General features: G+C 45.2%; 2 protein-coding genes and 1 pseudogene across 8 annotated transcripts in view; 1 reads left to right on the top strand and 2 right to left on the bottom strand.

Moving 5' to 3' along the window:
• Zcchc7 (zinc finger CCHC-type containing 7) overlaps positions 1-26,595 on the bottom strand; it is a 225,616-nt gene extending 199,021 nt beyond the window's left edge. For 2 of the 5 annotated variants that reach the window (XM_027931045.2, XM_027931046.2), the window contains exons 1-2: positions 26,510-26,595; positions 20,912-21,539 (exon numbers count right to left, since the gene is read on the bottom strand). In XM_027931045.2, the coding sequence (XP_027786846.1) occupies positions 20,912-21,518 (607 nt within the window). In that variant the 5' untranslated portion in view covers positions 21,519-21,539; positions 26,510-26,595. The other 3 variants (XM_071600752.1, XM_071600753.1, XM_071600751.1) reach the window with 3 other exon arrangements.
• Positions 26,596-67,316: 40,721 nt separating this feature from the next.
• Positions 67,317-262,128, top strand: Pax5 (paired box 5). Of its 3 annotated transcripts, XM_027931011.2 has the most exons (10): positions 67,323-67,794; positions 80,819-80,984; positions 86,121-86,318; positions 93,858-93,922; positions 97,635-97,763; positions 130,251-130,426; positions 172,955-173,084; positions 213,454-213,555; positions 247,841-247,927; positions 255,069-262,128. In XM_027931011.2, exons 1-10 carry the CDS (start codon positions 67,749-67,751, stop codon positions 255,143-255,145), a joined length of 1,176 nt encoding a protein of 391 aa, XP_027786812.2. In that variant the 5' UTR covers positions 67,323-67,748; the 3' UTR covers positions 255,146-262,128. The 3 variants fall into 3 exon arrangements, with proteins under 3 accessions (XP_027786814.1, XP_027786812.2, XP_027786813.2); XM_027931013.2 differs by lacking the exon at positions 80,819-80,984 and having other exon boundaries at positions 67,317-67,794; XM_027931012.2 differs by lacking the exons at positions 247,841-247,927; positions 255,069-262,128 and adding an exon at positions 229,576-229,942.
• LOC114089105 (small ribosomal subunit protein uS5 pseudogene) lies at positions 136,161-162,317 on the bottom strand (annotated as a pseudogene).
• Positions 262,129-288,358: the final 26,230 nt, after the last annotated feature.

Below are 288,358 nucleotides of genomic sequence, written 5' to 3'. Positions count from 1 at the left end.
CTCTAAAGTTGAATATAAAATAATGAGAAATAAATTTTGTTTTAAAATATGTCCTTTCCCATATTACAAGACCATTGCACTAAAAATTTTTCCTCTTATTTTCCAAAGATCTTGAGGAAATGTTGAGTTAGCAAAATAAGTGTGTTCTCTCAAAATAAACTATTTTCCTATTCAATGACAACAAATCACTGGAGGAAGTAACTACTTGATTTATTTCCTGTTACTTGAAAATATTCTGGCAACTTAATACAACTACTACACATTTTTAGTTTTTAAAAAGAGGGTAGGGTTAAGTAATGGGAGAGTGACTGCTAGACAGTAATAAAGAAGACATATTTATCATAAGGTCAAAACTAAGGTTTTTCATTTGGAGGATCTAAGTACATTTCAAATTATAAACTAAAAAAGAAAAGAAAGATAACATATACAAACTTTGTAGAAATGCATTCCTCAGAAAACTGGATACAAAAATACCCAAAGGCAAGGGCTATTCAAGAACTATGCCTGAAACCAATAGAGATTAGAGCAGGGGAACTATATGTTACAATCTCTGGATCATAAAAATCTTTAATATTCAATTCCATAATAAAGCAATCTAGGTATGAAAAACCTTAGTAAGTAAAGTACTTAGTAGATGGTACAATCTAAATATGGTACATCAAACAATCTGAAATAAATTAAGCAGGTCTTCTTGAAAAGTAAGTTAAAAATAGTAATGGTACTTGCTTGAATTAATATATCATTTCTAATGTTTAAAAAAATCCTCAATGTCAAACTTGAATCAGTTCACAGGCATACTTACTTAAAGGTGAAAGAAAGCATGTGAAAAGTGTGCTGCACACACTTCAACAAGATATAAGACCTACTGTCCCAGATAATTACCTATTAGCAAAATAACTTATCTTTTAATTTTCCGTTATAATCCTTGCTTTTAGTTAAAATCAGTATCTCCAATCCAATTAATAAGAACACACTTTGTCCAAAATTTTACTGAGGTATCCTAAAATGTTATGAGAAATGCTACTCAATAAAACATTTATTTTGGGCTGGGGTTGTAGCTCAGTGGTAGAGCGCTTGCCTCACACATGTGAGGCCCTGGGTTCGATCCTCAGCACACATAAAAATAAACAAAGATATTGTGTCCATCTACAACTAAAAAAAAAAAAAGAATTAAAAAAATTACTTTAATAAAAGAATTTTTAAAAGTCAAGGTTCTAAAGCAACTACCAATTTAATAAGCAATTAAATATCTGCTTATGGTCCTCATTTTAAATTAAGGTTTGTTTATACTTGACAACTATCCTTATTCTAGAAGCTTTGTAACTATTTTATCATATTTTCTGGTGCTTTTGTTATAAGATTTAGTATATATTAAATATTTTTTGTTTTGCTTCATAGCTCAATCTGTTGCTAACCTAGAAACTGGAAGGGTTAATTTTAGAGCTTTTTGGTGTTATGTCCCACCTGGATAACAACTACATATTCACAGCAAAATGAACATAATTTTCAGAAACATGTATGTAAGAATCTGAAATAGACTTCTAAAAACATAAATTATTTGACATACTAAAGGTAGCCTTACTTTAAGACTAATGAAAATTATGAGAGGTAAGGAAAGTTTTAAACAATTAACTTTATCATTTTTCCATGCCAATTTTCAATATGATCCATTTTTTTAATCAGAATCAACATATCTGAAAAGTTGACTGCTTATTAAAACTCTCAATGAATTTAAAATCACTGTTATAAAACTTTTCCTTAGTCCATTCAGCCCCCTTAACTAATCAAACAATGAAACAAATATTACAAGAACAAGGCTGACAAAAAATCATAATGAACCTCTCAGATGAGAAACTAATTGGTACTAAGTACACAATGGCTTACATTTAATCCTGTTAATAACCACACAAAAAAAGAAATAAAAGACTCACTTTTCAGTCATCTCTCTGGACCACTGGGCTAAAATAACAGCATGACTAAATCTGACATTGACCTCGTGGCCCTGCTAGGAGTTAAAAGAATTCCTTTGAGTCTTCTGAGGCCTGTTTTCAACTGTTCCAGAAGGGGTTAGTCAGTCATACACAGTTGTAAGCCTCCTTTACAGTAACAAGTCAAATTAGAAATGGTCATATACAATGTAATATATACTAAATCTTATAACAAAAGCACCAGAAAATATGATAAAATAGTTACAGCTGGCTAGTAAAATGTCATAAATGGATGAAAGTAATTTGAACAATGAGAATTCATCCAAGCAACAGCATATTAGAAATAAATTTTAAAGTGAAAAATAAGATTATATCTAAATTAATGAAAAAGTCTGAAACTGAGATACAACATGAAGATGAATCACTACACTTCAAAAAGAAAAACATAATTTTTTTCCTATATTGATCACAATAAAATTTTCAGCAAACCTATTAAATTAAATAAACTTAATTATTCTTTGAAGTTTTGCTGGCTTTTGTGACATGAACCCACAAACAACAGTCTCAAGATGATACAAACTTGACTGAAATTAATTACTTTTTCTTTCTCATCCCTTTTCAAAATACAATTTATATCTTCCAACAAAGAAAATACTAATAACTCACAACTTCATTCTCAGTCATTGAAAATAATTATGGATACAAATATGCTAAACTTGATAAGGTTTGTTGTTCTAATACTAATATTCTTAATAAAAATGTGTTTTCTAAAATAAAATTCCAGGCTATATTTCTATTTCACAAAGTCTAATTACTAAAAATTTTAAACCACTACTATAATTATGTATCTGCTTCAGGTTACTGTAATTTAAAAATACAGCTCCAATTTACATCAGTATTGAAAATTAACAGGTCAAAATTTTCTGAATACAAAAGCCAATAGATGTCCTTTTATAACACTAAGAAATAAAATTATTACACATCAAAGCATACTTGAATTCTATGCTGTGTCTAGCAAAATATAAAAATTAATTTTACACATTTAATTTTCTGCACTGTTATAGACCTTTTATAACTTTAGCTTTTCATATTAATAAAACTGACAAATACAATAATCAAATAAATATTACCTAACAAAACATATAACTTAATTAAATACTAGTGATTGGTCTCAAGGCACTTTTTTTTTCAATTTGTAAAGGCTTAAATTAATTTATGATAAAGATCAGAGGTAAAATTTTAATACTTATCACAAGCTTTGTCACATATGTTAAAGTTTAAATAAACACTTTTAAAAAGAGAATTCAAGTACATTGTTTTGAAAATCTATACTTGCGTAGGTATCTCTACCTGTCAGTTGATGATATTTTAGTGTGGAGATTTTCCTTCCCCCAATTCTTATTCTGACCTCACTCTTTTTTGCTCATTCATAGAATATTATTTTTCAGGAAATTTCAATAATCAACTAGAACACTAAAACATAAAAACGCCAAAGAATAAGATAACTGCAAAATTCTACATAAACAACTCCAATTTAAAATTTAACTCAAGAGCCTTTTTTTCTGAACAGAAAACTCTCAAGCTAAACAATATCGGTACTATAGGGATTTACACTCATTGGCTGACCTTACACTTTAATAGTTACTAGGTATGTTTAGTCATTCAGTTTTAAAACAAACTTCTACCTACTACCAAAAGAAAGAGAGAGAGTGAAAACAAAATGGAAATTCCATAAAATGAAAACTTCAAATAAAGAATAGAAAAGGCATCAAGCAATCATGACCTTTAAAAAACAATTGTCTGACAACTGTCTGTGAAGTTTTGTAATAGTACAAAAGCACTTCACCAGTTTCTTTCCTGAATTTCAATTTTGGCTCTACAGGCTCTCCTAATAACACCATACACAACAAAATCCATTCGATGAGCTTACTAGTAACATTTTCCACAAATACTTCCTAGAAAAATAAGCTTACAGAATGCCTTGTTATTTTTAAAGCTGCATACTTTTACAGTTCTACCACCATATAACAAATTATATCCTGATTTGATGTGCTAAATACCAGAAATAAATATATTTGAGACGTTTTTGTGTTTCTTAATAATTACACATAAACATCAAGTGTAAACTTAAAAAATGCTTTTAAAAATACTAATCAGAATTAAAGGGAATAATTCTAATTTGTGAAGATGAACTATGATCAAAGAGTAGAAATTCAAAAGATTATTTTAATTGTCATGAACAACAACAGCTAATTAGATACCAGGATATAGTTTCTTCTGATTTTGAAACTCTGATTTTAAAAAAGAAACTGTTTCTTGAGAAGTCATTTCATAGAAATCAAACTGTGAAACAAAATAATTAGGAAAAATAGTAAAAATAAACAAGAAACTACTAATTGTTTCTTGGTAATCACAAATTCTATAATTCAACTATACACTGTAGGAGTCCTAATCTCAAAGAAAAAAAAAAACCCTTATAAAACAAATACAGAAAGGCGGCTTACCCTTACTTGCCCCAATTCCCAAAATACTCATACATCCCAAAGTGCTCATACAAAAGAACATTTTAGATTCCTCATTGCCATGATGTATAATCAATAAAATTCAAAAACCTAAAGTTATAAATTACCAAAATTACCCTTTTCCTTTCTACTTATCATCATTAGAAAGTTTTTTTACACTGTTACTTAATAATATAGCACAACATCATTTTTTCCGGTAGATTAGGAGATTATTAGAATTCTTGACAGAGTAAGAAGGATCTTTTATTATCTTATATTCACTTAATGAATAAAAAATTCAGTTAAATATGCTACTGCATTATGCCACCCTTGCAAAACTTTAAAATATACTCATATTGATCACATTAATTTGATACTGAAGTCTTCACATACTAATAAACAGATATTCTGGAAAGCTATTAGGACTAGAGGCCTTTAGTTTTCCTTTATAACAATAATTAATCACTCAATATTTAAATTGCCACACACTTCTCCAAGGACTTAACATTTAAAAGCATAAAGTTGTGTTTCGTAAAACAAAATTCTTTAAATTTGAAAAATAAGCATGTTTTGTAAGAAGAGGCAAACTTTTATGATCTGGTCAAGGTAACAATGTTATGTACATTCATATGTCTACCTGAATATATACACACAAACACACACACACACACACACACACACACCATGGGCAATAAAAATTCAATAGAATTCATATATCAGATTATAACCGATTCCTTATTAATATATTTTAATACACAATAGTTACACTAAAAATTTTTAACAATAATACTTACTGCTAATTAGTATTTTTAGTATTAACTTGGTTCAACCATAAAATTATCCCAACAGTAAAATGACCAAGAATAAAAAATTTCAGGATTAATAATTTTCCATCAATTTCATGCATAAAGCTAATATCTTTTGAGCTTCTCAATGGCTCAAGAATTAAATTGGTGCTGTTATTAAGAGAACAAAACCAAAAACAAAATTAGTTTTTCTAGGCTGGTCCCCATGGATTTAAGTACAACACAATAATTCTTCCCAATCTGCAAAACAATATAAAACAACACACAAATAGATGGGCTAAGGAAGAAAGATCAAAACAAAGAAACAAGTTGTTGTTGTGTTTTTTTTTTATTTATTTTTAAATCCTCTTTCCCTTCAGCAATCAACAAAATAACAAAAAAAGAAAAAGTGGAAAAGTCACCCAGAATATATGACCATGTAAGCATGGGCACTCTTGCAGAAAACCAAGTCTGCAACCCAAAGCCATGGGAAATTTAAATTAGAGCAAACGGCCACAATAGGCAGGGAAATCTGTATAGATAAAAAGGGACTGCTGAGGTTGCAGGTATACTACTAATGATCTTTTGAGATTTCTAAACAAACTTTATTGGTTTTATTAATTTTTTAAAATAAAATAATTACTATATCCATGTTATACTAGAAAAATTGTTTTACCCTTTTAATCAAAATATGTATATGCATATAAGTAATGTATCTAAAGGAGAAGAAAGGATCCCCATTGATTAATACTGCTTCAGAAACCTGCTTCACAAATCCATCCATGTTCTTCTATGTTTAAATAATTTTAAAGGTATAAAAATTTAACAAAATGAAGAAAAGACTCTTTGCTACTGATGTTAATTTAAGTGGTGGCACAATTATAGGTGAACACAACTTGCTACCCCATAGAACTATATACCAAAATTAGTATATAGTTTTCAACACTTTGAAAATTGAATGATCTGTGCTACAACCATTACATTTTTTTCTGTTAAATCTCTTAAACAAAAGAAAATGGGCACAGATACAATTTTTTAAAAGTTCTTTATGGTATTAAGAAATATTCCACAATTCAATTCAATCCAAAAACATTTAAATCAAATGTTATAAAACTCTTTAAGGAAGTATTTCATACACATAAAAACTAATAAAGCTAGTTAAACGATTATTACACAGCATTAACAGCAATATTTAAGTTATATTTATTCTTACATAAAATTTATATCATTTTTAAATTAAACCAAAAAAACTTAAGTAGATATAAGGAAGTATGTAATGGGCAAAAATACTCAATTATATGGTAGTGAGGTAATCTTTCAAGTTCTTATTGGAACAATGAAATTTTATTGGAAATTAAAATCCTCCTTAAATGTGGAGAGTAATGCTATTTCTAAAAACCACTGATAAAAATTTATTCTTTAAATCAGACCATTTAAAACCAAAAAGTGGCAAGTGCAGCATAAGGACTTAAGGACTGATGTGATCGTACACCTTCTCTTTAAATAAAATCTCCTTTTACAGTTATATTTATTTGCCATGTCCCTGAATCCCTTTTTTTAAAGAGAGCAAAAATTTGTATTATTTTAGTAATCTCAATTATCAGCCATAAACATATTTCCTACATCTTTAGAATTTTACATTAACTACAAATATGGAAAGAGTATTGAAAAGTTTTCTAGAGTTGGAGTTTCCCTCCCTGGAGAAGATAACTTCTGTTAACAAGTGCTATTTAATCACAAAGAAAAATCAGATGTGACCTATTCACTTTAAGGGAATTGCCAATAAAAACACTTTCCCTTAATATGTAGTTCTTTTAGCCATTTTTTTAACCTAGAGGCAGTAGTAAGATGACTACATATTTAAGTTAAAAAAAAAAGTGGGAGAGTAAAAATGATTTTCATCATCATAGATTTATGCTACCTTCCCTTAAACAGAGTTTGCAAGACAGGATAAGAGCAGATGTTGTCAAGTCCACTATGAACTAATTTTCAAAACTGACAAAAGCTGAAATTCTAAGTAAGAATTTGTCATAAAATCAAAATTACACATTGGCAGGTAAGAGCCACTTTTAAATAATTTATTTCACATTTATATTCTAAATTCAAATCTATATTATGAAAATAAACTTTATGAATAAAATTATACCTCTATTCAAAGCCAATGTTATTAGATAAAGACTTAAACAAAAAATCAGGTCAAATCTATTCTTTTAGTATATTCTTAAGTACATCTATAAAATTTAAAAAGAAAATGTGACCTTATACATTGTGGATGCTTAAATAATTATCTCTTCTAGCAGAATTTATAACAATCAGGCATGTATCTCAAAATGACAATACCTTTAATTTAAAACAAAACAAAGGTAAACAATAAGATTAAAAAATATTTAGACTGAAAAAAATCTCCCATTAACTCAACACTTTTACTTCATTATTGTTAACCACTAAGAGAGTGTTTAGCAAATTAACAAATTACTTTAAATTAAATATAAATTTAGTGAAGTCTTAAAATCAGAATCTTCTACTTAGAGATGAAAGAATTATCTAAGTAATCTTTACTCTTAAGGATAAAAAGGATTAAATGTTCTGTATTTCTTTCGAAAAAAGTTTTATAACCTAATCATGTGTCATTCATATCAGATTTACCTTAATACCACAAAAATACATTATCTACTAATTATATTTAATTTAGACAAATGATCATTATATGCAAAACATTAAAAGAGTTATATGAAAATTACATTTAAACACTCTCTACCCAAACAGACATTAGGATTCAAGTTCTTCTGACAAGAATGAAAATACTGCCCATTTAATTTTATACTTGTCCATTCCAAAAAATATATATATATGCAAACCTCTAGATAAGGTAACATTTTAATGGTAACTATACTAAGTCATTAGTTCAAAAATATACATTACAATTATTATTAGCAGTTTCTAATGAATTTAGTAAATCTTACACGAAAATCAAATCAGTTACTAAAAGAAATGTTTTTTAAAAAATAAAATTCAATTCTCTTCCTAGAGACTTCACGTTGTTAAAAGGAAAAATTACTAGAAATAAATTTAAATTAAAAGTTATAAATTGACTTTGGAAGAAGGTACACCTAAGTTGCTGATCTACAGTGAAATCAGAAAAATTAGCAACACATAATATCAACATTCCAAATGTTATTAAAATCCAACCCAAAGCTGTCTTGGCATTTCTGGAGTTTCTAATAAGATTTTCAGTCAGCTGAACAATGACCAGAAAAAGGTTTTCAAATTTCACTCTATTCACAAGTAAAGTTGAAACTGAACATTTTATTTCTTCTTTCCCTATGACAATTTCACCATGGAATGGTGAATAACACTGTTCAAGTTATTATGCTAATTAGAAATTAAATAAAAAGATGCCCTTACAATAGATAAGTATAAGATGACATGCTACAACTAGAGACACAGTTCAAAAGCAGCTTTAAGAATTATGTAGTACAGGCTTACAAAAGCTAAAAACATCAGAGAGGGAGCTCCTTGATGCTCTTGGTCACTGGAAACTCCAGCATGTGGCCATTTCTAAATTATAAGACAGATGTTAAACTATACCAATGAAAAGCATGTCAAATGGCAACCCACTCTTACAACCTATTAGGCTTAACATATCTCAAGAACTATATTTACTGAAATTAAGCTGATGAATGCAAAAAGGGGAAAAAGTACCACCTCAACAATTTTAGTAGTAGTACTAAAAGTAAATGATAATTTACTAATGCTTCCAAACTGACAAAATATGCTCCTTGCCTATGTTAAAAGATTATAAGAACCCAAGCTATTAGGAACCAAAGCTGTATTTTAAAACATACTCTACTTTGAATAGCCCTGCATAAAATGTTTTAAATAGCTAGTCATGTCCTTTGACTAACTTATAGTAGCTAGTCCAATTGAGAGAATGGTTTTATCTTCCATAAAACTATATAAAATATCCAATTGTGTTTTAAAGGAAAAGAAAGAGGAGATATAGAAACAAGAAAACAACAGAAGAAAATCATGCACTAGAAACCTTGCAACATCATTCTGGACAAATAAAGAACATAAATATCCTTTTTCATTTAGGCTGATGTGGCTTCTGAAAATATATGCTATTTAAATATTTAATCCTCTCTAGCCACATATAACATCAATGGTACCATACATTCTTAAGTTTCTATTAAGAGTTTCAGCTTCCATTCTTCTTTCTTGCATTTAACCTGAACTTTAAATCCTATCCATTCTTAGAGACAAAGCTCAAAGAGCTCCTTTTCAATTCAATCTTGTACTATGCCTACCCACAGCAATCTTTTTTAAAAAGCCTATTACATTCATCTGGAATAATTATGTATTGTGTTGGGGCATCTCTTATATTTGTAGAAATGTATTTAACTCTGGTATTATAGTGAACTTTCCATGTTGTCATGCATGTTAAGGTTTCTAAAGGCCAGGACTACATGGTTAATTCCTGAATCCCCATGTCTTAATGGTACAGTGGCTTGCACAATGTTGGACTCAAAAAAGTCTTCAGAACTAAGATTAATGACATACACTAGAGTATCATAAAATGTAACCAAATAAAATAAAATGTATCTAAGGAAAGTAATAAGCTGTAGACATGTTCAAAACCAACTTGGATTTAAAAAAAAAAAAAAAAAAAAAAGAGCTGAGAACTTTCAACTCAAGAAACCAAGTGGAAGCTATAATCCTGTTTTCCACAATGATAATGAACCTACCTGATAACTATGAGTTATGTCAAAATATTTTCCTATTATATCAAATCTACCTGTTGCCTCACTTTAGCTTTATAACCTTAATGAAATACATTATTTAACCAATAAAAAAAATTAAGTTACCCAAAGTCACAGCAAGCCAACTATAGAGTTGTAACATCTAATAATACCACTAACTGAGAACCTATAACCATTAACTCATTGATAACTGAACTTCAAAATGAAACCTGAGGGATGACGAGGTTATCAGCCAGGTAAAGTAAAAAACTAATCCAAGCAGAAAAAAAAATAGCATATGTAAAGACCCAGATCAAATAAAATGTTGACATATTTGAAAAACTAAAATTCAAATAAGTAACCCACTCAAAATTTTAATTATTCTTGATTGAGTGCCTAATAAACACCAAGGACTCAGCAAATGCCCCTAAATAAGTTATCCATCTGCTAAAATTATACCTAAAACTTTTATATTTATATTTTAGGGGATGGAGCTGAGCATATAGCTCAGTGGTAGAGCACTTACCTCCCATGTGCAAGGCCCTGGGTTCAATTCCCAGTATTTAAAAAAAAAAAAAAAAATTTAAGTTTATTTTAGGGAGAAATGTAATTTGACACAAAAATAAGTTAAGACTTACTATCCTAAGTTAAAAGCTATAATTTTACTTCAATTTCAAAAGCCATGATTTTATCTTAATAAAGCCATGATTTCACTTCAACTTCAAATAATAATTTGTAAAGAACACTACTCTATACACAAAGGTGGACTGCAATTAAATTCACTGAAGATTTTTTAAGTACCTATGATGTGGCAAATGTTGACAAACTAAAAGAGCAATGCCCAAAATGTACATACTGAAGGAACTCTACATTAATTCTAATTAATGTAGCTCTATATTAATTCTACATAAAATTCTACATCATTACAGTCACAAACTAGGAACTAATAATGGCTTCCTTAACTCTTAAAACTGCTATATTCTTGCTGAACCAGGAGGATCATAAATAAATTCAAGGCCAGACTGGGCAATTTACCAAATCGCTGTCTCACAATAAAAAAAAAAAGAACTTTAAAGGAACAAAGATGTAGCTCAATGGTAGAGTGCTTGTCTAGCAGGTGTGATGCCCTGGGTTCAATCCCCAGTACCACAAAAAACAAATACACAGATAAATTTAAAAAATGTTAATATTCCTCATTTTTCCATTTTAAAATCCTGAACTATTTAAATTTACTAAATCTAAATCTTTCAATATTACTAACTGAAAAACATTAAGATGAACAAGAATAAAGCAATGCTCCTAGAAGTAGAATTAGACTATTACTCATTTGCTTACAATATATTTTAATTCTGTAACAATTACATTATTAATCAATTATTCCTCATTCAATTTCAAAAAGTATTACATGTCTAAGGTATCAGCTCAGAGTAATATAGAAGAACATATTAACAAAAAATAGTTCACAGACCTATAAATATCTTTACATAGTAAGATGGATTCATCTCCAGGCTATGCTTGCTGTTAACGGAAAAAGCAAGGTAGAACCAAGTGTGATGGGATGTCATTTTCATTTAAGAAATGGAAATAGTACACACATATATATGTGTATTTATTTATATATTCACACACACATAAATACACATATATACATATTTGCTTTTTTTTTTTAACTGTTAAAGACAAAGCATTAATTTTCTCTTAACAGTTACTCATATGGGGAAGGTCAGGAATTGAAAGGAGACTTGGCCAGAAGGTAGGTTTCTCTGGATAGATTTTACCTTGTTTTGTTGATTTGAATTTGGAATCTCACATAAACATTTTATATAGTTATAAAACAAAATTAAACTTTAAAAGCATAATCCTATAAAATAAATATATCAAAAACAACATGAAGAAAATGAACCTAACTGCCTATCAAGTTGATCACATAACTAGAGAAAGAAAAACCTAAATTTAACAAGCTTATAGATCTAACTACCAATTCATGAGAAAGAGAAGACAGTGAAACAGATTAAACAGTACTATAGGCTTGGGATGTAGCTCAATGGTAGAGTGCTTTCCTAGCATGCACTAAAGAAGCCCTGGGTTCCACCATGAAAACAAAATAAAATAAAAGCTACAAGTACAGACTACACTAGATTCTAGAGTAACAACAACCCAATTACTATAACAATTATATTACAAAGAATTAAAAATAAAATAGAAGAGATAAAGGGGGAACTTATAGATTAAATGATACTTAAGTTATCAACTAATTGCAATATACAGATCAGATATAATTCATATAAACTGTAAGAAAAGAAATAGCAGAGATCTGGGAAATTTGAACATTGACTGGATATTTAATGATAAAAGATTTACTGCCTATTTGTTTAGGTGTGGTAATGATATGATTATATTTTTTAAAAAGATTCTTTACCTTTCAAAAAGCTATTCACTGTGAAATATACATATCTATGTGTGTGCATATTTAAACAAATGAAATGACACTCTATCTGTAGTTTCTTTCAAAATATTAAAGAGACAATGGAGTTACAGATGAAAAAATACTAGTCACAGGTTAATAATTGTTGAATTATTTTATGGGACACTGGAGTCCATGATAACATTCTATTTTTCTATACTTAAGAAATTTCACAGCAAGGCTGGAGTTGTAGCTCAGTGGTAGAGCACTTGCCTAACACTGTAAGGCACTGGGTTCAATCCCCAGCATCATATAAAAATAAATAAGTAAAATAAAGGTATTGTATCCATCTACAAATAATTTTTTTTAATTTTCTATAATAAAACATTTAAAAGAAAAATCTATTACTCCTATAGTTAATATCTCTTCTCTATCCAGGAAAATAAACTGTCGATTATTTCTCTATAATTCCTAAAGTACTTATTATCTATCCTCATTATTTGGTTGTCTTAACAAGTAAATCCACAAGACTCACTCTGTAAATTAAAATATCTGATTTTCTTTGGTACATCTTTTCTTCAAAAAAGAGAGATGTTTTTCTAATGCATTGCCTCTCCCATCTACAGTTTTGTTTTCCAAAGTTTGTTACCCATAATCAAATTATTAAATGGAAAATGTCAGAAGTAGATAATTCATAAATCTTAAAATTATGTGTCATTTTGTGTAAGCACAAACTTGCCCAGTCACCTGGAATGTGAATCATCCCTTTGTCCAGCATATTCATGTCGTATATATTACCCACTCATTAGTCATTTAGTAGCTATTTTAGTTCTCTGGTCCACTGTAGGATTATCCCAGTGCTTGTGTCATGCAACCTTTATTTTACTTGATAATGGCCCCAAAGCTTAAGAGTAGTGATATTGTCATTAGGATATGCCAAAGACAAAACCTAAAGTGCTTTCTTTAAGTGAAAGGTGAAAACTGACTCAATTAAAAAAAAAAAAAAAAAAATCACATGCTGAGGTTGCTAAGATGTATGGTAAGAACAAATGTGTGAACATAAGAAAAAAATTTGTGATAGTTTTGCCATCACACATCAAATTACAAAATTTATGGTCACACTGTGAAATAAGTACTAGAATAGGTATTAAATTTGTGGGTCTATGATAGTATATTGTTAAAAACTGTCCTATTACTATAGGTTATTATTGTTAATCTCTTACTTTGCCTAATTTATAAATTAAATTTACCATAGGAATGCATATGGGGAAAAAATAAGGTTTGGCAATATCAGTTTCAGGCATCCACTGAAGGTCTTGAAATGCATCCTTGAAGATAAGAGAGTTACTATACATGAGAACTATACAAAATTACTATACAAAAATCACTATACACTATACTATACAAAATCACTCCTACTGAGGGTAATAAAAGTAAAGGTTGGGACTTTAAGAAGAAAAGCAAATGACAGATCAAACATGTTTTTATAAAAAAAGACTTAGCATGCACAAAGCTCTGAGTTTGATCCCCAACACAGGGGTAGGGAAAAAAGCCTTAAGAAACAGTAATGAAAGTAAAGGAAATGAAGCCCAGACCTTAGAAAGAAATCCTACAGTAGAAAGAGCTGATGGCCTATGTTTCTGTGTTTTAGCATGAATTTATTACAGGCAAAGCCACCATTTTATAATTATATGAATTAAGAAAGATTGAGTGTCACATATCTCTAGTCTCAATGGAATCTCAAGAAGTTAATCAACAACTCCAGATCAAAAATGAGGAAAGGGTTGAACACTTAGATAGTAAAGAAAGGAAATAAATGCCTCATAATTATATATTATCTGCCAGTAAAGCAAAATAAATGTTTAAGTATCTCACTGAAATTTCATAGGGGAGAACCTAAAGTTTTCACAAAGGTAGTGCCACACTCATTAACACAAATTTAATAACAGCAAATACAAATTACATATGCATCTATGTCGTCTTCTATAGGTTTATGCACAACCTTAAATCCACTAATCCTATTTATTGAGAAAGTGTAAGTTTTCAACCACATCATCAGGATTTTGAGAGATTTAACTCCTATGGTTAAGACTTCTTACAAAATTACTTAGCTTCTTATTATACTCTATCTCAACAATGAAGTCACTTAGACTAAAACTATGCCCTTTACCACTTTAAATTGCAAGCACTTCTTACATTCTACATAGAGCAGATGCCCAATAAACATTTAATGATTTACCAATTAATGGGAATCAAACTAATACATGTGTCACAGAATTACTCCAAATATTATTATAGGCTATGAGTATGAAAAAGACCCTGCCATCAAGGAGTTTGCAATCTTTTCCCTTGTACCAAACAGATGTTTTAAACATGCCACAGTAGCCAGATACAGTGGTACACACTGTAATCCCTACAACTCAGGAGGCCAGGACAAGAGGATAGCAAGTTCAAGTCCAGCCTGGGCAACGTTGCAAGACCCTACTTCAAAATTTAAAAATTAAAGGTCTGGGGAGGTAGCTCAGTGATAGAATGTCCCTGGGTTCAATCCCCAGTACCACCAAAAAAAGGCAGCAGCAGCCATGGTTTTAGCAGTTTGTCTCGGATGGGGGGATCAGTACACATAATAGTTGTTGATGATGTTTACAATCAGCATTTCAAAAGCATGCCAGAATTTCTACAGACTTCCATTAACATGAAAAAACATCTAAAATTATCACATGACCCAGATCAATCCCAGATCTAGATATGAAAGGGATAATGACTAAAGAGTAACAAAACACTCTTATCGGTTTCATTCAGAATATATTATTTATTAATTGGAAAGAAATAAAATTATAGCATTAACAGATCAAAAAATAAAATAGAAGATATATATTTGAATGTAAAAATGAGTCAAGTAAGTTAATATGCAGAATTTGTTTCAATTTGGCTGGTTCAAAAAAACAAATCCTAAGGTCAAAGAGTAGGGATAAACAGCATTACAGATAAAAGGAAGATACATTGAATGTCTAAAATTATTTTGATTTTAAATCAATTATTTTATGTTGCAGGAAAAATAGTATAAATTTATAAATGCATACACTAAACTTTAAAGAAATACCTATTAGGATAAATTAGTTTTTTTTAAAAAAATCATAAATTAATGGAAAACACATGAAAATTTTAATGTTTAAAAAAAAGCCATACTAGAAAAATGGAAGTCAACATAAACTATAACCATAAAAGCCAAAATACTAGGAGACAGAACTGTAAGAATAACAAAGTGCCCACCAGCAAATCAGACAAATTTGAAACATGACAAGTCACTATAAAAAACAATGCAGTTGCTGGGCAGTGGTGAACACCTGTAATCCCAGTGGCTCGGGAGGCTAAGGCAAGAGGGGTGAGTTCAAAATCAGCCTCAGTAAATTAGTGAGGCACTGAGCAACTCAGCAAGACCCTGTCTGTAAATAAAATATTAAAAAGGCTGGGGATGTGGCCCCTGAGTTCCATCCCTGGTACCAAAAAAAAAAAAAAAAGCAGTTAACTAGAACTATTGCATATTATTGATAAGAATGTAAAATGATACAGCCACTATGGGAAACAGTTTATGGGCTCCTCAAAAAGTAACTCTATTCTTTTTTTATAACTATTTATTTTTTAGTTGTAGTTAGTTGTAGACAATACCTTTATTTTGTTTATTTATTTTTATGTGGTGCTGAGAATCGAACCCAAGGCCTCGAATGTGCTAGGCAAGCGGTCTCCTGCTGAGCCACAACCCCAGCCCAGTAACTCCATTCTTAAGTATATACCTCAAAGAATTGAAAGCAGGTATTTAAGTAAACACTTGTTCACAAATTTCTACAGCAGCACTATTCACACTAGCCAAAAGGTGGAAACAACCCAGAAGTTCATCAACAGATGAAAAATAAGCAAAATACAGAATATACATCCAATGGAATATTATTCAGCCTTAAAAAATAACGAAGAACTGATAAATGCTACAATATGCATAAACCTCCAAAACATAAGCTAAGTGGAAAAAAGACAAAAAGTCACATTAAAAATAGATGAATCTATAGAAACAGAAAGCATATTGGTGGCTGCCAGTGACTGGAGGAAGCTGGGAAATAGGGACTGACTGCTTAATGGTTACAGGCTCTCCCTTGAATATAATACAAACCTTTTGAATCAACAGAGGTAATGATAACACAATCCTGTAAATGCTCTAAATACCACTCAATTAAACACTATAAAATAGCTGTAATGGTTCACTTCAATAAAATAAAAATAACCCCCGAAAAATGTAGCTCAAGAAGATATGCTTATTTATAACACAAAATATTAAAGTTGTTCTGCCAGAGATTTCTTTATATACCTGAATACCAATCTTCTTTTTAATCTCTAAAACATACTTTACTAAATCCATCAATTCCTTTCCTCCAGACTCATTTCCAAGATTCAGTTGCCTCTTATTCCATCCTCACATCCACCATCTTACCAATTCTTCATTTTGTCCTAAGAATCCCCTTTTCTATCACATCAGCTCCCATTTAATTTGTTCCTTTTTCTGTTCCCCAGGTTTATGACTTCAAAGTCATCATTAACTTGTTCCTTTCTCTCTCTTTTCTAATCCAACACCAAGTTATATCCATATTCCCACATAAAGCTCTCTCTCAAATTCATTTCCTCCTTGCTATCCTTTCTACCACTATCTAGCTTAATTCTGTCCCTATCACTTTTAGTTCAGATTGCTACAAAAGAAAACCCATCTACCCCCTCATCTTGATAATTCCTAACTCTGCAATTCATTTTTCACATATCACTAAAATTCTTTCTAAAATAAAAAATGTGAACATGTTACTCACCTGCTTAAAATCCTTCAATAGCTGTAGAAATTTCAGGATAATTTGTTTTGTTTTTGTTTATTTTACAATCCTGAGGAACCAATTTAGGGGTGCTCTTAGCACTGAGCTACATCCCCAGATTGTTATTTTTTGAGATAAGTTCTTGCTAAGTTGCCCAGATTGGTCTCCAAATCATGATCCTCCTGCCTCAGCTTCCTGAGTAGCCAAAATTAAAGGCATGTGCTACCAGCCTGGATTTCAAAATATTTTTTTAAAATGGACACAGAAAGTCCCCTTATGTGCTAGGCACCATGGCCTCACTGCATTTATAATTCCTTACTCTCCAACAAGCACCTTACAAATCAGACTAAAATACTTGCACATCCCCAAAGTCACCGTTTTCATTCTGCAATGCCTTTGCACGTGCTGTCCTCTTCTCCTAAAACCTTCCATTCCAACCCACCTCTCGTCCTTTCTTCAAAACTCAACTCTTACATCCTGGTCTCTAACAATCTTTCCCTACTCTCCAATCTGAAATAAATGTCCTTCCACATTTCCATGCTAAACAGTACTTTTTGGAAGGTTGGGGAGTGTCCAAACTATACAGTTAATACCTTTTAAGACTGCCCTTCATTTCCATGACCCAACACTTACACAATATAATTTTAATAAACAAATCACCTCCACATGCCTTCTTTTTAATTGAAAACTATCTTTTGCTAACAATTCCAAGAAAGCAATTAACTCTCATGGAAATTTTAGCTCTAACTGACACTCCTTTTTTCAACCAAAAGAAAAACGGTCACCCTACCCCATGCTACACTACCACAGTGTATCCACCATCCATCATCACTTTACTAGCTCTTTAGTCTAGATGATCAGTCTCTTGGCATCTCATCACCATCATTTACCACAGGCATGACACAGTTCCAAGTCCCTCCATGAAGGTAGCACTTATTCCTTTTTTCACAATCTATCTATACTCTGCCACCAACTTCAGCATCTCTACAGATTCTGTGTGTGGGTGTGTGGTGGGGGAGGTTAGAGATGATACTGTGTATTGAACTCAGAGGCACTCTACCATTAAGCTACACCCCAGAACTTTTTATTTTTATTTTGAGGCAGGGTCTCCCTAACTTGCCCAGGCTGGCCTCAAAATTGTGATCCTCCTGCCTCACTCTCCTGTGTAGGTGGAATTACAGGTGAATACCACCCAAACCTGACTCTCTACAGATTATTAAACTGAAAGAAAGTTGGTTTCAAAGGAAAAATAACAATCGTTCTTTTCAGCATATTAAATCTGATACAACAGTACAATACCCAAATGGAGATATTCAGCAAATTGCACATGAGGAACTTGAACTGAAGAAAATAGTTAAGAAAATGCCAATATGATCATTACAAATATAGAAGTGACTAATGAAACTAAGTGTGATCTCACGGGAAGACAATCTAGAGAAACACAATTTAGAGAAAGAAGAGACTAAATGCTTATTTTGACCTTCTACAATGTTATGCCTAATACTGGATAATTTGGTCTCTGTCACCTTGCTCCAGGCTACCAAGTATTCCTGAAAAAAAAAAAAAAGTTATGGAAACTTTCAAAGTGAGCTCATTACAAGTTCATACTATTTCAATTTTGACTGAGTACTACTTCCAAGCAATTCTTTTATTCTCTTATTGTTGATCTGTTAGCACAATGATTTCCAAGCCATGAGTTTCAGGCTCCAGGGGAGCTATAAAAATAGTTACTATAATGGGTACCCAGAGACATACATTATTTAAAGACTATCTCCCACATATATGTATAAAGATTTCTCAACTGTGCAGTCAACATGATTAATAAAATAGAAAGTCATTTAAAAGAGTACTAGCAGCTCCCTGCTAATATGCATTTTCTCAATTACCAAATACTAATTGTTTTAAAGGAGTTGTCATCTTCAAATTATTAGGAACCAACCACTGCCAAAGAGTGCTCCCCATAGGACTTAAACATCCTTCTCACATCAAAAGCTTATGGTGTGAAACACCCCAGTTATCCTCTGCCCATTCTCCCTTTTGCTTTCATTTTCCCATGAAAATCATAAACATACTTTTGTTCCCTTATCCACCTCAATTCATCTGAATTTCTTATTTCTCTACTGCTACAAATATCTGATCGCTTAGCAATTTTTAAGACTAATGACAGACATTCAATCCCACCTCTTAGCTCACCTCACTATCCCAAGCATTAAACAGGTTTACTCTCTCTTCAAGTTCCTCCTGTCTTCCTAAAAACATTATCAGATTTCCTTTATTCTTACAAAATTCCACTTGATGCTGCTGTATATTAAAACTACTAGTCTTTTTCTTTATGCTGTCAAATTCTTGGAGTCATCAAATTACAGCCTGTGCCAACTACCTGTTTTTGCAAATAAGATTGAAACAGTCATCCCATTTCTTTAGGAATTAAGGTTGCTTTCCCACAGACGCAAAGTTGAAAATAGTGTTATGGTTTGGATGTGAGGTATTCCCCACAAGCTCATGTGTGAGACAATGCAAGGTTTGGAGGAGAAATGACTGGATTATGAGAGTCTTAACCTAATAATTAATCCCTAACAGGATTAAATGGGTGGTGACTGAAGTGGTAGGATGTGGCTGGAGAAGGTGAGAATTGGGGGCGTGGCTTTGGAGTATATATTTTTATCTGGAAAGTGGAGTGTCTCTTTCTCTCTCTGCTTCCTGTGTGATGTAAGCTGCTTCCCTCTACTACTCTCTCCTGCCGTGGTGTTCAGCCTTACCTGGAGCTCCAAGAAATGGAGTCGGCCTTCTGTGGACTAAGACCTCTGAAACCGTGAGCCCCTGAATAAACAGTTCTTCCTCTATAATTGTGCTGGTCAGATCCTTTAGTCATAGCAGCAAAAAAAGTAACTAAAACAAATAGTTTAAGATATCCTACGGCCTGGAAGCCTAAAATATTTCCTGATTCCTTACAAAAAAAAAGTTTGCTACTTCCTGAGGATCCTGATGTCATCATTTCTTCTAAGGATGGCAGGGTGCCACTACAGGTTTGGAGCAGCAGTAAAGTACCATGGTATGTCTCAAGAGTAGTATATAGGGCAGATGAATAGGCATTAAGACTTACACTTGTGACAGAAGAGACAACACCTAAAGTTTAATCCTCAACAATGTGGCTTTTGGAATTTACATTCTCTCCTATAATCTACTCTGGAGACTTTCAGTTTTTCTTATCTGCTCTTACTGGCTTTGGAGTTCCTAAAATCCTAATACTAAAACCGTATCTTCTAAGTACCAATCATTCTCCATGCGTGCTATCTGGCTAACACCTGGGTAAGCAAAACACTTAGGAAGAGGTAGTCCCAACAGACTTGGCCAAATGCAAGCACAAGGCCAATGTCAGAGGTAGAAGTAGTACTCACCTGTGATACCAAGCAGAGAGAGAAGAGAACTAAGATTTCAGGTCCAGAACTGGCTCTAGCCAAACAGGAAGAAGCAGCTATGAATGTGCTTATAGCAGAAGCAGAGTGTCTTTGGTACTCTGACATACTCTTTCTGATGTTCAGAGAGACCACCATTAAAGTAGACTCTGGTAAGAAAGTCTCATGAAAAACAAGACCAAAAAGTGAGGAATTAAGGAGCAGATCCTACTGGTCTATTGTCTAGAAAAAGCAGTTCTCCTTATTAAGGATGATATTACTTTTCAAAATGGCCTATATAATACTAACCTTCAGTAACAGAGTTTTCACATCCCACAAGGTTGAGGAGGATATCATCATCTTTATCATCTACTTCACATCCCAGTAGCATCCAGCTTTCGACATTATCACTTTCTGAAATTGTGCTCTCTTCTTCACTTGAACTGACCTCTATAATCATGACCTCTCGGAGTATAGCTGATCTCTCTTCAGGTTTAGGCTTCTCAATATTCCTCTTGGATTTCTTATCAGCCAACTCATTAGAGTGAGGAGAAGCAGAACAACCGTGGGTCTTTTCTTGTGCTTGGACCCTAATATTTTTTCTTTTACATCTATAAATACTGTCTTCATCAGACAAAGTGATGACCTCTGACCCATCTGAGAGCTGGATGACCTCACTATCTGAAACAACAATTAAGTTCTTCTGATTTGGTTTACTACTTGATGATTCAGAATTCCCAGAGTTCTTTTCTTCATGTCCTTCCTCCCTAATAGCATTACCAAGATCTTGGGCATAATGAATTTGACTATAGAGTTGAAATTCCACCTCACTATCAACACTCAGTTCACTAGATGACTCTTCACGATAAAGGTCATCTTCATATGCTTCTATAGTCTCGTAGCCACCAAACATCATGGAAAGTTGGTAATCTTAATGCTGTAAAAGAGAAAAGTCATACAAAAAAGGTATTTTAAAAGCTCAGATCTTATGTGGTTAGTGCATAATATCAATCCGTAGCACAACCTTCTATATGAAGGCCAACACTTCTCTCCAACTTATTAAAATACCTTTTTCTTGTAGGAGAGCTTTTTTCCATGAATTTCTAAATCATATTATGACCCAATGTAAAAATGCCCTCAAATGAGAATAATACTCTTAAATGAGAATTACTAACAACCAGTTGTTATAGTTATTAATGGAAATATCATAATTCATAGGTATACTGGAAAAGAAAAATGGTTGAGACCCACCGCCTGACACTGAACACTTGTTCTCCAAAATGTTAAAAATTGCAAAAAGATTTTAAGTAGTACTAAGGGTGTAGTTCAGTAATAGATGACTTGCCTAGCATGTCAGAGGCCCTGGGTTCAATCCCTAGTACTTAAAAAAAAAAAAGTAAATATTTCTCATTATCCCATTTATCTTCCCTTCCTTGGTTCTGGTTCTTTATTTTCTCTTTTCAGGTATACCCTGTCTTACAAGAATATTATTTCAACTATGATTGAATCCATAACGTGAAGCCATTATCATATTTAGTGTTTGAGTATAAGTATTTATTCTGAATTTTAAAATTAATCTAAAGGATTAGGGGTGTAGCTTAGGGGTAGAGCACCTGTCTAGTATGCATGCAGTCCTACATTCAATCCCCAGCAGCACCAAAAAAAAAAGATGGCCTTCTGATCCTTGGCCAAAAGAATATATTTTAAAAACCTGATAAACCTACTTACTTCCTTGCTAGTTATAAAAACATATATGAAATGCAAACTTAGTAAAGACCTGAAGTTGAGGTAAAACTCCTGGCTTTGGGAATAAATGCATACAAAAAAACACTTTACTTTCCTATTATGCACATATTAAATCCTGCTCATCTTCCAGCTCAGCCTTAATACCACTATAAATCTCTTTATAGGTCTCCACAATGCTTTACATTTCAAAATATTCATCACATTTTTAATTACTTTTTCAATGTAAATGTCCCAGAAACAGATTGGAAACCACAGGAGGGCAAGACCCTCTGTACTTTGTTTCAAACGAAGGATCACCAAAAAGAGAGTAACTGATATTTAGGGGGACCTCTATAAATGTCTGTTGAATTAATGAATGAATAGGAATCATATTTTCAGACATTTTTCTTCAGCTCTGATAGAGCTAATGTGTGCCTAGAAAACAGAAATTATGGAGATAATTTCTCAGTTGTCTTCAACATTCTAAAGACTTAAATTCTCTTAATCATCAACCAGAAATCTACAAAGATGTTTCAACTAGGTATAATGGAATATTGATCCAAATGAGAGCTTTAGAAAAGCAAATTGTGTTTGTTTAAAAACTGTGCAAGGAAGAAGCACACACCTGTAATCCCAGCTACCTGGAAGGCTAAGGCAGGAGAATCTTGAGTTTGAGGCCACCTGGGCAACATGGGAAGACCATGTCTCAAAATAAAATATAGAAAAAGATCTGGGGATGTACCTCAATGTTAGAGTCCCCCTGGGTTAAATTTCTATTACAGGGGTGAGGGTTGGGTGGTCTGGCCTACAGCACACCAGGGATGCCCTAGTAATGATGCCAATTTATTATTTTTTCCACTTTCAGATATACAGATATAATTAAGAGAGAATAATTATGTTTTTAGTTTCCCATCTCTGCCCAAAACGCCAGGATACTGTGATACTGTGATGGTGATTTTGGTCATAAAAGCAGCTGACCCAAAAACTCTTTTGTTTTCCAGAAATAAAGAAACCAACTTTTACTATCTTTTTTCTTCTAAAAGTTACAATATATCTGTTCCCCTATTGCACTTTCAGGTTGCTATGCTGTTATGGTCATAAAAGTTGAATGTGACTGTCTGAATAATAATGCCCATAGCATTTATCAGTTTATATTGAAATGTTAGCCTCAGAGGAATTCAAATAAAAGATGAATCCTTTCCTTTTTATTTAATAGGTAAATTAATTCTAAAAGAAGGCAAAGGAATTATGCTTCCTTCAAAATCCTCACTGGATCCATCCTGAGGATCCAATGTGGACTTAAGATAAAACATAATTCCAGTGCAGCACAGAAAAAATTAAAGAGCTAAATTACAGAGTTACAAATTTGTACTACTCTTGGAGCCATCCCAAAGGAAAGGGATTAAGAATAGAGCCATAGGCACACCTGTGAATGTATGCCAAAAATAAACTACAGAACCATAATAAAAACTGACTTCCTTGGGTCTAAGGATTTATCTCCTTTCCTGAAATGTAGAAAAATGAATTTAACAATTTAGCCCCTATGGCCTTTAAGAGGATTTTGTACCTTCTGTACTTGAAAATTGTGCTCAGGCATAACATGCTCTCTTCTATTTATGTAGCTTATGTATGCCAGGGTTAAGGTTTGCCTCAGGCTGTTTGGTTTATGTTACTATTTTAATTACATTTGAATGCATTTATTTTTTAAAAGCATACTCAGAGATGAACATGAGATAAAATGTATCTATATCTATGTGTGCATATATAAAAACATATATGTGTGTGTATATATACATATACATATATATATATACATATATATATATATATATAGAGAGAGAGAGAGAGAGAGAGAGAGAGAGAGAGAGAATATAGATACAGATAGATCCCTGAACTCAGAAAGCTTTCTCCGTTTTTTTGATCATTGGACATGATTCCCAAATCTACTCAACTAGATAAAATAAGGCCCTTATGATAGTCACAAACTTGTAAATCTGGAGGGGACCTTTTGGATTATTTCACACAACCCCCTCAATTTACATGCGAAAACTGAGATCCAAAGTGATAAGAAATAAGGAAGCCCACCCAAAGTCAGGCAGTTGGTTAAGAATACAGCTAGAACTGATGATTCACACTTTTCTGACTCTCAATCAAGCACTAAGATTTGAAAATAAAATTTTCAAAATGATTTCAAATGAAGATTGTTATATGTGCATTGGCTCTAACACCTAAATTTACCTCATGCATATCTACTTTACTTCTCAGTGCAGTATGAAAACTTTCAGAGGCATTTTCATTAAAAGAAAAAGCACACATTTAAATTTGTCAGTTTATCACTCAAGAACTCAAAGATAGACTTTATCAATCCTATTACTAAAAAGGATGCTTCCATACAAGAACCTAAAATAGAGGAAAACTTATCTGAAAAATTAAAATAGCATATCAAATATAAATTTTGACAGCTCCTGCTGTCAAAAAAGGGAGTAGTATTTATTCACTGGATTTTTAAAAACTACACAACTTAAGTTTATTTAAGCTTTCAGAATTTACTTACACAATCTTTAAAGCCAATGCTTCTATTCTAACAGTCTACCTGCTGGTCATTCCAAACATTTTGCTCTTATTTCCTTCCAAAGTGTTTTAGCTAAGATGTTCCTTCTTGATGACATAAGCATTCACCTCAGTCAGATTTAAATAAAATCTACAATTAACTTGCTTGCTTGCTTTTTGCAGGGCTGGGGATTGAACCCAGAGCCTTAAGCAGCTAGGCAAGCTCTCAACCACTGAACTACATCCCCAGCCCTACAGCTTGATTTTAAGTCCACAGTTTCCAATAGAAAAGTGATTTCTACATAGTTTATCTAAACTGAAAAATTCTGACTTAATCTTTAGTGCTTCCCTGAAAATAACAACTGGGGTTAAAATTCCTGTCCATTTTTCAAATGTGACACTTTAAATCAAATATGACTTAAAGATCTATATGTGTGAAACAATGGTCATAAAAAAGAGAAAGAGGGAACACAGTATCAAGACGAGAAAATTATGCTCAATTTGAGATAAATCTCAGCTGTTCTTGGAATATACAAAGGCTTTTTACAAGAACTAAACCCTATCTGAAAACACTTCCATCAGATTTCTCTCAACTCTTCTCCTTTTACCATAAAGCCTCTTACCCCTGTGAGCTGTCCAATAATCCCCATCCCATTCCCCCATGCCATTCCCTTGTTCAATTCCCACTTCCAAATCTTCCTCAATTCATTCCTCATCCTCAGATTCTCCAGATAATAGCAATAATACTAAACTGTCCCCAAAGCACAATACAGCCTTAAGTATACAATGTCACTTAGAAGTCTTTGCGACAGCCTAAGTACTCAAAACAAAGTCAGGAGCTTTGAAGGAACCTGAGTTATCATATAAACGCTTTGATTTTATACTTGGGAGAAACGATCTCAAGAGAAATATAAAGGCCCTAAAAGATTTTCTAATTCAATTTCTAATTCAATCCTTTAATCTGAAACAATCGTAAATTCAGCCTAAAGAAGAGATTTCTAGTCAGTGGTGGAACCATGGCTAGAACCCAGGCCTGCTGCCAGAGTTTTTCCAATGCACCGGAAGCTTTTCCCTAAAGTTTAAAGCAACTATTGACGAACAAGATGTGGGGGATAAGAGGAATCTTTGGGAATATAATTCAAGTCTCCTTGTTTTACACGAGGGAAAGGTTTCAGCTCCCCCAAATTTTCTGGTCCCGTAGCTGCAGCTTCTGACAGTAGAGGCTGGAGTCAGCCCGGGATTGATCGGTCCTCAAAGGCCGGATTCGGCCTCGGCGCAGCAGGACCTGCGCGTTTAACTGACGGACCGGCTTCCCAGAACAGGGGAACCTTGTGGGGCGTCAGGTGAAATAGGCAGAAAAGCCACCCCTTCGCAGACCATCAACGCCCAGTTCTTGTTGAACCACGGCCTCAGGAGCAGGGAGTCGCGCACAACCCAGCCTGTTGGCCGAGCCGCCCGGAGCAGCACACGGATGAGAAGCCATGAACTGCGCCCTGACACGAGTGAAGAGGGACCCGGGTGCGGAGGCCGACGAGGGAGCACACGCTAGTGCCACAGCCCGGCGGGCGAGGCGGAAGGCGGGCAAGGGTCCCCGGTCGCGGAAGACGTGGGGTCCGTCACACACATACTCACTGCCGCGGCTGCGACCAGGAAGCACCAACCAGGAACCAAAACGGGTAGAGGGACGGGGAGGGGCGAGGACAAATGAGGTAAGGAAGCCGCGTCCGCGCGGACCCGGGAGGAGGGAAGGCACTTCCGGGAAAACAGAGCTCTCGACAGTCGTTCTTCCGTCCCCGCCCACCACCTGGACCTCTGTACGCATGCGTAACAACTGTTAACCCTGTCTCTTCCTCGCCGATAATTTTTTTGGTTTGCTTTATTTGCTTTGCTCCTTCCTCTTCACGCCTTCTTTTGAAACTACCTAGATCCATCTATTGTGGAGAATATTTTGTTTAGATGAGTTGCACGAGAGAGTTGTTACTTGAAGGGCAGGAGCTCCCGCCCTCTGTGCACACGAGAAAACTACGACTCCCATGGTGCCTCTGGGAGATTTAGAACAGTCTCCACCTCCTCCTCTCGAGCCGAGGGAACGCCCTCTCTGCGCCACGTGGCGCGGAGCAGATCCAAAGCCCGGCAGCGACGGGGCCTACCACCGCCGGCAACGTGGGCTGGCAGAGGACCCGAGAATCCTCAGCGAGGGAAAAGACTGTGGAGATTGCCTGGCTTCAAATTACTTCGCCCATTCTCTGAGGAACCCTGACTGGTTACCTGCCCCTTGTAGGTTGCAGTTGAACATAGTTCACACTGGGGGGCTTCCGCGTTTTAATGAAATACCAGGCAATAAATTAACCCATTGTGAACCTTGAGTGCTGGAAAAGATTGGAATTAATGCTGGTCTGTTGGAAGCCTCTGGAGACTTACAAGATTGTGCTAGGCGCGTTTAGCTCTAGTTCTGCTTCTCACACCCCTTTAAACACTTTAAACCCATCAGTGCACACTTACAAATAACACTTAACCAATTCCTTGGCCCCTAGCAACAGACCTCCAAGAAAAGCTTGACTTCTATTCTTTTGTCAACATCTATTGAACATCTGTTAAGAGCCAACCTGTGCTAGAAAGTAAGGATAAGTGGTAAAATTTTTTAAATCTCTGGTCTCATGGAGCCAAGAGTTAAGCTGGAAAAACAGAATATAAATAGTTTGACTATAATCTTAAGAGTTTAACAAGGAAAATAATTAGAAGTTTTGATTAAAACGTTGGTAAAATGCTAGAAAGAAAAGAAAATACCATAAACAGGTGAAATTGGAAAGCCCATTTTGCAAATAAGCAAACAGGCATAGAAATGAGGTCACAGATTTCTGAATTGTTTGTGTTTAGGTAATAGGTAAAATAAATGCCATCTTTATGAATTTTTTGAATTTTTGTCAAGTGCCAGGCCAGGTTTACTCCATCTAAAAGATAAAATACAACAAAATCTCTCTCTCTCTCTCTCTCTCTCTCTCTCTCTTTCTTTTCTTTCTTTCCTTTTCTTTCCTTTCTTTCTTTCGATTGAATCCAAGGGCGCTTAATCATTCAGTCGTATCCCCAGCCTTATTTGTTTTTTTTATTTTTGAGACAGTTATCTCTAGGTTGCTTACAGCCTTGCTAAATTGCTAAGGCTTGCTTTGAACTTGTGCTCCTTCACCTCAGCCTCCAAAGCCACTGGAATTACAGGGGTGTACCACCACACCCATGCACCACAACACCAGGCAGATATAATTTCTTTAAAATATGAACAACCTTTTGAGGTTGTTTTCTTTCTTTTTCTTTTTTAAAGCTCTCATTTCACAGAAGAAAAAAAGGAAACAGACTTGAGAGGTTAAATAATTTGCTAACTGCCACAAATTTAGGAAATACATCCAATTACTATACTCCATTTTCTCATTATTCCTCATGCATTCAACAAAGATGTACTTCTCTCCCACCTCAGAACTTCCTTACATTATGAGTCAAAACATATAGACTTTTAGATAGCATAAATGGCACTTCATAAGATGACATCTGCCTACCTGTTCACTGTCATGCTGAATCCTGAGCAGATGCCAGCATACTGATTCCCCACATCCATGCCTTTACAGACAACACTCCCATAGCCAGCAACCTTCTTTTTCCTGACTTTCTAAGGTACCCCTATTCACCCTACTCAGCTGAAGTCTTGGGTCTTAAGGGAAACCTTCCAATTCAGTCAGACAAGACAAACATTCCTTCCCTATGACCCCCCATACTTTGGACAAACCTCCGTCAAGGTAATGGTCTTAAAGTTGGGTCCCAGCTAAACTGCGGAACTCCTTAAAAGCAGAAGTTCTAATTTTGTTTTTGTTTGTTTACTAGCTGATACAGTGCCTAGAAGACACCAGGGCATTCAATAAAAGTATATAGGCTTTAAGAAACTAAGAACCAGAATTGGATCCACCACTGTCAGTTCAGTGGGAAAACTATGTCATGACCCCAAATAACTAGAATGCAAGTATGGTGCTCCATGACATTAAGATGGTTATAAAAAACTGCAGGAGTCCAAGGATACAGAGATTTCTGACTAAGGACAGTGGTGTATATTCACACATCCCATGTCTTTATATAGTGAACTCTCCATTTACAAGACTCTTTAGAAATTGAGATCTAATCTTTTATTGCAGAGTAAATGAAGCCAAGAAGGGAAAGACTGACTTGCCGTTAGTAACTTAAGAAAGGCAGAGTTGTGTCTTTAATCCTGGTCCGATTAGTCTAAGTCTCTCCCCAAGTACACATGGATGCCATGGATGCGTACACACACACACACACACACACACACACACACACACACAGAGCTTTTCTCTTTCCACTTCAAGTTGTCTCTGGTCTCCACTTTTTCAAATCATGAGCAGCATGTACTGTTACAGAAAATATTCTGAAGAGATTATTTGAGGAAGGAAGCACTTGTTTTCCTCTGGGGTAGTAATAGCCCTATGTCAACAATAGCAAGCTGAATTGGGATAATGGTCCAGGACAAAGCAGAAACCTGCTGAAGAGGACAGACAAGATGGGAGATAGACTGTAGTAGGATGGGGAGAGTAGGAGTGGGGCATATCACGACTCATTCTTATCCTTCCCAGTGCAAAGAGGAAAAACTACCTTTTTTCTGTTTTTCTTTTTTCCAGTTTCTTAATAGGTCCTAAAACTAATCCTTTCAATCTCTTAACAGTTGCCTTTCAATTATGATTAATTTACTTAGAGCCTACTATGGAACAGGCCCTTGCTAGCCACCTCAGATACCTTGCCTCTCACCTACCTTAAAAATAACTCTGTAAAAGAAGTATTAGCTTGTTTCTTCAGGGTGGAAATTGAAATTTAGAGCGGTCAAGTAACTTTTTCTGTCCCACAACTGAGAAGTGGTGGATCTGGGATTCAAATCCAAGTTTTGTCTGAATCCAAACTTATGTTCTTCTCTGTACTCTGACATGTTCATTTCAAACTCCTTGATGGAGAAAAGGAAAATTGGGGAACTGTGCCTTATTAAAGCAGATCAGAGAGATATGATACATAATAAACCCAATGCATGACCTGATCTCTACCTAGCACTTTGCCTAAGGCCAAAAACATAAGGTGAACACTTACAGAATAAGTGAATTTAATATGGAATGGTTGGTAACTGAAAGCCTGGTGCAATGTGAACAGTATTATAAGATAGCAAAGAAGAGAATAGTTGGCTGCCCAGAGGAAAGAGAAACCTTTCTATAGGATGTCAGCTGACAGGACCTGGACAATAAATAGTAAGACTGAAAAAAGACCAATAATCCAGAACTCTAACAACAAAGAACACTAACTGGCATTTTACAAAACAATATATTCAAAAGGCAATGAACTGGGTCTGGGGACATAGCTCAGTTGGTAGAGTGCTTGCCTCACATGCACAAGGCCCTGGGTTCAATCCCTAGCACCACAAACAAACAATAAAAGAATCAAAAGGCAATGAACTATGATAAGCGGTGCTCAATATCACCAATAATCAGAAAATAGAAAATTGTCTCACATGTGGTGGATGGAAACACAAGTTGTCGCAGTGTTTTAGGAAAGCTATTTGATAGTATCAAAATTGTAAGTTAGCTGTGTTCTTATATGTATGTTTGTGATTTATCACAAAAGATTGTGATAGAAAAATGGAAAATAAGTATTCATCAATAGGAGACAAAATAAACAAGGATATATACTATTTTAAAAAATGCTTCTTTTAAAGAATGAGATGAATCTGCACTGGATAGATCATGAAATGCTCTCTAAGACATACAGTTAAATGAAAAAAAGGCAAATTGCATAGCAGTAGGAAAATGAGCATTATGTACTCTTTTTGTTAGATTTTTTTAAAGGTTACTTGTGTGTGCCTGAATACAGATGTGAGTGTATGTAAATACATAGAGAGTACTGAATAGATGCTAATGGATGACAATGATTATTTTAAAACTTTTTAGAGGAGTAGGAGTGGAGAAGGATGAAGAGCTTTCAGTTTAAAAAAAAAAAAAGATGTGATTCATTGAGAGTCTTACATCACTTCTATGATATTCCTACCAAAAGTGCATAATCTGAATAACAACGAGAAGATGATCTGACAAACATAAATTGAAAGGTATTCTACAAGATATCCAATTTACCTCTTCAAAAGTGTCAGTGTCACGAAGCAAAAAGGAAAATTGGGGAACTGTGTGTCATTAAAGCAGATCAAAGAGACATGATACATAATAAACCCAATGCATGATCTAGGATTTTCTCTTACCATACAAGTTACTGGAACAGTCTGTCTACTTCCTGGTTATCATGAACTGAACAGCTCTCCTCTGGCGTGCCCCCCCACCATGATGTTTTGCCTCCCCTCAAGCCCAGAGCTTTGGAGTTGGCTGACCATGGATTGAACTTCCAGAACCACCTATCTTTGATCTCCTGAACTCAAAAACTACACAGAACTCTCTTTTGCACACTTCAAAGACACTCAAATGAATTCACCTGGTATAGGAAGACTTCATCTCCAGTCTTGAGTTTTTGGATACCACTCACAATGAAGAATGGAGTATCATGACATCTCTGAGTATTTGTGATTCACAGATTTAGTTTTTTTTATGTTGCCTATAATAATATCATTTCAGGTGATGAGCCAAAGGGAATAAAAGGTAAAAAGAAGAGCCACAGATTAAAAAAAAAAAATCAGTATAGTGTGATGGTGAGTCCAGGTGATAGTTTGGAAATAAGGATATCTAGGGTGGGGTGGAGATCAAAATGAAGCATTTAGACAAACTGGAAAATAAGAAATCTGCCACAGATCAGGAAAGGTATACCTTTGAAAGAATCAGATACCTGCAAACAGTATCACCATATATGCTCATGAAATGCGTGCTATAGAAAGACAGAAGGACAGTCTGTTATTCTGTAGTAAATGTGAAGAACGTCTAAACTAAAAGCCCCCAGAAATTTTAATAAAGGCTATTTGTTAAAAAAAATCATTGAAACATTAAAATTCAAGTCTAGATTAGATGACAGTACTGAAACAATGTTACAGTACTAATGCTACCTAATATTGATAATTAAGATTTTATGCCTTCCTTATACCCAACCTCAAACCCTACAAAAAATAATTTGAATTATTTTAGTGACTCAGTTATTCCATTGGCTATTTTATCCAGGGACTCTATAATAAACAATAAGAAACCCTTTATTAGCTGAAAGGGACAGCTAATACAACTCGCTTATTTTGCAAAAAGATTAAGACCCAAAACAAAGAAAGGAATTGCAAACTCCTAGCTAGAGCTAATGTAAAAACGGTCTCCAGTTCATCATCCATCATTCTTTTTGCTGTATCAAAATCTGAAGGATAAGGCAGAAATAGAAGGCTAGCAAGTGGAATGACTGAATGTTACCCTTTAAAGTTTGGGTGTTTTTATTTGCCCAAAATACAGACTTACTGGTTGTATGGTTTTAAAAGTAAATGCAGGAACCAATGTGATTACAGAAACAGTTATCACAGCCAATACATGCAACTGGTAAGGGATATTCAATTTAGGCTCCTAGGTCTGAAGCAGCAATCAAGGTGATTCTCAGGAATTCTCAATGACATTGGTACCCATCTGGATTTGCTGAAAAGTTTAACGTCCTTTTTTATTATTCATGATTTTGCAGTTCTTCAAATTGCAAGGTGATGGAGAGAGCACGCAATTTCAAGCAGACTATGAAATCATTCTTGAAAATTTGGACATTCATATAGATGGCTTTTAATTTTTCTTGGAGACTGCCTTTCCTTATAAAATCATGAAATGTTTAAAAAAACACGTATACTATAAATTAAACTATATAAATGATAATATTCTCATTACAATAAAATCCTAGGGATAAGAAACTAGTATTTCAAGGACCCATTCCCATTTGTTATTATTCCTAGTTGGAATTGTATTGCTGGAAACTTAGATCTAAATGACTATAAAATGAACATTGACTAGGATAACTATTGACATTCTAATTTATGTAAAAATCATTAAGGCTGGGGATGTAGTTCAGTGGTGGCACATTTGTTTAGCATGCATGAGGGGGAAAAAAAAAGAAAAGAAAAAAAGGAAGAAACATCAGATTCCATACAAGAAACCTTGAAGCATGTCATCAGTAATGTCTTGTGAAGCTGTACACTCCAAAAGGTGTGTCTCTATTTTAAATGTCCATGTGCCTTCGCTCTATAGATTCTAAGACGAAAAGAAAGATGCAGTAGCCAAGTATGGTGGTATGTGCCTGTAATCCCAGAAGCTTGGGAGACTGAGGCAGGAGGATCACAAGACCGAGGCCAGCCTCAGCAACTTAGTGAGGCCCTAAGCAACTTGGTGAGACCCTGTCTCAAAACAAAAAATAGAAAGATGCAGGCTCAGAGACACACCTTACTTATGTCTCATTCTGTATGGGACACTTTTCTTTACTGCCTATCCTGAACCACAGAATCATGCCTACAATTTTTAGTCCTAAAATGTTTTTATAACAATACTAGCATTATTTATTTCAGTCAGGACTTTAGATTGACAACAGAAAAAAGATAATTCAGAATAATGGAATTCACACTACCCAACAAGCCATATACATCTTAATGTGGTCAACTTGAGCATAATTTTATGGAGTAAACTATAGACTTTGTGTTTTGTGTTTCAACCATTAATATCTATTGCTGCTTATTAACTTGGAGAAACCATTAGCAGTGTAGCACGTTAAATGGATTGTCTTTATTCTGTTATAGTCTATTTCTTCTTCCTCTGTCTCCATTCTGAATTGATACTCTTCTATAACTGATACCAGTCTGCATTTGGAAGGGATATGATTTCCCCCCTTTATCCTTGGGGGATTCATTCCAAGATTCCCCCAAGGATGCTTGGTACCAAACTCTATATACTGTTTTTTAATTTGTAAATTAGGCTTAGTAAGAGAATAAGAATAACTAATAATAAAAGAACAATTATAATCATATGCTATAAGTTATTTAAAACTTATGAATTTTTACTTCCATAATTTCCCATTTAATATTTTCACACTGTGGTTGATTGTGCATTACTAAAACTGCAGCAAAGAAACTGCAGATAAAGGAGGACTACTGTAGTTCTTTTATCATACTTACTAATTGCAGAAGATTCTGTCTCACTATCTGCAATATCTCATACTTCATACTTCCTGTTATGTCTTCATCAACCGTAATACCTGACTTCAGCTACCTCTGTTCTTGTTTTTTTACTTGATAAATCTGTTAAAATCCTGGAACTACCATACATTTTCTTCAGAATGCTCAACGTCTTTCAATAATGGCTTCTTTCTTTCTGTGTTGTGTTGTTGCTCTCAGAACTTACTTTCTCTCCTCTGTGCCTATGCTCAGTTGTGTAGGAAGAATGAGAGAGGTTTTGTCTATCTTGGTTTTTTGGCGCAGACAGGGGTCTACATATTTAAATGAATATTATCCAATGAAAGCTCAAGGCTTGCTTAGAGTATACTAATACTGATTCTGCTCATGTAGCATTAGGGCTACATGAGGGCTACATTAGGGCTTCCATTTGCTGTCTTCAAAGCACATCTGAGCAAACATTGACCAGATTAGAACAGGATAGAATTGTATGAAGTCAGTCCAGTAAAGCAATAGGTAGGCATCACTAGCAGTTGTACTGGGCAGTGAAAGGCAAATGGCCTGAATCTGTGAAAACAGGAAAGAGGTCATAGTGAGCACCACAATGGCATGACAATCAGCAGATATATATATATATATATATATATATATATATATATATATCATAGACATATATAGATATAGAGAGATACTTATTATAATGAATTAGTTAACACAATTCTGGAGACTGAGAATTACCAAAATCTAGAGTTGGCAAGTTGGAGACTCAGAAAAGCCAATGGTGTATTTCTTGTCCAAAAGCCTCTCAAGACCAAAGAAGAGCTAATGTTTCACTTTGTGTCCAAAGACTGGAATAGATGAATGTCTCATCTCAAGCTATCAGTAAAAGGAATCCCTTCTTCTTTGCAGAATGGTCAGCATTTTTGTTTTATTCAGGCTTTCTTTCACCTGATTGGAAGAGCACCACTACATCAGGAAGTGTAATCTGGTTTACTTAGTCTTCCAATTTGAATGCTAACCTCATTCCAAAACACCCTGTCAGACATACCTAGAATAATGTTTGACCAAATATCTAGGCACCCCATAGTATGATTGTTGACATATAAAATTAACCATCACAGTGGGATGTTGAAGAACTATTGTTGTAGAACTACTTCTTCCTTCAAATCTGTCAGTTTGCTTCATTTATTTTGGGACTCTGTTGTTTAATGCATATGTGTTTATAATTGCTGTATCTTCTGACCCCCTTAACAATATATAAAGTTCTTTCTTATCTCTTATAACATTTTTAACTTGAAAATTTATTTTGTCTGATATTAGTACAGCTCTCTTTTGGTTACTCTTTGCAAAGAATATATTTTTCCATCCTTTCACTTTCAACTTCTGTCTATGAATAAAAAATGAGTCTCTTGTGAGCAGCATATATTTGTATCATGTATTTTCTTCTCCCTTCTGCCAGTCTTTCCTTTAATTGGTGCATTATTTAGAGTGATTGCTGATAATACAATACCTTTTCTGTCATTTTGCTGTTTATTTTCTGTATGACTGATATCTTTCTTGTTTCTCAATTCCTCCCAAACTGACCTCTTTTGTTTCTTTTTTTTTTCTAGTGTACTATTTTAATTCTCTGTTCATTTCATTTTCTCTATATAATTTAGTTATTTTCTTGGTGATTACTACAGGTATTACAGCAAATTTATACCAATCTAGTTGGACTTGATACCAATTTAACCCCCATAGTGTATCTTAATTCTGCTTCCATCCAGCTCTGTTCTCTTACCACTATTTATGTTGTTATTGTCACAAATTACATCTTTTTGTTTTGTTTTATTTTTGCAGTATTAAGGATTAAACCTAGTTACACTCTACTATTAAGCTACATCTCCACTTCTTTTTATTTCTTGTTTTAAGTCAGGGTCTCACTAAGTTGCCCAGGCAGACCTTGAATTATAATTCTCCTGCCACAGCATTCCAAGTCACTAGGATTATAGGCATGCACCACCGTGCCAGCAACAAATTACATCTTTATACATTGTGTGCCCATTACCATAGATTTATAACTATTGTTTTATGAAATTGTCTAAGTCATATATAAAACAAAAAGAGGAGTTATAAGCCAAAACTAAAGTGATACTAGCTTTTATATTTACTTACTTAGTTACCTTTGCCAGAAATATTTATTTCTTTTTTGGTTTTGAGTTACCATTTAGTGTCATTTCATATAGGCCAAAAGAATTTCCTTCATATTTCTTGAGGAACAATTCTACTAGGAACAAATTCTCTTACCTTTTATTTGTGTATGAATGTCTTAATTTCACCTTTATTTTTGAAGGATAGTTTTGCTGGGTATAGGATTCTTGGATAATTTTTTTTATTTATCACTTTATATTGTCTTGCTTTAAAATATATAATTCTCTTTAGGTTTCCAATGAGTAACTGGCTTTTTATCACACCAGGAATCCTTTATGTATAGGATCCTTTGTGTAAAGCACCCTCTTGTTGCTTCTCTTTGCTTCCAAGATTCTTTTTGGTTCTTGACAATGTTTTTACATTAAAAACTGCCTTAGTGTAGATCTCTTTTAATTTACTTTGCTAAGTTCCTTGGATATGTAAGTTCATGTCTTTCAAAAGTTTAGGCAATTATTTCTACAAATATTCTTTCTGCCCCTCTTTCTCATCTCTTTTGAAACACTAATAATGTAAACATTGATTGATATGCTTGATGATATCCCTTTTCCCTTTTGTCCCAGTGACTCTGGTTTTTTTGTTTGTTTGTTTTTTTCTCTCATCAGACTGGATAATTTCAATCAACCGATCTCCAAGTTCACTAGTTCTTTCTTTTCTTGCTAAAATCTGCTCTTGGACCCCCTTTACTGAGTTTTTAATTTCAGCTCCGTATTTTCATTTTGGCTTCTTTTTATAATTTCTGTCTATTGATAGTCCCTGATTGTCTTTAGTAAATTGTGATGATTTTGTGTAGCTTTTTGAGCATATTTAAGACAGTTAACATCTTCATCTAATGTTATATGTTTAATTGTGCTTTCCCATACATATATTGAAGTCCTAAACCCAGTACTCAAAATGTGACCTTATTAGGAAATAGGGTTTTGGGAAGTGTCATTAGTTCCTTAGGATAGGCCATAATCCAACATGACTAGTGTCCTTATAAGAGGAGGAAATTTGGACAAAGAGACACATACACAGAGAAAACACCTTGTAAAGATGAAGGCAGATATTGGGATGATGCTTCTATGCCACAAGTTTACAGCAACCACAGAAGCTAGGTGAAAGGCATGCAAGAGATTTCAAATTTTCTCTTATAGCCCTCAGAAGGAACCATCTTGCTGGCACTTGGATTTGATATGTACATTATAGTGACAGAAAATATCTAGAAGTGTACTTTATCTAGGAAGTTAGTTGAAGGAGAGAGAAAGGTTGGACTTTCATATTTTAATTAATACAATTTTGATTGCTAGACCTTGTTACAGGGGTAACTTTTTTTTTAATAGATCTTTTAAATATTTATTTATTTTTTTCAGTTTTCGGCGGATACAACATCTTTGTTTGTATGTGGTGCTGAGGATCGAACCCGGGCCGCACACATGCCAGGCGAGCGCGCTACCGCTTGAGCCACATCCCCAGCCCCCAGGGGTAACTTTTTTTAAAAAGTAAATATTCTTTAATTTAAAAACATCCCTCTTTATACAGAGCAAAAAAAAAATCTACTTAACTTATTGACCCATTCGCTACTATTTCTGTGCTCAGGAGCCTCATAATGCATGTTAAGATACCAGAAAATTTCTATTTGAATCCTGGACTGTGTATCTTCTCTATCATTCTGAATCCACTCTTCTCTACTTTGCTCTAATACCCTAGAAGTACTTATCTCTACAGTCTACCTCAGGAACTTCCTTGTCCTTTGGCTTTTGATTGGAGTTAGACATTAGGAGGCATGAGCTGGATTTTGGAGAGAAAGTGGGACTTAGTTCACTGGCTCCCTCTCTGCTGGGTCACCATGAGTTGATTGTATTTTACAACCATAGCTTGCAGATACCCTTCTCCGTATAGCCACTCCTTCTCTTTTTATTTTAAGTGTACAGCATCCCTGTTGGATTCCCTAAACCCTACCCATCCCTTTATTCCTTTACTAAACTTTCCTCAATTACTCCTTTAAAACATGCCATCTCTTTCCTTCTGTGACTCTCGTTCAAATATCTAACAGTAAACATATCTCTCTAGACTGAAGTCAGCCTTCAGCAGGCAAGTTAGACTCCAGAATGAGGGAAGTTTTAGCAATAATTTCTCAGTCCTTTCTGGCCTTTGAACATGCATAAGTCCTTGATTGGCTGTAGGGGTTGGAGAAGTTTGGCAAGTGCAAAGAAGAGTTTTTAGCAACACACACCTGAGAGATGTAACTTGGCCAAACTATAAGGCTCTGTAGCCTTGTTGAATTGAAGATTTTTGACTGGAGTTTCTTCAAATAGGACAAAAATATCCTTCCTGCCTTCTTCTGATTCTGTTCATCATCTATTGCCAATTTCAGGATGTATTAATTTTTTATTACCAAAACAAAATATATGAGAGAGACTACTCATGAAGAACAGAGGTTTATTAGCTCACAGTTCTGGAAATTTAGGGGTTTGAATCTGGTGATGGCCTTCTTGCTGGCAGAATCTAATAGTAGCATACAGCATCACATGAAAAGAAACAGAGATCTTGTGCATATCTGTGTCTATGTGGTCTCTCTCTCTCTTTTTACAAAACTACCTGGATACAATCATGGGGGCTCCATCCTAATGATTTTATCGAATCCTCATCCCTTCCCAAAGACTTCACTTCCAAACACAATAGTCAGATTAAATTTCCACCCTCTTAATACTAGTAACATATGACTGTGGGAATTAAGTTTCCAACACATGAATTTAGGAGGCACACTCAAAATATACCTAGCTTAGCCCCTGACCATAGCAAGCTAGATACTTGAACTTTGGAAATTAAGGCTACCAAGAGTTTGAGCCCACCCAACTATTTGTTCATAACTACCTCCATTCCAAGACTTTAATGGAATCCATCTCTCTTGGCCCAGGGAAATATATGTGCTAGCAATATTTATGTATCTATTTCCAAGGACTGCTGAAATAAATTGCCAACAACTAGGTTCCTTTAAACAACATAAATTTATTTTCCGCAGTTCTGGAGGCTAGTAGTCTAAGATCACATGTTGGCAGGTCCATGCTCTCTCTGATGGCTATAAGGAAGAATCTTTTCTTGCTTCTTCCTAGCTTCTGAAGGCTGTCAGTAATCCTGGGCATTCCTTGGCTAGTAAATGCATCACTCCAGTCTCTACTTGTATTCTTACATGGCTATCTTCTCCCTGTGTGTCTCTTTCCTATTCTTATAAGACTACCAGTCACAATGGATAAAGAGTCTATTGTATCATAAGTAATTTTATCTGTATTGTGCCTATTTTCAAATAAGGTCATGTTCTGAGATAGGGGGTTTGGATTTCAACATAGTTTTTGGGGAAACACAGTTTGACCCATAACAAAATTACTTATCATTTGCAAGGATATCTCTGCCTTCCTGATTCTTGTAGTCCTGGAAGAAAAAAAATAACCTATAAAAAGACTTTAGAACATTTTTTTCCAAGGAAAGCAATAGGTGAACAGAAATGAAAAGCTGTGAACCAGAAGTCAAAAGATAGAACTCTGGTACCAGGTATGGCATAATTTTTCTGTGTTCACTTCCAACCCACCTTATCTCTTCAAACTTTAATTTCCTCAACTATAAAATGAGAATTTATACTTAACAGTTGCCAAAGCAGGTCCCACTGAGCTCCCAAATTCTAAGATTCTTGAACATATGCATCCAGTGCTAATAATGCCTTGCTTAAACTGTGTCCTCAGACTGCTTATACTCAGGGTCTCTCTGGGCTTATTTCCAATTACTCTCCTATTGCCTATGAGATAGTTTGATTTATTTGAAAACATCAGGAGGATTCACTAGCCTTAATTTCAAGTGTCAAATGTAAAAGCTGCATTTAAAGCTCCATAATTGGTGCCAGATGTTTCTCCTAATGCTATTAAATGCTCATCTATCCTTGATTCAAGGAATATTGTGGGTTTTCCTCTCTGGGAAACTCAAATAGAAGCATGTCACAGAGGTCTGAGGGGGAAAGTGGAGACTGCAAAGATTTAGAGCCATGCTGTATGATCTCTCTCATCATCCTACCTGTGAACTTCACTCCTATGTCCCCCTAACCCAACTGATTTGTAGCAGTGACTCCCCTAGGGCATATGCATCTGAGTGCACATACATAGGTGTAGTAACCCTCAAAACAGAACCTGTCCCAGAGCCAATGTTGGAGGGAGGAATGAGGGGTAGGAAGATAGATCAATCATAAGACAAATTTCATCATTCTGACCCACCTCCTTTGACTCATAAATTCAGAACTAGGAATTGATTTGCCTTTACTAAACTGTGCTAAAATACACATAACCTAAAAATTTACCATTAACTCTTTTTTAAGTGTATAGTTCAGTGACAACATTCACATTACTTTGTAGCCATCACTACCATCCATCTCTAAAACTTTTTCATCTTTCCAAATTCAAACTCCGTGTCCATTAAACAACTCCCCATCCCCAACACCCTAGTTCTTGGCAACTCCCATTCTATTTTTGACTTCTATTAATCTGTTCTAGGTATCTCATATAAATAGCATTATACAATATGTAGTGCTGTGGTTTGGTAAGTGTTCTCCAAAGGTCCATGTGTTAAAGTTTTGGTCACCAGCCTGGAGTACTATTGGGAGATAGTATAATCTTTAGGAGGTGGGGCCTACTAGAAGAAAGTTAGGTAATTGGGAGTATGTCCTTGAAGGGAATATTGGTATCTGACCTTTCTTCTTTCTCTGTTTCCTGGCCACCATGAGGTGAATAGGACTCCTCTACCACATGCTCCCACCATGATGTACTGTGTTCCCACAGATCCAAAGCAACATGCACAAGTGACCATCAACTAGAATCTCTGAAACCATGAGCCAAAATAAACATTTCCCCTAACAAGTTAATTATCTCATGTATTTTGTCACAGTGACAGAAAGCTGACTAATATATATACAGCATTTTGTATCTGACCTGTTTCAATTGGCATATGTCTAAAGATTCATCCTTATTGTAGAATATGTCAGAATTAGAAACAGACTCTTCTTGAGACTGTAGAACTTTTCAGTTCCCTTCTAACACTGAGATCCTCTGCCTCTATAGGAAGACATCTCTTCTTTTGTTAACCAAGAGCAAGAACAGAATTTTCTAGCATCCTGGTCCTCACCACACTGTCTTTGCCACAGGATCCTAGGGACCTCAGCTGTAGAGCTTTCTTGGTCCTTATTCATTTACCTATTTGTCCTGCTCTGTCCTAATCCTATACTGTGTGTTCATAATCTTATAGGAAAAAAAAAAAACAGATTTATAAACAAATGTGAAATAAGATGCTCACAGAATTATGGAGCTCCCAGGAACACAAGAGTGAGTAGTTCATGTATAACCAAGAGAATGAAGAAAGTCTCCAAAAGAAGTAAATCTCTGAATTTAATAGAAAAGTAAGTGTTCTCTGTGGTAAAAATAAAAGAATGTATTGACGAAAATGTATAAAGTAAGAAGAAAATCAAGGACAGAATCCTTAGGATTAATCCCAAGGTTTAAGAGGTAGACCAAGGAGCTACAGCAAAGGATAAGAGACAAAAGTGACATAAAAGAAAACCGGAAGGGAGTATTAGAAGAGAGAATCTATTGTAGTGTCAAATAATACCAAGAAGTAAAGTCAAATGAAAACTAGAGTCCACTGGTCCACTGACTGACTGCCTGGGCATCCAGGGGCCCCCCAGAGCCTGTCATCAGAGCAGTCTGAGAGAAGTGGTGAGAAATAAGGAGTAAGTTGGAGATGAGATTATAGAGGAACATTTAGAAAGTTTTACAAAACACCGTACAATAGAAAAACATGCGCCAAGGGAGGTTTGTGGGAGTTTTTTAGTGGCGTGTTTAAGACGGGTGAGACTTATGCAAGTTTGTGGCTGTGGAAATGTAGAGAAGTTGGAAAAACAGGAAAGACTGGGATTTATCAATCAAGTTACCTACCAAGGTATACAGGAGGGGATTGGAATTGGCAGTTTCTCAAGTTTTTTTTTTTTTTTTTGTGCATGTGTGTGTGTGTGTATGTGTGTGTGTGAGATACTAAGGATTGAACATTTACCACTTTACACTTTACCACTGAACCACATCCCAGCCTTTTTTGTCTTTTATTTTGAGGTAGGATCTTGTTAAGTTACTTAGGGCCTAAATTGCTAAGCCTGTCTCTGGACTTGTGATCCTTCTGCCTCAGCCTCCCAAACTGCCAGGATTGCAGGCATGTACTACAGTGCATGATTCAAACTTATAATGTACATACAAATCACCTAGGGGTCTTGGATTCTGATTCAATAGGTCTAGCTGGGGATACAGCTCAGTTGATAGAGTGCTTGCCTCATATGAACAAGGCCCTGGGTTCAATCCCTAGCAACACACACACACGCCAACATTGATTCAATAGGTCCAATAGGTCTAAAGTGGGGCCCACTATTCCTGATTCTAACAAGTGCCTGAGTGGTACTGATGCAGTACTTTGGGGAGCAAGGCAACAGACCTATGAATTGCAATGTGTGTTCATTTGTCTGTCTATCTCCTTGGACCCTGAAGCAAAATCCTTCTTGATAATCCCTATTGTCTGCAACAGTACCTGCCATATAAAAATTTTTTAAATGCATTGAGTATATGAAGGTACTTATCATGTTTTATCTAGAACTATGGACAAGTAGGGAGGAACTCTAAAAGTACCATAACACAAGAATGGGTAAGTAAATTCTAGTACAAATATACCTGGGAATATTCTTAAGTAATTAGAATGGTCTTTAATGGTCCATGTGATGCTATAGGAAAATTCCTAGGATAAAATTTTAGAAAGGGCTGGGTGCAGTGGCTCATACCTGTAATTCCAGCAACTCAAGAGGCTGAGAGAGAAGGATCACAAGTTTGAGGCCAGCCTCGGCAAGCTAGCAAGGTCCTAAGTAACTTAGCAAGATCCTGTCTCAAAATAAAAATATAAAGGGCTGGGGATGTAGCTCAGTGGTAAAGTGCCCCTGGATTTAATCCATAATACCAAAAAATATTTTTTTAGAAAGGATGTCAATTTTTACTTACAGTATGATAATCACTGTGTGATATTATACATTTAGACAAAAAATAATAATATGGAACAGAAAAATTAAGCTACTTAGATTTCTGTTGATGTTGTAAAATTCAGACAAAATAGCACTGCTGAAATATGAAAGAAAAGAAATCAAACATGGAGCTTCCAATGTGGAAAATGAAATAGGTAAATAACCCCCACACATGGTGGCTTAGACTTGGGATTTTATGTATTGTTTTAAAATATATACATTAACTTCTATACACAGTCACTCTCCTGTTCTGATTTGATAGCTTCTCTCCTATCCCTTCTTTCTTTCCTTCCTTTCTTTTCTTATGCGTTCCCTCTTCACTCCTCTTTTAAGACATCTCTCCCTTAAGGAATTCCCATTCCCAGAGATATCTCATCAAAGGAGCACATGAATAGCTGACATTATGTAATGCTTTGACATTTGGTGTTCCCAAGGCATTACCCCACCCCTGATGCAGAATAAGCTGTCAGAGCATGAAATTGGTATTTTTACATATTCTTAATGTACAGATGTCAGTCTGAAAACCATTCACTAGTGTTATGATTACATTCTTTGTCTCATTTTCTTTCTTTGCCAAGATCTGTTCTTGTGATTTCTTTTCTTTTGGGAGTTTCAAAGAAGGAAGACAAAACTTTAATGATCCAGTTTGCTGATTCTGCCAAAAGGCAAAAGTAAACTTTTAAGTCTCTGACCGTTTTTGGCAATGATATCGCTTGGCACAAGAGCAAAGATGTAACAAGAAGGACCAGATGCAAGCTGGAAATACAATCAGTAGCCCACTTGATAGCGCCAGATTCCTCAGTGGGTTCCAAATCAAACATGCTTGCAGTTTACACATTTGTTATTCTGTGCTAATCACATAAATGAATAGCTTAGGCTTACAGGAAAAACAGCATGTCTGAAAAATAGAAACACTATAGAAAATCTACTAGGTAAAAGCAAGAAGGGATTTAAAGATATTGGTCCTTCCTCTCTGTACTCAGCAATATCCCTGTTGGATCCCTGACAGGCGGGTATTCAGTCTTTGTTGAGCTCCTCCAGTAATGGACATCTCTCTACCTTATGAAGTGACCTATTTCACATTAGGACAGTTGGCATATACCGCCCAAGATCCTTACCCCTTGTAATAACAGCACCAACTTCCTTGGAGGAACTGCTATTTCTTCGTTGCTTGTGATTGTTCATTTCATGACAGGACAGCCAGTCACAGGGGTATTGCCTCTCCCTGGTCACAGAGGTACCAGGCTGCTCCCCAGCCTGTGTGCCCTCCTATCCATTATTTGTCTTTCCTCTTGTCTTCTCTGTACTGCAAGGAGTGGAGACTGACCCACTCAGCCTCTAAGTCTCAGGCTCCCTAATGGCTGGGTTTAGGTGGGTGTGACATATAGAAGGCATCAGCAGACTGGAGGGTGAGAAAGGGAGAAGCTTTCTTCCCCTTCTTTCTTACTGCAGCTGTGTTTCTTCTATGATTTGGCTCCAGCTCCTGCTGGACAGACCCACTATGGTTCCAACTTCTGCTAGGTAACCCCAGAAATACCACTTTCTCCCACTATTTCTCCAACCTATGGTCAGCAGTGGCATCTAGCTGTTGGTGATAATTGGTTTTTTTCACTATTTCCCCATAGGCTTCTGAAGCTCTTCCATCACTTGTTTTAAAAAAATTTGTAGCTGTATATGGACAGAATGCCTTTATTTTATTTGTTTATTTTTATGTAGTGCTGAGGATAGAACCCAGGGCCTCATGCATACTAGCCTCAGCCCCCTGTCACTTGTTTTTAATCAATAAATTCCCTCTGCTAAATATTGTACTCAAAGTGACTTCTATTTCCCAGGTCACATGGATATATTTCAACATGTGACCCAGGTCTGACAATCATAGGGCCTATTTCTGGCCTCAGTAATTGGCTCAGGGATGAACATATGTCCCAAGCTGGATGTATCAAAGTGCTCAGGAACTATCTACTCTCTTGCTGATGGGGGTCACTGAGCCTGGGAGTGTATGGCCATGACTATAGTGTTCATCTGCAAAGTGAGAGAATGAAGCTAACACACACACACACACACACACACAGAGAGAGAGAGAGAGAGAGAGAGAGAGAGAGAGAGAGAGACCCCACAAGGGGATGGGGAGATAGCCAGTGACAGTTTTCAAGTTCTCAGTTTCTGAAACTCTACCCTGAAGTACCCACATACATGAACCAATTTAATCTTTTTTCCCCCTTAAACTCCCTTGATTTGGGTTTTTGTCAGTTCCAACTCCAAAATAAGGCTGACTAATAGAGATAGTAGAAAACTATCCTCAGGAGGAAGCCCAAATCTGCTTCTCTGTAATCTCCCCCAGTCAACTCTGGGGTCCACAGCAGTAGCAGCTGCTCCCCACCCTGCAACCCATCTCATTTTTAGCAGGGAACCAGGACATGCTCTTTGCCCTCCTTCTCCCCTCCCCTACTGTCCCTTGTATCCACTGGCTCTCTTGCTCCTTTCAGGGTCTCTTCAGACCTGACTCCTCTGTAACTCTCCCCTCCCATATGTGATGTTGGCAACAGTGGTCCCAGGAACTGGCCAGAGGCATTCCCAACCATTCCTGTCATAGAGATTTGGATGGCACTCTTTCCGTGATCCTTAATATGCTGAAGCCAGTCCTTGTGTTCTCCTCACTTTCCTGTTCTTTTCACGACCTTAGAACCCTATGGCCTTCAACCTTTCCTCACATTTTTTTTTTGACAACTCACATCTATATTTTGTTATACTCTAAAATATACAGGAATGTTGAGGTACTGAAAAAATGCAAGTAAATACAGTATTCAAGTAGTCACTATTTCTATGTATATGCTCATTCATTTTTAAAAAAAAACTACAAAATTATCAAATAGATCAAAATACTGTTCTGTGTTTTCACACTTTATATTCAGAAAACCAACTGATAATTTACAATGTCATAAATTTTCCAGTTTCACAATACAAAAGGATAAAATAAAATTGGATATCATTTTGCTACAATTTATGAACTTTACCCAGACCTCTAAGACCCCCTACATAGGTGAAATCATTTTTACTGGGAAAGTGACAGTTACAGTAAAATCAGAACCACATAAAGTATTAGCCCACATGTCAGCCTTTTCTCTCTCTCTCTTTTTTTTTTTTTTTTTTGTTGTTACTTGAAAGGTAGCCTTCAATTTGGCAGGCAAGTGCTTCTCCCTCCAAAGAGTAACAAGTTACAGACATGCTACTCTAAATCTGAACCTTGCCTAATACAGAAATACCTTCCAAGAAACTTGGTGATGTTTAATTTATGAATAACAAGGGAATATTTTTTTCCTCACATTTTGAGGTCTCTGGTGCCAGACATCAGCCTGGTGCTGTTCACTGAATGATCTCCAGAGATTCTCTGTCTTCAAGTGTTGGGTTCTTACCATTTGGGATTCAGGGCAGAGGATATAGAGATGTTCCTCAAGGATGGAAGCCCAGGAGATCAAAAATTCACTAAAATATGGGCATTTTTATTTTTAATCTTCATAACATACCTGACAAAGTGAATATTGGTGGGGCATGGTGGCATATGCCTGTATTTCTTAAGGCGATGTAGAAGGGTATAGGTAGCCAGGGTAAGATAGCGAGTGAGGAGGTCAGAGGCAGGATCAGATCAAAGGAGATGGAGCGGATCTTCCAATGAGGTCAACTTCCTGGTTGATGGAAGTGCTCGTGAACACAAGCAGCATACTCAAACAGACACTTCCATACTTGTGCCCCAAGTGGGTATCCAATAGAAAAACTAAAATAGACATGGACATAGGGGGCACCAAAGAATAATAGTAGAGCATGGACAGGGGAGGAGATAAGGAAAGAAGGAAATTCCAGAGTCCATAAAAAGAACAAGCCAAATTTTCCCACCAGACCCTGGCTCTAGGGACCCTTCTCTTCAGAGAAGTCTGTTACTGTGACTTTTGCAATAAACTGCTGCTTGCTCTCTCTGTATCCTGTTCTTCAACTCTTTACTGAATGGAGACAATGAACCCAACACCCGTAGACAGTAACAATTCCAGTGACTTGGAAGTCTAAGGCAGGAGGATTGCAAGTTTAAAGCCAGCCTCAGCAACATAGGGAGGCCCTAAGCAATTTAGCAAGACCCTGTCTCTAAATAAAGTACAAAATAGGGCAGGGGCTGTGGCTCAGTGGTTGAGTGCCCAAGTTCAATCCCCGGTAACCCCCACCAAAAAAAAAAAAAAAATGCTGGGGATGTGGTTCAGTGATTACATACCCCTGGGTTCAATCCCCAATACAAAGAAAAAAAAGTTGATGTTTTTATTTTCATTTTTCAGGTAAAGAAATGGAGACTTGAGGAAGTTTAGCAACTTGCTTTAGATGCATAACCAGTAAGGGGTGAAGCTGAGACTTGAACAAGTCTTGAAGGGCCAACCCTGATCCCATTCTCTCCTACTGCCTATGCTTTTAAAAACCAATAGTTCAAAGAGAGAGGGAGTTTCCTTCCCTGCTACAGAGCTCTGATGTGTCCTTCTGGATGGAGATGTAGGGTGACTGAGGTGTTCATATTTGATTTCTGCAAAAAGTAAGGTTTTAAAAAATGGAACAAGGCTGGGGATGTGACTCAAGCGGTAGCGCGCTCTCCTGGCATGCGTGCGGCCTGGGTTCGATCCTCAGCACCACATACAAACAAAGATGTTGTGTCCGCCGAAAACTAAAAAATAAATATTAAAAAAAAAAAGTGTAAAACCCAAATCCATGGTCCACTTGATTTTAACCTTGACTTACACAGTGTACCTACCTCAGGGCATTTTGAGAAATCCTCTCAATCCATGAGTGAGGCCCAGAGGATAAAGTGTTTGCCCAAGTCCACACAACAAGGCACAGGACAAACAATGGTGTATCCACTGAGCTGAAAGGAGAAGGGCTGAAGCCAGGCATGGTGGCCCATACCTGGAATCCTAGCTACTCAAAAGAAAATAAAAAATGTTTAAAAAGGACTGGGCTTATAGCTTAGTGGGAGAGTGGTCGCCTAGCATGCATGAGGCCCTGGGTTCCATCTCTAATAATTAGGGATGTTTGGGCAGGGAGGAGAGGGACTGAGTCCTGTCCTGGGCATGCCAACAACTTCATCTAAGGTCAGTTTCAGATACTGATGTGACATTTCCAGTTTCCACTCCACCCCACTCTTACTCACATAACCAGGCTCCCTTAAAAACCTTGTCTCCAAACATGCTGATCTTGGAGTCTAAAAATCCTAGACGCCCAGAGCTTGGACTCTTCAAATCTACTGATGGAGACCACAAGGCCAGAGCGAGGATGAAGCATCACATAGTCAGATGGTGAATAGTTCATTTGTTTGATCAACAGGCACCTACAATCTCCTAGGCTGGGTGAAACCCATCTGCCTGCAGGGAGCTTTTAGTCTGGAGGAAGGAAAGAGGCAACAATTAAACGAGTCAACTAATCAATTCCAAATTATGTTGAGGGCTATGAATAAAACCACAAGCCCTTGTTCAGTATAACTGGGGTGGGGGAGAGCCTATTCTAGGTCAAGTCAAGGAAGCAATGTTTGAGAAGATGACATTTAACTGGAGATTTGCAGGATAAGAAGGTGTTAGATATAGAGATCAAAAAGCCAGAGTGAAGGGCTGGGGTTGGGGCTCAGTGGTAGAGCGCTTGTCTAGCATGTGTGAGGCACTGGGTTCTAACCTCAGCACCATATACAAATAAATAAATTAAATAAAGGTATTGTATTCATCAACAACTTAAAAAAAAAAAATCCAGAGTGAAGACTATTCCAGGTAGAAGGACTGACATGAACTAAGGTTCTGAGATAAAAATAATTCTAAATATTTAACACTTACTATGTGCCTGGCACTATTCTAAGCAAATTACATATATTACTTTATTTATTCTTCACAAAAGCCCTAGGAGGCAGGCAATATTATTATCTCCATTTTACAGATGGGGAAATAAATGCATAAAGCTGAACAGGTAGTAAGCGATGGAGGTGATGCAGGATTCAAACCCAGTTGTATGATGCCAGAGCCCATATGCTTGACCATTCTCCTATGCTGACAAAGTTGGTACCTACACCAAGGTGCCTCACTTTTATTTCAATCCTTACTCCTTGAGCATATACACATAGATAGGTACTTACACAAAATTACTCCCGAATTTTCCTTTCAGGGATCTGTATACAAACAAGGGATGTCCAAAGATACCTTCTTCAATCAGGAGTTGCTAGAAATGAGGTACCCATAGTGAATTGGTGTTGACACCTAACAGTAAGGGGCTCTGTCACCTAGTCTAGGAGTCTGGCTTCAGGTCTCATGTGGCAGTTTCCTAGATGTGCCTCCTAGTGCAGGCAGCTCAGGGGAATTGGTGGCAGATGGTGGCAGGAAAGGAAGTGACAGCTCACTGCAGGTCTATTTGGAGTCTGAGCAGAGAGTCCAAGGCTATGGTAGATTCATCTCAATGATATGTGCTCAGAAACGCACCCTCCCAAAGTGGAGGGTCATGGTAGCAACAGAAACTGTCTAGAAAAGGCAGACCCTAGTCCTCCACAAGGAGGGATAGGACCTAACATAGACAAGTTGTCAAGAACTCAGTTGCTTAAAACAATGCTGCCTTCTACCCACCTTTGACTCCTTCATTCATTTATGTGTGCATTAATTGCTGGTTAATTTTTTCATCTGGTCATTTATTCATTTACTCTGGCCAGGCATGGTGGCACATGCCTATAATCCCAGTGACTCAGGAGGCTGAAGCAGGAGGATTCCAAGTTTGAGGCCAACCTCCAAAACTGAATGAGCCTCTAAGCAATTAGTGAGACCCTATCTCAAAAAGTTGGTGGGGAATCTGATGATGTAGCTCAGTGGTAAAGCACCCCTGAGTTCAATCCCTAATGCCCAAACAATAAAAAACAAATTAAAACAAACAAACAAACAAATCAACAAACAAAAAGTTTACAAATAAGAAGTGGTCCCTACACTAGCTTGCAGTCTAGTGGGGTTGGAGTGACCATGATTCAGAGAAGAATTCCTGGGGGAGGTGACACTGAGCAAAGTCCTTCTAGAAGGAGTAATGAGGGAAGAGCAATTTGGACAGGAAACAGCAATTACAAAGCTACACTGATTTAAGGGAGCCTAGCTCAGCTGGTTAAGGGCAAAACTTGCTCATGTGCCCACAAAACCTAAATATGGAGGGATGTAGGGCAAAACCTACATAAAGGGATGTCACTATAAAGGGATGTAGGGCAAAACCGAAATAAAATGACAATTAATTAATACTACTAATAATAATGTAACTGTTACCTCACCTTTGTTCCAAGGCAAAATAATGTAATTCGTGACAGAGTAGCAAGGACACAGGCCTGGAGATCGGGAGGGCTCCAATCTGAGCTCTGCCACTGTCAGTAGGTGACCTTGGGCACGTCCCTTCTACTCTCCAGACTTCAGTTTAACCCTGTGTAAAATGACGGGGGAGGATTATGATGATGTCTTAGGGCTCTCTTCCAGCTCTATCATTCTGTGATTCTAAATCCCTTTATAACAAACTCTAGGAGAGGAGCTTTACTCTTGCAAATGGAGTGTAAAGTTAATCCTGCCTGTGCCAAGGCTAACTAATGTGTGAGTGTGGTTTATCCTACTTCATTAGACCCTGACTCCCCACAGAGCAAGGCTGAAGGCAGCCTGGGCAGGTAATGCTCAAGTGTTGCTGAACTGGGTCTCCTAATGGAAAATGATTTTTCCCCACTTTTTCTCAGCTTTATCAACCCAAACCCTATAACCTCCATTTGCCATGCTGTCACCTTTCCACAGGTGCAGATTCAGATCCAAACAGATGTATAGTAATTTTGTCCTGATACCTTATTTATAAGTGTGCCCCACCCACCCACCCGCATTGTGCTGCAGGTGAAGTCATCATTTTATATGGGAGGAAACTGAGCCCAGAGAGGTTAGATCACTTGTTAGGGGAGGCACAGCCTTGTGTGCTGTATGAAGTGTGGACATGGCTGGGCAATGCTTACTAAGAGGAGGGGAAAAGGGAAGGTATTTGGGAAGCTCTGGGGTAATGTCCCCAGGTGAAAAACTTCCCCAAGGATCTTAACTTTGGTAAAAATTCTTGCAGCTTCCCAAGTCACTTTTTTTCCTTTTCATTTTTCAGAGTAACAGGCATGAGTTTATTAGAAGGGATACAGAAGAGGAAAAGGGGACATTCTCAAGGAAGGGAGTGGGTCCTTTCAGAAAGAAGGATCCCAAGTCACATTTTTAAGACTAAAGAAGAGCCCTCTTTGTAGGTTGTCTCCTTTGAAGACAAAATTGAACAGTCACCATCTTTGAGTCCCTCAGTTTTTCTTCTTTTATTGTGAGGTATTGCGCAGATGCTAAAAAATGCATATTAAAAGGGAATACTGGTGACCCCCCCCATCTAATCAGGAAATAGAATACAATGTTGAGTGAAAGAAGCAAGACACAAAATACTTCCAGTATGATCCCATTCTTCAGAAGTTAGGAAAACTGACAAGCAGAAGAGGGGAAGAAAAGGGAAAATACTGGGGAATGATATTAGCTAAATTATATTGCTATATTGTGAAGAATATGTAACAACAAACCGTACCTCTATGTATAACTACAATGCACCAATAAAAAATATGAGATTACAAAAGAGTACATAAGAGCTGGAAATTATCTTAGTAGTAATCTAGTCCTGGCTAGAAGCAAATTACCTGATGAACTTGTTTTCAAAAGTACAAAAGATTCTGGAACCTCATGCCCTAGAAATGGGGTTTTGGAGTCTAGTAAGACTGGGATTTAGTAGGTCAACTTAACCATGTGTATTTCTTTTTCAGGAATGGGGACTGAACTCAGAGGTGCTCTACCACAAAACTACATCCCCCCGCCAGCCCTTTAAATTTTTTTGAAAATTATTTTTGAGACAAGGTGTTGCAAAGTTGCAGAGATTGTCCTCTAACTTGTGATACTCCTGTTTCAGTCTCCCAAGTGGCTGGGATTATAGCTATACTCCACCACACCTGGCCATGAATATTTCTTTTTTTAAAATATTTTATTTTTTATTTGTAGTTGGACACAATACCTTTATTTTATTTGTTTATTTATTTTTATGTAGTGCTGAGGATCGAACCCAGGGCATATGCTAGACAAGTGCTCTACCACTGAGCTCCAGCCCCTGTCCCCATGAGTATTTCTTAAAGCCTTCACTTCCTGCTTTCTACCCCCAGCTGATTCTGATGATTGACAGGCAGGGCATTCACAGTCCTAGACAGCTCCGGTTGACAAAGGGAGAGACTGAGGCCAGATTAGGGGAGGTAGAGGGTCTGTGGAAAGCCACATCTCATTTCACTCCAAACTCTTCAGTTGCCCAGGATAGAACTGAACCAAGCTGCATATCTAAGAGTCTTGATCTATTAATAGTGTTTTCCCCCAATATTGTTTTTGTGGTTAACACGTTTCATTTTTTGAAGCAGCTTAAAAGATTCCCAGCCACGCTGCAAGGCTCTCAGATTTGTGCAGTGTTTACAATGACTTTGTTGTTCATTAAACAAATTTACCCAGACTAACCCAACATGAAAGAAATCATCTTGTTTACAATGAGATCCTGACAAAAATACGTGTAGCAAAGACAGACAAACACACATAAACCTGGATTGCCGGGTGGGACATGATTTACTGTCGTATTCAATTTTTCTCATTAGAACTTGTTTTATTTGAACATGACTCAGTACCCCGTGTAAATGTGAGGTTGTTAATCTTATTACTATATGGAAAACAAATTAATTAGTATGCATGCTATTGGAGATGAGTTGTTAGGTTGGTGTTGGAAAGATTAGGAAAACGCACTCATTACTCCAAATGATATCTGATATACACGTCTGACTTCCACTTTAAGATTGGTTCCAATATATGGGCAACAAATATAGCTAATAAAAATCAAATTGTTGTGCTCAGCATCTAGATGTTGGTGTTGGCCAGAGTCACATTTGCTGGTTTTCTTTGTTTTAAAACAAAGGTCATTTGTGGTGTGGTGAACAATTGCTTGTCACTTTTCACCTGCTGAAAACTCACCTGTGGCAAATGCCTTCTCAGATGCCAGCTCCCGGCCAATTCTCAGACCCAGCTAGCAGTGATTTCTTTCCTCTGCTTGGTTACCACATGTTATATGCCACCCCACCCAGAACTTTCTACCTTCTTTAAATAGTCATAACAACACACTTCCTATTTCCAGGGAACTGTGTGGATTAAACAAATTTTTAAAAATAAACGTATAAAAGCCTCTTGCAAAGTGATTTGCCCATATATATTAAGAATCATGCAAAAATTCAGGCTCTTTGACCCAGAAAAATCTTAAAGTGTTGGCTATATTCCAATGTTGCAGGAGGAAAACAACATAAAGATTGAGGAAGTTCTTCATGTACTAACGTAGACCACTCACCAAGATGGATTGCTGGATGTACATGTGCACTATCTCTATAAGTATTCTGGTGACACTGATTACCAGGTTACAGGAGGTAGACTGAAGAGACTCCTTCAGGTTCCTTCTGTATGTTCTGAATTTGAGCAATATGTATGCAGTTCCTAGTTTTAAAAAAGGAAAAAAAAATAGAACTCTAAATCAAAAAATAAAATCTAGTAGGAAGGAAATATTTGTTCAAGTAAAAATTCAATCAACAAAACCAAGAATCATTTGTGGTATTGGACTCCAGTGCTTCTCAAATATTTTTTGACTCTGATATTCTGATTTTTTTTTCCTTTTCTTTTCTCCCCACCCCCCCCCTTTTTTTTTTTTTGGTGGTGGTGGTACTGAAAATGGAATCCAGGGGGCACTCTACCACCACTGAGCTACCCCCCAACCCAAGCCTTATATTATTTTGAGACAAAGCCTCACTAAGTTGCTGAGGGTCTTCTAAATTTTCAGAGGCTGGTCTTGAACTTGTTATCCTCCTGCCTCAGTCTCTCAGGTAGCTGAAATTACAAGTATGCACTCTTACACCTGCTCCTGCTATTCTTTTCAAAAACACTCACTTATTAATATCTCACACACAAGTGACCCACTTTAGGCTCTAAGTAACATTTCAAACCAGAGCATGGATGATGACTACCACCAACCCTTAAAAGAACCTGGGCAAATCTTCTTTTTTCTGGACCTCAAGGTCTTCATCTCCAAAATCAGCCAATTGTATGAGATTTTCTCGATGTTCTCCCTGGCTCTGAAGGTCAAGGATTCTCTGATAAAAACATGTCAAATCTCCTCCAACGTGAGCCTGCACTTGGGGTAGCAATTGGAGGAAAGGAGGTCCATGATACTTGTAAAATAAGTTACAAATGTACCTGTGGACACATGCCTCAGCACCGCCCCCCCCGCCTCCTTCCTTAAGAACTGTATGGGGTAGGGAATAGGAGATGTCCCTGAGTTCAATCCCCAGCACACACACAAAACAAACAAACAAACAAACAAAAAACATCCAGAAGATATTCTGGGAGGTTATAAGAAACCAATGCAATCATCTTTGATTCACAACTGTCACTTGTAATTTTGCCCAAGTCTTGGTACTTCAACTTTCTTACTGGATAACCTTGGGCAAAACCCTGAGTCAAGATTCAGTTTACTCAGCTATAAAGTGGGTATGATAATTGCTTTGCTGCTTCCACAAATTCTGGGTATAGGCATCTAATTTATGACAGAAATAGAGCTAAGGAAAGAGAGCCTACAATGAGTTTGTCAAACCGTTGTTTGGTTAGTTAAAAGCACTGCTTATCAAGTTACATTTCATTTGTTGATAGATGTCCTGGGTTGTGGCAAGAACATGGTGTGTAGTTATGATACTCATTCATCACTGGAAGCTAAATAAATTTATAAAAGCCTTTTGCAAGACGATCTGCCCATATATATTAAGAATCATGCAGGAATTCAGGCCCTTTGACCCAGCAAATCTAGATCTGGGGATTTTAAAGAAATGACAAAAATAGGAGAAAGTGATATGTATGAAGACATGCACTTTGGGATTATCTGTGATAGTGAAAAATTGGAGTCCTTCTAAATATGCAATACCAGGGAATGATATATCCACTTAAAAGGGTATTAAGCAGCCATTAAAATAATTATTAAAACATTTATTTTTAAATGGTAATTATGAAGACCATGTGGCATTGTAATGATAAACTGTTACACAAGAAAGCTGAATACAAATCTGTAACTACACTAATAAATCACCTATGTAAATTTTGCCTGCCTATAAGAAAGGACAGAAAAGGAACACTGTACAGTTCATTTGTAAGGATGGTAGGATTAGGGATAATATTCATTCCTTTTAATTTCTTTTATTGTTATAACATTATAAACTAAATAAAAATCTGGGGGAAAATACCATGAAAGCAACAGATAGATACATTCTGTTGTATCCTTCCTAAATCCTTTCACTGAAAAAGGGATTAAAAGTGGCTTACCATAGCAAATCATGAAATAAAACCCACATACTGCACTTGCTCCAGACCCTCCTACCCTTCTGAGAATAAATTAAAATACAAACACCAGAGCTGAGTTTTTAAAATCCAGGATTAGCAGCCGGGCGTGGTGGTGCATGCCTGTAATCCCAGCTACAGGGGAGGCTGAGGCAGGAGGATCAAAAGTTTGAGGCCAGAGTTGGGACGTAGCTCATTGGCAAAGCACTTGCCTCAAATATGCAAAGCCTTGGGTTTGATTCCCAATTCCAAAAAGAAAAAAGAAAAGAAAAATCCATCAACAAATACGAAAAACTTCGAGGCCAGCCTCAGCAACTTAGTGAAACTCTGTCTCAAAAAATAAAAAAGGGCTGGGGATATAGCTCAATGATACAGTGTCCTGGGTTCAATCCCTTCAATCCCTAGTACTGAAAAAATTCCAGGGTTATCTCATTGTATTCCAAACATATAAAGGAAAAATAATTCCTTCCCCCCACCCTTCTCTCTCTTTAATTAAAAGTTATCTCAGCCAAGTCCCAATTCTTTTGTTGTGGTGGTGATGGTGGTGCTCAGGGACCAAAGCCCGGCTTCATGCATGCCAGGCAAGCACTCTACCATTGAGCCACATTCCTAGACCCCAGGCTAGTTCCATATGTCTGTTCTTCCCTATTGGCAGGGCCTGGCTCACCATTTTGACCACACACATTTCTCAACCTGTTAACTTCCACTCAGATTTATAGATTTTGCTGGAGAAGGTCCAGTCAAGACCAAAGGGACCTCAATAGTCTTGCTTTATGAAATGAGTGTGCTAACTTCTGCCCAACTGCAACCTGGGTCTGGTGTCAGGATTCTCTGAGATAATGTGCAGGAAGACACAAAACTGCTTTGCGAATCCTCTAAGACTGTCCAATTGGATCTTATTTTCTATGAGAATCAGTGTGGATCGAGCCACAAAAAGACATGGAAGAAACAAATGAATATTGCTAAGTGAAAGAAGTCAGTCTGAAATGACTGTCCATAGCATGATTTCAATAATATGGCATTCTAGAAAAGGCAAAGCTATATAGAGATAGTAAGAGGATCAGGAATTGGCAGAGTTGATGGCTAAAGAAAGAAGGGGTAAATAAGTGGAGCACAGGGCATTTTTAGGACAATGAAACTACTGTGGATGGATGTAGTGGCACACACCTCTCATCCCAGTCACTTGAGAAACTGAGGATCAGGAGTCCAAGGTTGACTTCAGCAACTTAGCAAACCTCTCAGCTATTTATTGAGAATCTGTCTCAAAATAGAAAATAAAAAGGCTGTGGTAAAGTACCCCTGGGTTCATTAACCAGTACAAAAACAAAACAAAACAATGTAGGCTGAGTGGGCTGGGGGCTGGTAGAGTTGTCTAGTAGTAGAGTTGTCTGCCTATCATTCTCAAGGCCAAGGGTTTGATCTCCAGGATTGCCAAAAAGAAGAATTAGTGTGATATAATGAAGGACACACAGAGGTAGAAACAGGGTGGATGGGAAGAGGGGATTATTAAGCTTTAAAGAAGCAATATAATGTTAATGGTTCAAACATTTGTCTGTGAAATCAGAACTGCCTTTCAAATTTGGCTCTGCCATCTCCTATGTGATCTTGAGCAACTTTTGGTATCTCTGAGCCTCAGTTGAAATTTTATCTGTGAAACAAGAGCTTTAGTAAAGCCTGCTGCACACATTTGTTTTGAGGATGAAATTTAATAACATATGTGAAGTACAGTGCCCAGTGAATGTTCAAGAAATGTGAGCTAAAAAAAAAAAAAAAAAATGTGGTAGGTAATCCCAGCTACTCAGAAGGCTGAGGTGGGAGGATGATCTGAGTCTAGGAATTCAAGACCACACCAGTCTGGGTGACATAGTGAGACCTCAGTCTTGTCTCCCCTCCAAAAAGCAGTCAGAACTGGTCATGCATACCTGTAATCCTAGCAACTTGGGAGGCTGAGGCAGGAGGATTCCAAGTTCAAAGCCAGCCTCAGCAACTTAGGGAGGCCCTAAACAATTTAGTGAGACACAGTCTCAAAAGAAAAAAAATAAAATAAAGGCTGGGGATGCAGCTCAGTGGTATGGCACCCCTGGGTTCAATCCCCTTTACCAGAAAAAAAAAAAAGTTTGAAAATAAGATTTAAAAAAGAAAGAAAAAATATAACAAACGAAAATGTCAGTTGCTCTCATTAGTTCTGCCCTTTCCTCTAAATTGCTATGGAAACTCTGGCAATTCTATTTCTCTCTCTGGGTTTCTTAGTGTCTCCATCTGTTAAATAAGAGAAGAGATGTGAGTGTGTGTATAGATTTGTGTATACACGGTAGAGGACCTCTCATTAATGCACTATTGACTGCCATTATTTCTTGCTGTTTTCTCTCCAGGATCTAAGATTTTCTTCCCCCTTTAACTCTGCCCAACTGTGTTTTAACCCAGCAACTCAACATCCAACACTGTCTTTTCAGAATTTTAGCAGCAGTATCATGACAGCTGTTAACCTTACAGCCCTCAGATGTGCTTGAGTTGAATTTCTTTGCTTTCTTTCTTTCAGTGCTAGAAAAGGATGCTGTAAAAAGAAACACACAATTTTTCAACACATGAGTTCTGCCAGCCTCTTTCTATACAAACCTTCACTCCTGTCAGAAATGTGGGGCCCTCAGCTCTTCTACCAAAAGATAAATATATTTAGTCAACCAAAAATGATTTTCTTTAAACAGCCTTGAGGAATCTAAACCCATCCTAACAATACTTTGTGGAGCAAGTAGCCAGCTGTTATATCATTTGGTTCTCACACCACCATGGGAAGAAAGTTGATGGGGCTGCAAACACACTCCCCATTATACAGGTGAGCAAACTGAGGGAGCAGAGAGGTGAAGTCATACTTATAGGATGTGGAAGCAGGAGCTAGAGGCCAAAAGAGGGCTCAAGAGGCCCAGTCTAGGGAAGATTTTTCCCTTCAGTACATTTGTTCTTCTGACTCTCACATGAACATCTTTTATGTGCAAGTTCTGTGCTGATTCTGGGGTTGATGAAATGGATCACACATTGTGAAGACAAGAGGACAAGGAGATATGACAAAGTGACGAAGGCACCAACAGAAGTGTAGGCCCTAGAGGGAGCTGATAAACTCATTCATGGAGTGGCCCCAGGCACAAAAAATATAAAAAAAGCAGTCAGCAGTGACTCCTACTCAGCAAGGGCTCAGTCAGAGAGGCTTGGCAAGGAGGTCTTGCAAAGCTCCCAAAGAATCCAGATGATCCCATGAATGCCACCTGGGAGTTGTGGGCAAGAGTGCTCTAATGCAGTTCTTCCTGTATCTTCTTGGGTACTTATTTCCTCAGCTGGTCCCAGTTTCAACACTATAAAGTTTTCTCTCTCCTCCTGTCTTGCCAGTTCTTAAACAGGCTATGATTTTCTACCTCCAAGTTATTGTTCACGCTGAACCCTTAGTCTATATCATCCTTGTCCCCATCTTTTCCAACTCAATTTTCCAAACCCAGATGAAATGCTGAAGATGAAGAAATCTTCATAGATGCCCCCTAGAAGGAAGGAAGGACTCCTCCTTCAATTCCCTAATTATATTTGATTAAAATCCTGATCAAGTTCTACCTTGTGTTATAGGTTTATTTCTCCAACCTGATTGCAAGCAACTTGAGGACAGAAAGCATTTATCTCCCTTCAGGACTAAACGCTATATCAAGTTCTCTTTGATGGATGGGATTGAATTCAGAAGTGTCTTTGGTACTTCTAAGGCAAATTGGGAATAGTTTGCAAATCTGGCTGCTGGAACTTTTGCAGTCTGGATGCTGCTACCCTGATAAGTTCCAATTCTCAACATCTGGACAGCTGCAGACTTGATGAGGAGGGTAGGGATTGGTGAATCACAGTGGTTTAGTCCTGGAAAAGTTTCTAAGTCACTGTTTCTCACAGATGATCAGATATTTCCTGCAGTGGACTGACATGGGGAAGTTAAACATTCAGGTTCCAAGTGTCTCATAGCACTAAATCAAGCTCTCCAGGGCCAGCCCACGGGTCTATATGGGAGTCCCCTCACGCTGAAGTTTAGAAGCTCCAGTATAAGGGAGCAGAAAGACCCCAGGGAGAATTCCTGCTAAGGGAGTTCACAGACTGGAAGTGATGAGGACAGAGACACAAATACTTCATCCCAAACCCCCAGGGTAACAGGAAGGGCAAGCTCGGGACTGCAGGGCCTGAGTGGGGAATAGTAGTGTTCCCCCACAGCCTAGGATTTAGTAAGGTGTATTTAGTAAGGAGGAACTTTTCAGGCCAAGATCTGTTTGTTTTCCCAGGCTGAAGTTTTTGAGGAACTTTGTAAACTTCCCAAGGGAGAAGGTAGAAAATCATTGAAATTAAGCTTATTAAGAGTCTCTCCTTTGGTTCTAGTATCTTTCCCTTATCTTGTTTTACTCCACCTGGTGAGAGGAGCAGGTAGCTGCTGCTCTGGTGAGCTGGGCAGAGATGTGGCAGGGGCCTGCCCATCCCATCCATCCTCCTTTAGCTCCTTTTCCGGATCCCCCCAGACCACTGTCAATTCCTTCCCTCAGAAGCACTTGCCATTCTTACCACCCTACAAGCCCTTGAATTTTATCTGTTCATAGAATTTTATCTGTACATTGATATCCAGTAGCCTCGTCTGCAAAAATGGGATATTAACTATGCCTTCTGTGTCCTTATTTACAAAAATCCTACTCATCATAGGTCACTCTTCCAGGAAGGTCTCCTCTATGCCACTTTTCCCAAGTCTGACTTGTCCTTCTTGTCCTTCTCCCATCTTCATACTCTCCTACATGCATCCTCATACTTTTCTGACAGAACCTGCAGCTCAAGGGACATTGCATCCTGGTTTCTGACTCCAGGCTGTGCATTCCTTCCCAGGATGACTGTGAGGTTCAAAGGATGCTATTTGGAAGCTGAGGGCTTCTCACCAATGTTCCTTTGTCCTGGCTCTCCTGACAGTGGAGTGTGCCAGGCTGGCCTATTAGGCCAAGGGGACAGGGAACCCTAGTAAGCCACCCTCTCCTTCTGGGTCTGGAGAAAGAGTGGAGAGCTAGCCACTGGAGTATGGTCTTTTAGGGCTGAGAAACAAATCACCTTGGCCTGGGTGGCTAAAAGGACTTTATCTTGGGAGCTGTGCTGTCTGATCTGAACCAGGCATCCAGCCTACACAGAGGAACTCAGAAGAAATGAAGGAACCAGACACTCTTGCTAACCTGGGCTTTGGTGTAAACAGCCAGTACAAAACATAGCACTGAGCTTAATTAAAAAGAGTGCTTAATCCCTCCCCCAACAAATGCAGATTGCCCACAAAGGAGAACAGGAACCCCAGTGGCCAGGAAGACCCACAGCCTTAAAAACAAGCACTTCGGGCTGTGCAGGGCAGCTCCACTATGATCTGATACAATGACTATTGTCAGGGAGGGCTGTTTTTCCATGTTTTTGTATCCTTTTCTTCGAATTTTCTTTTGCTACCTAATTTCATGCATCAGAGGTCAAAAGACAAAAGGTCAGTCCCGGTTTAGAGGCAGCAACCTCCCCACCACCAGGAACGTGTGTCCAAGGGAGTGCTTTGAGGCACCGCCTGCAGATACCGGCAGGTTTTCATCCCCGCCTAATTCTCTTTTGTCACTTCATGGGGTACATGAGTCTATGTTCAAATTGTATGATAAATGAGACACCAACTGCTGTACCAAAGTAGAAAAAAATTGTTCCCCTTTCAGTTCACCAAACTGTTTCCATCTTATATCTTGTTTATAAGAATTTGTGCCTAACAAGGAAAACCCATCTGTGACCTCTCAGCCTGCCAGGGTTGATGTGTGAGTGTGTGTATGTATACAGACATAAATATATAAACACAAACATATACAGTAAATATAAAACCTGAATACACATTCTTTGTTTTTCTGGACAAATTTATAAAGATCTCTCCAGGAAATTCTTAATACTTATTGTAAAAATAAAAATTGTTTTAATTGAAAATTGTACAGCATTTTAGTTTGAGACTTTGATTTGGTTATTTTAGTATGAATTTAGTTTGAAAATTTTATCCTTGGACTTTAAATCTCTTCATTTCCCCCTTTTGGATTCTTCTTTAACAGTGGGTTGCTTCCTTCTGTGATATGTAGATATTATGTGTTTTTAAACAAGATAGAATGCCACCATTTCCCATTAAACATATTTTCATGAATTGGGGGGAAACAACTTTCTTGTCCTGTGTTTGTAAGCTCCTCATACTAAACTGATATCCCCAAAGACTTTCATCTCACTGAAAGTATATGTATATATATATTAATTTTTCTCTTTGTAGGCACTTTTTAGATTTGCATTCCACGCTGGAAGGTCTAGCCCATGCCTCCAGTACCAAATAAAGAAGTTAAGCACTTTGAGAAGTATCTCTGGTGATTGTTAGACACTGGGATTGGGTTCAGGGCTCATCTCAAAGGTTCTCTGGACACCAGCTAAGCTCTTCTTTTCTTACTCTGGGCTGAGTTCTGGAAGAAGTTCCTAAAAATAGGTAGTCAGCAATAAATCTGAAAGACTTTTAGAGCAGTTTTATTTCAGGCATGTCCTTAAATCCAGACTTAACATATTGCAGTCTCCTGACCACCCTATAAGACTTCCTCCCCCAAAGAAAAAATAGCAATCAGCCCACAACCTCCCTGAGACTGTGGTATTCACTTGTCGATTTACAGGTTCACACTGTATGCTCCTAGAAAAGTGTCCCAATCCTGCTGTGATCCTCTGCCACAGCTCTGAAGTTATTACAGAAAAATGGAGAATACAGTAATTGAGAACATTAAGGGCCTACTTAGAGGCTTGCTTCACTTCCGTTCAGTATTCTGATCTGCATCAAAAACTAAAAGAATTGTTTAGCCTGTGCATTCACCCTCACTCAAAATCGTATATGAACTAGGTTTCTTTAGGTTCCAATACTTTGCGGAATCACATTAGCTCACATTAAAGTGTTATTAGTTTAAAACAAATTAAATAAATGTAAGTCCGGGCTTGCAAGAATATTTAAAGCTCAAATCACATGGAGAACCAGAAGAAAAAGAAATGGGGAGAGTTAACAGTTCATTGTATAAACACTGATAGGAAAAAAATCCTACATATCAACTTTCTTTAGCAAAATGTGATTTTATTACTTACGTATTCTGGTATTATTAAATGTAAAAGAAAATATTTAAAAATAAACTAATTTACACTTGTTTTCATTCAGAATGCCAGTAACTCTTCAATGCCTCATTTTGGATTCTTGGGTAATAGTGAATTGCTGGAACATGTTTGGCAGATTTTAAATACAACCGACTGTCTGGTTTCCATATTCATGTATTTCGAATGTGTAACTCCAGGAGAGTAAATTTTGTCTCAAAATTCTCTAAGAGTTGCCTTTAAATCACGTCTCTGTGCATATGTATACCGCATACACTTGACGTCTGCCATGTGTATCTGAGCACTGGAAACCAGTCGTGGAACTGAATTGAATTACTGGATTTGAGTTGAAATGAACCCATCTAAATGACCCAGGTCTGCGCTCTTTGAGGATTCTCTCAATAACACTTTTAATTAAAGCAAGAAAAGCAATAAAGTTAAAAAAAATAGCAAAAATCCAACATGAACATCAGGTTCCCCCAACACCCAGCCCCATTGTGTATCCCAGAACTACCCGAGTATTTCCGGGCGGCGAGTCGCTGGCACATGGTGCCCCAGCGAGCCAGCAGCCAGAGCTCGAAGCCCTGTTAGGCGTAGGAGACCTCACGGACAGCAAAGTATCTTTTCACCCAAACCAATCCACAGCCCCTTTCTGCCGAGGGCACCGCCTCAAACCTCGCGGCAGCAACAGACCAGAGCTGTGCGCTGTTTTTGCGCGCTGCGCTGGGGGAGTTGAGGGCGGAGAGGCGCCCCTGTCCACACCGGTACCGCCCCTGGGTAAACTCTAAACTCATATCGCCAAGGGACCTACTCGCCGCGACTCGGCGTCCACTCTCACACTGAGGTCCAGGCCGGGCAAACCAGGCAGGGCGGGGCTGAGAATTAGGGGCGCCGCCTGCTGAAGGTGCGGTACCACGTGCGCTCTGCGCGGACCCGGAATCCTGCGAGTCCATCTCGGGCTAGGCTACTGCAGAACTGGTGCCCCGGCTCTAGGGCGGGGCCTCTTTCTTGCCTCCTGCCAGGACGCCTGCTCCCACCCATCCCCTGCGCGGACTCCTGCGGGAAGCCCCAGGGCCAGACTTGTTCCCTTCGGCTCCTCCCGAGGCTAGCACAGACGAAGGCCCATCGGCGGACATTGATGGCCCAATCCTTTCTAGAATTCGGGCTGGGGGTCCGGGAAGGGGAATCTCTGGGCGGAACTGACCCCCAACCCCGCTCCTCTAGCTTTGGAACCCACTAGTGTTTCCTGGCCGAGTTGAAGAGCCAATGTTGGTCCTTGCTTCCTAACGTCGGCCTCCCCTCCCTTGAATGCAGCGCCTTAGCTGGAGGAAAGCTCGCAGCGTGCCTAGGCCAAACCCTTCTGCGTCTTTTTTCTTTTCCTGTCACTCTCTGTTCGGGATTTCTGCTTTCTCTTACAGAATGCCAGAGCGCGGGGGGGGGGGGGGGGGTGCCTGGAGGAGCCTCCACACCAGTCCCTTTCCTAGGTCCCAAATTTGCCTTTCCCCACAGTTTTGTCTCTGTCATTTCTTATTTCTCTTTAGATTGTCCTCGTTTTCCTTGCCGGCTTAGTTAACATGTCTCTCTGCCTCTAAATTATCTTTCGCTCTCTCTCTCTTTCTTTTTTTCTTTTTTCTCCCTGCTGTAGCATTAAACAATCCGAGGTGTGTTGAGGTTGGTATGTTGTCCCGGCAACGCAGACAGAAAGAATGCCTTATTGCGTCCCTGGAACATTTCCGGTCACTACAGTTTGGTTTCCCTTGAGGCAGTGCCATCACTGGTTCCGCCATGCAGGCCGCTGCTACCACGACTCCGGCTGGCGTGTGTTCTCTCTCTCTCTCTCTCTCTCTCTCTCTCTCTCTCTCTCTCTCTCTCTCTCGTTTTCTACCTATGTTCGGTGAGGATACCATTATCTATGATTGTAAACCAGGCGGGCTATCCAAACCGAAAGCTGAGCACGGTTGGATTTCTGGGCTGCGGGCAAGGGAGATGGGAAATTTTCAGGGATCCAGATGCCCATCTGTTCCTAGACTCCACGCGTCTGCCCCCTTGCCCCGTAACTGTAGGGCCGCAACATCAATTCCGTGTCCCCCGAAGTGGCTTGGTTTATCACCTGCTCTGCGGCGGGGAGTCGCCTCTCAGCCCTACACAGTGGGAATCGGAGAAGTTAGAAGCACGCTGATCAAGCTTAAGGAGGCACCGACCCACAGCTGACTGGATGGGCAAAAGGGTGGCGGCTAGGCCTGGGTACCGCGCGAAGGGGGCCCTGTGAAGTCTGAACCGAGCACCCGCACTGCAGGACCCGCGGGTCCCTAGCTAGCAGTGGGCGCCCCCTCGGGAACGCATGTTTATTTTGCGCTCGTTTAGAGCGCAGAGAGCAAAGCGGGTGTTCTGGGGTCAGGTATTCCGGAGCATGGCAAACCCACGGTTCATGATGTTTGGCCTAATCCTCTGCACTTCATGGGTGCTGGCAGGAACGAAGGAGAGGTCGGTGTCCCCTCCCTTAATCCACACCCCCAAAGCCAAAACACACACGCGAGATTCACCGAAGCATCCCACAAATACGAAAACTAAAATCAACTCTCCCACAAAAACAAAACAAAAACAACAACAACAAAAAAACAACCCGAAGCATCCATCCAAAAGCGCAGCTCACAAAAACAAAATCAAAATCGAAGAAAACAAAATAAACACACAATTTACCCGTGTAACACCCACTAACGACACCCACTAACCCCAAATTAGAACACATCAAAACACCGCGAAGAAAAAAGCCTTGCAAAGGACAAACAAAAGGACAATCTGCAAGGAGAAAGTACAAAAAACACACAAAATCAAAATACACAAGACAGAAAATAAAGCCTAACAAAAAGACATAGACAAAACTAAAACCACTAAAATCAATTCCACGAAAAAACAACACACAAAACACCCGAATTAAAAGATTCTCATAGGCAATGAAAAGAAAACTCAACAGAAAATAAAAACAAAACAAAACCCTCTAAATGGGGAGGGGGGAAAACCCCAACAACCCCCGCCCCCATCCCGGGGTGAAATGTCAATTCCGGGAGGGCTTTTGATCTCCAGGCGCGGACAGGCCGCTCCTCCCTGACGCTGCCTCCCGGTGCGGGCTAGGCGGGAGAGCGGGAAGCCGGAGCTGGGGCCGGGCTTCGGAGGGAGAGTCCAACGCTCCAAGATGGTCAAAAATCAAACCGCTGAGTAGGGACCCCGGACCCGCAGGCTGCAGAGAGGAGGAGGCGCAGGGGGACTGCGCAGACCACTTGGTGGGGGGGTCGTTCGGGAATCCACCGCCACGTTTCCGATTGTGGAGAAATCTGTTTAGTGGATACGCGATGTCCGGTTCCCGCTGCCCGCCCCCCTCTCCTTGAACTCTAGGCTCTTCCCCCTAGGTTGCGGCCCAGCCTCGTGACCACCCCCTCCAAAAAACAAACACTCGCTGAGGACGATTCACTCTCCGAAACTGCCATTGTCCGGCGGGCCAAGAGTTCTCCTGCGGAGCACTCCCCCGCCCTGGAGAACCTTTCCTCAGCGACCACCCCGCATCAGGGCCCCACAGGCTTCCAGTGACCAAGTTGAGCAGCTGGACTGGGGAGGGGGAATGGGGAGGGGATCCTCGAGCCTGGGCGGAAGAGAGCGGGCTGGACATGCCACACCTCTGCCCATCTGATTTCCCCCCTGGAATCAAGTCCCGGGGCCTCAGGGATGCCGCAACGTCTCCCGGCCTGCGGGCAGTGGGATTCCATTTATAAGCCGGGGTAAGGTGTCCAGAACTCCGCCAGTCTCCAGAGATGCTCTGCTCCGCCCGGGTGCTCCAAAGAGGGGACTCGGAATTTATCTCCAGCATTTCACAGATTAACCTCTGTACTCTGGGCCAGAACGGGACGTGCTGTGGGAAGGAGATCTGGGACCTGAAGACTGAGTGGGACCTGGAGGCTTTAGGAATCTGGCCCTGTCCTAGAGTTACGGGCCCAGCAATAGTATTGGTTCTGCAAATGGGGGTGGGGTGCGGTGATTGGGAACCCTGGGGGCGGGCGCCGCCCTAGGGGTGAATCTGAGGATGCTGAAACTTCCCATTAATACCTGGCAACACTGCTAGCCTTTGCACCCCCTTAAAAAGCACCTGCTTGGCAGAGTGGCTAATTTCTTTTAAAAACAAAAACACGGCCTGGGCCAACAAATACAGTGGGTTCTGCACATGGTGGGATCACCAGCTCCGACCATAGCACAGAGAGCCACGAACCCCAGACGCAGGTTTCATAGAGTTCGGGGTTCGGCTTCATTCTGCCGGTTCCCGAAGGCGCGCGGACCAGAGCCCCGCGCAGTCTGAAGCCTTCCTTCCCTCCCCCCCATCCCCTATAAAAGTCCGGGGCGGCGCGGCGGCAGTACTGCTGCTCTCCGGGTTTCTGGCTGCTCTGGCCCGGCCCCGTCCGCCCCGTCTGGCACGCTGAGCAGGCCCGGCTGCACAGCGCGGTCACCCTTTCCCGGCTCCGGGCCCGCAGTGCGGGGCGGCGCGCTGGGGGCGCGGCGTGTCTGGGGACATCTTGTGATGTTGGCGAGAACAGGACATGATCTCACATGGCGAGAAGCTCTTTAGTTCCTTAATCATTTCACGGTGCCTTCGGACGCTTTTTTTCCACCTAAAACGTTTAGTTTCAGCTCAGTGATCAGCTACCCCAGCTCGGCGGGGGAGCGGAAGGCTTGAATTATTCCAACCTGTGAGCGGCCCCGGGCATCAAAAAAAAAAAAAAAAAAAAAAGTCACAAAAAAAAAAAAAAAAAAGTGGAAACTTTTTTCCCTGTCCATTCCATCAAGTCCTGAAATATCAAAATGGATTTAGAGAAAAATTACCCGACTCCTCGGACCGGCAGGACAGGTAGGACCGCGATATGGGCTCCAGACACGCTAGCTCTGGGACACCACCGGGCACTGGTCCTCATGCCTGGTGACCCTGGAGGAGGGTGGGGGGCGGTGCGCCGTATTTTCTCAGGGATTGTATGTCTATCTGCAGCGTGTTTGTATATCTTTTAACCAGTCTGTTCACACATTTCTGCATCAGTCCGAGTGTCTTTGAGTTTGCCTGTTTCTCTGTGTCTGAATGTTTGTATTGGTGTCTATTTGGAGGTGAGTAAGTTTGGGTCTGTGTGTTTACATAAGGAGATCAGCGTGTGCATGAGTGACAATGCGTTCAGTGTGTCCCTGTACATGTATTTTTTAAATGCCTGAGTATGTGTCCAAGAGTTTGCATGTCTGTGCATCTTTATACCTTTGTATGGATTAGTGTGTGTTTATGAGTTGGTGTTTGTATATATGTTCTTTTAAGTATTCAAAATGTGTGTCTGTGAGTGTTTTATATATAGTTTAGATAAGTGTCTGAGTGAACTTCTGTTGCTTTGAGGAGACTCTGTGTTCAGTTGCATATTCCATATTATTTTGAAAGTGAGAAAGGGGTAACTACTTTGACCCTTCCATTTTGGGATGTCTAACAACTGTCCAATGTGTACATCAATCCTGTAGAATGCCTGCCTGTAGGCACAGACATGGATCTGGGGCCTATGTGGGGTCTACTGTTCTAAGCATGTATAGTCAGGCCAAAGTCCCATATTGTTAGGGGATGGAATTGTATTGGAGGTGTAAATTCAGGGTCTGGGCCCTTGGTGTGCAGTGTGTACAACTGTACTCTTTGGGCACTGTGTTAAGCCTACCATTTGTACACGAGGGTCTCTTGTGGCAGGTACATACTTGGCAGGTGAGAGTGGGCTACTTTTGCCTGTCTTTACTTTCACCTAGACTAGCCTCAGGCTCTAGTTGCATGTGTGCATGCACGTGCACACATGCACTGTATGCTCAGGTTCTATCCTGTGGGTGCCGCTCCAATGGAGGAGAGCATAAGTGGGTGGATGTGTGTGCCTAGCTAAGGCATTTAGCTCTGGTGACTATACTCACACACGCTTTCTTGGCACAGGCTCATATGTCTCCTACAGGGCCAGGCACTGGGTAGCAGTGTGTGTTTATGTCTGAGAGGAGGTGGCAGGGGGAGTAGGCCTCTGTCTGTTCTGGGGCATATGCTGATGCAGGCCTCTTTTTTTTTTTAGGTGGGGGTTATCATGCCAAATCCCACACAAACACACTCTCAGCCCTAGCAAGAAATTCCCTTCCCCCATCCTAGGGCATCTGTGAACCCTCACTTCTACTCCAGCTCCAACCAAAGGTCAAAGAACAGAAAGGGGTAAACTTAGACCCCAAACCCAGGACAACTTCTTGGGCATAGATGTGTTTCTGAAACAGCAACTGAAAAGAAGTGAAGGCAAAAATCTAAGAGGCAGGGGAACCAGAAGAGCCTTCCTGAGATGAGGGTGCAGAAAAGGGAAACTGGAAACCTCCTCTTCCTCACGTTCAATCCCCAGCCTTTCTTTCCCCAGGTGGTGAGGCCTTCTCTAGATGGGACACCTAGAGGTGCCTGCTCCTGGTACTAGAGGTTGTACATGCATTGGAAATGGGTTGGAGGTACACCAGGGTCAGGGAGAGGGTCTCTGTGCCCCACCAGCTGGGCTGCCTCTCCCAACAAGCTGTCTACAAAGAATGTAATTCATGGCGGTCGATGGGCTCTTTGATTAGTTCAATCGCCTGAATAATCGTTTAATCAATAAAGCATTTTATTCCTCTGTGGAGCTGGACTGGGTGGGGTTTGTATAAGAGGGAATCCTAGTAGGATTGGACCTTAAAATCCTGAGAACCACACCCTTTCCTCACCTGTTGGGTTGGGGTAAGGGCTGCTTTCCCTGGAAAGGGTGACAGCTAGATGATACTGCACTTCTGCCTGTCTGTATAGACCTTCCTCCTGTCTGGAAATATGGAGGGCCGGGCTAGCAGGGGTCCAGGCTGGTACTCAGGACATCCAGGTTTGGTTTCTGGAAAGGTTTCTCCTCTTTCCCAACCTCTACAACTTTCATAGACCACTAGGCTTCCCTTTCCTTCCTTCAGAACCTATTCATATTTTATTCCTTCCCCAACCTCAGTATCTCTACCTGTACAGTGGTGAGGAAGTATGTCCTTGTTCTAAGCCCAAGGTTTGGCAAGGTCATAGCTTAGCAGAAATTCCCTTAAGGATCTTCTTTTCTGGCCTTTTCATTGTAGTGTGGAAAAAAGAAAAGAAGAGGTACAGAGAGCAGGGACTTCTGGAGATCACAAAACAGGAGTTATGATGAGAATAGGAAGCAAAAACTCCTTGCCCTTAGACAATAAGATATTCCCACTAAGAGAAGAGATCGATTTCTACCCTCCCACCCCCCACACACCCTTGGAAAACTACTATTGGGTAAGCCACCTGCAGTGGGAGACCCTGAGTCCCTAGGCCAGGGAGACCTGTATAGATTGAACACTTCCACTGGGCACTGGCATTCAGTCTCAGAGCTCTGGAATGATCCCAGAATGGAATGATAATAATACTCTTCATCTATGGAACTTTATCTCACAGAGCCTCCAGAAGTGGCATTTCAGAGGTTGCTCTCTGCATTAGGTGCAGAGGAAGCTGAGGCTCTAGAAGAAAGGGCTGCCCCCAGTCTCAAGTCTTTGAGAAAGAGTTTGTTTTAGTGATCCTGGTCTCTCTGGGGTGCGTGGGCTGGGGGGGATCCAGGCTGATAAAGATAACTAACTCCAATACAGGTGGTGTACTTGGTTCTTGAAAAACCTGGCTAAACTCTCCCTTCTCTCCCATATCCTTCAAGATTCCTGCAAACAGACTTGGGTCAAGTAGGGCAGACTTCTGATTCAGGTGTAGAAACGATGCAGGATTTTTTGTACCAGAGATTGCTTTGTAATTTCAAGCCACTTGCTTTCTTTCTTTTGATTTTTTTTTTTTTAAGGAAGGTTAGACAGAACCTACCAGATTAAGACACAGATGCCCATAGCATCTCTGATCTTCCTGAACTGAGAACTGGTCTGAGTCCCCTAAGTCCTTGCTTTCCCAAGCAAGAGCTGGGAAATGGGTTGGACTCCCGCTGAGGGAATAGATCTCAGCTTTACAGGGCTCTAAACAGCCCCAGCTTTCTGACCTACAGTTTTGCTGTGCGCTAGAGGGAGTCATTCAGAGGCGAAAAAGGGGAACCCGGAGGGGTGTGTGACCGAGTGAAGTGAGGTCTCTGGCTGCATACCGAGGTGGACGCTCTCTCCAAAGATGTTTTAGCTCTTCAAACATTATTCTCAATGGGCTTTCCTCCAATAGCAAAACTTTTGAAAGGCGATTCGATTTACATAAATTAAGTTTCTACCTGGATGATTTCATTTCCCGGTCTCTGTCCCCTGCGCTTCTTATAGGGTGGATCCCAAAGCCCCGCTGCTGAAAGAAGCCATGAGAGACTTTAAAGCACAACCACCATCAGCGCGTCGGCGAGATTAGCTCGTTGCTAGTCTCTTTCTTTTGGACATAGCCTGCGGGCTTCTGGGCGCAGGGAGACAGGACTGAGGCGCAAAAGTTGGGTTCAGCATTGGAATCGCTGTGTAATCTCGGGCTAGGAATGTAACTTCTCTGAGCCGACATTTGGTGGCCTGTAAGGCTGGGCTAAGTGGCCACGATACCAGTTCTGGTCGCGCCTTGGGTTCGGAAGTTCTTTTAGGCTGTCCAGCTCAGATGGCGATGAATAATCCTCTCTCACATGGGAACTTCCTTTCCGAGGCGCATCACAACGTGGCTACTTTCTGCGCACAGGTTAGAGTGGTCCTATGTGAGCACACATCCAAACGCCCCAAAGAAGTGGAACACCTACTGTGTGAAAGGGAATCTGTGCTACTCCTGTTGGAATAATATCTCTGGTTTCATCCCATTCCCAAATGCCCCTGGGATTCTGTTCAAGCTTTACAAAGAAAGCCGGTTCTTTGATTTGGCAGCATCCCTCCTCCTCCATTGACACCCCAGCTATGTCTAGCCAGAGGGGTCTGGAGAAGAAGTTTGAAGAAAAGTTTACAGCCTTTCTTCTGCCCCAGCTTGCTGTGTGTGTGACCTTGGACAAGTCACATCCACCTCCTGGCCTCAGGTTCCACATCTGTAAAATGGGGGAAGCATAGCCTCAGAGCACTTTAAGTTCTAAGACTCTAGATCTGGATTTGTAGGCCCAATCTCAAGGAGCAGAGCCACATGTAGGGTTGTCACTGGCTGCGACTCTTAGGGTGTCTCCACACTCCCTCAGAGGATTTTCAACCCATTGGGCACCATGGGATGAAGCCAACTCTATTCCATCCTAGTTCCTCTCCTGTGGTGACCTTCCTGCTCCAAGGTGGGGGTTGGGATTGGTAACTAAGATGTAGATCTGCAGAGTTCCAGGCAATGGGGAGATACATCACTTCCCCTGCACACCACCGCCTCCTGGGTCCCTAGAGGCCTGCGTGGGGGCTGTTTTCCACAGCTGTGCCCCTGCTGGGGTGGGGTTGGGTATCAGCACCGGAAACTTGTCTACCGGTCAGGGACAGCTGGGTCTGAGACAGATACAGAAAGTGGATCCAAGGGCAAACCCAGCTTAGAGGTATGAAAAGTGAAGCAGGGGTAGAGAGAGGGGAAAGGAGAGAAAACAGGCTAACAATGAAGCCAGGGATCCTCCCAGGATCAGCCTGTGCTCTGTTCTCTGGAACAGGCATCAGAATACTGTTTTGTTGGGTTTATGCTTAATATTAAAAAATCATCACTTATGAATTTGACCATTCCTAGAAGCTGCCAGGGCAGAAGAATGCTCAGTGTCTCTGTGGGGGGTGAGGCTGGCACACTGTAGGGCTCACAAAACTATAGCCTTCTAGGTGAAGAAGGGCTGACAAATGCTTCCTTTAAAAGATCCAGTTATTTTGATTGTGTTCCTAGAGTCTTAAAACCCTGAGAAACTGAGACTTTCTGGTCAAAGACCACTTCTGTATCAAGAAAGTTCAGCTAGAAATCAATCCTTTTTTTTTCTTCCCCACAAACACTACAGGAACTTTTGGCTAGGTGAGGTGAGGTTTTTCTGACAGCTGGAAGGTACAATATTGTTTGCTGGACCCTTGCAAATATAATGGGTGCTTAGCCGCTTGCTTCAGAGACTATCACTAGCACTGGAGAAGAGTGGGCTCACTCAGTTCCAAGATACCTTTTGGTGGTGGTGGTGAGGGAATTGCTCCTGCTGACAGAAGTATTCAGCTGAAGCATCACCAGCCCCCACAGCTGCTAGCAGCATCTAGTCTGAAGTTGGAAGGAGGTCCTACTGCTCTGTGCTTGGGCAATTTGGCCCACAGCCTCAGATGGCCTCTTTCCCCAGAAATGCTCTGGATATTAATTTTAAAGGATTATTACATATCTTTCTCCCCAATGTCTCTGTCTTTGGTTAATGCAGAACTGTAAGTTCTGCAGCTAGAGGAAGGGGTAAGACAAAGAGGAGGTAGTTGTGGCTTTGCAAATGCTTGATAAAATTCTGAAGTGTTTTTCCTGGAAGGAGCGTTAATCACAAACGAGTTTACACAACTCTGCCCATTTTACAGATGAAGAAAACGAGGTCAGAACTGGCAGTTATGTGCATACTAGGTGTCCATCACCTAGATTGAAAGCAGGATCTTACTGCACTTCGTGGCTTCCTCTAACACTCTTGGGTGGGCTTTTTGTTTTGTTTGTTTTTCCTTTCTGGAGACTATTCCCTCATTTTCCCCCCTCACCCCGCTTCAGCCGGCCGCTAATGCCTCAGGGCGTTTCAGGATCCTAACCGCAGCGGGTAAGTGCGGGCCCGGGTAGGAGCAGCAACTAGACACTCTAGGCACTGCGTGGGCCCTCTTCTCCCTTTCCCCTCCCCCATCCACAATCCACTAGGCCTTGGCCCCGCGCGTTTGTCAATGAACGTGGCGCCGCCGCTCGGGCCCCGCCCCCCATTCTCTCCCATTGCCCAGGTATCGGCTAATCAGGCGGAGCTCGTGGGTTGCTTAGCCAATAGGGCGGTGTTTCGGACCAGGGCTGGATGCCTTCTTTCTGATTGGCTTGATGGAACATGATTGGCAGGTTAGCCCCCGCCCCGCCCCCGCCCGAAGGGAGGCTGAGCCCCGGGCGGCGCTGTCCACACGCAGCGGGTCCTGAAAGCGGCTCCGGGGCGGCGCGGTGGCGCACTGTGCGCGCCGAGCAGGCGAAAGGCTAGCGCCCGCGGCGGCAGCAGAAGCACCGGCAGTCAAAGCCGGCAGTGGCTTCATCTTAGCACCGACAGTCTTGGCGGCCTTGGTGGCGGGAACCCTCTGCTCTCTCTTCGGTCCCTCGCTCCACGCTTGGGGCAGGCGCGGCGGCTGTCCCGGAAGAGGCATCTGGAAGACAGTCCAAATAGAACCCCCAAAAGAGGGCAGCGGGGTTCGAAGAGTTGGTAGGCGTGAGGCAGATAGCCAGGCGAGAAGGAGCCGGTCGCTGTTGTCCCCCTTCCTGTTCCCAGCGATGGGGAAGCAGCTGAGGCCGCGGGAACTTTGAAGGCAGCGGGTCCCTGGGTTTGAGGGTTGCAAGCTCCTGGGGACTCCGAAGTCTCTCCGCCCCAACATCAGTGGCGGAAGCACCTCCGAACCCACCCGGGCCCCTGCGCAGCCAGAGAGGAAGTTCTCCGCAACTTCGTCTGAGACGTCGGAGAGGCAGTTGTAGAGAGAAGGAGGGGGCAAGTCCGAGCCCCAGAGACTCAGAGAAACAGAGAAAAAGGATCTGGCGGAGACCGAGGGGTCGAGGTGGGACCCTAGAGGCAGCGAGGCCGCGGAACCAGCCTGGCAGCCGGCGGGCCTCGCTGCTTCCTGAGTGAACCTAAGGGCCGTGTGTTCCGGCGGCCTCCTGAAAACTGCTCCTACTGGGGACCGGGGGCTCCTAGCGGTGCTGGAGGTGGGCCCCTACGCTATGTCCCCGAAGTCGCGGGCGCCTTGGCCGCAGCTACCCCGGGCTGGGCCGGGAACCGCCGCCTGAACCAGCCGGGGAACGAAGCCAGTCAGAGTTGGGCGCCCGCTCCCAGACCGACTGCGCTAACGCCGTTTCCCGCCTCTCTGCGGAGCTTTCGACAATCTTCAGCAGGGAGGCTCTGGGAGAGACCCTAAGGTTCCAGCAGTGTTTTCTGAGCCTGGCTCGCAAGGTGCCCGGCCTGGTGGCACGGTTCCCTAGCCGCCCTGGGCAGCCCCTTGGCGCCGGGAGGCGGCGGCGTGGGCCGGCCTGCAGTCTGGAGCGCCCCGATGGAAATACACTGTAAGCACGACCCGTTTGCATCCATGCATAGTAAGTAGGCGGCGAACTCGCTTCTCTCACTCTCCGGCCGGGACCGGGTTGGGGGTGCCGGACCGCGGGGCAGGTCCTAAAGCTGGGAGGACCCTGGACCTCTGTAGCTGTGTAGCCAACTTTACAAAGTGCCAGGGCTTCCAGGCAGGGGACGTGGAACAACGCACTCGGCCGCCCAGGCCAGAGTACCTGGTCCTGGAATCCCGCCTCCAGCAACGCGTAGTGTAGGCAGCGAGCTGCAGCCTTTCTGGGGCTCCAGCAGGGACATTTCAGAGCATCCGGAGAACCCTGGCTGGGACTCGTAGAGGGCTCCGGGCTGGGCCAGTTGGAGGGCACGAAGTTGTTGCGAAAGGTCAGTCTTAGTCTCAGACGGTGCCCCAACCCTGATGGCGCCTTTTTCAGCCTTGGTGGGTGATCAAGACTGCCGTTTGGAGGGAAAGCGGGGCCCTGACCAATCTCTGTATTTGTAGAGGAAGAGGTTGAGAGCTAAGAAAGGACACCGGGTCCAGGGCTCCAAGGGCGTCCTGGAGTTGAGGAGGGGGATTTGAAAAATCAACGAAGTCGTGCTCCCTGGGCTAAGCTTCTGCTTAGGAGACGGCCAGTTCATACAGAGACCCTTAAAGACCCCATTGGGTCCTTCCCTGCAGGACGCCTGCCTCGTGGTGGCTTCTCCCCTAAAAAGAAAGAAAGAAAAAAGAAATAAAGAAGCCAATTAGTCATCATACAGGCGCCCCCACCTTCTGAAAGTCGCTTCGTGTGTAGGAGACGGGAAGGGTCGTTTTGGGCGCGGGTAAGGTCCGCCTGATTGATCCGGGATCCTGCCAGTTCACCCATTAGCACAGCCTCCTGTGAGATGAGCGCTCCTCTCACGGTGAGTTAACGCTGGATTAGATTCGGAGATTTCAAGGAAATTCCAAGTGGAACGAATCGCGTTTCCTTTCTGTTGGCTGTGGAGCCGGCGGAGGAGGCTTTGGCAACAACCAGTCTGGTGCCCAGCTCGGTCTCTGCAGGTTGCAGGTCAAGGAGTTACTCAGTGGCCAGGAGCCCTCTCCAACCTCTGTTAGCCCAGGATTCGGTTTCCCTAGCCGTGGGTCCCCCATTTAACAAAGGCAGCAGAGACCCGGCTGGAGAGAAGGCAAGCTTCCGGGGCGAGAATGTCCGTGGCTGCCAAGGAGTGCCGAGTGGCCTGGCAAGCAGGGGAAGGCTTGTCTAGGCAGCTGGGCTGGCTGCAGGCAGGTCAGTTTCTCTTTGTGTGAAAATTCAGAGTCGAAGGTAATCCTCCAAAGCGGTGGGTTTGCACACAGAAGCCTCTTGTTCTGGTACCAGCCCAAACGATCCCTCACCATTTGGGGCCTGTGCTCAAACGGTTTCCAGTCCGTATTGACCCTAATGCTCTCTGCAGTCTTTTTCCTGCACATACTTGAGCCTGGCTCTGGAAAAGCTGTGATCTTACAGAAGGAGCCTGAAAACAAATGAGTTGGGAGCAATACTCTGAGAGGTGAGCAAGCCCTTGGCTCAGCCAAGAAGTAAATGGGGGACAAGATAGGGAGAGCTACCCCCAGTGCTCTCTTTGCTGGCTGGAATCCACAGGCCCCTGCTGCCTTCTTCTGCCCAGAGCTCGGCTGCTCTGAGGTCGTTCCCAGCCCTTGGGGAGATAGTATCAGACTAGGTGGTCTCTTGGCTGTGGATCAGCATGGAGAAAGCAGCTTCTTCCAGGTGCAGATTAGCCAACGGCTAATGTCTGCCTGTGCCTCCTTGCCCTGGCCTTTAGTCTGCCCCCTCCTCCCATTTTCAATCTCCCTGGCAGCACTGTGGGGGTTGGGCCCCAGCCAGCCTAGCTTCCAGAGCTGGTGCAAGCCCTTGGCTTTTTTGGAAGAACCTTTGGTTCTGGCATCCAAAGCTGTTTGCTTGAACAATATAGGCCAGCTCTGGAGCCCAATTTGCAGGCAGTGGGGATTGGGGAGAAAAATTGATTCTGGGTGGTGGTTGTAATAAATAGGGGCTCAAAATCCCACTTCCTCATCTTCCTTGCTGGCCCTGGTTGATTTTTTCCTGCCCCAATTCTTCAACCACCACTTTTGAGCAAAACAGCTTCTAAAAGGAGGGGCAGGCACTGCTAGGAAATAGGCTTCATAGTTCAAAAGTGTCCCACTCCCCATTTCAGGCTCATCATTCACATCAACACAATGGACTCCCCTCTAAGACATTTTCTTCCCCAAGCATCTTTACCAGTTATAAGGCACTTTTATAGCCAGTGTCCTTCCTGAGTATCACCCAAAACTTCAGTTAGATCCATTTTATAGAATATGACACTAAGGTCCGAAAGACAGAAAGACTAACAGAAGTTCACATGAGCAAAGCTGAAGTAGCTTCTTGGGTATCTTTGACAGAAGCATAAACATGAAGCTTTGAAGGGGAGAGGGAGGGACTCAGATTCCAGATAGAGCCAGCAGACTGTGTGGGTGAATTCACATGTGCAAGACTCTCACTTTGTGTTGTTCAACCATATCTGTGTCCACAGCCCGACTGTTCATGTGTGTCACTGACTATCTACCTGTTGGAGAGTCCATTGGGGGGATTTCATGCCTAATCTTTCCATGTGCTCTTGTTCACGTCTGTGTGCCCCTTCATTTTTCCTCTCTGGTATCTAGGAGAAATTTCAACGACCCTGTGTGTCCTGTAGTTCAATCCACAGCTGAATCAGCAAAGACCTTCCCAAGACCCTATGCCCAGCCATGGTCTTTGGGGTGTGGTCAGGGCCTCCAGTGGGTTGCATGTCCTAATCAGAACTTGAGGAGCATCTATGGAAGCCAGTGCCTTCCAGACCAGAGCCACAAAGGCCCCAGGGGCATCTATAATTCAACTTTTCTTTACCCACCCACCTCTAAACCCTGTTTACTCTGCCCTGTAGAAGCTGATCTGTTTCCCTTGTATCTGTGTCTGTTTCCCAGTCTTCACCTGATCTGCTCGCACCTGTCTCTGTTGCAGTCCCTCTGTAAATTCTACTTCCCCTGGAAAGTGAAGATTTTCTTGGCCCAGCACCCTTCCAGGGGATAAGCCCTCAACTACCTGGAGTCCACAGAATTAGAAGCGGGGACTTGGGTTCTTCAAGGAGATGCTGTGCTTATGCGGAGGGCACCAGAAAACAAAAGTCTGACTCTATAGAAGTCTCCTGTTTTCCAGATACTTTCTCCTTGCACTTCTCCATTTTCTCTTCTCTTTCCTTTCTTGGTCTGTTCTGGCTTTTCCATTCCTTTCTTTCCTCCTTTTCTGCCTGCCTGATCTGCTGCTTCCTTTTCAGATTCTCTCTCTGCTTGCTATCTCTCTCATTTAGTTCTCACTCTGCTCCTTTCCCAAATACTTTCCTTTTTTTCTCTTTTCTTTCCCTGTCCCCCATTTCTTCTCTCAGACTTCCCTTTTTTTCCCAGTCTCAGGATAAATGGCTTTCCTTAGGCCACAGCTATGAATTTTTTTTCACTGCCATCCTTGAAGAACTCTGTTGGGTAAAACTGAGGCAAGAGGTCCAAGTGGGTTTGGGGCATTTCCAAGTTGCTGAGGGAAGTCAAAGTCTCTAGGTCTCTCTGGGTCTAGTGCCAGCTGTGGAGATGTACATCAGATTCTGCAAGATCCTTAGCAGCTTTGCCTTTGTGGTCAAGGGTAGAGAGTATGGGGATTTGCTCTGTCCAAAACCAGATTATACATTCCTTGGTGCTTTTGTCTTTGTATTGTTTTTTCCATAATATAATACAACCCTCCAAACTCACAAATGACTATTCTTGGCATGAAAGTCCTTTGAAGGTGGTTGCTGTGTTTGGGGCAAAAAGTCTCAACTGGTTAGTAGTGTAGCGAACAGGCTTTTGCAGATGGGCCACGAGGCCAGGACTTCCAGGTCCTTCCAAAAGTGTGCTGGTGTTTTAGCTTCCTCGCCCCCCCTCGCAGTCCTTTGACCTCTCAGAGCTCATACCAATTTTGAATTTACTTTCTCTTACTTAAATTCATCCTGTCTTGAAAAATATATATAATCCATTTTTCTTAGATGTTCCCAGCCCCAGAACCAAGTGTTCCTAAGGCTGTTGGCCAGGGTGACTTCAGTCTTTCTGTTTAGGTAAACTGTACAATTGTGTTCCTAACTGCAAAATCCTGTTAGAGATGTTTTCCCTTTTATCTTATATCTGGAATGTTTCAGAACAATTAACATTGATTAAAGCTCATTTTGAAAATTCAGAAAAATTCAGCATAAAACTGGAACTAAGTACTGCAATTATCTATAAGATCATCTTTTTCTTTGAAATAAGCCTGGACTTGGTCATTTTAGGAAATATTGATGGGAAACTTCAGTGGATTGCTTGGATAGTTTTAAGGATATAGGATATATTAAGAGTGTTTTTGTCCCCTCCATTGCAAATATTATTCATGAACCTAGGTAGTAGATGAAAATTGGGGAAATAACTGAGATGAGGTAGCTATTTTACAGAGTTTTAGATTTGGAGAATGTATATGTATGTGACCTCAGAGGTGCCTTGGCTTCCCTTGTACACTCCAGTCCCGGCCCAGCCAGTACCAGTTAAGGAGGTTCCCCTGCCTTTGCCTCTGAGCTGCCAAGCAACAGTATATGCTCTGGGCTTGGCTCTTCGCCCCAATCCTCAGCAATGTCAGTTAGTGGCTGATTAACAGCTACAAGGTCAATGATGTTGCTACATTGGATTGCTCTGTGTTTACTGGGTTAGCTCTTCAATTTACTTAGGTACTCCAGATGGACCTTGATGTAAGAGAAGGGAGCATATGGATAGCACTCCCCAACTGCTTTTACTTCAAATCCGCCTCAGAGCTCTTATAAAACCTGGGACTCAGAAGCTTTCTTTGGCTTCTTTATTTCCCCCTAACCAACTTAAAGCTGCTTGTCAATTGCAAACATATTCCAAAAATTCCAGGGAAATGCTTTTATAACAAATCATGATACAGTGAAGTGGAATGTGTTGTATATAGAAGATCCTATGACCCATTTCTTTTGTGTGCTCCGAGAGGGTGTAGTGGTCAAGTCCACATGCCAGGCTTACCTTTACAGAAGGGTTTAAAATTAAAAAAAAAAAAATTTCTTTATGAAGGCAGTGGTTGGATTTTGTCTCAGTACTCTGCAAATGTTGTTTATATATATATAATTTAAGTCCTTAGCCTTTAAATTAGATGGCTGATTTAAAAACATTTTTCCCTTGAGATTTAGGGTTTGTTGGAGTAGTCTTTTTCACTTTTAAAGACATTCGTTAGAAGGAAAAGAGTTCTGTTGTTTTTTCTTTCCTCTTTAAAATTGATGTATTTTAAAGCATAATTTTGTCCCCAGGATCTTCCTTAGACCTAAGTATCATGTAATAAGTCGTGCCCCTATTGTTAGTATAGATTAAATATTTTTCAAAGTCCATTGTTTTAAAATTGCAAGGGAAATGCTAATAACTAAAGGAAACAGTATGGCAATCCTGACTGTCATTGGCCCAAATGACTGCTTGAAGATGGACAAAGGCTAAGCTTAATTTTAAAAAGCAACCCAGTGTGGTCTGTGGGATTGAACTCCAGGAGCAAGACATCCAGCCTCTGGGTGCTCACAATGGTGCTTCTACTATGTGACTGGTTCTAACCACCCTTCCCCTTGCCTTTTGTTTCTGATCTGTTTCAGGACATGGAGGAGTGAATCAGCTTGGGGGGGTTTTTGTGAACGGACGGCCACTTCCAGATGTAGTCCGCCAAAGGATAGTGGAACTTGCTCATCAAGGTGTCAGGCCCTGCGACATCTCCAGGCAGCTTCGGGTCAGCCATGGTTGTGTCAGCAAAATTCTTGGCAGGTAAAGGCAGGAGCTCCAGGCTTCCATGAACTTTCAAATAAAGATCTTAAAGACGATTCAGCAGCTGTCTAATGTACCAGTGTCATAGTGAGGACCATAGTGGCATTTCACTTTACATGCACAGCACTTTAGAGTTTGCAAAGCTCCTCTGAGGCCATCCAACTCAGAGTGACCCTGGGTAACTCCATCTCAAGTGATAAGTGGAATAGGAAGATTTAGGAGGGACATGTTTCTAGAAAGCCTGGTGAATTATCCTAAAGAACCCAGGAGTAAGAGGTTCTTAGGAAATTCCCCTATCCACTTAGGTGAGCTCACGGCCCTGGGCAGAGCTGGGTAGAGACTCTGTAAGGTATAATATAATACACCAGAGTTTAATCAACCTTCCTTCCTTTTTTTATTTATTTATTTTTTTGTGTGTATGTGTGTGTTGAACCCAAGGCCTTGCAAATGCTAAGCAGGTGTTCTACCACTGAGCTATATGCCTAGCCCTCAATGTTTCATTTTAATGTTTTCAAAAAGCATATTCCACTTTTAAAAGTTAGCCACCATTTTCAGTTTGGGTTATCATCAACCGCATTATGTTGGTCTGTTGTATTTTCCTTCTATGTGTTGTGTTTCCTTCGTAGTGACAGGCATCCTAAGTATATATTAAATGGGGGTGGGGGATAGACAGCAAAAGCTGACTCTCAAATCTGACATTTGAAAGTTGCCACTTGACCCGGCGATTTGCTGCAAGCAAAATACTAACAATGACGATTCTCCCAGAGGGCTGCATAGCCTTTTAGTGCTCCCGTTTATTTTCTCAGTAGCCTCAGCATGATCCAGTGAAGCATATTTTAAGACCAGGAAACAAACCTAGTGAGGCAAAGTGACTAACCCAGGTTTATACATCCAGTTAGCATTTGGGTTGGGATGGAGTCTAAAGGACTCCTGGGCCACCTGTGTCTCCCCACACCCGCAAACAAAGCTGTAGGCTTGTTTCTGGGCATGTGGTGGTGTTGTAGGTCTTTCCTGGCAGGCAGGAACGTTCTTGGGTTTAGCCGTTCACTGCTTTCCATTTCTTTTCCGTTGTCAGAAAACAACCTTTGTCTTGTAGCCTGCATTATGGTTTGAGAACAGATGCCTGAATAAAAAATAAATATTCTGAAGTATGTCAATGACATCATGACTTTCTGCTTGCTCTTTTTCTTCCGTCTGCTGGAATTCAAGAAATTTCTCAGCTGGAGGAAGCAAATGTATCAAACAGCCTTGCAGTTTTGCTTGAGGCCAAAGGAAGATATTTCAGGGCCAAGGGCCTGGCAGCTCCTTTAGGGTCCTGGATTCCTGTATTTATGTCTCATCTACCTGCCTAGAGCAGGTACCTCAGCTATGGAGGTTGGGGGATCCACTCCCATTTAGTGATCTGCAAGCAAATAAGTCTCTGCCAGAGTTCAGAGATTTCAGGAAATCAGTCTTGTATTCTTGCTAGAGGGTGGTTTTAGACAGGAAGGTGAGAGTGAGAGTAGCAGAAGAAAGTAGCACAGAGGGAAGGAAAAGAGAAAGAGAAAAAGGGAACAAAGAGGAAAGAGAATGGTTTTTAAAAGAGAAATAGAAAGAAACAACAAGACAAAAGGAGAGAGAAAAAGAAAGAGAGGAGAAATATTTTAGACCGTCTCAGAATTGGACTTTTAGAGTTGAATGAGTCTCAGATATCTTCTTGTGAAGCTTCTTTGTACTGAGGGAGAGGGAAAGAGAAAGAAGGCCCTTCCTTTGTTTTTGCTGAGACATCCTTGCTGAGCCGACATTTTGCTTGCTGTTTGAAATCTTTAAGATACTGAGCCTTTTCTCAGAGCAGACGTCCAAATGCTGGGTCCTCATGTTGTGCTGCCCTAGAGCCCTCCAAATCTCCCATGGAGACTAAGGCAGACAGGGATCCTTCCAAACCCAGCCGGCAGCCTCCCTCGGTCCGGAATAGATTTGTCACTAGGTAGAGTGGCAGTAGGAAGTTACGCGTCGCTCTGGTGCCTGGCCGTTTAAGTTGTCAACAATAAATTGGAATTTCATAGCTCATTATTTTCATAACTAAGAACCACAGTGGACAAAATGTCACTGTAATTAGAACTGCCTTTTAAGAAACAAGTTCAGCCCTAAAACAGTGTGACTGGGAATTTCTGAACTGGGGCTGTTCAATTGACAGTTGTTTTTTTTTCTTTCCTTTTTTTGGGGGGGGGTGGTGGTGGTCACTGAAGAGCTGGACAGGCACTCCGAGGTGAAGGTTGTAGAGAGTGCCTGGTGTGTGGTAGCTGTGCTCTTCAGAGGTTGCATGGAAAAGTAGGCAAAGTAACTAGGGCAGGCAGAGACCCCTTTCCCCACAGGAAGGCGGGTAGTCTTCCAGAAGTGTGGGCGGTCAGTCTAGATCTCAAGATTGCTAAAGGCTGGAGAGGCACAGCCCAGTGGCATGTGAGGCCAAGTTTAAATCTACCCTGAGCTCAGCTGTTGTCCTTTCCCACTGGAGCTTGGTTGGGAGGTTCAGGCTATTTGGAATTGGGTGATGTGTTGTTATACAGCAAAAAATAAACATTTTATACAGGATTTTAATCCTCAGCCCATGCTTTTTATTTTATTTTGCAAAGATGTCTTATAACCATTCTGTATTTCTATTTTCACAACAACCCTGCAAGTCAAGTAGGGTAAACATCCTCCATCTATTTTATAAAAGGGATAACTGAAGCCTAGAGAGGCTAAGTGAGTTGGCCAAGATCACACAGCGAGTTAGTGTCAGAGCAGCTGACAGGCACCTACACCTCTTGACTCCCAGAGTAACACTCTCTGCACGGAAGGACACTGTGTGTTGGTGACTGCCGTTCATCTTTTGTCTGTAAGCCAAAGGGCTGCACGGCTGTTTTGCTGAGATGAAAGGATGGTTATTAAGTCTGAATCCTCACTTGACACAGTTGCGAGTTGGGGTTTCAACAATGTCAGTGTTGCCTTCTAAGTGCCTGGCCCATGTGTCAGTCAAAAGGAAGACAGAGACCTCTTGTGTCAAGACCACAGCCTCCCACAGTTGGCACCGCTCAGGTGGGATGGCGGCGGAGTCCTGAGTGCTGCCACCCACCAGCCAAGTAAGTGGGGGACTTTATCCTGCTGCCTTCTGAGTTGCTATGTGAATGGTGTAGACCCATTCAACTAACATGTTTTGAAGATGCAGCACAGGGTTGGTAACCCTTGCCCTGAGACCATCCCTGTCCTAACAGGCGCTAGACAAGCAGCGAGTGAATGAAAGATGTATGTGAAAATGCTTGGTAAATAGTAAAGCTGTCTACGATTGCAAAGAATCATTGTTATTATTATTTTAAAAAATTTTAACCAAAGCAGCAGTTTGCTCTAGCAGAAGAGCACTGGATTCAAAGTAAGGTTTGAAGGCTGCAGCTGCCTCTAACTTCCAGATGGATTTGGGCTGGTTGCTTAGTCTTCTGATCATTTATTTTCCCTTCTTTAAACCCCACTGGCTTCAAAGATTGGCATGATAATTTGAAGAAGAGCCCTGTAAACTTTAGAGTGTTGTGCCTAAATAATAAGTGTCACTTTTTATGGTGAAATTGAGGGGACAATTGGACATTTTAGGGTTGTTATGTGCCTAGATTTAGGTACTTTCCTAGACTCGTGGAAAAAAAGAAAAAAAAAAACTAAGATTTTTAAAAACGCTGTTGTGAATAATAAAAATATTTTAGCAAATTATATAGAAAATTGCTTTCAGCAATTTCTCAGAAAGAGGGAGGATAGGTTGAGTTTTTCCTTATGGTCAAAATTTGTAAATAACTCTTCTCAGTGAAAAATAGACTTTGTACTTCTACATTATTGCTCTCAAATTATTTCTTCTAATCTAGAATTATTCACTAACTTAGCCCTAAACAGACTTACCCAGGCTGAGAATGTCAGCATCTCTATAAATGTTGCCTTTGTTCCTGGATAACATTTTTACCTATCCCAGAATCATCTGGTTCCCTTACCTCTTATAAACTCTGGTTAGGTTTAAAAATTAGTAGTTGTTTCTAAAATGTCTTTTGGTTAAAAAAAAAATTCAACTGCAAGATAATCTCCTTCAGAAGAGGAAGTCAAAAATTCCTCTGTAAATATTGAGAGAGACATCCAGTGACGGCTCAGATTCAGAAAAAGAATCAAGTCATTTTTTCCCTGAAATGATCTTTCATGGCACTCTTCTCCCTGGTCTCGGTTTTACTGTAAAACCCTGACATCCTATTTGCGTTAACGAGGAAAAGCTGATAGCATGGAAATGTCCTTAGAAACAGCCATTTACCTCAGCGGAGGCCCCTAGAAGAGCTGCCGTGACTCGTGGTTGGTTTTTCTGATTGCTTGGGTTTTGATTTCCAACACACATTTCCAGTTAATTCTGGAATCCAACACTCCTTTTAATTTTACACCAGGGCTATTGTTTTTCTCTTATGGAAAAATAGGTTGCATTTTAGGGGACAGTTTTACAGCATGCTGGAGATTCTGCTGGTGGATGGGAGAAATGGAAAATCAAAGGTATAAACCACTTTTCTGGGAAAATGTTTAGCTCAAGAGGCTTGGCCACTTGATCTTCAGTGGCCCCAAGGAAGCCATTTAAATTCTTTGAATTTCCATTTTATACCATAGAGGGCACCTTTTCATTTATTTATTCATTTACTCATTCATTCATTCAAAATGAATGATGTGCTTAGAACTGTTGAGAATCAATTGGGAAAACTGACTTGAAATAATTTTTGAAAACTGTAAATTGAAAGATGAATGCCAAATGATTTTGTTAATCTTTAGCATCCTGCTAGCACTGTCCAATAGAATATCATGTGAGAAAGTTAAAAGTTTTAAATTGCAATTTAAAAATTTTCTAATAACACATTAAGAGAAGTAAAAAGAAATGAGTATAACTAATTTTAATTACATATTTTATTTATCCTAACATTAAAATTATCACTTCAACATATAACCAATATAAACGTTACTAGTAAGATAGTTTGCTTTTTTTTGGCACTAAATTTAAAAAAATCTGATTTGTAGTTTACATTCACAGCACATCTGGGGTTCAGAACATTTCCAGTGTTCATCCAGTTTACTGGTTCCTCATGACTAAGCTCCTTTCTCCTTGGGTCCTAGGTATTATGAGACAGGAAGCATCAAGCCTGGGGTGATTGGAGGATCCAAACCAAAGGTTGCCACGCCCAAAGTGGTAGAAAAAATCGCTGAGTACAAACGCCAAAATCCCACCATGTTTGCCTGGGAGATCAGGGACCGGCTGCTGGCGGAGCGAGTGTGTGACAATGACACGGTGCCCAGTGTCAGTTCCATCAACAGGTGAGGGGGCTGCTACTGGTGGGGGGCTGGGATCTGGATGCATGGGTCCTGGAGTTTCGATGTATATCTTCTCTGAAGATCTTGTCTCTCTTTTTATCAAGGACCCTTAGGGGTTAGTGGACAAGAGGTCCAAGTTGGGGGCTGCTGGTCTTTGTTCCTTCTCTTCAAAGTCGACAGGAATGCTTGGCCAATAGCTTGAGTGCTTGAGAATTTTCTGAGTCCAGAGTAACTTTTATCATTCTCTTTATCATTTATCTGTGTGGAGTACTTTGCAGTGAATTGTCCTGATGAGGGCTCCACAAGTGTCCCTGTCCTTGCCAGCGAAGGCCCAAGGTCTTTGCACTTGTCCATCTCGGAAGTTCCCAGAATGAAAATCCTGCCTTCGGTAAGGGCAGAGGTTGGGCAAGTGAGTATGGGAAGCAGGGCTCTCACTTGGAGTTGGGAGACTTGGCTTGTCATTGCTTCTCTGCCAGCAACTCAAGTGGGATCTCAACAGACTCTTCCTCTCTCTGGAGCCCAGGGCCCTCATGGCTCTGAGGTATGTCTTTCATCTGCAAGGATGAGGTCCAGGATGCTAGGATGTTCTGGTGTGAGAGGACTGCCCTCTCCTAAACTCCCCCATCTCTCACCTGTGGAGACAGGGAACCACACACCAAGGTGCCAGACCCAACATTGTCCTGGGAACCACAATGGCTCCCTCACTTCCCTAGGCTGATCCAAACAATGTTGAATGATGCTGTCGGAACACCAGTTAAGAATAAAATTGCTTATTTATTTTGCATTTCTGGGAATCCAACCCGAGGCCTCGTGCATGCTAGGAAAGTGCTCCACTCTTGAGCTATATCCCCAGCCCTAAAAATTAATTTCTGGAAGAAAGTCTTCTATCATAGAGAGTGCAGTCTCAACTCCATATGAACCAATTAGCATTAGGGATGAAGTTGTGAGGTAAACATAAATGATTGTTCTCTAAGCTCCATGAAGAAAAAGGAAACCAGCAGACCGAACTTGAACAGTTTTCATTTCTCCAAGATCAGACTGTCTGGACATAGAGGACCCCTCACCCCTTTCAGAAAGAGGTGGACTGGAATGTCTCTTGAGGTCCCCTCTGCTCCTGACAGCCATTCCTCTGTGATGACTCAAATGCACAGAATCACTGTGTTGACATTTCAAGTCCCACTGGTTCATAAACTCTTAGCCTCTTTTCCTTCTCTCTGCAAACCTTTGCCAAGACCCTGACATCCTGTATGGTGCGGAGAGAGAGGGAAGTGGGGCACTTAGCTTCTCTGTCTCTGTTCTAGAAGGCCACCTCATCCAGGCCAGAGTTCTGATGTCCTCTTACAAGTCTGGATGGCCTAGACAAAGTCACTATGGAAGTAGCAGTGACTGGGCGGGTTGTGGGTGGGGAGAACGCCTGTTCGTCTCCTGTATTATGAGGGGCTCAAATGTGTTTTGTGAGTTCCTTACTTCTGGCTTGTTGCAGGATTTCCATGACACAGAAAGCATCATTTTATTCTGGGCCTCCAAAAGCACAGATGTGGTGGCACATGCACTTAAAGCAATGTTGGAGCAGGTGGCCTGCTCTGGAGAGGGACATGAGCCACATCTGCCATCAGGTTCCAGAGGCCACAGGTTTCTCAGCACAGGGTATATGTATGATTAGGTGGTTCATGAGATGACTTTAGGTGGACCATGGGGGTCACAAACTCTAATGCTTTATGTGGGATCAGGCAGATAGTGTATTGAGGGAAGCAGGTCAGACAGCAGGCTGTAGGGAGTAGTAGGGCCTGTGGCAATCAAGATAGCTCAAGCCTTATTAGAGGGGCAGTTGCTTCTCAGCTCCAGATAAATGCTGCCAGAAATGTTTGCCAGATTTTTTCCATTCTTCAAGAAAAGTCAGAAACTAGGACCTGCGTATATTTGTGTCCATGTATGTATTCCTGTGTGTGAAACCTCTGTTTTTAAACAGTAGCAACTCATTTCAAGCATAACCCACTTACAAGGCTCTGGTTTAGATCCTCTGTAATGCAAGGATAAAAACTGACTTGTGCCTGGCGCAGAGGCACATGCCTGTAATCCCAGCGGCTCGGGAGGCTGAGACAGGAGGATGGCAGTTCAAAGCCAGTTTCAGCAATGGCGAGGTGCTTAGCAACTCAGTGAGACCCTGCCTAAATGAAGTACAAAATAGGGCTGGGGATGTAGCTCAGTGGTTGAGTGCCCTTGAGTTCAATCCCCAGTACCAGGAAAAACAAAAACAAAAACAAAAAACCTGACTTGTGATGAATTTAACTTTATGTATTTTAGAAAAATATAACTGGCCTACCAAACCAGTGATCTTGTGAACTTTGAACTTCTTCCGACCAATGGATGTATTAAAAGTTAAGTTAAAAAATAAGTTATTTGAAAGAAACTTGTGGAGCAAAGAGAGCAATGGTTATAGATGTGGCAGAGGAAAGGGGTACCTATCAGCTGATGCTTTGTGTCTGGAGCTGGGCTAGAAGAGGTCTAATGCTGGTTGCTGAAGCCATGCCACACCTTAGGGGCCTCCTGGTATTCTGGTCCATAGCTTTGGCCAGCTGGTGGTGCCTCTACGCTGCTGTTACATCTGCAGCAGGTAGAGAAACTGAGTCCTAGGTGTGGGTGGCAGGGAAAGGTGACCCTGAGATAGAGATGGATAGTAAAAGGAGGGCAGGTCTCTTTCTGTTACTGTCCTGTAGGACTCTGCAAGTGACAGAACTGAGGATCCATAAGAAAAGAGGCAAGGAGGGGTAACAGTCACTCCTACTCCATTTCTAGCCTTGCAGCCAGCTGTTTGGCTGACTGTCTTCCAGATCCCTCCATTCATAACCTTTTCTGGTGCTCCCTTCGGAGAGCATTCTGGGTCCTTACTACACTCTTTAGTGGGAACTCACTAAATGTGGGACAATCTCATGCTGACGTACCCACACCCCCCTTCCCTCACAGGAAAACCTGTCAGCAGCATCGCTTTTATTTTCCATACGAAGGAAAACTCCCTTTACATTCAAATGGGTGCAACTTCTAAATATCTGCTTCACAAATGTCACATGTCACCCTATAAGAGGGTCCCCAGTTCTTTCACTGCCCCTGCCTCCCTGGGGGCAACTTCTCATCATTGTCTCTTTCAAGTGGCTGGGGAGAGAGTGGTGGCCTCATTTATAGCTACTTTGACGGCCAGAGGGTCCTCTCCACTGTGAACCCATTGAAGTGTGTGCCTTTCTGCTGTCTTTGGGACCAACTCCAGGAAACATGACTGACATGGGGTTCGGCAGCACTGAACAAATTCTGCTAGGCTTCTGGGAAATTTCCAGGGACACAAATCACCTTGTTCATTTGACTTCTTATGGATCATTGTGTGCTGGGATGCTGCACAGCCTGCCTGGAGATTCTTGGAATCCAGCCTGAGTTCATCTGAAGGTGGCTGTCCCAGAGCTGACCCGAATAGTGGGTGGAATGGGGTCTTCCTTCTTCTGTTTCAATCCCGTGGCTCTAAATCAGAGGCCAAGTAGTGAGAACAACTAGTGACATTCCCAGTTAAGAGGGATAACCAATGTGAGAATGGGGGAGGTTCCCATTGCCAGGTGCTCTAATTTTTCAAGAGAAACTTGAAATCAGGGATTTATGGCAAAGCTCACAACTTAGTCGTATCAGCAACTAATTAAAATAAAAACAAAAATACCATGTAAGGGGCGGAGGCAGCCCGGGGTGACACTTGGTTCATTCCACTTTTCATCCTACCTGTGGAAACAAGTCTTCTGAGATTGTTCTCCTAGTGTCCCTTTCTTCTTCACATCAGCTGCTGGCAAAGGTGCCACCAATGGGCCCCTTCCCGCTTGGCCAGCTGGACTGAGGTTTCTGGTTGCTCTACACAGCAGATGGCCCAGGCTTCTTTCTGTACTGAGGACAGTTCCATTAGGGCCATGGATGGGGGTGTTTCTGCAGCCCCATCTCCTTTCCAAGGCACCTTGATTTTTTTTCAGTGTAATTTTGTAAGCTTTTCAAAGTAAGGGGACCGATGTAGAAAGGGGATCCTAAAGTGCCTATAAGATGTAAGCTCTCTTGAAGTTTTAGTCTTCAAATTCTAAATCGATTTTGAATTCAAATAGGCTTTATGCCTCGTATAGGAGGTATTTGACAGTAGGACTACTTCCTTCAACTGTGGCTCAAAGAAAAGTGTTCAGGCCTGAGGGATGGAAGCCTGAGCTGACTTACTGTGTGACACTGGGCAAGTCACTTGAGCACTCTGGACTTTAGTTTCTTCATCTAGGAAGAGATTGATTGCTGAGCTGTCTTCTCTGTTGGACCAAAGGACATTCCTACGGATCTAGGGTCACAGTCACACAGTCGAATGCTCTGCAGCAGCATAAGGATATGCTCTCCTTTTTAACCAAGGGCCTTGTGCATGCTAGGCAAGTTCTCTGCCACTGAATCATACCCCAGTCCAAGGATATTCCTTTTAGTGTTGGCTGCCAATTAGTCCCAACTGTCTTGGGTTCAGAAAAAGTCCTAGTGAACTCCCATTGGGACAGTCTTGATGACAGCATATAATTTTAAAAATTTTAATTATTTTTAGAATAGCTTGGATACATTTGGTACTTTTCTTCCCACTATCATTTCTTTCCAAGGGAAGAAGACGATCTTCACTTTTACTTGGTGGCTACTACAGGCAGATGGGCAAAATCTCTCATCCCTGGGAGCAGCTTTGGAGAGTGTCCTGTAATTGTAGAATTCCTTATAAAGCACCATTACAGCCTTAAAAATAGTATAGAAAGGCTCTTCTCCCTGCTCCTTCTCAAGGGGATCCCATGTGCTTTTTAAGGCAAGTGTGAAACATGGACATTTTAAGGTTAAACCTTCTCTTTAATCTTCATGAAGACACCACTGAGAATAATAACCCCTAATGTTTATTGAGCATTTGCTATGGAGCAGCCGCTTCTAAGTAGTTAATTAATTCAATCCTAACCCTAACCCTAGGAGGTAGGAATGATTCTTAGTCCCATTTTGCGATGAAGAAACTGAGGCATAGAAGTGAAGTAATTTACCCAAAGTCATGTGGCTGGTAAATTGCAAGGCTGGGATTCAAACTCTAGTAATTTGGTTCTGGAGCTGGATACTTGATCACTATGCTGCAGCTGCCTATCAACAATTTATGAAAATTGATGAGGCGTTACCAGTGATCTAGAACTATTTGAAAAGAAAAAGGAGGAAAATGTGATTTTTCTTTGTTTTACTTATGTGGAATTAGTTATGAAATATTTTACCACATATTTACTATGTAGACAGATTATATTCATATCTGGTGTATCCAAATATTCACCAGTATAGCTGTATCTCTGTAGAAACATACACACAGAGAAGGTGACATACACAAAATGTAAAAATTAGATCAGATGCCAGCATAATTCCAGGTGGTCAAAAAGACTGCCTTCCTCTCCGGTCTTTGGACCAGTCACTCTGTTTGCTTAGAGTAAGTGATTTGAATATTATAGGAAAAAAAAAACCAAACAAGCACATACTCTGAATATATTTGAGGCAGAGCTTAAGCTGACCCATCAGAAAAGGGCAGAGGGAGCCATGGTGCATGCCTGAGATGCCAGCTGCTCAGGAGGCTGAGGTAGAAGGACCACAAGTTCAAGGGATAGCCTGGGTAACTTAGTGAGACTCTATCTCCAAATAAAATAAAAGGGAATGGGTGGGTAGCTTAGTGGTGGAGTGCTTGCCTACCATATGCAAGGCCTTTGGTTCCATCCATCCCTGGTGCCTACAAAAAAGAATTAAAAAAAAAAAAAAAAGGCCCAGAAGGCTCTTTGCTGCACTCCCGTGGCCATGGTGGCAGAGGACCTGAGGCTAGGCTGTAGGCTGTAGGGTGAATGGAAAAGTCCAGTCCAGGTTACCACCTGAAGATAATGCATGCCCTGGTGACCCTGAAAGGCAGAGCCTACTGTGGGGGGCGTGGCTAAGGAGAGACAGGGGAGGCACCTGCTGTTCTTCAGTCCTTCATTTACATAAGCTGGGGACCCAGCACAGCATTGAAATGAATCCAGATATGATGGTCAGGCATGTGGGAGAACTTCTCATAGAATGTGGCTTAAAAAGAACAGGATATAAAACTGTGTATGTACGTGGTTTGAACCTGATAAAGATAAAATGGTTATTTTTAAATATGCACAGAAAAGTCGTCATAAAGGAAATACACCGAAATGTGATTTGGGATGTCTTCTTTACACTTTTCCAAGCTGACCAAATAGTCTACAATGAACACATATGATTACTTTTATAACAAGGCAAACCTCTAATAAATGTCCTTTTTAAAGGGAATAGTTTACAGGGTGTGATGGTACATGTCTGGAATCCCAGCTAACTCAGGAGGCTGAGGCAGGAGGATCACATTGAAAAAAAAAAAAAAAAAGACAGGAATAGCTTGAGGTGGGAATAGAACTTTTCCCAAGAAGTTGAACATTTTATTATGGTGCACCTTTCTGCCAAATGCCAGGAAGAAAGTTTCTTATAGATCCCAAAGGGACTTTTTGTTTGGCTCTGTTCTGTGCTCAAAGATGTTTTGGGCTTGTTTATCTTCTGGGGGCCCTATGTGTTGTCCCAGCGGGAGGCTTATCATCTAGGCTCCCTGGAGCCCAAGGTTCTGTAGAAGAACATCAGAACTTCCAGGGGGCAAAGGGCAGTCAGTACTGCTTTTGTACACTGGGTTTTGGGTAAATTTTATTTTACATTTCTTTCCAAAAAGGATTTGACTACTTAAAATAAGCAAAGAATGGTCTGTTCCAATTCCTTCATCATATTGAGGCTCAAGATGGAATGGACTTGATCAAGGTCACCATCAAGTTCATATGAGAACTAGAGCAAGCTCTCTGGAAAGACAGGGCAGGACGCCCCTGACTCCCAGCCCTGTGGATCCTTTCAATGAGGCTTTGTACCAGGCTGCTTTCCTTGTAGCAAAACTAAACCCAAGTGCTGTCTCTTGGTAGCACTTTGACCTTTTTTCATTTCTGAGCAACACATATGTCTCCTCCCTTGGAAGTTTCCAGTTGGTAGGGGTATTAATCTTGCTTATGGGCTCTCTAGGGAAGAGAAACCAGCCAAGAGAGCTCCTTGAGGTCAGTGAGGCTGCGTGGTTTGGTTCCTTCATTCCCTGGATAGAAGGCTGAGGTCCATGGGATGAAGAAAACTCCCTAAAGTCATTCGGGGAGTCCCTTATGGGGCTGGAGCAGGAGAGAGGAATGCCTACCTGTAATGTGAACACAGTGTCCCCATTCTTCAGAAGAAGTACTCAGGGCTCAGAGAGTGGGTGCAGGTTATCTAAAGACAACCAGTAATATAGGAGCTGAGTTAGGCATAGTCCATAATTCTTCCAACTCCTAACTCCCAACCTGGGTTCTTAATATCCCCCCACCTCTGTCCCTATGTCCCAGTTTGAGTCTGGGTTTTCTGTTTGTCTGTGCATAGATGGTTGAAGCCTTTTCCCTTCCTGATGGTAAATAGCCATTTGTTTTTTCCCAACTGCCACAGGATCATCCGGACAAAAGTTCAGCAGCCCCCCAACCAGCCTGTCCCGGCTTCCAGTCACAGCATAGGTAAGAACTTTAAAAAAAAAATTTTTTTTTTTTTTGAAAATCTAATGGGCTCCAAATATTCTAAAGAACTTTTAATCATTCTTATGGACAGATAATTCTGCATAAAACACTTCGGCACACGTACTAATGCGCCTTCTTTGTCATTCTCCAAGGGCTGAACCTGGTAAATGAATTTTATAAATACTGCTAAAAGGTTTTGAATTTTACTGATTATTATGATAAATAGCTTTCACCATGAGACAGAAAATTGAAATCTAAGCCAAAAAAAAAAAATCCACTAATGGGGGTCTATAGAATGTCAGATAATTAAAGTAATAAATCAAGAAAGGGATACTTATTCATAACATTTTCTGCATCATTAGTCAGTAAGTAGTTTTGAATGTGTTTTTTTCTTCTATCAACCAGCCCTTCTACAATTCTTTGTGCACTTGCAGTCTTGAGTGAAGATGTAGCAAAACTTCCCAAACTTTCTTTCTCTCGCTCTTGCTCTTGCTTCGATCTCATGTACTCTGTGAACTGTCCAGGCCTGAGGATGGGGCTTCGGGTGCTCACGGGTGAAGTCTGAGAGTGACCATGACCTTCTGAGGGCAGAATTCTATTCCTACTACTCAAGAGTTCACACATTCCCTGGCTTTTGATTCACGGACAAGTTGAAAGTGACTTGTCCCTTTAAGGTATTATTTCTCTACTCGGGACAAAAGAAACACCTCTCTCTAGCTGGAGGAAAGTTGCTTTACTGTAAGAAAGTGGGTGACCATCCAGCAAGCCCTGAGAGTTCACAGTCCCTGTGAGTTCTGCATAGTCACATCCAAACTGAGCAACCTTTCTATGCCCTCATCACTGTCAGTCCTTCTTTACCTGAAAATCTGGACTTCCCCGTGGCGATGGGGAACCACAGAGTCCTGGCTTATAGTTCCAATTCTGTCATTAACTCACCCAGTGAGCTGTGAAAGTCCCTTCACCTCTCTGAGCCTCAGTTTCCTCACTGGAGGACATAAACCAGGTGTTCTCCAAAGTCTCTGATCCTCCTAGGTTGCCTTTTTGGATAAAGGTAAGAAAGAATTCCTCCCTGCCTTGAGATAATTCTTCTCTTAGTAATACCTCCAGAAAGTGTTTGTCACCACTAATGCTACACATGAGGCAGGATAAAACCCCCTATTTTTGAGGGCTTCTCAATGGGAGAATGTAATGGAGAGAAGTTTGCAAAACACTGAGATGAAGCCCAATAAAAAGGTATGGGTGTCAGGAGAGCAGAATGAAGGGAACTGCAACTCTTCTGGGCTATCCTGAGAGGGTTGAGGGAGGCTTCTGGGGTGGAGGGACGTTGGTGGCTGAGATTTCACTTGTGGCTGGGTGTGATGGCACATGACTATAATCCCACTGGCTTGGGAGGCTGAGGCAGGAGGATCATGAGTTCAAAGTCAGCCTCAGCAACTTGGAGAGTCCCGAAGCAACTCAGAGACCCTGTCTCTAGTTAAATTATTTTTTAAAAGGCTGGGGGATGTGGCTCAGTGATTAAGCATCCCTGGGTTCAATCCTCAGTACCACAAAAATCAAAAAAAACAAGAAAAGGTTTCACTTGTGGCTTTAACGGTTTCAGGTTGCGAAGCAATGCAAATCAAACAAGTTGTAACTGATAATATTCTTTCAATAGGTTTAGAGGAATAATTTTGCTGTAGGTCAGCAGAATGGTTTGTCCCAGACATTTTTATAAAACTGCATCTCATGTGCATACAGCCCTTTATGGTTTAGAAAGTTACTGAGCAGGGAGGAAACTGAAGCTTAGAGAGATTGAATAATTAGCCAGAGATCTTGTTGCCAGGAAGGGGTGGAGGCAGAACTGGAATCTGGATCTTTTTTTTTTTTTTTTTTTTTCCGTAGTCACCTCTTTAATAATTTCATAACAGTTTGTAATTGTTTGGAATCTGGATCTTTTATACCTCCTGCAGTCACAAAATCCTGAATCAAATGTCATCTACTCTGTCACCTAGTGAGAGTGGCTTATAAGTATCAAGTGACCTGTGATCCTCTTTCCTTCTCTGTTCTTTGCACCTTAATACAGAAAAGGTTGTGAGATTTGCATAAATCTGTTTTGAGGAGTTTTTTTGGTGAAGGAAAAGAGAAGTTAACAATTTCTACTTCTGGGTCTCTTAAGGAAGATCTAAAATCAAACGCAAACATGGGAAGAAAGGCACTGTCCCTCTGGGTCTGAAGGAGCAAGGAGCTGGAGCCCCTCCAAAGAAAGGGATGGCTCTTTGTGGGGTCACCACTACTTCTGGTCATTTTCTACACTTCAGAGCCAGAGGCAGCTCCTCCTTCCTCCAGCTGGTTATAGCCCAACGAAATGCCTGAGATTGGTCTGTAGGTTGTAGGGAGCCAGGCGGAAATGGAAACTCAGCTGTGGAGTTGGAGAGGGCCCACGGGAGGACAGGTCTCTCCCTGGGCTCTGGGAGGGCCTGGAGTCCATGAGAAATTTGCACAGAAGTCTCCTCTCCCCTCATTCTCATCCTTTGGGTCTTTGAGACCTGGTCTCAGTCACAAATGACAGACCTCTGCCTCCCGCTTCTGGGCAGGAGAAATCTAGACTCTAAATGAATAGACCTGAGGCTATGATGGGGCCAGGGGCTGCAGCTTATCAGCTAGAGGACTTTGAATCCCTTCACTTTGTGAAGCCTTGGTGTCCTCATTGGATAATTGGGATAAACAGGGCTGTCACAGTCATCAAATGAAAAGCGTTGCATCAATGAGAGGCATATTGTTGGTTCTTCATTATTAATGACTGAGGAGCAGGGCTGGGGATGTGGCTCAAGCGATAGCATGCTCGCCTGACATGCGTGCGGCCCGGGTTCGATCCTCAGCACCACATACAAACAAAGATGTTGTGTCCGCCGAAAAACTAAAAAATAAATATTAAAATTTTCTCTCACTCCCTCTCTCTCTCTCTCTCTTTAAAAAAAAAAAAAATGACTGAGGAGCAGATTAGTTTCAGGGGTTAAGACTTTAGTCTCCAGGTTCCTGTCGACACTCTGGCCCTTGTTTTCTGTGTGACCTTGCATGAGTCACTTGTCTTCTCTGAGTCTTGGTTGCCTTACCTTTCCAATGGGGTAAATAACATCACTTAGCTTATAAGATTGTTCTCCAAATTAAATGTGATAATGCCTTCAGTTCTCAGAAGACATAAGTGATTGTTATTGTCATAATTATTGTTAAAAATAAGATCTAGGTAAACTGGAAGAAGGAAATGCCGCAGGGAACTATAAAAAGACCTAGAGGCCTGCTGTTCAGTTGGCTGTGTATGTGTGTGTGTTTATGTCACCGTGCATGGGTGGCTATGTGAACGGGGAGTTAACACACCCAAGAGGACTAGCTTGAGGTCTTTTTTTAGCACTGCCTATGGTGGGCCCCACCTGCCCTCTTTCTCTTCTCCATCCTTAAACTTCCCTTTCTACTCTGTCCCTTTGTTCTTTTTTGTGTGGACAGTCCTCTTTGCTGCCCATATACCCCCTCAGCTCCCCAGCAGAGAGAATCTGGGCAAAACAGCCAAAGCCTGTATGGTGGTACCACGGGGCAAGTGTCCTCTGCCTAAAACTCTTGCTCCCCTGCAGTTGCACCCAGCCTAGTGTATGGTGAGTGCCTTTGTGACAGGCCAGCACTGGTGCCCTCTGCCCCTCAGCCTTCTGCTGGCCCTGACTACTCCTCTTCCTCTGTGCAGTGTCCACGGGCTCTGTGACACAAGTGTCCTCGGTGAGCACGGACTCAGCCGGCTCGTCGTACTCCATCAGTGGCATCCTGGGCATCACGTCCCCCAGCGCTGACACCAACAAGCGCAAGAGAGATGAAGGTAAGAGGCAGCAGCACAACCCTGTCCGGGAGGGACGGAAGGGTCCGCTTGGTGTGCTCAGAGAGGGTGGGAGCAAAGGTGCCTGCTCAGCACCCCCTTAACTGCAGAGGGCTGTAGTTCCTAGGGCCCTGTCCTTAATGCAGGGACAAGGAGGGGCAGACAGGCACCCTGCTAGAACTGTGGGTTCCTTGCTGATCTCTTCCCATCTTCACACCTTGGGTGGAGTAAATGGGCCTGATAGAGCCCTGATGGCCTGAGCTTTGTGGCCTTTAGGAAGACCCTGCATGTGCAGACATGATACCTGAGGGACCCTGTGTGTGGAGGGTCTGAGCTTAATACCAATGACCCCTGTGTGGGGGAGCCTTGGAGAGAGCAGGGAGCTGGGCAAAGCAGCCATCACTCTGTCTTACAGTGAGAAGGGGACTAGGGGTGGAGGGGGCAGGGGTAGGTCCTCTGAGGGCCTGGGCACACTTTTCAGAGGAGAAGGCCTTCAGCCTGGTGAAGATGGGGTGTGGAGGGAATAAATAACTATGTCGTCTTTGCCCTTGGGCCTGGAAGGAAGGAGTGCAGGGGCCTCACAGGGATTACAAAGATGACAATCTTCCCAGTTGGTTTTTCCTCAAACCCTCAGTGTTCTTGGGTCTCTGGAACCGGCCGTCTCCGTGCTGGACACAGGCCCACCTTAACCCTCATCTCCTTCCACTGGATGGGCTGCCAGCACTGGCTGACATTAATCGGTTTGAAACGACCCCCTGGGAATTTGTAAAACCTTAGTCAGGAAAGAAAAAAAAAAAAAAAAAAAAAGGCTGTGGTGGTCTAGGGCCTGAGAGCAGCGTGACAGAAATCTTGATTCAATTATTCTGTTCCTCCACACAATTCCCCTTTCTCAGCGCCATGTAAGGGATGTATGTTCTCGGGAGCACATGCCTAAGTACTTAAGATCTGTAACTAGAAAATTGAGTCGGCCCAGCGGTGGATTGGCTTGTGGTCTGCGTGCCCCAGGCAGTGTAGAGCCGGGCCTGTGGCCTCTGTCTGCAGCTGTGGGGCATGTGGGGATGATTCATGGCCTGTGGCACCTGCCTCACCTCTTTCTCCTGCTCCAGACACTCCCAAGCAGATGTCAGAAGTCTTTAACTCGGCGGGTTGCTGTGCTGGCTGCTGCGGGAGGCAGTGGGGCTGCCATCTCTGTTGGTTTATGGGGTTGATGGTATCATCTTTTCTTCCACTGTCACCCAGACTCGCAGCAGCTGGGGCCTGGCTGTGTTTGATCATGGTGAAGGGTTGGAGGGTAGGAGACTTCCTTGAAGTTGGGGGTCCAGGCAGAGATTTTAGGAGAAGGAAAAAAATCCAGTTTACCAACAGACAGGTCCTGATTTGGGGAGATTGCTTTACTGAGTTTGTGGATTATGTTGGCTAACGGTCTCTAATCGGGTCTCTGTTTGGCCTCTCAAGCTGCTTAAAATAGTGTAGAGTGGTCAGAAAGTGGGTAGTATTAGTCTCGACTACTCTGTACTGGTCAGATTATTCTCAGAGGACTGTGGCCCATTTGCGACATTGATCTTTAGAGGGGTAATGACAGATGAGCATAGCCTGGGCGGAGAGGGATCTGGGTATGGCACCCAAGGAATACCTCAAGGCCCTAGAGATGTTTGGTACAAAAAAGAACAGAACAAGCAGGACTGGATTATTGCCTTGAAACATTTAAAGGGCTGATGTGGAAAGAGAGAGGAAAGAGACTTTGTTTTGTGGCCTCACAGGCCAGTGTGTGGCAGAGGCAGAGGCAATTCCAGCTCAGTGTAAGAAAGAACTTTGTACATATGAAAGCGGTCTAGGGATTACAGGGAATAACAGGGAGCTAGTGAGTACTCGTATGCAAACAGACTTAGTGGTCCTTGCTGGCTGCTGTACAAGAATATCAAGAATCAGATTCAAGATTGGATGGTCTTTGCAGTCCTTACAGTTCTGAAATTTATTGTGGAGTCCTGATCCCCAGCAAGATTTTAGAGGAAGGCCAGCCTGTGGTCTGTGAGCTAAGAGAGAATAACTTGAGGGTCCTGGAAGCTTAGAGAATTGGGAAAAGTGAGGAACCCAAGCAGTAACGAAAACCTTCCCTTCACTCTTGCTGTGCCTCACTGAGAAGGTAGATGGTTGAGCAGAGAGGTGGGCAGAAATGCTCTGCTTCACATCAGGAAAGTGTCTGGGGGGAGTGCTGTAGGGCATCTCCCCCTGTCCTTTCCCATCTTTCACTTGTACCTCCCAGGATCCCTGCATTGGTTCCAGGGGAGGATGAAAAGGCAGAAATCCCCCATTTTATTATAAGAGGTAACTAGGGCCCCAGGGAGCTCCCTCACAGAGTCAAAGCCACATAGCTGGTGTGGACTGGGGAGTTGGGTGGAGCCTGGGAGCTGTAGACATCCTCTGGAATTGTCTGGCAAAAAGTTGTTCCTTGGCCTGTGCCAGACAGAGCCTAGGAATGGTGTGTGTGTGTGTGGGGGGAGTTAAAGCAGAAGCGGGAGGCCAGGTGCAGTGGTGCAGTGGTGCAGCCTGTAATCCTAGCTCCTCAGGAGGCTGAGGCAGAGGATTGCAAGTGTTAGGCCAGCCTGGGCAACTTAGAGACTCTGTCTCAAAAAAAAAAAAAAAAAAAAAAAAAGGCTGGGGATGTTGATGGTAGAGCACTCTTGGATTTAATCCCCAGTACCAAAAAAAAAAAAAAAAGACAAAAGGATACCATTGGCAGGTTGAATGCCACCAAGAGTGTATGTAGCAAGGTGAGACCCAGAGGTGGGGAGTTTGAAGAGAGCAGAGAAAGTAAGAACCAGCCACTGGGGAAACAGGGAAGTAGCCAGGCACCCCAGGTGCTGTCCTAGGTAGGGTGCAGGCTATGGCTTTGTGAGTATGGCTTCCAGGATGGGTCCATGTTTTCTCAGGAGCCCTCAGCAGCTTGAGAGAAGAGTGATAGGGGAGACAGAGAGGCAGTAGAGAGCCAGGAGGAAGATAGCACAGTGCTTCCCCATTTCTCAGACTGAGATGACTGAGGCTTTGCAAGGTGGAGTCACTTACTCAGCCCCTGGTGCATAGTCACCTCCAACCAGATTTGGGTTTTACTCTGTGGTCATATCCTGGGGCTGTGATCCTGCCCAGATCTCAGGGTTGGGGTGGGAGGGAATAGGGTTCAACCACGGAAGGTGAGCTGGCAGTCATGACTGAAAATCCAAATTCTCTCTAATGTGTGTGAGGTGACACCAGAGAGGCAGAGCAAGGCAGAGAGGGGCCGATTTTGATCACAAGGATCTAGAAAGACTCCTCTTAGGAGGTGTCATCAGAGGGCTGGGTAGAGGGAGGAGAGAGTATTCCAATCTGTGCCAAGACGGGGACTCCAGTAAAAGGACCAGTGGGGCAGGACTTGGAAAGGGAGGGAGGGGGCAAGAGAGCTTGGGGCTCAGGTATGACCTCAGTCCCTGAACTTTTAGTCTGGAAGCAGTGGAGAGATTGTTTTGATGGTTTAGAGACTCAAGGAACATGCACTGTGCTGGATGTTTTGGATATCAGGGTAGAAATGAAAGTGATTAGCTCAGCATCAACTACTAGAAATAGAGAGCAAGCCATATATGTAATTTAAAAATATCTAGGGACCACATAAAAACAGTAAAAACAAATGAGTGGAATTAATTTTAATAATATATTTTATCTAGTCCAATATATCTCAAATATTATCATTTTAACTTGTAATGAGATTAAAAATAATACGACAGGGTTTCCCTTTTATTTTGTGCTAGGTCTTTGGAATAGGGTATGTATTTTACACTTAAAACACATCACGATTTAGATGCTAAACACTTGACAGTGAAAGTTAAATATAGTAAGTCCTTTCAAAACACTAAAGTTGTGTTTGATGGGGAAAATATTTTACATGTCTTCTGTTTTCAATTGAAAAGTAATTAAAATTAAATAATATAAAAGAATTTAGTCCCTCAGTTGTACTGGACACATTTCAAGTGCTCAAATAGCTAATGGCTACTGTACTGGACAACATTGAACACATAATAGGTACTCAGTAAATGCTCCTTGGTGGAATGGAGTAGTCACATGCCTTTAGAGGGCTCAGAATTAGCGAGGAGGGTGAATGGGAGCTCCAGCCTCCTCAATCATGGGGAATCCACAGAGAGCCCTGCTTGAGTGAAGAGTTCTGTAGTGAAAACAAGTTAGAACATCATTAGGTTAGCAGATTGACAGGGGTCAGTTCAGACTAGAAGTTCTAGGTTTTTTTCCCAGGATGCCTCCAAGACCAGAGTTGGGGATGTGGCCCAGTATCTGTCTCATACAAATTGTTCGGTGACTGAGGAAACATATTATTAGGTCCCTGTGACTTCTGAAGGCAGAGCGGGATGGTTAGAGGAAACTAAGGGAGGTAGAAGACGGCTGAGAGCCACTTAGAGCTTTTGGACCACAGCCAGGCTGAGCCAAGGATGGGAGTGTTATCGTGGAAAGGTGGTGAGTTCCCTGTCACTGGTTGTGTGAGCAGGGGCTGGCCACATGAGAGGCCAAAGAGTCAAAGAAGGCCTCCTGGTTTGGACGCTGTGACATTTGGGGCCTGCGACAGCCTGCTTCTGTCAACTGTGCTTGTGTCTGAGTGGTTTTTCCCATTTGTTTCCCTTCTGACTCTGGCTTTGAGTCTTCTGTGCCTGTGGATGTGACTCAGCAGGGGCCCATGTCACGCATTTCTGTGCCCACCCCAGTCCCCAGGATAGGCCTGGCTCACAGAGATGCTCAGGAGGCGTGTAGGAAGTGCTGAGGGTCAGGCTGGTGTTCTACCCAGGGGAGAGGGGGTGTCCTCATCTCTTGGTTGGTCTGAGCTGAGAGCTTTCACGGAGGCGGTGGGGGCACTGGCCTCAGGAATCCTGCCTGGCTGGGGCTTAGGCCCGAGGAGGAGGTCCCTCCCTCTCCGGAAGGCCAGAGAAGTGGTAGTGGGGCTGGGCTTGGCAGAGCAGGCAGGCCTGTGAATAGCGGCCATGGGTGAAAGGGCAGCCTCAGACCCTCTGCTGCTTCCTGGGCCTTTGATCTCTGATGAGGCCTCCTTCCGCCTGTCTCAGGGCCCCCATTCAGGTCCTCTGGACCTCCCTTCTCCTCCTCCCCCAGAACTTGAAAGGCTCTGAACACACCAAGGTCAGTGGAGTGAGAATCCCTTTCACCAGCTCAGAGAGCTGACCCATCCAGCACCAGCGTGGATCGTGGGGGCCAGAAGCTTCTGTGGGGTGGTAGGGGTATGTTGCAAGTGGGATTTCCAGCCTTCTGGACAGAGACTGGCCTCTGTCTCAGGAGGGCACAGAAGGGCAGCCAGAACTCAGAAGTAACCAATTCTCTAGAAAGAAGCCAAGTCCAATGAGATCACCATGGGGGAAGTTTGGGGGCATTTGGCTGGGGGCTCCCGTCAGTCCTTTCTACGTCCCTCTTTCTAGGGCTACCTGTCTCCTCTGTTCTTGTGTTTCTCCCATGACTTTTGTTGGGGTGCATCTCATTCTGTTATCTGACTGTATTCTGTTTATCGAACCCCACTGCCCACACCCTCACTGCCACCCCCCCACACCATGTGCACATTCCTCCTCTTCTCTCTTATTCTCTCTCTTCATATTTCCTCTTGTTTTGTCTCTTTCTTACCAACTCCCTTCTCTCTGTCTTTCAGGCTGGGGGACCCCAGCTTAGCCCTGCCCAGCAGACCTCCAAGGGAGCCATCGTGTGGAGGGACAGTGTTTGGGGTGCTCAGTCTGACCATGGGCAGGCTCTTGTCTTTTCTCCATCCTAAGACCCTTTCCCTCTCCTGGACATACAGACCTCGTTGGCTACCTCTGTGCTGGGGGTGAGAGTGGGGGAGGGGCGGAAGACTAGAGTTGATAGTGGCCAAACCCTTCTCAGATTTCCCAGAGGGAACGGGTGTGAGGCAAAGCTCCAGATTCTGGAGACAGGAGTTACAAGCAGCTTTTGTGTCCCCAAGATTCCACACCTCTGTCCTCTTCAGAGAGTCACCCAAAAGATGTTGAGATGAGGACACAGGCTCAGGGATGGAATGGCCTGAGGACTTCATCTCTCAGAGTTCCATTTTGGCCTCTGGAAGAGAGAGGTGACACAAGCCTTGGGGATTATCTTGAGGATAAAAGCAAGTGGCTGCCACAGAGGGTTTAATTCAGGGCCTGGTGGCAATAAGGGCTTAGTAAATGGCTACTGGGGGCTTGAAGATGGGAGGGCATATTTGGCTGAGGATAGCAGGCTCTGGCCACAATTCTGTTTGGCAGCTGAAACTAACTGATTTGCCCGCCACCAACTTCCTGTTTATAACAGTCTGGACCTGGGCACTGAAGGAACTGGGTGTGCAGAAGCTGGGGAGCCCTGGGGACATCTAAGCTGAGCAACAGTGCCCCCAGGTGTCAGCTACAAAACCAAGGGCCCCATCACTTTCCTTTTCTTCCTTTTGCTTCAGGCTTCCTAGTCTTCCAGCCCCCTTCCAGAGGAATAAAAGGGACAAGCCTCTATTTTACATGAAAAGAGGCACTGGATGCACAAAATGGTGGAGGGCTCCAGGGTGCAGGGGGAAGGAGGGCCACTGGGCCTAGGCAGGCTGGGCATCTGGGCAGTTCTTGGGATCGCTGGCTTGGACCTTGGAGAGCGTGTAGGACATCTTCCTCCTGTTATTATTCAGATGGGAAAATACACTGGGAAAGAGGAGGGTCTCCGGGTCAGACAGTAAGGCCAAGAAAACCCAGAGGGAGAATCGCCTCCTCAGAGACTCCTTGGTATTTTCCGCCTTTCAATGTGACAAACCTCAGCTCTCTTCTTCCTTCCTTTTGTCTGTTCCTTTTGCCATCTGCCATCCCCACTTTTGAAAGCCACCGTGCCCATCCCCATGAGTGTATCACCTTGGGTGGGGGCAGGGGGCCTGGCCCACTGATCCCAGGGCTCTTGGCCATGAGCCCTGACCTTGCCACTGTGGCCTCCCATTCCTCCTCTCATCCCTCTGTACTTGCAGTCCCTGTGTGTTCTTGGTGGCATTGCCCATGCAGGACCCTCCACCTGGAATGCCCTCCTTGAGGGTGGGCTGTTGGTTGTCCACTCCCCTGGGGAGATGGTCAGGGTCTGGCCTTCAGTCCTTCACACCCTGCTAGGCCCACTCATTCATCAAGCCAGCGAGTTCGGCAGACACAGGGGTATCCCCTTTTTTATAGTGGCTTTTGGGGGTAGGAAAGAGGTTATCACCGTTTTGTCTTTGTCTCTGTTGGGGCTTCCTAGGGTAGGTCCCCACTCTAGTCCTGTATGAAGAGTCTCCTGGATGTACCCTCATGTGGGGGGACCTTTCCCCAAGTTCTCTGTCAAGGCTGGGGCCTGGACCAAGGTCTTTGCTAGGAGGGTATTGCTCAGAATCAGGTGGCAATGGCCAGGCTGGTTGTTAGACTTTAGTTGGCTTGCTCTAGATTTACAGTTTTGAATTTGTCACTGACATTTCAAAATCAGGAGGTTTCATGTGTGCATGTTGGCCATTGGTAGGGGGATCAATCTGGCTCCACTAGGTGGCAACTGCCCTCTGGGGCTGGTGGGCCTGCAGCCCTCAGACTGCTCCATGCCACCTGCTCATAGCACTTGTGTTGCTTCTCTGTGCTGGAAGGCCGTTGAGATTCTGGAATCCTAGCACAGACCCTGAAGAAAAGGTTTCTAAGTGTGGTGTTGTGGGACATGCCTCTAATCCCAGCAGCTCAGGAGGCTGAGGCAGGAGAATGGCAAGTTCAAAGCCAGCCTCAGCAACTTAGTGAGAACCTGTCTCAGCATGAATTAAAAAAAAAAAAAAAAAAAGGCTAGGGATGTGGCTCAGTGGTTAAGCGTCCCTGGATTCAATCCCTAATACCAAAAAAAAAAAAAAAAAAAAAAAAAAAAAGTTTCCATCCAGTCTGTGGCAGCTGAAGCCCATGGGAGGCAGGTTCTGGAACTGGCCTAGTGTTCGCATGCATTTGTGCAGTCAGCAAATTGGGCAAATGTGCTCCAAGGCTCAAGATAGGTGGGTAAGGAAAACAGCCACTTAGGCAGAGCCAAGAACAGTGGGGTTGAGATTAATAGCTTCATACTCTCTAGAGAGGATAGTTCAGGGGTAGAGGGCTTGGGCTTCACCTAAGGGCATGTAGGTAGCAGTTAGTGGCAAGGATGCAAAGGACCTGGGTTTCTGGCTCCCAGCCTAGCCGGCCACTCTCCCTTGTCTTGTCTTGAGCTGTGAGTACCTCAGCTGGGATCTAGGTAGACAAGTGCCAGAGGCCTCCTGGATGAAGGAAGAGTTTAGGGGGTTAATTAAGGGGCTCTGTGGGCCTTTCCCTAGTGCTCTAGGGCCTGTCCTATGGGTGAGGGACAGGTTTCGGTTCCTCCTAGCTCCTGGGTCCCTGAGTTTCACTTTGATTCAGTGAGTGAGAGTCTGCCGTGAGAGCCAAGGCCACTGAACCCCCTGCCCCCACCCCTGTTTACACACCTGCTTTGCCCTGGCCCCTCCCCCACCCTAGCCCAACAGGCATGGGTGTTCTGGACAGCCCTGGGGGCATGGGACCAGCAATTCTCAAACTTTTGGTCTTGGGACATCTTTAAACTTTTAAAAATTGAGGACTGAACCCAAGAAGCTATAGTGTATGTGGGTTCATTAAAATGGATACCATTTTGAAATATTTACTTATTAATTTGTTAAAACAAGTATCTATTAATACAAGTAGCATAAATAGTATTCTTGAAATAAGAACTTTTTCAAACCAAATATTTAGTAAGAGTCATGCAGGTTTACAAGTGTGCAGATTTCTTTGCTGTCTGGCTTAACAGAAGGCAGCAGGATTCTCAAGCTGTATATATATATAATAAAAGGTCTGTCAACAACTATATGTATGTATGAATGTGTATATATATATATAGTTGTTGACAGACCTTTTATTTTTAGGTGGTACCGAGAATCAAACTCAGTGCCTTGCACATGCTAGGCAAGTGCTCTACCATTGAGCCATAACCCCAGCCTCTCAAGCTGCTTTTATTTCCCCAGTCATAATGCCACACATCTTAGACTCAGGACAACACCACTTTGGACTTGTGAAATAACTAGAATGAAGGCAGATAACATTGTGTCATTATGATGAAAAGATCTGACCTCACAACCCTCCTGAAGGGTCTTGGCAACCTCCTGAGGGTCCCTGGATACACTTTGAGAACTTCTGCTCCAAGGTGCTGCAAACTCTGAACTTGCTGGTCATCACTGTACAGATAGGGAGAGCAGTTAAGTGGTTTCCATGATAAGAAAGGTGCCATATACTCCTCCCATTCTGAGCTCCTGAGGCAGTGGGAACCATGGCAGATCTTTGATTTGGGGAGGGAGTGGAAAGACACATTGGGCTTTGGAAAACCCCTTCTAGCAGAGTGGGATATGTGATGTTTCTTGCTCCTGTCTCAGGTTGAGATCCTACAGGAAGGCACAACTGCTGAGGGTCCTTGCAGAATTCGAGGTCTGATCTCCCCCCAGCATGCTTTCTTCTCGTCAACAGCAGCTATCTAGTGCTCCCTCAGAGCTGGGCACTGGGTGCTTTTGAACCCAACCTCATCTCCCTACTCATCTCTGCATTTACCTGCAGACCCCACTGGGGCATATTTTCAGTGGCACAGGCATGGCGGGGGGACAGCAATGATATTCATTGTGAATAAAATAAGATAAAACAAAAAATAAGTGGATTTGGTATTTATCTCCATGCCTGGCCTTTGAGGAAAAGCAGGTCTGAAGGGCAGACAAGAAGGGAAGATTTTGTTTTGATTGCACAGGGCTTCTGGGTATTTCTGGAACACTGGTGGTTGGTGACTCATATGCATGTGTGTGTAGGCTATGTGTGTGTGTGAGCATGTGTCTGAATTCACTTTGAAATTTCCAGTTTTCATTTACATTAGTCCTTTCTTGGGTCATTTTATCATGGATGGAATAAAATGGGGGAGAGGGAGAAAAAGGGAATGTCCTGATGTAGTTGAGAAGAATTAAGAGGGAGAAGGATATAAGAAAGATAAAGGGGATGGTGTGTGTTAGAAAGAGTGCTGGCAGTGAAACCAGCTGAGCTGTGAGCAGACAAAGAGAAAGGCGGGCCCCTGGAGGGATGAGAAAGGATTAAAAGCAAGGCAGGGGTAAGGTACTTCCCAGAACCTGCCACCAGGTGGCACCATTGACCCAGGACAGCTTAGTTGCTGCCCAGGGTTAGGGACAAGAGGGGTAAGAGGGCAGTGTGAACTGGCCATTTGTGAGGTCTGAATTCTTTAACTGAGCTGGAGCCAGGATGCCCAGGCAGGCTGACCATTTGCCTGAGTCTCACTTCTCTACCAGCATTCAGTTGGGGAGGGGGAGGCTGGACCATCACTGTTGGGGATTAATCTGGTCCTTTACCTCCATGGCCCCCATGTCCTAACAAGAACTTCTGGGAGTCCTTGGTTCTACTGTAAGCCTTTACTTTGTAAAAGGTGTGACCTTGGGCAAGTCACTTCTCTTCGGGCCTTATTTTCTTCATGCTTAATCATGGAGATTTGAAGAAATGATTTGTAAGGGTCTCTTGGGCTCTGACATTCTGTGGTATACCAGAGAGGGTCCTGGAGTTGGAGTTAGAGTCTGGATCTTTCTTTTTAGCTGTGTGACCTTGGGCAGGTCATTTCCCAGCTGTGTGGATTTTAGTAGTATCTCCTTCTCAGAATTTTATATAAAATCAAAATTGAAGTGTTTTTTGGTGCCGTAGGAGGGGAAGGAGTAGTTATTTCCCCTGTAATTTAAGGAAGTCAGAGGCAGGGGTTCCACCATCCTCACCACTTAGAAAGTTTGTGCCTCTGCCTGTGACCACAGAAAAAAGCCTTTTGGCAGGTGTCTGCTTGAGTCTGTCCTCCACGTGTACAGTGGCCTCAGTGGCTCTTCTGCAATATGTCCAGGGTGTCCAGTACTGGGGATTGCACCCAGGGGCATTCTATCACTGAGCTACATCCCCAGTCCTTTAATTTTTTTTTTCTTTTTTTTAGACAGGATTGCACTAAGTTGCCTAAGATGGCCTTGAACTTTCAAATCTCTTGTCCCAGCCTCCCTAGTAGCTTGGATTATAGTTGTGCACCAGCAGACGGAATAAGGTTCAGATCAATGACTTGCCTGAAGAATTTTAGCCCTTCGTATCTGCCCAGTGTTCTCAGAAGCCATCTTTTTAACAGGCCTTCTGTGATCAGGCATCTGCCGGTCTCCTGAGACCCACCTTCTCCACTCTCTTCTTTTCATGCTCACTCCTGTCAAGCTGAACTTCTTTCCTTCAGCACCACATGCTCCATCCTGCTTCCATCCCATGAGTTACATATGTGGGTTGTAGAGTCAGACAACCAGAGTTCTAGTTGATTCCACCAATCATCACGCCTGTGACTCTGGGCAAGTTATTTTCACCTCTGATCCTCAGTTTCTCCATATGTATAAAAAGGCACCAATTATGCCTATGATTGAATTGTTAGTGAAACTGAATGAAGTCGTGAACATAAAGTACTCAGAGAGTCCCCTGAGGTGTGAGAAGAGCCCAGAAAAGGTTGCCTTCTTCTTCTTTTTTTTTTTTTTAAGGGTTGCCTTTTATTACAAAGCTGTTTGTATAGCCTGGAAAACTGTCCTCCCCATGCCCTGCTCCCCATGTACCCAGAAGACATTCCAGAACCTCAGGATCTAGCTTAAATGTCATTTCCAAAGTAAAGGCTTCCTGAAGTGCCTTCCTAACCATTGGTAGGTGCCCATCCCCCATCTGTTAGCCCTCACTGGGGAAAGGATGTTAGCTCCCCTGCCATCCTGTCCCAGTCACATGGGACCTGCTAATCAAAACATTGGTCACTCTTCCATTTCTCCTGAAGAATCTATGAGACCCTTGTCACCTTAGTGCCCAAATGAGGGCCTGGGGCAAGTTATAAAATATGTACTGAATGTGGGGAGGGGGGCAGGCAGATATCACAGAAACCATGTGCACATCCGGTTAGTGGGTGCAGCCTACAGAGCAATACCCAGAGTCCTACACAACAAGCACGCTCCCTCTCCTGCCTGACCCCAAATCCTCCATCTTCCAGTCATTGCTATCAGATCTCATAAGAAGGACCTTGTGATGTTCATTTTAGAGGGAGGGAGTTCTATCAGGTCTAATGCACACATGTATGTACATGCACATACAGACATATGAATGTGCACAGGTAAAAATGTGGCACCTGTGGTCCTCTTCTGGCCTGCCTTACTTGAGCATATGCTCCATGTGTGTGTAATCATGGCACCGAAAAGGAACTGCAAAACAATGTAACTATAATGACTAGTACTTACTGAGTGTTGAGTATATATATTTAAATTATTAACAGTTAATACAACCACTGTACCAAGTGGATACTCTATTATCCCCATTTTGTAGAGATTCACAGAGATCAAGGAAATTGCCCAACGTCAAACAGCTCAGCAGTGTCAGTGTTGGGATTGGTACCTGGATAGTTGGCTCCAGAGTATCCTTACCTGCCACTCTGGTCTGCCTTTCACAAGAGTGTCACACAGGATTGTGCTGCTGTGTTGCTGAGTGTCCCTGGGAGTGTCCTAAGCTCTCTCTAGCATGTGCCTTCAATTCCACTTTTTTCAGTTCTGTGCTGAGCGGTTGAACACAGGAGGACTTGGCTCAGATCTGTTTTATTATTCAGGTAGCCCATTTCTGAAGTTCCCTCAATGCTGCTGTGTACACTCCCCTGTCACACCCTCAAGCTGATGATAGCCTGGTAGGCACAGTGGGCAGCGGGTGTTCAAGCCCAGCTGGTCCTCTTAGGAGCTGTGTGCACTATGGCAGTGAAGTGCCTTAACTTCTATGACCTTTGTTTTCCTTACCTGTCAAAAAAGGATAATAATTTCTATTTTTTCTGATAACTAAAAAGTATTACCTATGATATTTTGACCAGCACAGCAAGTTTTGGAAATATCAACTAGTATTTTTTCTATTATCAGAGTAAAGTGTTTTTATACTGAATAAAGATTCTTCAAGATGACCTAGTCAAGAAACTTCTAAATCCTCAGCTTTTTCATTTTTTCTCTCTTTTTAAAAAATGGTTATTTTATTTATTTTGCTTCGTAACATAGCAATATTATATATAATTAGTAATAATTAATTAATAATTTATATAAAACCCAATGATAGGCTAGGATCAGAAGGGGAAAAAAAAGTAACAACCAGATTTTCTACTGACAGAATTTTAGCCTTATGCCTCAGAAACTCAAATAATTGAAGCTCAAGGAGGTAGGTAAGAAGTCTGGGTTTCTCCTCCCCTTTCAGTTTTGCTTTGCTGTGTGATCTCAGTTGAGTTTCTGCCTTTTCTGAGCCTTGGTTTGGATGCACTGAGCCTGGACAACCCTTCCAGCTCCTGGTCCTCTCTCCTCCCTCCCTGCTGCTGCTCCCCCGCCCTCCTCCTCCATCTTCTCTCTCTTCGCTTCCTTTCTGTCTGAGACACAAACGCCATTCGGCACTTTTGAATGGTACTTTTGTTCAGCGAACATCTCTTTTCTGAAAAGGACGATTGGTCAGGTTTGTATCTTTTAAAAGCTGGCACATTTTATCAGTTAAGAACCTGCGTACCTCTTTCTCCAGAGACAACCTTAAGGAGGCAGACAGAAGAGGCAGAGGGGAAGGTTTATGGGAGACAATGGAGGAAACCTCTCTGGAGTCCTAATGCATGATCCCTCTAGCAAATGCTCTTCCCCTCCGCTCTGAGCATCTTCCAGCTTGAATCCATTTATAACCTGTGTCTTCCTCTTAGCTTCCTGCAGAAGAGAGGCCTAAGAGCAGAGTCTGTGCCTGACTCTGTTCAAGGCCTCTTTGAGATGGGGCTTGGAGCACTGGACTTGGAGGGGCAAGGTCCTTCAGTCCTGGCCCACCTCTCCTTTGCTGGTGATCTTGGGCAACCCATTTTAGGCCTCAGCATTCTTACTGGCAAAAGAGAGCAGAATGACTTCCTCAAAGTCTTGTCTCAAACTGTAAAGCTCTGAGTGTCCAGGAGAATATCCCTGTAGTTCATCTCATGTACCTGCCCTGTGACCTTGGACAAATTCCCTAACTTTTCCAAGGGTCAGCTGTCAGGTGTGTGAAGCCAGCATGATGATCTTCCACATCAGATGTAATATACCTGGCTCAGCTCTATGCGGTGGCAAGTGTCTAAGTCTAGGTTGGGGACTTTTCCCTCCCCCGTTCTTATTTCCTCACAGCTGTTTTCCTGAGTTTGCATAATTAAACCACAAGCTTCTGAAAAAGGGCTGCCCAGTCTGAAACCTAACTGGCCATCATCCTCTGTGAGCTCTTGGGCAACTCGCCTAACTTGTGCCCCAAGTCTCTGTAAATGCAGGTGGTCCTAGTCTGCTTCAGAGGGTCGTGGAGATCAGATCATGCCATACATGACTCTGCCCAGGAGAAAATTGTAAATTCTGCCAGTCCTTGCCCCCCAGTACACCCAGACTTGGGACTCGGGTGGACAGAGCCCCAGCCACCACCTTCTTTAAGTCCCTCCTTGGCAGGTGAGGAAAGCCGGGCAGAGCTGAGCGGGAAGGGAATCATTCAAGGTCACAAGGGTCACATCTCAAAACCTTTGAGGAATGTCGGGGATTCCGCAGTTCCACTTTGCACGGAGAAGCGGCGGCCCGGGGGAGATGAGATGCTCCTCCACGGCCCTCCGTCCGGGTGCTCTGGGGCGCCGCCTCCCCCGGGAAGAGGGCAAACGCCTCCTAGGAGGGATCTGGATTTTCCGGTGCGATGTGGAAGGAAAATCAATTCAACCGCTGCCGAACCGGGCGCAAAAGAAGGCAGCGCGCGGCGCCCTCGGGAAGGAGGCCGCCCGCCCGCGCCGGGCCTCCGCCGAGCATTTGCAATTTAATTGACATTTGGCGGCAGGAAGCCAATCAGTATAAGTCAATTGACGTTCCGAGATAAAACTAATCGGCGGCCGGGCGCTCCCCCCGCCAGCGCGGCCGCGGCTGGGCCTCGGGGCGCAGCGTGGAGGCCGCGGCGCCGCGGGCCGGCCCCGGCAGGTAATGGCGCTGGCGCGTGTCTCGGCCCGCGAGGGGGCAGCCCGCGGCCCGCTGATTGCCGCGCAGCCCACGGCGGCCGGGAGAGGCCCGTAATGAATGACTTTATTTGCCGGGGCCCTGCTGAGAACAATTGAGTTTGTTATGGTAACAACGGATGCCAGCTTTCCGGGGCCCCGGGGGGCGCGGGCGCGGCAGCAGCCGGGAGCTGGGCAGCCGAGCAGATGATACGCACCGAGGCCAGGGGCGCAGGGGGCGGGGGCTGGGACAGAGCAAGTGTCAGACCCGAGCCTGGCTGGCGAGAAGAGGGCCTGTTTGGCCGCCTTGGTCCGAGGTGCGGGATGAGTGATGGGCACACCGTGCAGAATTGCGATGGGAATTCGTTGAATTCCTTGCTTGCTGTTGGACTGGCCAGTGTGCGCCTGCCACCCCTTCTTTCCTCTGCTCTCCAGCCAGGGTTGATTTCTGATGTTGTTGAACGATGACCTGACATCAGCTTTTTATCTTGCACCATGGAAAATTAGCAAAAAGTACAAAGCACCCCTTCTTTGAATGCTGTGGCTTGGGGAGTTGGGGACTGGACTTCAGCCCTGCCATATGTGCCCCTGTGCCCCGGAGAGATAGCCTTCCTTTCTCTATCCCATCCAAATCACCATGCTCTGTGCCGTGGCTCTTCCCTCCATACCCCCACAGAGAAGGCTGCCCTCAGAATGGCTGCCTCTGAGCCCCTACAAGCTCCTATTGAATCCTCCTCCATCAGACCATGGGTTCCTACCTCCCATTCATTCCAGCCTGGGTCTCGCAGCAGATGTGGAAGGAGCTAGTGTGGGTGTGGACTTCTTCTTTGTGGTCTTGTTTTCCCCTGGTTACAGATAGTTTTGTTTTGTTTTTTGGTGCTGGGGATTGAACTCAGGGGCGCTTAACCACTGAACCACATCCCCAGCCCTTTTTTGTATTTTATTTACAGATAGGGTCTTGCTGAGTTGTTTAGGGCCTGGCTAAATTCCTGAGGCTGGCTTTGAACTCATAAGCCTCCTGCCTCAGCCTCCAGAGCTACTGGGATTACAGGTGTGCACCTCCACACCCGACTCCTTTCCTCTTTTGTTTTTTTTTCTTTTATCCTTTTCCAGTTCTGTTTTCAGGTTCATTATAACTCACTGCTAACTCCACAAACTTCAACTGAGAGCCAACCATATGTTAGGTACTTTGGCGTAACAGGTCCCTGCCCTTGCTGAACTTCCTGGCTCATGAGAGATGATAATGTGGTGTATGAGATAAATATGTCAGGCTCCACTATGGGCTGAGCATTGACCGAAATTCCCTGAGTTGGCAGACTTTAATACGGGTTTACTGAGATCTTTTACCTTTGTTGTTGTACTCAGTGATCCCTGGTGCCATCCAGTGACAGTCACCCCCATTTACAGTTATACAAACTGATGTACAGTAGCATGTTTAAGAAGCAGCAAGAAATTGTGGAAAGGGTCTATACTGGGAATCCAACACAAGTTTTCTGTGTGAACCTCGTCCATTTCCTTCCCCTCCTTGGGCCTCAGCATCCCTGTCTATAAGATAAGGGAGTTAGAATTGACAGTCTCCAAGGGCCAGTTGAGTGTGAGTGGTCAGCAGCGAAGATGGAGCCAGGACTGAGGTCTCTGTGCCCAGCTCCCTGCTCTCTGGTCTTGCAGTGTGACCAATGGAAAAAATTGTCCCCCTTCTCAGCTTTCCAAGGCTGACAGTGAGATTGAAGTGCCCATGATGTGACAGGCACTGTGCTCACAGCAGCTTCAAAAAGTGTAAGTACTGTTACTGTTTCCCTTTTGCAGATGGGAAAGATGATGGGTTTAATATCCAGTCCAAGGTCACAGAGCCAGTAAGTTAAAGGCTGGGATTGAAACCCAAGCAGTCCGTTTGCAGAACCTCTGCACTGAACTGCTCTGCTAGTTGGCTGAAATAGGATAAACCCCAACACCCTCCCCTGTTCTCACACCTTAACCTGGGTCTTATCCCCCCATGCCCCACCCTTGCTCTGAGAGCTCCAAAACTCACTGTGTGCAGAGCAGCAGGTGTGTTGATTTTTTAAAGGTGTCTTTTCTTCCCTTGCCTTTTCCTCTTTGCCTTGGATGAGTGAATGCTCCAGCAGGAAGGGGAAGTTGCTGTGGAAATTGGGGTCCCTTCTTGGCTTAGTTCTAGATAATTCTAGTATTTGGGAAATGGTTTTCTAAAAAGGGTAGGGCGGGTGCTCCAGGTCTTTTAGGAAGAAGTTCTTACCATCCATTGTCAAGGAAGTTTGTTTTACAGTTGCTTTTGGAGACTGTCCTCAAAAGGTAGTCTGGAAAACTCTCTCCCCAGAGATAGTCCTTTTTCAGACAGATTAGGAAGATGGTCTTAATCTGGGATGATTCTAAGTGGCAGCACTGGAGAGGGCTTGGAAATCATACACAGTGATCTTATGCTTTCCTTTTTCTCCTTCCTTTCTCGGTGCTGGGGCTTGAATTCCAGGCCTCTCACATGCCAGCTGAGTGCCCTACCACCAAGCTACATCCACCACTATAGTGATTTTAAATATTGTCAACCTAACAACTGGGGATGTTTATGTGTGAGGTCCTGGGTTTGATCCTAGCACCACCAAAAACCAAAACCACCACCACCAGCAAGAACAAACCCAATGAGCCCCCACCCCAAACCAAAAGATTCTTTTTAAAAAATCCTGTTAACCCAGTGTCCCTCCCCTCTTTAAAACAAATATTTTATAGTACTTCCTTTGCTATCCTAAAATAAAATTTAGAGCAAATATAACCTACCTGCACACATAATCTTAAAAAATCAATATAACGCCCCAACTGCAACAAAAAGGGGAAAGAAAAATAAAATCATAATGAAACGATGTATTTCATTATGTAAACGCTCAGGCGTGACTACACCAGGAGACGTAATAAAGTAGTTAGTTGCTTGCACTTATGAGTTGAATCACCATGAGTTCAGCAGCTACAAATGTGGACAGCTGTGTTTTTTGGCAATATAAATACCTCTGGTGGTGTTGCCACCAGCAAACTGATTTTCTGAAATTGTGAACACGTCCTGATAAAATTCCAGCCAAAGCAAAGCATAATCTTCCCTCAAATGATGTGGTGGTTGTGTTCTGGGAAAGTCAATGTAAATAAAAACATGAAGTTTCCGTGGATATAAGTAAAACAGAATTAGGTTCATGGCTCCAATATGTATAAAGTTTTTGCCAATCTGAATTGACAAAGATGTGTGGGGTACAGGGCAGTTCTTGACCATGCTGGACTGTGCTGGGTAGCATCCCTTGTCCCTCCCTCTAAATGTTCTAACTCCCCTTGCTGGGGAGACACAGAGGATGGCTGATTTACATGTGGGGTCTGAAAGCTATAAGACCCTACAGCATGGGTTCTGGGCTCCCAGGCAGCCTCAGGCAGTGAGTGCAGCCCCACCTACATCTGATCCCTGTTTGGAATCCCTTCTGCCTGCTGTCTCATGCCCCTAAATTCAAATTCTGACCATTCGTCACACCATCTCCTTCCTCCAGGAAGCCTTCTCTAACCTCTTCCCTCCCATACGGGACAGGTCCTCTCAGACTCTTGGTTCTCACTGCAGGCTGCTGGGGGCTCTCTGAAGTACCTTCCCAAGCTTGGACTATACCTCCATCTCTAGGCCTTGTCTTTGGGCCACAGACTGAGGTCTCCGAGGCCCGAGTCTGGCTTGCCTCACAGGGCTATGGCTTAGGTCACAGCACCTGCAAAAGACAAATGCATGCTTGAACCAAGGGATTCGGGTTAGCTGGGCATGTAGCTTCATACATCTTGTCCTTTATAATTAGGCAAATGTTTTTCTCTTGTCCTCAGCCACTGATGTGAGATGCCTGCTGTGCACTGGGTACTGCCTTGCTTGGAGCCCACCAGCTTGCTTGCTCTGACTAGTGCTGCAGATCTGGTGTGATTTATTGACCCCATTGCACAGATGAGATGAGGGAAGTGCAAGGCCACACAGCTGGCAAGTGGCAGAGCCAGAGCTTGCACCCTGGACTTTACCACCTTTGTCACTTAAATGCTTCCAGGGCAGAGCCTCATTTGCCTATCTACAGGCTCCCAACTTGGTGTCTAGCACTGTGATCTCAGTGGTGAGTAGGGCTTCCCAAGCCAGGCCAGGGAGGTGAGCATCAGGTGTCCCTAGGAAAGGATTGGTCATTGTTTCTTAGGAGGTTACCAAGGAGCAGCTGTTACCTGTGTTTCTGTTTTTTGTTTGTTTCAATAAAATTTCTGCTTTTCCCTCCATTCATCTACAAGTATTTACAATGCCCCTGCTGGGTGCCAGGCATTGTTTTGGATACTGAGGATGAATAGGCAATGAATAAGACAGAAAAAAATGTCCACATGAGTGACATTCCAGTGAGTGACATTCCTTAGAGGGAAGAGAGGAGGGAAAAGAGAATAAATATATAAGGAAAAGGAAGAGCAGACCCTTAATGCTCTTAAAGATAACAAAGCTGGGAGGAGATGGGGAGTGCGCTGGGGTGGGGTTCATGGAGTGAACTGTGATGGGACAAGGGGCCAGCTGTTTGGAATAGAGACTGGGGAATCTGGGAGGTGGGAAGCAAGGCTGCTGGAAGGTGGGCTTTCACTTTGTGAGGAAAGGTAGGTTGGGTAGCCCAAAGCCCCCTCCCTGCCCTCCGGCTGGCTTCAGCACTGGCTCCTCCCAGAGGGCTTGGTTATTTATGGCTTCTCCCCAGCTCCCTGTGGCCAGAGGACAGTCTGTTAGCGTGTTTGCAGACTCCACCAGCTCTGAGCAGAGCAAGGCTTATTTGCAAACTGTCATTGCTGCGTTCTTCTCCAGGGACCCTCATGCTGGGCTCAGCATTGCAATGCCAAGAGCCTCTTCCCCCAGGCAGCCAGCCGGGGGATTTCCCGAAGCATAGTCTTGGTTCGGAGTTGAGAAATTAAAATAAATGCCATAGCAGCGTGTTGGGCCTTGCTGACAGTGGGGAATGAAGTTCTCTCTGTTGACAGGAGCTCATTGGTTTATCATAAATTAGGGAGGCTTCAAGAAAAAGGGGAAACATCCTGAGTTGAGGGCCCCAGATCCCGTTAGACTTGTTAGTGTTCAGGTGACTTTGAGCAACTGCTTGTTGCACTCTGGGCCTCAGTTTCCAAGCTACGCAAGAAGCCACAGATGCTCTGGGAATCTATCCCAAGAATACAGTGATATGAATTGCATTTCAGAGATGTTTCTTTCATCCAAGTATTCAGGGACAAAATGGTTTACCTAGAATGGCTCAGCAAATATGAAATTGCTTTAAAGTTTGGCTTCAGGTGGGGTAAGAGGTACTGAGTCGAGACTCCTGGGCTCTCAGTCCCTCCAGGCCTGATAACTGCCGTGTGACCTTGGGCAAGCTATTTCCACCTCTCTGAACCCTTTTTCTCATCTGTAAAATGGAAACTCTAATCTTTTGCCCATCACCTGAGGTTATCATGGGAATCAAAAGAACAGGTGAACCGCTTCATGTTCAGCGTGGATATGTACATCGGAGTGGTGGAGATTGTTCTTATGATTGTGGTTGTCATTTTCTGATGTGCCTTTTCCTATCTAGGCTTACAGTCTTGCCAGTAGAATACAAGAATATGCCCCTACCATGTACAGATACCCAAACAAGTCAACTTGACTATAGAAATGGGAACTAACGGTGCTTCCATGCAGAATGAAGAGCCACTATTGTCATTTGTGCTAGCTTGATTCCTCTCCATCATAAATCCACCCCTCATGTGCGTATGTTTGTTGGAAAAATCACCGCGGATATACACAAAAGCCTCTTGAGTTCTTTTCAGCTGGGACAGGAGATGACATACGTTGGCAGGCAGAGGCTGATCTCTGTGTATCCAAGAGGAGTCGAGCCAGTCCGAGTATATCTAACAGGTCAAGCTCTGAAATGAAGAAGCAATAAGCCAGTGAAATGGTACTATCACCGAAACATGATTGATCAATTGAATTCTATCAGAGACAGTGGACAGTGAGATTAACTCAGGCCTGATAGGTTCAATGAGTTAAAGCATGATGTTCATTTCAGCTTCATTTCACCAGTCTTTGCTTGTGAAATTGGTCAATCAATAGAGGTTGAAGATCATATATATATATATATATATATATATATATCGGGGACCATCTTATGGGGAATATAATCTTGGTAGTTGGCTCCTGGCTGGGGCTGCCTGCTGCAGGTAATGGAGACGGAGCAGGGACTCCATCAGCCCCATCGAAATGGCCTGATATCTTCTCCAAATGAAAAGTATTTTTGGATCTCTGATGATTTATCTTTTTTTCCTCTCTCTCACTTTGATCTATGACAAAACCCATACCCATCTTGGAGAAATATAGTGATTTCTCCTGAAAACATTTGTGCAGTGATCAGATAGATACACTTCAGAATATGAATCTTCTTAGTTATAATGTCCTTGGGAGTAGGGGGAGAAATGAAGACAGTCATTTCAAAACTCAAATGGGGGTAATGCAAAGATATCAGAGTAAATATGATTTTTAAACCCTTATTTATTTATTTATTTCAGTGCAGCGGGGGATGGGAGACACAGGGCTGTGTGCAGGAGAGCCGAGAAAGGGCTGCATGCGAAAGTCCTTCCAGGTGTAATTAAAACGAAGCCTTTAGCATTCTTTGATCTCATTTAAAAGCACAATTCTCAGGGAAAAAAATCACCCTTTTGCTCCTAGTAATATTTCATTTGCTTTGGAATATTTTCACTGTGGTGGTTAACATCCCTCCTAATTAGCGTGCACATCTCTCTGTAAGGTGGAGTAATTAGATGCTACAGGACGAGGTAATGGACTTGGACAGTATGGATTATAGAGAACAGACTTGTCCTGTGTCAAGGCACAAGGTACTGCTTCCTTTTTGCCTATTCTTTAAGGTCGTTTTGATTCTTTTTTTATTTTGGGGGGTACCAGGGTGCTGAGCCCCAGCCCGTTTTATATTTTATTTTGAGACAGGGTCTTTCTAAGTTGCTTAGAGCCTTGCTAAATTGCTAAGGCTGGCTTTGAACTTGAGATCCTCCTGCCTCAGCCTCCAAAGATGCTGGGATTATAGGTGGCACTGGGCTCGTTTTGATTCTTTTACGCACGAAGAAATCCCATTGCTTCACACCAATACCCTGTGAGTTTCGATAATCTTTGTGCTGTTTGTACTTTGGAGTCTGTTAGGTTCTGGATACTGAGCAATGGTGCCAAGCAGCTAAACATCGAGGCTTTCCCCAACTCCTGCATTCCTATCATGCCAAATAATGGCCATTCCCCAGCACCATGCTTTCCAGGGCCACCAGGCTTTGCATATGCTGTTCCCTCTGCTTGGAATGCACCTCTCTCTGCCCCTTTCTGGGGCTAACTTCTTCCTACTCATTCTTAAGATTCAGGCTGTATCTTTCCCAGGGTATCCTTTCTGGACCACCCTTGTCCCTGTCTGTATTAAGCAGAGTGGTTTAGTGTAAGAGTTAAAAGCAGATTTTGGAATCAGTCTGCCTGATGTAGGATCCCAGCTCCTCCCCTTCTTAGCTATGTAGTCTGGCAAATGACTTAACCTCTCTGTGCCTCAGTTTTATCATCTATAAAATGGGAAGGGGCAACAGTGGACCAGGCACCCTAGGGCTTTTGTAAGGATTCAGTAGGTCAGGTGCTCAGAGTAGTAGTACCTCACCTCATAAGCTCTGAATACCATTTGGCTACTACCATTTGGATTAGGGCCGTCTGTGCTTCTTAAGCTCCCAGCACTCACTCCTAGCACTATGCTGTGATTATTTTCTCTCCCCCGTCGTCCACCCCAGGGCAGGACATGCTAAGCTCTAGTTCCAGGGCAGGGCCAGACACCCGGAACGTTGCTCAGGAATGAATGGCTCTGTGAGTCTTGGAACAGGGTTCAGAGACCTCACCACATAGGCCCAGCTGGGCTCGGGTCTGCGGTCTCGTCCTGGACTGTCTGGCTGTCTGGCTTCATCTTTGATGTCCCTGAGTGTGGAGTCATCAGTCCCTGGGGGTCCTTCCTTCTCCCACAGCCTGTGACTCATTGGGTAACACGCAGCACAATCAGATTCCCTCGAGTTGAACCTGAACTTATCTGGCAATTCTGCAATTTCGCGTTATCCTTCTCCGAGAAGAAAGATTGAGTGAAACTAATGGCTGAATAATGGTAGCTCCACTAGAATTTTCCTCCATGCCACTTTGATTTTTCTCAGTCTGCCTCTAGTTTAGGACAGGACTTACAAAGTCACCAGGAGTGCTGATTTGGGGCTGCCATGGGACATTTCCAGCCTTGCCACCCTGGTCCCCAGCAAAGGGTACTGCTTATAGTGGGTGCCCTATAAAAGTCTGCCAACTGGATGCGGCTCCCCTTGGCCTTACCTCACTTGGCACCTTGTCGCTGTTCATCCATGCTTGGCTCAGCTGGCCTCTCTTCCAGGTCCCCTTCTTGCTTATCAGTCCTCTCTGGCATACCCTCAGCCCCCAAAACAGGACCATGCAGAGAACAGAAGCTCTGATCAGTTTCAGGAGAAGGATGAATGGCGTTTTTTTGGTTGTCGTCATTAGTCTGAACAACATACGACTTGCTGAGGTTTGGTTTTGGTGTGAACTCCCGGAAGCTTGGAGCTCAGCTGAGCTCTGGTCATTTATCGTCCTCTCTGGTACAACATTTTACAAACTGCTTCAAATCTTAGAAGTAGGTAGAACATAAACCCTTGGTTGTTCCACTCTTTCCTCCTCTGAGATCACTGAAAGGGCAATTCATTCAGCCTTGGACTTGGATGCAGGTGGTTTTTAGGCTGAGACTTGATGGGCAGGGATGAAGGACACATCCAAAGAGGGAATAGAATGAATGGTGGCATTGGAGAGCATGATGAAGGGACACTCAAGGATTGACAAGTCACTTCCTGGGGTGGCACTGTGGGATGAATGGAGGGGTGACTCTGCCTAAGTGGGACAGATCATGGAGGCCTGGGGGACTTGGACTTTGTCCTAGGGGTCTTGGAACGGTTTTCCTCATGAGAATGATGATGATAGCAGCTAACATTGCTCCAGGAACCACAATAAGCCTGTTACAGAAGATGATCTCATTTAGTCCTTACAGAAGTCCTTACAAAATGCAGATGAGGACACTGAGGGCTTTGGTCCTGGTAGGAGGCATGAAGATCAAGAGGAGTATAATGAGCAATGGATCTGCAGACTAGAGGCCAAGGTACAAACCCCAGCCACAAGCTGAGTGAGCTCAGTGAATCAAACTCCTTTGAGCTTCAGTTTGCTCATCTGTAAAGGCGGTATCAGAGTCTGGGCATGGTGGTACATGCCTGTAATCTCAGCAACTCAGGAGGCTGAGGCAGGAGGATCACAAACTCAAAGCCAGCCTCAGCAACTGAGCAAGGTCCTAAGGAACTCAGTGAGACCCTGTCTCTAAATAAAATATAAAAAAGGGCTGGGGATGTGGCTCAGTGGTTAAGCACACCTGGGCTCAATCCTGGTACCACCCCCACACACACAAAAAATGATGTTAGAATGCACACCTCACACAGATGCTCTGAGGATCTAAGAAATGAAAGGATACCAATAATAATAATAATAATAATAATAATAATAATAATAATAACTTAATACCTGGCACTGAATGGTGCTCCATCCAGGGGCCCAGAGACCTTTGTGTTCCCATTGTCTCTGTCAGCCGCCTTCATTATTTCTAGGGAAAGATGAAACTCTCCCAATCTTTTTTTTTTTCCCCCTGTGTGTGTGTGTGTGTGTGTATGTGTGTGTGTGTGAGTGTGTTTGTGTGTGTTTTACTGGGAATTCAACCCAGTACCCTGCGTCTGCTAGCAAGGACTCTACCATGGAGCTACATCTCTAGTCCCACTCTCAATCTTAAATTTTGCTAATGTGGCCTCTGAACAAGTTCCCTGGCCCTTTCCCCTTTTGTCACCAATGGTCATACCTAGCCCCTCCCATGCAGATAGTCTACAGCTACTTGTCCCCAGCAAACTTCTTAAAAGTTGCATCTAAAATAATTTCTTGAAGTTGCAAATTAGCATGGTTCAATCTTGGTTGGATTTGCTTTTAGAATTAGCCACTGTAGTCACAGGAGGAGACTGACTCCAAGCTCCCTGGGCTTACTTGACCCAAGCTGGAAATGCCCTAGGTCTTAGCTGTGTACTCTTCCCGGTCACCATGGCTCTGAGCTGCTGGGGCAGATGCTCTGCCAGGATCTGGCTCTCTCTGTCATTCTCCCAGTGGGCAGTAGGCCCGGGAGCCCAGTGAGTGCCAGAGCTGTGGTTGGAAGTGGCAAAATGGCCTAACCTGGGGAGGCCTTGGGACCCTGGGCTAAGCTGGGAGGATAGTATTGCCTAAAAACAGTAATGGGATTTGGGAGTTATCATCACAATTTCAAAAAATGTCAGGATGAATTATAACAGTGAAGAAAAAGAGATTTCCTCCTGTCTCCAACTTTTTGTGAGATGCCCCCCCAACAAGCCTCTCCTTAAATACATGTCCATTTCTAAACCAGGTATTGGCAAGGAGAATGGGATGCCTCAGTGGACTAAGGCAATCATTTAGGGGGTGTAATGGATCATTTAGGGGTGAGGTCACCTACAAAGACTGCACAATCAAAATGGGAAAAGAAGTTAATGTAATTCCAGCGGCTCGGGAGGCAGAGGCAGAAGGATCATGAGTTCAAAGCCAGCCTCAGCAATTTAGTGAGGCGCTAAGCAACTCAGTGAGACCCTGTCTCTAAATAAAATATACAATAGGGCTGTGGCTGTGGCTCAGTGGTAGAGTGCCCCTGAGTTAATCCCCAGTATCTATCCCCCACCAAAAAAAAAAAAAAAAAAAAAAAAAAAAAAAAAATATATATATATATCTAGTAGGCAAAATCTAGGTTGATTTTGAAGGAGGAAAGGGTCAGAGATAACTCACTCAGCTTCCTTAGTTTACTGATGGGGCCTCTGAGGTCCAGAGAGGGAGAGTAACTTGCCAGGGCTCACACAGCAAATAAGAGCTGGGGCTAGAAGTCAGACTTGCTGGCTCCCAACACTTTTCCCCCTGAGCCCTGCCGCCGCCCTGCCATGCTGAGGAGAAGCTGTGAGGATGAAGGAGGCTCTGTGAGCACTCTGGATTTTGCCTGGGCCCTAAGGAGAAATGGGACTTGGAGTAAAGCTGGAGGCTGACCCAGGGGCTCTAGTCTCCTTTCTGGACTTCCAGTGAGGTTGCATCCCAAAGGCCATGATGCCAGAAGGGATTTTGGAGACTCCTGTTTGTTTTTATCTTTTTCCTCCCAGTGAGCATCTGCAGACATAAAGTGCATGATGATTTTTAAAGAAACAAACCAGAACCCTCCAAGAAAAATGCAAAACCCCCGAATCTGCTGCGCTCTGAAGAAAACGCAATGGGTTTATGATCTTTTAAGACACACAAGAGACAGCTTTCTCCTGACAGATGGGAATCTGAGGCTATTTTGCTTCCTCCCTCTTTGCGTGACCAGACCCGATTGTGTAAAGCTTTTAGCTTCAAAGCCGGGCTGTGAATAACATTGGTTTAACCTGAAATTTAAAGCCAGCATTTCTTTGCTCCCTGAGACGGGGCTTCCTGCCCCTTGCTCCCCTGAAGCTAGCTTCCAGAATGTTAATTCTACGAGCCATGGTTGACTAAGCCCAGCACTGGGTCTATTACATATTATTTGATTTGGAGTAGGAAAAAAAAAAAGATTTAAAGATACCTTGCCCCTGTATACCTTTGTACTTTCGCCCGGGTCTATCCGTATATTTAAACATACCATTCACATTGTGAGTTTAGATTTTTCTCCCCGGAATAAAATGGGTCCGAGCATTTCTGTAGCGATTCTGCCTCCAAGACCACATTCTCCAATTAAATCAGACAGCATATTTGCAGTGCAGCAGGAGAATGCAAGGGAAGCTTATATCAGGGTCCTGGAGGTTCAGACCTGCCTGGTGCAGGGGATGATTTTTGGTGTCCATTTCTGTAGCTGCCTCTGAGCATATAATCTATGTGATTCAGACTCACTGCACCTACTATGTGGGCATCCAGAAGCAGGTCATGTGTCCCTGCAATCTCAGACCCACGGACCTTTTCGTCAGAGAGCCTGTCTTGGTTGATACTTGCACCTGCACTTCCAATGATGTGGTGATGTGATGATGATGATGATGATTTTTTTTTTTAAACCAGGGATTGAACCCCGGGATACTTAACCACTGAGCCACATCCCCAGCCTTTGTTTATATTTTGTTTAGAGGCAGGGTTTTGTCGAGTTGCTTAGGGCTTCACTAAGTTGCTGAGTCTGGCCTCGAACTTGCATTCCTTCTGCCTCAGCCTCCTAAGTGGCTGGGATTACAGGCGAGCGCCACTACACCTGGCTCCAGTTATTTTTCAGTTAACATTCCTTCTTCATGAGGACAAAGGCTGCATCGGCTTTTGCCTATTGCTGTGTCCCTCACGTCAACATGTATTGAGCTTGGTTCAGGGAGGAGTGAATGAACGAGTGCGGTCAGGTGGAGGAGTCCTGACATTTGCAGACCAGACGTGCAGAGAGAAGGTGGTTGTCCCAGGTATTACAAGTCGTTCATTTATTTATTATCAAGTCATTCATGATTTTCTCCTGGAGGAGACACAGATGAATTGCCTGTAGTGTTTTCCCTGAAAGTAGCTAATAGCCCAACGTGGGCTTCAAGGATCAGGGGATTTGGCTTCTAAAATAAGGAAGAAATTGGTCAGAGCCCTAAGAAAGGGAGATGGAGAACAGGCTGGGGCAGGAAGGAGGGTGAGCTGGAAGAAGAGGCTGCCTGCAGGCTATGTCTGTCCTGGCAAACAGGACACAGGTCAGTGAAGAGTGGTTTATGTTCCTTCTGAGCATGTCACCTCTCCTGCAGGAGACGGGCTGACTCCAGCACCAAACACCCACAAAATGCAAAGCCTCGTCTTTGCCGGGTCCTGGTATCTACCAAAAGATGAGGCTTAGGAGCAAAGTTTGGAAAGGAGTGAGCAATTCAGTTCTGGGACTGAGAAATGAGAGTGTGGCTGTTTCTTCAGCCCCTAAACCCGTCCCCGGGCTCCCCATGGTTCTTTCAACAAGGCTCAGATCTTCAGTGCCCTCTGAGCTGTCCAGCTCCACCCTCCAGCCTCCCCACATTCTCCCTCAGTTCCTTTCCTGTCCTTATCTCAGGGCCTGTAGAGCAGTCTCCACCCCACCCTCGTCCTCTACTTCTAGTTGGAGCCTGACTTTCCTGGCTTCTGCCCAGGTGAGGCCATACCCCTCCTGGGTCGCAGGAGCACAGGAGTACATGCAGTATCCTCAGGGGAGGGTCCCCAAGGATTCCCTGTGCATACACTTAAGCCTGCCCTGTGTCCTGAACCTTTACTCTGTTGGCCCTACTCTGTGACCAGACAGGGACCCTGCCTGCAGGAATCCTGAGTGCCACCTTCCCTGAGCCTCCTCCGTGGAGGTGAAGCTCTGCCCCTCTGGGCTCTAAACTAAGAGCCCAGCCTATGAAGCCACTGGAGAGAGACGGAGCCTGGCCTGCTGGGAGAGGCCTCCCTCCAGAGGCAGGTTTGGCAGATCTGGTGGGGAAGGACAGTGGGAGGCAGGAGTGGGGCCTGGCCCACCTGGAGCAGAGTGAGGCCTTGGTGGCAGTTGGGTAGCAAGTTGACAGGAAGGAGGCTGCGTTAGGAGATTGGGGTCTGGCTGGCAGGGTGCAGGCTGAGAGGTTAATTGAAGTAGGTGGACAGGGAAAAAGTCTCTTAAAAACACATGTGGGCTCTGGTGGAGAGAAAGTCAGCAGGGCTCTGGGGACTGACGTTGAGGTCAGACTGTGGCAGAAGTAACTGGGGCCAGGATGACTGGGTGGAGCAGTAGCTGTGTAGAAGCAGGCTGGTCCATCTTCCTGTGTATGTGTGTGTGTGTGTGTGTGTACGTACATGTGCACATATGTGTACACATAGGTGCATAGGACTTTGAGAATAGGGCCATTTGTTGAGTGCTGACCAACAGAAGAATACTTCTGGCCAGACAGCCTGGGCTGGAGCTCCCACATCCTGCTAATCTTGGTGAAATTGTGGGGGAGTGGTCCTCATGGGGATGGGCCATGATGGAAGAAGGACTCTGGAGATGGTATCCTGTGGCTGGAGCAGGCGCCAGTCTTGCAGAAGACCAGCGTCACAGGCTGCCAGAAGAGGCCTAGGTTTATGTTGGGGATTTTGATCAGAGAGACCAGCTTCTCCCTTGGCCCACATGTTGGGGTATTTGGTCATTCAGGCTGTGGCTCAGCCTATGACATCCTCTTGGGTCCAAATGGATGTGGGAGGCTGGGGAAACGGCTCCGTAGCAGAGCACTCACCTGTGTGCCTGAGGCTCTGGGTTTAATTCCCAATACTGAAAAAAAAAAATCCATATGGGATCTGTGTTCTCAGGGGGTTTGTGAGCCACTTCTGAAGACCCTTCTGTAGAGGGTCAGTATGCATAGAAAGGCCAGTATGCATAGGAACACCCCAAAATGGTGTCTTTGTTCAAATGTCAGACCCTGCACTGCAAATGGGCAGGGGAAGAAGCACCAGGTTCTGGCTGAGCCTGGGCCAGAGTGAAGTGACATCCTGCTGCCTTGGTTTGGCCTGATCCCCCACCTGGTGGGGATTTGAGAGGCTGGAGGAAGCAGAGGGCAGCACTGTGCTGGCAGGGGAGGGCTGGACAAGGCCTGCGGAAGGGCACCTTTCAGTAGCAGCCGAGCCATGCTGGTGCCCCTGCAGCTTCCCACCAGTGGAGGTGGATGCCCTGCCTCTGGGCCTGCGTTTCCATAGCCCTCTGGTCAGCTCTGCAGGGGCAGCATGGTCCCAGAGAGCCCAGGGGGATGATGTGGCCCCCTGAGGCCACGTCCTTGCAGGGCACCTTTGCCCTCCCTGCTTGCTTTCATTGTGAACAGGTCAAGTCCAAGATTCACAAAAGATATTTCATCCCATTTTTTAAAAAATGTAAAATAATTATTTCTGTAGACTAAAACAGGTAGATGGTAACTTTTAGGCTCACAGCAGTTTTAAACTTTGTTACTAGATCTTATTGAATACAAGGGACATGACTTGGCAACTTTGGTCCAGGACTTTTCTTTCTTTCTTTCTTAAATATTTATTTATGTTTTTTAGGTATAGATGGGCACAGTGCCTTTTTTATTTTATTTATTTATTTTTATGTGGTGCTGAGGATCGAACCCAGGGCCTCGCATGTGCTAGGCGAGTGCTGTACCACTGAGCCACAACCCCAGCCCACTGGACTTTTCTTTCTTGGTAGGCTTTTGATGGCATCTTCAATTTTATTACTTGAAATTGATCTGTTTAAATTTTCTATGTCCCGATTCCATTTGGGTAGGTCATATGTCTCTGGAAATCTGTGGATGTCTTTGAGATTTTTCTATTAGAGTATAAATATTCAAAATAGTTTCTGATTATCATTTGTATTTCAGTAGCATCCATTGTGATATTTCCTTTTTTATCACAAATTTTAGTAATTTGAGTTTTCTCTCTCTTTCTCTTTGTTAGCTTGGCTAAAGGTTTATCAATTTTATTTATTTTTTCAAAGAACCAACTTTTTGTTTCATTGATTTTTTGAAAATTTTTTTTTTTTTTGTGGTTGTTTCAATTTCATTGATTTCAGCTCTGATTTTAATTATTTCCTGTCTTCTACTTCTTTGGGTGTTGATTTGTTCTTCTTTTTCTAGGGCTTTGAAATGTAATGTTAGGTTATTATTTTTTTTTTTTTGGTGACTTTCTATTGTTTTAATGAACCATTTGCTTTTTAATTGATAACTTATAATATTTTCTTTGAAATGTAAGCATAATCACCAGAGACTTGCAGTGTGAACAGCTAACACAACAGGACCCAGAGAATTTAAACATGTACTTTTAAAAATTACATTTTAGGCAATCCAGATTTACAAATTCAAGTAAAAAAGCAGCTGTGAACTCTCTCTCCACTCCACCTCCTCCGACCACTCAGTTCCAACCTCTGAATGGATAACCACTATATATGTTTCTTCCGCATCATTCATATCTGTATCTTTTATTTTATAAATATTTTTCATAAAATATCATATTTTGTATAATAGAAAATTAGACAATATAGCATAAGTATATATTAATAATATAAATATGATATGAAGTCATATGTTTTTCCTTTTTACATAAACATTGTGTATTTTACACACTGTGCTGTGCTTTGCTTTGCTTATTTGTTACATAGCAAAGTACATTAAAGATCTTTCTGTACCAGTTCCTAGAGGGAGTTCTTATTCATCTCGGCTTCTGTACCCTTTTTCTTTATGCAGGTATGCCACAGCTTATTTAACCAATCTCTTGTCAATAAAGTTTGGTTTATTGCTCCAAGTTTTTTGTTCCAAGAACCCTGTACATGTATCACTTGTTATATATGTAAGTCTAGCTATAATATAAATTCTCAGAAGTGCAGCCACTCCATCAAAGGGAACATGTACTTGTGATTTTGATAGCTTTTGTCAAATTGTCTAGCACAGGTGTGCGACCACCCCCACCAGAATTGTATGATTGCCCATTTCTCTACAGCCTTCGCAGCACAGGGTGAGGACATCAACTCCAAGGAGGGTCTTCAGTATAGGAGAGACATTAGCATCTGGTGTCTAAGCCACTAAGCAAACCTGAGCTCTAATCCTCAGGCAAAATCTCATTTGATCTCTCTAGGTCTTGATTTTCTTGTCATTTCAGTAGCATCCATCCCCAAAATGGAGAAAATAATAATTTAGTGGATGAGTCCATTTTTTGTTAGCACATAATGAAATACCTGAGGATGGGTAACTTTATAAAGAAAAGAGTTTTATTTAGCTTATAGTTTTTGAAGTTCAAGGACATTGTTCCAAGCCAATTGGCTTGGCTCTAGTAAAGGCCTCATGGCAGATGGTACCATAGATGAGAACACATCTGAGGGGAAGAGATCACATAACATCACCAGATGGGAAGCTAAAGAGGGGAGAGGCCCTCCCAATTAGGCCCCACCTCTTCTGTACCATCACACTGAGGACCAAGCTTCCAACACATGATCCCATAGGGGTCAAACTCAAGCCTCAGCCTAATCATAGAAATACGTTGGGGGTCACTGAGTGGATAGATGGGGTGACATATATATAAAGGGGGTTTGCATGGTGCCTGGCTTGTGCCTATGGGAGGTTGGCTCTGTGGTCACCAACAGGTGACCTAGGACCAGGTGGCTCCTTTCTCGTTAGGGAGGGAGCTGGGCTCGAGGCTCTCTTGGGCCCTTTTCCCAGTCTCAGGGTCTGACCTGTCTTCCTTTAGCACCTTGTGTCACCTCTACTCACCTTTCCTCTTTCGTGCCATCCAAGGTATTCAGGACTCTCCGGTGCCGAATGGTCACTCACTTCCAGGCAGAGATTTCCTCCGGAAGCAGATGCGGGGAGACCTGTTCACGCAGCAGCAGCTGGAGGTCCTGGACCGCGTGTTCGAGCGGCAGCACTACTCAGACATCTTCACCACCACGGAGCCCATCAAGCCCGAGCAGGTATGCCCCTCGCTCAGCTGGCCAACCCTGCCACCGCAGTGCAGGTCACTCTCCCAGAAGCAGAGGCATCTGGCAGGGTGTGGAGAAGAGCCCGGTGGGTTCTACTGCGAGTACACTTTTCACTGTTTTGGCCAAGCTTGGCCAGTCACAACACCCCACGAGGTCAGAGGGGCGTGTTTGGGGCTCTGAGGCTTCTTGCCCTGGTACCAGTGTCTCTGACCAGCCAGGGGCACATGACTTGTCTGGCTGCTCTGCTGTTGCTGATGGGTGTCCTTTCCCAGGGCTCTTTGGATAGGAGTGTATGATGACCTTCTGGGCCAGTCGAGGTAATCTTGGGTCTTTATCCTTTCAATTATGGTGATGGTCAAAATATGTAACCACCCTAGGGCCTGGGGGCTCTCCAGTCAGTAGCACAGGTGGGCAGGTACTAGAGAGGACCCCACTGCCAGCCTCTCGTCAGGTCACCTGTCATGCTTTAGAGATGGAATCCAGGAGACTGGAAGGGAAGGAGTCTCTCACTGGACAAGCTCCCACCTGGATACTGGAGGAGAGGGAAGGAAGCAGGAGGACTTCCTGACTGGACAGCAGGCCGCTGTGCCTGGGCAGAAGGGCAGTCACTGCCTGTGGCTGCAGAGGAGGCGTTCAGGGCCTAAGTAAGGTCCCTGCAGGACCAGATTCAACTCAGGACAATATTTCCTGATGCCCCGTCTGTGCCAGGATCTCGACTGGTTCCTTGAGGCCTGGGCAACCCAGACTTGCTTCCAGCTGTTGAGAGGACCCCTTTAGTGGACCCCGTGGACCTAGTCAGGGAGACCCTGTGAGCAGTAACTTTCCTAGCTGGTTCTGGTGGTAGACATTGGTCTTGCTGAGCTTCCTCTAGATGCTATTGGATGCTGCTTCTGAAGTTTTCCCAAGGAGCCCTTCAAAACATGGCAGGCCATGTGTGCAAACTCCCATGGAGAAGCAAGGTCCTAGAGATCTTGGGCACCCAGGAGAGATCAAGGCCTACAGAGCTACCATTTTATGACACTCTGGCTTCCTCTGGGCAGTTCCTACAAGGGTTTTTATAGCCCATTTAGCCACCTAGTTTTCAGATGGGGAAACTGAGGCTCAGAGAGGCAAAGCGGCTTGCTCAAGGCCACCCTTATGAATTCACTTAAACACCGATGAGTGTCTATTATGTGCAAGGCACAGATTCAGGCACTAGGGGTCCATCAGGGAACAAAACAGGCCTGGGCCTGCCCTCTCAGAGCCTACAGACTTGTAGGAGAATCACAAAACATGAGAATTACTCAAAGGGCCATGGACCGTGGGTGGGCTTGGTGCTGAGGAGATATCTGAGGTTTTCCAAGAGCCTAAAGCAGAGGCCAAGCCAGCCTGGAGGCCACCGTGGGAAATGCCCTTACACTGAATCTTGAGACGTTTGGGCAGAACAAAGAGAAGAGATATGGGGTGGGGGGAACTGCCTGGCAGAGTGAATGGAAGTGCAAAGGCCCTGAGGTGAGAGGGAGTATGGCAGGGGTGGGAGATGGAAAGAGAGCAGTGTGTCTGGGACTCAGGGGACAGGGTAGCAGGTGATATTGGAGAGAGGGGCTGGGCTTGTAGACTACAGTGAGGATGTTAGCCTTTCTCCTGCAAGCCGAGCCACGCCTCCCTTGGGAATGATATGGACGTGTGTGGGGACAGAGCTGACCCCATGCTCTAGAGCCTGGGCTTTAGGGAGAAGAATCTGCTTCCATCACAGACAGCCTCGCTCCATTGCTCCAAGCCATTCTGAGAGGTGGTGGAAACCACATTTCACCTGTCACAGGAGGAGAGGGAGGGAGGACTTTATCAGGAAAACTTTCCAGATGAGACCACCTTTGCCTTCAGAGTCCAGGAGAGAATGATCTTCTAACCATTGACAGGATCACATAATTTTAGGGGTAGCAGGGACAAAGGAGGCAAGCTTTCAACTCCCTTATTTTTAGAGATCCAGAGAGAGAACAGAGCTTCCTGAAGTTGCCAAGCAAGTTCATGGTCAAGGGCAAGGGTCCAGAGCTCGGCACAGCCTGACCTTCCAGCATGCCGCTGCCGGCCCTTCAGTGAGGCCCGTATTTACTAACTGCAGACATTGAGTGTCAGAGTCTCCCTCTACCTTTCCCATGATTCTCGTGGACACCCAGAATCTGTGTCCTATTTCATTTAGCTTAGGGTGTCCAGGAGTACTGGGCAGAGGCTGCAGGGCTCTGCAATCAGAGGAGCCCAGAAGCCACCCCGGTGCTCATTCACCTACTTGCACAGGTGTTCATTGACACCACCCATTTCTTACGTGAGGTCTGTTGGGACAGAGGTGATAGTCAGGCATCAGCTCTGTCCGGTCTCAGAGCTTCTGAGCCATAGACTCAGCTTCTGTGTCATGGACTGAGAAGCCACAGGACAAGGAAGAAGGTTCTGTGGGTCCTGAAGTGTTGAAAGAGAGGGAGAAGCTGCCTCAGTTGGGAGCGTCCAGGACATTGGCGTGGTGGAGGCGGCACCTCGTGGGGTTCCTGGAGGACACGCCTGATGGGTTCATGCTGAGATGGGGGACATTACAGGGAGGAGACCTGAAGCACAAACTTCAGGACCTGAAGGACTTCACTTCTAGCAGTGTCCTTCAGAATGGCACAGGCACGTCTGCGGGCCTGTCTCTGTGCGGGCTTTGAGGCAGGGCCTGCGGGCAGACCCGGTGGCAGGATAATGACTGACTCAGTGTTTTCTAGTTAATCTGCTTCACCTCCCTGTAATGTGCTGTAATGAGGAGAGATGGAAGGTGAGGCTGCGGGGCTGCCCTCACACACAGGCACTGGACTATGAATGACATACCCTCGCGCCCGATTCTCAGTAGCTTTGGACAAATGACAGCTTGAGCAAGGGCTGCAGATGGGGAAGGGATGCTTGTCAAGGGTACAGGTTCCCTGAGCCCCCTCTTGCTCGCTCCACAGGCCTTGCCTTGTGGGGCCTGGAGTGGCACCAGAAGGGGGCCCTGAGCTGCTGCCCTTGGAGGCCGGTCACCTCTTCCATTTGCCAGCAGATCTAGCTGTCTCAGTCTGTGTCTCTGTGGCCTAGTGGCCTAGATGGTGGCTTGCTGTCACCTTCATTGAGCAGTGTGGCAAAGAAGAAAGAGTACCTACTAGCCATGGAACTGGGGGAGATGATTCGAGTCTTGGCTCTGCTCTGTCGAGCAAATCACTCTTTTTCTGAGCCTCGGTTTCCTTATCTGTGCTGAGGTCATCACGATTTTGGTGAGGGATAGAGCAGCAGCAGCAATACCTTGCTACAGAGACCTTCCTCACACAGGCAGGAGAGCCTTCAGTCTTCCAAGGTCTTTCATTGGATCTTCAATTTAAATCCCTGCTGAACAGGTTGGGTAAGATTTGTGTGTCCCATGGTACAGATTAGAATTTTCCCCAGATTGTTCACCTCATTTTCAGGATTGTTGAGGCCACAGGGTTGGACTCTGACCTCAGAATCTTCTGACCTTATGTTGTGTAAGATGGTTCCTTGGGCCTCCATGCCCCTGGGGGGTGTCTAGGGATGGTTCTCTGACTGACCTGCTGCAGCCAGAGTCTACTTGCTATTCTAGGACCCCCAGAGACTTGCACTAGCTTGAAGAGGTCTCATCCTGCCAAATCACCCACCCCACCAGCTGGGAGGAACTGTTCCTGTTCAAGGCCGGGCTGGGGTCCTGCCTGTCACTGCCATGTGCTCAGGGCCCTCCATGCTATCTTGCTGCTTTTCCCGCCGAGTTCTGCCCTAGGTGGGTGGACCAGGCTCAGGCTTTCATAGGGAAACTTGGTAAACCCTTTGCCCTGGCTGAGGGGTTAACAGAAACCAACTCCTGGGGCAATGAAATGCTTCCTTTTCAAAATGGTTATTGAAAAAGCAATTGTTTTCCCTACATGTGCAGTGAGTAAAATTCACCTTGGAGGAGAAGAGGGAAAAAAAGAGAGAGTGAAGCAGTTGTTGGTAGAGAGAGAGAGAGGGAGAGATGGAGATGTGTGTGTGTGTGGTGTGTGTGTGTGTGTGTGTGTGTGTGTGTGTGTGTGTGTGTCCAGCAGTGGAATCTGTCTCAGTAAAACTTGCACTGATGCTGTCGTGGTCACCAGCCGGCTCTGGCGGAGCAGGTCCCTCCTCCGGCCACCACAGGAAGGCGGCTGAGCGCAGCCTGCCGTATTTACTCTCGGCAGACTATTAACCAACACCAGGCTATTAATCTGGCTTTTGAGCCTTCACTAAAGCCCATAAAAGCTCACAGTTGTCAAATGGAGTTCATTTTAATTTCCTTTCAATCACAGTAAATTATTCAGGTGATAAATCAGCTGGAGCAGCCTCCTGGCTGTAATAGAAACCCTAATTCCTGGCTAATTATCCAGCCCATTGCTGCCAACAGATCAATACCGGCGCAAAATGGAACGGGCCGTGGGCCCTCCCTCCCATCGGGCCAGAGACGAGAGACAGCTGGGGAAGGGGGACGTGCTGCTGACCTCTTAGGAAGTTCAAAGGTCATAGGGGGTTAACCCGGGAGAAGCCTGTCCCCTGTCTAACAGAGAAAGCCACCAGAAGTGCCTCCTGCTCTCGTGAGCCACTTTGCCCTCTGAACGGTGGCATTTCTCCAGGTTGGTGGGCCAAGCCAGGTTCTAGCATTGCCCACTCCCGTGGGCTTCCTATTCCTAAGAGGGGCTTGTTTGCCTTTCCCAGCGTGACCGAGTGTGGTCATCAGGAATGGCCTCAAACTGACCATGAGTCAGAAAAGGGGAAAAAGATGAGGCTCCGGACACAGTTCCTTCCAGGGAGCACGTTTTCCTCTCTGGTGGGTCCTGGTCCTACCAGGAGGAGATGGAAGAGGGAGCGGAGGGGTGGGGCCAGGATGGAAGAGGAGAAGGCTTCCTGGAGGAAGTGCGGTTAGTGTCTTGAGGGGAGGGTGGAATCCAGATCAGCCGGAGCCGGCAGAGAGTTGGCTGGAGAGAGCATTCCAGGCCAGAGGAATGGCGGGAAAGAGGAATGGTGGGGGCAAAGGTCTGGAGGTGAGAGTATGGGAGAATGTGCACCCAGTGAAAGGAAGTCAGGGACCATGGGCTGGAGAAGCAGAGGGGACCCAAACCCCAGAGGGCCGTCTGTGGCCTGGACTGTTCCACCTGCCTTGGAAGCATCCTTCCCTGGGGCCTCTTATCCTGTCCCTGATGCTACAGTTGGATCTTTCTTCCTGAAGTCTCTCCCCACACAGGAGACCCTGGTGGTTTCCCCCACACTTGAAACCCAGCTCCAGACCTCCCCCCCCCCCCCCCCCCCGTGACCCTTCACTGCCCCATGTCCCTTTGCTTGCCCATAGAAGCTTTGGCTCTGGTCATGCCTGAGCCCTCACTGCCCTACATGGGCTGGGCTGCTCTGTGTTGGAGGGCACTGCTGACCATGGCCTCACCTCTCCTGGAACTGGCATGTGTGTGCATGTGCATGAGCTGTGAGCACCAGGGTGACTCTGCCGTGCTCTGGCAGGAACTGCAGCTGTTATTACTTTCTTAATGTTCACACTCTAAGCTCCTGCTCACTGTTTCCCTGCGTGGACATTCCTTCAGCTTGTTTCTAAATCCTATCTGCCTGCCCTCAAAGGTCTGTATTGACTCATTAGCCTGCACCAATGTGCTCCTTGTCTAAGCTCATAAATGCATTTAAAACAAAAATGTTTCATGCACTTTATTTTTCTTGTATAAAACCCTTATGGTGAAGCCACAGCTGGAGCCTGGGTCCTCTGTACAGAGAACCTGGGCTGGTAGCACTGGGCTATAGCACAGCTAAGCTGTCCACTGATTCCTAGAGGGGGCAGTTGCCTGGAGATATGATCTTGGGATCTTGGGGTTCAGTCTACTCATTCTGGGAGCTGAGCATGAGTTAGAAGGGCTGGGGCTGCCACTCAAACCAGTCCGTGTGGGTTTTCACAAGATGGTCAGCGAATTACTGATAGGGAGGCTTGGTGAACACAGTCACTTTGCAGAGATCGGGGGTCAAGTAGCTGTATGTCTTAGAGATGGCATCAAAGGTGGCCTTGGCCAAATTGCCCAAGATGGCAGTGCAGTCCTTGGCAGGAGTGTAGCAGTCATCAATACCTGCCATCAGCAGCAGCTTCTTGGGCACGGGGGTCGAAACAGTGCCATTGTCTCTGGGGGCAGGGATGAGGTGCGCCAGCACAGAACCACAGCGTCCTGTCACCTTGCAAGGGACAGTGTGGAGCCTGCCAGTCTTGTTCCCCCAGTCTCCTCTTTGCACAGGAACAATGAAGAACTTGGCCAGGATGATGGCCTCTTGGACAACAGTGGCTAACTCCTTGGAGCACTTAACTCCCAGGCCAATATGACCATTGTAGCCCCCGATAGCAACAAATGCCTTGAACCTCACCTGCTGGCCAGCACAAGTCTGCTTCTGTACAGGCATGATCTTAAAAAACCTTTTCCTCCAGGAAAAAGCCAATGATCTCAGACTCGTTGATGGGCAGAGAGAAGAGAAATATTTCCTCCAGGGCCTTGATCTCAAGTCCTTGACCAGCAGCCCCACTTGGTGATGGGGATCCTTTCCTTATCTTCAGCCTTGCCTCCACGAACCCCTCAGCCACCACTGATGCCTTCCCACCCTCATCAATGATTGGGACCTTGTTCTCCTTGGAAGCCACCCATTCCAGGGCCACCAGGGCTTCTAGGTTCTTCCATTGGACCAGCCTCATCCACCGTTTGGTATTTCCCAGAGAAGATGCCATAAATGCATTGTTTTAGTCCCTGCATGGGATTGCTGTGATTAATGTGTATTCATCGCTTACCACGTGCCTGGCCCTATTTTTAGGAGAACCACAGTGGCCCCAGCTCCTTATCAAGTTGCAACAGTTCCTGCCATCCCATTGTGCAGTCAGAACAGCTGAGGTCAGGTGAGGTTAGTGCAGTGGCTTAGCTAAGGGCACACAGTAAAGTGGAGCTAAGATTGGAAGCCAGGTGCCTGGCTCCAGAACCAAGCTGTCCACTGATTCCTAGAGGGGGCAGTTGCCTGGAGATACGATCTTGGGATCTTGGGGTTCAGTCTACTCATCCTGGGAGCTGAGCATGAATTAGAAGGGCCGGGGCTGCCACTCAAATCAGTGTGGTCTCTGGAGGGATAAGGAGAGGTCTAGGGTGGTGACAGTCCTATTCGTCTGTTCCTTTCACCCTGCTCTTCCTGTCACAGGTTATGCTCAGAGTGAGTTCCTTGCTTGCAGATAAAATGAGAAGCACTGAAAATTCTTTCCTAGGAGAGATAACTGAATTGAGGAATTGGGGCTTTTTGATCTAAAGAAGGGAAGACTTGGAGATAGGAGCAGGAAAGGAGATAGACTAAGAGAACTCTAATAGTGCAAGCTTTCAAACAAGGGAATAGGCTTCTTTGTGAAGTAGTGAACTTCCTGTCATTGCAGGCTTGCAGGTAGAATATATCCTTTGTCATATATTCAGTGTGGGAGGAGGGAATAGGGAAGAGGAGGCAACAAAACGAGAAGACCTTTGACTCTGCAGCTTCAGGGACTGAGAGGCTGTTTCCCCCACTGGAATCCTCACTAGGGTGGGCAGAGAGCATCAGCCAGGGCTGCAGGGGCCACCACTTTGACCAGCAAAGCTGCAGGCTCCGAGGTCTTGGGGGCCAGTGAGTAACACCAGCTCCTCCAGTGTACAGAGCAGGGCTTTGGTTTCAGGCAAAGATGCCAGGGCCAGAGGTCTGGATATTGGTGGCTGCTGTCAGCCCCACTGCCTGCAGACAGTTTCCTGCATCCTCTGCCTGCGAGTTCAGTACCAAGTCCCTCTGGGAAGCATGAAGAAGGAGGTGATTAAACAGACCTGTGTCCTGCTGACAGGGGCCACAGCTTGGGGTGTATGGGGCTGGCAGAGTGTGATGAGTAACTGAAGATCACTAATGATCTCCAAGGACCTCTGACACAGTTCCTGACTCACAGTTACCCTGCAATGCCGAGTTTATCTTAATTGTTACCGACATGTAGCAGATGTGGAAACTGAGGCAGGGAGAGATTCATCAGCATGCCCCAAATGATATGCTCAGTAAGATGGCCACATTCTCCATTCCTTGCCTTCTGTGAGTGTAGACATGCCTCTGGTGTCAGCTCCCTGTCCCTGCAGGTAGAGACACCTCCTGATTGATTCTCGCAACTATTCATTGAGGACCTCCTTTATGCCAGTACTATGCTAAGTCCTGGGGAATTGGCAGCAAGAAAATAAAAAGAAAAAAGAAAGAAAAAAGACATGGTTCCCAGCACTGACCTGATAGTGATGGAGATAGATATCAACACACAGATATCAACACAACACCACCAGTCACAGTGGTGGGGGAACAGAGGAGAAAGGAAGAGTTAGGTGGAAGGAGGTGGTCATTACTGATAGTTACAGTGTGATGGAGCTCTGAGGAGAGGACCAGAGTGTGATGAGAATGGAGAGTGGGACCTTGGCTAGGTGGGGATTCCAGAGCATGTTTCTGAGGAAAGCCAAAAGTGGTAAGGTGGTAAAGTGTGTTGGGAACAGTGTCCCAGGCCGAGGGAACAGCCTGCACAAAGACCTGAGGCTGCAAAGTCCTTGATCCAGTAACCACAAGATGTCCCACGGGGCTGGTAGGCTTGAGAGGTGGGAAGTGGTATGTGGGACAGTTATCGAGGTGGGGCATGAACATGAAGGGTCAGGATCAGGGCCTTGGGTGGTGTCTTGAGAGGAAGAAGGCTGCACAAAATTTTAAACTAAGGGAATCAGGATCTAATCCAATAGAGATTAGTAGATTATTCTGATTGCTATAAAGAGACTCGGATGGTTGGGGGACTAGGAGACTGTTGCTAAAGTACATGCAATGTCACTGTACCCTTAGAGTCGGTTACCTGCCTGTCTGGGGCTGGCCTGTTTCGTTGGTCCATGGTATTGCCCAGGAATCATGGCCCCATGATGCACTGCTTCTCCCCTTTCTGTCTGTTCTCCTACCTATCCCTGCACCCAACTCTAAAAAAGCCCCTTGGGTTACGAGAGTTGAGCTCAAATTTGATCCTGAACTTTCTGATGACTAAAGTAAGATGGGAAACACAATCATTTGTGTGCTTATTGTCCACTGAGTGAAATAGGCCAATTCTTCAAAGGAAGCCATTTTTTTAATGTTTTATTTTTAAATTTGTTCTGATTAGTTATACTGACAGTAGAATGTGTCTTGACACATTGTACACAAATGGAGCACAACTTCTCATTCCTCTGGCTGTACAGGGTGCAGAGTCACACCAGTAGTATATTTATACATGTATATAATGTCCATCTCATTCCACTGTCCTTCCCACCCCCACACCTACACCCTCCCCTCCCTCCCCTCTGAATAATCCAAATTTCCTTCATTCTTCCCTATCCCCACCCCCCATTACAGATCAGCATCCACATTTGGCCTTTGGTTTTTTGGGTTTGGCTTATTTCTCTTAGCATGATATTCTTTAGCTCCATCCATTTACCTGCAAATGCCATAATTTCATTCTTCTTTAAGGCTGAGTAGTATTTCATTATGTATGTGTACTACATTTTCTTTATCCATTCATCTGTTGAAGGGCACCTGGTTTGGTTCCATAGTTTAGCTATTGTGAATTGAGCTGCTATAAACATTGATAAATGACTGAGTCACTGTAGTATGCTGATTTTAAGTCATTTGGGTATAAACCGAGGAGTGGGGTAGCTGAGTCAAAAGGGAAGCCATATCTTTTTCTGACAGAATGGAAGGAAATTTTCACATGGGTTTCCAGTGGAGGCCCTGCAAGGCAATGGCCACAGTCCTCCATGATACACTTAGAGGTCCTGCAACAGATTTTGCCGGGCTCTGTCTTATAGGTGAAAAGAATGATCACATGCCAATCTGTGCATTTCTGTAGGGGCTGTGACCATGGGGCTCAAGAATGCAGCCTTTTGGGGCTGGGATGTGGCTCAAGCAGTAACGTGCTCGCCTGGCATGCATGGGGCACTGGGTTCGATCCTCAGACCACATAAAAATAAAGATGTTGTGTCCACCGAAAACTAAAAAATAAATATTAAAAAGTTCTCTCTCTCTCTCAAAAAAAAAAAAAAAAAAAAAAAGAATGCAGCCTTTGTAAAAGCTCAAACTTAAACTAAGAAAACGCCAGACACTCAGAGGCAGCTCTTCCTAGATTCTCCCATTTGATGCTCCAGGAAGATGGGCTTGTGGCTTTGAGATTCATCTCTATTATTCAAAGGCTACCCTGGGAACTCCCTCTCCCAACTGGAGAAGTTTCCAGTGATAGGAAGGTGTCTCAGGCGCCCAGCTCCATTGCACAGCCCTTGATGACGAGAATCTGGTTGACTTCTCTGATGAGGGCTTGGTGCATGAGGACAGGGGGATGTTGATGGCAGGAAGAGTCCTGTGTTTTGGAGATTAAAGAAGCAGATGGTAGGCAGGATGTGCTTTTGTTCTGACTTCCCAGTTTTCTCCATACCGTGGTACAACATGGAAGATGCTGATATTTATGTGACACAGTTTACCAAGGATGCTCATGATGGAGATTGCTGTCCTTCAGGCTTTTGCTTTTCCAAGTCCCACTGGTCACTCGAAGGCCAAGAGGTTCTAATATCTCAGCACACTATTTGAGAGACCCTGCTTTTGAGAGCAGTAGGAGTTGGACATGGGTGGGGCTTTGACTTTTCTCCCTCATTCCTCCTGTCTAGGGTGGCCAACCTCAGGAAAATAGACAAGGGACTACTTTGGGTATCTGAGCAAGTTCCCAAAGACTCACCCCACGTCTTCCCAACTGTTTCTGGGATTCTTTGAAAACCTGAGCCAGGAAGCATTTTATAGACCAGAAGAGACCTAAGTGAAACTTCTGGTATGTTCCCTCTATATATGAGAGCTCTGTCTAGCACTGGCTTACCCACCTAGGGATAGGTGGAAAAGACGGACAGAGAGAGGACATGGCTGGACCTGCCCATGAAGTAGGCCTGGCTTGGCCTAGTTGATACCTGAAAGCTTGAAGTTCCAGAGGAAAACGGCAAAGCACAGCGACTTGGCTCCCAGTGAACACGGCTCAGGGAATGTCCTCAACTCTGACCTGGAGGATGATGGCTCCTCCATGACAGGGAGCCACAAGAGGGTGGAGGGAAGGGCAGAACCAGGAGGAGAGGGCAGGAGTTCTTGTCCCAGTTCTTCCCAGCATGAAGAGAGGGGGTGGGGGGTAAAAATAGCTTCCTGAACACTGAGATGCTACAGCACAATTTAACTCGTGTGTAATCTTCTCTTTGAAATGAGACAGTGACATGGAGAATTCTGGAATTCTTGCTTCCTAGATCTCTAGAGGTTCCAGGCACCTCTACACTAGCCCCGCTCTCCCTTATCCTTCCATCGCCATCATCTAAAGTGACCCAAAGGTGAAAATTACATGAACTCTCTGTGGCCTCAGCCTTCTTTGCTTTGCTGCCCAGACTTGCTCTGGAATACCCATTTGTTCCTAAGTGACTTAAAATATATGCTAAACACTGAGTATTCTTTGTCTCCTTGAGGATCAAGCACAGGAGTGGCTTCCCAAGGAAACTCACTGTGCCTGTTCCATAAGACTTTGGAGGACACTGAGCAATGTGACATGGTATAAAAGCATGGGGCGCCTAGGCTGTCATGATGGCTCTTGGGTCAGTCTCTCTGGGCCGTGGTTTTTGTACTCGGGGTGGCAGATGGGACTGGGTAATCCCTGAGACCCGTTCAGGCTCTAACATTCTGTGAGGGATAAAACCAGTTGGAAACCCATCTCTTACTTTTATTTTGACTTGTTTACAGTTTTTCCTCCTGTCTGTTTTACTCTTTCTGATGACAGGCAAATTCTGTGTATGTGGGGTTTAAAGATTACAAGTGAATTGTCAAAGAGCTGCCTGCATCTTGCTGGGATGTTCTTTCATTCATTTATTCATTCATTCATCCAAGAAATTTTTACAGATATGCCATGTCAGTGACATTGACCACCTGTGCTGTGCTGTGTGGCATACAGTAATAGCAATTGATGCTGCCAGAGGCACTGCATGAGAATTGACTTTGGGTAGAGATGCTTCCCTCAAGCAAGGCTAAGCAACACTTGCAATTAAAAAAAGGACAAAAGAATAGATAATTCCAGTCTGACAGCTTGTTTGGTTTTAAGGGCGCACTGGAAATTTGGCTCAAGGAGTTTGGTAATTCACAAAGCTCCTAAAAATAACAACAATAATAAGAAAACCTTATTGGTTTTTAAATTTTTTTTTTAAAGAACGCACATTTCTGATTCTGTTCACAAGGTTGGAGCTACTACAGGCTCTCCTCCCATTTCAAATAATAGAAATATTGAATCAAGTATAACAATAATATATTACACATTCATATACATATACATTTATATGGTTAGAAGAAAGAGGGACATTCATAGCGGATGGAAATTAAGAGGGCTCTCAAACTGGGTGTGGTGGTACACTCCTATAATACCAGCTATTGGGAGGCAGAGATAGGAGGGTCACAAATTCAAGGCCAGCCTTGGCAACTTAGTGAGACCCTGTCTCAATATAAAATAAAAAGGCCTGGGGATGTAGCTCAGTGGTAAAGCATCTCTGGGTTCAATCTCCAGTACTAGGGGTGGGGCAGTGGGGAGGGAGTTCAGAGTCTGAGCTTTAATTGCATGAACTAATGTCCTGGTGGGCCAGAGAACTAGTCCTAGATACAGTCCTAGTGAATAGGGGTTGGGGTTTTGATGCTGAAGTTGGGGCAGAAGATGTGGCCTTAGACCTATGTGATATGAGAGTTAGAAGTGAAACCCCTGGGAACAACTGGATACCTGGATAGCCAGCACTGTCTGTGAAGTGGGCACAAGATCATTTTTACCTTCTGGCCCAGGGAAGCAGTAAGGAAATTTGAGTTCCCAAGGGATTCAGAATAGAATAAAAGTTTCCTATGAGAAGTTGAAATCTTAAGCCTCTGACACCTACATACAGGTGTGGCATCTCACTTTATATTTTGTATAAAAAACCCACGAATAGAAATTAATATAAAAGCTGGACTCGTCAGTGATATTCCTGAGGTGCACCTAGACACCTATGAAAAATTCTCACCTGGATCCTTCTACAATTTGTTGTGCACAACATGCAGACAGAATAAGTGATAACTACTAAATATGAGCTCACAATTAAAAAGATGCAGATGTCTTGAGGAAATGATGACAAGTCAGAGGACGCAACTAGGATGATTAATACTCCAGAAGCCTAAAATAACAGACAATTTAAAAGAGATAAAAAATGATTAAAGAGATTAAAGGAGGACTGGAAACCATTACAAAAGAGAAAACATCATAAAAAAAGAAGCTGAAATAAACCTTATAGCCATTGGAATTAAAAGTTCAATCAACAAGTTAAGTACTAGAAAAGAAACTACTGAATAGAAAATTAGTTATTTGAGAGACAGAGTTCAGGAAATTGCCAGAAACATGGGAAAAAAAAAACCTGAAGAGTTTGGCAATATGAAAGAGATGTTAAGAGATAAAACAAAATAACTTGACAAACTTCAACATGCATGTAATAGTTGGACTAGAAAATAAAATAGAAGAAAGGGAGGAGAGACAATATTTGAAAAAATAATGGTAAGGATTTTACAAAACAGAACAGTTGCATGACATGTATCAGTAGATTGAAAGGCATATTAAATCCCAAGCAAGTTAAATAAAAATAAATAAACATGTAGGCAAAATCATAGTGAAATTAAAGAACATCAAAGACAAAGAGAAAATGATGAAAGCAACTTAGAGGGTAAGTGTAATGTTTAAACTGATGAGATACTTTTTTCATCATCATTAGGAGTCAGATGATATTAGAAAATATCCTCAAGAGTTAAGAGATAGTAATAATTAACTTAGTTGATCATTTAATAGTGAAGGCAAATAAGGACATTTTCAGACAAAGCCATAGTTTACCACTCACGGACTCTTGCTGAACTGCTAAGTAATGTAAGAAAGATATGAGAGATGTCATTTCCGCTCCAACAAGTGAAGAGCTTAGAAGTTGTCTCTCCCATCTTTACAATAAGAAATAAAGCTGGAAAATCATTGGGGAAAAAATGGAAAATCAACATGTTTTCTTGACCCATTATTTAATTGAGGTTGCAGGGCAAACAGCTGCTCCAAAATCTGGAGAGGGATAAGAATACAGAGTTATGGCTGAAATCTGCAAGATCAACATAACTCTCCCACTGAAGGCTTGCCTACTTCAAATAGTGGCTACTTGACTGATCACAAACAGTTTTTAATGGGAAGTTAGGTAAGAAAAACACAATGTAAGAAGAGACAAAGTAAGCATCAGACCCAGACCTGGATAGGACACAGACTTTAGAATTATTAGGGGATTAAAAAAAAAGCTCGAATACTATGTTAATGGATGTAAAGGAGAAAGTATACAACAACAGTATACAAGAACAGATGGGTGACAGAGCTGAGAGATGAACACTCTAGGAAAGGATCAAAAGGAAATGCTGGAAATAACACAGGAACAGAAATGAGGAATGTCTTTGAGCTCATCAGTAGACTGGACACAGCCACAGACAAAATAAATAAGCTTATATCAAGAAAAAGCTCCAAAACTGAGCTGCAAAGAGAAAAAAAAAGATGAAGAAATAATCCACCTTCACCCCAAACAAAAAACAATCACAGGACAGCCAAGACCATGGGATAATTTTAAGAGGAATTTCATATGGATACTTAGAATGCAAGGGGAAGAGAAAATGAAGACATTTTTTAAAAGAAGTAATGGTTGGGAATTTTCCAAAATTAATGACAGAGATGGAACCACAGATGAAGGAAACTCCGAGAATTTCAAGGAGGATAAATACCTACATATCTATGTGGAGGCATATCATAGCTGAATGTCAGAAAATCAAAGACAAAGCGAAAATCTTGGAAAAAGTCAGAGGTAAAAACAAAAACAGAGAAAACCCATCTTATTTACATTCTTATTCTTCAGAGTAATTTCTTGTCAGAAACCATGCAAGCAAGAAGAGAGTGGAACAAAATGTCTAAAGGGTTGAAAGCTGAGACCACCAGTTTAGAATTCTGTATCTTAGAAAACTATTCTTCAACAGCAAAGGATAAAATAAAGACTTTCTTAGTCAAAACAGAAATGGAGAGGATTCATCACTAGCAAACCTGACCTTCAAGAAATGCTAGAAGTACTTTAGGAAGAAGAAAAATGAGATGGGTCAGAAGTTTGGATCTACACCAAGAAAAGAAGAGAGCTGGGTGCAGTGGTTCACACCTGTAATCCCAGAGACTCAGGAGGCTGAGACAGGAAGATCACAAGGTTGAGGCCAGCCTCAGCAACTTAGTGAGGCTCTAAGCATCTTTGTGAGACTCTGTCTCAAAAAATAACAAAATGGGCTGGGGTTACAGCTCAGTGGTAGAACACACCTGGGTCCAATCCCAGTACCCCCCCCCCAAAAAAAAAACTCCCCAAAAACCCCAAAACAAAAACAGGAGTCTGAGAAGGAATGGATGAAGGTACAATGAAATTTTGTATTTTTTCTTAATTAATTTGAAAGGTTCACTGTGTAAAGTTCTAAAAGTAACATTGTAAGGGGTGATTAATATACATAGATAAGTGAAATGAATTGCAATGATGCTATAAGGGGTGGGGAAGAGGAAAAGGAATATTCTATTGGAAAGTACCTGTACCACCATTGAAGAGGAGTAATGTTATTTGAAGGTGAACTTAGATTAGTTACAAATATATGTTGTGAATTCCAGAGAAAGTAATTAAAAAACCTTAAAAAAAAAAAGAAGTATAGCCAGGCACCATGGTGCACTGCACAACTGTAATTCCAGCAGCTCAGGGGTTGATATAAGTAAAAACATGAGGCAGGAGGATAACAAGTTCAAAGCCAACCTCAGCAACTTAGTGAGATCCTGTCTCAAAATAAAATAAATACATAAATAAAAAAGGATGTGGCTCAGTTGTTGGCACCCCTGGGTTCAATCCTTGGTTCAAAAAAAAAAACAAAAACAGAAGCATAAATGAAATGTTAACAGGAGAGACAATATGGAATAATATGATGCTCATTTAAAACTAGAAGAGGAAGAAAGAGAGGCGGAAAAAAAGGAGCAAAGAACATTAACAGTAGACGTTAATCCAATTATATCAATAATCACTTTGATTGTAAATGGTAATTCATATTTATACCCTTTTATACAAGACAGATTGTCAGAGTTATTAAAGAAACATGGAACTCAACTATATGTTGGCTACAAAAAAGACATGAGGACTGGGATAGAGCTCAGTGGTGGAGTGCTTGCTTAGCACGTCCAAGCCCTGAGTTCCCTCCCTGGCACTGGAAAAAAGGAGGAGGGTATAAAATACAGAAGGAGAGGATGAGATTTAAGAAGCAACGATAACCAGATACATTGATAAATAAAGGATAATATAAATAGGATTATACAGTAGGGATAATTGGCTGTCAAAATAATGACTAGTGTTGTGGGTATAAAAACAAAGTAGAAAAAGAGACAAGAAAGGGGTTGATGGAAGTAAAAACATTCTACGATTCTCATATTTCTAAGGAGGAGGAGGGTAGATATATTGATAAACTTTTGATAAGGTAGGTCAAGGAACAAACTAAGAGTACCCACTAATGCTCATTACTATACATAATAACAGAATGTATAAATAAAATTAAAAATTGATAAGTAAAAGCAAAATATGGTTTCAAAATCTGTGTTTAAACCCTAAAAACAAACCTTCTTCCAAACCAGAAGAAGCTAAAAGAGGGTACTCCAGTGGAAGACAGAGAAGAAGGAAAAAAATGAGGAAAAAGAATGGTCAACGAAAAATGAAAAAATAGGTAGTAGAGGGTAGACATAAATACGAGCATTTGAGCAGTTTCAGTAAGTAGATTAAAAATTTTACATAATATAGAAGAGATATAAAATAACCAAAACCTATAAATACGCTGTTTATAGGAAAATAGCCTAAAAACAAAATGGTAGTGAGCCAGGCGTGGTGGTGCATGCCTGTAATACTAGTGACTTGGGCGCTGAGGCAGGAGGATCACAAGTTCAAGATTAGCCTTGGCCACTTAGTGACACCTTGTCTTGGAATAGAAAAATAAAAATAAAAAGGGCTGGGAATGTAGCTCAGTGGTAGAGTTCAATCGCTTGTATTGGGGGGAAAATGGTACTGAAAAGTTACAGGCAACAAAATAGAAAAGTATAGACCAGGTGATAATTACCAAAAAATGTGATTGAGCAATGTCACTATCAGTGGAAATAAGCTCTAAGGCCCATAGCACCCTCAAAGACAAAGGGATTATTACTTAATAATAACAAGAACAATTCATAGGAAGATGTGGCAATCCTTAACTTGTATATACTTAGCAACAGAGCCTCAAAATATTTAGAGCAAAAATTATCAGTGGTCGGGCATGGTGACACATGCCCATAATCCCTGAGACTCAGGGGCAGAGGCAGGAGGATTGCGAGTTTGAGGCCAGCCTTAGCATGTTAGTGAGACCCTCAGCAAGTATTGAGACCCTATCTCAAAATAAAAATAAAAAGGACTGGGGATGTAGCTCAGTGATAATGTGTCCTTAGAGTCAATCTGCAGTACAAAAAACAAAAGAAAGAAAGAAAGAAAATCAATGAATAAATCCCATGAAATTTTGAGGAATTTTTTTTTTAACATTTATTTTTTAGTTGTAGTTGGACACAATACCTTTATTTCAGTTATTTATTTTTATGTGGTGCTGAGGATAGAACCCAGAGTCTTGCACATTCTAGGTGATCGCTCTACCGCTGAGCCATAACCCCAGCCCCTTGAGGAACTTTAATACACCCCTCCTATTAATAACTAGCTCAAGCTGACAAAAATTGGCAAGGATATTTGTTAAGATTTGCATAACATACTGAACAAGCTTAACAAAACACACATAAAAAGGGCAACAATTGGTGAATACCTATGCTTTTTGACCACACATGGGACACTTAAAATATACTAGGTGCTAGCTGTGAAAGCAAGTCTTGACAATACCAAAAATCCATGTCACAGACTATGTTCTTTGATCATGATGCAATAAAATTAAAAATTGATAATTAAAAGCAAAATATGGTTTCAAAATCTGTGTTTAAACCCTAAAAACAAAACGGGTCAAAATAAGAAATCCTAATGGAAATTATAAAGTACTAGAGCTCAACAACCAAAAAAATCACCCTACTGCATATCAAAATTTGGTTGATGAAGCTCAAGTGGTACTTAAGAGAGATGTATAACCTTAAATGCATTTTTTTTAGAAATAAAAGATTAATAGCTAAGCAACAACTCAAGAAGTTAGAAAAAGAGCTTCAGAGTAAATTTCAGTAGTACAATGATTTGCAAAAAATTCACATAATAAATAAATACTAAATAAAAACAAAAGACTATCTTGCCTAGTCTGTCTCTGCTACTAATGTTAAGGGCTAATTAATGAAAGAAGAATGTCTAGACTGTGTTCTTTAAAATAGCAGTGGGTAAATATTTATAGCTAGAACATTTGGGGGCAGACATAGAAATCAAAATGGATTGGTCATTTCATAAATCATACCTTCATAGTTATAAAAGTGATAGCTCAGGAAACTGAGGCAAAGGGACATGAAGATCAACAGGAGCATTAATAAGAAAGATCTAGGTGTTTTATTTGGCTGTGCACCCAACCATGTGGCTGTCAGTGAAGGCAAACTCTGAACTGTTCTCCTTTGGGTTGGCCACCCTACTCCCTAGAGGGATTCAGGTGGCCATCTCACCTTAAGAATGATGTTGACTAATTGGAGCATGACCAGAGGAGGGAACCAGGGACTAGACCAGTAGCTAACATTTTCTAAGTACTTAGTCTGTGCTGGGAACTGTGCCGAGCTCTTTCTGTACCTTCCCCCCAGCCATGCTCTGGGGATAGGCAGTGTAAAGATATTCCCATTTACAGGTGAGAAAACTGAGAGAAGAGAGGACAGCAACTTGTCCAAAGACACACAGATAGAAGCCAGATCTGAAGCAAGGCAGAGTCCAGGGCCTGTACCTTGGTCCCCTTTTTATCCTGCTGGCCATTTATACCACTCCACTTCCCCAACTCCAAACCCGTCTTGTAAGGAACTTGTGGATGAGCTGAGCTGTCTGGTCTGGAGAACAGAATGCTCAGTGGACACCAAGAGTGAGGTCTGATCTTGGGGGGGCACCAGGGGAAGCTAAGCAGAGGTGGGCTCCTTTTCGATCCATGGAGCAGAACCAGGACCTGGTGGAAATTAGAGGTAGCTTTCCTCTCTTCTATTTTGGAGAAAAGATGGATTTGTTGATTCTTTCCTGAGGTCCTGACTATGAAACAGAAGAAATGAATTCACTGAAGACCATCACTGAGTCCAGCTCAATGTTTGTGTGTCTAAGAAGGTCCAGGTAGTTTTAGGGTCAGGCAGGGGATTGGCATTGCTCATTTTTGGCTCACTGGAAGGCTGGACAGCGTTAACCATCTGTTGGTTATAGCAGTCCTGAGGCTCCTGGAAAGACCTGGCTCTTTAAGACAAGAGTATAAAAGACGATGAGATGGGAGTTTCAGAAGGGAGCTTAGGGTTTTGAGATCTCAGAGGTCGATCAGCTCTAAATGAGAGGATAAAGCATTATCTTTGGCCATCCATAGGGCTGAGGCTGGGGCATGGATATCAAGGCCAAGGGGCTCATTGAGGTCAAGGGCAGGTGAAGTGGGAGGTCTGGAGGAAGGGGGATCTTTCAGGAGGGAAGTGGGAATTTCACTAACAGTATGTGGAGCTGGTTGGCCTGGGCAGATGGTGTGGAGATCTGAGGAGGAGATGCTGTGGCAGAGAGCCAGGGTGGCCTAGAGATGGCACTGGGGAACAGTGAGCTTGCAGAGTGTCCTGAGGACAGGGGGAGGTGTGCTTCCCATTAGAGATACCCATGTCAGAGACCCATGTCTGGAGGACTGCTTGAGGCAGTGCAGGCTTTGGAAGCAGCTGCTTGTGACTTTGCAACCTGTTGTGTTGGTTCTGAGCCTCTTGGGAGACGCTGGCAATGACAGTGATTGCAGGCATACCTCTGGGGTTCCTGTGGTTCTCCCTGTAGTCCTGAGTTTGAGCTCGCTGGTTACCATCGCCTCCCCAACAGGCATTAGCTTCCTTTGTGTATGAAGTTTTTATATTAAGCCTACAGTGTTACCAATGCTTGAACTTTGATTTTCTTGCATGTAAAATAGGGATTATAACAGTGCCTGTGTTACAGGAGGCCATACTGATTAAATGATGGGCACAGAGAGCTTAGCAGAGGGTTCAGCACATCAGAGGCACTCCATAATGTTATTTTTATTGTTGTTATTGTTATTATTATTAAGGAACATTTTGTCACATGGGAGGTTCCCAGGGCACAGAGACAAGGTCATGGGAGAAACACAGGAAAGCCCATGTAGGTAGGCCTGGGTGGGGCAGGTAGGAAGTTGGAGAGGGGCTGGAGGGGGTTTTCATCAGGGAGGCCTGGTAGCCAGGAATTGTCTGGTGGGGTCAGGGAGGAGAGAGATTAGAGGCTCTGTTTGCCTGCAGCGGCAGAACCTTTGTGCTGCAGAGTGGCTGGGAACTTTCTCCTCCCCAGGTTTCCTCTGATTTCTGGTTACAGATTACACAGGCAAATGAGCTCAGGCTTCAAGGGGGAAATCCCATTAAAGCAATCAAAATAACAATTTGTATCACTTTTAGAACTTCTGCCTGAGGAGCTAAGACGTCTTTGTAATAAATTATTAATTCCAGTTGTACTATAAGAATTTTCCCCTGAAAACAAACACATTCATGTTTTCTTTTTTTGTGTAACAGAGGACAGGAGTTTTCCAGCCTCCTCTATCTGCCTCAAAGGGGGAAATGAGGGATGAAATCCCAGACTCTGGTATACCTGATGGACCAGCCCTGCAGAACCTGGCATCTCCTTCCTGGAGGAAGGGATGGGGCCATGTTCTCAGGGACACTTTGGTTCAGGATGCACTGTGTCGCCTGGTCCTGGAATCTGATGCTGCTCATGAGAAGCACTCAGTGGATGTTATTGATCATTATAATTTATGTCTTCAAGAAATGTCTGAATGATAGAGATGAGGTTCCCACACACACAGAGCTTATAATCTGGGGGTTGCACATGAAATGGGAGGGCAGAGGGTAAGTGAGAGGTTGCTAAGTGGAGTGGTAGAAAGGGAGGAGGATGAGCAGAAGTGTGAAGATATGTGTATGTGTGTTCTGCCTGGGAAGGGGATAGGTTCAGGTGGCCAGAGGGTGAAGTATGGTAGGGATATGGGGGATGATTCTGGAGAGCCCAACACATACATAACATGCATATGTAGGCTTTACTTATTTTATATATATATATATAAATACACATGATTTAATGAAATTAGATATATAAACCTGGAAAGTGCATATAGTTAAATATTTCTGTTATCTCATTTAATCCTCATAACAAACCCTTTCAGGTAAGTAGCTGAGGGGATGATACTTGACCCACAGCAAAGTTTAAAGTTTTTGCATCACATTTGCCTGGCCAGACATATATGGTAGGTTTGGATACACGGTTATCACTTATCACTTTTAATAATAATATTTATAATCTTATCACCTTTAAACTTCAGCACTCATCATTCTGTGTCTGAGTATGAGGATTGGTGGCCTGGTGGGGTCACATCTGAAGCTGCTGGGAAAGGGGGCAAGCTTCCCCATGGAGCACGCTTTTAGGAACAGATGTATTAATTTATGTCAGTTTTTCTCAACAAATTCATTTACGAACAGAATCTGGGTGCCAAATTATGGCACATGGAATAAATCTAGAGAAGTCCCATAATAACTGTGCCGGGGCAGCACTGTCCTTTATCTCTGGGCTTCTGACCCTCTTTCAAATGGATATTTGGGATTCAAAAAAAAAAATCATTTCCCTCCTTTTTTGGCTCTGGGCATGGCAGACACATCATTATACCAAAAGGATGGTTAGCAGGTAAGGAGCAGAAAGTGGGCACCAAGTTTTCAAATCTGTGGCAGTCCAGGCTGTTGGTATAGTTGCCTAAAATGGACTTAACCCACAAGGGGTTCCCGGAGTCCCTGTGACCTGTCTTCAGTACCTGGTTTTCTTTTTCATTACCTGGTTAGTCAGAAAACTGTGCCTATACTCTGGGGGCAAATGTAACCTTGAAAGGAGATCCCCTCATTGCCCAAGCTCAGCCGCAGGGAAACATTCTGGGAGGACCCGACGTTGGCCATTAGATCCCTACTGGGGCAGGTTTGGGGTCACCATCTTTAGAGGTTTCAAGCTGGTGAGTGTGGGGCAGGTGCTGGCTGGTTCTAGGGAAGCTTCTTGTCTCATTGCTACAAACTGAGGTCAGCTGCTTGGATTTCTTTAGATTTCTGGCTGGTTCTCAGTAACAGCTTTCTGGCTTAAAATTCAAGCTGTCTATCTGTGCCCTGAGAGACACACATAACCATGCTCAGAGCAGCACGGCTTGCTATTGTGGAGTTCCTGTGGTTTGGGAAGCCACACCATGGCAGTTATGAGCCTTGGGGTGGAGGGAACTGCTCCCTGATGGAGCAGTGCAGTTTCCTGCATGCTCCTCTTTTAGGATGCAGTGTAGGTACAGAACCTCTCTCTAGTCCCTGACTGTATGGCTTTGTGCTAAACATTGGTCTAAGCATCTAAACACTTTGCATATATTAACTTATTTAATATTTTCAACAGCCCTGTTAAGTGGGGACTTTTATTATCTTAGTTTCACAGAAAAGGAAACTGAGGAACAGAATAGCTAAGTCACCTACCCAAGGCGATGCACTGGGAGATTGTGGTGCTGGAATTCCAAGACCGGCCCCTCTGTCTCATTCCAGGAATGGCTCAGACAACTGGACCAGCTGATAAAATTTGCTGGAAAAAAAATAGCTGTGACTTAAATATTCTATATTTTTAGGACCTATTTCTTGTTTTTTAAACAGATTTATAAATAACAATCCCTCATGACAGTCTACTTGATTTGGGTCTCTTGGCATAGATTTCATCTTAGAAGTTACTGGAATAAGCATTGGTCAAAGCTAGTTGTCCGGTGAGTTTTATTTCCTTTGTTTTTTTATGACAGAGATGGGACACCTGCCCCAAATATCTTCTAGTTCATAACCCTCAAGACTGAGCTCAATGGAGAACTTCTGAGTCTCTCATCTATAGTTCTCTGTGTTGGAAAAGACCCAAAACAATCTTCTGAAGAGATTCCTGTCCCTGTATGTAATTGTTCAGCTCACTCTGGGAGGCTCCAGCTTGGGACCCTGTCAGGCCACTGACTTAGGAGACATAAGAGTGTCATTGCCACTCCCAGCTGGGACTGTATCTGATTGATGACACAGAGTAGCTTCTCTCCTATTGTCATTAATTTGCCTCAGAGATACAATATTTAGAGAGAATTGCTTGGAAAAAATATAATCTATGTGTCTTCTGTTTATTCTAAAATTATTTTAGATCAAACTACTTTGGTAACTGGACCACCTGGATGATCTCCTTTGTGTTACTTTCACCAAGTTGCATTTTGGGGTCTGATACCTGAACCTATATAAGGGACATCCTAAAAGAGCATCTGTGGAAATCACCCCTGTATCTGGAGGGTATTCAGTGAGGTCTCTTTTTGTGGGTTTTTTTCCCCCCAGTACTGGGGATTGAACCCAGGGCTTTACACGTGGGAGGAAAGTGCTCTATTACTGAGCTAATTCCCAGACCTTTATTTTTCAATTTTGAGACAGGGTCTCACTAAATTGCTAAGGCTGGCCTGGAGCTTGCAGTCCTCCTGCCTCAGCCTCCTGAGTAGCTGGGATTACAGGTGTGCACCATTATGCCCTGCTCAGTTTGAGTTGTCAGGGGCCTGGGGAGACATCCTGCTTGGACTGAGAGTCAGTTAGACAACCTGAGTGATGGACAGTTTGCTTCTCATGAACTCTATTAAGTCACTTAGCAGGTTTCTCTTCTCCAGTTGGTAGGTAGGAGGACCAAATGCTATCCCTCCTGAGGCAAGTTTGTAAACCTCTAGCTTTGATCTTGGCTTTGGAGGCTGTGGGAAGCAGGGTCGTTGAGACTGTGGGCTCTGAAGCCAGACTGCCTGAGTTCCATCCCAACTCTATTGCATATCAGCCTCATGGTCATGGGGAGGCTACTTGGCCTCACTGAGTCTTAGTTTTTATGTTCATTTTTGGAAGCATTTTATTATCTTTGGTCCTATTTATTTATTTTATACTGGGAATTGATCCCAGGGGTGCTTTACCACTGAACTATATCCCCAGTCCTTTTAATTTTTTATTTTGAAACAGGGTCTCGATAAACAGCTTAGAGCCTCACTAAGTTGCTGAGGCTGGCCTCAAACTCGTGATCCTCCTGCCTCAGCCTCTGAGTCATTGGGATTGCAGGCATGTTGCCACTGCACCCAGCTTGTTCCCATTTTACGTTTGCCTTTTTCTGTTCTTCCTTCTGTGCTTCTCTCTCTATTTTTTTGCATCCTTGTGATCTGCCTTCAGTCTTTCCTGGAAAGTATTAGGGTATGGAAGAATGAGTGACTGGACAAAGAGAATTTATGAATTTACCAATGGCTAATTGGCACAAGCAAGTTTGGGAACACATTTGTTCCTCTCAAAGTCTTTTCTGATTTTACTATGAAAATTATCTTGCAATATTATTTTATCCTGAATCCTTACATAGTAATCCTTAGCCTTTTTTCTAGTATTAAGTAGTTTGTGAAGGTGTGGCTTTTGTGTGTGTGTGTGTGTGTGTGTGTGTGTGTTGGGGGTTGTGCCCTTGAGAATGTTAAGCTAATCCACAAACCTGGCAATGTCTTCAGTAGAGCTGAAGTAAGCAAGCAAGATCAGCTTCATTGTACCACAAAGCTCTGATTTTGGAAAGTAACTTGGGTGTGTAAAACTCCAGGCTCATGTTCTCAGGTGCCAGATGTGGCAATTTGAAAAAAAGGGTGGGAAGTGGATTTGGAACCTGTGGGATCCTAGGAGCCAGCCAGGTGGGCACTGGGGATCATCTGGGGACCCTGGTGCCCCCTGAATCCCTGTAGGCTTACACTCACCTCAAGGCCTCTGAGAAGGTAAACTTGGTCCTTCTATAGACAGACCAGAGACCCACACAGCAAGAGGATCCTGGCCATGTGACAGGGAATGGGGAGAAAAGAATGTGAAGAGGTTGGGTTGGGGGCAGGTAGAACTGAGATGGAGAAGAATAAATGGGATTGGCAGGGCTCGGGGCAAGCCTGACTTGGAGAAGGCCCTGGGAGCTGGGGGCTGAGAGCTGGGAGCCAGGGGACGGTGGGTATTGTGCTCCCTGGTGAGTGGCTGAGGCCCTTGCAGCCCCCTAGAGTAGAGTTGGCTGTGCTGAAGGCACCCAACTGGCCGCCTGGGCCTGCTGGGTTGGCCATGACCTCTCATGGCAACTGGTCTTCCTGTGCTCACCCATTCTGGGGAAAAGGCTCCACTGTGTCCAGCCACTTTTCTGCTGAAAACTTCACCTTCAACATGGGCCCTTGTAGCCACCACCTAGGTAAGATTGTACTCATGGAAAACCCACTTAAACTTTAAACTCTCTGTGCTCAGTTCCTGTATCTAGGAAAGAGGAAGAAGAACAATACCTTTCTGATCAAGTGGAATAAAGCCTAACAAAAGCTGTGGCAGCAGCTGAGCACAGCTCTTGCAGAGGAGCAGGACCCTGCATGTGTAGCCACCCCTGGATCTTCCTCAAGCCCTGCCCGGCACACCTGAGGGACTTTGGCTTTCCGTTCCTGAAAAGTTCTGTGAAGTGCCCTTTTGTATCTATGATCTTACTTGATCCCTATTAATCCATTTGTGACTTGAGGGCTGACAGAAGCTCTTACTCCCCTTTGGCTGATGAAACAAAGTGAGAACCAGAGAGATGCTGAAATATCTTCCTCCTAACAGCACGTGGTGCTTTTCCTGGAACCCAAGTTCTGATTTGGGGCCCCATGTCTTTCTACAGTGTCTCAAGCAAATTTCTCCTCCTTAGCTCCCATCTGAAAATGGTAGGAAAGGAGTGGGGATACCCCAAATACCTTCCAGCCCAGACACTGCCTGGAGCTATGAATCTGACCAAGAGGGCCTGAGCTCTTGTCCTGGGCTGGGCCATGGGACAGGCTGCTGGACACAGGTGGGCATGTGGATCAACACATCAGCTGCCTGCTGCTGGACACATTCCCCCAGAGGCTCATAACAGCCACACTGAGTGGTACAAGGGTATACAGGGCACCTCTCAAGACAGATGGGGCCTGAGGGGCCCATGGACACAAGCATGGCCCTATTCAAGTCAGACCCTGCTCATTAGCACCTGCCTGAGCAACACTTTTATTTTCTCATTCAAAAAATTTTAATAGGTAGTATATGCAAAATGGTAAAAGTTTCAGAGAATATCTGTTATATGCATGGAAAAGTCAGTCTCCTCCCATCTCTTTTCTCCCAGCCATCCTGTTCCCCTTCCAGGTGACAGTTGCTTCTGTAATTTTTAGAGATTTGCCTATAAGTATTTATAAATATAGATGTCCCCCCAACTTGGAATGGTTTAACTCAGGAATTTTTGAGTCCATTTTGGGTACAAAAAGCATAGCTGTACAGCCATTCTGTTTTTTACTTTCTGTATAATATATACAGTATTGTACATGAGCTATTCCACTCTATGTTATAAAATGGGCTTGGGTTGCTGATTTTGTCCAAGAGTAGGCTCATGTGAATGTTCTAAATACATTTATGGTAGGCTAGGTAGGCTAGGCTATGATATTTGGTAGGTTAGGTACATTTTTTACTTTCAATATTTTCAATTTACAATTGTTTTATCAAGACTTAACTCCACTGTGAGTTGAGGAGCATTTATATGCAAAATAGAGTGAGGGCTAGGCATATGTTTAAATATGTATATTTAAATATAATTCTCCCCCTTTGAAGACAAATAGCAACATACTATTTACATGCTTCTAGTTTTGCTATTTTTTAGAAACAAGCATTTCTTGCAGATTGTTCTACATCAGTAGAATACTGCTTCATTCTTTTTAACAACTACAATGGTATTTCTCTATATGGGGTATCATAATTTATTTTAAAAACTCTTCCCAATAATTTGATTTTAATATTTTTTTCTTTGTCAAAAAAGCCTGCAATGAGCATCCTTGCATACATTTATTTGTGTACAAGTGGGCCTACACCTGCAGGATAAATCCCCAGAAGTGGAATGGTTGGCTCTATGCATGCAGATTATGAATTTTAAAAGAGGGAGTCAAATCGCTCTCCAAAAGAGGTTCATATCCCTAAGTGAGGAAACCCGCTTCCCCACAGTCTGCCAGAGTGGAATATCAACCTTTAAAATATGATAGATGAAAAATTGTACATTGTGGTTTTAACTTGCATTTTTCTAAAATGTGCCACTTGAGTTGGTTTGTGTGTATCCTGCCACAACTTTTTGGAAAGCATAAGCTTTTCAGGGTACTTCCAGGGCCCGGGAGTGGCTGGAGAGGACATTGGGCAGGCGTAGGAAAGCTCCCCTTCTTTCTTTCTTTGCACTCATGCGGGGTGTTAGAGTCCATGTCTCAGGCAGGCAGCACTTTACTCTAACAGAGCTTCAGCACCGTGCACCTCAGTTGTCTCACAGCAGCTCTGGGAGATAGGTGGGGACCATCTTATTATGGAAGAAGCTGAGGCCCAGAGGAGTGGAGTAGCTTGTCCTAAATCACACAGCTAGTATCAGCAGAGCTTGAACCTGAACTTGGTTCAGCTGCTTCCTGAAAAGGATATCAGTAGCACAAATTGATCAGCAACTGGTCGCTTTATACAGTCTCTCCTTTGCTGCTCAGAACAACTCTGTGAGTGAGCATTGTTATTAGGCTTGTTCCACAGGTGGAGAAGTTGAGGCATGGAGGGCCAAGGGCTGGGTCTAAGGTGGCGGAGTAGGATCCTCATCCAGGGCATCTGCCATCAAGCCTGCAGACCCACCTGCTTTGCTGACCAGCACCCCACCCCTGTGCATTTCCTCTTTTCTGGGGGTGGGAGGGGGGTGTCCTGGGAATTGAACTCAGGGCCACTCCACCACTAAGCCCTATTTTGTATTTGATTTAGAGACAGGGTATCACTGAGTTGCTTAGCACCTTGCTTTTGCTGAGACTGGCTTTGAACTTGTGATCCTCCTGCCTCAGTTTCCAGAGCTGCTGGGATTACAGGCATGTGCCACCGCGTACAGCTGTGCATTTCCTCTTACCCCACAGGTGCCTCCAGTGTGTTTGGGAGATTCTGAGCATTTTGCTCCATTTATTCACCAGATCAGTGGTACCGACACCTTTGTGCCAGGTCCCACTTCTGTTCCTCCAGTCTGTGCCTCTGCTATTCACGCCATCCTCCCGCCACCTGGGCCCAGGATCTTCCTCTTTCATTGTATATCCTACGAAAGCTGCTGCCCTCAGGGAGCTTCTGTTCTCCTGGAGCAAAGAGTTTCTGATTCCAGGGCCTGGGCACCTCTCCAGGTCCAAGTCCAGTTCTCGCTCTGTGTCTTTCCCTCTCCTGCCCTGTTCCCTGGGACAATGGTACAGTCTAATGGCTGTTCTAGAGTTCCTGGACTTGTCTCCTGGAGACCTGCTTTCTTTCTCCAGATGCCCCCAGGGGTGTTGCTGTGGGCTCAGGGCAGGTCCCCAGGCTGCTCCTGGGGGCTTGTGTGTGCATGCACGTGATTCACCGCGCCTCACCACGCCACATGTCTTTAAAATTACGGTGCCCATTTCCTGCTGAAATAATTTCCACAAAGAGTGGCTCCTATTACCGCAAGAGGCGTGCAGACGTCATGATTTATTATTATTTATGGTCCCAGGGCCTTGTTTATGCAAGACGGGTTAGGTGCGTGCGATAGAAATGCCATTATGCAAATGACATTGAATGTCCTTACTGCGCCTAAATAATTTTTGTGTTGGACGATTAAACCTCATCTGTTATTGATATGGGCTGCAGTCGGGCTATTACAGAGTCCCAACAGTACTTACTCCCAGTAATGGGAAAATTGAGAGAGAGAGACCAACACAATTGCCTCAAGTGGGCTGTGATGGTCTGGAAGGAGTAGAACATCTCAGAGGCCCGAGCAGAGGGAGCCACTGACTCCTCAGGATAAATAAGGAAGGCAGCGCCGGGCAATAAATTAAGTCCGGGTTTGAGTGGGTGCCTTGGAGGATTTGCGGCCTTCTAGTCTCGTGATTTAGCTATTTGATTTAGTCGGGGGACTAGGCCTCATGCTGAGGGAGCTGCCAGCGTGGAGAGGAGGGGACAGAGGACGAGGGTGGTCACAATGATGCTGGGCATCCAATCTGCTGCACCCACACGATGCGGGCTCCTGCGAGCACTTGCCCACACACTCTCTTGCTTGCTCTCTCTCTCTCTCTCTCTCTCTCTCTCTTTTTTGACACAGCTGTGAAGTCCCATTTTGATCAGTGTTGATAGCTTATGAATTCCAAAATTGACAAAATTTACAGAAAAATGAGGATAATCCATCTTCCTTAGCAGCCTGTCAGGAGCTGGCCATACTTCATAATCTCCAATTACAGATGCTGTTTTCCGACATTTACATGCAGATATTAGAACCAAATGAAAATGAGAAACAAAGAGAGAATGGAAATGCAGCTATTTATATGTATAAAAGACAAACAGGTAAATTTGAGACATTTAGATTGGATTTGGGGGTCCCTCTAGGAGGCTGGAAAGAGACAGCCTTGGCAAGTGGGGTTTGAGAACAAAATGGGAAGACACGTGGCCTCAGTAGGGCTGCCTGTGGTCCGGCAGTTTGGGTTAAAGATGAATCAAGCCTGTCCCAACAACTGGGGATGCTTGCCTGGGAGTGGGGGGCTACATATAAGGACTCCCCCAGGACTCTAAGGGGCCCCTGGGGACCACCATGGCTCACTGCACCATCAAGTTCACATATACTTCACAAAAGGGTGAGTTTAGATTCTTTCACATTTAACGATAATGATTTTTTTAAATGGTGGTGATGGAATCTGCCTTTGGAGTCAGCTTTTCCTCCAAGGCAAATTTCAAAAAAGTTGGCATATTCTGGCGACAAATTGCATAAACTCCCCCTGACATGGGGATTCAGGAAGGTGCCCCTGCTTGTTGTCAGAAGGACTCTGGCCAGGTGCATAGGGAGTTGCACCAATAAACTTTTAAAATGGGATATAAATAATAAAATTAATGGGGGGAGAAGGAGCCCTGATAGATGGATCATCCCGGCTTCCTTCTCGAGGCTAGTCTGGCTGAGAGAGGAGGGCCTGGGAGGAGGCTCTGTAATGAAAATGTTCTTCCCATAAAATTGAAGGGAGAACAGGCTTGTTGCCCTCGCAGCTGTATGTGGCACTGGCTTCTGGAAAGCCAGGGATATTAATTAGCACTGCTTTGGATTAAACTCTCCCAACCATGTCGGATGGTACGATTTTTCTCTTTGTGAGCTTGACACGGGGTGGCAAGGAGAAGCCTGCCTGGATTTTCCCAGCTTCTTGTTTCACTGAATTTGTCTTTTATTTGGGGGCTCAAACCTCTTCCCCTCCTGGAAGTGAAAATGAGATACTTTGGGGTTTTTCCAGGACAGTTGGGCAGAGGGAGGCTGTTTTGTTGGTCCAGCACACACGACGGAGATGGTTGGACAGGGAGATGTGAGCATCTCGGTTGCCTTTGGCTTGATGGCTTTTGTTTGTGTGTAAAGCCTTTTCTAGCCATCAGTTTTATGTTGTTTGAGGTTTGATTTGTGGGAGAGAGGTGAAGGAAATAAAATCAGGAGGCTGAATTAATATATGTGTGTATAGGAGGGAGAAAAATGAATAGTTAAAAATCAAACTCAAATAGAGCCTTCAGGAGAAGTGTGTTTGTTTACATGTATAGTCTCAAGGCAAATGGCTTGCTTGTTTAGGTAAATTATAGGTATTAGCACAAAAAAATGATTATCATGCTTTGTTTCCTGGTCTGAAGTGCAAGCTTCATGGAATTAACACTGCAAAATGCAAACACATTTCCATAATGAAAAGCAGAGGTTCTTAAACAAAGTTAACCTTGATTAAAAGGCATATAAGCAGTGAACTGTTTCCACTTGCTAGTTTTCTCTCTTTTATGAACATTCTCTAAAATCTGGGCTTACCCAGAAGAGCTAAAACCTGAGACTAGCATTGACTTCCTTTTAATTTCTCATCTTTCTAAAAGCCAGAATGTCACCTTCGGTAAAGAACAGAGAGGGCTTGAACCAAGCCATGAGTCAGAAGCTTGATTTTTCCAATGGTGCGAACAATGCCACATGTCACCCTTTATTTCTTTATTGTTTCCCACTAATGTTAATGCTGGCATTCAATCTGGGGATGGCTGTCCTCTGAGTTTATCATATAGGAGCTCTCTGCATAAAATGAGAAGAATAAAGGATAAAAATCAACACCATCCATGGCTGAACCAATCTGGAAGCTTTTTCTAGAATATTGGTTCTTGAGCCAGGATCTAATTAATGGATAGATAAGATAGGGACCAAGAGAGGGAGAGAGTACTCATCAGGGTGGGCGTGGGGAATGACTTTAAGCAAGGATTCAGAGTTAGGAACAGGCAGGTTATCTGAAGATTAAGATGTGGGAAGATGCACCTGGTACAGCAACTGGGGTCCCCCTCTGGGCTCTATCACTTAGGAGACAATTTAGAATCAAGACAAAGAGCTCAGACTTTGGCAGAACTTGAGCTTCACCCTGCTTTGTGACTTACCCAAACCTCAGTGACCTATCTCTAAACCTCAGTGTTCTCACCTTCTAACTTGATGGGGCAAGTCATAGCGGCAGAGAGAGGTGGTTCAGAGTGCCATCCATGACCTTGGACTTTGGGGTCATACTGCTGGGGAGTTATTTGAACACATTCACATTATTTTGGTTCTTTGTGCCTCATTTTCATTGTCTGTAAATGTGAGTTAGTGACACCCCATAGGGTTGTTGTCAAGATTAAATGAATAGTGGGCTGGGGTTGTGGCTCAGTGGTGGAGCGCTTGCCTCACACGTATGAAACACTGCATTTGATCTTCAGCATCACATAAAAATAAATTAAAAAATATAAAAAGGTATTGTGTTCATCTACAACTAAAAATATATAAAAAGATTAAATAAATTTATGTACCTAGGACTGTCCCCAGAGTTTAGGACACATCCAGTGAATGCAAGCTTTTTCATTGTGATTAAGGTGTGAGAGGGTTTATTTGAGGGCTGTTGGAGTCTTCCAAATTGCAGATGGAAGAGTCTGAATTCATCACGAAGGCCTGACCCAGCCTTCTTTTTTTGGAGATTTCTGGGAATCTTCAGTGACAAAGAAGGTACTCCTTCCCCAGGGGGTCTTTGCAGAGAGCACCCCCTTTACAAAGTTTGTTCTGACAAGGAGCAGAAGAGACAGAGAGGTGGCCTTTGGCCTGAGGGGAGAGATAGAGATAGAAATAGAGATAGAGTAGCTGTTTCCAGAAGCAATGAGCTCCCCATCATAGCGACACACATTTGGTGGGTTTTAAGCATCAGGTAAAGATTAGCCTGTATGATCCCTGAACTCCTTTGGGTCCCTGAGATTTGAGGCTTACCAAATTTTTATAAGAGGCCAGGGCAAGAAAATGGCCTCCTGATTAGTCATTGCTGGAAAAGTTTCTCCTCAACAGAAACCACAGTATTTGACTCCACTTCCCTCCCTGAAGGCTTCTCCTGCTTTCCCACACTGTTGGGGAACCTTCTGGGGTATGCTACAAGGGGACCTGCAGGCTGTACACAGAACAGGTGTTGGGGAGATGAGTCATTTAAACTTTGCACATCTCTTCCTGGAGACCCCTCGATTCTACTGCAAACCCTTTTGATTCAAGCCTGGTCACAGGTCTGGAGAACCAAAAGAATAAAGAGCATGACTCATCCATGCCCAGGGTACTTGTGGATGAGTAAAAACACCTTGACATCGTCTATCCTCTCGGTGATCCCAGGAAGCACCTCTGATACCAGGCCATAGTACCTATCCCAGTCACTTAGTTCCACAGGCATTGATCGAAGCAGGCATTGCTGTCACAAGGGTGAGGGAAACACAGCTTCTCCTTATAAAGCTCACACTCTTTAGGGGACCCTAAACAGTATGCAATGTAGAGTGACAGGTGTTTAGTAGACATCTGCAAACTCAGTTGTTTTAGGAAAACAGAGGAGAGGAAATCATGGAGGACTTCCTGACAGAGCGAGGCCTTTCAGAACCCTTGGCAATTCTTCCCCTTCGTTAATGTGAACAGTAATGCTTTGAGGATGATGGAGTACTTTTGCAAGAGATAGTCATCATCCTTCCATGCTAAATCCGTGTTTTTGCTTTGTTACTTTTTTATTTTTTGGTACTGGGGATTGAACTCAGGGGCTCTCTACCACGGCTGGGCTACATCCCTAGCTCTTTTTATTTTTATTTTATTTTGAGACAGGGTCTCGCTAGATTGCCCAGGCTGGCCTTGAATGAATGGGTGATCTTTCTGCCTTAACCTCCAGAGTAGCCGGGATTTTAGGTACTTTGTCACTTTTTAAAAAATAAATATAACTTTTTATTCTGAGATAATTGTAGATTCACATGTAGTTGTAAGACAACATACAAAGAGATCCCATGTACCCTTTGCCCCGTGTCCCCCAATGACATAATCTGGTGAAACTGTACTCAGTAGTACAATTGGGCTGTTGACAGTGATAGACTCAGGACTCAAAGCAGTGCCATCACAAGGCTCCCTCCTGTCATCCTTTGCAGTGGACTTTTTAAAAGTGCCTTTCTTTTTTTTCTTTTTCTTTCTTTCTTTCTTTTAATCTATCTGGCCCTGGGAACTTAAAAAATGGAAAGAAAAAGCCCTGCCCTCCAGACTTGACATTCTCATCACTCCCTATTTGCCTTCTCTTGACCTTTTGAGGCCGATTGTATGTCCCCAGGTTACAAATGAGAAAAGGAACCTAGAACAGGAGCCTGCCTACTATCACCTACCACGAACTTGGCAGAGTCAGACTTGACCTCTGTCCTGCTTGCCTTAGTGGGCTCCCTGCCTCCCCTGATGGCTGCCAGATCTCTGGATTTGGGGGCTTGGGATAGAGAGCAAAACCTTCACCAACCCACAGGGTGAAGCCTAATCCTGGACTGAGGCTGCGCCAAAGAGAGCCCAGTGCGCAGGGTGGGGACCCTACTCTGACTTTAGTGAGGTGTCGGAGTCAAGAGGGCCCTGGCAGTTCTGAGCCATGAGTTAATGGCAAGTGGAGTCACTGAGGCCTGGGCGGGGAGGGGTCTATCCAGGTTGCCCCGGAGACCTAGGCAGAGCCGGGTCTCCAGGCTCCCTGTCAACCCATCTAATCCTGTGATCAAGACAGGGCTACTCCCTCACGTACTTTTCCAGGTGTAGTGTTTGTATATCCAGGGTTAAAAATGTGGACCATGGCTCCTTCTGGCCTCCGCCTAGCAGGAGCAGTAGAGTTGGGTCTGCGGCTAGCCTGCTTCCCTGAAGGAGGACGTCCCACTGAAAGTGTGTGAGCTTTACCCTTAGGGCCTGTGGTGTAGTCATCTCTGATTCTAGCTCTGCCTCTGGGGCTGGGGACTGGCGCTGAGCTTGGCATCCGCACACCTGGGCTCCCCTCTCTGAGCTCTGTTTCTGCATCTGCTCCCACCCCAGGATTCCCAAGGACGTCAGGTACCTGCAAAAGGACGTTGCCAACTGGAAAGTGCTAGGCAGACAAGAATCTGACGCGTGCTGTGTTTGAAACTTTGGAGTCCCTGAAGATGCAGGGGGCCTGGCGCTGGAGGAGCAGGGCAGGGGCACAAGGAAGAGAAGGTCAAGAGCAAACTCCTGGCTGACCTTGACCTCTTGGATTCTCTCATTATCCCACAAGTATTTGTGGACCACCTATGAGTGCCAGCAAGAGCGGCCACGAGTCAAACATGGGCTGGCTGGGTTTTTTTTTTCTTTTTTTTTACTTTAATTATGGAAACTCTGAAAGGAGATGAAATACTAGTCTAATCCCCTCACCCGGATGCAACAGTTACCAACTCCAGTCTTGTTTCACCCATACCCCAGATCTCTCTGTACTCCACTTTACTTTTGAATGAATTTATTGAAGTATAATTTTATACCATAATATTCACTCATTGTTAGTGTGCAAGTCAGTGGCTTTTAGTAAATTTAAGGCGTTGTGCAACTATCACCACAGTCCAGGGTTAGAACAGTTCCTTCTCGCTAGAAAGATATTTTGTTCTAGTTTATAAATTAATCCCTGCTGCCACCCCCAGATTCTACCCGCCATTGCTCTACTCTCTATATCTGGAGATTGGCCATGTCTGGACCGTCCATATAAGTGGATGTCATTGCTACCTGGCTTCTTTCACTTATCAGAGTGTTTCTGAGGCCCATCCATGTTGAGGCCCGTTGATGTTGTGATGTGTATCCTTTGCACTTTTGATTAGAATTCCGTTGCATAGCTACACCACATTATGTTAACTGCACTTTATTTTGAAGCAAACTCCAGACATTGTGTCACTTCATCTGTAAATATTTTGGAATGAATTTTTAAAAGACAAGACCATTTAAAATACATAATTGTTGCTGGGTACAGTGGGGCACACCTGTAATCCCAGTGGCTTGGGAGGCTGAGGTAAGAGGATTGCAAGTCCAAAGCCAACCTCAGCAACTTTGCAAGGCCCTAAGCAACTTAGCAAGATCCTGTCTCAAAAAAGAATTTTTTAAAAAATTATATATGTATATATTTTAAAGGGCCGGGAATGTGGCCCAGGGGTTAAGCACCCCTGGATTCAATCCCCAGCACCAACAATAAATAAATAAATGCAATATCATTATCACACCTAAAAAGTTAGCAGATTCCTTAATGTCATAAAATACCCCATCAGTATTCACATTTCCAATTGTTCCATTTTATGTCGTGATGGTTTTTACAGTCTGTTTGCCTGAATCGGGGTCCATGTTGTGACAGATTGATGTGTCCAGTCTCCTTTAACCTATGGACTCCCCTCTGACTCTCTTACCTTTCATTTCATTTGTTGAAGATGGAATCCACACCTTATATGGCCATTGATAGTGGCAAAGGGGATCAGCAGTAGAAGGGACTTACAGATCATTGAATGGAAGTCCCCACGCAGGTGGGAAGCAGTGAGGGGAGGGGCCTGGGGGCAGATCCTTCTGCTTCCTCAATCTTGGTCCCCAGGCCTGTGGACCCTCCACCTTACTCCAGCCTCTACCTCCTCTGGGTAGGTGTGCAGGGGGCTGGTGTCTGGTCCTCAGGATGGGAGTGGTTGGCCTGGCTCTGGACAGGTTCCTAAGGGCCACCCACGGCTGGGCGTTGTGTCTGGAGGAGCCCAGCAGGTGATGGGGAGGCCTCCAGGCCAGGAGGCCATCTGAGTCGATGGCCCCACTGTCCCGATGCCGGTCCCGATGCCATGCGCTCCTTCTGTGGTCCTCCTTCTCACGTGTCTGTTTCTTCTCTCCTCCATGCTGTGGCAGTGGTGCCCCGTGCTGATGGGACAATACTTGGTGCAGCCCCAGGCAGCCCTTTTCCAGGTAATTTCCTAGGGACCCAAATGATGCCCAGTGTGCACTTTCCTGGGGCATGTGCCTCCCAAGTCCTTTGTGAGGATTCTTGAACATCTCACGTTGCATAGTTTGCAAACAGCGCTGAGATTCTCCGAGCTCCCACTCATAGGAGGAGGCAGCTAGGAATTAGGATTAAAATACCATTTTACTCTTTCTTCCCTGTGTGGCTTTTTCACTGGAGCTGGCCTTGCTTGCTTCACACAGGTGAGAAAGGGGCTAAGCCCTGGCTGTGACCACTCCTATCCCAGTGTTCTTTCTAATGCTGGGTATAGATTATACATGACATGAATAAAAGTTAACTAAGGAAGTCCATCCCATCTCCATTTTTTCACATTGGGAAAGAGACCCTGAGTATCCTCTTGACTGATGTTCGAGAGAATAAAGCTTTCCATTAACTGGAACATGGTATCTATGAGGGGGCTGGTGATCTTGACCTTGACCTTGAGGCCTTATTGGAGTCTGTGGTGGTAGGCAGAAGAAGTTGTATCCCAATTGGTAGCATTGAAGGGGGTGGTCTGTGAATTGCTGACCTCAGTTCATTTCTCTTCCTGAGTCAGGAGCAAGGACAGCCACAGGGGTCCCTAATGAGAAGAGAGCAGAAGCCCCAAGATGATATCCTAAGAAAGAGCCCCAAGGACTCAGAGCACTAGGACACAGCTACTGTGGGATACAGCTACTGCCTGTAACTGTTAGTTGCTGGGGTGGTGGTGGGTGGGATGGGACAATGCTCCCAAGGGTATAGGCATACTGACACCTTTTGCAGGGTGACTATGCATTTCTCTGCCCCACATTGGCCAGCCCTTGGCTTCCCAAGTAGCTATGAGGAATGCAAGTAGATTGCTACTGTTAGCAGGAGAAGAGGCACCCACAACGCCTTCTCTACTCTCTTCTCTATTTTTTTCTCTTTCTTCCTTCTTGCCCATCTTTCTTTTTCTATCATTCGGTCTCACCCAGCTTCCACTTTCCCAAAGGCCTTGAGGTGGCCTGCAAAATAAGCTATTACGTGTATTTAAATGAGTTAAGTGTGAAAAGAAGTTCAGAAATTATGTAAAGAGGAAGATCACTGTACCAGGAGTCAGCAGTGATATGATCATGGTGGTTGAATTTGACGGAGTTTCCTGGCAGCAAAGCAAAAAGGGATATGCAGTGGTTTCTAAAGTTCTTGTTGTTCAGTCAGAAGCAAATTAACAATTCATCAAGGGGAAAAACCCCCCTTTTTTCTGGTACTGAAATGCAGAAGTGATTGATGAAGAATCTGAATATTCTAGTGGGCAGTGTCTGCAGAGGTTTTAAAACACATCCTTTGGCCAGGTGCAGTGGCGCATGCCTGTAATCCCAGTGGCTTGGGAGACTGAGGCAGGAGGATGACAAGTTCAAAGCTGGCCTCAGCAACTTAGTGAGACCCTATCTCAAAATGAAAAATGAAAAATGGCTGAATGTGGCTCAGTGGTTAAGTAAGTACCCCTTGGTTCAATCCCTGGTACCAAAATACAAAACAAAACAAAAAGAACATAATCTTTGTATGGTCCTTTTCTTTTCTTTTCATAACAAATGTTGAATGCCTAATATTCCATCACATACCAGAGAAGACACTTCCCCAGAGTCTAATTTTGGACAGGGACATTGTTTTCCAGTCACCTGACTTGATGAGGGGTAGAGGTGAGAGGGGGGCAGAAGATGTTGGCATATCACTCAGAACTATTGTCCAAATACCTTCCAATTAATTCTTGAGAGCTGTGACTTATATAGTGCTACTGGGTCATTCATTCAACAAACACATTGGGACCAGTATGTTCCATGTTCTCAAGGCAACCTGGAGGGAGACAGACAAACAGCCATTATGTGTGATGGGAAGTATGATAAAGGAGGTCTTTCTGGAAAATATCACCAAGTGTGGAAGCAGAGTGAGAGGGTAGTTACTTATTTTTAGGGCTATAGGGCCAGGAATGTCTTAGAGGAGGTGACATTTGTGCTGGGTTTTGCAGACAGTATAAGAGTTCTCTCAGTGACTGAGGTGGGTTTCCAGGCCGAGGCAGGACAGGTCCTGGCGTGCCTGAGCAGCCTCTGGTGCAGTAATGCTCCGGGGAGCTCGCGACATTGGAAAGATGCAGTTGCCTTTAAAAAAAAAATCACTGGCAGCTCCAAGGGTTAGACAGTGATGAGGATTTGGGGAATAATTGGGCAAAATGAAATGACAGCATCCCCTGGCTCATGCAAGTGCAGAGCTGTAGAATCCCATCAATGAGGAGGGGCTGGGCTTCAGGCAGGACTGGCCAGGTGGTGAAGTGGAAGGACAATGACAAGGGGCATCTGAGGCCTCATTCCAAGTCCCCCAAGCCACAGCTCTTAGGGAGGTTTGCTTTACCTGCTGGGAGCTGGTGGTGGTTGAGTCTGGAGTTTTTGGACCTCCCCAGGTGTGTGTCGCACAGTTGAAGATGTCCTGTCTTGAAGAGATGATCCAAACCCAGCCGCTGGAGTGACTGGATGAACTTGGATACTGAACTTATTGACTAAAGCAAAATCAAATAGCAATTTCCATCTGGAAAGTAAAGACACTCTGAGGTGGGGTAGACGGTCCCTTCTGCGGTTCTCCATGGCGTTGGTGCCGCGTCTTTGGGGGAAGCAGACTTTCCCTTGAAGATCATACCAGAGAGGGGAGGCTGGAGGCCGGGAAGGGAGCAGACCTGGGATGGGTGGGGAGGGCGCAGGTGCGCTGACTTGAGGCTGGGGTGCCGCCCGGCTCTGAGGGAGCACTCACTCACTGCGCATCCACGTGTTCATGTGCACTCCTTGCAGCCAGATCCCAGTTGTCTACCTTTCCACTTTGACCCTTTATACTTCCGCCCTCTCCAGCTAGTGCATGTGTCCTGTCTGTGGGTCACTCCTGTCCCATCACCTCGGAGCCTTCTTCTAGTTGTTCTCAGCCTGGTTAGGGATTGCTCATCCCAGGGTAAAAACAGCCTGCCCCAAGACCTTTCGTGACCACTCCCTGCCCCGTGAGAATGGCTCTGTGCGTTTATTTTTCTTGGCTGGAATTTCTGGGGGCCATGTGTCTTTTCTCTTGGGATTTGTCCAAGAACAGGTCTGGTCTCACAGCCCATGTAGAACACAAGAGGGTTGAATACTGGAAGGAGCACAAATCCACTATGCTCAGGCCTCCAGTAGGGTATCTGGGAACCCATCCTCAGGGACCCAGAAACTCTAGAAGATGCCACCTGAGAGCCTTGCAGAGGCGTTTTGACCTCCATCTTTGCAGTGCACTAAAGGAGCTGCTTCCGGTGAGCTTCACTTCCAGATTCATTGTTAGCAAATTAGGAGGCTAATGCCATGACCAAGTTCCATCCTACAGGAACCAAGTCTAGACAGTGACCTTTCCCCAACGGCTCCCTGCTGCATGCAATGAAGGCAGTGTTTTTCCAACGCCGCTGGCCATAACTTAGAGCAAGAAATGGAGTTTTATCTCCATCTAACACACATACAGCCACTGATATGTGCAACAAAGATTCATAAACCAGGTCTTGCCTTTTCTGTGTCTGAGAGCCTTGGATATTTTCTGTTCTATTCAATTTTCTTTTCCCTTAAAAAAATAGGTGGGACCACCATATTGATCTTCACTATCTCTTAATGAGTCAGGACCAATAGTAGTAAAATCATTAGGGTCATTGTCAAGACTATGGAGTTTGATGGACCCGGGTTGAATCCTGGCTCTGGGACCTAGAAACTGTGTGACCTCAGGCAAGTCACTTCCTTCTTATAATAAGAGTCTCAATTTCTCCATCAGTAAAATGGGGACAATGTAGGCTATGTCATGGGGCAACTGTGAGGATGAGATGGGAGGACACAGGTAACATTTCTGGTGTAGATAGAGTAAGTGGCTGATAAGCTACTGATGTACTGGTGAGGTTGCTGTCTCCGGTGCCAATGGGCAGGGCCAGCAGGTAGAGTGGGACTTGTGCCTCCCAAGTAATTGTAGTCAGGAAAGGCTGCTGGAGGAGGAGCCCTATATGAGCAGCTGGGGACAAAAAGGTCCTCAGTCCCTCTTCTATGAAGGACAGGCTTGTGCCCAAGGACTTTTGGCTGGACCTAGAGCTGGCCACATTAGATGCCTTTCTTTTTGCATTTAGGTCTCTAATCCACCTGGGATTGATTTTTGTGTCTGGTGTAAAGATCCAATTTCTTTTTTCTCCTTGTTTCTGAATGGATAACCAGTTACCCCACACTGTTTATTAAAGAGTCCATCCTTTCCCTCTGATTTGTACGTCTCCTCTCTCATAGATCAAGGTTCCATATGTGCACAGATCAGTTTCTGGCCTCGGTTCTGTTTCATTGGTCTATTTATCTGTCTCTGTGCCAATACTGCACTGTCTTAATTACTGCAGCTTCATAGTGATTCCTGATGTAGGTAGGCCTGCCCTCCGGCCTTGTTCTTCTCCCTTAGAAGTCCCTGGGCTCACTTTGGGCCTGGGCTCTTCTCTACGTGTTTTTGGAATCAGCCTCTGCTGGAAGATGATGGATGAGCCCAGGGCATTCTGGATCAGCTGTCCTCAGGAAGCATCATCTCAGGGCTCCGGGGCCTGCAGCACCTTCTGGACACATGGCTGCCATCAACCCTGGTTGGCATTGAAGCTGCCTGGGAAGTGCTTTCTAACTGATTTACAGAGAAAAGTGCCAGGATCATGCCTGACCTGAATCCCTTCCGCCTGCCCCTTGACCAGTGTCTGCTTTGGTTTCCCTCTGGTGGCTTAGTCCTCATCATCCTACCCCGGGGCCCTGCAACCCCTTACAGAAAACTGCTTGCTTCTCTGTCCCTGTGTGCCAAGGACATAACCTTGGACACACAAGGATGTGTCCCCCATGGTAATGCCAAGGTCCTGGGAAGCTCCCTACACCAAAGCTTGGCAGGCATAGCCAAAGTCTTTGGCTTAAGTGTTTGCAAATGCTTTCTTTAACCAAAAATAGGCGTGGGGTTTGGTGAGAGGAAGGGATGCGTGGCTCATGCTTGTAATTTGATCTTCCTTGAATGGGAAGATGCAGTTTGGTATCTTCCCTGCTTCCTCTGGAGGCCATTCTGACACGACTTGGATGGCAAAGAAATGACTCTTGGCAAGCTCCAATTTCATGAAATGGCCTAAAGAAAGGAGCATGGCCACTGCACGGGGTTGGCATGGACTTGATGAGTGGGACTGTGCACCCCAGGGTTTCCAGCATCCAGGTGATTACATGCTTCTAGAATTTAAAACCATTTGCCAAACTGACTCAGAGAGCTTGATGTATGGGATTTATGGTGACAGTTTATGGTAACTCATCCCCTGAGCTGAGATTCTGCCTGTTCTAACATGCACGAAGCCCTTCGCCCCTTGGGCCTCAGTTTACCTGTCTGTGAAAGAGGGTCTAGCCCGGATGAGCTCCCAGTTTCTTTTAAACCCTTGTTTTTACAGGTCTATCCTGTGGAATAGAGAGCACAGAAATCAGACACACTGTTCTGACTGCTATTTATACCTGGCTTTGGTTACTGATATCTCCTTCTTGGCATTGAGGGGGACGGATGTCTCTGGCTATTTAGGTCTGGGCCAGGGGAACCTGCAGGCCACAGGGTCTAACTTCTTGAGAAGTTGCCCTGACCCCTGCTCCCCTCTTCACCTGGGGACCGTTGTTACTTCTGGACAACTCTCCTTCTGTCGAGCCGAATCCATCCTTTCAACGCCAGAGGAATCATGAGCCCCTGTGGGCCTCAGCACAAGCATGGACTAGCCCAGCTGACTGGCTCAGCCCAGAACATGGCGGTGGCATCTGATTAGGGGGCTTCAGAACGGGGGTGCTAAGGTGTCTCTGCTTCCTCTTTCAGACCACCGAGTATTCAGCCATGGCCTCACTGGCCGGAGGACTGGACGACATGAAGGCCAACCTGACCAGCCCCACCCCCGCAGACATCGGGAGCAGCGTGCCGGGCCCACAGTCCTACCCCATTGTGACAGGTGAGGGTAACTGGGGTGAGGGGAAGAATGGCTTCTTGGTGCTTTTAGACATGACTGGCCATTTACTTTAATGAGGTTATGAGGTCCTGAAACAGGTCAGGGGGAGACTGCTGGGGCCGCAGTTTTGGCTGTGATGAGACATAATTGTACATTGTTCTCAAAGAGAACAAAAAAAAATGGGGTGGGGAGTGCCTGTGAGTGGGGTCAAGTGTTCAGAAGTCTGGGATTTATCCCTCTCCTAAGCCAGGCAGCCCTGCTTGGTGCCAGCTTCAGGGAGGGGTGGAACACTTCACAGGCGGTATTTTGATTTTCTAGACAGGGGATGAGTCAAGGAGGTCAGAGGCTTAGGCTGGAAGATGCTGGGTAGGTGCCAAGCAACTGCCTTCTTGGAAGGCCCAAGGTAGCCAGGATGTTCACTGTCCGTGTGAAGATTGAGTCTGGGGCTGGGGTATAGCTCAGTGGTTGAGCACTTGCTTAGCATGAGCCAAGTTCTTGGGCTCCATTCCCAGAAGGCAAAGCAAAAGAGTTTGGCCCTTCCACTCATAACTGGGCTTGTGCCTGCCTCTTTCTAGCTGTGCAATCTCAGGTGAGTCATGTAAGAATTCTGGGCTGTGGTTTTCTGATCTGTATGATGGGAATAGCAAAATCCTGCTGCCCAGGGCTGCTGCGAGGATGAACATGTTCCTGTGTATAAGGTGCTTTGACTCTTGCCTGGCACACAGTAGGTACCCAAGAAATGGAGCTAGTGTTACCCCTCTCTGAACCCTTTTATGTGGCCTGTCACTGTTGGGCTTGTTGCTGCAGAGGACCCCTCTCCATAACTCCATCGCTCTGCCCCGTGGAACCCCAGGAACAGGCTCAGTGGCCATCTCCAGGGGGTTGCCCAACCTGGCAGGCAGGAAATACAAGTGGACAGTGGGGGACTGATGGGCTGCTCTTGGGCTTGAGCACTGGGTGGGGGTTTGGCCGGATCTCCCCACAGGCTGGTGTGCAGAACACAGTGAGTAGTGACAGAGATGAGGAGTTCTCAGATGTGCAGGTGGGCTGTGCGTGCATCAGGGATGCTGAGAACTAGATCTGGGTTGGAATTTTAGGACTAGGGATGGGCGAGACAGGAACTTAGTCCCAGGCATGCCTTAGGCCAGAGCAGCAAGGCAGGGAGGGCCAGCTGAGGCCTGAACCTGAAGGCCAGTACTGGGGTTCAGGCTGAAATAGTTAGAGCTCTGTTTGCAGGTCTGGGTACCAGATGGTAGTCAGATGGGCTGGCAAGAGTGACTTGATCCCAGTGCACCTGAGGTGGGGTGGAGCCTGCAGTGCAGCTGAGCTGTGGGTTGGGAGAGGTGAGCAAAGGGGTAGGGAGCCAGGGAGCTTCAGTCCAAGTGAACTTTTACACAGACGTTGAATGAGGTCTTCTCTGCTGGTGTCAGCAGGGTCCATGACAGGACTTTTCACAGCATCCCATTTTGCCCAATTTAAGGGGTAATTAGAAGAGTGAGAGCCGGCCCCCAGTCCCCCAAAACCTGATCCTTATTCTTTTCAAGGAAGCACAATTAGGGAGGTGGGGGTGGGAGAGTGGAAAGAAGACTGGACCAACTCGTAATAATCGTCACTGTCACTTCCTTGAGTGCTTACTGAGTGCTAGCCACTCTGCTAAGTGAGTTTGTTTTACCCTCAGGAGAACCCTGGGAGGTGGGTCCTGTTAGAAGAATGTCTGTTTCTTGCCTAAAGAACCAGGACAATTGAATATTTTGGCTAAGGTCTCAGGTAGTGATCAGTGGCACTGCAGTGGACACCAAGGATTGTGCAGCTGTCCCCTCTACCACACAGGGGTAATCTAGGGGCCCATCCTAGGGCTGCCACTTCCTTGCTGTCTGCCTTTGGAAAACTGGGCCTCAGTTTTCCATCTGTGAAATGGTCCTGGTCTCTCAGGGTCCTTCTGATGATGAAATGAGATCCCAGGGTGACCACACTGCAGAGAGAAGGCTTATGATTAGAACTGGGGTTCAACAAAAAAAAAAAGAGAACTGGGGATCATGGGGAACTTGGGCTTAGGCAAGTCACAAGAAGACTTTACATCTGTATGTGCACATCCTTGTGGATAATAATCCACTGAACCAAGGCCGAGGACTCCTTTCTGAGGTGCTTGTCTATAGAAGTGGCCAGCTAGCGAAAAGAATCATCTATCACATAGATATGTCTAATTGCCTCACATAGGGCTTTAAGAAAATTTGAGCCACACTTAAAAAATATTATGAATTTCTGGCTTCCCTTAAAAAATTAGAAGAGCAGTTCCACTGGGCCACCTCCCACATGGCCATGGGATATTAGTGTCAGCAGCAGCAGCCTCTCAGGACAGGCCTGCACAGCCCTCAGCCAGCAGCTCCCACTTTATCCTGCAATCCCAACCTGGAGAAGCACTGGAGTTGAACAGCCCTGACCTAGAAGGTTGGCGCTGAGGGCAACGGGTGGGTTAAGTGTCCTGGCGCCTGCAGAGGGTGCAGCAGGCCTAGGCAGCAAGTCTGGGTGTGGACTGTATTTTCAGATAAACCGATGACCAAAGAGCCTTCATATCTTAAAGTCACATAATCGAGTAGGAAAAGACTGTAAGTATCCCAAAGTCATAAATATGCTTAATTTTGAAGAATTAAGAATAATCTATTATCAATATAATCACTAGGTTTCTTATAAGCAAACAATAGCATAATAGGGAAAAAGAGCTCATCAACAACAACAAAAAATAGAGAATACTTAGGAATAAACTTAAACTCCACTGAAGGACATAAATGGAGAGATGTTGTTTGTTCTTAGACTGAAAATCATGAAGATGTCCATTTCCCCTAAGTAGTCTTTTAGTTCAAAGCAATCTCAAACAAAATATTAACGGATTTGGGGTAGGAGGCTTTGTCCAAATGATGTTAAATATTGGATACATAATTACTCTAGGATAGTTAGAAAAATTCTGCAATTAAAAAAATGGGTAGAAGCCCTAGAACAGTTAAAAACATACAATAAAGCTCCAATAACTGAAATTGTTCTTGAAAGTAAAATTTCAGACAAATAATGGACCTGAGTAGAGAGTCCAGAAACAGATCCAAATATATGTAGGTGTTTATAAATGCAGCCTATTGGACCCCTACCTCACTTTTGTTTGGAGGAGTACTTGGGATTGAACTCAGGGGCACTCAACCACTGAGCCACATACCAGCTCTGTTCTGTATTTTATTTAGAGACAGAGTCTCACTGAGTTGCTTAGCACCTCACTTTTGCAGAGGCTGGCTTTGAATTCATGATCTATTGCCTTAGCCTCCCAAGCTGCTGGGATTACAGGTATGTCCCATGGTACCTGGCTACTTCACTCTTTATATCAAAATAAATGGTTGTTGAGGTGATGGATATCCTACTTACCTTGATTGGATCATTACACATTGTACATGTGTATCAAAATACCACAGTGCATCCCGTAAGTATGCATAATTATATTAATTAAAACAAAAAACTTCAAGTTGATCAAAACTTTAAATGGAAAAAATAAACTAGGGAAAAAAATAAGGGAAAATATTTATAATCTTAGGAAAGGCCTTTTAAAAATATGTTATAAATAGGGGCTGGGGTTGTGGCTCAGTGGTAACTCGCTTGCCTAGCATTCGTGACGCACTGGGTTCGATTCTCAGCACCACATACAAATAAATAAAATAAAGGTCCGTCAACAACTAAAAAATATTTTTTAAAAAAATAAAGAAAAAGTATAAATAACTGTTAAAATGGCGAATCTTTTGTATGTAGGTAAAAACACCAAAAGAAGTTGAGTAAAGTGGCGCACATCTGCAATTTCAGTGATTTGGGAGACTGAGGCAGGAGTTGAAATTGCAAATTCAAGGACAGTCTGGGCAAATTAGCAAGACCGTGTCTCAATATAAAATAAAAAGGACTGGGGTTGTGTAGCTCAGTGGTGGAGAGGCCCTGGGTTCAATCCTCAGTACTGCACAAAACCAAACTAAAACAAAACAAAACATCCAAAAGACAACAAACAAAATTGGGGGGCAAAAAGTAGAACACAGGTAAGAAAGAATTTCCTTAATATGCAAAGAACTTTTAAGAATGATTAAGAAGAAAAAAGTCAGTAGAAAAGCCAGGCAAAGTGTATGTATAGGTAATTCAATGGGAAAAAATGCAGATGCCCCAATAGTATATAAAAATGCTGTGGATCTGACTCATAATTTTAATGCTGCAAATTAAAATAATCATGAGACACTTAAAAACAATACCATTAGCTTTTTAAAGATTAAGGTTTGGTGTTGGAAAAGGTATGAGAAACATATTTTTTGTATATACTGTAATAGGAGTATAAATTGATGTAATTTCTTATGGGAGGGAAACTTGTAATAACTACCAAATTTTTCAATATACATACCTATTCTCTGACCTAGAACTTTTATATGCATTTTAAGGAATTCTTCTCACAGATATATTCACACAGGTGCACAATGATATCTACATATGTATAGTAGTCATGAAATTATCACAATAACAAATAAATAGAAACAATATAACCTCTATCAATAGGAGCTGGCTAACTAAATTATGACTTTTTTATACAATAAAGTACTATGAAACCATCAAAAATAAGTAGAGCTATCTGTACAGACATGAATAAATGTCTGAGATACATATTTGAGTAGAAGTGAGCATATGCTAAGTATGCTCCCATTTATATAAAAGTATAATACAATATTATAATATAGAGACAGTGCAAAATATAATACAAAAATTATATTGTGATTAATGGAACCATTATATGAACCCACAACACATATGCACACACACATGCACACACACACACACACACACTATATCAAGACACTTGTACGTGATATTCGGTAGAAGATCTCTACACCCCTTCCTCTGCTTTATGGAGCATTGATCACATACTAAGGATAAATCAAGTTGGCATTCTCTACCCAGTCCCACCCAGAGTCCCCTTGGGATAGTGAATATTTACAATGTCTCTTTACTCTCCTGAAATTAAATTCATAAAGAATGTAGACTGTTTTCACATCTAATTTCAGATAAAACCAAAACAATGCCCGATGAGGTAAAGAAGAAATAAAAGCAACATTATTTATTATTAAGTAATATGTGTTTGATATGCATACCTTCTGAATGTCTAAACCCCGTGACATCATGGAGGGGCCTAGGGCTTTCCGCAAACACAGAAACACCACTGTGAATGCAGCCCCCTGACCAGACATAGGCAGGGGTGAGGATCAGGGGTTCGTGCCTGCCCATCCTGAGCAGGATTTCACAAATAGGAGAGGAACTCTTGGCAAAGTTCCTTGTAAGACAAAGGTTTGCTTGATTTACATGGTATAGTTGGTAGTTGCCTTCCTAGAAAAGTCAGAGTATATGAAGGCCATGGAAATTGCAAGTTCACACTTATATGTAAATGAAGTTCAGTTCTAGATTCGAATATTTGTAAATAGGTTTTTGTTGTTGTTTTACGCATCTGAATATTTGGCGGGACATGAGAACAGTGTAGGATGAAGGAAAAATTTTTATTGTATGGGACAGTTCCACTGCAGGCCAGCAAATGCCCCTCCATCATATAAAATTTCAAAGCACCCTCTAGGAAGCAGTTAGGTCCCATTGTGAATTGTTAAGACACCTTGAAGGACATCCCCTAAGAACTGTCGGGGGCTCCATGTTGCTACAGGGCACTTATTTAACCACCTGTGTTGGTGGCTGTGCTGAAGAAGTTCTTGCTGACGAGATTCTGAATCTATGAGGGGGACTATTCTAGCCCACTTCTGCCCTTCTACCCACAAGACCCAGAGCATAGTGGCCACTTCTCCCCACAAGACCACAAGCTCAGCCCACAGCTCTACCTGGGGTCTGGGGTGGCAGGGTGGGAGGTAGGTATTCCCTGAGCTGCTCCATCCCAGTCCTCACAATCCACGCTGTCCAAGAAAGATGTCATTAGAGAGCAAGTCCATTTCTTACTACCATTTACATGACACATTCGATATTAAGTTCAACCCCTGCTCTACCAACTGGGGCCACGGTTCAGAAACTGCTCACCATTTGTGAACCGGTTCCTGTCCTGTCAGCAGTTTGGGCCTATCCTGATTGGGACTAATTATCTGCAGGTGTGACCTTGGGCCATAGGCCTGCTGATGGGGCATCCACTGTGCCTACCTGCCAGAGAGGACAGCAAGTGAGGCACCAGACTTCCTGCTTCTACCCACCTCCCCGATGGTCAAGGAGCTGGCAGTCTTGCCCCAAGCTGGGCTCATGTGATCTTTTCTTCAGAAGAACAAAGGACTGATTTCAAGCCTGTGTCCTTATTGTTCTCTTCCCCTGGGAACCACATTTTTGCATTAGTAGATTGGAATGGCAGGAAGAGGCAGAGAGGCTTCCTTTGGTGCAACAAGACTAGAAGGCACTGGCCTAGTAGGTGACCCAGGCCCTGGAATCTGAGGCTTCCCATGGACACTGCCCACTTTAAGCAACAGAAACCATGCTATAGAGCAGCAGATGAGCACCTGCCAAGAAAGAGTGGTTACCAAATTCCCGAATCCTCCAGCTCTGATTTGCTCCTTTTCTTGGCTCAGTATTTGGAGCCTCAATTTCCCAAATTTGAAAATCCAAGAAAGCATGCCTCTTTTGCCTTTTTTTATCTGAGCAGTAGCTGAGGGCTGGAGGAAAGAGCACCAGACTAGGAGTCCGAGGAATAGGTTTAAGTCTGGACTTTACCATCTAATAGGTCCTGTCTTTGGGTAAATTGATTGTTCTAAGTCTCATTGTTTCCCTACTCATGAAATGGGGATGGCAATGTCTGCCCCACCTGCCTCCCTTGGCTGTATTTGGGGATAAAGTAAGTCGTAGTGGGAGAAGGCTTGAGACCTGCGAAGTGGGTATCTGAGTGTGTGGGGGCAGCTGTAGGGGAGGACGGAGGGCTCAGAACTCAGTATAAGCACTTGCCACCCTTCCTTCAAGCTAATGTCCAGGGCCGGGGTGGGATGATCATGGGATCTGACTCTTCTTCATACCTGGGAAGTCTGAGGCCCAGAGAGGGGAGGTGGCCTGCTTAAGGCCACATTCAGTGAATTAGAGCTGGAACTGGAGTTCACCCAGGGCCCTGCCCCACCTCCCAGCCTGCTGCCATAAAAAGGTCAGAGGGACTTATAAGAAATCCCATTCAAATTTCAGAAGGCATTTCTTTAAGCATGTCTCTGGAGCGGGAAGGCCACCCTGCCTGAACTTGAAGCCCAGCATGACCATATTCTATCTGGGTGATCTTGGATGAGTTATTAACTTCAGCCCAAGTTCCCCACCTGGGAAAGAGGACTCACTCAAGTTGTCACAGCACCCTGTGAGGATTACGTGAGTGGTCCCTGAGAGGCTTAGGACAGTGGTGGTGTGGCGGGGAGGCACATGGTAAACACCTGATAGATAGTAGCAATTAGTACATTTCAGGCCCTGGTACCAAAAAGTTCTTTACCGCTGTCTTGGGGGGCATAAGACAAAGAGAAATTTACCTAGTGACAAATCTCTGTATGGGGATGCAGTCTCTTAGGGAGTCTTAAAGGGCCTGACCTTGCCAAGGTCCACAGAAAGTGTTCAGTCTTGGAGATTGTCAGGCCATCTGGCTGAGAGGAGGGGGAATGGAGGTCTGGGTGTGGTCCAGGGACTCTTTCCCACATGTCCTAGTGTCTGTCATCAAGGGCAGGACACACAGCTGTGTGTTTGGGGATTTCTGAGAAACACTCCAAACCTGTGCAGGTGTTGCTTTTGGCCTGGGAACCCATGAACTCCAGGCCTTGGGGTAGTCTTCAGGACCAGCAAGGCAAGTTGGGCTGCACAGTGGGAGACCCTCAATCTGGCTGAGTGGCCTTGGGGCTCTCCTAGGAGGCTTCCCACTCCTGTGTGCTCGGCCTCCTCCATCCCGCTCTCCTCGGCCGGATGCCAGGCAGCTCTGAAGGGCCGTTTGTTCATCTTTCCTGTGAGGAGTGCCCCCTTTGACCCATTTTTATGAGCCTTTTTGAGGTGCATCAGATGCAACTAAATATCTTTTCCTCTGAGTGAAGTCATAATAAATAATGAAAAGCAAGGGTAGGAGAAATGTCTACGTATCTAGGCTGCCACAAGGTGCGGCAAAAATTACAGTAAAAGCTCTAATACAGCTTGATAGCTGGAACCCAGTGGTTAACCTTGGAGTTTCCGCTGGAAGATGCTGGGGCACCTGAGCTGCTCCATGCATCAGAAAGGGAAGGTAATATCACTGGTGACTGTTATTCGGCTTTCACTCTGTGCTTGGCTGGGACTACAATGGTGACCCAGGGAATAACCCCTGTCCTTACTGGCCTTGACTGTTGGGGAAAGCCAGGCCACCAAAGTAAACACACAACAAACGTGTAGAGTGACTTTATTTTGGCATGTGCTCTGAAGAAAATAAACTGGGGGAAAGAATTGCAAGAGGCTGGGGTTGAGGGGTGGTGGTGAATGGGGTGCAGCAGGGGATGAAGTGGCAATTGATCTGAGATCTGAATAATGAGAGGCTTTGAGAAGATGTGGGGGAAAGGGATTCCTGGCAGAAGATACAGCCTCAGAAAATGCCTTTTAAATGTGTAAAGGAATGAATGAATGAGGTGCCTAGAGCTGCTGCCAGTTGGGCCCAGTCTGTAAATCAGGCTGTAGGGGCTCTTGGAGGCAGGAGACACCATAGAGGTTGGGTAGCCTCTTCACCCTGTCTGGTGTTCATTTCATATCAGGGCTTGGTTACCTCTAGTGATGGGGATCTCACTGCCTCAAAGGCAAAGAATCTGCAAGCAGTATTTACATGAAGCTGTTCTCAGTTTGATTTCCTTTCAACTGTGAGAGCAGAAACAGGTTCTTCAGTTAGCTCAACATCTATACTATGAATTCATGGACCCAGGCGCTGCCTAATATGACCCTCCTCCTGGCATGTGTCCCTAAGGCCCAGTCCAGAGGTTGTTTGGTCAGTGTAGCACTTTTAAAACATAAAAAAAATTAGACCTATTTCTTTAAAGATCAAAGAAATATCCAAATATCCATCAGTAGGGGACTTATTAAGTAAAGAGTAGCTGATACATACCCTGGAGTAGCCTTGGACTAGAGAAAAGAATGAAGAAGCTCTATATGACCTGAGTGGATTTTTTGATATACATAATTCATGAAAAAAGCAAAGTACAGAGTAGTATCTACAGATGGCTACCTTTTGTGTAATATAATATACTTTCAGACATTGCAAATACATATCTGTATTTGTGCAAGTTAAAGAAACTCTAGAAGAATCCTCAGGAACTTAAGACCATGCTTAAGCAGACGGTGTGAAAGAGCACTTTTCATGGAATATCATTTACATTTTAAATTTCTGAACCATGTCAATGTGTCAACTACCAAAAAGTTATATTTAAATGTGCCTTAAAAAACAGATGATTTAACAAAAGACTGAAATGTCTAGTGTCTCTGGAAAACACGGAGGACTTGTCCCTCTTGGGTCTACATGCCCATGTAACCCTACCAGGGGGAGACTGACAAGTGGCTGCCTCCTTCAGATGCCCCATACAACATGCAGCCAGGCTCTTGCTTATTGACCAGCTAGCACCCTGGGCCATTTGCGATTTTTGACCCAGCACAGTCCCATCGCCCCATCCTGTCTTGTCTCCTCTTACTCTCACTCCTGCCTGGCAGAAACCCTCTGTGTCAAGACGGGAAGGACTACCCAGCTGGCCCTGCCAGTCCCCGACTCCAGGCCTGTGTCAGGCTGTTCCGCCTGCTTGGAGTGGGTCTCCCTAGGATCAGCTCAGTGCATAAACTGTCAGAGCGGAACGCCTGGGACACCACGAGCAGAGTTCTCGGGATGTACAACAGCACAGCCTCTCCTCCCAGTGAGGTATCAACTCTCTCCAAAGTAAATGTCATGGGCCCTTTGCAACAGCAGTGGTCTGCTTCAGGGCATGCACTGGGCTGCCGCTAGAAAACATGATATCCAAGATTGGAACTCTCCCCTGAGACACAGGGTACTTGCATTCCAGAACAATCCAGGGTGAATTCTATTGGCATTTGTTTTTCAAATGTTAAATAGATTCATAATGATAGAGTCTTAGATTCCTAGGAACCTGGATTTTGGAATGTTAGTGTTTGGGAGGGTACTCAGGGGTTCAGAAGTGCCAGAAGTCTGATCATTCTAAAGTCAAAATGGAATTCAAGCATCTCCATAATTAAAATGTACATCAAAGAAAATGATGATTTGCTTTCAGGTTAGCACAGTGTTCCCAAGAACTATTTGTTGAATAAATGAATTAATATTTGTGTGAAGTGCAGTGTCAATTAAAAAATATAATTTCAGCAGAAAGTACTCTACTCATTTCTGACCTTGTATTTTGTAGGATAAAAATAAACAAAACTGGATGGAGCTCCTCCTAATGCACTCATAGATTTTTTTACACTTGCAGGCAGCTTGGAGCCGACCTTTCCAAATAGCCTTCAAGCAGATCTCTGGGCCTCCAGCTTTCCCAGCCCCCCTGCTGTGATCCATCTTCCTAAAATAGCGATTTCATTAGCTTGTTCTCCTGGTCAGAGATCTCCAATGCCTTGTCATTGTCTGGAGGAAGAAGCGCCAAACAGTAGCGCCTGGGTAGTTTGCAGAGCTGTTGCCATTCATCTTTTTTTTTTTTTTTAATACCAGGAATTGAACCCAGGGGCACTTAACCACTGAGCCACATTCCCAGCCCTTTTTATGTTTTATTCTGAGACACGGTTTCACTAAATTGCTGAGGGCCTCGCTAAGTTGCTAAGGCTAGCTTTGAACTCACAATCCTCCTGCCTCAGCTTCCTGAGCTGCTGGGATTACAGTTGTGGGCCACCACGTCCAGCCTTCATTCAGTCTTCCACTCAACTCACCACCCAAACTGAACTTCTCCTTCTTATTTGTTGAGACCAGGTCTTGAGGGGGGTGGAGTGTCTGCCCTCAACAAAATCAGTCTGACGGGGGCTGCGATGTGGATACATGTACAATCCAGAACAAAACAAAGCCAAAAAGAAAACCAGATATGCCCTGGAAGAGGCCAAGTGCTTCTTCCCACAGTGGAGGGAACCATGGCTCCCTCCATGGCTCTACCTTGGCTCTGAGGTTTGGGGAGGTTTGGGGAGGTTTGGGAGGAGGTGATGTCTAAGCTGCTCCAGGGAAAGCTATGCATTCTTGGCTTCTTTGCTTTGAAGTTTGGTTTGATCTCTCATCATTCCTCTTTATTTAAAATAATTGTTTTTTTAACTAAAAAAACCCCACATGGTCATTATAAAATAAGTTCCAGTTTTACAGAAGAGCATTAATGACCTGCGACTATACCCCTCATTCAATTCCTACCCATGCTGCAGATGTCGTCAGAGTTGACAGTTTGGTGAATGTCCCCCAGAGCCTTTCCTATGCAGAAGGTTCCATGCACCAGGTTATACACAGATAATTTATTTCCCACACATGGGTTCAAACTCTGATGTTTTTTTAATTTTTAAAACACGTGCTTCATAGTTTACAGACACTCTAAACTGTCAGGCAGGATCTTTGTTCTCTCTAAAGATGTGGATGAACCACCAGGGACTTTTCTTTAGTAATGCATTGGGCTTGACCCATATCCTCAGAGCTACAGGGTGAGTCCCTCTTAGCATTTGATCCACAAAGCTGCAGACAGAGGAGGACAGGCCCAGGAAGGAAAGAGGGCAGGGAACTTTGTTATCCAAGGGAGGTCTAAGGCTGCTGACTTGGAGCCACTTGGGGTCTGGCTGCTGCCTCCTTGGTGCTCAGGGCTGTGTGGGGAGAGATAAGGAGAAGCCATGGGGAGGCCAGCTTCAGTTTAGTGCAAAGGAGAAATTCTAAACAGTGGGAGCTTTCTGAGAGCTAAATGGGCTGCTTCCAGAGATAATAATGATGATAGCTAATGTTTATTGAGCATTTGTTATGTGTTTTGGGTCATTTAATTCTTTACTCTTGGAAACATAGGTACTATTTTTGTCCAACTAACAGGTAAAGGAAAATGCCTGAGTTCACCAGCCAGTAAGGGGAAGGTATGGTTTTCTCCAAATTCCAGCACCGACCTGTTAGTAGTGAGCTCTGCATCATGGCAGGAACCCAAGCACAGCTCTCTCACATTCCCTTGAAGCACAGCTAGGCTGGTCTGGGTGTGGAGGGGGTCCTGTGGAAGCTGATAGGACTGCCTAATCTCTGTATGGACTCCGGATCAGACTGTCTGACTTTGAACCCCTGCTCTGCCACTTAGGAATGGGTGACCTCTGTTTCTCAACTGTTAGTGTCTGAGCCTCCAGTTCCTTATCCATAAAATGGGGATAGAACTTTGTTATGTGGATTAAATGAGTTGATACTAAGGGCACTAAGCATCTTCCTGGGCTACTTAAAAATCTGGAGCTCAGGAAAACAGCCTGAGGCAGAGCCAGGCTTGGGTCCTCACATCTCAGGGTGAGGGACAGCTGGCAGGGGCCGGGGCTCTTCTACTGTTCTGGATTCTCCGCTGGCCTCCTGTCATAGTTTCTAGCTGCTGCTGTAACAGATGACCACTGTAAAACTACACGGATTGATTATCTGACAGCGTGGGAGGTCAGAAGTCCTCAAATCAGGATGTCCATAGGACTGCGTTCCTTCCAGAGGCTCAAGGGAGACCCTGCTGTGTGCCTTTGCCAGCTTCTAGAGGCTTCCACAGTCCTTGGCTCGTGGCACCTTTTCTCTGTCTTCAGTGTCAGTAGAGAGCATCTTCCCTCAGCTTTGACCTCTGCTTCTGTTGTCACCTTTCTGTGACTCTGGCCCTCCCACCACTGACACCAATGCCACCTCTTCCTCCTCCTCCTTTTTTTTTTTTTTTTTTTTGGTACCAGGGATTGAACTCAAGGGCACTTAACCACTGAGCCACACCCCCACCCTTTTTTTTTTATTTTTTATTTTGAAATAGGACTTCACAAGTTGCTGAGGCTGACTTTGAACTTGTGATCTTCCTGCCTCAGTCCCCTGAGGTGCCGGGATTACAGGTCGCACCACCATGCCTGGCTCCTGCCACCTTCTTACAAGGACCTTTATGATCCCATTGTCCCACCAGATATTCCAATGATCTCTGCCTCTCTAAAGCTTTAATTCAACCAGCCTACAAAATGCCATTTTCCACGTGGGGTAACCTATGCACAGGTTTGGGGAATTAAGATGTAGATTCTTTGAGGAACCACTTTTCTTTCTACCACACTCCCAAGGGCCTAGAAAAGTCTCCTGCCTCCCTTACCCTGGGGGACCCATCATCTGTGAGGGGACGGGGACCTCTGTATCTCTTGGGCTCTGTTTCCTGCTGTCTCTGCAGCAGTGGCTGGTCCTTACCCTGTCTCCAACTGTGTGACAAGTTGGAGCCTCCAAGGTACCTAAGGTTAAGAGAGTTTGGAATTTTGATGCCCTTAGCAATCACCTCCTGCAGCTCTGTCACTGAACAGATGGGGACACTGAGAACTGAGAACTCAAGTTCCCCAAAGTGAGACAGCCCTGGAACCCCCATCACTTGCCTTCTATTCCAGGGCTTTTTCCTCTGTGCCAGACTCCGCCTTCCTCCTTACAGAAGGGAACACCTCCCTTCCCTCTCCTCCTCCCCAGTCTGACCCCCCACTGCCATCTGTCTACCTCTTCCAGGAAGCCCTCCCCTGGAACCCTCCATCCAGTCCCATCTTCTTACCACCTTCTGACTCAGCCACGCCCCTTCCCGACTCCAAGCCTTTGTTTCTGCTGGTGTCTCTACTCAGGATGCTGCTGTCATTTGCCTAGAGGTGGTGGCATCTGTTGTGACAGGAAGAGCACTGGACTGACTGACTAGGCATCATCCCAACTCCTCTGAGGATCCCCTTGCCCTCCGTGAGCCTCGGTGTTCACATCTGCCCTGTGGGAATTGTAATCCCAGATCATCCTCTCCTTGCAGGACTGTGGGGGCGCAAACTGGACTGAAAGTATGTGAAATTGACCCCCTCAGTGTAAGGACCTGTGCCCTTTCTGTGAGTTCACGGAGAGCCCCCATCTTGATTCTGCTAGGGTCCCACCTCACCAGGCATGTGCACAGGAGCTGGTCCAAGCTTGGCTTGTAAAAGGCTCTCATGTCCTTCTGAGGGACTGAGCAACCAGCAGACTTGCCAGTTTCTGCCCATGTGCCTTCAGTGCATGTCTCCTGGGAGCAGTCCCCAGGTGCTCCCCCCTCCTCCAGGAAACCCTCCTCATACCCCATGCAGACTCCCTACATGGGTCCTCGATCAGCCCTCCATTATGCCCAGTACCCCCTTGTGCCTTGATTTATGATTCTTTCTGCGTATACTATGAGATTCTGAATTATCTCTGCCTCCTCCAGCCCAGCCGAGTGTAGGGCTGAGAATATAGCGGAACTCAGGAAGTGCTGGCTGGCTGGATGAGCTGTCATGATTGGCTGTTACTAATCACCCTGCACCCCACCCTTCTAGGTCACTGTCAAGGTTATTGACATGATTCACACACTCGCACACACATATCTTTGGTGAGCAAAAAAGGCACATTTGATTTTAAGATATTATCCTAATTATTTCTCCCCCAATGCATTAGCTTCTAGTGCCTTCCTGTCCTTTCCCCCTACAATGTTCACATCTCCAGGAAAAAAAAAAAACTCTCTCTAATTTATCTCTATTAGCTTTTATTTTCATTATCAGAGAGGCCATAGAACTTCTACTCCCACTCTGAGATGGTCTATAAATGTTTGGTGAGGCTGTGTTTAGCCTGGATCCTTAGGGACGCTTGCTGCCTATCTGGATGAGCCTGTCCAGAGAAGTGTTTGTCTTTCCATACCTGTTAGTCATTTTTGTACCCCTCTGTTGCCCCAGGTCTAGGATGGTGTCACCTGTCCACCTCAAGGAGGAGTTGGTATATAGAGTAGGGTTTCAGAGTGAGGCCTCTCCCCAGTCTCCATCCTGCGCAGCCTAAGCTAGGATACAGTAAGAGTCACTGACAAGAGTAGTAGCTATTGCATCCAGCTGGCTCTGTGCCAGGCATTGGTCTTAGCACTTGACTTTCTGTTAACTTATCTAATCTACATAACAACCCTAGGAGGGAGTTATTCTTGTCTCCATTGTCCTGGTGCAATAACTGAGGCACAGAGAAACAGAAACTGGAAGAAGCTCACACAGCTTATGAGTGATGGAGCCAGAATCAAATACTGGCAGACTGAAGAGGCCACACGCTTGGCCACGGAGCCACAGTGCTCTCACCAAGCCTGGCTTACTAGTGCCAGGCAAGAAGTCTGACAGAGGAGGTCTGAGTGAGGCAGGCCCTGATCTGGGGAACAGGGTACAAACCAAGCCAATGTGTTGATCTGGGGATGCCTGTGGGGACCTCAATCTTCGTTGGTCCTTATCTTGGCTGGAGGGCGTTGTGACAACTCACCCTCCAAAAGCTGGCACCTCCATAAACCCATCTTCCTCTCTGTGTGGAGCAGGCCCTCTGAGAAGTTTGGTACAGTGTGTGGGTAGACAGCAGCTGGAAGAAGTTCCTTCTTCCTTGGGACACTAAGGCAGTGCCCATTCAGAACACCCGAAGGTATCCCAGCCTCTGCGGACTCTCAGCCCCTGCAGTGCACACCCACTGCCCAGGCTGTGTGGCCCAGTGTGGGGAGACCAGCATGGCCAGCCACTCCCCACCTACCCCCAAGCTTTCTTCTTTTGTTTTCAGAGGGGAAAAGAAAAACAAGAGAAAAATGATTGTCACTGCTTTCCTTCAGTAGGTTTTCTTCCTCCTTCTCTGGTCTTCGAGAGGGAAGGCCAAAAACCTGGAGATGGCTGTGCCCCCTGCACCTGGTCCTCTTCAGGAACAAGCCCATTAAAGTCCCCAGCTCTTTGTCCCCATGCCATGGGCTTTCAGCTTTCTGGTCACTATTCCTTACTTACTCAAGAGGAAATCAGATGCCACACACTAGTGCAGGAGGTGCAGGGTGGGGGACCTTGGCCAGGCACAGAGAAGGGGAGGATAAGGGAGTGGGGTGCTCACCTCCACAGACTGTCACATCCTCAAGCTGAGAGTAGGGCTGCGGTGGGAGGACTGGCCATGTCAACTGGAGCTTGTCTTGGGGTTTGCCTCCTCCTCCCCAGGATCCCTGACTTCTATGCATGATCAAGATGGCTAGATTTGGGGACAGGAGGGTTGAGAGCCCAGGGAAGATGTAGAAATGGCTGATGGTGCGCTTAGAGCTCTGGGCAGTGAGTCTTTCTTCACCAGCTGGATGGACCGGCGATGTTAGGGTCTGCATCCTTCCAACCAGTAATGTCAACCCTGCAAAGCTGCTCAAAAAGTATTGTCCAGAAGAGGACCACAGTTGGCCTGCATAGTCCTCTGTGCTAATATAGAGTGAGGTTATGAAAAGCTATCTGTGCTTTTCTTATTTTAAAATCTCCTTTGTGCTAATTGGCTGATGGAGTAAGAGGCTCCCATGGTGCAGCCCAAGGCCCAGGACCCAAGGTGGCTCCATCCCTCCACCACTCCCTCCTCTGGTCCCCCAGCACCATTTTGGCTCTATTCCTGGCTCCCAGGGGCCTGTCCCAAGCAGGCCCATCAACTGCTCAGCTTCTCTGTGTCCTGAGCACACCTCCAGCAGGGACCAGCACTGCCCCTGGCACCCTCTCAGATGAATCCCTTCTTTGACCTTTGTAATTATTCCTGCTCAATCTCCCTCCATGTTTTCTCCCTCCCCCTCTGGAGGTGCTCACTCCTGCACCCTCTCCAGTGTATTAAGGATGTGAGTGAAATTGATGACTGGGATGTCTCAGGTCTTTATGATGATGAATGACTTTCACTGCCAAAGCTTTTATTGTCTGTGATTTGGGAAGAGGGGGGAACTGATATATCAAGGCTGCCTGTCACACCATTTAATACAGTTATAAATCCTGACGTCACTAACTGGTGGTCAGGAGCTGGAGAATTCCACTGGCCTCTGCTTTGCTGAGCCTTTATGGATTTTTTTCCCTCTCTTGCCTTTCATTGCTCAGCTGTCACAATTGTGTTTCGGGAGGGGTGGATGGGAACAGCTAGGTGGGGACTTTAAATATCCCAGGGACATCCCGGTCTAAGGAAGAAATGGGAACCCTCCCCTCACCCTCACCCTAAAAGAAGGTGCAGATGGAAGGCCTTTGGTTCTTAGGTGAAGGTCCCAAGATGCTTCAGGGGAAATTGCTCAGGGGAACAAATCCTAAAAGTCTGCTCATATCTTCTTGTGTGTGCACCATCCTTTACAGTTTACCAAGTGACTTAGCATCTGTTACTTTTGAGATCCTCCTTCCATCCTTGGGAGGGCAGCAGGGAGAGACTTGATCCTCACTTTACCAAAGGGGAAACTGAGGCCTCATCAAGATGAAGTGGCTTGGCCAGGGCCACCCCAGATGGACGCAGAGGGAGCACCCTGGGAGAGCACCCTGGGAGGGTTTGGCAGAGCATGACCATGGGGAGCAGAGGACATCTGCCAGGCAGGCTTGGGCTCCAATCCTTGACCCCCTGTTAGTGACTGACCCTGATTTCCTCACCTGGAAAGGAGAATAACTCTCCTCGTCGGTTGTTATGAGGACTAGATGGGCTCACGCATGTCCATTTCTTAGCAAGTTTCCTGCCCAGATAAAGTGCTTGGTGAACCTTTTTTAAAGGCGGAACTGCCATGAGAGAGACATGGGGCAGATGAGGCAGAAGTGAGAGGAGGGCCGCTTACACCTTCCTGAGGTTGCATGGTGGGTGGCCAGGGAAGGCTTCCCGTAGGAGGTGATACTCGAGTACTGAAATGGGCAGGAATTAGCCAGGCTGAGGAGAGAGGCAAAGAAGAGTGTCCAGCCAGAGAGAGCATGGTAAGCAGCTGAGGTGAGGGAGGGCAGGCCCACGAGGCTCCCAAGTGCCTGGAGTCAGAAGGTGGGTAGCAACTTTGAAGGAACCCTTTTGAGGGTCTTGACCAAGGATGTGAGGAGAAAGAGACCCAGTGAGGAGCCTGGGCCCCTGGATGGAGGTGAAAACCCAGGGAAAAGGTGGGGCCTGATCGCAGGTGTGGAGATGTGACTGGAGGAAACCCCGTGCTGGGGGCAGACCTGGCAGTAGTCCCATGTGGGGGGTGGTGGGAAGCTGCCATCTGGGGGGGACCCTGGTTGGAGTTGGGAAACTGGGTGAATAGTGGAGCCACTGGCTGAGACAAGTACCACAGGAAGAGGAGCGGGACAGATACGTTGGCTCACTGGTAGAAACGTCCAGAAGGCAGTGGGGGAGGAGTCGGGCTGGGGGTGTGGACTTGGAAGTTGTGGGTTAAAGATGGTGGGAGGAGCAGGGCTGGGCTGCTCAGTGAAGATATTCAGGTGACAGAGGTCAAGAGCAGAGAAGCCTGGGAAGGGACTCTGAGAAACAAGTGTGGCTGAAGAAAAAGCAAAAATAGGGAAATCTGGGAAGAGGTGATAGGTGAGGGACGAAGCACATCACGACGTCTTCCCATCTCGGAGGGTGGAGCAGTCCCAATTCTTAGTTGTCAACAACTAAGAATTGTCTCTCTGGCTGGTTTAGCAGAAAAGGGAATTTTCTAAGGATATGAGAACATTCAGGTTCCCCATAGCCAGGAATGACCCGAGCCGTACTGTAGGAGATGTCACACCATCACCCGAGGACTCAGACCCTTCAACTCACACGACCGTCACTGGACGCTGGATGTCGCCACGGGACCTCTGCCTCAGCAGGTGGACTCCATGTGGTGCCTGCTTCTTTGTGGCTTCTGAATTAAAGACTCGCACACGTGTATCTGCTTGGTGGGCCCAGAGATGTGCTGTGCCCTAGCTGCAAAGGAGGCTGGGAAATCACATTTCTGATTTCTGTCTCGACAAGCCTGAGCTCTTGAAGAACAAAATTTCCCAAAGCAAAGAGGGGTGTGTGATGGTGTCAGGTAGCTAAAAACATTTGGAAGAATTAGAGAGTGGGCAGAGAGATCTGAGAAAACAAGGACTGGGAACCCTCCCTTGGCTTTGGCTGTTAGGAGGACCTTATTTGTTCTTTAAGTCATTTAGCTACTCTAGTCCACCTCTTGCTACAGGGTTTGAGACAGCATTAAATTAAAATCCAAGGACATCTACACATCTGCCAGAAACCACCCAAAGAAAATGGGGTGATTACCCTGGATTCTGGGATGGAGGTTGTGACAGTTGAACCCTGAAGCCCAAGGACAGCCGTGGACCGGGTTGTCTTTGAGGATCTGAGTTAGAGTAAGCTCCTTGGACTGGCGGGAAGAGAAAGGGAGAGGGAAGAAGCAAGAACCCGTGGCCTGGTCCCAACCCTGTGAGTCAGGAAGGTAGCTGAGAGGCATTTCTCTTTAGCTAGAACTTGAGTGGCTTCTGAGCTTTGGTTGGTTGCTTTTCTTCCATGGGGTGGAGGCATAGAAAGTAACTCCCATTGGGAAAAAGCTTCCTGTCCTTGTGGGCACAAAACCCCAGCACTTAACAGAAGCAGAGCCCTGAACAGTGTCTCAAAAAATGTCCTCTGAGTTGATGAGCATTTGCTTTTAGCTCTGTGCCAAGCATCATGCTGAGCACCATGGGGAGATGGGGGTGCACAGGAACTAGTCTCTGTGCTGGAAGGGTCGGGTTCGTGTCTTCTACTGGACAGCTGTCCCAGGCAGTTTGAAGAGTGCTAGGACACAGAATAGCATCCAGGGCACCTGAGAACACTAAGGAGGGAAAGTGGGACTGTGAGTGGGTGGGGCAAGGGTATCGCGGGTGGCGGGTTCTGTTACAGGGGGTGATAACATTGGAGAGGGCCAAGTGCCTGTCAGGGCGCAGCAGCAGCGTTTGCTAAAGCACAGAGCCGAGCTGGAGGAGAATGACTTGCTGTTTAGTGTCAGGTTGGGGTGGGGGCTGGAGCCTATACAATTCCAGGCAAAATGATCAGAAAAGGGCAGAGAGGGGTTCTGCACTTGACCTACAGCAGAGGGGAGGCAAGGAGTGCAGGGTCCAATTGGAGATGGCTGGAGCCAGGCAAGGGGACAGTTCAGGGTGGGTGGAGTGGGGCTCCAGTGTCTGAAGTTGGCTAAGGGCAACGCTCCCTAATTAAAAGCTGATTCAAAGGTGGGAGAAGTGGAGCCATTGGGTGCCAGGGTGTCAGGACTGGGCCTTCTTGCCCTGGGGTGCCCCAGAGCCTGCTGGGTGCCCTCATTATGCCTCTCACGTGGCAGGGAGAGACATGAGCAGCCATTGAGACGCCGGGTGCCTCCTGCTGGTGTGTGGAGCGCTGGGCAAACCACATGAGATCCCATCTCGCACATAATGTGCATCCGAGGACAAAATTAGATTGAGGAGTAAATGGAGCCGAAAATTTCCAAAGCGTTTCCCGTCAAGAAGCTGCTCGATTGCATGTTTTAATTCTCTGAGTCCTCCTGCCCGGCGAGGTTCATTTTGGTGGGGATGGCTGAAGCAGAAGGGGCTTGGGATGGGAGGGCACTGCTGGGGACCTGGGACGCAGAGACCAGAGAGGGAAAGAGGCCTTTCACATGTGTGAATCCGGACTTCACGTGTCTTGTCTCCAGGGAGATGTGGCTTGGACCTCAATGACCCAGTGAAATGGGTACTATTTGCCCCATTTTGGAGACAAGAAAATTGAGGTGTGAAAATTAAGCAACCTGCCTGAGGTGGCATAAGTAGAATGCAAGTGGCTGGGATGGCAAGCCCTGGCCTGTAAGGCCTCAAAACTTAAGCCGATGTCACACTGGGTTGCAGGTTTGAATATTTCTATTTTATTTTATTTAATTTTTGTCAGAGGCTCTGCCTTCTTTCTCCTTCTCCCTCTCTTCCCCTGCCTCTTTCTTTTTCCTGTTTCCAAAGCCCAGGAACCTCAGGAAGGGGAGCAAGGATTATTATTCCCATTTCTCAGTTGTATAAAGCAGAGCTCAGGGAGGTGCAGTCATTTGCTGGTAGCAGAGGGAGAGGTCAGTGGCAAATTCAGTGACATCAGGATTCTACGTGTGTCCCCCTTCCTGGCCCTGCCTCGCAGATTCAGAGGCCTTGCTGACGTGGGCCAGGTCTGTGGGGCCCCAAAAGATACTGGCATTCCTGAATCTGCTCGCAAAAGCATCCCTGGTTCACTTCAGGGACATTAGAAGATCGTGGGACACTGGAAGAAAAGAACTTAGAGTCAGTTTGTTTTAACATATGGGATGTTCTGTGCAGAGAGAAGGGAGAGGCAGAAAAGGAGAAAAGAAGAGAAAGGACATTTGGACCAGAAGTGTGGGAGTTTCTGGACGTAGGCCTGGCTGTGCCTGGCTCTCTGGCAAGGCCTGCTCCTGCTGGGTTCTCCCCTACCTACAGAATAGGCAATGGATTCTTTTCCAATAATTGTCAAGGTCCTTTTTGATGTGTGTGTGTGTGTGTGTGTGTGTGTGTGTGTGATTGTGTGTGTGTTTTTCCAAGAAAACTTTCATTCAGCTAGAACCTTCCTGCTAAACTTTATATAAAACAGACCTAGGGCTCACTGGTGGGGGAGTGGGAGTCCAGAGGCCCAAGGTCCCCTGGAGGCTCAGAGGCACAGACTGAACCCTGTGGCCTCCTTGGTGTTCAGCGTCCGTCAGGCTGTGGTGCCACCTGACTGCAGAAGTCAGGTAAAGGCAGTCAGGTTTTTAGTCCCCACAGCTGGGACCTCAGCCTTCATACCTTACACATCAGCTGCTGCTGCAGCTCAGCCCCACCTCTGCCTGAGCCTGGGGAAGCTCAGACTCAGTTCCTGGCTTGTCTTTCCTTTGAGGTTTATCCCCTGGAACGAGGGGAGGCAAGCAGTTCAGACCCACACCTCTTCCCCAGCCCTGCCAGCTCCTCCAGAACAACACTACCCACGGAGTCCCAGCCCCCATGCCTCTTCCTCCAGGAAGGCTGCCGTCCAGCTGCAGGACTAAAATCTCAGCTCTGCTCTTTGCTGTGTGTGAGAACCTTGGACGTGACCCTTTGCCTCTCTGAGCCTCGGTTTCCCCAACTGAGATGGTGCATAGCTGGTAACTTGAACCCGGTCGGGCTGACTTCTATTCTTGCCCCCACGTGACGACACGAAGCTCCCTATTCAGTAGGGCCCCTGCCCCTGCATTGTACGAGCACTTTTACTTCTGTGATCCCCTGTGGGGCTCCTAGTGGCCCACAGGGGATGCAGGGCAGGGCTGACGGAGATCCAGAACTGGCGGTGGCTTGCAAGCAGGAGCCTGAGCTGCACCAGAGCTCGCAGAAGCAGCCAGGAACTCTGTGAGCCGCTACCTGAGCCAGCATCTCTGGGAGAGGAGGGCTGGGCCGGGCTGGCTGGCGCTCTGGCAGCCCGCGGCGCCAGCCCAGCAGTGCGATTTAATGCGTGTTCTCTACAGCACATGAATTTGCTGTGCTCCCTGGGAGGTGCCTCTGCGGGGTGGGCTTGGTTTTCCCTGGCCAGCCGCACACCTGCCCAGCCCTGCTCCCTCACAGGGGCCTCCTCAGCAGTGGGTTCCCAGCATCAGCCTCACTGTTAGATCTGGGGACGCCGCTGAGGAGTGGGAGCCCATGTCACAAAGCATCCGTGTTTTCTGGCTGGGCTTTCTCGGTTCTGAGCCTTGCTTGTGACATCTACACCTGGCCTCTGGACCAGAATTCGACTGGCTGTGGCCCTGCTTTAGGATTGTGACAGGCCTGAGTCCCTTTAAGAGAGATCATAAGCCTATCAGAGGCTTAGACCTTCACCGATTGACTTTTTCTTGAACCGGATGGGTGGTTTGTCCTCAGATCTTGGTAGTGTTGTGCCATCTTCCCCCAGGTGGAGGGATTGGGCTCCCAGATCACAGGCAAGATGTTCAGGGAGGGGAGGGATGTGCCTGAGGCATAGTGAGGAAGTGGAGGGTTTTCTAACTTTTGGTCTGGGGCTGCCTGCGCCTTAAGGAGCTTACACCAGATTCTCTGCCCTGACTTAAACCATGCTGGTCAGAGGAACCTGGTGGCAGGGCACAGCTGCTGGCATTTCCAGTCCTGCCCCAGGTCTGGCTTCTTTGTGCCTGTGCAAGCTTGGGCAACTCACTTAATGTCTCTTAGCCTTGGTTGCCTCCTCTGTACATTTGAAGTCAAAACAAGCATGACTAACATTTGGGAGCATTTGCATGGGCCAGGCAACCTTTCTTAGTGCATTACACGTACTAAGTCTTCAGTCCTTTTAAACAGTCTAAGGAGGTGGCACTGCTTTCCTATTCTATCGATGAGGAAACCAAGATTTGCCCCAAGCATGCAAAACAGCTGATAAGCCATCCAGGCAGCTGCTGCCAGTACTTGCCCTCTTAACCCCTAGGCTCAATCTCCCATCACAACGACATGAACAATTTCTATTTCCTAGGGTCGTTTTGGTGACTAAGCGATACAATACCTGAAGCTCTTAGAAGGGAGCCTGGCAAATAGGATAAGCTTGATCGTGCCTCTCCTGCACTCCATCCATCCAGTGTGTGCTCAGCAGATACTGTGGCACAGCAGGTGGGGGTTGGGGGGGGGCAGTGGCCAGCTCCAGAAGCTTCCACTGTGGGCAAAGTGTCACTTCCTTCTGCACTTGTCAGTGCTCCTATTTCCATCTTCACATGACTTATGTGTGTCCTGAGCTGGTGGCCTGGGACAGGCCTGGTGGGACCTTGAGACTTGGCTAAGGTGCACCTGGCATCATGATGTTGTCCTGGAAAGCAAGAAGTTCCTTCCCTGACACCTCTGTCCCAGAGCAGGGGCAGGGAGGAGCCCACACTTCATGCATCTTAGATTCATTATTATCTCCCCTTCTAGACAGTGAGAGCCCCTTGGGGCACAGACTGTGTCTGGTTCTTAAAGTTAATTTTAAATCGAATGTTAATTTTGAATAGAAAGTAATACATGCATGTGGTTAAATATTCAAACCATACAGAAAAAAAAATAAAATGAAAAATAAGTCTCCTTCCCCCAACCTCAGCCCTCCCAACCATAATCCTTGTCCCCAAAGTTAACCGTGTCTTGTGAATGCTATCAGTATGTTAATCAATTGGAATATAGATCTTTTCCGTTTTTTACTAGCACAGGTGGAATCATATCTTACACAAGGTTCTCTTGCACTTTGCTTGATTCATTTAATAATATACCTTGGAGATCTTTCCATAATCCCCACATTCAAATCTTCCTCATGGTTTTTTCAAAACTGTAATATCTCATCATAAGGAAGTATCCTAATTGATTTATTCTAGCTATTATGATAGACAGCTGGATTTCTTCCTCCCTCCCCTCTTCCCCTTCCCTTCCTTCCTTCCTTCCCTTTCATTGTAAACCTTGATGTATTTTTCTGTATATTTCCACAGGTAAAGTACTAGAAGCAGAATTGCTGGTCAAAGGGGAGTTCATTTGTATTTTGTGACTTTCTTATTGAAACAGAATCTTTGGGACATGTGGGGGGAGCATAGGTTCCTGAAGTCAGAACCTCAGTTGGCATCTTTCTTACTGGGTGCCTTATCTGCAAATTGAGGATTGTAAAGAATTGTATCTCCCAGGGTGGCTGTGATAGTTAAACGAGATGTACACACGGTGTATTTAGAACAGCACTGGCACATGGTTGAGAGCTATGTAAGCCATAGTTATTGTTGTAGTTGTTATCACTATTATCATCATCTCTGGGTCCTCTGAAATACTCAGCCTGGTACTTAAAACCTAGTCGGAGTCAGATGATATCTGAATGAGTGAATGATGAATGAGTGAACTCTCGAACTAGCCACAGCTGCCCTGGATCCTTCTGCTGTAAATACTGCCTTCTCCCTGTGCCTGGAGGAGGCTGCAAGCCATCAGCATGGTGGGGTGGCCCTTCATCTTCACTGATTAGAACCCTGCCTTTGTTGTTCTACTGTGTTGGGTCAACAGTAACTAGTTCAAGGAAGATCGTGCCACAAATGTACATGGAAATATTGACTGAGCCCCAGGGTCGGCTCTGAAAGGCCAGGCAGTCGAAATTCAAACATGCTCTCAAATCTGAAACACAGGACTTGAGTCTGATAACTTCCTGTGATTGCTGGGCAGTGGTCTACGTCTGCGGAATGAAGGAATGGGAAGGGCTGATAATAGCAATGTACACTGCACCTCAATTCCTGGGTTCTCAGATTTGTCTTCCTGGCTCTACAAGTCCAGATTAGATGTTTAGCCAGGACAAGGAGGCCAGTCGGAATTAGCTAAACGTGAGGGTTAAGTAATTTGGGGAAAAGAAATTTAGGGTTATTGTTTCTAAGTAAGTAACATCACCTAAGCTGATGGCTAATAAGGCTGTTGTTAGGAGCCCACCAGATCTGCTGTCCTGACGGGCATCTTGTCAGCATTAGTGCTCTGAAGTCCACAAGCTGAGGTGGGATGTTATGGGATCCACCTTTCCCCTCTAGTGAAGTATCCCCCCAGCAAATCCCTCGATCTGCACACCCTTTACCAGGAGCAGGTCCAACCAAGGGGACCTCAGAGCAGCCTGTTTGAACCATCACACATCCTCAGCACCAGCCGAGCAGTGAGCCTAGAGATGCGCCCTAGGTGTTCACATCCAGCCAGGTTTGCGGAGAAGGATCAGGTCCCTCCCCAAGTCCCCAGCATTGGCCATTTCTCTTAGCCTCTAGGTGACAGTTGTCAGTTGTCCACTGCCTTCTGCTCTAGTATTTATTGAAAATCTTCAGCTCAGGTCACCGTCTCAGGCATGGTTCCCACAATAGATGTCAAAATGTACTTTTAAGAAGTTAAAAATATAGTGTGTGTTTGTCAGATTTCCATGACTGTAACAAGATACCTGAGATAATTAACTTATAAAGAGAAACAGCTTATTTAGTTCTGAAGGTTCCAGTCCAAGATTAGGTGGAGCCATTTCTTTGGGCTTCTGGTGGGGGCACTGGTGGCACTGGTAGGTAATACATGAGATGCAAAACACTTACTTCATGAGCCAGGAAGCAAAATAAATAAATAGGCCAGGGTCCCACAATCCTCCTTAAGGGCACACTCCCTAATGACCTAGGGACCTCCTCCTAGGCCCCCCCTCCTAAAAGTCCTACCATCTCCCAATAATGCCACCCTGGGGACCTTTGGGGGGAACTTATTCAAACAATAACAATTTTTGTACAAATGCAAAATGGCCAATATGTAAAATGAAGATTTAATTCCATTTGTTATTGAGGGAACCTATACAGAGCTAAAACTGGTTTCAAGAGCATTTAAGGAAGAGGGTTTATATCATGCATCAGGAAAAGCATTTTTAAAAAATGTTAGAATAAGAGACTGGGAGCATAGTGGTGTAGCACGTGTGAGTCCCTGGGTTCAATCCAGGTCTGCAAAAAAAGGAAGTTGGAATAAGATTACTAGATTAGAAACAAGATCGGTTAAGGTCCTAACAAAGCATTATAGCCCAAATCTTCAGGGTTATTTTTCATACCTAATATTTGCCTGTAACTTCACAGCATCTGAGCTCTAATCAAACTGCAAAGAGTTCATTAAACACTGGGACATTCTCTCAGACGTGAGCCCTGGGTTGCCCCATAGCATAAAGAAGCTGTGCACATTGCCCACCTTTAAGACCTCATTTTTAAAGTTGTGAATAATGTTTCTTAACTTGCAGGAAGGTTTCTCCTGTTTCTATGACTGTGAGAGGGGTCTTCTGAGAAGATGTTGTACAAATCCTAGCAGTAGAAGGGTCTGCGTGTCTGGTGAAATCATGGGGCCAAGACTCAACACGCTGGCTTTGGAGCCCTCACTGAGTCCAGATGGGCCTTGAGCAGTGCAGGTCTGGGAGGAATTGCCAGAGGACAGGGAAAGAGAACAGGCTGACACAGAGCAGGTCAGCCCATGCAGGAGAGGAGCCAGGGGGCTGGGGAATGATTGGACACGATGAGAAATAGGTGTCTTTGAAGCCAGTGTGATCAGAAGGCTGAGGCTGTCACCCACAGAAACGAGAAAGATGGTAGGACGTGTGGGGCTAGCTGTGCTCAGGCCCCCGTTTCCTAGAACCCACTTTCCTCCGTGTTTTGACTCCAGGCTATGGCCTGTGCACCTTGCAGGGTAGGTACCGCTTTAGCAGACACCTGGACACCCAGGCAGGGCTCTTGTCCTTAGCCAGACCTGACAGTGGGTAAAACTGCTGGTGGTGAGGTGGTTCCACTGGGGACCAGGGTTCAATTTTGAATATGAGTAAAGGTGGAAAATTGATTGTTTGAGGGCTAAACATGGCCTTGGACACATTTTCTTTATTCCTCAGTCTACATATTAAAAAACTGCGTTAGTTATTAGCATCTACATAGTCAAGAGAGTCCCCAGTGAAGTGACTCTAAATGAAAACCAGAAATCCAGCTTCTTTTAAAAACTAACCTTCACCAATAGGGACTGCTGTCCAGGGCCAGGTGTTTGTTCACCCATGCCCATTTTTGGTGAGAAGGCCCATGGCAGTGTTGTACAGGTCAACAGCCCCATCTCCTTCTAGAAGTTTCTTTCCTAGAGACATGAAAGCCAGCCTGATGCTTAGCCTCCTTTTACTAGGGTATGATCCAAGGTCTCCAGGAAGTCTGGTGCTGTGGGCAGGAGGGCAGACACCAAGACAGGTGGGCACTGCTGTCTCTATAGCCACCCGCTCTGCCTCCTTGCCACCCACACAGAGGGACAATGATGCCACTCATGGAATGTTGGAGCAGGAAGAAGCTCAGGCCATCTGTTCCCACTGCTTGAATGTTCGGATGGGAAAACCAACACCCAGAGAGCAGTGGGTTTAGTGGAGGTCACTACTGCCCGGGGTATGCAGGCTTCCTGGGAATGAAGTGTCCCCAGCAGATATGATCACAAAGGACCTTGCCCACCAGCTCCACCATATTCCTTTATAGTGTGGTCCTTGTGTGCAGAGACCTCCCTCCGCTGGGAAGAACATCTCACCCCAGGGTTGTCAAGCTGACAGCCACCAAGCCACCAGGCCATCCCCAGCTTCCTGCCCCCATCTACCTCATTCACAATAATTAAGGACTCCCTGAGTGGCCTGCTCTATCCTCTCACTCACACTCACAGTCAGGTGGGCAGAGGGGGAGCTGGATTGGTGCCCTGTGGTATTCAAAGTGAAGGGTTTGCACGTCAGGGTAATGAATTCTGCAAGGGTTTGAAGCGAGGGGCTAGAGGATCTCTGTGTCATGTGTCTGGGAGTGACAACCCCCAGTGGTTAATTACTGCCACACGATGAGAACCGAGCTGGTAGAAAAATGAGATAAGTTCATTATGAGCTAAATTTGGAGTTAATTGGATTCATATCAACCCCCCCCCCACCCCTGCATTAGTGTACACAGAGAGCACTACCTAGAAATGGGATGTACCGGAAAATAAAGTTGCATCTTAGCAGAAACTGATAAGTTAGGCCCAGTTGTTTTGAAGAGTTCATGACGAAAGGCTTTCTGAGATGTTGGCGAGATGGCAGTCGGTTCATGTCATCTTGGTAGGCATTTTCTGCACCCCTACTGTGTGCCAGGCCAGGACAGTGGAGGGAGGGACAAGAGCAGCTCTTGATGTCTGGGGACCTCTAGTCCAAAAGCAGGAAGAGGAAAAGTGCTGAGTGTTCTGGGGGAACATGGAGGAATCAGGTGCCAGAAGGCCTGGGTTTGAATATGGCTGCATCTCTTACTAACTGCGGGGACCAGGTCAGGTGCCTCATCTCTCTGTGTTTGAGTTTCCACTTTTGTGAAATGGGGATAATAGTTTGCCTTACAGATATTTTGAGAATAAAAATCTGTAAAATGGGTATAATAAAAAACTCATGATTGGGTTGCTGTGAGTATGGAAGGAGGTAAGACATCTAAAGAGCCTGGCCTAGACTCCAAGGACCCTCCTGGAAGGCTGTAGCTCTGTTGACCAGTCCCAGAGGTGGGCCCAGAGTTCAGGTGAAAGGACACAGACCCACCCCTCCATAAGGTTTCAACTCAGTTCTGACTCCTAGCTCCACCTGACCCTGCCAGGTTCCAGGGTCCAGATGTGCTCTGGAGGCAACTGGGGAGCCTGTGTGAAAGGGTGGGCGAGGCGGCGGAGGTGGGGGTGGGGTGGGGGGGCTTCATGTCTGACACCTGATGCTCTCAGAGCTGGCTGGAGTGTCTCCTGGGGATGCGTCTGCCCTCTGGAGGCCAGGTCCTCTACCACCATCAGCTATGGCTTGCCTTTGCCCAGCCCTGCCCTCTCTCCCAGAAGCATCCAGAGAGCTTACACCTTCCCTCTGTTGAGCATTCCAAACTCACACACATCCAGGGGGACAGTAGGCTACTTTTGCCCCTTCTCTACACTGTCCCTTCAAGGCTTCCTATTAGTCATTTGGAACCTGACCTTGGACTTTCCCAAGGGTTCTGACCTGGCATTATGTGGGGAATGACAACCTTCTGTAAAGGGATTGGAGAGGCCAGCTGTTAGCTCCTGGATTTTATGCACTCCACTCAGAGGCCCATCCATTACTCATCCTCTTGTACAGCTGCGTGGTACTCTGCGGCAAGTACATGTCACAGTCCGTTCAACCGGTTTCAGATGTTTGGGCATTTAGATAGTTTCTAATCATTTTATAGTTACATATAATACTGCAATGAATGACCTCATACATGTACATTTTTGTATTGCTGAAGTTGCACTTATCTTTAGGGTAAATTCCTACAAGAATCATTTCCTATTCAAAGGGTAAATGCATGTATAGTTTTATTAGATGTTGCTAAATTCTCCTCCACGTGGGATTGTACCATTTTGAATTTAATTTGCTTTTCTAGTATATGAATGAAATTGAATATCTTTTAATTCATCTTAAGGGTCATTTTATAGATACATATTTTTGCTATGGATTTTTTTTTTTTTTTTTTTTGGTAACAGGGACTGAACTCAGGGGCACTCGACCACTGAGCCACATCCCCAGCCCTATTTTGTATTTTATTTAGAGACAGGGTCTCAGTTGCTTACCTCCTCACTTTTGCTGAGGCTGACTTTGAACTCACGATCCTCCTGCCTTAGCCTCCTGAGCTGCTGGGATTACAGGATGTTATGGAATTTTTGATCTTTTCAATTTTTACATGTTTTGATGCATAGGGATAGCAGCTCTTTGTCTGCAGTATATGCTCCAAATGATTTCTCCCAACTTGTCATTTATCATTGGACTTCATGTTGATTTTGTCAGCCAAGAGTTTTTGTTGGTTTTGCATAATTCGATTATTTTCAGTCTTTTCATTTATTGCATCTTTTTCCCCTATATAATAAATTTATTTGGTTTAAAAACAGTTTATTTAATATTATATCCTTCTAACATTTTTGGTGCCAAATGACCATTTAGATGATAATTTCAAGAACAGTAACAATTAGTCCAAAATAATTAAAAAAAAAGAAGAGAAAATTCATTCAAAATAGAAGAAAAATCAGTGGAGCAGAGAAAGGGGATAAAGGGGGAGGGAGGAGGGATGGAATAAGGGAAGAAGAGTGGAATCAATCTGACCTAACTTTCCTATGTACATATATTAACATACCATAGTGAATCTCACCATTATGTATATCCACAAGACAGTAATTATTTAAAAAAAAACTATAATAGCAGAAATATCAGTAATAGAGGAAAGGGAACAGGAGGGAGGGGGGAGGGGAAAGGGAAATACTGGGACTGAATTAGAGCAAACATACTCCATGCTTTTATAATTATGTCAAAATGAATCCTAATATTATATATAACTGAAAAGAACTAGTAAAATAAGAAATAAAAAATGGCAGCATTACTGAGATATAATTCACACACCATACAATCCATGCATGTCACATGTACAATTCAACGGCTTTGGTATAACCATAGAGTGTATAACCATCACCACAATCAACTTGAGACTTGCTCCATCAGAGCCCCCCAGGAAATCCCATCACCATCAGCATCCCCCCTTCCCCACGGCCAGCCCCTGGCAATCACTACCTGTTTGCTTCTGTAGATCTGCCTATTTTGGACATTTTGTATGAATAGACTCATATGTTGTCTTTGGTGACTGGCTTCTTTAACTTAACAATGATTTCAAGTTCATCTGCGTGGCTGCATGTGTTGGTATTTCATTCTTTTTTTATTGCCAAATATTCTATGGTAAGGATACACCACATTTTCTTTATCCGCTCACCCGTTGACCAACGTTTGAGTTGTCTCCACTTTTTGGTTGTTATGAACAATGCCGCTAAGAATGTGCAGGTACAAGTTTTCGTGGAGACATTCATTCCCGTTTCTCTTGGGGGTACACATAGGAGTGGCCATGCTGGGTCCTGTGGTGATTCTACTCTTCACCTTTCCAGGGTCTGCCAGGCTTTCTTCCAAAGTGGCTGCAGCATTTTCTATTTCCTCCAGCAGCGTATTGAGGTTTGGTTTTCCTCATCTTTTGCCAAAGATTGTTGTAATTTGTCTTTTTGATCTGACCACTCTAGTGGGCCTGAAGTGGTGTTTCTTTGTGCTTTTGATTTGTATTTCCAGAATGACTAATGATGTCGAACATCTTTTCATGGGCTTGTTGGCCATTTTATTTATTCTTCTTTAGACAAATGCCTATTCAGATGCTTTGCTCATTTTTTAATTGGTTTATTTGTCTTTTTATTATTAAGCTGCAGGAGTTCTTTGTATAGCCTGGATACAAGTCCTTTATCAGATACATGATTTGCAAATATTTTCTCCCATTCTGTGGGCTTCCTTAATGGTGTCCTTTGAAGCACAAATATTTTTAATTTTGATGAAGTTCAGTTTTTCTATTTTTTTCTTTGGTTGCCTGTGTCATGTCTAAGAAACCATTGCCTAATCCAAGGTCATGAATATTTATGCCTGTTTTCTTTGAAGAGTTTTATAGTTTTAATGCTTACATTTAGGTATTTGCTCCATTCGGAGTTAATTTTTGTATGTAGTGTGTGCATCTGGTTTTGAGTGATTGTTAGGAAGCCTTTTCCTGAAGCTAGCTTAAAGAAGAATGCACCTGTTTTCTTCTAATACTTGTATAGTTTCATTTTTTTTACATTTGTCTTTCAGGTATGTTTTGAGTTTATTCTTGTGTATGATGTGGAGAATCAATCTACTTAATCTTTTTTTTTCCAAATGACTCTCCAGTTTTCCTAACCTCATCTTTAAAAAGTCCCTATTTGCCTCTGTAGTTTGAGATGGCTTCAGCATCTGCTAAATTTCCTGTATAATTGAGTCTGTTTCTCAACTTTCTATTCTATTCTATTCCATTTGTCTCCCAATCAAACAGATTTACATTTTTAATTATAAAATTTATGGCTCTGTAGAATGTTTAACATCTGGGAGAGCCAGTTCTCTTGAGGGAACTGAATAACCCTGTAAGAACAGCCTGTAACTAGAAGTCATGACATCTGAGATGAAGTCACATACTCTGTGATTTTGAGCCTGGCAAAACTCATCTCTGGGCTTCAGTTTCCCCAATTGTACAACAGGGGTAGGTGCCAATTCTTTCCCTCTCTCCCAGAATTAAGAGTGAGTTATTTTAAATCACGTATTTTTGACTTGAGTTCCAAAGTTCCATAAGGACTACTTGCTAATAGTAAGCAAGGCCAAGTCTTGATGATTTTCTCTAAAAAGACAAGGTTACATGCAAGTTGGGCAAGATGTATTTACATGCTCTGGTGTCATATCAGGTTTAGAAGCATCAATTTGGATTTAGCATCCTGGTGCAGAGGTCTGAATCTGACCTAAGAATGAGTCGTAGTATCTCCCCAGCCTGGGGACATACCTGAGATGCTGAAAATACCCAGACTCTCTGAGGTCACAGAATACACAGTTCAGTGCCAGGAGAGTCCTTAGAGGATATCAAAGCAGATTTCAGGCTTAAATTCTCTCTGTGAGTGTCCCACGAGGAGGTGTCCAGCTTCTGCTTGGATTCAGATAGATGTCCTTAGAAGGCCCCAGAAAGTGTGTTTGGAAGTAAAGAATAAGCCCAGCAGTGCTGCTTAGCAAACCACACTGAAACTCAGGGCTACAACAGCAATCACTTATTCTTGCTCATGCCTCCAGAGGGCGGCTGGGGACTGACTGATCTAGGCTGGGCTTGGCTCCAGGATAGGTTGGGTCCATCTCTGCTTCACATGTGGGCCCTTCTCTTTGGACCAGAGCATATTCTCATTCATGGTGGCTGATGGGGAAGCACAGAGGGGCTCCCCCACCACACACTGGGTTTCAAGCTTCTGCTTGGCCAGAGAGAGGCACGTGCCTGAGCCCAGAAAAACTCCTGGAGCAGAGCAGACTCCTCGGCTCTGGTGGGAGGAGCTGCAAAGTGTTCCTTCCGGGTTTTCATAAAGGTTTACTTGGCTTAAAAAGTGTCATTCTGCAGCTCAGGAGGCTGAGGCAAGAGGATCACAAGTTCAAAGCCAAACTCAGCAACTTAGCGAGGCCCTAAGGACTTAATGAGACCCTGTCTCAAAATAAGAAAAAATTTTAAAAGGGCTGGGGATGTGGCTAAGTGCCTCTGAGTTTAATTCCTGGTATCTATGTGTATGTGTGTGTGTGTGTGTGTGTGTGTGTGTGTGTGTGTATGAGAGAGAGAGAGAGAGAGAGAGAGAGAGAGAGAGGGAGAGAGATTGATTCCGAATTTTTGAAGTCTAATTACCATCTTTCCCAAGTTGATGGAGTGCCAGTGGGGTGCTTGGGGCCTAGCACCCCATCTTCTACACTGTGTCACACGAGTCTTGCTCACATTTTCCCATAATCCTCACAGCAGCCCAGTGAGAGGGGTGGAGGTGGAGAGCGCAGGCTTACAAGTAAGGCTGACTGGGTTTGAGACCTCACCTTTCACTTACCAGCTATGAGACCATAAGCAGGTTGCTTACGCTCTCCATGCCTCAGTTTCCCCTCTCAACAAAACTGGTGAATTGTAGTCCTCTAATAGGGTCATGGTGAGGAATAAAGGAGTACATGTGCACCTGGCTCACAGTCTGAGTACTGGCTATTACTATCCCATTTCATAAATTAGAAAACTGAGGCTCAGAATGACTAAGGAACTCCCTCAAGGTCACACAGCTGGAAAGTGGTAGGAAGAATCTGCGCCTGGTGGTCCTGACACTCCTAGTCACTGTGCTGTGCTGCCTTGCTTTGTATGTGGACCTGCAGTCACTCCCCTGTCACTTCCCATGTGGAATTTTGCAAGCTGGGGATGAAATGGATAATGTCCATCAACAGCCTCCCCCCACCATGACTGACAGCAGGAGCGATTCAGGAACTCAGATGACACAGACAGCTGTCAGTCCCTCACTTCCTTGCTCACCGTGGTGACAACCTGGGCCCTTGGTGCCCCTGACTAGACCATGGAAAGTAAATGCAGCCACAGGATGAAGCTTCTGGTTCTAGGGACATTCTCTGGATAAAAATGCAGCCAATACAAAGAAGCCCCTTGGTAATGGGGGGCTCAGGGACAGAGTTATTTGGGGAATATGTGTGGCTGTTTGTTAGCTCTTCGCAATGCAGTGTCATCCAGTGGCTGGGAGGAGGGATTGGACAGGAATGAGCCCCTGGCATGATGGCAAACCCTGGGCAAGGCTGGAGCTGGCACAAAGCCCCTGTGGGGCTGAAGCTGGAGAGCTGGCTGCCAGTGCGGGAGGTCTCCAACCCTCTGGGCGGCAGGCAGAGGCACCAAAGGGATGCGAAGAGAGTCCAGAGCTGCGGAGGGCCACGACGGCAGGAAGATGCATGTGGGGCTCCCTTGCCCTTTGCGTGTGTGCTCACTCGGGACACTAGGACTATCGGGCCCTGGGACACGTTGGCCTCAGACCTCTTTTTAAAATTGGGGAGACTGAGGCTGGCGGGGGAGGGGAGTGTGACTTGTCCAGAGTCCCACAAAAGTTCAGAAGCCAGCATGGGACTGGAATCAGCCAAAGGGCTCTGGGTGGCCTTGTCCTGCCTCCTTCAGACAGTTATTGGGCGCTTGCTGTGTGCCAGGCACCTGGCAACCCTGCCCTTGTGAGCTCAGTGTGGCAGACAATGCTGGCGAGTTTCTTCCCAAATGAGCACAGATACCCAGCCTGGGTCTGGCTTCCCACAGCCCGTGGTTGACTCCACTCTCCCCTTCCTGCTTTCCCCTGCTCTTCCCTTCCCGTTCCTCAACTGACTAATCCATCCCCCTCCTCAGCCTTCCTTCTCTGTCCATTTTCTCCTACCTGCCAGCCCCTCTCCCCACCAACAGAGGCTCAGGCTGGGGCCAGGCCACTTGGTTCTGAGTCGGGGACCACCCTAGGGACAAAGGGAAAATGCACTCATGGGCTGTGGCTCATGGCCCGAGAGCAGACAGACCCAGGAGGCTTGGCATGTGCCACCCTCAACAGTGTGAGCTTGCGTTGTGGAGGCCCCCTCCCCGCATGCCTTCTCTTGAACAGCTGCAGTAACTTACCTTTAGTACAGGGCCAAATGCCTGAGCTGAGCACATCTCGTCAGCCACCATCCCACGCCTGCTGTAACCAATAAAACGAGCTCCCTTCATTCTTCTAGGGGGCCAGCCTGATGTCTTCTTGCTGGAGTTGTGTCTTCCTTCCTAAATGGAAGCCCCAATAAAAGCCTCAACTGTATGTTTTCTCACCCAGTTCTATTTTGTTTCTATTATCATCAGCTCAAAAGATCCCAGTGTCCAGCATCAGTTCAAAGTCTCGCTGTTTCCTATTAGTAATGTCCCCATAGACAGGTTCCTTAAACTCTTCATTCTTTCTTTTATTATTATTGATTAAAAAAATGACAGTGGAATGCATTGCAATATATACCTTAATTTTTCATATCACTGTTTATATATAAAGTATGTTGACACCCAATTCGTGTCTTTATACATGTCAAACTTCATTCTTCAGTTTTTCTCTTTTGTAGGGTGCATATGATAACTGTTGACACCTCATAGAGTCACTAGGAATTAATGCATGTAAAAAAGGAAGAGTGTACATAATAAGAGCTGTTTGGTAATCACCAGTATCTTCACCTCCAGCTTGTGGGTTCCCCTGCTCCATGCCTCTTTTGCACTGGGGACAGGGTGGGGAGCAGGGGCATCTTTGGAAGAGGCAGTTACTTCAAAGACTTGAAGGGCTTAGAAAGGCTCCACAGAGGATCAGACACTCAAGGGTGGGATTTGGAAATTTATATATTAACCTGAGAGCCTGACCAATATTTTAATATTGAACCATCCTTTCATACCTGGAATAAACCTCATTTGGTTGTGGCTTTCTGTTGTGTTTCTAATATCGCTCTATCAGTGATTACACTCAATCAGTGTAATAAGTTAATAGTAGCAAGAATGAAGAGCCCAAGTAACTTGTGACTGTATTAGTACATAGTGAAACTGGCCTTCACTTTTTATTGTTTGTGCTACCTTTCTTAAGTTTTTATATCAGCATAATGTTAGCTTAGTGAAATGGATTCAGAGGTGTTGATTTTTATATCTGGGGAAAGTTTAATAACAGAAGGATATGTACCTTGAGGATTTAAAAGAACTTTCCAAAATAAAAACTAACTAAAATTTGCCCCGTAAAAAGCAAAATGGGGTCTGGGGCTGTAGCTCAGTGGAGAGCGCTTGCCTAGCATGCGTAAGGCACTGGGTTCGATCCTCAGCACCACATAAAAATAAACAAATAAAATAAAGGCATTCTGTCTATCTACAAGTACAAAAAAAAATTTTAAAACAAGCAAAATGGATGAAGCCCTAGCATTTTATTTTTTATTTATTTTTTGTACTAGGGATTGAACCCAGGGACACTCAACCACTGAGTCACATCCCCAACCCTTTTTAAAATTTTGTTTAGATATAGGATCTCACTGAGTTACTTAGGGCCTCACTAAGTTGTTAAGGCTTTGAACTTGCAATCTTCCTGCCTCAGCCTCCCCAGCTGCTGAAATTATAGGAGTGCACCACCACACCTGAATTAAGGTCTTACTTTTTAAAAGGACATTTTTATTCTATTTCTTCCAAGGTTATTGAGCTGCTGGCATTTTCTACCTGTTATTAGGTTACTTTGGGTAATTTATGTTTTCCAAAAAGTTACACATTTTGTTGAGAGTTCCACATTTATTAGTGTGAAGTGTATTCTCTTCTTCTTCTTCTTCATATCATCTCTTTTGTGTCTCTGGTCATATCTTCTCCTCATTCCTTATCTTGATGTTTGTGTCTTTAAAAAAAAAAATCTTGGCCTAGTTGTTCTATTTTATTGGTCTTTTCAAATAGCCATTCTTGGTTGTGCTTATTGTTGGGTCTGCTTTTCTGTTTCCTAATTCATTATTTTCTGCTTTTTCTTTATCGATTCCTTCTTCCTCTTTTCCCTTGATTCTTTTTATTGCTTTTTTATCTGGCTTTCTGAGTTGAGTGCTTCAGTGAGGCTCTGATTTTCTGAACCTTTGCTAGAGGGATCAAGGTTTTAGAGCGTATGTAACAGTGGCAGAAACCGTTGACCAAACATGACCAAAAGGGCAGCCAGCTATTGAAAGGAGAATCCAGTCCCAGGAGGCAGGAGAGCTGGACTCCAGGCCCAGCTTGCCTCGGATCCACTGTGCTTCCCTCCCAGCATCCTCTCATCCATCCTAAGCAGCTTTGGGAAGCGTGGGCTTCTGCACCAGGCAGGCTCCTATCAGGACAAGGCTCTCCACCCTTTAGGAGGCAGATGTGGAGTCCCCCTCTTATGTCCCAGCCTCCACCCGCAACCGTTTACCCATAAAAACTGTGCAGTTGAGTTTCCTTCTGCAAACTGGAGCCAGTAAGTAATGGTGTCAGTGTCCCAGCTGCGAGGCAGTGGAGCTTCTGCACTGGAGCAGACAGGCCCACGCGCAGGGCAGTGGAGTGGAGTTTGACACTGGATTGCTTGGCTTCAAATCTTGGCCAGTAGTGCACCGCCTTGGACAAGTCTCTTTTTCCTATATATGGGGATGGTATTAGTACCTTTCCTCATGGGGTTGTTGAGGGTTAAAGGAGTTAACCATTTAAAATACTCAGGACACAGGCTCTTGTTTTATAATTTCTGTGTAAGTGTTGGTAGTTTTCATCATCGGGGTGTGAGCCTGGGGGCGGGGCCAGGATGGGAGATGCTCCTCTGATTGGTGGGGGAGCCTGCTCATCAGGCCAGCCCCTGCCATTGGCTGTCCTCTCTACCTGTCTTCCATTCTGGCCACTGACATCTCAATCTTTGGCTGAGGCGTGTGACTTGCGATCACTCCGCTTCCTTGGGTGCCTTTCCAGCAGCCTTCAGGCCTCTGAATTTCTGACAGCTGTGGGTGGGGAAGACTGCACACGAGTGCTCCCCACCCCACCGTGGCACTGCTTGAGTAGAAGAGGTCTGGGCTGTTAGGAAATTTGAGCTGAGGTACCTACTCTGCCACCTGTTCCTGTGGGACCGGAGTCAGTTGCTCCCCTCCCCCGACACGAGGACTCAATTTTTCCCTGCAAAATGGTCACAGGGGTTGGTCAAGATAACCCTCCCAGATCCCTTCTTGCATTTATTCCTGAGCACGAATGAGGGGACTGTAATGGACTCCCGAAAGCTCCTGCTCCTCTAGCAGAGCCGCTTCTTTCTTTCACTTAGAAAATATTTTGGGCCCATGCCATTCCTGTAGAAATGGGAGCTGCCACCCAGTGCTGTGGGGGTTGGATTGGAGGAGAGGCACAGCAGGACTGGTCAGGGCAAACCTCCTTCCTCCACATTGTCAGCATGACTGGTTCTGCCAGCTTCCCTTTCTGTTTAACATGGGCACTCCCGGGGAGTCACGATAGCTGTGATGGATGCGTTCTTGTGGGAGACCTCGTCAGCCCTAGGTGTTTGCTCCCCACTAACAATGCCTCATGTGAATAGACTCAGCCAGGATGCCTAGTCCAAAGCCAGGCAGGCAGTGAGCAGAAGGAGGGGGAGCCTCCTGTCTGCTGCTGCCTAGTATTCTGGAAAGTTCTGGACAGTAGGCAGAATCCTGTGGCATGCGGCAGCCTCCAGGAGTTGCTGGATGGTTTTGAATAACGGCACTGGAGGACTATTGATTTATTCAAGGCTTATCCCACACGCTGGCTGTTCTTTGGGGGGGCATCTGTCAGAGGTGGCCCTTCTCCTATGCCCATCTATCTACTTGTGGGGCTCGGTTCAGCGTCATCAACCTGTGTGTTCCTGGACCCTAGGGGAGGCTGTAGAGGCACTCCAGGGCCTAGTCCGGCTGTGTGTGGCCAGCGGTTGCTCATGCACAATCTCAGGGTCTCTTCTACTCTCCCCACCCCCACCCCCATCCCCGTCCTCAGTGTCCACACCCAGAAGAGGCTGGCCTAGTCCCCAGGCCACCTCATTTCCTGCCCACTAAACAGGATGGATGGAAGTGAGTATATCCCTTATTTTTAGGAAAAACTGCAGATTCCCTCTTCAAAGATGGTGTCTTGCCCTCAAGGCCAACGGTAATCACAGAACAGTGTGACCTCCACATCTAGGTTATTGTTCTTACCCGTGGTCACCTTGGGACATATAACTGGCCATAGGAGTTTGAAGGGCTGCAGGCCCTACTCTCACCCTAAGAGACGACGGACCCCGGCAGTGCCTCCCTCACAGTGCTCAGCTGCCTCAGGGTTTCTCCAGCCTCATCTGGAAGCAAGTGCTCTTGGATCCTTGGATGAAGCACAGGGTTATTCTCTTAGTGCCACGTCTTATGACAAGGCAGGCTTCCTAGTGTGGAATATGGGTCATCACTACGCAAGGGGTGGCTGCCTGTAAAGAGCTGGACTCTCATGGCTGGAGTGGCCACCCCTTGAAGACAGAGGCCTTCACTCCGAGTCGCAGTCCCAGAGCGGTGTTTGGAGTCGGGAGGTGCTTCCTGAATCAGCACTGAGTGAAGGAGCGGCTCAGGGCCACGGGCTAGACGTGGGGCTGGAGGGACTGAGGCAGAAATGCCACTGCCCACCGGGGGGCCATCAAAGAAGAGGAGGAGGGAGGCGTTTGGAGAGTCTTTGAAGGTGGTGGTGTCAGACGGTACAGCTGGAGGAAGGAGACTGTGCAGAAGGCCCCTCAGAAGCACCAGCGAGAAGTTGGGGCTGTCCAAGTCACTTGGGGAGGAGGTGGCCCCAGTAGGCTGGCACCTTTGCCAGTCCACCTCCCCGAGGGGTTCTGGTTTCCCAGGGCCAGGCCAGAGCCCTGACTGGGTTCTTGCTGAGTGAAGCCAGGGTGGCTGGAGGTGTGTGTGTGTGTGTGTGTGTGAACACGAGCACGCATGAGTGGAGGGGGAAACCGGGGGCACGTTGGCATTCAGCGTCCAGACGTGACAAATGTGCAGACGTGTCCGGGGAGCTGTGGACACGAGCAGCTGGCCGCGGAGATGCTCACCCTGTGATTTGTTGCTTTGATTCCTCAGGCCGCGACTTGGCAAGCACGACCCTCCCCGGGTACCCTCCACACGTCCCCCCCGCCGGACAGGGCAGCTACTCGGCGCCGACGCTGACAGGGATGGTGCCTGGTGAGTTTGCACTGTCCACATCTCCACAGCAGGACGCAGACGGGGTTTCGAGGGGGGGCATCCCCCCAAACAGCCCGAGTGACCTCGGCGCTTCTGAGAAGCAGACCTGAATAAATCAGGCGGAGGTCTGGCTCAGCCTCTTCCCTGCGGCTGGGTCTGGGACAGAGGCAGCGGCAGCAAGGGGAGGCCATCAGAGAGAGGCAGTCCTCGACTGTCACTCAAACAGCCCCTTGTCGGCTACATGGGGAGTCTGAACACAGAGGGGTGTGGGGCCAGCAGTCGGGGGCTTCTCCCCAGCCTCCTCTCCCTCTTCCCTCTCTCTCCCACCCAATTCATGTGGCAGAAACCCCTGAGCTGCTCTTGGCCATCTTATTCCTTGGGTGGAGGATGGTGTATTCAAGATTGGCATGTTGGCTGCTGGGTTTGGGTCACCAGATTATAAACTAAACACCACTGAAACCTAATCTCCTCTGGCCAGCAATGTGTTGGTTTCAAGAAATTTGTAAAGGAGACCACTACATCACACCCCCTTGCATCATGGAGCTGGGGCACACGTAGGTGTGGGGTGGCCGGGTGTTCAGGGCATTAGCATACCAGGGATACCCAAGTACCCTTTTATAAAAGGTGTCAAAAATTGGGGAGAAATCAGGTCTCGGTTACATGTCACTGTACTTCCTTTAAGGGGCAGCATTTTCTCATTTGGCCATTTGCAGGGGTCACACCTCTTTTCAGTGCCTGGACCTAATACACCACTGACTCTCTAGGAAACTAGAAAAGCCAGAGGACTTATCCCCACCCCCTATACCACTTTCTCTTTGGAGTTTCACAATAGCCCTGAGAAGCTGGCAGGGCGCCCTTCCTCCTGCTTTATTAGTGGTTATTTATTAGTGATTATTAATTGATGGCTAATAAGTAATAATAATAATTATTATTATTTTTAAAACTTGAGTCCAGAAAGGGGCTGGGAGTGCCTGGGTCACCCAGAAAGGAGGAAGCAGGGCCACCACTAGAAGCTGGGTAGACCCACCCTAGACCCAGGCAAAAAGGACGCCTGCTCTGAGAACTGCTGCAGCCCTGCCGGGGACAGAGCCCCCACCGCATCCCACAGACCAGGGGAGTCTGCAGGACCAGGGGAGGCGCCTGCACCCCACCTTCCAGCACACACTAGAGACTGCCTCAAGTAGGACCGAGTGTCTTCATGCCTCTTCCCCAGGGCTGTCCCCTAAAGATCGCCCACGTCACCCATGGTGAGCCCCTAGGCTTGAGGACTGACTCATAATGGGAATGTGGACAGGGCTTGGATGTAAGGACCAGTATCCCACAGGTGTGTAGGAAGCCCTGTGTGGTGATGGGGTAGAGCCAGCAGCAGGTGAGATCACGGCAGGGTGGGCTTCCCCCAGGCGGCACATCCTGGCACAGAATACCAAGTCGTTCCAGGAATCTAAATTCCACCCTGGACTTCCAGGTTGTGCTGAAGATGTATTTAACAAGGTAGGAGGATGGAGCATATTTCATTTAACGGTTTGTTAGCTTGATTTATGACTTTTAAATATGAGACATATGGGAAATGGCCTCCGTGTGTGCTCTTGCCCTGGGCCTTGCCAATGCCAGGAAGATCTGCCAGGTTCCACCTGCAAAACCTTCGCCTTTTCTGCTACAAGGATGGGCCCGTGGCAGATCCCAGGGAAATGTTGCAATCAGAGGTGGTGGGGCCCACGACATCCTTTCCCATCCAGCTTCTCGTTGCCCAGTCTTCAGCAAGTAGGACAGATCCCAAGAAATACCCGGGAATGGCCCTTCATATTCATGCAGCATTTTATAGAATGTGAAGTCCTTTCTCTAGAACCCTTTGATGTAACAACCCTGCAAGGTGGGCAGGCTCGAGGGTGTGAGACCCAGAGAAGTCAGGGAGCTGCCCATGGCCACACAGCTTGCAGGTGAGAAATTGATCCCCTGCAGCCTCCCCCTCTCGTGTGCCCACTGCTGCCTCTGTGCTCTCTATCAACTCTGATTCTCAGTGATGGCAGAAGGGGAGGCAGCAGCAGCACCATGCCCCATCCTGAGGGCATGTTAGTAGGTTGAAACCGAGGCCACCCAGCTGGGCCTCCCAGCTCCCGCTGCAGACCCCTAAGAGGCCTAGTTCAGAGAAGCGTCTGAACTTTCTCGAGTTTATCCAAACAGAGCCTACCCTCTGGCCCTTGATTCCTCCAGCCCTAATTACCAGGTTCCACACACAAATGGCTGTGGGCCTGGCAGAGCTCCCGCAGGAATGGGTGAAGGCTTCTCATCCATTAGTGGTGGCAGCCAGACTCACAGGACCAAGCAAGGGCACGGCCTGACCTACTCTGCTGGCAGAGCAGGATGGGGTGACCACAGGGCCCCCTGGCGCTCTGTCCTCTGGTACAGAGGGAGGCTGTGCAGTATGGAGGGAGGAAAATAAGAATTTTGGCCAGGGAGCTGCTGCCCCAGTATCCCGACTCCTCCCTCTTCTGTATTTCTATTCCCTTCCCTTCTCCTATTCCTCTCCCTGCCTGGCTTCCTTGCTTTCTCTTCTGCACCTCCCAGTACTTGGTGCCAGTTCAGCACCAGGGCTGGGACGCTGAGCTCAGTGGGCACAACCCTTAGCTCCTGTTACTCAGTCATGTATTTGGGTCTCTGGTTTCCACGGTAGTTTCCACACCTGTTTTTTGGGCAGCCTGTGCATATTGTCTTTGTGAGCACTGTCCCCAGCTCAGAGAAGGCCCCTCTTTTGGCAGAGCCGAGGTTCTGCCCTTTGGGCATAGCAGGATACGGCCCCAGCTGGCTTTCCTGGCCTCTTCTCTCAGCTCTCCACCCCTGACCATTTGCTGATTCCCAGCATGCCTTGGACTCTTACTGGTCACTGGCTTTCCTCATTTTGTGCCTTGGATTGGATTACTTCCTGCTCGACCTGTCAGGATCCAGCTTCATCCTTCAGAGCCAAGTGCAAACATCACTGGCTTCAGGAAACTTCCTGGTGTAGCCTCCACTGGGGCTAAAGTTTACTCCCCATCAGTTCTGCCCATGTCCACCACTCTCATAGGGACCTTCTTACCTTCTGCACCCTTCACAGTCCCTAGCTCCTTCTAGGTCCTTTCGTGAGTGCAGGCTAAGGAGGAGATGCAGGGAAAATTACATGGGCCTGTGTATCAGTTTCCTGTGGCAGCTGTAACAAATCACCACAAATGTGGTGCTCACAACTTAGAAACTTATTTTCTGACAGTTATAGAGCCCAGAATTTTGCAATTGGTATGACTTGTCCCAAAATCAAGGTGTTGGCAGGGCTGCAGACATTCTAGGAAAAGACCTAGGTCTTTCTTCTGTGGCTGTCCATGCCTCCTGGCAGCCCTTGTCTGGTACTTGACTCCAAGTCTAGGGTCTTGACCTCTCCCTACTCCATAATTTTTTTTTAAGTACCAGGGATTGAACTCAGGGGCACTTAACCACTGAGCCACATCCCCAGCCCTTTTTTGTATTTTATTTAGCTTAGCTTTGCTAAGTTTCTGAGTCTGGTTTTGAACTCGTGATCCCCCTGCCTCAGCCTTCTGAGCCGCTGGGATTACAGGCATTACAGGGTGGCCCCCCCTACTCCATCTTTACATCGCCTTTGTGTGCCAGTCTCCCCCATCTCCTCTCTTATAAGGGTATTTGTGCATTTGGGACCCCCTTGAATAATCTAGGATAATTTCCCCATCACAAGATCCTAACTTAATCACATTTGCAAAGACCCTCATCCCCCTTTGTGCCCCATAATATAAGATGACATTCACATATTAGGTTCCAGGGATCAGGAATTTCCACTTTGTATTTGTTCGGATTTCTGATTCTTTACCTCTCTGGCTTCTGAGCCCAGGAGGCACTTACTTCATAGTGACTGTGCTGAAGGTGATGATCCCATTTTGCAGACCCAACAGGCCTGTTGGCCCTTTGGAGAAAGCTTTTGAGCTTTCTGGGGAGCTATTTCTCCGACTTCCCTTTCTTTGAGATTGCTCAGCTGCAGTGGTCAGTTTCAGGTATGGAATGGCCTTCCCTCCTCACCTCCAGCAGGCTCGGCAGTGCAATCTACAGAGAAACTGGAAACCTTCCGGGTTGGCTTTCCCATGTAGGCTCTGAAAAACATCAGCTGACACTGCTTCTCTTTATAAACAAAGGCAGCCAGGCACAGTGGCTCATGCCTATAATCCCTGCGGCTCAGGAGGCTGAGGCAGGAGGATCACGAGTTCAAAGCCAGCCTCAGCAAAAAAAAGTGAGGTGCTAAGCAACTCAGTGAGACCCTGTCTCTAAATTAAAGAATACAAAAAAGGCTGGGGTTGTGGCTCTGTGGTTGAATGCCCCTGAGTTCAATCCCTAGTACCCACCCACCCCCCAAAAAAGGATTATAAATGAAGGCTTCCATTTATCCTGTTTGCTTTTAGGACACACAATGGAGGGGCTATCTCCAGGGTGCATTTGGGCAGTTGAACTTTGGGACCTGAAAAAATAGACATAACATTGTTCTGTATTTAATGTTGGCTTGGGTTCATGCTTTCTTTGAATTGGATTTGGTCATCAGGGTGTTGTTCGTCCTGTGGCTCCAGGGCATCCCCACGTCTGCAAAACGTGGCTTCTAGTTGTTCTGTAATGTTTGTAGATTCTGTTTCTGCAACTCTGCAAACTCTGTAGATAGTCCTTTGCTGATCAGGTATGTTGAAGAAAGCATATCCGATATACTGTATCAGCTTAGAATGGAGACAGTTTTCAGATTTTATTTTCATCAAGTCTCAGCAAATGCCAAAAGTTTTGCACCAAAGATTCCATAGTGTCTTGATGGGTGTAACTGCTTGATTCCTGCCTGAAGGTATTTGTGTAACATAACAGATATTGACATGGCATTTGAAACTCTTAAAAATTCTGGGCTGGAGAGGAAATAGAAAGGGAGTTCACTGCCTTTGGCTTCAGTGAGTCTAAGAAACAAGGTAAGCGTCTTTAAAAACAGTTGTGTGCCCTGTCCCATGACCCCCTTACTTGACTCCTGTTTTGGGGCCTTAGGCCACAGTGCCAGGAAGTCCAGACAGTATCATGGTCTTTCTTCCCTGGGTTGCAGCAGATGCAGAAGCTGATTGATGGGAGGCCTGTTGGAGCAACATGCATGGAGGGACATGGCCAGGTCCCTGTGGTCCTGGGCATTCTGCTTGCCATGGACTGGTGGACTTCATTTCAAGATGCCTTGCAGTTAAGTTGCTCAGTGAACTAACAGCTTTTATTTTCTCAAACAAGTAGGAGGAGAGGATGAGGATGGAGCAGAGCTTGAGGGCAGAGTCGGGGTCTGGAACAGCTGCAGGACAGGGCAGGCACAGGGTCTACTGCACTCTGGCAGGAGGAATGAGGCACCTGCTCTTCCCCCTCCACACTTGTGGCTTCTGTGCTTAAAGGACCTCAACCCAGGGGCTGGACTGGGTGGCGCAGCCTGTAATCCCTCGGGAGGTTGAGACAGGAGTATCACAGGGTCAAGCCAGCTTCAGCAACCGGGAGGCGCTAAGCAACTCAGTGAGACCCTGTTTCTCAATAAAATACAGAATAGGGCTGGGTGTTTGAGTGTCCCTGAGTTCAATCCCCAGTACCTCCACCCCCCCCCCAAAAAAAGGACTCAAGGTGTAGTGGTGGTGCATGTCTGTAATCCTAGCAACTCAGGAGGCTGAGGGAGGAAGATTGCAAGTTCAAAGCCAGCCTCAGAAACTTAGCTGGACTCTAAGGAATTTAGTGAGACCCTGTCTCAAAAAATAAAAAGGGCTGGGGATGCACTCAGTGGTTAAGTGCCCCTGAATTTAATCCCCAGTGCAAAAAACAAAAGGCTGGTCCCTTGTACCCTTTTGGGTTTCGTCTATTCAGAGAGGCCTCCCCCATTACCTAAATGTGTCAATTTTCTGTTGCTGCCATAAAGAACTGCCACAAATTTGTGACTTAAAACAATAAAAAAGTGTTATCTTCCAATTCTCATGGCCAGAAGTCCATAATGGGCCTCCCTTGGCTATAGTCCAGTGTCCACAGACTGAGTCCCTTCTGGAGGCCCTCGGGGAGAATCATTTTCTTTCTTTCTCCAGCTCATAGATGCTGCCTACCTTCCTTGGTTTGTGGCCCAGTCCTTCTTCTTCAAAGCTGGCAACATGGAGAGAGGAGCCTGCCTCCCTCTTCACTCAGGAGGACTTTTGTAATGGCACTGGGCGCACTTGGATAACCAAACCTAACCCCTTATCTTCAGGGCAGCCAATTAGCAGCCTTAATTCTTTCTACCTACAACCTTAATTTCACTTTGCCATGTAGCATAACATTCACAACTTCCAGGAATTGGGATATTAGGCATTTTTGGCCAGGGGGCATTGTTCTGTCCACCATGTGCCACCTAAACCAGGACCCCCAGCCGTCCCTCTCCCAGAGCATTTTGGTGTTTTGCATTCACAGTACTAAGCACTACTGGAGTACTTTAGTGAGTGGCTTCCCTTCAGGCCTATGTGGGTGTGTAAGGGTTGGACACTAAGCAAGGCTGTGTGTGTTGATGGCTGCATCCTTGCTTCCTGGCAGAGTGCCTAGCACCTAGGAGCACTCAGGACTCAGTGGTTGAAATAAAAATGGGGAATTTTCCAATGAGAGCTTGGCTCAATCTGCTGTGTCCATAATGCGTTTGGGGGTAGAGCAATGTAGCTAAGGATGCCAGGGCTGACCAGGGGCTGGAAGCGGCAGGTTGCTAGCTTGGCAGGCATGTAGTGAAGTATGGGAGGGTGAGTGATTAAGAACATATACTTGGAGCTTGACTGCCTGGTTCTGAATCAATATGCTGCTTCTCAGTAGCTGTGTGACCTGTGGCAAGTTATATAACTTCTCTACTAGATGAGGCCCTAGTTTCCTCCTCATCTAAAATGGGAATGATGATAATAAACGTGAATTAAATGATATCATACAAGTAAAAATTCTTAGAACTTTTCCTGGCATACATTAAGCTTCATATGTGTCAACTAATAGTAGTAGCATTGCTTATTTCGGAGTCTGAGCCTGGTGTGGTATGGAGGCAGCAGCCTAGCAGGCACACCTATGTGGGCCTGGCCTGGAAGGCATAAAACCAAGAGCTCTCCAGTGGAGCCCAGACCAGTGGAGTGTGTGGACCTATGGGAGAGCCAATTAGAGAAGAGCATAGTCACGGGAGAGCATGGCCCAGCAGAGTGGGGGGTACAGACCCTGAATGCCTTGGCCTGGAGGAAACAGAGAGGTACCTACAGTTGGTGCAATTGAGAAAGGCATTCGGCAAAGGGAACGCCAAAAGCTGGGCCTCTGGGTCCTGGGTCTCTGAAGGGGAGCATGGGGACTGAGCCCAGCTGCTGGCATGAGTTCCTGTGGGAGGGAGCACAGCCTAGCTAGCCCAGGCAGGGAAAGGGGGTTGACCAGAAGGGGAGGTGGTTGGGGAGGAGGCTGATGAATAGGGTTTGTGTTTGTTTTTGGACTTGAACAAGGTTAGGTTTTGGACTTGGCAACTTTGGGAGACCAGCAGACTTCCAGGCAAAGCCCTCTGTGGACAGGTGGGGAAGCAGGCCAGGAGCACTGGGGTGGAGCCTAGCAAGACATGGAGGTGTGCCCCAAGAGAGGTGAGGGGTACTGTGGAAAGTGTGTGCAGCTGCGTGACATGCACAGTTCTGAGACCTCTCTGACCCTGCCTCGGCTGCTGTTTGTGAGGGTCCTTGGAAATGAGGGTTGTGCAATTCCCTAGGCACCAACTGAGTGAGTGGGGAAGAGTTTCTGGAGGGAAAGGAGGAAGGGCTTTTTCTGTGCCCTTGGCAAGATCACCCTAGGTTCTGAGTCCCGCCTGTCCCACAAGCTTCTCAGTGGAAGACATGCAGACCAGAGGGGGATAGGGTCCAGCACCAGGCAGGATGGTGGCTTGGCTCAGTCAGGGACGCCTGTGTGAGTTGACATGTCACTTCCACTCTGTGGGTCTCATTTGGTATGTGAACCAGGGGTGAATATATTCCTCACAAGTCCATAGGTGATGCTGGAACAAGCCAACGGGAATCAGGGAGACACTTTTTCGGCCTTTTTTATAAAGAACCTTCCCAGCAACTAGAAGGGAAACCAGTGGAATGGGCAGGCTTGGGAGGGGCCAGCTGCAGCCAAAGACAGCTTGTTGGGGGACTCAGGCATCGGATGGGAGACTGGACCAGTGCCCTCCGAGGGCCTCTCTAGCCCAAGCATTGGGTTTGTTCAAGGGGCGAAAGGCCTTCATTCTTAGTTCTGCTTCCTCCCACCTCTAAATTTCTTCCTAAGCTCTCCCTGGGGCTCCTGGTGGCTCCCAGGCTCCTTCCATGCCTTTGCCCACCCTGTCCTGGTCTCCAGGGCTCACACCTGTTGCTCGTTCCTGACTCTTTGCTGCCCTCTAGTGGCCTCTAGTCACTCTGCCACACCAGGAATGTGGAATTGACCCCAGACACAGCAAGGATGAAACTTCACATTCGTTCATTTGTTCATTCTCCAAACATTTCCTCAGACACTGAGCACCAGTTCTGGACTAGGTGGGGTGTCTCAGACACAGCTAACTGCTGCCCTCAGGTAGCTCACAGTCTACTTGAAAAGTAAGAAAAACGTCTCTACATGCTATGCTAAGAGCTAAAACCCAAGAACGTACAAAGTGCCCAGGAGATCAGGAGAGGGGGGCCGCTGAGTCTGCTGGAGGAAATTGGGGTGGATGGGAGGAATCGGGAAGGCTTCCTGGGGGAGAGAGTCATTGGAGCTGGAACTTGAAGTGTGGGGTAGCCAGTTCAAGAAGACACTGCGGGTAAGGGACCCATGCATGAGAAGCCCCAGAGAGGCCAGAGAGCACAGGCATCCAGCAGGAGCTGTGTGGCCAAAGCCTTAGGGGTGGTGGAGGAGAAGAGCTGGGAGGGCAGGCTGGGCCTGATGGAAAAGGGCCTGTGCCCGCACCAGGCCTCACCCCCTGCAAAACTCTGGGTGCCAAGCAGCACATCTGGTAGCCTTGACAGAGGGCAGGCTCTGCCAAGGCAGATCTGGACATGAGACCGAGAGGTGAGACCACCTGTGCCCTCACAGGTAGGGAACAAGAGTCTGGAGTGACCTGATCTGGACACTGTATTTAAACTGAAGCTCCAAGGAACCCCAAAGTGACCCTGGAGTTGGGGAGAAACCAACACACCCATGCAGGCTTTCTGAGCTCTTGACTGCACTTGTGAAGGAAAAAGAAAAAAAAGGCAAAATCAAAGATTCTGGGATGGAAAGGACATGGAAGGCCCGAAGGTCCTGCTCAAATTGAGATCTGGTTTTGATTCCAGCTGCCATACAGAGCGACTTTGAAACATGGCCTTAGGACTTCTACTGTCTCTTAAAATAGGAGGCAGGGGTAGGGATGCTAGACAGAATGCTCCCGAGGGGTCTTCCTGGTCCTGCCACTCCAGGGCTGCTAAGGCAGTGGTGTCCATCCTACTGATGTTACCTCCTGGCTCGACTGAAGGGCCTGAGCCCTGTCACCTCTGTTCTAAGTGGGCAGTTCCCTTCAGATTTGGTCTCTGAAGTGATGAGGCCACAGCCCTAGGCTGTCCTGTGTGGACAAGGAATTGAAGGAAGGAGCCTGAGAATGTGCTGATCTCATGTCCCAATCTGGAAGCCCCAACCACTGCTGTGCAGACCAGGATAGACCTTCAGGGCCTTCGCACCTGGCATGGGGATTCAGAGACTTAGGAATCTGGAGCCTTGGAGCAAGCGAGGTAGCAGAGATGACCAGAATCCATTCCATCCTGGTAAGCAGTGTGTCCCCTGGGGGACTGTAGAGGTAGGGAAGGGGACATCATGGGCCCAGGCAGGTGCTGGGAAATGTTGTTTTTTCACACATGTCACACAGAAGCAGGGTCCTACCTGGGAAAGAGGGCCCTGCCCAAAGTCACGGGCTCCCTGGCCTGACCAGGAAGTGGGACGTCAGAACTGGCAGAGGACACCTTCACCTTCAGTGCTACTCCAGGTGGGGATCACATTGTAGTAGCGTCCAGCTCCATCTGATGGTGCTTGGCAGGACTCAAACCCAAGGCTGAATGTGAGGTCGCGGGGTTCCGACTGCAGCCTCCCCCTGCTGTTCCTCTACTGCTGCTTTACTTAAAAATACAAAATAAAACAACTGGCTTGTGATGGCTTTTAGGAGATTTTAAAGGATTTGCTTTAGAAGAAACTGGAATATTTGTGGAAGGTCTGAGCTTTGGGCAGATGAAGTGGGGACAGGTTGGGCTTGTTGTTCTTTCAGGGCCCCCCAAAAGGTTGGTGTACCCGGTTAGTATAGGCGGAGCACGGGAGGTACATGGTGTCCCATGGGGAATGGATGGCCTTGCTGGTCCTTGGACCTAGTCCTGAAGTCCTGATGGTCAAGTCAGATTCTGACCAGAGGTGGAGTAGACATGAATCCAAGAGATAAACCCAAAGGCTTGGACAGGGACTGCAGCTCGGTCCTCAGCTCCTGACCACCCCCCACCGCAAGTAGAAGAGACACATGACTGAGAGTTAAGTGCTGAGATTTAAACCACTCTGCTGTAAATGCTTCCAGTGCCACTTCTTGCTGAAAGACCTGCCAAGAGGGCCTCATGGCCACCCTCTCTGGGAGGAGCCAGGCCTGGCCGTGCTCTCCGGGCAGGAGTGTCCAAGCTCCGAAAAGCCCTTCGTCCTTGGACAGCAGCAGGCAGTCTGCCCGCTTGAGGCGTCCCGCCCAGCTCCCTTGTCCTGCTCTTCTTTCCTTCTACTTTTTCTCACATTATTTGTGAGTGCGTCTTAGTCCCTGGCAGACTGGAGCTCTCGGATGATGAGGTTGGTGTTCCACATGGAGCCCTGAACCAGGACGCAGGGGCCCAGAGAAGTCCCCAGCTAAAGGTCTAGGAGCTTTTCGGGAATTTACACTTTGAGGCCTGAAATTTTATTTTTTGCCTTTTGCCTGTACAATTCAAAAAGGAATCTGGAACGCTGGCATTAATTAATGTTATATGAAATGTCTACACATTGTAACATTAACTTCATTAACTACTAAATTTAAGGCTCATCAAACTTTTATTATGTTTTAAAACAATTTTTAGGTTAGATTTTTCTCCCTCTGCAAGAGTTCTAAGTCTATGCCTTGATTGCAGAGAAATCATAATTAGTCATTGATTAAATGACTTATGGCCAAATAATTTCAAAAGCAAGATTATAAAAAAATAAGTTTTTTTTTTATTTTTAGAAGAGAAATTATTATTGTGGCACATTTAATGTGCTGTAAGTTGGGGTGGCACCTCCTATAAAATGGTTCCTGGGTGGCTGGGAAGGAGGGGCTTGGGAGAGACCTGTTGACCATAATAATTAAAGCCAGGGCCTTGAGCTGATGAGGTCGGTAGCCCTCCCCCCTCCCCCTCCCCCTCCCTTCCTCCCTCCCCTCCCTCCCCTCCCTCCCCTTCCCTCCCCTCCCTCCCCTTTCCTCCCCTCCCCTTTCCTCCCCCTCGGCATAGCCTAAGGATACCTTGTCAGGCTCCTGGTGAGGGCCTACAGGGGGACACGGGTAGTAACAAGTAAGCCCAGGGACTCTGAGAACACAGAGAGGAGAATCAGGCCTAGAAAGGGGATGTCAGAATTTCTGTAGAGGGCTGGGTGCTGGCATGTTTGAGGAGCTTTTTTTTTTTTTTTAATTTTTTATTGTTGGCTGTTCAAAACATTACATAGTTCTTGATATATCATATTTCACAATTTGATTCAAGTGGGTTATGAGCTCCCATTTTTACCCCATATACAGATTGCAGAATCACATCAGTTACACATCCATTGATTTACATATTGCCATACTAGTGTCTGTTGTATTCTGCTGCCTTTCCTATCCTCTACTATCACCCCTCCCCTCCCCTCCCCTCCCCTCTTCTCTCTCTGCCCCCTCTACTGACATTCGTTTGTCCCCCTTGTATTATTTTTCCCCTTCCCCTCACTTCCTCTTGTATGTACTTTTGTATAACTCTGAGGGTCTCCTTCCGTTTCCATGCATTTTCCCTTCTCTCTCCCTTTCCCTCCCACCTCTCATCCCTGTTTAATGTTAATCTTCTTCTCATGCTCTTCGACCCTACTCTGTTCTTAGTTACTCTCCTTATATCAAAGAAGACATTTGGCATTTGTTTTTTAGGGATTGGCTAGCTTCACTTATCTCGGTCTATTCCCTAAAGACCTAAAAAGAGCATGCTACAGGGACACTGCTACATCGATGTTCATAGCAGCACAATTCACAATAGCTAGACTGTGGAACCAACCTAGATGCCCTTCAATGGATGAATGGATAAAAAAAATGTGGCATTTATACAGAATGGAGTATTACTCTGCATTAAAAAATGACAAAATCATAGAATTTACAGGGAAATGGATGTTTGAGGAGCTTTTTCAGAGAGGTTTGCTAATAGTGAAAGTGAGAAAGTGCCATTGTCCACATCAAAGAATGGGGAGGCCTGCTGCCCAGCAAAGCCTCTGAGTCATCTGTGATGCTTCCCCGGAGCAGGGGAGAGATCTGGGAGGAGACAATCCTCAGGTTTGTTGTCAGCCTGGGAGGTTTGTTGTCCACTGGGAGGTGGAGTGAGGGGAGGGAGGTGGGAGGTTGGGTGAGGAGGGCCAGGGTCCCTAAGGTTCCGAGGCTATTGCTCCTTCCAGACCCCAGCTTCAGTCTGCTGGGGCTGCTTCACTCCCTTTGGCTTAGTGGGATCTGCAGCCCCCTGTCTCTAAGACTTCATGAGCTGCAGGCCCTCAGCTGGACCAGCCACCACCTCTACCCTGAAGGTCACCCCATCTGGAATACTTCTCTCTGGTGCCTAAAGCCCTCAGGGGTAGTGAGAGCCAAGGGGAGTGTCCTGAAATGAGGCCCAGCCACCCCTGCTTATGACCTAATTCTACAACAAGCAGCCCCCGCAGCCCCCACCTGCATGGAGCTGTCCTATCTGAAGAGGGAGCACAGGCCTGTTATCCCTGCTGCCATCTGAAGTCCCTTGTCAGGTTGGAGCATTTCTGTCTCCTTCAGAGGCTAACTGAGCCCAGAGAGCTCAATCTCTTTACATTTTCCTAGTTGACTGGAGAATATTTTTAAAGATAGTTTCTAATCTTCTTGATTTCAGTAGCAATGGCTTCTGTTTTATCTCTAATTTTGTTGACTGGGTCTTCTGCTTTTTGTCGTCTTTAGTTTGTCAAGGGCTTTTCAGTCTTCTTTATGTTTTCTGGAGAGGCGCTGTGCCTTTTCAGGACACATGGCCTGCCTGCAGCAGCTGGGCCAGGACCCTGGAACTTGTGTCTCAAGTTCACCGAGCCCTGGTGCCTGGGATTGGATCCAATTGGAAGGACTCTGGGCTCAGGGAAATCGCTTGGCTTCCCTAGGCTCCCTCAGGGCTAAGGATGGCTGTCCTGACCCAGAGTCCCTCATGGCTCAGGAGAAGCCCTTCCTGCAGGGGCACCAGGGAACTCACACTTGGTTCCAGTCTATTCCTTTCTCCCTCCGCCTCATCCTCCTAGGCCCAAATTAAATACTATTGCAGGGAGCCTGCTCCCCCACCAGGGTCCTCGCCTCCCCTCAAGTGCACCCCCATGGCACCCCCGTGCTCTGCATCGGCAGGGCTGTGGTGGCCAAGTGTGCCCGTCTCCTGGTTGCTTCTGAGTCTGCCTGGAACTCCTCTCAGAATCTTCCATTGACCAGTCCCTGCATACAGTAGGTGCTCAATGGATGTGGGTGGGCTTATTTGAATACAGCGCTCACCCCCTCCTCTTGTCTGGTCCAGAGTCAAGAGTTTAGGGTGCAGTCTGTAATTAAACAGGGCTTGAGCTCCATTTAAATGCACCCCCCCCCCCATATTTGCTCCGGTTTCTTGCTGGAAGATGCTGAGACAATGGCCCTTGTTACCCTCTGTTTGAGTTATTTATTTTTTTCACTTTTCCCTCCTTCCCCTCTCAGGGGACTCGCCTCTCGCCCTCATCCCTCATGTTTTCCCTTTCACTTGACTGTCACTCTCATTGTCCTCCTGGGGCCGGGAACGCGGGGTGACAGGCAAGGGGAGCCCAACCGGGCCAGGGAGGCTGGAAATATAGTCATTAATGGGACCCACGAAGCCCAGATGTCCTCCCTGAATGCGGGTAATTTGTTTTTAATGAAAAACCACGCGGTGACCCTGAACAAATGAATTTTCTTTATAAGGAGTCTATGTGCAGAGGCTCCGAATAAAGGACCCAAAACGCAGAGGCTTAAATGGAGGGTTGAAAGAAAGAGAGGAAGAAAGAGGGAAGGAGGAGGGAAGAGCAAGAAAGAGAAAAGAGGATGGGAAGAAAAATTTTTAAATAGATAACTGTGTTATTATGTCCTTTTGGGGGGGTTGTGAGGGATTGAACTCAGGGGCACTCAACCCCTGAGCCACATCCCCAGCCCTATTTTGTGTTTTAGTAGAGGCAGAGTCTCATTGAGTTGCTTAGTGCCTCACCATTGCTGAGGCTGGCTTTGAACTCGCGATCTTCGTGTCTCAGTCTCCTGAGCTGCTGGGATTTCAGGCGTGTGCCACCGCACCCAGCTTATTATATCCTTTTGTCTCAAGAGCAATCCCAGGTCAAAAATTCCTCAGGCATTATCCTGCCAGAGCAGGATACAGGATGACAGTGGCCATTCTGAGGTCTCGTTCACGATAATGGTGAGAATATGAGCACCACTTGGCCAGAGCTGTGCCATCGCTGTGTTGCTGCATGCATCACCTCAGCGTATCCTCGCCGTAGCCTGAGGCAGGACAGGGGTTAGGAAGAGGGGTTTGCTCCAGGTCACACAACTAGTGAATAGTTGAGGCTGGATGACTTTGCCAACTTGGAGTTGGACACCGGTTAAAGTTTAGAAATTGCTTTCTCCGTGGGGCACTAGAGAAGGGTGTGGTTTGAGCAGATCTGAGAAAAGGAGAGGGTTCTTGGGTTGAAGCAAACACCATGTCACCTAGAATTAGGCACTGGGGCTTTGGGAGTAGGCAGCCTTTGCAAAAGTGCTTTGGGTGGGAGATTCCTGCAGGGGGGACTCCCGGGAATGAACCAGTGGAAAAATGGATGCAAAGAAATTGGCATTTGCCTTTCATGGCCCTGCCCTTGGCTTTGGGTGAGTCCACCCTGTAGGAGACACATGGCAGGCAGTCAGCAGAGGCCAAGATTGGGGGTGATTGTGCAGGGTGAGGCAGGGCCACACCTCACAGAGGTCTGGAGATGGCCCCTGTACATGCCACAGCTACCTCGCCCTCCACGGTGGATGGGCAGGGACTTTGCCACTGAGGACATGGCAAAGGCTAGTGCAGCGACACGGGACAAGTCAAAGCAGGAGCCAGGCTGGCCCTCTTTCTGGGCAGTAGCCTGCCCTCTTGTCCCCGCTCACCCCCAGTTCCTTCCTGAAGCAAGTAAGAGAAGCATTTTTGTCTTTCTTCCTTCTATAGACTTGGTAATAATGGGATGGTCTCAACCAAGTCAGGACTCCTCATCCCACCCTGCTCTGTATCCCTGAGTCCAGATCCCTTCCCCAGGCCTGGGACCTGGCCTCCTCAGGGACTTCAGCTACCCTGCTCCAGGGGATGCAGACAGTGGCCTCCCTGGCCCAGGCCTGGCAGAGGGTCAGCCTGAGCCCCACATCATGCCCAGGTGCTAGCTCCCTCCCCGCTCTTCCCCCACAGTCAGGTAGCTGGACAAAAAGGAATGATTGTTTTCTTTTCCTGGGTTCAGCTTCCCTCTGGAAGTTGTGACCCAGTTAGAAAATCAAACAAATAGAAAAATCTGACCAGGACCCCAGCTAAGGTCACAGAGCTTGGGCTTCTATCTAGGCCTTTGCCTCACAGCCCCTGAGTGAGTCCCGGCTCCCTCAGACACCAGGAGCGGACCTTCTTCCCTCTGTAATTGGTGATTTATTCCCCACTGACTTCCAAAATGGATTTGAGGCAGCTTCTTGACCTTTCAATAACATCGGCCCGACCTGAAATCCCCATCATAAAATAGGAGTGCTGCCGGTGTTCTACGCGGAGGCCCAGGAGTGGACACTCGCCCACCCCCAGCTCCACAAGTGGACTGACTGGCCTTTGACGGCGTGGCACCACGGAGCTGTCCTGCCCAGCCCTGCCCTGGAGCGGCCACTCGTCCCTGCTGGGAACTGGGAGTGACTTGGAAGCAGTTTCCCTCTGGATGCACTCCAAGAGCATGCTTCCCAAATTACCTTCAATCAAAAGGAAGATCACCAGGAAAACTGGGGCAAATTGTGATTTCTACTGTGGATAATTATAAATACCGGGATGGGTTGCCAATTGGCAAATAAACTCCTCTGGTGGAGTCTTGGATTAATCGCACCACCAGCGAGCCGACTGGCCCAGATCTCTCTCGATTGTCCTCATTTTTGGATCCCTTCTAGTCTCCTTCTCCCTCCCTCTTCCCTTTCTTCTTCCCTCCTCTCCTCCTCCACTCATTCTGTCATTCATTCATTCATTCACCAGACGATCCGATCCCTCAGCTTCTCCTCAGTGCTGAGCCCAGTCCATAGTCTAGGCACAGACATGATGGAATGGATTTCTCAAAACCCAGGCACAGCGATGAGGAGAACCGTCTGTGTTACCTGCTCCGAATGGAGAGAGAACAGCTTGATTGTGGCAGTTTTACTAGACCCCAGGCTCAGGGACGAGACAGAGACTTCTGGGGACATAAACAGGGAGAGGTTTTGGGGAAGCAGCAGGGATCTGTGGCCTAACCCAGAGCCAGCTCCAGCCAGCTCACCCAGGGCCTCCCTGGGAGGCCTCTGAGGGAAGCCTGGCCCCTGGGAATCTCTATCCCAGAAGCTGGGGCCAGACTCTTGTGTACAAACAGGGGGCTCGGTACTTAGGAGCGGGGAGGGGCAGGGAGCTGCCCTAAATGGCTGCCTGCTTTGGAAATTTCTATGCATTTGTAATAACAAAATTACCATAATTTGCTCGTTAACGCAGCTAGATCAGTCAAGCATTGTTCCATCTCAGGCGGGCGGGGAGGCCTAGCGCCTCTCTCTGCACACTCCACACACCCCAGCCAGCCTGCCAGCCCGTTAGAGCGCTAGAAATTAGCATGCAAATGGTCCTAATTCGGTGGGCGAGCTGTCAGGCAGCGCCTCTCCGGCCTCGTCTCTGTGAAGGCCCTGACAGCCCGGCTCCGGCGCCGGCCCACCCTCCTTGCTCCAGCCAGGAGGGGCTCCGAGGGGCACCTCCAGACTGACAGCTTGGCGGCCTCCCTCCCTCCGTCAGCGCCATCAGGCCTGGCGGCGGGCTCCCCGGGGAGCAGGCAGGGCCTGCCACCATGCCGGTGGAGGAGGTGGGCAGGCGGTGGGCTGTGGGGGAGGCTGGCCCACGCTTGGGGCCACCAGCCTTGGCTGGCCTGGGGCAGGGGGCCAGCGTGAGGGTGGCGTGGTGGCCCCCTGGCTCAGGGACTCTCCCAGCTGGTGGGTTCTGGGTGGCCCGGGGGACTTGGGGGCACCTTCTCCTACCTGCACATCCGCAAAGACCAGGTTCAAGTCCTGCTAAGCTCTCCCCCTTCTTTGTCTCCCAGGCCTGACTTAGCATACCCTGCCCTGCACCCAGAACCTCTGTGCACGGAATTCCTCAGGGTGGAGGGTGGGGGACTGGGTGGCGGGGGTGGCATGTGCAGGACACCGCAGCCCAGCACTCAGTACTCTTGGGCAGTGGAACTGTCCCCGGGTTTGCCAGGCTCTGAGGGAAGGCGGTTTCCTAAACATCCCTGGCCCTCGGTCTGTACCTTTGTGGGGGAGGGTGCACCGTGGCTTCTTCCAGGGATGTGGAGAGGGGCAGTGAAGGGGCTCTGCTTCACAACTGTGATGACATTTACTTGGATCTTCCCTGCTAACTCTCCATTCTCCCACCTGTGACGTCCACTGCTGCCCCACAAGGTCAGGTTGGGTTGGTGTTGTCCCAAGCCACAGAGGAGGGAGCTGAGGAGCGCTGGCTTCCTCTTTGTAACTTTTCTGAGCAGCAGCATCAGGATAAAGGCCCCTAGTCTTGATGAGCCTTTTGTTTGTTGAGTTGGAGTCTCTATGTTGCTCAGGCTGACCTTGAACTCCCATGAGTGTGTGTGTGTGTGTGTGTGTGTGTGTGTGTGTGTGTTTGGGGGTGGGGGAGGCAGTGCTGGGGATCGGACCCAAGCACACACACCACCCCCACATATGCTAGGCAAGTGCTCTGCCACTGAGCCACACCCCAGGCCTCAGAGCCCTGCGAACAGGAGACAGTGCAGGCCCAGAGAGCCAGATCAGGCCTCTGCCTGGAGTGCAACCCAGGCCTCACTCCTGAACTGTGCCGGCCTCCCTCAGTTCCTGCGAAGGGCGTGACCGTCCCACCTTGTGATGATTTATGCCTCCTGCTGTGCCTGACACATCCTTGGTACCAAATAAATGCAGGTTGAAAGGACAGAACTCAGGTGGGAGCAGGTATGGCTGTCTTTGAAGGTCTGCTGTATCTGTCTGTATGCTCTCCTCCTCGTCTGTGCCAGCAGAAAGCAGCAGCTACTGTGAGAGTGAGAGTTGATACCATAGAGCTTATCTTGAACCTTCCCTGAGGCTGTTCCCAGGCCACTTCTCAGGACCTTGTTCCTCCCTTCTCATAAGTGGATACAGCCTCCTGCTAAGATTCAGAGTTTGGTGAGTGAAGAGCGGGCTAGATCTCAATCTTCATTTGCCCAATTGGCTGGCTGCAATTGTGCAGTGAACAACCCAGCCATCCCTACATGGCTGTCCTGCCCGACCCCCATCTGTTTTTAGGGCATCTTATTGGGTCTTTTAGACCTTCAGCTAAGTGGAGAGGTAAAAACCCTGAGAAATTCAGAACCTCAGCTGCTTCTGGCTCCCTAGGGGAAAAGAGGAGGCCTCACAGCCTGAGTTTCTGCTGTGTGGCAGAATCACTCACCATGCAGCATGGAGCCTGTCTCGGGGCAGATGCTGGGACTGTTTGAGGAGCTGCTCCGAGTAGCCTGCGGCCTGAGCTAGGAAACAAGCCCACGAATGTGCAGGTGTGAACCCGCAGCCATTCAGCCTGCTGGACACCAAACACCTTGAGCCAGGGCTGGCTTTTCCTTCCCATGTGACCTTTTCCCCAGCTACCCTTTTGGCTTGTGTATTTAGGGTCATGGGAAGAGACAGACAGAACCTCAGGGTTCCAGGGAACCGACTTCTTAAATAGCTGCTGTTGGGCTGTCCAGAATGTCTTTTGAAGAGGAAAAGTTCTGCCAATCACAGGATCCCTGGCACTATGGGAACTTCTCAGAGGCACATCTGTTCCCACCCCAGGGAGCCCTGCTGGGGACTTCTGAAATTCCCCTGATGAGGCAAACTCCATTTCTGCTGGAGGAAGCATTGCCACAGCTCCCCCTAGTGGACAAGCAGGATGCCTCGCCCTGCCTTCCTGAGTGCGGCAGGACAGGTGCCCGTTTACCCAGCTTCCCCATCCATGCTCTCAGAATCCTACCACATCAAGGCAACCCTGCTGCGGCTTTTGTGATAGGCTCAGTGAGAGGAAGGGGCTGGCCCAAGGTCATGCAGAACCAGGAATAGAATCCAAGGTACTTTTCCTTCTACTCAACAGCCCCACCCTGTGAGCATCCTTGACTTTGGTCAGTTGATCTCTGCTTACATGGCCACATCCCCTTCGCAGTCCAGCGGTTTCCACTCTGTGGACAGGTCGATCTTTAAATCTCTATTTACAGTGGCCTTCCTCCCACCCTTGCCCCCTTCAGTCCTTCCCAACATGACAGCCTAGGTAGGCTGAGTCAGGCCATGTCCTTTGCTCACTCAGAGTACAAGCCACTGTCCTTCCATGATCGCCTGACCACTTCCCTCCCTAATCTCACCTCTCTCCCTCCCTCTCACTTCTCTTCTCCAGCCACACAGTCCTCCTTGCTGTTCTACCAACATACCACCCACACACCTGCCTCAGGGCCTTTGCACTTGCTGTTCTCTCTGCTTGGAGTGCTCTTCCCACAGATATTCACATTGCTAACTCTCACCTCCTTTTGCTTTTTATTCAAAAGTCACCTTCTCAGAAAAGTCATCCACTCTAGAATTTTACCTCCTCCCCAATGTTTCTTATTCTGTCTCCTGCTTTATGTCTTCTCCTTAACACACCATCTAGCATACTGTATGCTTTGTTTTAACTTAATTGTCTTGTTCATTGTCTGTAGCACTAGAACATAAGCTGACAGAGGGTGGGCCTGTTGTCTGTTTTTATTGGGGACTGTGTCCTCAGTGTTGAGCAGTAGGCACTCAGACAGTATCTGGGGAATGGACAGGTAAAGTGGACACACAGTGGGTCTCCCCAGCACACATGTGGGGCTCTCCCACTGCTCTGCATGTGTTCCCGTGGGTGGTGTCTCCACTCCTCCTTCCTTGTCCTCCCCAAGACATCTTCCTTTCCCAAAGCTGCCTTTTTGCCAGGTCTGTGGACTGGCTGACACAGAGGAAAGTGTCAGTTGAACAGATTTCCTTCAGCACAGCCAACTTGAGGGCAACCTCCTCACTGTGCTCCTGGGGAAACTGAGGCTTGGACAGGGAAGGCCTTGCTCCAGTAAGTTGGTGGTAGAGATAGGACTGCATCAGGGCTCCAGCCTTGGGAGTTGTGTGGACCGTGCTGAGGGGTGGTCCTATTTCAGCTCCCTCCACAGAACCCGTGCCTGGTCAAGCTCTCTGGCAATGGTGGCACCTGCCCCAATGTCCTGACTGGAGTCCACCCACATGAGCCAGCCTTTCTTGGTGGTTAGCCTGCAGTGGCCAGCACTCTTGGAGCTTTGCTTTCCTAGGGGCTCTACTTCAGGGGACTGACACCAGTGTTCCCCTGAGGATGCTGGGAAACTCTTCAGCGTGGATCAGTGCTCCTCAAACTTTGTCACTCATGTCACTGGGGATCATCTCACAGAGCAGATTGTGGCTCAGTAAGTCTAGACCAGCCCAGGATGCTGCGTTTCTAAGCATTCTCAGGTGAGGGTGATGCCACACAGCCTGAGGACCAGTCCCTGTCCACTGGCTCTCAAACTCACTGTGCACTGGGATTGCCTCCAAGTCTAGACCAGTAATACCTGTGAACTCCAGTCCCCGTGAACCATCTGGGGTGTGGCCTGGTATTCTGGAGTTTTCCAGGCTCCCAGATGGTTCCAAGGTTTGAGACCCACTGGCTGGGAACACTGCACATGGCTCCTGCCCCTGGGCAGCTCTGCAGTGGGGGACAGTAAAACTTAAAGAGGAAGAGATGTGTTGGCAGGGGAGGAAGGGTAAGGAGGGGTGGCACTCCCAGTCAGCTTTGGGAAGGAGAGCCCCAAAGAACGGCACAGGTGTAAAGACACTGAAAGAGGCTGCTGAAGCCAAGGCCAGCATCAGGGAGGGATGGAGAGCCCCAGAAGCCTAAGACAGGAGTGACCAAGAAAACCAAAGCAAGTGGCCACCCTGAGAGTCCCTGATCTTTGACCTCCCTCTTGATCTGGACTCTGATGGAAGAAATAACTCCCCTCCGTCCTGCCTCTAGTACTTGTCTCAGTGCCGGTCCCCAGCCACCCAGGGCGCAGGTAATTTATGTGTGTGTGGCTCCCTCCTGCAGACCGCGGGCTCTCCGTGGGCAGGGACCGTGTCTGATTCATCTCCCCCTCCCCAGCCCGGGCCCTGCTTGCTGGGGGCAGGAAAGGTGTACAGAATGAAGTGCGTTCCTGGGGCACAGTGGGGCTTGGAGCCTCGGTGCGGCCGAGTTGCCGGCGCGCCATGAAGCCGGCACAATGTGGGAGTAATTGTGGAGGTAAATCTTGTCTGGTCTCCTCGCAAACACTTGGTGAGGCATTCCATAAATATGTCAGCAGCAGCATTAAAATTTGATGGCAGGCGGTGCAGGTCGGGACTAGCACTGTGACTTCCCAGCAAGGTATGACACCTTCACCTCCGTCTCATTAGTCAGCCACGGGCGTTCAGGCCAGCAGAGCCGGGGGAGGCAGTTTCTTCAGAAGAGGACCCCTGGCTGCTCTGAGGAACAGGCCAAGGTCAAGGCCGCGGAAAAGTAAGTCAGCTCCGGGCCAGCCTTGAGCTGGAGGAAGGAGTCCCTATAGGCTTTGGGGCTATGTGGGGACATTACTGGGTCCCTGTACTGGAGAGTCCTGGTCTGGTGACAGGGGCTGGGGACTTGTTTCATCTTTGTAGTCGACCTGGTGGAAATTGTCTATTTGCCCACAAAAAAGACCTCACAGAACACTCTGAAAAGGTGGGTGGTTGGACTCTTGATTTAAACAGAGGGTCATCTGCATAGGAGTGGCGGGGGTGGTGGGGGCTGCAGAGCACAGTGTTCCTCAGCACAGAAAGAGCAGACACCAACCAATCTTGTCTTCCTACCATGTCACCATTGTCTACTTGGGGAAACTGAAGCTAAGTGAACCTGGAAGGGATGTGCCCAAAGCCACACTGTGATTGAGACGCAGTGAGATCAAGGGCCCTGACGCCCTCCTAGTGTGAGGCTTTCTTTCCTCAGTCAAGAATTTTAGACACTTCCCAGCTTGGGAGGCTGAGGCAGGAGGATTGCAAGTTCCAGGACAGCATCAGCAATTCAGTGAGGCCCTAAGCAACTTAGTGAGACCCTGTATCAAAATTAAAAAAAAAAAAAAAAAAATTTAAAGGGCTGGGGATGTGGCTCAGTGGTTAAGCACCCCTGGGTTCAATCCCTGGTACCAGAAAAAGAAAATTAGATACTTGTTGAAATATAAGAAATACATCTAGAACTATAATTTTTGTTTAAAAAGAAAAGCCCCAGTGTACCCATTTTTTCCAACAGTCACACAAAGGATGGAGGTAAATATGGAATATCCCCTTCACATTTGTATGACACTTTTTAATTCACAAAGGGCTTTGAAACGCATCAATATTTCTTATTCCTGTGAGTGTCCTAATAGCCACTGCAGATGAGGAGCTTATGTTCAGAGAGTTAAAGTGACTTCGCCCTACCACGAGGTGCTGGTGGGCTTTGACCAGGACCGACTGGCTCCATGTCCAGGAGTCTTCCACTGCCTCTCAGGTACCAAGCCCTCACATGGGAAGCCAGGGAGCACAGAGGACAGGAGGGGGGTCCCACAATCCTCAATGACCTGAGGACCTCCCCGTAACCCCACCTCTTGAAATTCCAGAGCACCTCCAGCAGCTCCATTGCAGGGACCAAGCCTTGAACAGGGGCCTTCAGAGGAGCCTTCGATATCCAGCTCTAGCACCAGGACACACTGCAGCCTGCTGGACTGGCTTTTTGCTTGGGATGAGCTGGGGACTCCCTTCTATGCACTTCAACACTTCAGAAAATAGCTTGGGCTGGTGTGTAGAACCCTCTAAATGTTTCTAGTGACCCTCTAAATGTTGAAGTTTGAATATCCTTTGAGGCCCAGATTGCAATCACTTCCTACAGGAAGCCTTCCTGGATACTTTAGCTGAATGAATGAATGTATCACAACTTTCACTCTGTTTCTGAATCCACTTGCCCTTTACTGCCACCCCCATGTCTTGTCTGGATCTAAGAATCACTTTCAATACAGGGAGTCCCCAGAGCATGGAGGCCTGGGTTTGTCTACTGTGTATCCCCCTGGAGTCCAGCACAGAGCTCTGAATGGAGTCAAGCCACCCTGAATGCCAAATGGAATGCATTGACTAAAATCAAGCCCATTGGGGCTGGGGTTGTGGCTCAGTGGTAGAGCGCTTGCCTAGCATGTGTGAGGCACTGGGTTTGATTCTCAGCATCACATATAAATAAGTGAAATAAAGATCCATCAACAACTAAAAAAAAAAAAGCCCATCACCAATAAAAGTAAAAAGATCCCCAAGTCAGAAATGTAATATAAGTTTTCTCCAAATGCAGTGTGTGTGGTCCGTGAGGAATCTTAGAACTTTGCGGAGTGGGGAGACAGTGTTACTTTCTACCACAACCAACTTTTTAATCATGCATTCCAACTCCAATGCTACTCTGAGTAGCTCCAAGAAAAGTGTGTTCTGACAGTTGGTTGGAATGAATCCAGCTTAGGCCGGATGCACAAGAACCTCGTGAGTTTATTAAGCATCCATCACGGATACGTGAGCTGGATTTTCTTGGGAATACAATTCAATGTTATCCCACCTGAATGTGGAACCTGGAGTCTAGAGGGTGAGGCTATGAGACGGGGGCTTCTGGTACCTCAAAGAAACTCTTCAGGTTTCCAGGATGAGCATCTTCCAGTGGTAAAATGGGTGCAGAGAAAAGGCTCTAAGAAAAACCTAGAACTTTCTTATCTTTCCAAGCCAGCTTTAGCCTGGTCTGGGCTATAACTACCAGTAATGTTTTTGCTCCTTCCTTTTTAAAGTTTTTACTCCTGTGCTCTTTTGAAGTGATCCAAAATTAGTGCTTTATTATGTGTCAGGGGAGGTCTGTCAAGGTCTGGGGTAGGCGGTGTGCCGAGCCCTTTGGAGACCATCCGTCCTGAGCCCCTCTTCACAAGTGGCACCTGCACTGTGGTTCCTGCAGCAGACCTAGCCCCTTTGCCTCTCTGTATTGTACTGGATTCCTCTGCAGGGATCAAGGACTCCTCGCACAGATTCCAGCACAATTCTTCCAGCATGAATTTCATGACCTGTTTCCATTCTGATTCTGACTGGGGCTGGCTCAAGGGACTATTGGGCACTCCTAGTGCTTACTCGGTCAGCATGTGTATTGGAGGCCGGGCCCTATGTTGGGGCTGGAAGGGGCTATCAGGGTCCATCTGTCACAGACGGTCAGCCTTGCTTCCTGGCCTTGAGGAGGATACAGACTCAACAGCAGGGGAGGCTAGATGGGGTCACAAATGACCCAGAGCCTGGCTAGAGAATGTAGTGATAGCCCAGGGTTGGGCAATCAGGGAAAAATGGGGAATGCCCTCAGCAGGACAGTTGATTCAGAAAGGCTTCCTGGAGGAGATAGTATTGACAAATTGGAGGTCTTGACAAATTGGAAACTGAACATGAGGAGGGAAAGAAGGTGGCATTTCAGATGAAAGGAACAACAGATGAAGAGGACCATGTGGCACACGCATGGGGAACACAGGTCGTGTGGAGCCCTGGGACCTGGCACAAGGCAGGAGATAGTGACTGGGAAGGTCCATGGTAGCAGACCTGAAAGGCCTTCAATCGTGAGCCTTCTTGGGTGTTGGTCCTAATGAGTGTGCCACTTATGGGCACTCCAGCCTGGGTGTACCAATGCTCTAGGAGCTGGCATGCCAGATGCTGAGGTCTCTCTTGTCTGACCCCCACACAAAAATCAGGTGTTACCCAGCACCCTGTGAGTCTGCAGGGATCATTTGCCTATTTTCCTGCCCACTGTTTGCTTAGATACTGACAGGAGGGGACAGAATTTTGGAATAAGACCACAGCAAAACAGTGTATGAACAGTGGACCAGAACTGATTAAAATATGCCACAGATAGCCACAGTCTCTGGTGGAGATGCCTACAACGGCCAGGCAGGCCACAGGATAAAAGAAGTCAGCCTTGTGGCCAGGACAAGATAGAAATTGCCTGGTCTGTGACTAATGACACACTGTTCCTTCAAAACACTGGACAGCCATCAATCTGTGTCGATGGACATCATGTGGCCCAAAAGCTCCAGTTCTTGCCTCTGATGGACTGTCAGCTGGTAGATGTGGGGGTACCCTGTGGCCTAGGGCAGGGGCACTGTCAGGCAGCAGGGAATCACCAGAGGTTCCCTACATTAAAGTTTTCATAGGTGGAGACAAAAGGAAATGGGCATAGCAGCTTCTTCTTTACAGAGGACAAAACTGAGGCCCAGAAAGGTCACTAAGCTGCCTCACAGCTGGCCAGTGACAGAGTCTCACGTGGGTTGGCCCTGGTCTCTACCCAGTGTCCCTGTGACCTACCCAGTGCTACTCTTCAGCCACAAAGTCTATGGCTCTCCCCGAGAAACAGAAACGAGAAGCATTGTGTATTCTCCCCCTCATGCTCGCCCTCTCTCTTGGTTTTTCTCTTCCCTGTTTTTCTGAAGGCCTTCATGGCTGGCCTGAGCTGGTGGGAGAAGAGGTTTTTCCCAGCGATGGATCGATGTGCAGTGTGCTGGGCTGTCGGGGTTGACAGGGCTGACCTTTACTGAGCTCAGGTTTTCATCTCCCTTTTGGGAGCTCAGGAAGGTCTTGTTGTGTAGAGAGGGAGGGCGAAAAGCCTCGGCCTTCATGGGCCCAGGCTGTGGGCCTTCCTGTCTATAGTGAAGACGGGAGGGGAAGCCTCCTGCAGGTCGTTTATATGAATCTTTTCCATGCACACCATTTTCACAGATGAGAAAACTGAGGCTTGGTGAGAATTGGCTTGCTCAAGCTCATTCAGAGGGCCCCAGAATCCAGAGTGTATGTATATATACATTATGCATATTATGTATACCCATATATGTATGTATCCTGCCTATATGTACATTATAGATAATAGTTTAAACTATTGAATATAGTGCTGTGTGGATGTATAGATCTATTTGTTAAATAGACATGTTGTGAAAGGCCATGGTTTTGATCACACAAGTCATAGACAGTTTTGTGCAGCAATGCCCGGTACCCACTGACCCCCGATCTGCTGCACGTGACACTTCTACAAAGCCTCAGAGAGAAGCTGAAGAAATTTCATGGCCCTGTTGAACTCTTTCCATCCTCCTCCTCCTCCTCCACAAAGATTTTCTCTCCAAGCCCAGTTTGACTCCTTCAGAAATAGAACTTGGCTGCGAAGTCACTTTGAAAGACTTTCTGTATGTTAATTACAGCCGGCCAAGGTCTCGAGCAGAGGTGGGAGCCCACCATCTGCAGATGGGGTCGGCCCCCAGCGCGCTCTGCAAATCCCCATCATCTGGCAGGTGTCGTTTTGGGTTAATTAAGAGCTACACTGAGCCCGTTTACCTGTCACTTCTGAGAATTTTAGAAAACTGACTTTCTTGCCATCTCAGAGCTTTGAGCGAAGGGGAAACTGAAAACACCTCCGATTCTGGTGAAGCTCCTGTTCCTGGAATCTCCAGGGTAGTTGCATTCAGCACAGCTTATCACAGCCCCCCGAAACTTTTTATTTTCATGTTATCACATTGGTCTTTATAGTCAGCTCTTCTGTATTGGGAATACAGTGCTGTTTGGGAGAACCCCATGTTTATCCTTGGTTTCTTAAGCCTCTGCTTTCCTTCTTAGTCTTTGAGAAAATAACATACATTCCTCCAACTTCTTTGTTTAGTGGCTCTGTGGCAGAGGTTTGAGGTGGGACTCAGTTGGCCGGTCAGGAGTCTCAGCAAGTCAGGGTCTGGGCAGAAGTGCTGACCTCAGAGCTCTGCATGCATGGGAAGATGACTCAGATCCCCAGAGTCGGGTTCTCATTTGGTCAGATGTCTCTCTTCTTCATCACAAGACAACTTTCTCTCTTGGGAGTGAGTTAATGTTCTGTAACTTGGTAGGGGTTTGCTTTACCTGGGTATCATGCATTTTTCAAAACACCATAGTACCCTGAAGATTTGTGCATTTCATTATGTGTAAATTTTATATCCAAAGAGAAAAATTTGTTCATTAAACAAATAATGAACTTCAGATAATAATATGCATGCTGAAGTACTTAAGGGAAAATGTACTGATACTTGCAATTTACTTGGAAATGCAAAAAATGGAGACATATGACAAGCACAAACAAAAATTTATGGCAGAACCAGGTGGTGGCCTTACAGATGTCCCTCTAACATCCCTTCAGCTTTTCTGTCTTGAGAAGGAGTATGGGGAGCACTCCCTCTGCTGAGCTTGATATCTCCACCATCAGTGAAGAGAAGGTTCATATTGCTCCTCACACAGGTTTACAAAGATCATCTGTAACCACAAAGTCACTTGGTCTTCTCCACAAGCTTAAAAAATAGGGACTTCCCTTTCCTCCATTTTACAGATGAGGAAACTGAGGCTTAAGAGGTAAATCCACAATCCCAAAGCCACACAACCTATAAGCAGCAGAGCCTGGTCTACAGCCTGAGTCTGTGTGACTCCAGAGGCCATTTTCTGTCTTCTCCTCCAGGATGAGCAGCTCTGAACAAGAGTGGGGGCTGGAGCACATCCTGAATGTGACCCTGGGCAGCCCTCTATTCTCAGTCCTGATGACAGTAGCCAAGGACTCCCATTATGAACCATTTGCTGGTCCCTCCTCCCTGCCTTTGCACATGCAGTGGCCTCTTCTGGCCTCACCACACCTTTCCCTTCTTCAAACAATACCAAGAGCTGCTGCCACCCCCTGTGTCTTGAACTCAAGATAAGATTGATTCAAACCCTTGTTTGCCATCTCATGGAAAAGTCTGATGTCTTCCCCGAGAATTTTGCAACATCTCCAGGTGGAGACTCATTTTCCCATGCTCACCTCTGGCTCAGGCTTCTTGGGCTCCATGATCTATACTGTTCTCTAATTAAATTCTTTCATCCCACCCAACCACTTCCTCTGATTTTCATGTGGGGAGAAAACAGCAATGCCAGCCTTGGAGTGTTGTGTTAGTCTGTTTTCTGTTGCTATAACAAAATACCTAAGAATGAATAGTTTGCGAAGAAGAGAAGTGTATTTTGGCCCACAGTCTGGAGGTTGGAAAGTCCTAGGCCATAGCAGTGATGTCTAGCCAGGACATCATAATGTGGCAGAAGGCGAATGGGCACTTTATAATAGCCCATTCTCCTAAGAAAGGTGTTAACCCCTCTTAATGACCTGATCACCTCTTAAAGACCTCCATCTTTCACAGAGCTACAATGACAATCACATTTTGACATGAGTTTTGGAGGGGACAAACTATTAGCAAGTGTGTAGCAGGCTTTGTGAATCTATGGGAGGTGGGCAGGGGCTAGGTTAAACTCCCAACAGACAATTTAAGATGGGAACTTTCTTTGAACTTTCTCTTCTTAAACATCCCCCCTGCCCACCATGGGTTGTGTGCATCTTTAGTTCCCACAGTTCAGTTCCTTCCATTTTCTTAGTACAGCACTTAACTCTTTCCAACTTTACTCCTGTACCCAGAGTTTGGCTTCCCTTTGCATATCCAAGAATGTAGCGAAAGCTCAAAAATTCCTTTTAGAGCTTGATCCAGTTGTTAGAGGAGGGTATTTCTTTTTCCCACCTTCTCCAGTCTCTTTGGCATGGGGAAAAGATAGGTTTGTTCTTCCAGGAACATTATATCATTTGTCTCTCACCATCCTGTGATGTAGGTGCTTGTCTTAGTTCACTTCCTGCTGCTATGACTGAATACTTATAAACAATAAAGTCTGATTTAGCTCATATTTCTCAAGGTTAGGAATTTTGAGGTTGGGTGGTGGCATCTGGTGAAGTCCTACTTACAAATGGGGACTCTACCAAGTCCCAAGATGACAAAGAATATCATATAACAAGATAGAACTTCATCATCTTATAAAGATATAGACCCATTGAATTAGGGTTTCACCCTTATGATCCCACCCTCATGACCTCCTTTAACCTTCCTTATATCCCAAAAAGTCTGAAATACCTACAAATACCATATTTTGATTAAATTTGCACCCTCTTAATACCTCATAATGAAGATTCAAGTTTCAACTTGAGTTTAGTGGGGACATTCAGACCAGAGGCTCATATTCAAGATGAGGACACTCAGCCCAGAGAGGTTCAATCATTTGCCCAGGCCCACACAGCCAGTGAGTAGAGGGACTTCTGTGTCAGTCAGTGTCTGTCCTATGTGTACCCACTTTCTTTCTGAGGAGGGCCCATGTGCTGTATACCTCCCACTGCCCACTGAGTGACAGCCACCTAGGCACAAGCTGGCACCCCAAGCAGGCCTCATAGAATCTTTTCTATAAATGCAATAAGAATATGTTTCCAATTTACGAGGTAGGCATTTTTGAGAAATGCCCAAAGCATGGATCAGTTGGTGGAAAGAGGTGACGAATGCTGGGCAATATCTTTGTTCTTTGTGCTGGGAAAAATCTTTAGAAAAGGCATTTATTGTATGATCTTTGTCTTGGGCCTTCTGGCTGCACCTCTGGAGGCCCCAGCAAAAGCCAGAACCAGGGATTTGCATTTTTTTGCCCTGTGAATATCATTCCTGCTCTTGAGGAAGATTTTGTGCCTATTGATTGTATGGCTATGTCACCACCTAAGCTGTGTCCCCTCTCGCCTGTGCTGTGGCAGCAGGACCACAGGTGGATCTCCGGGACCCCAAGCTTACTCTTCCAGCCTGTCCACCAACTGCTACCACTCCCTGGCCTGTAGCGTTGGCTGTCCCAGCCACAACAAGAGGAAATGCTAACATCCTGTCCCATCCTGGCTCTGCTCTACAGCAGCCACACAGGAGGTCTGGCTACTCGGGTCACACCCTGACCACCTAGCCCCAGACCTCTGTTTGGCCTGGGGTGCCTAGCTCCCTGTGCTCTCAAAGTCCTACCCATCCTTTAAGGCTAGGCTCATAGCTCCCCTTCTCCCCAGAGGTACTCCCAGGCCTCTGGCTAGACAAACCTCACTTTTCCAAACAGCTTTTATGAGGTTTCAGCAAAGAAGGTGAGTGCCCCTCAGAGGATGGCAGTGAGTTCAGACAGGGAAAATGAAGCAAAGGACTAGACCCCCCCCTAGAGCTCAGGGACCCAGGATCAGGTGGGGCCCAGAGCAGCTGTGAGGGCCAGGAGGAACAACCCTGTGGTAGCAGAGTAGAATCAGGCTCAGCAGACAAGAAGGACCTTTAGACAGGACTTGGACTATTCTGTCCTTTTACAAATGGGGAAACAGAGGCCCAGGTGGGAAAGTAGTGTCATTGAGGCAAGAGAGCCCTGTGCTGGGAGACAGGAGCCTGGATCCCCCAACCTGGGCAAGTCTCCCCACCCTCTGCAGGCTCCATTTTCTCACATATGAAGTGCAGTCAGTTGTACCCATCTTGTGAGCTTCACAGAATAGTCAAGAGCATTACATGAGATTCTGGATGCAAGGAGGTCTTGGGGACTGATACAGGGTCATTGTCATCGTGGGGTGGCATTTGCTGAGCCTTCACTGTGTGCCAGGTACTCTGTTCATGTGGCCTCTACAAAAACCACATGGTCTTTACAACAAGCTTTCAATTGCCCTATTTAATAGAGGAGGAAATTGTAGCACAGGAAGATTGAGTGGCCTGTTGGGGGTCACAAAGCTGGGAAGAGACAGACCCAGGATTTGAATCCACACTGGCTCCAGGACCCTTGTTTCCAGCTTCTGTGCCAAACTGACTGAGGCCCATGGGATCCAGTGGTAGCTTGTGGGTTTGAACCTCCTGTGATCTACTGCTTCCCAGTAAGCTTTGTGGCTTGGATAGAATAGGAATGTAGATAGCTTCCTTGGTGATTGAAGACCTGGCCTCCCCATATCTCATGGGGTGAGGGCTCCCTATACTTAGCCAGCTTCCTATCTAGCACTTCAGATACTCTGGCACCGTACATATCAGGTCCTCAATAGGAGGTTGGACCAGCCCCTGGGTCAGCCTCATGCCCTGGAGATGGTCAAGCTCCCCTTATCTAGAGTGCACCAGTCTTCTAGGACATCTCATAGAGCAGGGGCCCCAGGCTGAGGTTGCCTATCATATCACAACTCTTAGCACACCATGGCGGGGGCAGTAGGTTCATTTGCTCCATTGAGGGGCAGGATGGTATGGTAGGCAGTGAAGTCAGAGAAATTGGTTTGAATTCTGGCACACAGCAGGATATACCCCTGACTATGGGGACAAATAATGGAAGTAATACTAGCCATCACCTGAGTTAGAGAAGTCTGCTCTGGTAGTATATCTCTGGTTGACCTAGAAGCTCCCATTTTTTATCCATGCATTCATTCAACAAATAGTTTTCCATGCCTGCTTGATGCCAGGCCTTGTGCTGACGGGTGGGATAGAGACATGGACAAGTCTCTCTGTTCCCCAAGGAGCCTATAGCCTAGTGGAAGGGGCAGGTAATTAACAAGGTAAGCATGATAAACAGGACAGATCGGAGTGGGATGCTCTCTATAGAGAAAAATAGAGCAAGAGAGAGGAATGGGGTGGTCAGGGAAGGCCTCATAGTAGGGTCTTGCCTGAAAGAAAACTAGAAGGAGTAGAGGAGGGAACCATGGTGACATCTATAACAGAAGAAGCCAGGAAGCTACGAGAGGTCCATTGAGTACCCTCTGTCTGTGGGGGCTGGCATACAGATAGAGGAGTCACAGAGGCCAGACACCCATGCCCCAGGATGTTCATCCAGGGCAGGGAAAATCTGGTGCTTGGGGCTGATACAGCAAACTGGGTCTGCCTAGGGAGAGGCAGGAGAGGGACTTCCAGGGGAAGAGGTATCCCAGAGCCTTGTCACTAATACTATAAGGCCAGGCAAGTGGGGATGGGGTGGAGGGTAGTGATCCTGAGTTAGATGCATCCTCTAGAGGAGTTGGGAGCTGTTTTTATGGCCCCCTGTAGGCCTCTAGGAGCCAGTGCCAATTTGGGGATGGACAACATGTACAAAATGAACACAGTCCCCGCCCACCCCAGTGGACCTGAGACTTGCACTTTTGGGGGCTGGAGATCAGGGAGGCTTCCTGGAAGAAGCAGCAGCAGACTGGACCTGGCAGTAGGAAAGATGTTGCTAAATATAGATGGCCTTTGCCACGGTAGCCTGATGCCCCAGGTCCAGGCATGGTGCTGTCAGGAAGTGCCTCTGAAATAGCAGCTCCACAGGCACCCAGAGCCAGAGGGGAGAGCGGTGTCCCTTCTCTATGTCTCTGCTCCCCCACCCTGCCCCTGAGGAGGAGGAGGAGGCGGCTCTGTGGTGTGATGGATATGCTGAGGCTGGGCTGCTGCGGCCCAGCACTGTCACCATGCTCTCCCTCCATATGCCAGAACCTGACACCCTGACCACTGAGGCATAAAAAACAGAGAATTGGAAGGCTCAGCCTGTCAGGCTGGGAGTGGCCCCCAGAGAGGCCTGAGGAGGAACGCACGTGTGTGTGTGTGTGTGTGTGTGTGTGTGTGTGTGTGTGTGTGTATGCACGCACTCTGCCTGTGTGCCTTGGAGGTGGGAAGAGGCTGACTGGTCCCAGTAGCAGGGAGGGCTGGCCCCTCGGCTTAGCCTCACTGTTGGGCCCCTACCTGGCCAAGCCCCATGGGCCACACATTTGGGTTTAGGCCACAGGAGAGAGCATTGCTCTTGGTTCTGAGTTCTGGTTGGCCCCTTCTGGAGACTCTTGCCCTTTGGCCTCTACAGATCTCTATGGGGGTGTTGTGGAGTCATGCTCATGGAGCTGTGTAAAGCCTGTCATCTCCAACAGAGGAGAACCCTGTGCTCTGCACCCAGTAGCTGAAGAAAACCACTCAACAACTGACTTTCCATGCCCTGCCCCAGGGCCTTTACTGGACACACCCTCTGCCAGGCACAGGGGCACCCAATGAAGGGTCAGGGCCCAAGCCTGACCCCTGGGGACCCTGGCCACAGAGTGAGACAGGCAGGCCATGGTGGTTGCGACAGCAAGACAGCAAGGGTGTGGAGGACAGGATTCAGGCTCCTGCCTCTGACCTGGCTGCTGGTAGGATACCCTCCTGGGGCTGTTGTGTACCCAGGAAAGAGCCAGATGCAGTACACTGTTCTTTAAGCTGGTGGGCCAATCCTCGGGGTATCCCATGCTACCTCCCATCCTGGCACACCTCATAGTACCTGCCTGAGCACACCAAGAGCCACTGACAGCTGCCCCAGAGTGCCTAGAAGACTCCATCTGCATCTACAATGAGAGGGTCTGGGTTTATGTCTCATCCCTGACTACAGGAGGCTCTACAGGCAGCCACCCCAGCACTCACAGGCCAGACTGGAGTTGAGGTTATGGGCCGTGAAGCTGAAGCACTCCAGGTTCTGGAGTGGCCTCAGCCAGGACTGAGAGCATGGTGATCTAGGGCTTTGTGCTTGGGCAGGTGTATCAAGGCCATTTTGTGAGTCCCTCAGACTTATAAAATGGGCCAATGACCCCCAGAACACCTGGAACTTGGTGGCTCCATGGTGCCAACATGAGAATGCTTTTCACTCCCAGGATACAAAGGGCTTTAGGGGGAAATAAACAGTGACAAGGCTGGCTGCTCACTTAATAAGGATGTGGCCCCAACCTGCCTTTATTGGTTATAAAAAGTACCTGAAGCTTATATCGAAGGCAAATGGCACCAGCACTCAGGCTGGCTGGGACTCAGGGCTTTTTCCAAACTTGATTTGATATTTAGTTCCTGTTTCTCTCTCCTCCTCCACCTACAGGGAGTGAGTTTTCCGGGAGTCCCTATAGCCATCCTCAGTATTCCTCGTACAACGACTCCTGGAGGTTCCCCAACCCGGGGCTGCTTGGTGAGTACTGGCAGAGGTCTGCCAGGGCCCTGGGCCATGGGCTGCTGCATCTGAACCTTCTCATTGGGCCAGGGTCCCTCGACATCTTGAGCTTTAGTCACCAAGGTAGGGTGGGTAGCTTGCCCCACACAATGGAATACAGGGGTTGCATGAGGCCCTTAGGGCAGTAACGCCACTCTTCTCATGCTCCCATTCCTCCCCAGGATTCTTGGGGGGTTGGGGGAAAATGTCATAGAAGGTGAAGAGAATAAAAAGACACTGAGGGAGAAAGAAGGTAGGAAAATTCCCTGCCCATGAGGAACTTGTATTTCTTAAGAGCCATTAAAATATGGTGAGAACTCTCTAAATAAGAGGTAGTAAAGATATAAAGTTGGATAGATCAGTGGTGGCTTCCTGGAGAACTGTCTTGCTAAGGCCTACTGATGGATTGGTGATGTCTGCCATGGATGGCAGCAGTGCCAGTTCCTTTGGAAGCTTGCTGTTTTATGGCTGAAGGCCTGCCAGGCAGAGCTCAGCTAGTACTCAACTCCTGCCCAAACTTCAAATTGGCAGATTGTCCAAGACTGGTGCCAGTCTGATTGTGAACATCATCAATGTTTTAGGGTTCCTCTAAGATCAAGCAGGACTAACTCAGCCCTCAAAAGTAAGAGTCTTTTGTTTTGCTGACATAAACTTACATAAAACCAGCTGGTGAGTGCCAACTGGAACTTGAGGAACTCTAAAGCGGAGACCCTGGGTTATAGATGTCACTTTCCACCTGTGGTTGGAGCCTGCAGGCAGCAACACTGATCCCTCCCCAAGGTCAGCTGAGAATTTTCCACTTGAAGGAGCAAAAGGTCAGACATGGGCCCTCTGAGACCACTCTGGTCTGTCTGTCCAGCTTAACAAGGCCTTTTTAAGTGAGAGCCTGTTAATTCCCTGGATCCTTAATTATTTCAGGACTGAGAAACATAGACTTCATCAGAAAAGCAATAACCTGAGGTCTTCAAACTCAAGTTGATAAAGCATAGGTCTGTGAAGGAAGTCCTGAAGTCTTAGCCTTGATCCCCTCCCAAACCTGGTTTAGTGATTAGGACAGACAGACAGCACAGACACTACCTCGCTCTTGCTACCAGCATTCCATGTCCTTGGGGCCTTGGGCTGCCCAAAGCATTTTGGCATGTCATGCATAACTGTGGATGAAATGAGGCACATTGCCAATTAGTGCTGCGGGTCTCTGTGCAGGGGAGAATCCCAATCTCAGAGAAGCCTGTGAGCTTCTTACTAACTATAGTTTCCCTGAGGACCTGAATCTGCAGATTGATCTCAGACTTGTTTTTTGATTTGGTCAAAATCATTTCTAAGTATTGAACAAGGGTCTCACTTACCTGATGGTTTTCTCTGAGCTGACCAGTTGTCCATCTCAAGGACCAGAAGGTATGGGCCAGCTCTGGTCTCCCTGACCCAGTGTCTTCTAGCAAGGGTGGAGGCAAGTGGGTGAGTCCTGTGCCAAGAAGTCCCTCCCTAGAAATCTTCCTCAGACAGAGCCCTGGTCCCAGTTCTAAGAGACAACAGGGAATGGCTCAAAGGAGGCCTGGGCAACAGTATGGAGCAGTGGCTCCTTCTGATGAGGCTTTGACTCCAAGGAGGTCACATTGACCCAGGGCTTCCATTTTTGCCTGCCTAGGGGGACACATGGAGGCTGAGATCCAACCCACATAGGACACAAAGTCCTGCCCAGAAGGGGCACCTTTTTCTGATTTTGCATCCTGTAGGTTGGCAGTGGACTTTATTTTTTTGCCTGGAAATTCAAGAGGTAGAGAAGTGAGGACAAAACTGCTGAGGCAGGTGTGACAAAAGGATGGGGTTGCAGGTGGGGTGGTCTGTGGAGTGTGCACAAATGGGGGACCTTGAATGCCAGGCTGAGAAGCTGGCAACTGACTACATGGGCTGCTGGCTAGGTGTCCAAGGAACCAAAGCGGGTGGCTGCACCACTTCTGAGGCTTTTGCTGTTCCAACTGGGGAGAAATCGAGGTCACAGCCCTAGTTGTTAGTCCCTGATTTGGGGAAGATGAAGGCTCTGTCCCAGAGAGTTCACTGGGGGAATGAGGGAGCTTTTGGCAGGCGTGTCTGTGCTGGGAGGTGCTCAGGGCCATTCGGGGGGCTGGAGATAGCGTGAGGAAGAGGAAGAGGAATCAACACCCCATTTATTGCGCTGGGCTTGTAGCTCAGTGGCAGAGCATTTGCCTATCATGTATGAGGCACTGGCTTCAATCCTCAGTACCACAAAAAAATAAATAAAATGAAGGTATTATATCCATCTACAACTACAAAAATATTTTTAAAAAACCCTCCATTCATCTAAATGAGAACTTGCTAATGTATCCAGCACTGGGCAAAACCCGTCATTTGGGTTATCTCATTTGGTTCTTTCAACAATGCTATGGAAAACATATTATCATCAGATGAGGAGAGTGAGGCTCAGAAGAGTTAATTCACACGAGGTCACAGCATGCAAGTGGCAGAATGAGGACTCCACTGACTCCAGAGCCTGTATTCAGAGGCAATATATGATGCAGTTTTCCGATTGTCCCTAATTCAGTCAGAATATTACAGCTTGGAAATAGACCTCATTCCTATGTAGAAACAGGCCTGAGAGTTTTCAGCACTCAAAGATTGTATGTGATGAGGGGAATGGTCTATTTTAGTATCTGTATCTGTCAGACTTGTGTTACAAATTCTGGTTTAAGGGGAAAAAACAGATTAAGGAACATTAGGGGCTCCAAGAATCATGGGGGGTAGGCATGGGACTCACAACCAGGAACACACCCAGCCACCCTACCAGGGCTTTTCTATTGCAAACATTCCCATGCTGCTGGTTGGTACCCCCATAGCCACTTGCTCTCTGCTGCAGCTTTCTCAGGGTGCCCCATCTTAAGCATCACAAGCTCTGCCCTGCTCGCACCCAAAGCTGGGGCTCTTTGCCATCCACTCCCAACCAATGGAGTTTCTAGTCCACTTCCTCAAGTTGCTCCCTTTCCATTAAAAGTCACATTCAAGAAGCTCATGGGCAGAGCCCACATAACGCACAGCCTGGAAAGGCCTCTTTCCAGTTTGCAATGCTGTGCCCAGGCAGCAAGGGAAGCTGGGAGGATGCACTCAATGAGGCAGGTCTTCTGCAAAGGAAACTGCAAACACAGGAGGAGTTCAAAGCTTGTGGGGCAGCTCCAGGCATAAACAATGGCCCCAGGATTGACCTGAGTCAGGCCATCAACCAGTCTGGGAGTTGGTTGGCTCAGGTGTAAAATGAGGAGAGTCACCGTGGTGACCTTTTCAGGAAGGCACTGAACATGATGCTCTTCTTGCATGTGCCCTGAAGCTAGACTTATGGCTTCTTTGACAGGAGGGTGGGGGATGTGCCAGGGGCCAAGGGTATGGAAACCTGTCCTGTGGTCCATGGTGCTCCTGCAGAATCAACAGGAGTTGTGGGCATAGGTGAGCCCCTGCATGCATGCGTGTGCGGGCACACACAAGTATGCTCACAACCATCCACCATTTGCTCTCAGAACCTGGCACATGCTGCCTACACTTTGGCTAGCCTGGTTGAGTGAGGCCTCTTCACCGAGTGAGGACCTTCAACGCCATCAAATGAAGGCAGAAGACACATTGCACCACCTTCTTAGGAGAACTTTCCTCCCTGTGTGCATGCCCAGTGGGGGAAGCTGTGACTCAGCATCCCATCCTGTGGGTCCCCCCAGGCTGATAAGGACCAGGGGGCAGCCAGGGCTGGCGGAGAGAAAGGGCGGCTGCGGTCAATTAGGATTAGAATAGGAGTGCCTTGGCTGCTGTAAAGGGATTAGAGAGGGAGCCAGCCCGGAATGACTGTGTCAGGAAGTAAATTGATGATAATGTGAATTAGAGAGGAAAAATGACAGAAGAAAGGACAAGTTTATTCTAGATGGAGGTCTAATGGGCACCAGGAAGACAGAGCGCTTTGTGAGGTGATGTTTTCATTTTTCACCGTAAATGCAAACTCTCATACAAGGTGCTCTAGACAGTTGGTCTGGCCAATACCGGGCTCTGGGAGGGGGTGAGCCAGTGCAGGGGGCCAGAGGTGGCTGGCTGGGGAGCTGGAATACAGGCCAGGAATCTGCTGGGAACCTTATCATCCACTTCCTATCCCTTGCCACCCCCTTCGTGAGGCAGCCTCTATGTTGCTGTTGTTGTTTCTTTTGATACGTTATTAGTTGTTGATGTGCATTTATTTATTTATATGTGGTGCTGAGAATCGAACCCAGTGCCTCACACATGCTAGGCAAGCACTCCACCACTGAGCCACAACCCTAGCCCCTCTGTGGTTTTTCTGCCCTTGTACCATGCCAGGCCTACAGGGGAGACTCTGTTCACACACATACCCCTGTCCCCTAGGCTTGTCCTCAAGCAGAGATGCAGGGCTGGCACTGCAGCTACTCTGTAAGAGGCTGTCCTGACGCTGTCTCTATCCCACAGAAGGAGGAGCAGAGGAAGGCAGATAGGTATCTGAGTCAGGTCTCCAGGTGGCTGGGCAGGCAAAAGAAATATGTCTCTGGGAATTCTTAGGCATGGGATTGGTGTGCATGCCTCCCAGGCTGTTTCCACTGTTGTCCTGCCCCTAAAGGCCATGCTGCCTCCTTGAATGGCAGGAGGAGAGAAAAGTGTATCTGCTAGGGGGAGCTGAGTTTAGAGTGGAGGCGATGCATGTTAAACTGCTCTCTCAAGCCACCTCCTTTGGTTACATACTAGCTCTATGACTTTCTTAAAATCTCTCTGAACCTTCTTTTTCTCATCTATAAAATGAGTATGATAATAGTTCTTACTTGATAGGATTGCTGTGGAAATTAAGAGTTAACAGACATGGCCGGGCACAGTGGCACACCTGTAATCCCAGGAGCTCAGAAGGCTGAGGCAGGAGCATCATGAGTTCAAAGCCAGCCTCAGCAATTTAGTAGGCCCTAAACAATTTAGTGTGACCCTGTCTGTCTCTAAATAAAATATAAAAAGGGCTGGGGATGTAGCTCAGTGGTTAAGTGCCCGAGTTCAATCCCTGGTACCAAAAAAAAAAAAAAAAAAAAAAAAAAAAAGTTAATAGACATGAAGGGCTTAGAAAAGTGACAATCCACAGTACTCTCATATCCTTATTTTATGGTCACAATAGCCCCACTGTGACCCCCTATTACAGATGAAGAACAAAGTCACATGTTCAAGGTTTTACAGCCAAGATACGGTAGAGCCTCACTGGCAAACCCCAGGTCTCAGCCCCCAGTTATGGTATCTAGGAGAATCACCAGATTGGTTTGGATTGGAGTGGGTGAGTTTCAGAATAAATAAGAGTTGTCTCATCTGGGAAATTAAGAGGCTTGCTAGGGCTGGGGTTGTGGCTCAGTGGTAAAGTGCTTGCCTAGCACATGTGAGGCACTGGGTTCGGTCCTCTGCACCACATAAAAATATTTAAAATAAAGGTAGGGTTAGGATTAGGGTTATTGAATTATGTAAAGAATCCTGAGATAGGGGAAGACAGACTGAATCCCCGGCCAGGAACTGGCACTTATGAGGCTCTGTGGCTTTGGGCATGTGATTTTGTTTAGTGACTGTCAATTTCCTCACCTATAAAAAGAGGAGACTGGCCTAGTTGCTCTAACTTTGTGGTTATGAGACCAGCTGATGCCCTATTCCCCCAGCTCCTCTCACCCCTGGGGAGGAGTTTTAGATCAGAGCAGATCTTCTGGAAGCCATACACAGACTGCAGAACTGAAGAAAGCAGACCAGAGGCAGTGGGAAGAACCTAGCATGATGTGAAGGCCCCCATGGCTCTGTCCTGATGTCACAGGAAGGGCCTGCACCTGCACTTTTACATACACACATTCCCAGTCACTCTGTCTTCCAAGCCCAGCCCAACTCCACTTCCTCCAGGAGGCTGACTTGCCAGAACAGGTTGTGTTTCCCTAGAGCTTTTTTCTTAGAGCTCAAATCCTCTTCCTGACTCAACATCAGACTGGGTCAGGCTGATGATTAACATTTTTTTCCCCAGCCCTGCACCCAACAGGGTCAGGAAAGGAGCAGTAAATAAGTTAGTGAGTTCCTGAATGGATGAATGGATGGCAGGGAAGCTGAGGGGGTTCTTCACTACTGTTTGCTCACTCAGTGCTACTGTTCATTTATACCAAAACCCCAGCTAAACTGGCCAGGCTCCAGGCTGGGAACTGGGGACAGACGCCAAAAAGATCAGAACCCAGCTCCTGCCTTTACAGAACTCTCCACCCTGGAATGGGGGAAGTACAGAAAAAAGTAGTTGTAGTGTGTGGCCCAGGCTTTTGGGGAGTGTTAGTGCAGGGCAGGGGGCTTCCCAGAAGAGAGAGTGGGATACTGGGATTTGAAGGAGGCATAGAAGTTAAACAGACAGGAAAGGGCACAGGCTGGGTATTCCAAGCAGGAGGCCACCATGGGAAAAGGAACAGAGGCCTGAGTCTGATCAGTGGGTTAACTACCTGCCCCTGGATTTAAATGAGATAATACATGCAAAGAACGGAGGAAATGCTCAGCCAGCTACAGTTGCCATTCACATTATGGTATACTTGAGACCACTGCAGACAGTTCTTTTCTGCTGGAGTGTGGTATGTGAATGTGAGTGGCAGGGGCAGTCCTTGTGGGAGGTTAAGTCCAGAGAAGCTGGCAAGAGTTAGACCACAAAGCATTGGATAAAGCCTGAATGCTTTTCTAGATCAGGGGCCAGCAAACTTTTTCTACAATGAAACAGATAATACATATTGTCAGCTTTGTGGGCCACAGTCTCCGTTGCAACTACTCAGTTCTTCCACAGTAGCAGGAAAGCCACCATAGACAGTGGTAAAACAAACGGGCAAGACTGTTCCAGTAGCATGTCAGTTACTACAGCAGGCAATTGAGGCCCAGGTTTAGAGCCCAGGGCCCCTGTTGGCTGAGCCCAGCCCTTGGTGGCAAGGAGCCTTGAGATCTTGGGTGTAGTTATTGCCCTCATCAGACTTGCTTTTCAGGAAACAGATCAAGATGAAGATCTTGGTGAGAGGGGACAGAAGGGAGAGAGATGGGCAGACTATAAACAGGGGACCCCAGGTCCAACTTCAGTGCTCTCTCTCATCTCTTCCAGGCTCCCCCTACTATTACAGCGCTGCTGCCCGAGGAGCCGCTCCGCCTGCCGCTGCCACTGCCTATGACCGTCACTGACCCTCGGAGCCAGGCAGGCGCCAAGCACTTATGACACATATCATTGAGAGAGCGAGCCTCCCAGCCTCCCTACCAAGACAACCAGAGGGGCCCCAACAAGACCATCCCCCAACCAGCCCCTACTCATCTGAAACTCCTTCCCTCCCCTTTTCCTGCCAAGTTCTATGGTAGGCCTGTTGGACTTCTGAACCTTTGTCTGTTTCAAGTGTCAATCAGTGAGCTTCTCCCAGTGGTGACCAGATCTCTGACAACCAATAGACTGTTTGCCAGACAACTGCAGCCCAGCCCAACCTGCCAGTCCCCCAGCTGTCTGACCTCTGTGAATCTTGTCCACCATAGGTCTGGGAAGGGAAGATAGCTTGTTGCTTCAATAGCACCCGTGTATATACACCTTTTTGCTTTTCTGTGGACCTAAAGGTCCACATGAGCAGACTTCCCATCCCATGATGAGCTCACAGTGTCACAGGACATCTTTAATCTGACTCTGCAGAGTATCCCCTCTGCCTTGAGTGCTCCTATCAGGTGGGCTTGAAGCTGTCCTTAGGACTGAGAATGTCCACCACAGGGCTCCAGTCCCCTGCTCATTCCTACTTCTCTAGTACTAGTCTTGACTAGGAGTCTTACTGGGCTGGTTGGGCTGCAAGCTCCTACCTGAAGTCTCCCAAGAGGAATACACTTTGGGGAGATGTCCTGGTTTCCCGCCTCCATTTCCCTGGGGCCACTGCAGTATGAGCAACTCTTTTCCAGATCTAAGGACTCCAAGAGAACTGACTGGGAGAGCCTTCAGCTGTTGTTCTAAAGTAAGAGTTCATCTGAGTATTGATCATGTCATGGACTTTGAATGTCAGGGCTGGGTGGGTCTGGAGACCCCAGGGAGGGGCCTGAGGCTTTCCTGACCCCTCAGACACTAGAACTGCTGAGTGGAATTGGAATGTTTTCTGAGGCACACCCAGGCTTGAATCACTTGGGACACCTGCTGTGGCCACTTTACCCACCCATCCTCCAGGAACCTAGCAAGTGGATTCTGGGCAAGCCTGCCAGTGACAGACAACAGTTAGCAACAAGGACTTTCCCAGCACCATGGACCACAGAATCTACAGCAGTCAGCCAGAACTTCTGATCCTCCTCTCTGGGTAGCACCTCCCCATCCTCATGGAGCTGAGCATATAGCTGGGCCCAAAGGCATGGGGTTGGCAACAGATACCTAACTTCATAAAGTATAGGCCTACCTGTTGATATAAGGGCTGGGATGGTCAGAGCTGTGGCCAAGGCCATGAGAGCTCAGAGAGGGAGCTTGAGGAACTTACTGTGGGCCAGGCTGGTAAGAGGAAGTCAGCTGGGAAAACTTGGGAGACAGAGAAAGGCCTCCTGGGTGAGGGACAGAACAAGCAGTGATGAACTTGTGTGTGACTTGGGAGTGGTTTTGAGATGAGGGTGCCAGGTGCCACCATCTCTTCACCTGGAACCTCAATTCCTTGTACAGTCTCTCTTGCCAACTCAGAATGGCCAGGTAGAGCCTCCATCTAAAACCAGGCTGAATTATAGCCATGATGGCAGGCTTAGTCATCTTATATGACAGTCTCTCATGTCTATATGTCACCAGGTTAGCAGAGAGCTGGGGTAGAAAGAGCCTGGACTTGGGATCATCAGGCCTAGCAGGTCTTATCCTGGCTACACCTCTGCTTTACCGTGAGTCCTCTGGCCCCAGCTGCCTTTTCCTTCCTGAGCCTTGGCTAACTTGTTACAGCAGGGTCGCCTGATTGCTTTCTTCTTCTCATCCTCCCTCCTGGGGAGCTGGGGCTGTGACAGGGTCATCTGGGGGCATGTCCTCCATTTTTGAGTAAGCATATGGGGATGGATACCTGAGTCCTGCTAATGTTTGGATCCAATGGGAAACAAGAACACTCTGAGGGGTGGGAATTATAAGGGCCCTGAAAAAGACCTAGTCTGGCTACCTAGGGGAAACTGAAGCCCAGCTTGGGGAAACCCAGGACCATGCAGAGAGTTAGAGAAGACTTCCTCTGGCCATCCCCAAGTGTTTTGTTCCCCCATACTCCAACAGGCTTGTAGAATACAAGAGACCCAGACTCAGTAAAGTGGATTCCCTAGCAGTGACTGGTGGAAATAGGCTGGGACTTGGACCCTGGACCCCTAACACATGGTGATCTGTTACCCCCTTCTGTCATCTCATATTCCTGGGACAGGAGTTGACAGTGAGGATGGCAAGAGAGGTTTCTGCTCTAGACTGGTGTCTGGGGCTGTGAGAACTACCAAGGAAACCCAGTACCTGGCCAGAGGTGGAGACCAGAGAGTCACAGCAGGTGTACCCACCCCTGTGGAAACTGTTTGGCAGAGAAGGAAGGTGGCTGGAGCCAAAGCCCCCCTCCAGGAGCTGAGGCAAACTGGCCCCAACCTCCACCTGCCAGGTAAGGGTGGAGCAGGATGTTACTTGGCTCCTCCCTTTCTCCCTCCTACTCCCTCACAGGAAGTGGTGTTGGGGTCCTTGGCATAGGCCTCTTGGGCCTCTGCCCCTAGCCACTCCTCTCTTGGAATGATATGCACCCATATCTTTGGGTCCTGGTCCTTTCTTGTGGTTTCAGTCTTTAGGAAGAAGTCAGCCCCCACTGAACTAGCTGCTAAAGACACGTACCATCATTCCTCTGCAGAGCCCACGTGGCACCACAGCAGCCCCTGCCCCTGTCCCATTCCTGATCTTGCCCTTGTAAGGGGCTCCCTCCAAGCTTTTCCTCTCTCACCTGAGGCCTTGATAGTCCTCAGATGGATTTGTATTAATTAGACAACCACATGATTCCTGGGCTGCCAGGCAGAAGCACAAGAGCACACAGATGCACACGGAAGTTCACATACACACCTGCTCTCATGGATTCAGAGCTCCCAGGCTGCCCAGCAGAACTGCCTGGGAACTTGGAGAGGATAGTTTCAAAGGACACAAGTTATTGAGTAGATGCCAGAGAATTCTGAATGGAAATCCTGAGACTGGGGCTTCACCAGCATCCCGGTAGGAGGCCTGGGGCATTCCTCCATGGGCCTTCAGCTGTGTGTTCCAGCTCTGACTTTTTGAAAAAGGACATTTTCATACCATTCATTTAACTCCAACCTAGAGAAATCTGAAAACATATCAAATTCATCATCCCTTTCCCAAAGTGTGCTGGTTAGGGTTAGTGCTTTCATATCTGATGTTGTATGGTGCTTTGCAATCCTTGACTAATGCCCATTTCACAGATGGGGAGATTGACATTTGGGGCTCATCAGGTAAGACAGAGATGAAATAAACTCTGATATCTGGGCCCCATTCTCTCCCTACAGAGTTGTGCTCCTGTTGTGGGACTATAGGATTCGAAAACATCTGTCTCTCAATCCTCCAGAAACACCCCCAGACCCACAATGAGGGAAGAGCAGAACCTGGAGGCTGGCCTCCAGAAGGGCCCTGGGGTTAGTGGACTTGTCAGTCTCACTGATTCCCATTAACACTGAAACTTGTAGTCTTTCCTCAAATTCACACCAATGCTTCTGAGATTTCATCCAGGCTCCTTCCCTACTGCACCTTGAGCTCAGGGGTAGTCAGACCTTGTCCAAGGATACACCATGATGCCTGGCAGGCCCAGATCCCATTCTCAAGGTGCAGGGTACCAGTATTATAAGCTGTCCCCTTACTTCACTTTTCTCTGCTCTTTCTGATTTGGAGCAGACTGTGACGATATGCAGGAGTGCCTGAGCTAGGATTTAGGATTCCCACAGGCTCCCAAAACACAGATGGCAATCTCAAGGGCCCTCAACTAACTGCTTTCCCAGCCAGGCAGGCAATGTCATCCCATTCCCCAGGCAAGGCAAGAGGCAGCATGGCATGGTGGGGCCATGATGCCCAGGAGTGTGGAAACTTGTAAATCACTGTCAACCAAGAGAAAAATATATCTGTGGTCCAAATCTGACCCATTGGCCCTCAACTTGCCTCCCAATCTTTGTCAGATGCCCCCTTTCTTCCTCACCTCCCTGACCTTCATCGTACATTTGGAGAAGGTGGGAGCCCAGAGAAGTGAGAGATGTGCTTCAGGTCATCTAGCAAGTTGGTGGCAGAAATAGGCAAACTCACCCTTCTGGTCACATCCTTGGCTCTGGCTTTGAAGGCAGGGTGAGGTGAATGGGAGTGGTGGTGGTTTAGCTCTTAAAGAGAGCTAAATGCTGCTGAAGCCTTTCACACATACAACAAAGAACCCCAGCTGTGGCCACAGAGCACTGATGGATGAAATACCTTCATGAGGAGTCATACCCCAGAATATTGCCCTGCCTCTGGCAGCCTTGGCTCTAGCCACCCCCTTATGGACAACATTTCTGCTGGAGGATAGCTCTAAGCCATGGGGAGCAAATCTGAAAAACAAAGCAAGCACTCCCTACAGATAGCTGGAAATGAGCTATGTTTCAGATATATCATCCCAAGAATGTAGAGAAAAATCCAGGCCCTTGGATAGGCCAGGCCCAGGTAGACAGGGCTGATCCTGCAGGACTCTGGGCTAGATCAGCTCCACAGCAGCCCTGTGGAGAGGCTGACTCTGCAGCCCTGGCCTTGTCACCCATCTGGAGCCTTCCTCTGATGGTTTCCAGGCACGCACACTGGTGTTCCTGGTGAATATATTCTTTTAGTTCTTTTGGCCTTGGAGAGGTCTGAGGCAAGTGCATTTCTTAAAAGGTAACAAAATACATGATTGGAAAGTTAGACAGTCAGGCCGTGACTCCTAGCCTGCAGTCTGCCCCACCTCTGGTGGCCCCTTCAGCCCCTTGTCCCCTGTTGTCCCCGGGCCTCAGGATTCCCTCTTGCATATTCATGGGGGGAGCCACAGTGTTGATATGCCCTTCCCCACTGTCAACTCAGGCAGCCAGGTCCCTAGAGGTTGGCTGCAGAGGAAGGCAGTGAGTCCCTTATGTACATGCACCTGATGAGGCTGTGAAACTGCTGCTCACTGGAAGCAGCAGATTCTGGTTTTCCTTTCATTCTTTGGTAGCTCCTCAGCACCAAGGGAGGGCCCATTACTGGACTCCCTGAGTACTGAAGGGGATCTCAGGATCATGTCACTGCCATTTGAGACATTCGGTCCAGGAGATCCAGTTTAGTTCATCCCCAAGTTGGGTGTATGTCTATATATTCTTTTGCCCACATCTTAGACACCTGAACAGCACAAGAAGAAAACATAGCTATACTCTTTACCAGGAGTATCTCAATGGTTTCTCAAATGCAGTTGGCTCGGGATGGGCACTTGGTCTGTGGCAGGAGAGACAGAGGGCCAGCACTGCCCTTTAGCTTTTTGCAGCTCTGAGCAGAACCAGGGAGGGAAGCAGATAAAACAGCAGAATTGGGGGGGGGGGATTGGCAGTTCTATGTCTCCCTCTGTGACTCAGCCATTTTGGAGACTCGCCTGCTGAGGTCCACCAACCCTGTGGCTATGGCTGTTGGGCCACTCTTGTCCACCAAATTACCATGCTTATGGCCACATTTCTCATCTCCAATAGCACCATTAAGAACAAGTGATTTTGGATGATGGATTTTTGATTTACAAACGGTGCATTTTCCTTGGAGTGGAACAGAAAGGAAACCATTTAATGGCTCCCTTATTTTCAAGCATGAATACATTTTAATGAAACTATTTTATTGTATTTGAGGAAATGGAGAGTTGAACATTCCAACCAATCAATAGCCAATTAATTGCTATCAAGCTAAAAAGAAAATAAATAAATCCCAAGTCTATTTTAAACACCCTGCCAAGTTCAGAGCCTCGGAATCTGGCCTTCCGTCCATGGTGTGCATACCAGAGCACATACACGGACACAAACACGCACATACCCCGAGACCTCACATGTACTTGAAACTCAGAAAAAGTGCTGAGTCTCCTTGTGCCAATTCTTGCCTGCTCTCCTTGCCTTTGGTCACAGAAGGTGAGCAGACCTGGCAGCAGCCAGTCCTGGGGCTCAGGAAGAGACAAACCTTTTCCCTGGCCCCAAGTTACCAGCACAGTATGGGGGAGCAGGCAGTGAAGGCCTGGCATTGCCAGGGCCACACTTCTCGTTCCTAACTGCTGGGCCTCCCACATAGGGTAAGGATGGAATTCCGACTCTAGTTTGGCCCTGATTCCTGCTGGAAGATGCTGCCCTGGTTATTCCACCCTCTAGTGGCCTTTGGACATTTGAGTATTTGTAGAAATGCAGATTACATTGCAAATGGAACTCTCTGCCAGGAAGACACATGGATTTTGCTTTTCATTCTTTGAGACAGATGACTTTATCTTAGGGACCAACCTTCCAGCATCAAAGAAATACATATCTACTGTATCCGCCAAAGTTTGTGATGCCTGCATAGACGCTTACTTATTAAAAAAAAAAAAAGTACAAAAAAAAACCAACAAAAAAATTGAATTGCCTTTGAAAGTCGGAGATGATCTTTCTCCAACAGATTGAAAAAAAAAATGCTTCCTAAAATGTGTTATGTTTTGTATTCTTTTTTTCTAGTAGAAAATAACTGACTTGAAATATTGGTGGTTTTTTCTTTCTTAGTGACGTGTGTTGCTTTTGTGTGTAATGATATTTGAATGTAATTACAGCAGTGCCAATTTGCCAAAGATGTTGGACATATTTTTCTTTTGTTGGGAGGAGGGCAGGGGTTGGGGTGGGACTTGGGAGGCAACTGGGGTGGGGTATTGTTTTAATTTTTTAACTTTTTTTTTCTTGTCAAACCTGGAATTTGTGCTTTTATTTTAAGTTAAATGGTTGACTGCAACACCTTTATTTTAGATTAGTTGGAAAAACATGCAATAAGATTGGCGTAGTTTCAATATCTGTGTGTCTTTTCATGAGTGACTGTTACTTGTGAAGAATTGATTTTATGTAACCTTTATGTGAAATAATTATTTGTAAATATTTGCCATAATTTTATTGGTTCCTAAAATAAAAGTAATTTTTTAAGTTCAGAAAGAGAATTTTATCTCATTCATTTTTAGAAATGAATCTGCATTTGCAGATGCTCTTTGACAACTTCAACCAAAGCACGTGGGATTGTGAGGAATTTGATGGCTCCTGATTAAATCCCAGTCAAAACAAATTCATGGGTCCAGAATGATGTGCCATATCACTCAACTCTTCTATGTGCAGTGGGCAGAGGGGTAGGGCCTGCCCTTGGCAAGCTGCCAGCTAGGTTGGCAGGGCGCTGCAATGGATGAGCACTGTCCCCTGCCCTCCCAGACTTGTCTTTGCTGTTCCACTAGCTGTAGAACTTTAGCCAAAGTCTTTAAACTCAAAGTCTTTAGCTCTAGAATGGTCAGTGATACATACTTCATTCATTCATTCAACATCTACTCTGTCCCAGGCAATGGGGATAAGAGCAGCGAATGAAGCAAAAGAGAAACTCTGCTTATATCAGACATATAATACAGTGGGTTATTGTGAGGATAAGTTAACAGGTAAAATGCCTGCATCCATGCTTTTAACCTTAATCCAGCCTGAATCTCCAGGAACCTAAAATGTCTGGGAACAGACAGAGCTCAGAAACCACCTGTGCCAGGCGACCTGGTTTTTAGGCGCTAAAGCACAAGCTGTACCTAGCCAGAACTCAGAGCCCAAGATCCACATTCCTTCTGAGGGAGGTGCCTGTTCCAGCAGCCTTCAGAAGTGAGCATTTTGGCCACATGGGAGCCCAGAAGTGGCTTTTCATCAGAGGGCAGGGCAGCTGCAGACCTGAGCCCTGCCCCTGCCAGGCGATGTCAGTCTGCAAGGGCAGGCAGGGACCGCTGTGCCCCTTGGCACAGTGTGTACAACTCAGTAATTGCCAGAGATGGAGTGGGTGAGTGACCACGTGGGGGCCGTGGACTGCGACTCATTCATATTTAATAAAGCAGGCTGCACAGCCTCCATTCATTTCTGCAATGAATGGTGACGAAGATGATTCCTGGGGGAGAGACAGTGAGAGAGCGCTGGCAGAGCTCTGGCCCTTCTTACTTCCCAAGGCATTTACAGCACAAACTTCAAACAGAAGCAGCTGTGTTTGGAAGCTGAAATTGGACCCCAAACCTGTGGGAACTGGTGAAGCGGGGCAGGCGCTTCAGGCCCTGGTTCCATGGCTCTGGTTCCTAGTTTTCTGGGGGCAGAAACCTCATACCTGCCCTCAGAAATGGGGCACCAGTATCTCTAGTAATCAGTGCAAGTGCAGCCCCCACATGATAGCTGCATAGAGGTAACAGATGAGGCCTCCAGGGAAGGAGGATGGAAATGCCAACCCTGAGCATGCTCAGGCAGCCTCCAGGGACAGTCACAAAGGGCAAGAAGGCCAGGCCTGAGGCCTGTGTGGGAGGCCTCAGACCCATTCATTCTTCAAACTCCCTCTGGAGCCAAGCCCTCAGATGCTGAATACAGGGATATCCAGCTCCAAGATATCCCTATATGGCAGAGGGCAGAGCCTCCTAAGGGCCTTGACTGGGAGCCTCAGATCCAGCTTTTAATGGTCAGTTTGCTGATGTAAGCAATGGCTTGACTTCTAGAAGCCTTGATTTCTTCACCTATATAATGGGCACAAACTTCATAACATTTACCTCAGTATTATGAGGAAAAGTGCTATGTACTGTGGGAAAGTTTTTCCAAATGACAAATGTGAGTTTTGTCAAAATGTCTTCTATAGTGAAAAGAAATAAAAAACCTTATACCCAAAGGCAAAAGTCTATCAGAACTTCCTCAGTGCTAAGTGCAGGAGGAAAGTAGAATGCAAAAATGAACCAACCAGAAGTTTGCTGTCTGGGGATGGAGATGGGCATATTTTAATCCTAGGCATCATGTGACTAGTGCCACCTACTCATGGGGCAGGCAGGGAAGTGTGGGCTGAGGAAGGATTCCATTCAGCTGGGCAAGAGGTAGTCAGAGAAGGCTTCCTGGAAGAGATGGTTTTGAACTGAGCTGTTAAGGGTGAGCAGGATGTCAACAGGAAATTTCAGAGAAAGTAGGAGGGAGGTAACAGCAGGCACAAAGCCCCAAGGTTAGGGATATGCATGTGTTGTGAGGATACACTAGACTCTTGACCTCTGAGCTCACCAGGTATTATGGCCCTTTCCTCAAGCCCACCCTGTGAGGTCCTGTGGTGGCCCTGTGTCAAATGAGGGCTAACCTGGGTCCTAGATGGAAGGGGAGGGCCATCCTGGGTCATGTCATTTCCTAGCAGGTAGAGTTGTTCAAGGAGGGTAGGGAAGTGGTAGGTGCAGGCAGATACTTAAGACCTCCTTAGGAGGCTGTTGAGGGGTGGGAGCAGATGCATTTCCAGCCCCATAGACTTAACCGCTTTGGAATCTCTAGTCAGCTGTGTGGTGATATGGGGAGGGGACTCTTCTGACTGACTTAGTGCTGCTGGGGTCCTGTTGAACACTGCCTCCTGAGCTGTCTCTAGGAGAAACACATAGTCTTCAAAGCCCAGGGGGAAGGTGGTGGCCATCAGCAAGAGGTTTTGTCTACAGGAGACCCAGCCACTGTGATCTTGGACAACTGGGAGCATTAACTCCCAGGTGATCTTGACTTTTTGCTTATTCATATGTCCTGATTTTTCAATGAATATGATTTTTACACAACTTTTAAATCATTTTTAAAAATTAGCATAGCTATCTTGGCTTGATTTTATTGGCAGATAGCGACAAGAGTCTTGGTGACCCCACTTGAGATCAGCCTTGAGAGTATTTATCCTGTATTCGTTTTGAGTACTGCACAATACAGTACCACAACTGGGTGATTTAAACAGAGCCTTGTTTTCTCACAGTTGTAGGGGCAAAGAATCCAAGAGCAAGGTGTTAGCAGGCCTCCCTCTTTAACTTGCCAATGGATGGCTTAGCTCTATGTCTTCAAATAGTCTTCCCATCTACATGTCTGTGTCCTGGTCTCTTTTTAAGAGGACACCAGTTGTTCTGAATTAGGGACCACCCTAATGAACTCACATTTTACCTTATAGACCTGTTATAGACCATATCTTCAAACATGGTCATATTCTGAAGTACTGAAGGTCAGGACTTCAGTTTATGGATTGGGTATGACACCATTCAGTCCACAACACACCTGAAAATAAAGAGAACCTCTTGGATAAGCCGACCCTGCCTTGGCCAGTCTAACACTGTCTCTACCCAGGAACATCTGTCCCTCTCTGTCCACACCAGAGACTCTGCCCCCTCAATTCTCAACTCTCCAGTGTAGCCCCAGAAAGATTCTCCTTCCTTACATTCAAATAAATTCCTTGTAGATTAAGAAGTTGCTTTAAAATTTTAAAAAAATTAATAATCCCAGTTACTCAAGAGGATCATTCAGAAGGATTGAAAGTTCAAGGCCAGCTTCAGCAACACCCTATCACAAAATTTTTTAAAAATAAAATAAAATGGTCTAGGGATTTAGCTCAGTGGTAGAGCACTTGCCTAGTATGTGCAAGACCCTGGGCTGAATCTCCAGTACTGTTCAGAAAAAGAAAATTTTTACAAAACTGATAAGAATTATACATATTTCAAAACTCCATATAAAAGTGATTTCATAATTTTAAAAAAGATGTAAAGTCTCAAAGGAAAAGAGTGACTTTTTTTTGAACTTTTATTTCTCTAAGAAAAATTAACAAAATTCAAAGGTAAATAACTTGGGAAAATAAACCTAAGAAATGTGAAAAGAGGCAATGTCCTTCAAATGTGAAAATTTTGTATGCAAGTATTTGAAAAAGTACTACCATCCTCAATAGAGAAATGGATAAAAGACATGTGAAGATTATTCATAAATGAACACATACTAATATCACAGCATGTTTACTACAGAATTTAAAACATGGTTTGACTTCATTAAAAAAAAAAAAAAAAAACACCCATTGCTGGTAATTGTGCAGAGAATGGGTACTTCTTCCTGCTTCCACTGAGTTGTCTGACAATAAGACCAAAGCTGCCTGTTAACCTCTGGACCTGGCATGAGCCCCACTTGGAGGAGTGGGATTCGAAAGGGGCAGGGTGAGGATCTCACAATCAGGTCTGACCACACCTGGCCTGTGGTTTTTCCACAAGGCTGTCTGCCTGCAGTTACAGGATGACGTTTACAGCCCAGGTCAAGTGGGAAACATGACACGTCAAACCCAACGGTGTCAACTGATAGGCCATGCAAGCAGCAGAGATGCCCACATTATCCACAAACATGTGTAAATATCACGACGGCTGTAATGTAACCAAGAAAATCACTTCCTGATGTTTCCCCTTCAATGATATTTTCTGCTTGGCTGAGTTTGCTTAGCACACTGGAAAGGCCAACTCATCAGTTCTTGTTGTTAATCAAGAGCAGTAATTGTCCGAGTTCAAAGCCTCCTGACTTAGACTCTGCTGAATAGGATAACAAGTTCCAAAAATGCTAAGTGGTAGTTTCTATAAATGGGCATTTTTTTTTTAATAGGGAAGGCCCCTGAAGAGGGTTTAGAATGAAAACCTTTCTGCAAAGAGGAATTAAAACATTGTGCTTACTTTACAGAGCATGGAAGATAAACTTTTAAAACTCTCAGAAATTCTTAAAGCATGCCCTATGTGGCTGTGCAATCATTTCCTCCCCCCACTGTGTGAACTTGTGTGTTAGTTTAAAAGGATGCCAACTGACGTAATGAGCATGTCCTGTAACTTCAAAGTTGACACAGCAGAAATCTGATTTTCCCGTATATAATACATTCCTGGAGGGTGACAGCCTTCCACAAGGGGACTCAGGCTCCTTTCTTCTCTTCTTCTTTTCTTTTCTTTTTTTTTTAAAATACAAAATGTGCTAATTTTACTAACTACTTGGTCATACACTGGCAACCTCTTTAATTTCTAGAGACTAGATGTTGCAAATTTGGGACTCATTTGTCCATTATAGACACTATATACACAGCAGAACAAAATGCATAAAACATACAGAAAACTGATATGTGAAAATGTACAAATATGAACACACTAACATCTTACCTTTTGAAATTGCTTCTTTCTCACCTCCTCCACATCACTGAACATGTACAGATAGTACTACACTGCTCACAGAGGTGGTTTAACATTTCTAATCCCAAAAGATTAGAACATAATTTCAAATTTCATATGAAATTTATCAAAAAGATATTTACAAAGTAATATTTTACTACCTCTACATTTAACATATATCTGGGCACTTCTAAACATCTAGACAGACTAGATGTTTCAAGTAAAGACTCAATTTGTCCACTATGTACATGACAGTTTTGAATAAACTGCACACATGTAACAATAGTTCTAATTTGAAAATGTCTTAATAACATAAGCATTCTGGCCCTTCACCAAGGCAGTGAGCTAAAATGCTCAAATTTTCAGATGACAATCCTTCCTAGGAATTTTTAACACAAAACATACAAAATTTGTTTACTAATTCTACTTTTGTCATACACTGGCAACCTCTTTAACACCTAGAAAGACTAGATGTAGATCAGGACTCATTTGTCCTTTATATACACTATATACACAGCAAAGTAAAACAAAATCCATAGACCTAAGGAACAACTCTTGCCTCAATGTAAGCACACTGGCATGGGCTCCCAAGAACCAGCACACAACTTTTAAAAGGATGCCAACTGACATAATGAGCATTGCCGCGTCCGGCCAACGGAGCCGAGTCCGGCGAGGGACGTCGGGGTTAAAAATACACAGGACACCAAGGTTCTTCATCCAGGAGGGAGCGTGTGCGTGCGCGCTTTATTGCCAAATTTGTTCCCCTTATATATCTTTTTAATAGCTGCGGGAAATTACTCAAAAGTGAGGAGGGGAGAGTAATAACTGCGTCCTTGGGTTACCGTCACGTCACCGTCCCCTATCAGGAGGCTCGAACAGGTCAAGATGTTCCTGAGACACATATGTGCGAGGCAGATAAACAGGGAACCGCAAGCCTGCGTCATGGCCTTGTGAGCTGGCCACATTGAGATGCATAACAAAGAACTGGGGGTTGAGTCCCCAGGGGCCAGGGCGGGCCTACTATCAGTAGAGCATGTCATTATGTACTACTCAACAGGGGGTTGGCTGTTGCCCCCACAAAAAAAAATTTCCTAAGGATTTTAAAAGAAATTTACAAAATGTGTTATATTTTACCACTTCTACTTTTTACCTGTTTCCAGCACTTTAGAACATCTAGAAAGTCTAGATATTTTTTTAAAGTACTTAGCATTTTCAACTATATATACAGTAATGAGGAATAAAATGCACACACAAAATAATGATTATAATAGGAAAATGTCTTTTACATAAAACCTATTTAGCACAGGCCCTCCCTCTTCTGACGGTCAAAGTCTTCCCCATGTCCTCTATTCTAACCCGCTTAACAAACGGGGACAAGTGCTACTCCTAGAGGTGGTCTAACACATCCATTTGAAAGGTCACTTCCAAAAAGACACTTCTGATTTTTTAAAAACAAATGGGCATTTATAAGACGTTATTTTCCATCATACGTCGGCAAACTCTTTACATTTTACATTAGTAAAAAATTATAAAAGGTTGGTGGGGGGGGCAAGTTGAGAGAAGCTTTTTCATATTCTGTACACAGGCCTTCTCCAAGCTACCAGTAAACCTCCCCAAAGGGTGGTGGGCATTTCCACTTGGTCAAACAGGATATGTTCCTCTACCCTTTCTCTCTGGAAGAAGGAACGCCAACTGCCTGAGGGCCGTTAACAGTTCCACCCGTGGTCGTGAGGCCTTTGCTCACCTTCCAGGAGGGTTAAGCCTTTCTTTGCCTTGGTGCTGGTCTTCCAGGCTGAGGGGCCGTCTCACGGGTGAAAGTGCCGGTCTCGTGGGCTGAAGTAGGGTCTCACGTGAAAAGGTGCAGGTCTCGCGTGAAGAGGTGCGGTCTCGCGGGTACTCTGGAATCAAGGTGCGGTCTCGGAAGTGCCGATCTTGTGGGCTGAAGTACAGACGAGGTGTGGTCCCTCCTGGCAGGCTGAGGTGCCAGTCTTCGGGGAGCAAGTGCTATGCCGGCTTGCTGGACTCTTGGAAAGGACTCAGAGGGTCCTACAATGCACTGCTTCTCTGTCTCTCTATTTTTGGCTCATCCATTTTACATGTAGCCTCAGGGTTCACCTTGTCTGTCTGCATCAGGCCTATAAAAAAAGAAAGCCTGGGGATCGTACCTGGGGAGGTTATCGTGGGCAAGGCTGGAAGGACTACACATTCTAGCTCACATTCTATTGCCCAGAACCTGGTCCTCAGGCCACATCCGACAGGAAGGGAGACTGGGAAGCAGTCTCCCAGTGTAGTGAGAGAGAAGCGAAACCGTCTAGAGACAGCTGGCCAAAGCTATGTTTTCAGACACTTGCGAATTCTAGACACCTCCAACCTCAGCTGAACACAGGTCTTTTCTACCAACTCTGGGGGCAGTGAAAAGCAGAATAACTGAAGCAAAAGAACTGCATGAAGATGCAAGGCCCAGCTCGTTGCGCCTCACTCTGCCCTATCCTTTGGCTGAACTCAGGCCAGTGTCAGAGAGCAATTGTATTCCTGTCCTGGAAGAGTTAAAGGAGTTTCGGGGTTTGTCTTCAGCTCCTGGTCCATCTGACCTTGTGCCCTGCTTCTAAATATAGACCTCTGGATGAGTTGTAAGAATGCCTATTAGCATTTATTGAGCACTAACTGTCTCCCAGGCAATGATATTTAGTGGAATGTCTCCTGTTGTCCCAGAATTGAACGGCCAAGATTCAAAGTTGAAGCCAACAGTTCATAAAACCTCCAAAAGTTGGGTACAGTCATCTCCTGAAGTGCTGAGAAGTGACAATTCAGAAAATGGATCTGACGACCCAATAACACACTTCTAATCAGCCCCCCAACCACAGTTATCACCACAAATACAAGATTGGGTGGGGAGAGGCAGTCAGCTCTGGGAACATGCATGTCCAGGAAATATGCAGGTCCAGGACACAGGCTAGACCCTCCCTTTCTGTGGGCAGGACTGCTACTGCTTCTCTCTAAAGCTGAGGGATGATGGCTTTAAGAGAATCCTTTGAAAGTCTAGAGGTATTTTCAAGAAGGGGAGACTTGAATTCACACCCCTCCTGGTATGGGCATCTTCTTCACCAGCAGATTTGGGGACCTGCCACTGAGAAAGGAAAATGGACAAAGATATGCATGTGCCTGTGGGCAGTAGGGACACCATTGATAATAGCCACCTTTGCACTGTCTTGTGGAACTTGCCCCCCACAAAGAACCACCCCCTGGAAAGCTGGAGGCTGTGGGATGGACAGTCTGGTGGGGGGTTGGGGGAAGGAGCAAAGGAAACAGAGCCCCATGGCCCACCCCCCAAGAACTGGGTGCAGGAGTGAGAATGGGAGGCATATGGGATCACCATGTGATGGGAAGGTGAGGAGATTTTGCAGAGCTAATTAAAGTCCCTAACCAATTGGCTTCAAGTTAATCAAAATGGATATTATCTGGGTGGAATGATCTAATCAGGCCATTTCTTTCAAAGAGAGACTAGAGGTCAGAGAAATAGTTGCCCTCCTTTTGGCTTTGAAGACGCAGAGTGTAATACTGTGGAGAGGGCTATGTGGCAGGGAACAGTGAGCAGCCTCCAGGAGCCGAGGACAAGTCTAGACCTGTAGGAATCAAATACAGTCCTCAAACAGTGAATCAACATTCTATCGGCAACCCAGGAACATGGAAGAGCACCAGAGCACTAACTATCTCCCAGGCATTGGTAGTAACAGCCCCAGCCAGCACCTTGATTTCAGCCTGGAGAGGACCCAGCTAAGTCATAGCCACAGAAACTCCTGTCCCACAGAAGCCATGAGACAGTTCATGTTGTCTTTAGACAGTGAGTTTGTGGTGACTTGTGTAGCAGTAGAAGATTGCTATAGCTTCTCTGTGGGCTGCTGGAGCCACAGAAAAGTCCAGTCTCTCTGAGGGAGGAAGAGAAAATACCAGCTTTGAATGTTTGGGATTGAAGTTTCAAAAAGAACATGACTGTGGAATTATGGTGTAACTCAGTGGTAAGGGAGCATGCTTAGCATGTTTGAGGCCCTGAGTTCAATCCCCAACACCTACCACCCCAAGAAAAACAAAAACAGGATTTCATGTTAAATACCAAAACCAAACAGTTCTAGTAACTGGAAATTCCTAGGAAGTTCTGGGATCTAACCGCTACGTCAAAGCTCCTGCAACCTTTCCAGGAAGAAGAAGGGGATATTTTTACATAGTACACCTAGGGGAGCTGAGGGATTAACTCATCATGTTTATACCCCAAGAGTTATGTCTCCTTGATATGTTGGTTTCACATGTCATCTCATTTAAACCTTACTCTAACACTGCAAGATAAAGACAAATATTATCATCCTCACTTTTACAGATGCAGACATAAAACCTGGAGAATGACCGTACCCCCATCAAATAACTGGTAGGGAGTATGGTCAAGACTTGAAGCCAGGTAGTGTGACCCCAGAACAGAGGTCCCTGAGAGACACTATCCCAGGCTGGCTGGGCAGTCATCTTAAATGCTCTCAGAAGCTGGTTGGCCAAGCAACAGGCAGCAGAAGACTGGTGAGATGACTAGGAGCCAGGCAGAGCTCCCAGGGCCCTGTTCCTCCAGCCCCCAGCCTCACAATGGAAGTCCCTGATGCAGCTTGAATCTAGGAAAAACTAAAATTACAGCAAAAATCATTAATCCACTGGGGTGGCTTGGAAGAGCTGCCAGGATGTGCATTTTAAAAGCATGGCCAGCAGATACTCCTTGATGGCTACTCCATGCCAGGATCTCAGCTAGGCACAGGGACCTGGTCTCTGCCTACAGGGAGCATCTATTCTGGGGATTGGGGAGGCAAGTTGTAGGAGGATGGTGGTTCACAAGCAGAGTCCCTCAGGTGCTGTGGGAAGGGAGGAGAACCCTGCAAAAAGGGTGTACTCCTATAGCCAGTGCCTTGACAGAGCATCTGGGATGTGCCACACCTGCCAAGCACACTTGCTGCTGCTCCATGAGGAGGCCCTATATTTTCCCCAGGGAGGTTCAGGAGGGGTTGGCCTCATTTTTTTTTCTTGTTTTCCAAATAAAGGTGTCTAGGGAGAAGGTGAGAACCCTGTCACTGAGGTGTCCAAGTAGGAGCTGGATATCCATTTAGCAGCACTGAAAAGGCTCATCGGATAGTACCTGGACTGGGGGCCTCTAAGATGTAAAATGAACTTTTATTTGTTTTTACAATTGTGCTTATAAAAATGGTAACACATACACATGTGGCTAAAAATTTCAAACAATAAAAATTTAGGCAGGTGGGTCTCACTACCTCCCTTCCCAATCCCCAGACACTCATGACTCCCATTTCTTTCCCATGATGATAATCTCTGTGAACTCTCCCAGAGATAATCTATGCTTATGTAAAGCATATGTATAAAGGGGTCGATGCACATGTACACAAATCATTTTAGTTTAAATATTTTCAAACATAGTCTGGTTTCTTAGTAAAAGTTCCTTTTGAAAAAGTCCAGTTTTGTTCTTGGCAAAGCTAGAAAGAATAGGACTTTCTTTTCCCCAAATCCTTGTTAAATATTTATTTTACTGCCTGTAATAGTTAGAATCATATCAGCTGTGAATGACTGACAAATTCAGAATAATAGTGGCTTAAACAAGACAGATTATCTTCTTTCACATATGGAGTCCAGGGGTTGGTGATCCATGGCTGATATGGCAGCTTGCCTGGGGAGGCCTACAGGACACAAACTCAGGCATCTTTGGTCCTCTTGAGACTGTGTCCCTCAGCCCCAGAGCCCAAAATGGAATGTCAGGATTCTAGAAGCAGGCAGAGGACACACACACACACACACACACACACACACACACACACAAACTCTCAGCTGTTCCTTGAGTAAGTTTCCAGGAAACTGGTACCTGACACTTTTGCATGTGTCCCATTGACCAGAATTGAATCACATGGTGACATCTAGCTGTAAGGGATGCTAATAATGTGATCTGTGTCCTGGGTGGTCTTGTTTGTCCAGCTACAAGTTCCGTTTACTCTGGGAAAAGGAGCAAGGAGATGTTGGAACATGACTATCAGTCCTGCTATATCCACACTGCCTAGTTGGTTCAGACTAGAGACACATTTCTTTATTTATTCAGCCAATTGTTACCAGATATATTTGTGGAGTTGAATTGAAGTTCCCATGGGAGATAGGGTAGACTCATGTGGGGATGCTTCAGAAATTCAAAAGAGGCCAGCTGAGAATACTTCCTCCAGTGTACTGTATCTTCATGCCAGATTTCTCACACCCATATGAGAAGGTCCACACTAGGACTCAATTTCTCCATCTGTGCAATGGGGTATGGAACATGAGATTAACCCATGTGATCTCTAGTTTTTCCATCTCAAAAGCCCAATGAGTCTGGTTATAAATGAATCATACTCAAGGGACCACACATTCATCAGGAGGACTTAGAGTCAGATCTGAGTGATCAAAGAGAACTGATTATTTCTTGGGTCTGGATTTCCTTATAGTGACCCTTGTCCCCTCAAAGGCCCTATGAAGCTTCAGAAACTATCCTGCTGGGGCAGTGAGCTAGAGCACTAGTGAACATTAGCACCAAAAGTTTAGAAGGTAGGATAATGAAATTGCAGAACTGACCACAATAAGGCATCTGTCATTGGAAATAACCTCCAAGCCAAAGAAGTGTCAGGCTGCCAGTGGAGGCAGAATACTTATCAACAGTAGTTTTAAGGGCAATTATTAAATAAAATGATACTTGGGAGTTCATGAGGAGCAATCTTTGGGGACAGGGGAGTGTGGCTTCCACAAAGAGATGCCTGTCCAGTCCATGAGGCTCTTTTGAGGAAGAATAATGTCTAGCAAAACCAAAGAATATTCTTGTTCAGCTTTGAGAACATTTGTCAGGAAATACATGAAAACACTAAGCTTTGCTAGAAGTTACTGGAACATTTCCTTATGACTTAAGGAAAGGAAAACCAGATGCAGAGTTAAATGGACATTTCTCTGAATGGCACATAGTAGCATTATCTAATTCTCTTAGGGCTGGGATTAACTGATTTTAGTGGATATTTGACAGTTATTGGGGGACAGTTCCTTGTGAGGAACAAGTTAAGCCAATTGCAGTTAAAGCAGGCTATTTGGAGGTTTGAAATGACAGGTGAGCTTCAGTGGAGGGGAAAAAAATTAGCCATGGATTTGGAGGCATGGAAGACACAGCTCACAAGCCATGTGGAGATTAAGGCTGCTCAAGACTGCCCAGAAGCTGAACCTATGCTTAACCAAAGTATTTTTTAAATGAGGAATATGCTTGTGTAATGATTGGCCAATCACAGACCTGGGTACTGGACAAGGTCGAGGTCTGCCGCTGTCCGTGGTCCTGAAAGAGACCTTGGTCCCAACTGATATTTCTCCTTTTGCCAGGACAACTAGGGTTTCTATCCAACTTCTCCGACAATTCTGAACCTGGTAAGGACTTTAATTTTCTATCTTGATGAAAAATGTGTGGTTTATACACTGTCAGAGAACAAATAGAATTGGGATTTATGTTTCACAACTTACATGGTTGGTTTGGGGTTTTTCCATATGTCTTTGACAGTCCTATCGCATTTCTGACAGTTATAATTTTTTTTCCCCTTTCTGGGAAGTTGGGAAGAGGCAGAGAACATGTTTTTCCCTTTTCTTCACTAAGTCTTTCTTGGGAGTATTCATGTACAATATGTGACCCATGTATATGGATCTCTTGTGGAGAGAACATTTGCATATGTGTCTATATGTGGTGTCGTGTTTTGTGTGTGGTATGCTCTGTGTACCTGTCTATTTTAAATGCAGTCCTCTGTACTTGGACATGTGTTTGTGATGCAATCGTGGTAGTGGCATATATATGTGCGTGCATGTGTGAGTGTGTGTGTGTGTGTGTGTACCTATAATAAAAATGAGCCAATTAGATGATATTCCAATTCAGATGTCATTAATAACCAAATCTTTCTCCTCACAATGTCGTGAACTGATATGCGTTGGGTCTGCCAGCAGTTGGGAAGGGTCAAATTGTTCTCCATGCAAACTCCATGTGTTTTCAATTAATTTCACATCTGTGTTTGCAAGTGTGGTGCTTTAATTATATAGGTGAAGAAAATGTCTCACTCCCAATTATTAATCGAGGTACATTCCTTCACTCTCTGCTGCAAAGTCTCCATCAGGAAGTGCCATTAAACATGACATCAATCCCAATAGTTTGACTAATTCCTTTTTCATTATAAGAGCAGATTTACAACTTTGGAGTCAGGGTGTTGACTTTTTTTTTCCCACTAGAAAATTCATCTGTATCCCAGAATCAGCTTGTAGCTCAATGTAAATTCAGTGTAGAATTTAGTCAGTTATTAAGTGGATTTAAGTGGCTGAACCCTGGTGTAATCTGACCAGCAATGCATGAAGGAAAGAGTTGGAGGTGTAAAAAATGTCAAATAGCTTTCTCAGATGCATTAAACTATTAATAAAGATAAAACGATCTTTATGTTTGGGGTTTAGAACATCTCTTTTATGATAGCAAGAAGCCACTTTGATTCACGACTCGTTGGTTTCAAGGTCTGGTGTCATTATTCAGAAGGTGTCAAGAAGAAATAGAAACAAGCTTTCAGCAGGGAGAGAGGAGAAAAAAGAAACTCAGTTGAGGACCACTATGGGCGGCTGGGTTGAGCAGGGAGATGTAACAGTAGAGGGATGAATGTAGAAGGCAGGGGATGATAGTGTCCACTCCATGTGGAACCCTCCATTGGGCATCTTCATTTGGTCCTGAAATTTGTTTTTCTGTGGCTCTTCTGGGGTGAGCAAGGCTGCCCTGCAGAAAAGAGGTGTCTTGTGGGGCCACAGTATGCTAAGTACTCTCCACTTGCTCCCTACCACCCCCCACCCCAGTTCTATCTCCTTGCTGTGCCTTGCCCTGTATTCCAGGTTGATCCCCAGGGACTACATCATACAGAATGCCTATCCTCTAGCTTCTTATAGGATGGATCTAGCCAAGGGTGGACACTGACTGGCAGGAGACTGAAGGGAGAGAAGAGTAGAGGTCAGATGGCTTGTCCCTACTCCCTCTCCCCTCACCCCCAATTCTGGTAGTGGCTGCTTTCTAGAGTCACATCTTCCTTCAGTCTCCCTTCCAAGGCTCCAAGATTTCCAGATTCTGTCTACAACATTCCCTGCCCTTTGCTCTCATCCCTACAGACACCACCCCATCCCACATTGTCTCCTGACCCATGCTTGTACCTCTGCACATAGACTCAACATTAAACTCTTTTCAGCTACACTCTGTGAGGGGGCTGGCATTTTCTCTAGGAACTCTCACTGACTCAATGGAGCCTTTCCAGTGGAAACCAGACCCTAATCCTTCTGGAGCTGCATGTATAAGTGGAAGTCATGCACAGCCAGCAGGATGAGAAAGAGGGGAACCAGGAGAAAGGGGTCCTGACACAATACTTTTGTTACCTGGAGAACCCTGGTGCATGGCTGCCTCCCCATCGAGGTTTCTCAGGCACATCACTGGTTGTACCCAATTCTTTGAACAGACTTTTATAGGGGAGCATCCTGGGGCCAAGTTCCACTTATGCAGCCCCTGCCCTCATAGAGTTCACAGTCTAGTAAGGGATGGAAACCAATAGCAAGTTAGATCCTGTGTGTTCAGAGCTATGGTCTGGAGGCTGGGCCTCTGAGGAGCACATAGGAGAAGAGGCACTGGGTGGGGTAGGGGAGGAACAGTTTTCTTGGGGAAGAAACGTCCAAACTGAGAACCTGAAGGATGAGAAAGAGATGTCTGAGAAGAGGAGTTGGGGGAGGGGCACAGGGACAGCGATGTTCCTGAAGAGGAAACAGCATGTACAACACCCCAGAGAACTGGGCGTTTGACAGCTGCCAAGGGTGCAGGGAACTGAAGTGTGGAAACAATGAGGGGCAGCCAGAGAGAATACTGGGAGGGGGGCAGTGCCAGGCCCCCAGCCCTCCCCTACCCCTGCCCCAAGCCCTTCTAAGGGTTCTGCTTTTATCAAGGGCCAGGAAGATCACTGGACACAGCCAGGTTTACATTTGTAGGAGAGCCCTTGGTCTTCAGCGTACAGAATAGAAAGAAGCGGAAAGCGGATGGCTCCGTCAGGGAACAGGGTGAGATGGGTCTGGCAGGGGAATGGGGACAAGTGGGCTCACATGATCTAATCTAATCTCTTCATATTCCAGATGGGGATACAAAACCCAGAGAGGCTCAGATCTCACTCAGGTCACACAGGGAGATGAGTAGCCTAGGGTCCAGGCTACCAGAATCAGGGTGGGAGGGAACAGCCAGGGTCTATCTAGAAGCTACCTCATCTGCGGATGAGGACTCTTTGAAAGGTGCTTCAGGGGCAGACTCTGAGGCCCTGGCTACTGGTATGTATCTTTGCAGGGCTGGGTGATCTCTGATGGAGGGATGCGCCCTGGCAGAGCCTGGATCCTCACCTGGGTGCACCCTGGGCACCTCCGCCTATCGCCTGGGCTCAGCACAGGTGACTGGTGCTTCCCACTGAAATCATGTGAATATTAAGCTAATCAAAGCCTTGCTTGGGAAGGGGTGGGGCTGGGAAGGCGGCCCTAACGAGCTGTGTGTCACTCCCTCCACCCCACGCGTCTTGTGCTGTCCCATTTGTCTGGCTGTAATCTACATTTCAAATGATTACATGGGAAGCTGAAGTGGTAGTGACAAGGATAAACGAAGCTTGTTAAACTAATAGCTGCACTAATGCCCAAATATGTGAACTTCCCGACGCAGGCCGCATCCCAGCCTAGCGGAGCTGTCAGCCAGGCTCCCCCGGGCTCCGCCGCCAGCCGCGGCCACATGATGAATGGCCCTGTCGACCAAACTCATCCGGGGCCCAATTAAACAGGCAGAAATGAACTGGAGCCGTCAGGCAGCCAGGGAGGGGGGAAGCAGCAGTTGGGGGAGGCTGAGCCAGACACAGAGAAAGGCTGGTAGGGGGAAGGGGGAGTCAAACCAGATACAGACAGGAAAAGCAGGGAGAGAGGGGTGGAGTGGGCCAGGCACTAAGGGGTGGGAGAGCCAGAGCAGCCAGGGAGAAGAGATCTGAGAGAAGAGATGTCAGGGCAAGAAGGGGAGGAGAGAGACATGCACACAGAGAGACTGAGACAGAGAGACTGGGAGTGCAAGGGGACAGAAACAGGCAGCCACATAGCTGTGCAGACACACAGAGAGATGGAAAGACAATCAGAGACACTCTCAGAGACAAAGAGACAGAGCACACAGAGAGTGCAGAGAGACAGCAAAAGACAGACACCAGGGACCTGCAGCCCAGCAGGGAGGGCAGATTAGATGAAGGGAGGGAGTGGAAGCGGGTGGGAGTGGGGTGGAGGATGGAGAAGTGGGGGTGAGAAGAGAAAATGCGTCCCCTGGCAAGTCGTGGCAGCTCGGCAGCGGCGGGGAAGTCGTTCTGTCAGAAAATGGTCATTTAATGGTTTGCCGAGCCTGCGACAGATATGTCATGTGAGGCAGCTCTGCAGCAGTCCCAGGGCATTTCATTTATTAATTACCAGCTTCCAGCCAGCTCCCTCCTTCCGGCCTCATGCTCATCATCAGCTCAGCCCCTGGCTGGAGGCCCCCCACCATCAGGGACCTCGTCCCATTTTCCGGAGAAGGTGGCCCAAGGCCACAGTTAGAGAGGGACAGACCCCTGCCTGATCGTTCACCTGCCAGTGAGCCAGCCTCCCTCCCTGCCCTACCCTGGCTGGCAATGAACCTCCAGGACAAGGGGTGGGGATCCCAGTCCCTCCTCCACCCAAGGCTAAGGGAAGGGGAAGGTTTGGGCAACCCTTTCTCCTTTTCTTCAATACACCTCACACTTTCTAAATCCAGAATATAATCATGTAATGCTTGTGACACAATTTTGTGCCTTTTGCTTTTATGTAAACTCAATTCTACAAGGTTCTGATCCATTCCTGACACCGCCTCAGTAGTTCCTAAGCCTTTAAAAGGGCCTAGACTCTAATTTCTTTTCTTTTAGATCCAGAGAGCTAGTCTCCATTTTTAAGCAGAAATAAGATTAATACCATCTCAGGGGCCCATGAGAAATGCTTCGATGGAATGTTTAATAAAACAAGAACACACATAGACAGATGTGGCTATGATGAGCCCCGCCCACTGGGCAGTCCACAGGAAGGAAATGGTACCTACATGGCCACCTCTTTCCCTCTCAATCTCTACTTACTTTCCAGTTGTCCTGGAGCTGTCACTGATGAAGGAAAACTGCAAGGGCATCTCTCTGTCCCCAGAGAGTGATTATCCTAGGCCCCAGTTGGCCCCCTCCACAGGCCCTTCTGGATCTTCAAGACCTTGTAAGTAAGAGCTCTCCCAGAGAAAGTCCCAGAAAGGAAGTGAAATCCCTGTTTTAAACATATGTCTGGGCTGGAGATGTAGTTCAGTGGTAGAGCTCTTGCCTAGCATCTAGAGACCCCAGGTTCCACAAGAATAAAAACAATAAACAAAATGCCACTCAGAAACACCAGGCACCAGGTGAGTTGAGCTAATGCTTTTAGAGGCCCAAGGGAGGTAAGATGTTCTGAGGCCTCTGTGGGGTAGACATGAATCTGGGGGAGGGTCTGAACCTCCCACCTCTACTGTCATCCCCCAAATCTCCAGATGGCTCCACATGCATTGCACATGCCCACGTACCCAGGTGAACTACTTCTTCTCCAAAGCCTCCCTAGATTCCCCATCCCAGTCAACGGCACCTGGCTCAGACTTGGGTCGTATCCTATATTTAGTGGGTCACCACAGGCTGCCAGCAAACTTTCAGTCCTCTTGTCTGTCTAACCCCATTGACTCCCCAGTGTAGACATCTGTCATCTCTCTCAGGTTTTCACGCTGCTCTCCTAGCCAGGCTCCCAGGCACCGGCTCAGTGCCACAGTCTTCCTCCACAACACAGCCAAGGGTTCTTGCAAAGGGCAAAGTTTCTCCCTTACTTGGCTTTCTTCAGAAAGACAGAATTCAGACTCTTCAGTCTTTAAGGTCCTCCCTATTTTTTCCTGCTCCTGGCATTTTGTCAATACTCCAGTTTCACTGAGCTTTCAGTTCCCTAAAAGAGAGGAGTATCTCTGACTACCCCACCCCTCTTTCTTTCTCTCTCCCTTTCCCCCTCTCCTCACCCCCCCTTCCTTCCCTCCTACCTAAGGGCCTTTGCACAGGATATCCCTCTTGGTAGGATATTCTTCTCTGACCTGTAGGGTGATGTCATAGCAAATTGGATGCCTGAGGAGTCCAAGAATGGATGGGTGGTGTTGACCAGCAGCACTCTTTTGGAGATAGGGAAGAGCCTCCAGCATAGGATGGTCATCTTCCTCAGGAACTCTCAGGACCTCTAGCCCAGCATCTCTGTGATCCTGTACATCTGCTTCTTAGAAATCATAGCCGGTAAAGGCTCTCTTTGTTGGTTCCCTCTTTGTGGTCAGTGGAACCAGGGGCCAGGAGCTTGGAGAACACAAAATAGTAGTTAATTCCTAACCTCATCACAAGTCATGTGCTCCAGACTCTTCAGTCCTGGAGGGGAGCTGGTGGGATAGAACGCACCTGTTTCCTGTGAGGACATCCAGTGCTTGAGGGGACCATAGGTCTCTCCTGTAAAGTGATTTAACTTAAAGAGCTGGTTCTGTGGAAATGGGCCATAGTTTGTGAGATCTACAGCAGACCTAAAACACCCCCTCACTGTAAAGTGGACAAACTGAAGGCTACAAAGAGGAAAGGACTTATCCAAGGTCACAGAGTGAGGCCGGTCTCCTGCCTACAGGGCTCCTCCTCCAACAGAAGAGAATTGCTTCCTTTGTGGCATCAAAACCCCACAGAAGAGCAACTAGATCCCTACTGAGTGCAGAAATCATCTTGCCATTCTGAAATTCTTGATCATGCCTATCTTCAAAAGCATATAAAGTATACACATATATATATACATATATATAATACATATAAATTATATATATATAATATATATAACCCATTCATATATATATAATGTTATGTTTGTTTATATTGTTAGTCTCTCCTTAAATAACCTGATCTCCCAGGCTTCTAGGATGAACAATTTGTAAGCACTCTCCCATGGATCATTTCCTCTACAGTGAACAGCCTGAGCAAAGGACCATATTAGCCCTTGGATTATTTTTATCAGCTTCCACTGGGGCTCTGTTCTCCTTCACTGTGTGTGATCTGCTGAGGCTGCCAGTCAGTCTCGGGATGAGCCTGCCCAACAATAGTACCTCTTCTCTCTGGCAATAGTGATTGGTCCAAGAAGTGGACATGTGACCCACTAGGACCAATTAGAGCACTTCCTTGGGACTTGTATATACAGAAAGTCCTTTTTTCTGTAATACAGCTTTTAACAGTTCTTTTCTTTACCTGAATCTAGGATGCTCCATAGCAGTTGGAAATAATGAGGCCAATACACAAACAGAAGCAAACCCAAGAAATAGATAAAGGGAGGATCCTGAGGATAGATTTAAGCCCTGGATTCAGTCATGCCTAAAGCCAGTGCCTTACCCTGGATGTACCTGATCCCATAAGTCAATTAATTCTTTTTGTTTCTACTATAGATTGCATTGGCATTATTTCCCTTGCACCTGAAAGAGTACCAAAACTAATACAAAGTCCTTTCTTGGGTCAGCTTGTTTCATGCAATAGTTGGTACTCAAATAGCCCTCTGCTCTGAGCCTTTTTGGGTACAGTGTTCATGCATATATTCTCTCATCAAAAGGGAAGAAGTCCCCAAATTTAGGACCCCGTGTCCCCTCCTGCTTCTTTTTCACTATTTCCTTGAGGCTTTGGGACAGAAGAAAGCTGACCACTAGAACCTCGCTCTGAGCTCAAGGGTGGCCAGAGACTCTGAGATCTTTTGGGTTATGTGCCAGGCTGTCTCGGAGGGGATAGGGAGAGTCTCTCACCCAAGCACTCTGATCACACCTTGCTCCTGTTTCATAACCCTCAGTGACTCCCTGCAGCCAATGGGACAAAGTGCACTGTCCTTAGCCTGGTATTCAAGCCTCTCCACAGTCTGCTGGAGCTAGATCCCCCAGCCTTCCTCTCCTGCCTCTGAGTCCTCATTTGTGCTATTCCTTCTTTCCCCTGTAGAACACCCACCTGTGAAAGTCCTTCCTGTCCTTCTAGGCCCAGCCCAACACCACCTCTCATAGGCAGCCCTCCCCGTCCCTCTAGTAATAATACAGTTTCCTAGGACCACCCTCTTTTGTTGCCCCTTCATATAGCCTGTCTTGTATTAATATACAGTTTCTTCTGTCTGACTTTATTCTCTCCGAACCCCTTCCCACCCAACATGGCCAGTTCTGAATCCATTCTTTAGGTCTCAACTTCAAGAAGCCTTCCTTGACTTCCCTGCTCTAACACAGTTTGTTTCCCTCAATTTCTTATGCTCACAGCACTCTAAATTCCTCTTCAACAGTGCTTATCACATTTTATGATAAAATATTTATTACCATAAATATTTGATTAATGCTTGTTTCCCTCTAACAGAACACAGGCTCCCTGAGGGCTGAGACTTTTTGTAGCTAGAATAGTACCTGGAATATCAGTCAATATTAGTGGAATTGGTATTGGGAGAATCAATTACCAAATAGGTATATGAATGAGAATGAGTGAGTGAATGATTAAATGTCTCCCCCAGCTCCTTACTAACTAGGAGCTTGCTGGGGCAAAGGGCTATGTAAGTGATTTTTATACTCCTCATTGTTCCTAGAATATAGTCACAGTAAGTGCATAGTTTCTGGGAGTTCCTGGCCTCCTGAAACAGGAGCCAGGAATTTACAGCTTCAATCCAAGCTGAGCCAAGGATCAAAATATTTCCTAACCCAGGCACACTAGGACTGCAGAAATGAATGCAACAAGCCCCCTGCCCTTGGGGAGCACATAGTGTTCTTTTCCTGAGTGAGTTGTTCTGACCCATCACCTCTCCAATGGGCTATGACATCGTTCTCCAGTTTTATTGCTACAAGATGGGCTTACTCAAGTCCTCGGTAAACAAACAGCATTACACAGGCACCATGCACACACATGCAAATCCAGGGTGGACAATAACCCCAGGCATGTTGGAGTGTTTGATGGAATAACCGCAGGAAAGCAAGCCAGGAACCAGCTTTAAAAAACAATATTTATTTATTACAATTGGCAGAGCAATGGAGAAAATTGCCACTTAGATAGGATTTTACATTTTGCAAAGCATTTTGCAATCAGCACAATTTCTCCCAACAATTCTTGAGGGCGAGTTGTTTTTGTCATTTCCATTTGCAGGCAAGAAGAAGGTAGTAGGGAAAAGGGAAGTGCTGTGCTTTTAATTATGAAGAGTATAAGCTGAAAGGAGAACTCTGGCTTAATTGAATGCCAGACATTTTTTTTAAATGTCTACTCTGTGTTGGGCACTAGGGAGCTGTTTATACACAAGACATGCATAATATTATAAGCTTTGGCTCACTGTTGGTTTCTCTGAGGGTATATTTCTTTTGCCTCACTCAGAGAAGAAAATAGTGTATTCTTTTACATTATCATTTTGCTTGGCCACCTCTCCTTTGAAACTTCATGCAAGTTTTCAGGACGGGTGAGGTGATGCTGATATAACAAATAATCTCCAAGTTTCAGTGCCTTTAAACAATAAAGTTTTATTTCTACCTCAAGCCATGCATCCATTTTGGTTTGGCAATGCGGGCTTTGCTAATTGTAGATACTCAGAGATCCAAATAGATGGAGTTGCTTTCACTTCAAGTATTGTTGATCAATGTACTATAGGAAAATAAAATTCTGGAAACTTTTTAGTACTTCAATGCCCTGGAATAGAAGCAACACATATTATTTCAGAGCTCACTTCTTAGCCAAAGCCAATCTCAAAGCCTCACCCAGACAGAATAAATACAATGCTTCTGCCCAGAAATCAGAGAAACCTGGATATACTTGACAAATAGCACTAATAACTACTACATAAGTTAAATCTCATCCTATCCAAGAAAACTTAAATCCAAATGTTTTTAGCTTTTCTTTAAGTCTTGAAGACACCAATTCTGTGAATAGAGGGATTTTGGCAACCTATTAGTTGTAATTTTTTAGGAAGACAAAAGGAGAAAAGAAAAGAAAGATGACATGAGGCCTTTGTAAAGACTGACTTGTACAAAAATTGTGATACATAAAAGGGGAAAAGACAAGCTAATGCAATATGACAAGAAAAATAAAAAGCATACAGATTGCAAAGGAACAAGTAGAATTGTCTCTATTTGTAATTAACATGGCTATGCCCAAAGGAGAACATAAAGAATTTACAAAAATGTAATAAAACAAACCTACCAGAACTAATAAATGAATTTAGAATATCACAATATACAAAAAAATATAAAAATCAATTGAATTTCTAAAATTTGGAGCAAATAATTAGAAAATTGATATTAAAAATAAATACCATTTATAATAGTACTTAAAAATATCAAATGCTTAAGTATAAACTTAATAAAAGATGTATAAGTCTTCTACACTGAAATCATAAAATAATGTTGAAAGGAATTGAAAAGACCTAACTAAATTAAGTAAATTAAAAAACTGAATTAAAAGGTCATGTGGTTAGAACACTAAATATTATTATAATGTCAATTTCCCTTGAATTAACAAAAGATCCAATGTAGCCAGGTGCACTGTAATCCCAGTGGCTCAGGAGGCTGAGGCAGGAGGATGGCAAGTTTATAGCCAGCCTCAGCAATTTAGGGAGGCCCTAAGTGATTTAGTAAATCCTATCTCAGAATAAAATATTAAAAGAGCTTGGGATGTGACTCAGTGGTTAAGCACCCCTGGGTTAAACTTCTGGTACCAAAAAAAAAAAAATACAATTCTAATCAAAAAGTTTTAGAAACTTAGTTGGAAAGGTTGAAGACTAATATTAGATAAAAGAATCTTGAAATGGAATTTTTAAAATGAGGAGACTTACCCTAACCAATTTAAAAACTCACAAAAAAGCTATAACAATCAAAACAATGTGATTTCAGTGATAGGATGGATGAATAAATCAGTGGAACAGAATAAACAATCTAGCCATAGGCTCACATATACATTCTCACTTCATTTTTAACAAGGAAGTCTAAGCTCTTAAATGAAGAAAGGAAAATGTCCGACCAAGGGGTTGGCGTGGTGAATATTCACATGAAAAACAGAGAACCTGGACCCCGACTCACACCATACACAAAGTCCAATTCAGGATGCATTGCAGATCTTAAAGTAAAAGTGAAAACAATAATGTTAATAAAAGAAAATGTAGAATACCTTTGTGATCTTGAAGTAAGCTAACATCTCTTAGAAAAGACATAGAAAGCATAAATCATAGAAGGAAAAAATTAAGAAAATGAACATTCATCAGAGTGGAAAATGGAAATCAAAACCACAATGAGAGATCACTGCATAACATCTGGAATGACTAAAATGATAAAAGCTGACAATACCAGCTGTTGAAAATGATGTAACTCACATGCGTTGCAGTTTGCAATGTAATACAGTACAACCACTTTTGAAAATTGTATAACAATTTCTTGAAAAGCTAAACATATATCTACCATGAGCCAGCATCTTCACCTGTAGGTATTCTTCCAAGAAAAATTAAAGCATGTGTCCATAAAAAGGCTGGTATAACAATTGTCACAGAAATTTTATCCACAATTGTTTAAAAAACCTGAAAATAATTCATTCTTCTATCAACAGAAGAATGAAGGAGCAAGCTGTGGTATAGTCATCCAATAGAACATGGCTCAGAGACATAAAGGAACAGACTACAGATATGTGACACCATGGATGAATCCCAAAAATATTATGACAAATGCAAGAAGCCAGGCACAAAATGTATAGTAAATAATTGCACTTATTCTAGATGGGCAAAACTGACCTACAGTAAAAGAATACAGATTAGTGATTGCTTTGAGGTCAGAGGAAAACTACCTGTAAAACTTCTATCTTAATCTGTATTCATAAAGTTGTTAGAATTTACACTTAAGATCTGACTTCTCTGTGTGCAGTTATATCCCATGGGTCAACCCGTATCTGCAAGGAATACTGGGCAATAATGTCCTCCAGATGCACCAAATAAAATCATCACTAAGTAAAAGGGAAGAATGGATAATGGGCAGGCAGCTACACACATACTCAATAATGCCAGATCTTGTTCTTGGAGCATCATACATTAGCTCATTTAATCTCCATAGTGACCAATGTTACTCCATTTTGTAGATAATGGATGCTACACAGAGTATTAAATGCAGTGCTGTGGCAGACTGGTTGAAGTGACAAGAGGTATTTAGTCCAAAGATGATAAACATGAGAAGACACAAGAGTTGATTAGAAATTCCTGAAACTCACATCAAATTTCCTCTGGGTGGAAATGGTGGAGCTAAGGTCAATGGAAAGAAGATATGTGGTTTCAGGGTCTAGTTCCACCCCCCTCTCAAAAGCCCCAAGAACCCAGTGAAGAAGATAGGACAGATCGGATCCCCATTTCACAGACAAGGAGACTGAAGCCAGCGGAGGTCACATGACTTGCCACACACTCAGTGATGGAGCCAGGATGAGAGCCTATTGCTCCTTTCCGCTCACTCAACTCGTCCCCATTTGAATGTCATGTGGGAGGTTGTATGGCTCAGTAGGTAAGTATGGAGACTGGAGTCACACAGACCTCGGTTTTGTCTCCACCGCTAACAAGCAGGGGGAATTTGGGATAACGTCCTTCTTGAGATTTAGTTTTCTCATCCAAAAAATGGGAATGATAATAACAATGGTAGCTCTCTCTCAAGATTGATATGAGGACTAATTGAAATAATGTATGTTAAACAACAGCATCTGGCACGTAATAAGTGCTCAGGAAATACTGGTTGTTGTTTGCTCTAGAGATCCAGTTGGGTGGCATGGTACCAGTACCAATGACCTTGACACAGCCTAACATTCACCTTCTACAAAATAGAAGATATCTGGATCTTGTGCAATGTTTGCCATGCCAAGGAGGGCTAGAGGTCTAATTAAAATTGCTACTCTGTTTGCATTATCAAATGTCAGGATTTTTTTTTCTTCCCACAGAGCAAAGATTTTTCTTATCAAAAATCTATTCACTGAAATGCTAATGATCGTCAGTGATTAGAAACTGCTGCTCAAATTTTGAAAGTTCCCAGTGGGCCTCTCAGACATGGCTTGTAACTTGTCAGTTGAAGAAATGTTCCAACAAATCAAACTTTGCTGTATATGTTTAAAAAAAAAAAAAAAAGATTTCATTTCCTTAACGCTTCACTGTGCGGGTCCAGGAGGGACTTCTGAGTTAAGTGACAGAGACCACATTATTAGTTGTGGAGTCAGTTCTAATAGAAGTCTCCCAAGGCAAGTTATTCTCAGATAGGTCCCAAAAACTGCTCACAAAAGTCTGTCAAGCTTATCTTAATTTCAATAAGATAAGTTTGCCAAAAAGAGGTACCATGAGCAATTTGCTTTTATTATCTTCTTTTAGTCCTTCTCCTTTTTCTTCTTCCTCTTCAGAAGGAAATAGCTATAAGACTGTGTCCCCAATATGCAGCCCCAAACCCCAAGGCCATCAGCTGCCCTCCACAGCCAGACCTGGGTAATTGGGGCCACCTGGGTCAAGTCCCCACAGCCCCCGCAGAACAAGATGGGCCTACACTTGGTAGGTCAGCTCATCCTGGCTCCTGGCTGTCCTGCCACACCTGAGCATGGTCAGAAGTTAGAAGCCTTACTCTTACCGTACCTCACACACTGCTTGCCTGGTCTCTCTAGGTTCTGAGTAACTCCCAGCCTGGACTGGGGGGACAACTACTTTGGACACAATTGGAGATTAGCTGTCTCTTTCCCTAGCAACAATGGGCCACCCAAGCTGAAAGGCATAAAATCAGAGGGACATTGTGCTGAGTAATATTTAGAACACAGATTCCAAAGTCGGGCAGGCTGAGGTTTAGTCTCAGTTCCACTACCTTCCTTGTTCATTCAAGAAATACTATTGAACACCTATTATGTGCCTGGAACTGTGTTGGGAGCTGGTGATTGAGATCTGAACAAAACAGATTTGTCCTTTTCCTCCTGGAACTCACAGTCTAGTGGAAGTGGCAATAATCAATTAAGCAAATAAACAAATGACATAATTATACTTTGCCAAAAGGTAAGCTCTCCGTTAATAATTATTC

The sequence above is a fragment of the Marmota flaviventris genome, chromosome 13, assembly GCF_047511675.1.
Source record: "Marmota flaviventris isolate mMarFla1 chromosome 13, mMarFla1.hap1, whole genome shotgun sequence".
Lineage (NCBI taxonomy): Eukaryota > Metazoa > Chordata > Mammalia > Rodentia > Sciuridae > Marmota > Marmota flaviventris.
The sequence above is the reverse complement of the archived record's forward strand: the minus strand, read 5'-3'. Positions and strand labels throughout refer to the sequence as shown.

Bases quoted from the DNA above. Each gene is read 5' to 3' on its own strand.
- Pax5 (XM_027931011.2), top strand. From the start codon at position 67,749: ATGGATTTAGAGAAAAATTACCCGACTCCTCGGACCGGCAGGACAG. The intron at 80,985-86,120 runs GTAAAGGCAGGA...CTTGGGTCCTAG, and splicing joins GTCAGCAAAATTCTTGGCAG to GTATTATGAGACAGGAAGCA. The intron at 173,085-213,453 runs GTGAGGGTAACT...TTGATTCCTCAG, and splicing joins GTCCTACCCCATTGTGACAG to GCCGCGACTTGGCAAGCACG.